The sequence below is a fragment of the Pleurodeles waltl genome, chromosome 5 (assembly GCF_031143425.1).
Source record: "Pleurodeles waltl isolate 20211129_DDA chromosome 5, aPleWal1.hap1.20221129, whole genome shotgun sequence".
Classification (NCBI taxonomy): domain Eukaryota; kingdom Metazoa; phylum Chordata; class Amphibia; order Caudata; family Salamandridae; genus Pleurodeles; species Pleurodeles waltl.
Genome location: NC_090444.1, coordinates 1,675,707,419 through 1,675,995,776, shown reverse-complemented (window position 1 = coordinate 1,675,995,776; position 288,358 = coordinate 1,675,707,419).

The window sequence follows — 288,358 nt, the reverse complement described above, 5'->3', positions numbered from 1 at the left end:
CTCTGAAGGCACCAAGGCCACAAGCAGAGCGCTTTTCCAGGCACTATATTCACCAAAAAGAAAGCACTCATCCAGGCGCTATACAGGCAGTTTCAGGCGTCAGGGGCCACAGTACCCAGCCCCTAGGGACACGAAGGTGGAGCCCAGGGCTGCCGGCCCAGCAACAGGCCAGCACAAAGGGGATGCAGACAGTGGCAGTTCCTCCAAGTGACCCAAACGGTTAAAGGTCAGCACAGCAGCAGAAGTCCAAGGCAGTTCCTGGTGAGTCCCTCCAACAGCATTCTGTGTCCAGTTCCAATTATGTTTCATTGCCCAGAGTGCCTCCATTTTCCATGGGGAAAACACCCTGTAATTATACTCAGTTTTTGAAAGGTTTAACAAAGGGGGGAGAGGAGGTTCCAACCAGTTACAACTGGTTCAAGAAGTGTCCCCTCTCTCCTCCTGCACAAGGTCTAGACATCAGTTGAGGGAAAATGAGCCCTTTGTGTGAGGCTGGGGCACAGCCTTTCCAGATACAAGTGTGCCCCGCCTCCCCTTCTCTTTGCCCAGGAAGGCCATTCAAAATGTAGATGCACCTCTGTGACACCTCCACCCTCCCTGTGTACAGGCTGTCCAAAAATTATGCACAAAGCCCAACTGTAACTCTGCCCAGATGTGGATTGGAGTCAAGCTGCGGAAGACCAGAGTCAAAAGCACAGAGAAATGCTCACTTTCTAGAAGTGGCATTTCTCTAATGGTAATGAAAAATCCACATACACCAGTAAGCAGCATTAAAAACCATTACCATTAAAAACATTCCAAACCTGCCTTCGCTACCCCTCATAAATCAGACAATACCCCCTGCACAAAATGCAGGGCATTTCCAATGCAATCCTATTAGAAGGCTGCGCTCACAGCAGTGAGAAACCAAATAGCCTGTTTGGCACTACCAGGACAGGTCACGCAAGCAGGCACATGTCCAGCCTTCTACACACATAGCACGGTGCCCAAAGGGATAGCTAGGGCCTACCTTAGGGGTGACTTACATGTAATAAAAGGGGAGCTCTGGGCCTGGCAAGTACAATTAGATGCCAGGTCCCTGTGGCAGAACACTGCTCACACAGGCCCTGCACTAGCAGGCCTGAGACAGGTTTGCAAGGCTACTTCTATGGGTGGCGCAAGCAGCACTGTAGGCCCACTAGTGGCATTTAATTTACAGGCCCTGAGTATAGGGATACCACTATACAAGAGACTTACAGGAACATGAAATATGCCAATTAGGCGTAAGCCAATCATACCAACTTTAGAAGGGAGAGCACCTGAACTTTAGCACTGATCCACAGTGATTAAGGGCTCAGAGTCCTTGAGCCAACAACAAGAGTTCAGAAAAAATAGGAGGAAGGAGGCAAAAAGTCTGGGGGTGAACCTGCAAAAGGGGCGAGGTCCAACAATTTCCAAGACTCTGTTTTCCACCGTGGATTTTCTTTTTTTATTTCATCCATAAAAGGATGTAAAACATTCATTTCTTTCAGAATAATTTCCACTTTGGGACTCAAAGGTGATTTGACCATGGATGGATTATCCTTTTAAACTATTTTAACAGAAGTGGAGTCCTGTTAAGTGTTGGAAAGGCTATATTTGAAGCCACAAGTTGTACAGTAATATAGAGAAAGAGCAGTTATGTATCAGATTGAGCAATAGGTAACTGAATTGGTGAATAAAACATCCACTGCCCAGTACCCCAGCAGTGCAACTGTTTTGAAATTTGAATTTTGACTGTTGAAGCACAACATTGCTCATGTTTAATTACATTCTAATATCAACAGGAAATTCAGAAAGGATGTATCATTTGCAAGTGTGCTTAATTATATATAATGTATATGATCAGACAGGGAGTTACATATATTGCTGCTGTAAATTGATGAGTGTACACCTTCAGTCTTAATTTTAGGAATAAATGGTATAGAAGAAGAAATGACTGATAGAACATTTATTATCAAAGAGAAAAATATTTCACATCACATGTTATGGAGTAAATAAAGCACTAGAATTGAGGCTGAGGAGGAAACCTTTATTGTTACAGGTTGATGGATATCCAGTACTATATAGAATTATAGTTAGCACAACCTTTTGTGTAACAGAGTTGAAATATAATCAGGACCAGTAGTACTATGTGGAAGTGATACATGACTTAAATAGCAAGGAATGAAAAAAACATTCAAAGGGAAAAATTAGCGTATGTGACAAAATATGAATCAGAAAGTCACTTTCTATAGCATCATTATCCTGGTATTCTTAAATGTTAGCACATCTTATAGAACATATAGCCTGATGCTACATGAAATACAAGGGTTTCTGAAAAAAGATACTATACACATTCAACAGATCCTGGTCGAAATGCAATTTTTTCAGCAGTTAATGATTTTGTCACATATGAAAGCAGAGGAGCACCCTGCAAATTAAACAGTTTCTGTAAAACATACATAATGTTGCACACATCAGATAAGAAACATTCATTAACCTAATTGTGACATAATATGCACATTTATTAGTGTGTGCATCCCATTATGCTTTAAAACTTGTATTCAACCTTGGTTTACTTTGTTTCCACGTCCAATAAAGTACCCATTGCCATACATTATAAAGATATTGCAAGTCCCTGATGAGTACCATAACCATTTAGAGGAATGAGGCCGTAGGCCGGGTTCCTTTCTAAGGTTAAGGAACTACAAAGTCACTTGCAGTATCCTTATAATGTATGACAAGTGCGTGCTTCATTTCTTATAATACATGGTCACACCCTCACCTTTCCCACAACCACTTAGGTCCCTGATTGTCTTGGGTGCAAGGTGTGGACTGGTATCCCTGTACAGGTGGTTACAATGCTGATTGACGTGTCCTGGGGTCAGAGGTCGAGTGGGGTGGGGTGGCCGACTGACCAGTGGTCCCTGATGGGCCAGGTAGTTCATCACGATCCTGAAGTCCAGAGTTACTGTCATCACTACGGGCATCGTCTGTTGGGGACTGGTTAGTCATGGCACCTCCTCACCACTGAGATTGACTGGGGCACCTGTGCGGATGTAAGTGATGTATTATACTTCATCTGTGACATATTGTACATCCCCTGCTTCTCCTCTATTGTTGCTGTTGCCCTGCCACCTTTGTTTGTGTATGGTGATGGATTGTGGGCTTGTTAGCTCCCCATGCTGTGCATGCTTTGGTGGAGGGTGTCCATGCAGGGCTGGGAGGGCTGTCCCTGCATTGGTGTAGCATGTAGGGCTGGGCATTGTGGTTAGTCAGATGTGCAGGTGCAGTCTGTGGGATGGAGTGGAGTGGAGTGATGGGAGTGAGGGTAAAGGGGTGTGATGGTATGCAGTTATGGGGGGTGATAAATAGTAAATATTGACTCACCAGTGTCCAGTCCACCGGCAACTCCAGTGAGTCCCTGAGGATGCAGTATTGCCAAGACTTGCTCCTCCCATGCAGTGAGCTGTGGGGGTAGGTGTGGGTCCACCGCCAGTCCTTTGCATGGCGAGCTGGTACCTTGCTGCCACTGAACGTACCTTCCCCCGTAGGTCGTTCCACCTATTCCTGATGTCGTCCCTTGTTCTTGGATGCTGTCCCACGGCATTCACCCTGTCCAGGATTCTCTGCCATAGCTCCATCTTCCTGGCAAAGGATATTTGCTGTACCTGTGCTCCAAACAGCTGTGGCTATTCCCTGACTATTTCCTCAACCATGACCAGCAACTCCTCATCTGTGAAACGGGGTTGCCTTTGTGGTGACATGGGTCTTGTGTGGTGTGTGTTGTGCAGAGGGTGTTGAGTGATGTGGTGGGGTGTGGGATGTGAGGTGCGTGACGGATGTACGGGTATTTGTAGTGTGTGTGTGTAGTTGTCTCAGTGGTCTTCGTGTTGGTCTTGTGGCACTTATTGGTATTCGTAAAGGGTGGTGTGTGTGTTTTATAGTGCTACGGGTGGGTGGGTGTGGTGTGTATATGAGTGGCAAGTGTGTGTGTTTAGTTTTGGCCAATGTTGTTTTGTTTTGTATTAGGGTGGCCATTCTGAGTGCTCTGGTGTGTACCGCCAATGGTTTACCGCTGTTGAATGTCCGCCGTGGTGATTCATGGGTCATAATGTGATGGCCGTTGTTTTGTTGGCGTAACGGTGTAGGTGTTGGTACAGCCACTTTAGCACTTACCTTTGGGCTGGCGGATTTGTGTTTGTGGTAGTATTCTGTCAGATTAGTGTGTGTGTGTTATAATATGGCAAACGGATATTCGCCACCGCCACGGTTTGTTGGTGGCCTCCGTGGGATTTACTGCCAATGTCATATTGAGGGCATTAGTGTCACTATGGCAGGAATCTGGTCAGCATGGTCTTGTTTTATGCTTAACAGTTATTTTATACAAGTATTTAAAATTGCCTTCTTTGTATCATTAACCTTTTATAATAGTCTAACACTGCTTTCTACAAACATTAAAACTTGTTCAGACATCGCTGTGTGGAATAGCAATGTAGGAGCTGTAAAGTAATACAACTGAAGATACTGACACTTTCAAAGTACACTCGCTCTGATTCGAGAGCAGTTCATGTTGAGTCACAGCTGTGTTTATTGTCAGACACGTATTACATTAAAATTGTAATTACATTTGACTCTAACACGGTGAGCACTGCTATTTTTCTCGACATTGTGCACAAATTGCATATTTTCTCAAATCTCAGCATTTTCTATTTCGAGCTCAAATTGATAACCCGTGTTTTGCACAGTGGGCAGTCCTCAGGCTGTCAGAAGCTGCATTAAACTTCCATTACGCAGAACCTTCACCCTATGTCCCCAAAGTATACTAGGATCAGTGATTGAAATATTTATAGTTCAAATGGAAGTTAAGTGCCTCCCAACTTCTATTACATGTAATTTAACTTTGTTTCGAACAAAAAGCACGTGAGGCAATTATCACTTTCATTTGAGCAAAGTTTTTGTCAAACAAGTAACCAGAGAAGCGACATTTATAAAATTGAAAGAGTAACATAATTTATATCAGTGAGGTGCACGTTCTAAATTGTACTACAGTTCATCTGACCATCTAGGGCAATAAAAGCTAAGGGCCGATATCCAAGTCTCTGTTACTTTAATGTGACTGACAAATAGCGGAACGCGTGCCTACCTAGGGACAAATGTATCATATTGTCACGCAGTGCAGCGCAGCAACTAAACTTGCATGGCAGGGAAAGGGCGGGAATGCACCATTTTTAAGGCATGCAGCACCATATTTAAGAAAATGTGGCACATCAGCTCTGATGCGCCTCTTTTTCTGCTCCGCTCTACTGGCACCTAATGACACCATGGTTGCGCCATATTTAAAATATGGTGCACCATGGCGGTCATCAGAACAATAGCGTCAACATTTTTGATTCTATTGTGGTGCTTTGCTACACTTTGATGCTAGTGTAGCAAAGTGAAGGGAGGCCCATTGATTTTAATGGATACGTCAGTTTAACGCCTGCTCTAACCAGGCATTAAAAATAACAGAAACAATGGCGCAGTGAAATCTGTTACATTTTTTCAGGTCTGCTAGCGCTGGAACGCCCCCCTTGCATACATTATGCCTAGTATTGCATTGCACCACATTGTAAATATGGTGCGGGGGAAATGCCACCATAACATCACATTTGCATTAAAAAAATGACACAAATGTGGTGCAGATGGTGCTAGGGCTTCATAAGTATGCCCCACCGTGCATTCCTGACTTTTACCCCATGCGCTGGTGCACAATGGGCTGCCTGGCACCAATGCAGGCACCCTTGCACCATGGTGCAACAGTGCCTGTGTTGCATGCTGGATCGTTTTTGTGCATGAAGGGACACCTCCCTGCACAAAGACAATCCTGGGAGGCATTTCCTCTTTCCATGTTTTCCTGGTTCTCAAGTTCTTATGAATCTGCGGGTGCATCAAAACCCATGGATGTTGTGTGGGAACACCCAGCAATGCTTCTTTCCAATTAACACCGCTTGGAAGCGAGTACGATAGCTGGATGCAGAGAATTGGAGTTTCACTAGTGTAGATCTTTATACTTCGTCATGGAATCAATGCATTATTGGTTACTAGTGAAATTTCATATGGAAGGATTTCCAGATTATTAAGCCCTGAGGAAGTCATAAGGGTAACAACCCTGACGAAACACGTGTTGGCGGGTGGAACTTGTGAGATATCAACAGTTTCTAATGGTGGAAATCCAATGTGAACGCTTATCTGGTATACTGAAGTAGAGAATTATGGAATACGACTCATTGGACTACATACCAGTTGTCTGTGGTTACAGTGGTGCCAATTTGAACACGTTTATGGACTAATAAATAACTAGTAAACAGGTGGAACGATAGACGTAACATTACATTATTTTTCACAGAATACATATTGACTGCGGTTCTGGTGGGTTGAGTATTCACCCTGACTAGAGCACCTTCCAAACCAGTTGGAATCAGGGATTGATAGCACCTTTTTACTCACTGAATACTTTCCTTATTGACTATACTAACACTTTATGCCAGGTATGCCATACAAAAGTGACACAGATCTGGCACTAAAATGTTGTGGTTGGACGTACTTTCCAGTGCAAATTGTGATTTGTTTTGGAAAGTTGCCTGAAGTAATGCTACGGTGTCAAGTGGCATTCCATGGAAGGTACATGGATGTTTCCAAGGAAAGTTCCTTAAAACTTGCTATTAATATCATAAACTTTACAGAACACCTTCTATTTACCATGAGTGGATCAAGGCATGGGTCTGGCTTGATATACTTTTGATCTCTTAGTCAAACCACTCAATTAACTACCAGCAATATACTTAAACTTATGCCCACAAATAAATTATGACTTAAGCTTAAACACTGCACTTGGTACTGTTTTTTGATAAAATACATATTTCTTCTCAGTATTTCTCACAATCCTAGAATATTATTGCTGAGTTTTCTCCTCAACAAAGGATTTTCCTGAATGTTTTTCAACATTGAAATGCATTGTACTCATGATAATGTTTCATGGAACAACATGGGCTGTTAGATTGTGACTGCTGAAAACAGAGTATTGTATATTTTGAACATCTTTACATCCTTCCCCTTTATGCCATACAGTTTTAATTGGAAAACAGATGAATAAAACCCATAAAACATGTGAAAGAACCTAAAACTACAATTCAAACTGATTGTTTCTTGACTCTCTAATGGTTGCAGGTACTTCAACAATTCTCAGAAATTAATGGTTTACATTCATTGACTAACTGGTAATTAGTGTATATGTAGTGATAACGCGTCCCATTCTAGATAATTTATTCACTCTGGGACTTGTTTTAGGCCGATGAATCTTATGACCCTGATTGAAGTCTCATTAGGACGAGATAACTAATCAACATGTCAATCAATAAATCAATAACCTCATCTATATTCACAATAGCAAGTCAATCAAATTAATCAATAACATCAATAAAATTGAAACACACCATGACCTTTCAGTCATGAATAACCACACAGAATTTAGTAAGATTTATGACATTTATTCCCTATTGATTACACTATACTAGTAAGTTTATTAGTCTCAATACCGGAAAACACATCAACAATGTCATAATATGGCTACTCAAATAAGATTTCAGCACAGCAAAGATCATAAACATTAGAACATAGCACAGCATCAACATGGGTTAATCTTAGTAGAGTTTCAATAGAGCATTATTCAACAAAGCATAGATTCAGTCATTTGTCTATTTGCATCCGTTTAGTGAATTCCTTAACTAACCTCGAATTAGCATTAGCATGTTGGGCTTCATGCAAAACAATTTAGCAACACAAATTTGAAAACATCTAACTATGGTCTCTATCAAAAGAAGGTACCTAGAAAGAAAAGGCAGACAGACAATTACAATTTCATTATCATATAGTTACCCTCCGTAATGAGTCAGCATACAGAGTCAGTCTTCGTCCTCAGGACATCAGTTGATTCGCCATCAGCCAAGAAACACAGCAAAGTTCAGCAAGACGGGTAATAAGGGACACTTCCCTCATAAGGAGGAGAAGTAAGTATCAAGTAAGAAATGAGCTGAGGATGGTTAAAATATCAGAAGAATAAACGGCAAAATCTCAAAGAATAATGACAAAGTATTGCTTAAGAAAGAATAATGGCTCGGTGGAATGGCAAGGAATGGTGAAGAATGGCAGATTTCTCCTCGGGTCATGCGGTTATATTAAAATTGTCAAACAAGTCTCTAATTTCCAATTGATCAATATTTGGTGCATCATTATCTCCATCCAATAGTCCAACGGTCACCCCATTAGAGCTTTCCACTTTTGACAGTTCTCACGCAGCTCATTGGTTCATGGGTTTGACGCCTCCAACGGGTAGAATGTCAGGTGAGGAATAAGTGACATTTGTTACTCAAGTCAGTAGTCCCATTGTTTTCCCTGGTCTAAATGACCTTGCACCTGTTGCGAATTACATTGTTGCGCTCCACAAGAATGTCTCCTTAAGCAAGTCGGGTTCTCATGAGAAAATTTACTACGGTTACACACATCTTCTAGTCTTCTGGAAAAGTACGGCTTCATGTCCTTCAGCAAGTCAGCACATTGCACGTTAGAAAACGCATTTAATATGAAACCAGACAGCTAGGCCCCGACTCATGCTATGTAAGGCCTAGTGATTAATTAGCAATTCTAATACATAATACCTAACATTAATACAGAAAAATCATACATTAATACATTAGTAATCCATCATTAGTCAATTTCATTAATCATCGAATACAATGATGGCCACTCCCCGTGGGCACATTTCAAACATATGCGTTAACATTTGCTTTTTCTATGCGATTTCACTAAGCATTATATTGCAAGCTTCTCATGTTAATTATTCAATTTTAATCACGCTCCCTCAATCCCTCCTCTGATGACTCTTGTCATCACACAAATCCTTTCCCTTCACAACATTTCACTTTCTTAGTTCCTTCATTTCAATTTGTTCCCCCATTTTTTACTTTTCGTATTTTGCTTTGAATATTTTCTTCCTTTTCTTTTCTTCTCTCCTCATATTTTGTTTTGCCAATTTTTCTCTAATTCTTTTACTAATTTTACATGATAAGCATAGTCGGAATAAACAAGCTAAAACAATCAATATTCCCTCTATTATTTTTGCAAATATCCCATGCCAAATATTACTGAACCAACTTCCCACTTTAGCAAGTCCCTTTCCAACCTTTTCCCAAACTCCAGGTTCTTTCAGCTCCTTCAAATCTGTACTATCTCTTGTTAGGTTAGTAAGCATACTTCTAATCTTACTACTATTTTCCGGAATATAAGCACAACAGTGGCGCTCATTAAGCATCTTACAGACTCCGCCACTTTTCGCTCAAAGAATGTCTAAAGCAAGCCTATTTTGAAGAGTCATTGCCCTCTCTGCAGCAAGTTCAGTATCCATCAGGAGTATAGCTCCTGTGAAGTTTGTCAGCATGTTATCCACAATAGTAGACAACTTTCGAATCTTTATGGAGTTTAAGATAACTCCCACTGAAGGAATTATTGCTCCAAATATATCACCCACGACAGCAGCCGCTGTCTCTCTTTTCTGTCTAGTATGATGTAATTCAGACACTTTAGGAAACTTCCTTAAGTCATCAAATTGGTAAATCTTTGGAAAACTATTCCCAAATAACATGTCCCATGCCATCCCTTTGGAAGACAGTAATAAGCATTAAGTCCACATATGTAATAGATCCCTGGGATCGCTGGATCCTGTCCATTTAACATGAACGTCCACTTACTCTGAAACAAAAACACGTCTGCACTCACTCGTTCCCACAAATAAAGTGTCATGGTTAGATTTTGGCCTATATATACAAAGCTTTCCCACGTGTAATGCATCTAAAGCTAATTTGCCTTGTGTCTTTATTGCACTAAAAACATAGTCACTTGCAAACGTTTGTTTCTCTAATCCCTTTTCTAGCTTTTCTTCTATCATCAGTGTGATCTAAAAAGCTCTTCTCTACAGGAGTTAGTAAGCAGGTTAGATTATTGCGATGCGCATAAGCTGTACCAAATGTCAGTGTGGGCTCAAAGAAACCTCTAACTATTTTTATACTATGATCTCTAGCTACCTTACTCAAATATTCATTTATAGGCACAAAAGAAAACACTACATCTAGATTAGAATAGAAGTACTGAATATATTCTTGATCATAAAACCTTGTTAAGAAAAAACTACAACTTATCCTGTATGTTAGCGGCAAACTATGATAGGTAACCCCTTCTTGTACTGACAAAGGAATTTTTGTGCACACATAACAATTCTTTGCATCCATTGTTTCAACATACTCATTCAACAAGCGATAGAAAACATTAGTAGATAGTTCCCCTTTTGTGTTCGTTCCATCATGCAAATATTTTGTATCCTGCTCAAATCTCTCCCATGGTGTTAGTGTAGCAGTCTCAGGAATTGTAGCATTGTTAGTCTCACTCTTATCCACCAATGGCATTCCCACAATCACAGCTATGATTACTATCGCACACACAACACCCAAAATAATACCCAACCATCTACAAATCCTACTCCCCTCATTATTATCTCTAGTGTTAATCATGATCTGTAAAGAATCAGAAAGCAGAACAATATAAAGGCAAACAATCAACTGAGGAAGGTCTAAAGCTCTTCTTTTTTTTCTTTCTCTCAAGCAAAGTCTTTGTTTAGCAAGTATTTACAGCATTTCACTCACTCCCATGATCCTTGTCAAATCAGGTTAGCAGCTTGTCCAAATCGGTTTTTCAAATCAATTGAGGTTAACAGTGTCACATCCAGTAATTTATCAGTCTCTTTTTCTCTTAGCTTTTCAGCTTTGCTTCAAATTTAACACAATCTCTCTTCTCTGTGGTAAAGTTCAGGTGCCGTAGTATTGACCTGGAACCTCTCGATCAAAACAGAATGCCAAGAATTCTTGTTGCCACTCAGCTGATGATGCATACGCCCACTCAGGACCTGCGTATCTTCTGTGTGCAATTCTCTTTCTTTTCAGCTTGCGGTCACCCTGCAATTCTCCATCACTAAGTTCTTCTTTCCTGGTCGTATCGACTTCCTCTTCTATACTTTTGTTAATAACCACCTTTCCTTTGGTTACTCGCGATTCTGGCCATTTGTCTCCTTTCAGTACCTTTTCGACTTTTCGTCTTTCTTGTGGCTGTTCTCCGCCCTCCTCTGATTCTATGGTGTCTTCTCTTGATGGACCTGCAATTTGCTCAGGAGGAGTCTGGCCGCTTTACTTCTCTCCTGACTCTTCCCCTTCGCCTTCTGGATCTGTCACGGGCTCTACTTCAAACCCATATCCGTCTGCTTCTGGGAGAACCTCTCTTTGCGTCGGATCCCATGGCGCCTCAGTTGAGATAGGCTCACCGTCACCCCTCCGGGTCTCAGCTCTTGCTGGAGTGACCAAGCCGTCCTCAACGGGCTCTCCTTCTGTCTTAGTTCCCCTTTGATTATTCTCCGGCCCTGAGACTTCCTTTTCTGTAGTTGTTATCTTCGACAGTTCAATTTCCTCATCAGTTGGGCACGTCACCTTCTTTGTGTGACTGGCATGGATCCAGTTTGGAATTCCCGCACATTTCACAGCAGTTGTAGTTGTCAGTATTACTTGATATGGCCCCTTCCACCTTGGCTCCAAACACAACTTCCTCACGTGTTTCTTGACAACAACCCAGTCACCGGCTTTCAGATTGTGACCTGGATCATTTATCGGTGGCAGTGTGCTAACTTCCACCTGGTGAGAGAAAGACCCTTGCAGTAGTCCAACACCATATCATCCGTGATATTCACAAGAGCATTTGAAGGCACTGTGGGCAATCTCATAGCTCGGCCCATGAGAATTTCATGCGGAGACAGTCCTGTTTTCTTGTTAGGTGTATTTCTCATTGACATCAGCACTAAGGGCAATGCATCAGGCCATTTCAAATTGGTAGCTGCACACATTTTCGCCATTCTCGACTTCAAGGTACCATTCATTTGCTCCACTAGTCCTGAGGCTTCGGGGCGGTCGCTACAATGCACTTCTGTTCAATGTTCAGTGAGGCACACAAGAGCTTAACCACCTCGTTGTTGAAGTGACTTCCCCTATCTGATTCTAAAGAGATCGGAAACCCGAAATGTGGTATCAACTCCCTAAGCAGCAACTTCGCTACTGTGAGACTGTCATTCCTACATGTAGGGTAAGCTTGAATCCAGTGACTAAAGATGCACACAATCACCAACACGTACCTCAGACCTCCACACACAGGCATCACAATAAAATCCATCTGCATCCTGCTAAATGGACCTCCTGCTCTCCCAATGTGGCTCAAATTCACCACTGTCCCTTTCCCCGCATTCATCTGCTGACAGATGATACACCTGTGGCAAATCACTTCTGCGGCTTGTCTGAACTTCGGGTTAAACCAATCGACTTTGAACAACCTAATCATGGCGTCTCTCCCAATATCTGCTTGTCCATTGTAAAATCTTGCAAAACTGTGACAAAAGACTGTTTGGCAAAACCATTTTCCCCTCATCTGAAACCCACAAATCATTAGGTCTTTGTACACATTGCATTTTGACCCAAGTGCGTTTCTCGTCTTTGCTGGCACGTCCCTGCAACAATTTCAACTCTTCCATTGTGTCAACCACTCTTAATGCATAACCTGTGCATGTCTCATTTTCAGTTTCTGATAACAATTCCCACTGATCTTTGAACGATATACAGTTCAATGCACAAAACCTTGCGACTTGATCTGCATATCCGTTTCCCATTGACACAAAATCTTGTGATTTAACATGAGCGCTGCATTTCACCATGGTAATTTCAAGAGGTAACTGAATCGCATGCAATAACTCCTTAATTTTTTCACCATTTTTCACTGGGGAACCAGAAGAGGTCAGGAAACCCCTCTGGGACCATAATTGGCCAAAATCATGGACAATTCCAAAACCGTATCTGCTGTCAGTATAGATAGTCACTTATAGTCTGTCAGCGGCATGGCATGCCCTAGTAAGAGCAACCAATTCAGCCACTTGAGCAGAATATACTCTTTCGAGCCAAGATGCTTCCAGGATACCGGTGATTGTACACATAGCGTATCCGGCTCTTAGTACTCCCACTGAGTCTCTTAGACATGAACCATCAACAAAGATAATGTAACCATTTTCTTCCAATTGGGTATCTTTAATATCAAGTCTCGGTTTGGTGCACAGTTCGGTTACCTCACGACAATCATGTTCTACTTCCTCAGCATCATCAACATCTGTATTTTCATTGGGAAGCAAAGTTGCCGAGTTTAACACAGTACATATTTTCAATGATATATTAGGTGACCCCAATATGATCGTTTCATATTTGGTCAGGCGGGCATTTGTCATGTGTTGTGTCTTGGTTCAGGTGAGTAGTATTTCGACTGAGTGCAGGACCATTACTGTTAAGGGATGTCTCATCACTATACCTTCACATTGAGTGAGGCTTTGACCAACTGCTGCAACTGCTCGCAAACAACCCGGTAAGGCTGCTGCGACTGGGTCCCAACTAGCTGAAAAATATGCTACTGGGCGGTTTGCACCTCCATGGACCTGTGTCAGGACAGACAGAGAACAAGCATCACGATCATGACAAAACAGTACAAAAGGCTTTGTGTAGTCAGGCATACCTAAAGCTGGAGCCCTGCACATGCACTCTCTTAGTTTAATGAATGCCCTCATTTCTTTCTCGGACATAGTTAGGGTATCCGGCCATCCTTAACCTCTTTGACAGTCAATCTTACCAAAGGCTTAGAGATGATCGAGAAGTTGGGAATCCACTGGCGACAGTAGCCCACCATTCCCAAAAGCATCCTCACGTCTCTTTTGGATGTCGGGGGACTCATTTGTAATATGGCTGTCACTCTTTCCTTGGATATTCACCTTGACCCCTTCTCAATCAGGTGGCCTAAGTACTTCACCTCTTTCTGACAGTACTGTAGCTTCTTTGGGGACACTTTGGCGGTCATTACAACATTGGCGGTAAAAGCCGCTTACCGCCGCGCAGAAGACCGCCAACACACCGCCGCAGCCGCGGAAATCCGCCACAGCTATTATGACTCACATCTCGGAATCCGCCAAAAGTCAGACACCCACACAAGTCCGCCACACCAAAGGTCAGTGATAAACTGGCGAAAACAAAACCTCCACCGTCACGCCAACAGAAATACGCCCACACTATCACGACACATGAACCCACGCGGCAGACTTTCATCCGCGGTATTCCATTGGCGGTACACACCACCGCACTCAAAATACACACACTGTTACAAAACACAGCCACATTGGACAATTCGAAATACACACACCTGATACACATACACACACCACTCTCACACACCCATTACAATATAAAACACACACCCTCATCACCCACAAACCCCACGACAAAAAATTCTGAAAGAAGGCCAGAGAGAGACACCACCAGCAAGAACAACAGCATCCACAGGCACACAACACCATCACCCACACAACTTCCACGCACCTCACACAACACACCACTACATATCACCACACTTATCACCACACACTCCACCCCACACATCACCTACACCACCCCATGGCACGGCAAAGACACCCCAGGTTCTCGGAGGAGGAGCTCAGGGTCATGGTGGAGGAAATCGTCCGGGTAGAGCAACAGCTATTCGGATCACAGGTGCAGCACACCTCCATAGCTAGGAAGATGGAGCTATGGCGGAGAGTAGTGGACAGGGTCAACGCAGTGGGACAGCACTCAAGAAATCGGGAGGACATCAGGAAGAGGTGGAACGACCTACGGGGGAAGGTGCGTTCCGTGGTCTCAAGACACCACCTGGCGGTTCAGCTGACTGGCGGCGGACCCCTACCTCCTCCCCCACAACTAACAACATGGGAGGAGCAGGTCTTGGCGATTCTGCATCCTGAGGGCCTCGCAGGAGTAGGTGGAGGAATGGACTCTGGTAAGTCAAAGCTTTACTATTACATCCCCCACCCTACCTGCATGCTATCACATACCCCCACCCTCACCCCCAGCACCCCAACTCCTCACATATGTCCCAACATCACAAACCACACATCCCAACACCAAGCCCTGCATGCAACAACAAAGCATGGACACCCATCACCAAAGCATGCCCACTGCACATACCCATACACCCCCCTAAACCATCATCACACAAGCTCCCACACAGGAATGCTAGCACTGGGGTACACGGTCACCCACCCATTGCACACCATTACACACACAGATTTAATAAACATCCTTTTATACCCCTGCAGGACCCCTACCCAACATCACCGGACAGGAGGGTCCACACATGTCCACACCACCAACAGAAGAGGCCCGCAGTGATGACAGCACCTCTGTCCAACTGGATCTAGATGACCAGCCCGGACCATCGGGGACCTCGGGACAGTCGGTTCCCCTCACACAGGCACAGGCCACCACAGATCTTCCCCCCTCTGGAAACACCAGCACAGCACCCACCCAGCGGGCCCATACCTCCGTCCCCAGGACACGTCAATCAGCAGTGTGTCCACCAATACAGGGAACCCAGGATAATCCACCACCCCAACAACAACAGGGACCTGGGGGCAGTGGTAGTGGGCACACAGTCCAGGGGACGGAGGCCCAGGAACACAAGGGAACTGGGAGGGCGGCTATGCGACAGGGGGCGGACAGGCCAAGGGAACCCACTCTCCACGAGACCCTCTCCTCCATCATGGGAGCCTACCACCACTCCCAGGAGACAATGGCAACGGTACTGGCCAAGTTTCAGGAGACACAGCGCATGCAGGAGGAACAGTATATGGGCTTCAGGGAGGAACTCAGAACCATCAGCTCCACCCTGGGCACCATCGTAGGGGTGCTGAAGGAACTACTCAACACCAGGAGGGACACTGTGGCACTACAAGGGGCCCCTGACACGAGCATGGACGATGAACTGCCCACCACCTCCGCTGGCGCTAGTGGACAGGACGCCCCGCCACAGGACCACCACACCAGCACCCCACCCCCTGCAGACGGAGAACCACCCCGCAAACGGTCCCTGAGATCCAGGACAGAGACAGAGAACAATGCCAAGACCCCCGCCAAGAAATTAGACCACCCTGATTGTCACCCTACTGTCCCACTTTGTCACCCTGTCCATAATTAAACTGCCCCAGCTCCACTTCCTATGCCCATATGGGCAATGCACCTGTGAGACTAATAGACTGGACAGACTGGACTCTGCCATGGACACTCCTCCGACATCCCCCCTCACCATTTCACTACCCCCTCCAATATTGAGCATTTAAATAAACACACCTAAAGTACAAAACGATCTGGAGTCTGTCTGTGATTTCGAAATAGTGTATTAGCAATTACAGTGCTAAAATGTTTTTTAAATAGTAATGTCAACATACCTATGTCACACAGCTCTAGTCCATGAGGAATCTAAGCAGACGTCACACAGTGGGACCCACATCTGTGAAATCGTAAGCAAAAGTGACAACTCAGTGACCATACACTGGGTGAAAACAACAGACAGGAGAGAGGTAGTAGTGTTTAAGTACATGTAGTAGGCAGGTTTGGATTCCTACCTGTGTCTCACTGGAAATATTGCAGGATCACTGAGTCCCTGTTGTGCATGTCTTCTTCCTCTGCTTCCTCCTCATCACTGTCCACAGGCTCCACAGCTGCCACAACACCGCCATCTGGACCATCCTCATGCAGAAAAGGCACCTGGTGTCGCAAAGCCAAGTTGTGAAGCATACAGCAGGCCACGATGATCTGGCACACCTTCTTTGGTGAGTAAAATAGGGATCCACCTGTCATATGGAGGCACCTGAACCTGTCCTTCAGAAGGCCAAAGGTCCGCTCTATAATCCTCCTAGTTTGCCCATGGGCCTCATTGTAGCGTTCCTCTGCCCTGGTCCTGGGATTCCTCACTGGGGTCAGTAGCCATGACAGGTTGGGGTAACCAGATTCACCTGCAAATGGCGAGGGACAACTGTTAGACACACATTAACTTGTAGGGATAACCCCAGACCCAGACAACCATTCCCAATGACTTGCTTCCAGGTGCTCACCTAATAGCCACACACAGTGCCTTTGGAGTTGACCCATCACATAAGGGATGCTGCTGTTCCGCAGGATGTAGGTGTCATGCACTGAGCCAGGGAACATGGCATTCACATGGGAGATGTACTGGTCTGCCAAATATACCATCTGTACATTCATAGAATGATAACTCTTCCGGTTTCTGTATACCTGTTCACTCCTGTGGGGGGGGGCCAAAGCCACATGGGTCCCATCAATGGCACCTATGATGTTGGGGATATCTCCCTGGGCATAGAAATCACCTTTCACTGTAGGCAAACCCTCCACCTGAGGGAAAACGATGTGGCTCCGCATGTGTTTCAGAAGGGCAGACAACACTCTTGACAATACGTTGGAAAACATAGGCTGGGACATCCCTGATGCAATGGCCACTGTTGTTTGAAAAGAGCCACTTGCAAGGAAATGGAGCACTGACAGCACCTGCACTTGAGGGGGGATTCCTGTGGGATGGCGGATTGCTGACATCAGGTCTGGCTCCAACTGGGTACACAGTTCCTGGATTGTGGCACGGTCAAGTCTGTAGGTGATTATCAAATGTCGCTCCTCCATTGTCGACAGGTCCACCAACGGTCGGTACACCGGAGGATGCCGCCATCTCCTCACATGTCCCAGCGGACGGTGCCTATGAAGGACAACAGCGAGCACAGAGTCAACCAACTCATAGGTACGTACCCACAGTTTACACAGAACACCGTCCATGCACAAAAGGTGGCCTGTATGTGTGTTGAGTCTAGGCCTAGGTATGTGTGACGCAGTTGAAAATGAAGCCATGTGGACCCCTGAAATGGCGGCTGCCTGACCTCTAAAGTGGGACAATGGGATGTGAGGTAACTGCGCTGGTGTGGTATACCGTCGCGGTAGGCGGTCGAAGACCGCGGTGCAATGCTGCATTGGTTAACATTGGACCCTATGGGTCCCAGGAGCCAATGACGATGTACGCCGACGGTGACGGTACGCACCGCAGCGGACGTGACCGCCATTTTCTATCTGTTCAATCACTCGATACCTGATCTTCGACAGGAGAGGACCTACACTGCAAGTGCTGCTGTGACCTCGGTCTGGAAGAGACAATGGCTTGTGCGTCTGGGGAAAGGGCCCCTGCCTTCACATCGGAGGAGTTGGAGAAACTCGTGGACGGGGTCCTCCCCCAGTACAACCTACTCTACGGTCCTCCAGACAAACAGGTAAGTACACAGGGAGCATGTTGTATGGGCTATGCCTGTGTGGAGAGGGCTGGATGTAAGAAGGAAGGGGGCAGAGTGCTGCGTGCATGAAAGACGGTGAATGCATGTGCCACATGGCAAGGGTAGGAATGGGGGCCAATCACTTTGATGGTGCAGTTGGTAATGACTTCTCTTTTTCCCCTGTACATTTCATGTAGGTCAGCGCCCACCAGAAGAAAGATATTTGGCGTGCCATCGCCAAGGATGTCCGGACCCTGGGGGTCTACCACAGACAGAGCACCCACTGCCGGAAAAGATGGGAGGACATTCGCCGCTGGAGCAAGAAGATGGCTGAGGTTCAGCTGGGGATGGCACACCATGATCCCCCTGATGTTCAGGATCCTGGCGGTGGCCTACCCGGAGTTGGATGGGCGCTTGAGGGCATCACAGCAGACACAAGGGGGTGAGTACACTCTCATTCTGCTGACTTTGCACGCAGTGGAGATGTCTGGGTGGGGGAGGAGGGCTGTGGGTTTCCCTAGGCCAGGGCGAGTTCCGTAGGCTAGGCCCCTCCGTAAGGCAGGCCATGTGGCACCCCACCCCACCTCTGTAGAGTGCCAAGTACAGCTATTCATGCCCCTGTGTCATATATGTGTGCAGATGTCGTACATAGCCTTGTAGGCCATTTCTCAGGAATTGAACAGTGGAGCCCAAGAGCGTGGCGTAGTGCATGGGGCTTCTGTGTCTGTCGTGTCCGCCAACAGTAGCGGTAATCCATGCACTCAACATGTCTTTCTTCTGTCGTTCCCCCCCTTTTTGTGGTCTCCCTGTTCTTGTGTGCATTAGCATCATCAGGCGGAGGAGCAGTGGCACCGGAGCACGAGGGAGCTGCATCCCACATGGCCCTGGAGGGCGAGACTACGGACTCGAAATTCACCAGTGTGACGGAGGGCGAGGGGAGCTCCACGGCAGGGACAGGAGCTGAGACCAGCGACACGGACTCGTCCTCTGATGGGAGCTCCCTTGTGGTGGCGGCAACATCTGTGCCCCCTGCATCTACAGGTACAGTCGCCACCCCCCTACCAGCACCGCCCTCCCAGCAGCCCCTCAGCCTTCGCCCCGTGCCCGCTCACCCAGGAGGGTGGGCATCACCTTCGCCCCAGGCACCTCAGACCCTGCCCCAGTTACCCCTGCTGCCCTCAGTGAGGAGGCCATTGACCTCCTCAGGTTCCTCACTGTTGGGCAGTCTACCATTTTGAATGCCATCCAGGGTGTAGAAAGGCAGTTGCAACAAACAAATGCATTCCTGAAGGTCATTCATTCTGGTCAGGTGGCCCTTCACCGAGCTTTTCAGACTCTGGCCTCAGCACTGATGGCAGCCATTGTCCCCGTCTCTGTCCTCCCCCCTCCAACTTCCTCCACCCAGACCCAATCCCCTGTACCTCTGCCTAGCCCAAGCACACCATCAGACCAGCCTGCACACACCTCAACACACAAGGGAAGCTCAGGCAAACATAAGCACCACACATCCCACAGGCACTCACGCAAGCAACACACACATGCAGACACACCAACATCCACTGCCTCCACTGTGTCCCCCTGCTCCTCATCTCCCTCCTCCCTCCCAGTCTCGTCTACACTCACACCTGCATGCACTACCTCTACAGCCACTACGTCTCTCACCAGCACACCCACCAGCACACCCCGCTCACGTGCAGTTACCACCCCCACTACCATTCACACGTCCCCTGTGTCCTCTCCCAGTGTGTCTGTGACGCCCCCTCCCAAGATACACAAACGCAGGCACACACCCACTCAACAGCCATCCACCTCATGACAGCCTCCAGCGCATGCTCCTTCACCCAAACCCCCTCCAGCTACCCGTCCCAGTGTGTCCAAAAAACTTTTCCTGTCCACCTTTGACCTTTTTCCCACACCTCCCCCACCCCGTCCATCTCATAGGTCCCGAAGTTGCACCTCAGCCACAACATCTCCGGGACCAGTGGTGCCTGTAGTCACCGGTATGTGGAGTGTACCGGCCACCAGGACAGCCAGTGTGGCACGGAGCCACAGCACAGACAGTCCCCCACCTGTGAAGCATCAGAAGTTGGCCAGTGCCCGGCGGGAGAGGGGGAAGACTCCAGCCACCAAAGCCGCTCCCAGGGGTCCCGTTGGGAGTGTGGAGTCAGCTGTGACACCTTCCAAGGTGGGGAAGGGCCACAAGAAACCCGGCAAGTCTGGGAAGAGCAGCACGGCGGAGAAGACCGCCATCATCCCCGCTGCCCAGGAGGCCACCGCCAGCCCCAGCTCAGCTGGGCAGGAGGCCACCGCCAGCCCCAGCCCAGCTGCCCAGGAGGCCACCGCCAGCCCCAGCCCAGCTGCCCAGGAGGCCACTGCCAGCCCCAGCCCAGCTGCCCAGGAGGCCACCACCAGCACCAGCCCCGCTGGGCCATGAAGGACCGCCAGCACCAGCCCCACTGGGCCATGAAGGACCGCCAGCACAAGCCCCGCTGGGCCATGAAGGACCGCCAGCACAAGCCCCGCTGAACAGGGCCCCGCCATCTCAAGCCCCGCTGAACAGGGCACTGCCATCTCAAGCACCGCTCAACAGGGCACCGCCATCTCAAGCCCCGCTGAACAGGGCACTGCCATCTCAAGCACCGCTGAAAAGGGCACCACCAACTCAAGCACCGCTGAACAGGGCACCGCCATCTCAAGCACCGCTGAACAGGGCACCGCCATCTCAAGCACCTCTAGCCCATGAGCGGCAGGGGCACTGATGCAACTGGGTCTGTCACGGGGTGAGTGATGCACTCTGGGTACCAGGCCCCCTCCAGAACCAGTGGAGAGATCCATCCACTATCTCTGTCCTTCACAGGATGAAGCACTCTGGGCACCAGTCCCCCTCCAGAGCCAGTGGAGAGATCCATCCACTACCTCTGTCCTTCACAGGATGAAGCACTCTGGTCACCAGTCCCCCTCCAGAACCAGTGGAGACTGTCATCCACTACCTCTGTCCTTAACAGGATGAAGCACTCTGGGCACCAGTCCCCCTCCAGAACCAGTGGAGAGATCCATCCACTACCTCTGTCCTTCACAGGATGAATCACTCTGGGCACCAGTCCCCCTCCAGAACCAGTGGGGACGGTCATCCACTACCTCTGTCCTTAACAGGATGAAGCACTCTGGGCACCAGTCCTCCTCCAGAACCAGTGGAGAGATCCATCCACTACCTCTGTCCTTCACAGGATGAAGCACTCTGGGCACCAGTCCCCCTCCAGAACCAGTGGAGAGATCCATCCACTACCTCTGTCCTTCACAGGATGAAGCACTCTGGGCACCAGTCCCCCTCCAGAACCAGTGGAGACTGTCATCCACTACCTCTGTCCTTAACAGGATGAAGCACTCTGGGCACCAGTCCCCCTCCAGAACCAGTGGAGAGATCCATCCACTACCTCTGTCCTTCACAGGATGAAGCACTCTGGGCACCAGTCCCCCTCCAGAACCAGTGGAGACTGTCATCCACTACCTCTGTCCTTAACAGGATGAAGCACTCTGGGCACCAGTCCCCCTCCAGAACCAGTGGAGAGATCCATCCACTACCTCTGTCCTTCACAGGATGAATCACTCTGGGCACCAGTCCCCCTCCAGAACCAGTGGAGACGGTCATCCACTACCTCTGTCCTTAACAGGATGAAGCACTCTGGGGACCAGTCCTCCTCCAGAACCAGTGGAGAGATCCATCCACTACCTCTGTCCTTCACAGGATGAAGCACTCTGGGCACCAGGCCCCCTCCAGAACCAGTGGAGAGATCCATCCACTACCTCTGTCCTTCACAGGATGAAGCACTCTGGGCACCAGTCCCCCTCCAGAACCAGTGGAGACTGTCATCCACTTGAGAGACTGTGGCTTTGCACTCCCCAGGACTGAACAGTGGGCAAGCCACCCACTGTAGAGACTTGAGAGACTGTGGCTTTGCACTCTCCAGGATTGAACAGTGGGCAAGCCACCCACTTGTGAGACTTGAGAGACTGTGGCTTTGCACTCCCCAGGATTGAACAGTGGGCAACCCACCCACTGTCGAGACTTGAGAGACTGTGGCTTTGCACTCCCCAGGATTGAACAGTGGGCATGTGGCCCCCCATGGATTTGACGTTGTGCACTCAAGCGGTTGAGGTGCCCCCCCTTTCCCTCCCCCTGAGGTGCCTGTTTTCTTGCTGTCTGATGCCCCTGCAGTGTTCTCTCCGTCATGGTCGGGAATCTGGTGTGGGCCTCGCCCATACTGTGTGGTCCCAGTGTTCCACAGACTTTCTTTGTGCAGTACCTGGACTGCTATGCCTGGTATTTATTTTGTACATGGTGTATATATATATGTATTTCTGCCTACTTGTTTTTAATATATTCCGATGGTTACACTCATTTCCTTTGGTCTTTGCATTCTTCCGGGCGGGTTTGGGGGGTGTAACTGTGATGTATTGATATGCATTAGAGTCTGTGTTGTGGTGGGTGAGGGTGGGGGTGTTGCGTGTGTGTGTCCCTGTTTTTTGCCTCCCCCCTCCCCTCTGTCGTAGGTGCTGTACTCACTGTGGTCTTCGCCGCCGGCGTTCGTGCTCCTGGTAGAGGAGCAGGAAGACTATCGCAGGTAGAATTTGGAGTTCCAGTTCCATGGTGTCCTCGTTCCTCGTGGAGTGTGTAGAGGTGAGCGTTTTCCTTTCGAAATTCCTGTTTCCGGCGTGTTTTTCTCCGCTGTGAATCCGCCCCGGAAAAGGTGGCGGATTGGCCTGTCATAATAGTGTGGGCGATACATTGTCTCCCGCCTGTCTGTTCGCGGTGACCGCCACGCTGTTTGTTTGTACCGCCGTGGCGGTCAGAGTGTTAAAGTGGCTGTCTTTGTTGGCAGTTTCCGCCATGGTCGTAATTGCAATTTTTTTGCTGCCGGCCTGTTGGCGGTCTTATCGCCGCTTTAACACCATCCGTCAGGGTTATAATGACCACCTTTATGTCCATTCTTTCCCAAATGATTCAGTAGGGCAATAGTATCATACCTGCAGTCATCTTTCGTTTTGGATGCAATCAACAAGTCATCAATGTACTGTACTAGAGTCGAATTAAAAGGCAGTTCCAATGATTCCAAATCCTTCTTCAATATCTGATTGAAGATGGAAGGCGATTCTGAAAACCCTTGAGGAATTCGACACCAACTGTGAACCTTGTCCAAGAATTTAAAACTGAATAGAAATTGGCTATCCTCATGAAGAGGCACCGAAAAGAACGCTTGAGACAAGTCCACAACCGTGAACCACTCTGCATCACATGGGACCTGAAACATGATCACGGCTGGATTTGGCACTATGGGGCAACATTTTATCACTATCTCATTCATTTTTCTCAGGTCTTAGACAATTTGAACTTTCCCACAAGGCTTTCTCAGTCCCATTATTGGTGAATTACATGGGCTGCTCATCACTTCTTTTAAGACCCCTTGCTTCACAAAGTCTGCAATTATCTGTGTCACTTGTATGAGAACATCTTGTGCCACATGGTACTGTGGTACCTGGGGAAACACCGCATTCAGCTTCACATCTACTTTGACTGGTTCTACTGCTTTGATCAGTCCCACTTCCTTTCCTGTCAAGTCCCACACCTTCTCTGTCACTGTTCCCTGTAATTCTGTTGGCAAATCAGTCACTGTGAACATCGGGAAGAAGCTTATCGAAGGGTATAATCCTCATCTGTGGTCTCCGTATCTGGCTCTGAGATCTGAACATCGTCCCATTCATCATCACTGTTTGTCTGCACCTCAATTCCCTCATTGGAATAGGTGATCGAGCACCTTGTCTTACACAGCAAGGCTCTCCCTAATAAGGACACAGGACTTGAATCACAGACTACAAACCTGTGTAATCCCTGAAAGGTACCAATCTCAACTTGGACCGGATCTGTAATCGGATTCGTCAGGAGCTGATTTGCTACTCCTACCACCTTTATAGTACGCCCTGAAAGCGGCAATTATGGAACCTCTGCACTTCAGACTGTAGAGCGTGTAGCTCCTGTATCAACCAGGAACGAAACCTTGTGACCCATCACCTTCCCTTGCACGTAAGGTCCCCTCTGATCTACTTCTAGGGACGCTGCAAGCCTGCACTCCTCACTATCTGAACAATCATCCGACCAGTCATCGTTTATTCCATTCTCACCACCCAATGGGAACTGTTGTACTGTATTATTTTGACTCATTGTTTGATCTTTTGTTGAGGAAGCATCACCTGTTGCTGTCCCATCGGAGCTAAAGGCAACTGCATTTGCTGTCTAGGTACCATGGGAATCTGCTGTTGTATTTGCTGCATCTGTGCTGGCTGAACACATGACCTTTGCACTTGTTGCATAGGCTGGAGACTCTGCATCTGAACCATCATTGCTTTGTTGAACAACACCATCCTGCACATCACTGGGCACTCCCGCTTCCAGTGTCCCACGCCACTGCACGCATGGCATGGTGACATCTTTTTCATCCCTTACACATCATTTTGAACCACAACAGTATTCAAGTCTGGACCAGGGTTCACAAAACCTCCCCGACATCTCCCTCTTGTTTGCGGTTGGAACATTCCGTTCCCTTGAGGCTGTTGCTGTACCATCTGCTGTACTCCATTTCCTTGCATCCCTGCCTGAGCTGCCTTAATTTGCATCACCATCACCTTCTCTTTCAGTTTTTTCTGTTTCAATTCAATCTCATCGCTACAGTATTTCGCATACTGCAATACCTCATCAATCGGCATCGCTTGCCAACAGATCAAATTATTCTTAATCATCTGTCTAATCTCTGTCCTCAATCCTTCAACGAACCTGAACACAAGGTGATTCATGTCTTTCGGTTCTATGACCTCTGTGCCACTGTAGTGTTTGAATGCCTTTAACGACTTCTCATAGTAAGCATGTATCGACTCTTTGCCTTCTTGTGCTGTTCGATCAATTTTCTGCCAATCAGTGACTTTCGGCGACACCTTCTGTTTTAAAAACTCAATCACCCTATAGTAGTACCTCATCACTTCAGGAGACGGTGCTCCAGTAATCTTATCCCTTGCCGGTTCTTCTGTCGGCCAATCCACACCCCTCTTGCACTCAAGCCACAAATCAGCTGGGACTATAATCTCAAACAGGGTTTTCAAGTCTTCCCAGAGACACTTTGCAAGCTTCACAAACCTGTCCGTCTGCTGGTACCAGTCTATTGGCTTTTCCCTCAACCGGGAATAGTCATTTGTGAATGACAAAATGTCACCTCTAGACCACGGTACATGAACTAGAACCCCTCCAGCTGTCTCCCCCATTGGTAACATCTTTATTGTTCCCGTGTCTGGTGCAGCTTTCGCCTCCTGTGGTTCCAGGCAGTCACTTTTCCTCTTATCTCTCTTCTTTGCCCATCTGCCTTCCCACTTCTCTAATGCTCCCCAAACCTGCGCACTCTGTAGTATCTCTTTGAGGTGTGCCTTCATTCCAGTAGATCTCATGTGATCAAAATCTTTAGGTTTGAGGTCTAATCTATAACTCCTTTTCAGATGCTTAGTATTGTCCAAGTCTATACCATATTTGTCTGCCACGTTCGCTAACCTCTGGTGGACCTTACTCACTTCTTTGGTTATTTTCAGGCACAGGTAGCTCAGTTCTGCCTCAGTGTATGATTCTACCCTGTTCACTCCCATAGTCCCTTCAACTAGCTCCGCTGCTTCCACACCCAACCTCACAAAATTCAGGTATTCCTCTCTCTCTGATCGCTCTGCTGTCGCAGGAGTAGTCTGTGGAGTATTAAGCTTGTCTAACCACTCAGTTAACTGTTGCGCCGTTAAGCCGTGCAACGAGATATTTCCAGCCTGCATCATTGGTATCTGTGATGTATTTGCTCCCAATATCTGTGATGTCAGTAGACCCAAACCTGCTTGTCTCATTGTCTCTAAAGGGACCCCAATCGGACTGAAGTCCAACAAAGATCTAGAGCCCTCGACTGTCTGTTCTCCCGGTGTCATCCCTTGGGAACTTCCTGTGAACCCTCCTGTTATCACCTCTTGAGTCATTACTCCATGGTCACATACACTAGGCTTCGCCTGCGCATATAGCGGTACTGGCGTACCAACAGTAATCGGCAATGATATAGTGGCTGGTGCCTGTCCGTTTCTCAATCCCGGTGGAGCGTTAACTCCCATAGCTTGGTTCATCATAGGTGCTGTAACTGACTGCGGTCCTGCGACCGAAGTGTAATTCAGGACCACCTGTTGCTGCGGCTGAGCCAGCAATTGTGGAGTTGGCTCAATCTGCACTAATTTTGATCTCTTGTAGACTGGATCAGGCGGCACCATCAAACTCGTAGTTGTCTCTAATACTGGGACATCAGGATAGAGCCTCTGAATTGGCGGTGGCTGTAACTGTATCTGCGTCTCGGATGCAGTGGATACACTAGCACCATTCTGTATCGGGGCTGATGTGATAGCATTATTTGTCTGTGCTGCGCTTGTGGTTCCCTGATTTTGTGTCAGATTTACAGGATCTGCACTAGTACTCGGTCTATTGTCATTCATGGCATATGGTGGCGGTCGATCATGTAACAACTGATTTAGAAACTCATCATCATCAGAATCATCTGCATCTGCCCAGGACTTCTGAGTCTCCTTCTGCTTGCTAGAGCCTTTGTCTGTTTTACAAGTGGCCTTTCTTCCCTGTGTTTCGGCTTCTTGAGTTATTGCCGGAAACATCCTAACTCCGTCTATTATTTCCCTTCTCCACATCCTGGTCTCACTATCCCATCTAGCTTCTGCTAAGGTCTTTTTTGCTTTCCTCATTCTCCCCTCGAATTTCTGCTGCCTCTGTCGTATGGCCATTAATTCCCAAATCGCTAACTCCTCAAACTGAGCTGGTCTCGGAGGCGGCTTCTGCTCATTTAGCGCTTTCTGCAAATTTTCTAGAACCCCTATGTTAAAGGTTCCATTCTCTGGAAACGCCAAACACCCATCTTTCTCTGTTAATTGGCACCAATGCTTTAGCCAAAGGCATAGCGCGCCTCCCTTCTCCTCCATCACGGCATAAGCCGGAGTGTCCTCTGGCGGTGTAGGCTCCTCCACACTCGCTGTAATGTACGCATCTCCCCTCAAAGCACTCTTTAAAGCCTTGAAAAATGTCATTTTTGCATCTTTTATTTTGTTTAGAATCTAATCAGGAAGTGACTTTAGTTCCCAGAACACTCTTTGCCTACCTTCTCAACCAATTGCCTCTCACGGACGGCTGCCAATCCGTGCGCGACCCCTCTCGGCAACTAACCTATCCCACAGCAGCTCCAATGACGTCACACTCACACACACTGCAGCTGACAAAGTCTTGCGGCTTGTCTTCCTCACCCTCTATCCACACAAAAACTAAAGCAATATATTGTGAGCATTTTAACAACAAAACCCAAATTTGCCGGTTTACTACAGGAAGGGTAACACAATCGCTTCAGAACTTTACAGAGATTTCACTTGAAGCCTCGGCCGCTACTCTCTCCTTCTCAGATCCCACACCCACAAGCAAAATTTGACCAGCAAATTTCACTCTCGACTTGTCAATGGTTCGTTCTAGTGCACTTTAGAACTTGCCAAATCTCCATCGAAGGTTTCACTCACACAATTTGACTCAAACTCGACTCGTCAACCACGCCCGATTGACCTATTAAACCGCACAAATTACAACATAAACCAAGTGTCTCATATACTCAACAAAGATCTAGAGCCCTCGACTGTCTGTTCATCAATATACTCCGGAGTCTTAGACCATGCCAGGTCGTACATCACCAACAACCACGTGGATAATTTTTTAGCACAAAGCGCCACTCTCACATGTAGTTCGCCAACTTCCCTACTCTCATACTGCGGAGTACGCCCACTCCTACTAAAACATTTCCTGGCCTAAATTCTCACAAACCTCACAATTCACCTGCGATATGCATAAGCTGGGCAAGCGCAAATTCTACTTCACTCATACTATCACTAGAACGCCAAGAACATACCCATCTCACTTCGGCAAGCTCCGAAATTCCGGGAAAGTCATTTGGGACTTAGGGGCACATCATAACTCCAATTCGCATTACCTCAAAAAACAATTCCAAAACAATGTCGTCCTAAGGCCCCAAAGGGCCTAAACCGCCCTCTGCTACCAGAACTGATAACACATCCCAATCTAGATAATTTATTCACTCTGGGACTCGTTTTAGGCTGATGAATTTTTTGACCCTGATTGAAGTCTCCTTGAGACGAGATAACTAATCAACATGTCAATCAATAAATCAATTACCTCATCTATATTCACAATAGCAAGTCAATCAAATTAATCAATAACATCAATAAAATTGAAACACACCATGACCTTTCAGTCATGAATAACCACACAGAATTTAGTAAGATTTCTGATATTTATTCCCTATTGATTACACTCTACTAGTAAATTTATTAGTCTCAATACCAGAAAACACATCAACAATGTCATAATATGGCAACTCGAATAAGATTTTAGCAAAGCAAAGATCATAAACATTAGAACATGGCGCAGAGTCAACATGGGTTAATCTTAGCAGAGTTTCAATAGAGCATTATTCAACAAAGCATAGATTCAGTCATTTGTCTATTTGCGTCCGTTTAGTGAATTCCTTAACTAACCTCGAATTAGCATTAGCATGTTGGGCTTCATGCAAAACAATTTAGCAACACAAATTTCGAAAACATCTAACTATGGTCTCTATCAAAAGAAGCAGTTGGTACCTAGAAAGAAAAGGCAAACAGACAATTACAATTTTATTATCATATAGTTACCCTCCGTAATGAGTCAGCATACAGAGTCAGTCTTCGTCCTCAGGACATCAGTTGATTCGCCATCAGCCAAGAAACACAGCAAAGTTCAGCAAGATGGGTAATTAGGGACACTTCCCTCATAAGGAGGAGAAGTAAGTATCAGGTAGGGAATGAGCTGAGGACGGTTAAAATATCAGAAGAATAAACGGCAAAGTCTCAAAGAATAATGGCAAAGTATAGCTTAAGACAGAATAATGGCTCAGTGGAATGGCAAGGAATGGTGAAGAATGGATGATTTCTCCTCGGGTCATGCGGTTATGTTAAAATAGTCAAACAAGTCTCTAATTTCCAATTGGTCAATATTTGGTGCATCATTATCTCCATCCAATAGTCCAACAGTCACCCCATTAGAGCTTTCCACTTTTGACAGTTCTCACGCAGCTCATTGGTTCCTGGGTTTGACGCCTCCAACGGGTAGAATGTCAGGTGAGGAATAAGTGACATTTGTTACTCAAGTCAGTAGTCCCATTGTCTTCCCTAGTCTGAATGACCTTGTACCTGTTGCGAATTACACTGTTGCGCTCCACAAGAATGTCTCCTTGAGCAAGTTGGGTTCTCATGAGAAAATGTACTACGGTTACACACATCTTCTAGTCTTCTGGAAAAGTACAGCTTCATGTCCTTCAGCAAGTCAGCACATTGCACGTTAGAAAACGCATTTAATATAAAACCAGACAGCTAGGCCCCGACTCATGCTAACTAAGGCCTAGAGATTAATTAGCAATTTTAATACATAATATCTAACATTAATACAGAAAAATCATACATTAATACATTAGTAATCCATCATTAGTCAATTTAATTAATCATCTAATACAATGGTTGCCACTCCCCGTGGGCACATTTCATACATATACGTTAACGTTTAAATTTTCTAAGCGATTTCACTAAGCATTATATTGCAAGCTTCTCATGTTAATTATGAAATTTTTATCACGCTCCCTCAGTAGCAATCTGATTATATACCAATTCTCAACTCTTAACACAGTCATTAATGGTAGCTATGCCACAACTGCTTGATTAAATGTAATTGCAGGCCTGAAGTGTTTGGCATAGGAAAATTCGGTACACCTATGTGGTGGATTTTACTTCATGCAAAGGTTATGTTATCGCTGTTCTTGTAGCACACTAATCACCCATGAGGGTATCATGGCACTCTGTAGCAGGAGTCTGAGGCCAGCCCTAGGGGCCTTCTTTAAAAGCGAGGTCTTCTGCTTCTTTGAAAAAGTCAAGAAGAGAGGAGCAAGCTCAGATGTTTTGTGGGAGATCAGTCCAGGTTTTAGGGGACAGGTGCAAGAAGGCACACCCCTGCTCTGTTTTTAGTTATGCATGGGGTGCATGCTAGTGAAAGACAGGCAGAGGAGAGGTGTCTGTAAGGTTGGTGGAACTGAATGCAGCTGTTCAGGTAGGCAGGTCCAGAGTCCTGGAGAGTTTTGTGGGTGTGGATAAGTTAAAGGTAAAAGTGTGCACGCTTGTGTATCAGAAGCCAGCGGAGCTCTGTAAGGTGTGGTATGATGTAGGCTCAGCATGGATAGATGAGGACTAGTGTGACTGCTGCATTTTGGACGGTCTGCAGTCTTCTTGTGAGCTGATTGGTAATTGATACATACAGGATGTATACAGGGTGTTTCCATAGTTCAGTCTGCTGATGATGAGGGCTTGGGTGATCATTTTCCTGGTGTTGTCTGGTAGCCACTTGAAGAGTTTCTTCAGCATCCTTAGAGTGTTTAGGCAGGCCAAGATCATTATGTTTACTTTGGCGGTCTTGTCCAGTTTGTTGTTTTTGATGATTCTGAGATGACTCACTCCCGAGCAGGGTGTGGGTTCAAGGTTTGTGGGCCACCAGGTGGAGTACCATGGTTAGGAGGTCTTCCTGAAGACTAGCACCTTGATCTTGTCTGAGCTCAATTTGAGGCAATAGGATTTCATCCAGGTGGCTACTTCTGTCATGCATGTTGTAAACTTGTTTCCGATGTTGGGTGTTTTGTCTGAGAGGGATAGTATCAGTTGAGCGATATAAGTGAGGATGTTTATGATGTGAGCTCATATGACATCAGCTAGACAGGTCATGTATATTGCTATATTTACAATTCTCTACCAGTTTCTCTTTCAAATCTGCTGTATTTGTTCTCAGAGGAGTCTCTTTGGAAGCATTTTTCCACTGCAAAATACACTAACGCCTATGATAATGATGGCAGTTCCCTTACTAAATGTGGGCCCTGGAATTGTATTGCAAAACTTGGATGCTAGCAGAGCTAAAAGTGTAGTCCAGAATATTAGCATAGGAAGATATGAGTGAGTCACAGTACCTGAGTCTCTCTCACTCTAAACATTGTTAAAAATGTATTGAGAGTGCTAGCCGCCAGTGACTGTCTTTCAAAAAAAGGTCCATGGTTATGCAGCTGGGGTAAGAGGATATGGGCTGGCTGGACATGAGCATGTGAACACTAAGTGGGGTTTACAATCCAGCTGAACCCAGTTATAGAAGGAGCCCTCAGAGATAGGTGCACTGCTGACCTGGTGCAGGCCGTATGATATGGGTGACCATTCATAGTATAAGTCTGTAGTACTTAACAGAAAATGGTGGGTAATTTACTGTAATGTACATTTTGGGTAAAATCTGTACCAAAGTACAGTGTCACCATAGTTAGGCCTTCTGTCACTTGAGAGTTTATCATGTTTCTCTCATGCAGCTCTTAATTAGATTCCTGGCTTTTGTTCCCTCAGATGGGCCAAGGTAATTGCTCTGCTCACCAGCCTGAGGATCAAAAGCCTCCCCTCACAATAGGGCATTTGCCAGTGTTTGGGCCTGTTCCTGATAAAGGAAAGGGTTGGGGACAGAATCTACATAACATATTTACTTGTTACAACAGGTGTGGGAATGCCTATTCCAAGAACGCTAAAGGGGAGAAGGCTAGATCTCTTCAGAAAATTACAGGACATTTTGGAGGGAACGGAGCAGGCAGCTGTGGCAGTTATGGTTATGGTTTCAGGCACTCAGAGAGATCTTTCAACAGATAACTTGAAGTTGCTATCTTGAATTGTTCCAAAATGCTGTGTAGGAGGTTTGTAATAGGGGTGGAGTGTGAAAGGTACACAGCAGAGATTGGGTCTAAAATTGACAAAAAAGGTAAATCTGGCCTCTGCAAGGACAGGGTGTCTGGAGGAGAGGTTTAGTATACACAAGGTGGATCCCAAAACGTTGGGAAGTAAAAGGACAAGAGAAAGTCTGTGGACTGGATCTGATTGAGATTGGAACTGTGTAACTGAACATGTGGAATGTCTGCAAAGATAAAACTGTACAGATAAGATATACTGAACAATAAACGATGGGAAGGCAAGATGATTGTACAAACAGAAGCATGATAGAAATCTATCATAAATTATAGTTTATATGTTTCTTGGGAAATGGTAAAAAAGCCTGGAAACACACCCAGCTGCTCTTATGGAAGATGTTTGCCAGATGAGTCTCTGTGCAAGAGGCACCAAGCCTTGGGATCCTGCTGGCATCCTTGGTAATAATAATGACCAAGATATAAAATGGTACCACACAAGAGAAAAAATGAAATAGAACAGGAAACAAAGAAAACAGGAACTGAGCTCAGCAAAAAGCAGGAGTGCATTCAAGAAAAAAAGACATGATCTTGAAGGCTGGAGAAATTGAAACACTGAAACCAGGACAATAAAGCTACAAACAAATAGGAACATGACCGAAACAATGGCACTGTGTAAGGAAGAAAAATCTTAGACTCAGAATCTGCTCACCAACAAAAGCAGTCAAGGTGTGTGCAGAAAGCTAGAAGTACAGGGACAGGATTGAACCCAAGGCCTGTAGAAATAGGAACATTGAAAGTCATGAAAGGGAAGCTACATACAATCATGGGCATGACTGGAACACATAATGGAGAGTAATGAACAAGAATAAAAAGAATCGACAAACCTGCGCACTAACAAGGGAAGGCCAGGGAGGGTGCAGACAGAATTAGAAGAACTGAGACAAGATTAGAACAAGTAACATATGCTAATGAACTAGATCAAAAACTCAGAATATGCACACTAACATGGGCAGAACAGGGAGAAGGCAGACAGAACAAGAATCGCAGGTAAGGAGGGACAATGAGATAGCAACAAGGACCAGACTCAGGAAAGACAAGGTAACAAAGTAGGGAGAAGGGGGAAAGAAAATGAAAGGGAAAAAGGTACCAGGGAAAAAAACAGACCATAAACACAAAACTGGAACAAGTGGTGTTTCAGCTGAATGAACTGTTGCAAGCCACTCCATACTGAGCTTTTAAGGTAGAATTAGCTGGAGGCACAGGAGGAGGTGCACAGGTGCAAAGAGTGAACCGGGTGTGAGCCACACACCAGATGCAGGGAATCAAGAAACCAGCAATAAAGGAAAGTCTATGCTGGAAATAGGAGAAGGGAAGACTATGGAAGACACCAGGCACAAGGAGGGGAATAGAGAAAACAGAAATGGAGTGTTAAATGGAGTTGAGAGTGTGAAAAATGAGAGGAGCAAGTCTGAATGTGTCAGTATACCTCCAGATGTCAGGATTCATGATGCAAAACAGAGTACTCCAAAAAAGAAAAGATGATGGAAGGAATGATTGACTGAACCTCTGCCACTGCTAACTGCTCTGGGCCACATGCAAGACCATTGTTTTTTACCCAGCGTGCGATTCTTGACAGACACCTGCCTTATAGAAATTAATTGTGGTCCTTCTTCAGTAGGATCAATCCAGCCCTAACTTCCAGACAAGATCTCCTCCAGATGGGAACACAAACAACCCCAGAGCAGTACTGACCTACTTGGGTCTCATCAGTGAGTTATAGCTTGACTTTTAGGGCACAGTGAGCATGGGACACAGATCTGGGTATATCTGTTGCGTTTAGGGCATCTACTGCAAATACAACAAGGTGATAGAAGCAATGCTTCAATTGATCTCAGCCACTCGCAGGCTTCTGGGTAACTTCCAGATCATCATTTTTTACCCACAAAACAGAGTACCACAACCAAGACATGATCATGACAAATGTTGGCGACAGGAGAGGGTATATGTCCAATAATGTGCCAGGATGGTAAATGGAAAATCAGGACTGCCACACACTGTGATGCAAGGTGTACTGTGTGTTGGAGAATATGCTGACATGGTCAGATCTAAAGTTAAGGCCTCACATGGCCTCTACATGCCCCATTTAGTGGGCAGAAAACATATTCTTGAATGTGATGATGTGTCATCCCAGTACTAAACAGAGGTGTTAGCCTTCTGGAACTTTCTGCCCCCACTTAAAAACCTCTGCAAAGGGGCAAGAGAGGGAGACAAAAGTCCAAGTTTGGACCTTTGCCTGGGGTGCTGTAGTTCCCTGGACCTAGTCCCAATGGAACTCTGTGGATTCACTTCTCCAGGACCAGTGACCCAGGCCCTCTTACATCCATTGAGGGAGAGTAGAGGGATAGCCCTGTTGGGTACGCTTTAAGCAAAGGGCTTCCCTGGAACATCTGGGGACTAGGACTGAAGAGCAACAGCCTTCATCACCCTGCATTGGCTATTATGTCGATAGAGTCACATTTACCTTTAATAAAAAGTAAGGTAACCTGAAACCTTCAATAGGTGATGTTGTGAACTATGTATTAGTACTCAATAAAAATATACATATTTTAATTTATGAACAACATCAGGAATAATCATTAGGCCAGTGATGAACTGTTAATAGAGTGGCTTGACCAGAAGACCACTCTGAGAAGGCACAAAGAATGTGCGGATGGGATGATCACCCAGCCTATAAAGCTGTGTGTTTTAATAGACAAGTGCATCATTTATGTACTGATCTTAAAAACATCTGCAATGTCAGCTACTTGATATACATCAATGTCATTGGGTTCAAAATGTGAGCTTACTCAAATGCTACAATAGGTGTGAGGAGCTTCCAGCCCTGATGGCAGCTTCTGAACAACTGGAAGAAGAGAATGAATATTTCCTGACAAGATAAATGCACTGAGCATGATGATTCTGTCATATGACTCTAACTCTGCTCCCAAATGACAAGCAAAGAGTAGAGTGTGAGTTCCATTTGGTCTGCTTCTCTAAACTGTTCTCCCTACACTATGTATGTGATGCCATATTGAGATCTTAGTAAAGACAAGGGAGCCAGCATGCCAGTTATGTTCAAGACTTATGGAAAATGAGACAAAATCCAGTAATAAGTTCACTATCTCAGGATATGTGTGACAGAGAATTATAAAGAGCATAGCAATCTCTGTTTTTGTCCTCAATCACTACAATTTAAACCTTACTTGAGTGCTTTAAGACTTTACTGTTACCACTCACAGGCAGATAAGGTTGCCAACTTTCCAAAAGAAAAATACTGACCATTTGTCCATGCTTTAAGTGTCTACAATGGCCTGGATATGATACTTAAATGAAATGTCATATACAATCATCTCTTTTCATTTGTTACATGGCTTTTTTGTTTTTGATTACTTTACTTATGAATGAGGAATTGTTAAGGCTGTGCTAGCACATTTTGAAGAGCATTCTTTTTATATTGGCTTCTTGAAGTATGTACTGCTTACTGCTAAGGGGAAAAATACCAGGTTAAGGTGATTTTCCTAATATTCCTAATGTTTGTACAGGCCAGGACATTAAAGTACTGGATATGCCGGAGGAAAACCTGCCAGGTGTGCAGACAGAGTCCTTTGATAAAAAGATCAGTTTTTTTTCCAACTTTGTTTTTTATATTGCAAACAAAGTTTTTCAGACAGGTGTGGAGCCATTTGTTAAAATGTATATAAAGCTGCATCCATCCCAGGGGAAAATGTGCAATGCCTCTTGCTCTATGAACTTTCAGCTCTAATATGCTGCCTCTTTTGGTCTTCAATGTTCATATCTTTTGTGCACTGTTTAAGAGCATTCTTTAATTTTCCTTGATCTTGTGATCAAAGATGTAGGATGTCATCCTCTGTGTTTCTCTTCTTTAGATTGAGCACTGACAGCTTTACGTGATTGCCAGAATTCTTGTTCTCAATTCTTTATTAATCCATTAAGGGTTCTTTTTGCTAGACCCCTGAGAAGATTTTCCTTCTCACCTCATCATATTAACTATTTGTGTATCATTCTGCCTTCTATGAAGGACTTGCATTTCAATTATTGAGGGACTATTTTACATCTAAAAAGGTGCACTCAATCATCTTGTATCCAATTGTTCATGTCAAAAGTGCATTCTGTACAAATAGATCTTTTTATGTGGTATTAAGTTTCACTACAGCAGCCTTTTTGTTATAACTATCTGGAAACAGCCAGGGCATGCTCATGCATTCATGTCCTAACGTCTTCTCTGACCATGTGTAAGACTATTTGAGTTTCCCCTCTAAGAATGTTGTTAATCTTCACCAGTCTTTAGTCAATTCATTAATGGATAACTTGTTTAAGTCTGTCAAGTCAATACTTTCTTTGCCACTGATTCCTACTATCTCAGTGAATACATGCTGATTAGTGTCCCACGTTATACCTATGAAGAGCTGCCTTTGTCATTGATTCATGTCAAGAGTAAATGAGCATGAAAAGGAGACAGCAACTGATCAAAAAATGATATTTCCACAGGGACCGTCCCTACATGACACTAAGGCCCTCATTACAATCCTGGCAGAAAATCCCACTTACCGCAGTGCTGACAGTCGCCAACATACCGTGATCGCGGTGGTATTCCGCTACGGGTATTATGACATACTCAGAGAAATCGGCCACAATACAGACACCCACACAAGTCCGCAACACCAACGGTCAGTGATAAACTGGCAATAGCAAAACTCACACTGTCACGCCAACAGGAATACGCCCACAGCATCACGACCCACGAATCAACGCAGCTGTCTTTCAACCGCGGTAAACCATTGGCGGTACACAACGCTTCGCTCAAAATACACACACACTTACAAAACTACACCATATTGGACAATTTGAAATACACACACCTGACACACATACCCACACCACACCCACACACTCACAACACTATAAAAAACACCCACCCACAGTACCCACAACCCCGTACAACTAACAAATTTGAACAAGCAGAGAGAGAGAAAAGCAAAGACCACACCATCATCCAGAGGCACAGAACACCATCACACATACACCATCCACAGACATCACATGATACAGCACAACACAGCACCACACACATCAACTCACACATCACTCACACCACATCATGGCACCTCAAAGGCACCCCAGGTTTTCTGAGGAGGAGCTCAGGGTCATGGTGGAGGAAATCATCCGGGTAGAGCCACAGCTATTCGGATCACAGGTGCAGCAGATGTCCATTGCAAGGAAGATAGAGCTATGGCAGAGAATCGTGGGCAGGGTCAATGCCGTGGGTCAGCATCCCAGAACCAGAGATGACATCAGGAAGAGGTGGAACGACCTACGGGGGACGGTACATTCTGTGGTTTCAAAACACCAGATTGCTTTACAGAGGACTGGTGGTGGACCCCCACCTCCTCCCCCGCAACTAACAACATGGGAGGAGCAAGTCTTGGCAATAATGCATCCTGAGGGCCTCGCAGGAGTAGCAGGAGGACTGGACTCTGGTAAGTCAAATCTTTACTGTTTATCCCCCACACCATACCTGCATGCCATCACAAACTCCTACCCCTACACTCACCCCCATCACTCCAACACCTCACATATACCCCACTAGCACAATCCACCCATCCCAATACCAAGCCCTGCATGCAACAACAATGCATGGACACCCATTACCACAGCATGCACATTAGATAGACTCACCCAGACCACCTAATCAGCAATCAGACAAGGCCAAGGCAACAGTGCAAGCACATTTATACAGGGAAACACACCCATTGCACAAGATGGCACACACAGATACAATAACAATGCATTTGCATCCCAACAGGACCCCTACCCTACGTCACCAGACAGGAGGTGCCAGCTATATCCACTCCCCCCACAGAAGACGCTCACAGTGACGACAGCAGCTCTGCATGCCTGGATCAGGATGACCAGCCTGGCCCATCTGGGACCTCCGGACAGTCGGTTCCCCTCCCACAGTCCCAAACCACCACAGAGCCTCCCCGCTCAGGAAACACCACCACAGCACCCACCTAGCGGGCCCATGCCATTGTCCCCAGGACACGTCAATTAGTAGTGTGTCCACCACTACAGCGACCCCAGGCATCCCCACTAACCCAGGACAATCAGGGACCTGGGGTCAATGGCAGTGGGCACACTGTTCAGGGGACAGAGGCACAGGACAACAGGGAAGCTGGGAGGACTGCTGTACGACAGGGGGAGGACAGGCCCAGGAAACCCACTCTCCACGAGGCACTCTCCAACATCATGGGAGCATACCACCATTCCCAGGAGACCATGGCATGGTACTGGCCAAGTTTCAGGAGACCCAGCGGCTGAATGGGGATCAGGGAGGACCTCACCAAAATATACACCATCCTGGCCATCATAGCAGGGGTGCTGGCTGATATGGGCAAGACCATGAGGGAGGCAGTGGGTCAACAAAGGGCCCCGGACACTAGCCAAACCGAGGAACAGCCTTCCACCTCAGCCAGCGCTAGTGGACAGGAGGTACAACCACAGGACAAACAGGCCACCAGCACCACACCCCCTGCAGAAGGAGAACCACCCCGCAAACAGTCCCTGCGATCCAGGCAGAAGACAGAGAACATTGCCAAGACCCTGCCAGGAAATAGGATGCTCCTGATTGTCACCCTTCTGTCCCACTGTGTTACCCTGTCCACCTTGAACTGCTATTGCTCCCCTTCCTATGCCCCATTGGACAATGCACCTGTGGTACCAAGAGATTGGACTCCACCATGGACCTTCCTCCACCATCACCCCAGCCCCTTGACCCTTGCACATACCCCTATACCCAGAAGCACCTAAATAAACATCCTTTAATCAAAAACCATCTGGAGTCAGTCTGATCTTTCACAAATGTATTATCACAACATTAGCAAAAATGTGTAATGTAAATGTACATTTACTCATACCAATGTATGACAGTTGTTGGGCAGCAGTACACATAGCAGAAGGAAGAATGGGGTACACAGATCTGAAAAAAGGAAATCCAAAGGGAACAGTCAGTGTCCATAGACAGAGGTTAAGAGGCTGTCATGTACAATGTCCTAAAGTATACTGAAATGTGAAGAGGAGTTACAGTCTCTTACCTGTGTGTCACTGGAAGTACTGCATGATGATGTTCGTTCTGTTGTCAATATTTTTTCCTTTGCCTCCTCTTCCTCCCTGTCCACAGGCTCAACCGCTGCCACGAGATCATCACCAGGCTCATCATCCTGCAGAAAAGGCACCTGGCGTCTCAATGCCAGGTTGTGCAACATACAGCATGCCACGATGATCTGGCACACCTTCTTCTGTGAGTAGTACAGGGAGCCACCTGTTAGATTTAGGCACCAGAATCTGGCCAAACGTCCTCTCAATAATACGCCTAGTTCGCCCATGTGCCTCATTGTAGCGTTCCTCTGCCCTTGTCCTGGCATTCCTCACTGGGGTCAGTAGCCATGAGAGGTTGGGGTAACCAGAGTCACCTGCAAATTTCGAGGGATACCTGTTAGACACACACTAACCATTAGGGACTAACCCATACACCTACTCATACTGTGTGGGGACCTTGGGCTCACCTATTACCCACACTCGGTGCCTCTGGAGTTGGCCCATCACATAAGGGATACTGCTATTCCGCAAGATATAGGCGTCATGCACAGAGCCAGGATACTTGGCATTCACATGGGAGTTGTACACCATTTGCACATTCATCGAATGGTAGCTTTTTCTATTTCTGTACATTTGTTCATTTCTACGGGGGGCCACAAATGCCACATGTGTACCATCTATGGCACCAATGATGTTGGGGATATGTCCCAGGGTATAGAAGTCACCTTTCACTGAGGGCAAATCATCCACCTGGGGGAACACGATGTAGCTGCGCATGTGTTTCCGCAGGGCAGACAACACCCTGCTCAACACTTTAGAAAATATTGGCTGAGACATCCCAGATGCCATGGCCACTGTAGTTTGGAAGGAGCCACTTACCAGGAAATGGAGCACTGACAGGACCTGCACTAGAGGGGGGATACCTGTGGGTTGGCGGATAGCTGACATCAGGTCTGGCTCCAATTGGGCACACAGTTCTTGGATTGTGGCACGATCAAGTCTGTGTGTAATTATGATGGGTCTGTCTTCCATTGTCGACAGGTCCACCAGGGGTCTGTACACCGAAGGATGCCACCATCTCATCATCTGCCCCAGCGGTTGTAGCCTATGTAGGAGAATGGTGAGCAGAGGGTCATTTACCACATAGGTAGCATAACTGTGTCTGAAGTCATGTTAGAGAATCTGTGTGTGAAATCGTGAGTCCCTATAAGTGCCAATATGTGCTGTGACGCAGTTAGGTGCCATACCATGTGCACCCCTGAAATGGCACCTGCCTGACTTCTGAGGTGGGACAAGAGGAAATTAGGTAACTGCGCTTGCGTTGTGCAGCATCGCGGTAGGCGGTCGAATTGGTTATCATTGGGCCCTATCGGTTCCAGGAGCCTATGGCGATGTACGCCGGTGGTGACGGTACGCACCTCCGCGGACGTGACTGCCATTTTCTATCTGTTCACTCACTTGATACCTGACCATCAACAGGAGAGGACCTACACTGCTGCTGTGACCTGAGTTTGGAAGCAACAATGGCTAGAGTGTCTGGGGAAAGGGCTCTGCCTTCACTGCGGAGGAGTTGGACAAACTGGTGGATGGGGTCCTCCCCCAGTACACGCTACTCTACGGTCCTCCAGACAAACAGGTGAGTACACTGTGAGCATGATGCGTGGTCAATGCCTGTCTAGAGTGGTGTGGATGTAAGGCACATGTTGGGGGATGGACTGAGTGTTGGATGTGAGGATGGTCAGTGTATGTGTGTCAGGGCATGGGTGGGAACTGGTGGCCAATGGGTATGATGGTCTGGACAGGTGAGTAATTTCCTTTTCTCCTGTACCTTCCCTCCAGGTCAGCGCCCACCAGAAGAAGGGTATTTGGCGTGCCATCGTCAAGGAAGTGCAGACCCTGGGGGTCTATCACAGACAGAGCACCCACTGCCACAAGAGATGGGAAGACCTGCGACGCTGGAGCAAGAAGATGGCGGAAGCCCAGCTGGGGCTGGCCTCTCAACGGTCAGTTCAGAATCTGAAAGTTGACTTTGCGTGCATTAGGAGGTACCTGGGTGGGGGAGGTGAGCTGTGGGTGCCCCTAGGCGAGGGCAAACATGGCAGGGTAGTTCCCTTGTTGGCCAGGCTCTGAAGCACTCCAACCCAAATAGTGTTAGTAGGCATCTTCTACTGGGCAGGGTCCTGTGGGTTTCAGGTGTGCAGCTGAATGGCGGTAGGCATTGTACCCCATGGGCTGGTGACTATCTTTGTAACTGGTAGTGCATGTCCTAGTGCATAGGGCTGCTCCCTGTGTGTTGTGTACGCCAACGGCAGTGGTGTTGCTGGCATTGACCAAGTGTATCCTCTGTTTCTCCCCCCCTTTTGTTTTGTCACTCTGTCCTTGTGTGCATTAGCATCATCTGGCGGAGGAGCAGAGGCACCGGCGACGGAGGGAGCTGCATCCCACATGGCCCATGAGGGTGAATCCACGGAGGGTGAAGCCACCATTGGGACAGAGGGTGAGGGGAGTGCCACGACGGGGACAGGAGGGGAGACCAGTGACAGCGACTCCCCCTTCGATGGAAGCTTTCAGGCGGTGGCGGACACCTCTTTGCCCACCCCAACAACAGGTACAGCCACCACCCCCCTACCAGAACCGCCCTCCCAGCAGCCCCTCAGTGTGTTTCCCGTGCCCGCTCACCCCGGAGGGCGAGCAGCTCCTTCACCCCAGGCACCTCAGGCCCTGCCCCAGTCAGCCCGCTGCCCTCAGTGAGGAGGCTATTGACCATCTGAGATCCCTCACTGTTGGGCAGTCAACCATTCTGAATGCTATCCAGTATGTCGAGAGGCACTTGCAGCAAACAAATGCGTACCTGGAAGGCATTCATTCTGGCGTAGTGGCCCAACAGAGAGCGTTTCAGGCTCTGGCCTCAGCACTGATGGCAGCCATTGTCCCTGTGTCCACACATCAACAGACAAAAGTGGCTCTGGAAAACATAAGCACCACACATCACACAGGCACTCACACAAGCACCATACCCATGCACACATATCAACATCCACTTCCTCCACTGTCTCCCCCTCCTCCACATCCTCCACCTCCCATCCACTCTTGTCCCCACTCACACTTGCATGCACTGTATCATCAGCCACTGCCTCCATCACCAGCACACCCATCACAACACACCGCTCATGTGCATTCACAACCCCCACTACCATTCACACGTCCCCTGTGTCCTCTCCCTGTGTGTCTGTGAGCCCTCCTCCCAAAGTACACAAACGCAGGCACACACCCACTCAACAGCCATCCACCTCACAACAGCCTCCAGCTCATGCACCTTCACCCAAACTCAGCAGACGTACACCTCCTACAACCACTACCTCTTCCTCCACACCCCCTCCATCTTCCCATTCCAGTGTGTCTAAAAGAGTTTTTCTAGCTAACTTGAACCTCTTCCCTACACCCCCCCACCCGTCCCCTAGGGCCAGGATGTTGAGATCCCAGCCCATCACCTCAGCCACCACATCTGCGTCTGCTGTGATCTGTGCAAATCCAGGTGGATCGAAGGGGGCACCCATCAGAGCTGCCAGTGTGCCACCTACAGATGTGAATGAGCACCTGTTTCCGCCACCTGCCAAGGTAAAAAAGGGGCCGGCTTCCAGCAGGGGAAAGTCGCACCACCCACCCAGCAAGGGCGCAACAAAACACAGAGAAGACAGTGCCAAGGTCCCAGCAGCGACTGCCAAGGTTGGGAAGGGACACAGGACAAAGAGGAAGTCACCTCAGGGCACGATGCCTCCTGGTGACGGGCTGGTGACCACCAATGCCAGCGACCTGTACAACAGTCACAGCTGCTGCAGCGATCGCCACCTGCACCGCCACCTGCACCGCCACCTGCACTGCCTCCTGCACCGCCGCTGCCACAACATCAATCTGCAGCATCCTCCCCAAGGATCAGCCATCCGAGGCTGCCGGAGACGGTATGGTGTCTCCCTCCACCACAACAGACACCTGCACCAAGGTCAGCACCGGCAGCATCTCCACTGCACCACCGCCGAGCCACCTGCACCACCATCTGCACTGCCACATGCCCAGCTGGTACCACTCTATCGGATGTCAGCAGCATCACCATTGGGCAGCCGTTCGAGGCTGCAGGCGGCGTCCTGGACCCTGGACACGTCACTTGAGGCACCACCACCAGCACTGGCACGAGCAGCAGTTGGCAGCCTAAGTCGCCGCAGGATGGAGTGTAGCTCTGCCTCCATGGAGTATCATGCTACCTGTTCCATGTACATCGGGTGGCTCAGACACCCAGGTGACAGGAGGGTAACTGCCACACCCCAGGTGCAGCATCACTGGGCACAAAGCCCCCTCCAGAACCAGTGGATAGATGCATCCACTCACCCCTCTTTGGCAGGATCAAGCACTCTGGGCAAAATCCCCCTCCAGAACCAGTGGATAGATGCATCCACTCCCCCAAACCTTTGCAGGATCAAGCACTCTGGGCACAAAGCCCCCTCCAGAACCAGTGGATAGATGCATCCACTCACCCCTTCTTGACAGGATCAAGCACTCTGGGCACAAAGCCCCCTCCAGAACCATGGATAGATGCATCCACTCCCCCAAACCTTGGCAGGATCAAGCACTCTGGGCACAAAGCCCCCTCCAGAACCAGTGAATAGATGCATCCACTCACACCTCCTTGTCAGGATCAAGCACTCTGGGCACAAAGCCCCCTCCTGAACCAGTGGATAGATGCATCCACTCCCCCATACCTTGGCAGGATCAAGCACTCTGGGCACAAAGCCCCCTCCAGAACCAGTGGATAGATGCATCCACTCACCCCTCCTTGGCAGGATCAAGCACTCTGGGCACAAAGCCCCCTCCAGAACCAGTGAAGGAAGGCATCCACTAGAGAGACTGTGGCCTTGCACTCCCCAGGACCAAGCAGTGGGCAAACCACCCACTGGAGAGACTGTGGCCTTGCACTCCCCAGGACCAAGCAGTGGGCAAACCACCCACTGGAGAGACTGTGGCCTTTCACTATCCAGGACCAAGCAGTGGACATGGAGGCCCCTCGAGGGGCAGTGGCATCGTACCATCTTCTGGCTGAGGTGCCCCCCTTCCCTTACCCCCTGAGGTGCCTGTGTTTTTTTCAACCTGATGCCCCTGCAGTGGTCTCTCCGTTTTGAGGGAGGTGTCATGTGTGGGCTTCGCCCATGCTTTTTTGGACCAGTGGTCCAGGGACATTTACAAGGACAGTGTACGGCCTTGAGTATATAATGTAAAATTTGTATGTACTGTTTATTTAAATTCTACTGCTATATCTGAATGTTCCAATGTAACACTGGTTAGACTAATTTCCTTTTGTCCTTGCATTCTTCCAAGGGGTGACGGGGTGTATCAGTATTGTTGTTGGATGTGTTTGTGTGCATGTTGTTGTGGATGAGGGTGGGGGTGTTACATGCCGCATGTGTGTGTCATTCTCTTTTCCCTCCTCCCCTGCCGTGTGCTAGGTGCAGTACTCACCGTCGTCACCGCCTTCTTTCTACTTCGTGGTGTGTGAGAAGATACACCAACATCGAGAGGATCTGCAATTAAGGCTCCATGGCGTTCTGGTTCTTCGTGGAGTGTCGAAAGGTGAGTGGTTCCCCTTCGATGTACTGTTTCCACCGTGCTTTTGATGGCGTTGGTACCTCCCTGGAATAGCTGGTGGATTGGCCTCTCATAATAGTGTGGGTGGTACATTGTCGGGTTTGTTGCTACCGCCGTGGGGGTCGGAGTGTTAAAGTGGCTGTCTATGTTGGCGGTTTACGCCGTGGTCGTGATCTAATTTTTTTACCGCCGGCCTGCTGGCGGTGTAACCGCCACTTTAACACCGACCGCCAGGGTTGTAATGAGGGCCTAAGTGCCTAGTGTACAAGGCAATTTGCACTTTTGAGAGATTTATACTTTTAGGTATTCACAAACTCAGAGCGTAAGTCACTGCTTAAAAAACAACCATTGGCAAAGCCAATAGGTCTTGTCTATACCAGAACTCTTGGCTTTGACAATGTGTTTTACCATGTTGTACAGCAGCGTGGCTGCTGTTCAGCATGGTTGAAGTTAGTGGCGTGCAGTGTCAGAGTTGAGTGAGGGAGTAGAGAGTCATAGAGTGATTATGTTGGAATGCTGTAGAGTGGAGTAGGAGGGGTGGAGATTCATAAAGTTGAGTAGAGGGGAGTAGAATTCAGTGTTGTGCGAAGAGTGTTGTGGAGTGGAGTGGAGGGGAGTGGGGTGGAAAAAGGTGGTGAGGGCTGGAGTGGATTGAGGTAGTGAGGCGGATTAGATTAGAGTAGAATGGGTGGATTTGATTGGCGGTGAAAGAGTGAATGATTTGGAACACACACTTAACTCTTGCACGAAAGATCAAGAAGCTCTTTGGTGCAAGATTGCGATTCTGGAAGACCAGCAAATTGACTTCCAACTAAAGCAAGAAGATCTGAAGAACAGAAGCCAGCCGAACAGCATCTGCATTAGGGGAGAGCCTAGAGGACTGGAGGGTACTGACATTATGGCCTTCATGGCTGGACTTTTGCAAGCCGTGCATGGCGAACTGGATGCCACCCCCCAGGCTAGAAAGAGCTCACCAGACACCGATAACTCTAGATCGCTCCAGCTTTATCCCGATTTCCTGACACAGGCACACTTCTACACCAAAAAGAAGACAATCCGGCAGGCATCCCCAAAGAAAGCAGAACTGGTCCACAAGGCCCACAAAGTCCAGCAATTCCAAGATCTTGAACCCAGTACACTATGGCTTCGCAGGGACTTCAGACCTGTCACCAAAAAACTCTGAGACCTCAACGTATGCTATCAGTGAGACCACCCCTTTGCCATCACCTTTGAATATGAGGGCAGACGCTGAGTTCTCTGATCACTAAAAGAGGCACTACACCTCTTTAGACTGCAGCCCGCCTCAAGGGGGGCAGGCCCTCCCCACCCAGCTCCCCGACTCACACAAATCTGCACCCTGCGTGGTCCACAGTGCCCTCTGAGAACGCTTCTAATCAAAATAATGAAATCATCACCCGTGAAGCCAAGAAAGACGTTATCCAACACCCTCTCAATTTGGAGCGACCCTCCTATCCTGCCCCATTGACATCTGGGTCAGTTTAACCTCAGATGGGTCCCTTGAAAGCATCATGAGGGAGAGAACTGGAATACATTTGGACCACCCTCCTGCCATGTCTCTTAGAGAGCCCTTCCAATTGACTCCACTCTAGCTAAATGCAGGGGTCAGCCTGTGGATTCCACTATCTATAACCCTTTTCCATAGCTGCTACCCTGAGTGTTCAGCTACTTACCCTCCATGTATGGGGCCTCAATGCAGACAATAAAAGAAGCCAAATATAGCGATATCTCCTTATCGATGACCACAAGATCATTTTCCTGCAAGAAACCCACCTCCGGAGATAGGACACACCCCGTATGAGACACCCTATATACCCCATTTGTTACTGGGTGTACACCTCAACTAAGACAGCAGATTATATGTAAAGCCACTTTTTGCACTAAGGCCCTTTGGGTTGTTCGAGGTGAGAACGCACATTTCTTGAAGTTGGTAGCGCGGCTTGAGATCCCTTGATTCTGTTCAACGTCTAAACCTCAAGTTAAGCCTAAGACCCCTATCTTAGAAAACTCTACACAGAACAACTGACCCATGGTGTGGGTGACCTGGTGGTTGGGGGAGACTTCAACTTGGTGTGGGATCCCTACCCTGTATCGATTACATCTTTCTCACCCACCCCAGACATCTCCATCTCTGACCATGCACACTTGGAACTGACCTGGGTCAGACTAAAGGTGATGGATGTTTCCTGCCTGCCATGGTGCCCTCCCCCACACCTCTTTCGAGATCTTATGGATATCGAAGAGATTCATCAGGAGATAATCAACTATTTTGAATCAAACGACCATCTGGATATCTCAAGCCACATGCCCTGGGATGGGTTCAAAGCCACTATTAGAGGCACAATTTCCACAATTGCCATTGCATGGGCATGAGAGGCTCGGCTGGTTGAGACTGGCACGTCTGATGACATTAAGGAGTTGGAACATCTTGATGATAGTAACCCATCTCGATGTAACAAATGCCAACTGGTTCTCCCATGGGGTCAGCTGGTGGCACATCATGCCAACAGGGCAGAACGCTCTTTACTCACCCTTAAACAAAATTATTACAATAGAGGAAACAGGGTGGGGCCCCTGCTAGCGTGGAAACTTTCGTAACAGCAGGCACAAACACATTTCTCAAAGATCCAGGTTGGAACCAAAACCTGGGCTGCTGTGGAGGGGGCTAAGCAATAGTTGTTACAAGATTTCTATCTCTTTCTCTTTATAGATGAGAGGATGCCCCAGGAGGGTATCAAAACTTAGTTGGTGGGCTGCCACTTAAATCCTCTCGAGCACCCTCACTCTGAAATACTCAAGGTCCCTATCACTCTACAGGAACTTCAGCGTGCCTTGAAACGTCTCCTCCTAGGCAAAAGCCCCAGCCCAGCCAGTCTCCTGATGGCATTCTACTGAACATTCTTCCTCCAGCTAGAGGACCACTTATCGGATTTGACCCGCACCATATCTAAGGCTGAAATCACTCTGAATCCTAAACTGGACAAAACCCTTTTCTCTGTGCCTTGTATTGCCCTATCACGCTTTTGAATACTGATGCTAAGCACTTTACCAAAATTTTGGCAACAAGATTAGAGCCTTACCTTTCAGGTCTCATAGACCCGGTTCAAGTTTGTTTCATGCAGGACGGACAAGGGGTGGACAATATCTGTCATATTGTCCAGCTAGTGGAGAAGTCCCAGCACCTCAATATACCATTGTGCCTACTCTTGTCAGATGCAGAGAAGGCGTTTGATAGGGTCAGCTGGGCCTTTCTCTGATGAGTCCTAAGTAAATTGGGCCTAGGCCCTGTGACGATAAACAGAACCATGGCATCCTATGCTTCTCCAACCTCTAGGATATGAATTAATGGCCACCTGCCTCAATCCATTCTTTCGGATTGAAGCAGGTGGCCCCCTCTCACCTCTACTTTTTGCCCTGGCCTTAGAACCCCTAGGGATCACTTTTCGATAGGCAGAGGATATAATGAGCATACCCTTTGAGGGCCAAACTCATAAGGTAGTGCTATTTGCAGACGACCTCCTGCTGATTCTTGCTAAACCCGAGACCACCCTTCTGGCATTGGTACAAACACTACTTGCATTTGAAAAGGTCTTGAGTTTCAAAATCAATATGCGTAAGTCCCAAGCACCAAACCTTACAATATCTCTTTCCGACCTCCCAGGACTTCAGCCTCTTGTGCCCTTCAATTGGGCACAGCTCTCTATTAAATACCTGGGTCTACATCTCACATTGTCATTGACCAGCTGGACAGTGGCAAACTGGCCGGTTTACTTAAAATCAATCCTGGAAGAACTCCAGCACTGGAAACCCCCAAAAGGTGTCCTAGTTGGGCCGATTGGACGTGGTAATAATGTCACTATTGCCCAAAATACTTTACTTCCTCCAGACCCTGCCAACCCCAATCCTGCAAGATGATATTGTGCACCTTCAGCGAGACATGAGTTCCTTTATATGGGGTGAGAAGCACCCTTGCTTTACTAATACGGTGTTAATGTTCCCTCGCGACTATGGAGGCTTAGCGTGTCCAAACCTCCTCAAATATTACTGGTCAGCGCATCTGTGCTACATATCAGAGTGGACCATTCGGGAAAGCAACAAACACTGGATCCACATGGACCGAGCTGTAGCCTGTCTACCCCTCTGGGACCTGGCATGGCTTGGTAAACACGGGAGACCCCAAAGTGTATATATATCCCAATTTTAAACCAGCCCTACAACCACACTCTTTTTATCACTGGAGGGAGGGAGACTGTCGTGCCCATTGGAACCTCTTTGAGGGCGAATCCCTTAAAACCTTTGATCAGTGTCAGAAAGAAGTTTGCCTCCCTGAGCTAGCCAGGTTGCAGTACTTCCAATTGTGCCACTTGGCTCTCCACTCTACCAACGTGCAGGGAGCAACACTCCAACTTACTCCCTTCGAGACACTGGTCAGATACTTTGCTGGTATGCGAGGACTTATCTTACACAAGTACCAAATGCTCCAAGATTCCACCTTACCCAATCCACATCCCTACCAAATGCAATGGCATGCAGATATAGCTGAAAACATTCCCCTCAAACAATGGGAACACCTATGGCAGGATATACCTCGCATTAATAGCATAGCCCAACTCAAAATGCATGTAAAGTAATCTACGGGCGGCTTCCTTCATATACGGTGGTCCTGTTCACTCATCGTGACATTTTGGAAAGAAACCCTCTTGTAAGAAAGGGGTTATAGGTTCCCCCATCACAGAATCCTATCAGATAGTGATCCTTGGTATCAGACCTCCACATCTGAAAGCCATGACACATGCTGAGAGGCTTTTATTCAGCCACATGCTGGGAGCCTGCAAACAACTAGTTGCCTTACAATGGAAGAAACCCTCCACCCCAGCGATAGCTCAATGCTACATATTCAAGTGGCACATCCTTTCTATGGAACTCCTGTCTCACAGGATCAATCTGACTGAAGCCAACTTACCCTATATTTGGCATGTTTCAAGACTAGAATACTCATGCTTCACACCCGTCAGACTCAAAGCCCTCTAGCTGTTTGATTGAAGTAGATGTGCTCCACCAGAATGATAGGTATAAGAGGGAGCCCCTAATATAGCAACTCCCACACCTCTCCCCTGACTCTCTACCTTACAGTTACATTCCCCAACCCTCCCTTCCCCCACTTCTAGCTCTGATGACAATCAGTACTTGTTCTACCGAATATATGCTATTATTCTCCCATCATTTTATTTTTCCTGGTCGGTATTGTTGATGTATATGATATAATTGCTTCAGACATGTTGCTGTGATACTTCCAGGCCATCTTCTATGCTTGCAGGAATTACTGAATCACCTGTATTAGGTGCTATGTTTTTCACATGCTGGGTTCTACCTCTTACAATATGCCAGTATACTTGATGTCTTCTAACACTACTAAGTAATGCTCTCCTGATGTCATTGTACTTTGAAAACCTATTCATAAAAAGATTTCGAGTAAAACTGCACTCCCAGGATGCAATGACAGGCCTGGAGACTTGCTGTGCTGTACTATTTAAGTGGGTGGCATAGTGAGTGGTGTACCCCGCAGTAAGCATTTAATTTACAAGCTCTGGGCACATGTAGTACCATGTGCTGGGGACTTATAAGTAAAGTAAACTCAATGTGTCACTTTTAACATGTTTAACAGGGAGAGCACAAGTACTTTACAAGTGGTTAGCAAGGCTGGAGTGCACAGAGTTCTACAGACAACAAAAGCACGGTTAAAACAAATCCTGGGTGACCCTGTAGGAAGTTTTTTCAATGCTAGCCAACTCTGAATGAAAGTGTATGTGAAGTAGACAGCAGCCTGACACTGAATGAGAATAGCAGTCATTGGGAGGATGTGACACACTGGGAGCAAATAGAAATAACCTAGAGAGAGCTTATCAGATTGAGATGGACAGGGGTGTAGCTTCAGGGAGCATGTATGGGGTATTACACCCCCCTAAATAATGTATTTTCTGACAAATAGTTAGGTACAAGTGCTTTCACTCAGGTATTGTGAGATGTCAATCGGTTCCCAGCAGGACGTTTTACATGCACACAGGCAAAAGCACACACACTCTCTCACTCTCTGCTTTGAAAATGCTCAAGAATAATGGCTGTTTTACAAAATGTCATGTTTTCTTTCTTAGTTCTCCTACCAACCTGCATTGCTCTCCCTTTCCACTGCCCCTTAGGTCCCTCTTATGCACCCCGCCAGGTGCATAATGTATTTAAATATTATATGCCAGCCTGATTGTCAGAAAATCTGAAGCTCAAACTCCCCCAAGCACACTGACCAAGATATGCCCCTGGAGATGGAATGGAAACACATATAAGGAAATGTGACAAACTAAAAGGACTCTAAAAAAATGTGAAGAAATGTGACAGATTGAGAGACAACATAAATAACTTTTTAGTGGGATTTAGGCATTTTTGGAGAAAATTACAATAAATAGGCTGAAATGTGATAGTTAAAGGATCACTGAGATAATGTCAGAACTGACAACATGCTGGACAACAATATTGTGTCAAAAATATCATGAAAATCCAAAATCCCTCCAAAATATCATTGTGTGTGTATATATATATATATATATATATATATATATATATATATATATATATAGTGAGGGTGTGGAGGAGGTGTGCAATACAATAATCTTTTTGTACTAATGCAGCTTGGGACTTGAAAGTTGACACATCATTATTGCTTTGTTAAAGGTACTGACTGAACTACAAAGGCACAGCTTGTTAATGGCTAACATTGTAAGAGCATTAAAAACGTTGTGATAGGATTGGAAAGTAAAGCTGCACGTAGCTAAAGGATACAGTACAATCAAATTGATTTATCAAAGCCTCATTGTTTGAGAGATACATAGAGCATTGCTGAGTGTTAAGTATGAAATTAATAATGTCACAGTGAAAAGCCCCAGGTGGATTACATCGAGAACTACAAATCCCAGATTGCCTTAGCAGAAATTACAAGTTCCAGAATGCTTTTGCACAAATAAAAGCTGTTAGTGTGCAAAAAATGTGAGAATACAGACTAAACCAACTTGATAAAGACGAGAGTCGAAATGCATTGTGGGGTCTGCTTTCATGCTGCCTAAACAAACAAATGGAAATTGCAAAGAGAAGCCTTTGGGAGTGCAGCGGTTTTTGTGGGATGTGAATAAATGAGGGATGGTGGTCTTTACCCTAACACTTGCACCAGCAGTCAGAGTGCCCTGCTAAATAAACTGATTTGTTGTGGATTGAATATAGCTACAGCACCCAGTATTGGTGATCATTGAAACATTATAGACTATTAAAGAGGAGGTAAGGGGATACAAGCTCCTGTGCTTCTACTAAATGACTGGTATGTCAGAACTTCTAATGTGCCTTGAGCCACTCTGCCACTGGTGGGACAGTCTAATCTAGAAACATGGTGAATATATGTCCCTTGAATGTATTACAATACCTATGCAGCCCTTTTACCAGTTGGGTGTCTGGGAGGAGGTGGTCTCGTCCTCGTCCCAATATAGGTCGCCAGGGGAAGGGCTAGCGCTCCCCCCGAGGGCCTCGCAGCCCCCTCCAATGGGCAGGGATGGAAGGGGAATTGCTTCCCCTTCCATCTCCGCCCCCCGTGCCCCCTGTGGCGTCTGATGACATCAGCACACGATCGCTCACTGACCTCACCAGAGGCTGGGAGCTTCCAGCGTGGATCGAAAGAGAAATGCATAAATATTTCTCTTCCGATCACGTGGAGGGGGTGAGAGAAGATTCAAAGGAAAGGAAACGCCTTTCCTTTCCTTTGATGTCTCTGTCAGCATTTCTGTAGCTCGATTGTGAAGCGATCGGGCTGCAGAAATTCCCACTAGACACCAGGGATGTTTTTTTTGTATTTACACATAAGGGGAGTGGCCCCTTGGGCAGGGGCCGCTCCCCAGGGGGGCACATTATTTTAAGGCCATTTGTGCCCCCCCAGGGGCAGATCGGCCTATTCTATTTAGGCCAATCTGCCCTGGGGGGGAGGCAGAAACCTGCAGAAACCTTTAGACACCAGGGATCATTTTGTTTTTGTTATTGTTATTTTTTTACATGTGGGGAACGACCCCTTAGGCAAGGGTCTCCCCTGAGGGAAAATTGTCTTTAGGCCATTTGTGCCCCCGTTGGGGGTAGATCGGCCTATTTTTATTAGGCAAATCTAACAACTAGATACCAGGGGTTTTTCTGTAGGTCAGTTTCATTAGGCAAGGGTCGCTCCCTTGGGGGCAAATTTATTTTAGGCTATTTCTGCCCCTTGGGGGCAGATTGGCCTATTTTAATTAGGTCGCCCTGCCCCCACGGGGGCAGAAACCACTAGGTAACAGAGACTTTTTTTTTTTTTACAGATGGAGAACGGCCCATTAGGCAAGGGTCGCTGCCCTGGGGGGGAATTTTATTTTAGGACATTTCTGCCCCCCTTGGGGGCATATTGGCCTATTTTTCTAAGGCCAATCTGCCCCATGGGGGGCAGAAACAGCTAGACACTAGGAATTTTTTTTGCACCATTTTCACGCAAGGGGAGCGACCCCTTAGGGGGGGGCAAATTTATTTTAGGCCATTTCTGCCCCCCTTGGGGGCAGGTCAGCCTATTTCTATTAGGCCGATCTGCCCCCGGGGGGCAGAAACCACTTAGGTACTAGGGACTGTTGTGTGTGTATGTGTGGGTTTTGTTTGGAGGGCAGCCCCTTGGGCAAGGGTCGCTCCCTATGGGGGAACATTACTGTTGGACAAATCCACCCCCCCTGGGGGCAGATCAGCCTATTTTTGGAAGGCCCATCTGCCCTCCAAGGGGTGCAGAAAGCCCACTAGAAACCAGGGAAGATTTTGTTAAAAAACAAAGATGGAGGGGAAGGGCCATACCCCCACCCCAAATTAATGGGGCCAAAGTTGTTCTGCCCACCACTGGGAAGATGGGACAATTACCCCCGATCCCCTCCCCAGGGGGATAGAAAGCCTACTAGATGCCAGTGAATGAAAAACAAAATAGTGGGGTGGTGACAACCAACCAGTATGGGCAGACCTAGACATATCTGAAAACTAAACATATGGGTGAGTCCAGGGTGGTGTGCTTCACATGCACCCCGCACCATTTTCTTACCCACAATGCCCTGCAAACCTCCAACTTGGCTGGAAATCACACGTTTTTCCCACATTTTTGTGATTGAACTTTCCGGAACCTGCAGTAATCCGCAAAATTCCTACCACCCAGCATTGTCGCATCTATACCAATAAAATTCTGCCCCACTTGTCAGCCTAAATTTTTTTTTTTTCAGACTGCCCTTTTGGAACCGCTTTGGTTCCCCCTCGATTTCAACAAGTTTTTGGCTCTTCCCTGTCACAGGCACTTGGCCCACCTACACAAGTGAGGTACCATTTTTACCAGGAGACTGAGGGGAATGTTGGGGGGAATGTTCTGCGACACCATCGCCGACACAATCAGCTCCCACTCCCACACCTCCTCGGACTACCTTCTCCTCGGCGACCTAAATTTCCACCTGGAGAACACCAACTACTGAAACTCCACTGCCCTTCTGAACAACCTCGCCAACCATGGCCTCAAGCAACTGGTCACCTTGCCCACCCACTCAGCCGGGCACACGCTCGATGCCATCTTTTCCTCCAGCAGCCACATTACCTTCACCCACACCACCAAACTAAACTGTACCGACCACCATTGCGTTCATTTTTCCTTCCTGAAGCCCACCACCAACAGCATCCGCTCCCTCACCGCAAGTGGAACAAGGTCTCCAAGGAACAACTGATCTCCAATCTCGCCCAAACCCTACCACCCAAAACTAGCGAACCCCAACACCACTGCTCTCAACCTCAAGCAATGGCTCAACGACTGTGCCAACACCCTCGCTCCACTCAAGAAAACCAACAACTCCTGCTTCAACAAGAAAGCTCCCTGGTTCACCGCAGACCTCCAGGCCTCCAAACGAGAATGCCAGAAAGCTGAGAAAACCTAGCGCTAAGAACAATCAGAGAGCAACTTCACCGCCCTCAAAGCAACCATGCGCAAACACCACCAAAAGATCTTTCTACAAAGAACGACTTGACAACAACACACACAACAGCAAGGAGCTATTCAACCTCATTAAGGACCTCACCAACCCCAAGTCCTGCTCCACTGACCCTCCACACTCACAAGACCTCTGCGACTCCCTCTCCATCTTCTTCCACTGCAAGATCTCAGACATTCATGGAAGCTTTGCAACGCTGTCCCCCACCACCACCACCACCGACATGGTCAACCCCATCATACCTTGCTGCACCAACGTACTGAGTGCCTGGACGCCCACCAGTGATGAGGAAACCACCAAATCCATGCGCACCATCCACTCTGGCTCCCCCGCAGACCCCTGCCCTCACCACGTCTTCAATAAGGCCAGCCAAATCATCGCTCCCCAACTCCGGACCATCAACAACAGCTCCTTCGAGACCGCCATTTTCCTTGAAAGCTGGAAACATGCCGAAGTCAACGCCTTAGTCAAAAAGCCCAAAGTCAACCCCGAAGACCTCAAAAACTACCGACCTATCTCCCTACTCCCCTTCCCCGCGAAGGTCATAGTGAAGATAGTCAACAACCAGCTCTCCCGCTCCTGTAGGACAACAGCCTAGTTGACGTCTCCCAGTCAGGATTCTGCAAAAACCACAGCACCAAGACCGCCCTCATCGTCTGCACCGACGACATCGGGACCAGGCTAGACAAGGGTGAAACCGTTGCCCTCATTCTCCTCGATCTCTCTGCAGCCTTCAACACTGTATGTCACCAAACCCTCCGCGTATGCCTCTTCGACACTAGGATTCGCCACAGAGCCCTGAACTGGCTCACCTCCTTTCTCTCCGAGAGAACACAAAGAGTTTGCCTCCCCCGTTCCGGTCACAGGCCACCAAAACCATCTGGGGAGTCCCCCAGGGATCCTTACTCAGCCCCATCCTCTTCAATATCTACATGGCTCCGCTAGCCAACATTGTCCGATCCCACGGACTCAACATCATCTCCTACACTGACGACAACCAGCTCATCCTCTCCCACACAAGGAACCGCGCAACCGTCAAGAACAACCTCCACACCAGACTCTTCGCTATTGCCAACTGGATGACAGCAAGCCACCTCAAACTGAACTCAGAAAAAAACGAGATCATCCTCTTCGGCCCCAAGAAGTCGGCATGGGATGACTCCTGGTGGCCAGCCACCCTGGGGTCACCCCCACAACAACCACCCAGGCACGCAACCTAGGCTTCATACTAGACACTTCATTCTCCATGACCCAGCAAGTCAGTGCCCTCTCGTCCTCATGCTTCAGCACCCTTCGAATGCTCTGCAAGACCTTCAGGTGGATTCCTGTAGAAACCAGAAGAACATCACCCACGCCCTCGTTAGCAGCAGACTGGAGTATGGCAACGCCCTCTACGCAGGAACAACGGCCAAGCTTCAGAAAAACTCCAGCGCATCCAGAACGCCTCAGCACGTCTCATCCTCATTCTGCCTCGCCACAAACACATCTCTGCCCACCTCAAGGACCTCCACTGGCTACCCATCGACAAAAGGATCTTCTTCAAAATCCTAATCCACCCTCACAAAGCTCTCCACGACACCGGACCGGCCTACCTCAACGATCGACTTAACTTCCACATCCCGATACGCCAGCTCCGCTCCGCCAACCTCGCAACTGTCCCTCGCCTCCACTGCACCACAACCGGCAGCAGATCCTTCTCCCACCTCACAGCCAAAATCTGGAACTCACTCCCCGCCAACCTACGTAAGTCCCAAGACCTCCTGACCTTCAGGAAGTGCATTAAGACCTGGCTCTTCGAGCAGTAGCCCCCCCCCCAGCGCATTGACACCCTCCGGGTGAGTTGCACACTCAACAAATAATTTGATTGATTGATTGATTGGTAGGAAATTTTACCTGGTGCTGTGATCCCACACAGAAATGTGGAAATTTTTTTACTTTTTAGCTAAATTTGAGGTTTGCTGAGGATTCTGGGTAGGAAAACACTCGGGGATCAACACATGTCACACCTCCCTGGACTCCCACGGTTGTCTAGTTTTCAGAAATGTTTGGGTTTGGTAGGTTTCCCTATATAGCTGCTGAGCCCAGGACCAAAAACATGGGTGCCTCCCACAAAAACAGGTAATTTGGATGTGTCCACATAGTGTTTTGCGGAATTTCCTTTCACGGGCATTAGGCCTACCCACACAATTGAGGTACCATTTTTATCGGGAGACTTGGGGGAATGCTGGGTGGAAGTAAATGTGTGGCTTCTCTTAGATTCCAGAAATTTCTATCACCGAAATGTGAGGAAAAAAGTGTTTATTTTGATAAATTTTGAGGTTTGCTAAGGATTCTGGGTAACATAATCTGGTGAGAGCCCCACAAGTTACCCCATTCTGGGTTCTGTGGGTGTCTAGTTTTCAGAAATGTCCAGGTTTTCTAGGTTTTCTTAGGTACCGGATGAGCTAGAGGCCAAAATCTTAGATTCCAGAACTTTCTATCACCTTATTATAAGGAAAAAGTGTGTTTTTGCCAAATTTTTAGTTTTGCTAAGGATTCTGGGTAACAGAACCTAGTGAGAGCCCCACAATTCACCCGATTCTGAATTCCCCTAAGTGTCTAGTTTAAAAAAATTGTTAGGTTTGCTAGGTTTCTCTAGGTGCCGTTGGAGATAGAGACCAAGATCCAAAGCTAGTCACTTTGCAAAAAACAGGTCAGTTTTCTTTGCGAAAATGTGATGTGTCCACGTTGTGTTTTGGGGCATTTCCTGCAGCGGGCACTAGGCCTACCCACACAAGTGAGGTACCATTTTCATTGGGAGACTTGGGGGAATGCTGGGTGGAAGGAAATTTGTGTCTCCTCTCAGATTCCATAACTTTCTATCACTGTATTGTGAGGAAAAAGTGTTTTTTACCAAATGTTGAGGTTTGCAAATGATTCTGGGTAACGCAACCTGGTGAGAGCCCCACAAGTAACTCCATTCCGGATTCCCCTAGGTGTCTAGTTTTTAAAAATGCATAGGTTTGGTAGGTTTCCATAGGTGCCGGCTGAACTAGAGGCCAAAATCCACAGGTAGGCACTTTCCAAAAAAACATGTCAGATTTCAATGTAAACATGTGATGTGTCCATATTGCGTTTCCCGTCACGGGCATTAGGCCTACCCATGCAAGTGAAGTACCATTTTTATTGGGAGGCTTTGGGGAACACAGAATAGAAGAACAAGTGTTATTGCCACTTGTCTTTCTCTACATTGTTACCTTCCAAATGTAAGACAGTGTGTCAAGAAGACGTCTATATGAGAAATGCCCTGTAATTCACATGCTAGTATGGGGACCCCGGAATTCAGAAATGTGTAAATAACCACTGCTGCTCAATACCTTCTCTTGTGCCCATTTTGGAAATATAAAGGTTTCCTTGGTACCTATTTTTCACTTTTTATATTTCACCAAATGAATTGCTGTGTACCTGGTATACAACAAAAACCCATTGCAAGGTGCAGCTCCTTAATTGGCTCTGGGTACCTAGGGGTCTTGATGAACCTACAAGCCCTATATATCCCCGCAGACAGAAGAGTCCAGCAAACACAATGGTTTATTGCTTTTGAAAATCTGATATGGCAGGAAAAAGTTACAGAGTAAAACGTGGAGAGAAATGGCTGTTTTTATTACCTCAATTTCAATATTATTTTATTTTAGCTGTTATTTTCTGTAGGAAAACCCTATAGGATCTACACAAGTTATCCCTTGCTAAATTCAGAATTTTGTCTCTGTAGGAAGTTGGCTCTGTATATACTATTTCAAAGCAAGAAATAGTGTACACAGAGTCCAAGGCAAAAATCAACAGTTCCTGTGGGAGGTAAGTAAAGGTTAGATTGTGAGGTAAGTAAGACAATTACAAGTCTCAGTTCCTGGGCAAACGCAGCCCACCATTGGGTGTTCAAGGCAACCCCAAAGTTACCACACCAGCAGCTCAGGGCCGGTCAGGTGCAGAGGTCAAAGAGGTGCCCAAAACACATAGGTGCCTATGGAGAACAGGGGTGCTCCAGTTCCAGTCTGCCAGCAGGTAAGTACCCGCGTCCTAGGGGGGCAGAACAGGGGGGTTTTGTAGAGCACTCAGGGGCGGGGACAAGTAGGCACACAAAACACACCCTCAGCGGCACAGGGGCGACCGGGTGCAGAGTGCAAAGCAGGCGTCGGGTTTTAGATCGGATTTAATGGAGGGACCCAGGGGTCACTCTAGCGGTGCAAGCAGGCACGGGGGGCTTCTCGGGACAGCCACCACCTGGGCTAGGCAGAGGATCGCCTGGGGGTCACTCTTGCACTGAGGTTCGTTCCTTCAGGTCCTGGGGGCTGCGAGTGCAGTGCTTTGTCCAGGCGTCGGGTCCCTTGTTACAGGCAGTCGCAGTCAGGGGGAGCCTCTGGGTTCTCTCTGCAGGTGTCGCTGTGGAGGTTCAGGGGGGTCGTCTTGGACTACTCACGGGGTCGCAGTCACCGGGGAGTCCTCCCTGTGGTGTTTGTTCTCTGGATCTCGAGCCGGAGGCGTCGGGTGCAGAGTGTGAAGTCTCACGCTTCCAGCGGGAAGAGTGAATTCTTTGGAAGTTGCTTCTTTGTTGCAAAGATGTAGCTGTTGTTGAGCAGAGCCGCTGCTCACAGGAGTTTCTTGTTCCTAGGGGTCAGGGCAGTCCTCTGAGGCTTCAGAGGTCGCTGGTCCCTGTTGGATGCATCGCTGGTTGCAGGTTTTCGACTCTGGAGACAGGCCGGTAGGGCTGGGGCCAAAGCAGTTGTCGTTGTCCATCGTCTCTACAGGCTTGTAGGTCAGCAGTCCTTCTTTGTAGTTCAGGTTGCAGGAATCTGATTTCCTGGGTTCTGGGGTGCCCCTAAATCCTCGATTTAGGGGTGTGTTTAGGCCTGAGAGGGCAGTAGCCAATGGCTACTGTACTGGAGGGTGGCTACACCCTCTTTGTGCCTCCTTCCTGTGGGGAGGGGGGCACATCCCTAATCCTATTGGGGGAAACCTCCAAATCTAAGATGGAGGATTTCTAAAGGTAGGGGTCACCTCAGCTCAGGGCACCTTAGGGGCTGTCCTGACTGGTGGGTGACGGTGACTCCTCCTTGTAGGGGCTGGCATCTCCACTAGCTGGGATGCCCTGGGGCATTGCAACAAAGGGGGTGAGCCTTTGAGGCTCACGGCCAGGTGTTACAGTTCCTGCAGGGGGAGGTGTGAAACACCTCCACCCAGTGCAGGCTTTGTTCCTGGCCACAGAGTGACAAAGGCACTCTACCCATGTGGCCAGCAACTCATCTGGTTGTGGCAGGCTGGCAGAAACTGGTTAGCCCCACACTAGAAGTTGAGTTGGCATTTAGGGGGCATTTCTAAGATGCCCTCTGGGTGCATGTTACAATAAATTGCACACTGGCATCAGTGTGCATTTATTGTGCTGAGAAGTTTGATACCAAACTTCCCAGATTTCAGTGTAGCCTTTATGAAACTGTGGAGTTTGTGTTTAACAAACTCCCAGACCATATACTCTTATGGCTACCCTGCACTAATAATGTCTAAGGTTTTGCTTAGACACTGTAGGGGCATAGTGCTCATGCACATATGCCCTCACCTGTGGTATAGTGCACTCTGCCTTAGGGCTGTAAGGCCTGCTAGAGGGGTGACTTATCTATGCCATAGGCAGTGTGAGGTTGGCATGGCACTCTGAGGGGAGTGCCATGTCGACTTAGTCATTTTCTCCCCACCAGCACACACAAGCTGTGAGGCAGTGTGCATGTGCTGAATGAGGGGTCCCCAGGGTGGCATAAGACATGCTGCAGCCCGTAGAGACCTTCCCTGGCATCAGGGCCCTTGGTACCAGGGGTACCAGTAACAAGGGACTTATCTGAGTGCCAGGGCTGTGCCAATTGTGGAAGCAAAGGTACAGCTTAGGGAAAGAACACTGGTGCTGGGGCCTGGTTAGCAGGGTCCAAGCAAACTTTCAATCAAAACTTAGCATCAGCAAAGGCAAAAAGTCAGGGGGTAACCATGCCAAGGAGGCATTTCCTTACAGTCTCCTTTTCAGAAATGTTTAGCTTTCTGGTATCCAGCATTGGTTTCATATCCATTTCTGCCACTAACTGAAAGGAGGCTAAAAGCACAAAAAATAGTAAAAATGGGGAAAGTCCCAGTAAAATGCCAAAATTGTGTTGAAAAATGAGGGTTTCTGATTCAAGTCTGCCTGTTCCTGAAAGCTGGGAAGATGGTGATTTTAGCACCATAAACCCTTTGTTGAAACCATGTTCAGGGAAAACCAACAAGCCTTTTTCTGCTGTGCTTTTCCTCATAAAAACAAAAAAATGTAATTTCTGCTGTATTTTGGCTAATGTCTTGGTCTCCTCCAGGGAAACCCACAAACTCTGGGTACCTCTAGAATTCCTAGGATGTTGGAAACAAAGGACGCAAATGTGTGCCTAAGCGCAAACTGCCCCAAATAGTCAAAAAAAGGCATGGCACCTGAGGGGGAAAAAGCCTGGCAGCGAAGGGGCTAAATGAGTGATGGCTTGGAGGCGGTGTGCAATACAATAATGTTTTGTTCTCAAGCAGCTTGGAACTGGAAGTTGACACATAATTATCCCTGTGTTAATAGTACTGCTTGAAATTCAGAAGTACGGTTTGCTTATGACTAACATTGTGAGAACATTAGAAACATCCTGATAAGATCGGAAAGCAAAGCTGCATGGAGCAAAAGGATACAGTGCAATCAAACTGATTTATCAAAGCCTCATTGTGTGAGAGATAAATGGAGCTGTGCTGGATGTGAAGTATGAAATTAATGATGTCACAGTGCAGTGAAAAGCCCCAGGTGGATTACATCAGAACTACAAATCCCAGAATGCCTTCGCTTAAATCACAAACCCCAGAATACTTTTGTGCAAATAAAAGCCATGATTGTGCGAATAACATGTGAATAGAGACTAAAAACTAAATAGAAATTTCAAAGAGAAGCCCCCGGTAGTGCAGCACTTTTTGTTGGATGTGAATTAATGAGAGATGGTGGTCTTTACCCTAATGCTTGCACCAGCAATCAGAGAGCTCGGCTTTTAAGATTGCTTTGCTGTGGAAATATATATATATATTCAATGAAAAAAACAAAGACTACCGGGACCCTATAGTTAGGAAATAGAATTTAAAAAAACATAGAAATTCACTTTAAAAAACAGAGGTTACAGGGACGTTCTAGTTAAGCTTAAATTTTAAACGTACAAAACCACAGAAATTCTCCCATAATGTCCATGTAACCTTTAGTTTTTAAGTGAATTATTATGTTTTTTTTTAATTCTATTTTCTAACTATAACATCTCTGTAATCTCTCTTTTTTCCAGTGGTTTGAAAAGCTGTGCGCTTTTGCTGCTGTTGCTAGTGTTAGGGGATAAACCACCCTCCCCAATTAATTGTCCATACAAACAAATGACGCTGCACTCCTTATGGAATCAAAATGCATTGGGAGGAGAGTCTGGCTGAAAATGATGTTTGCCATTAAAGATTTGGGAAGTTAAAGGCCCCAGGAGTGCAGCTTCATTTGTTTGTAAAGACTATGGCCCTCATTACGACCCTGGCGGTTGGCGGAGAAGTGGCGGTCTTACCGCCAACAGGCTGGCGGTAAAAAAATTGGAATTATGACCATGGCGGTTACTGCCATGGTCATCCACCACTTCTCCGATCCGACCGCCAAGGCGGAGACGACCGCTGGGCTGGAGACTTGGGTCTCCAGCCCGGCGGCCGTCACAAGACCGCCGGCGGTATCACGACCCGGCTGACTGCCATGGTTTTCATGAGGTTGGGAACCGCCATGAAATCCATGGCAGTAAGCACTATCAGTGCCAGGGAAGGAATTCCCTGGTACTGACAGAGGTCTCCCCCATCCCTGCTTCCTTCCCCCAAACCCCCCACCCACCTGCCACCCCCCAAAGGTGGCAGGACCCCCACCCCTACCCCCAACATCGCAACCCAGACACACACCGTACAAGCATGTATACACCTCCAACACACATACCCGCACACATATCACCAAACATGCCAACAGCCACACACACAGTCATACACCCACACCCACATACAGACATACACGCACACATCCATTCAGACATACAGACAGACAGACACGCACACATTTCCAAACACAACACATCCTCCGCATGCATACTCGCACTCACACACCCCCTCTACATACTCACAAGCACACCACCATTCACGTGCACAACACACAACGCCCCACCACCCCCCTCCCCTAACGAACGATCACCTTACCTGGTCCGTTGATCCTCCGGGAGGGGACGGGATGCATGGGGGCTGCTCCGCCGCCAGGACCCCGTCAACAGAACACCGCCACGCCAAATCATGTTTCGGTGGGCGGTGTTCTGTTGACGGGGCGTGGAGGTGGAGCAACCTCCACTTCCCCGCCGACCGCCAGTATGGCTGCTGGCATCTCTCCGTCCAGAAAAGGACGGAGGGCTGCCAGCAGTCATAATTCGCCGAGCGGAAAACCGCCTGCACTGGCGGTCTTCAGCACGGCGGTCCCTGGGCGGTCTTGCAGTGTAATGACCACCTATATATATATATATATATATATATATATATATATATATATGTATATATATATAAATAAATATATGAACGTAGTGATGCACACTGTGTGATGATACATGAATTATAAATGTTTGAATATTCAATGTATGTAGGGTTTTTGGGAAATCGCATGCAAACCTATATATTTTCCTGGATACATTTTGCATTTGGAGTGTTTTTAGTGCCCAGCGATGGAGGTTAATCGTTTCACATAATAAGTGATGAATTATACAATCCTATTTATGAAATCACACATGGAAGATTGGTAAATGTTAATTTTGTATTAATATATGTTTTAAGATGGGCGCTGTTTTGCAAGTGAAATTTGAGTGCTTCTTCTATGTTTACCACCTTTCAAATATCATCCGTTGATTTGTTGTTGAGATGTTTAAGAAATGGCAGTATGTGGCTGGTGGACTTGTCATTGAGGAAGGCACTTAGCCGAAACGTGTTTGTCAATTTGTCAAGCATTTTTGCTGAAAGTTGGCTAAATATAATAAACTGATTTTCAGTGGCCCATGTGAATGGGCATTTTTGAAGTGAGGCATATATATATATATATTTATATATTTATATATACAGTATATTATCCATGGTACTTCTTAAAAAGAAGACAATGTCGCAGCCACTTACTTGCTACAATCCCGGTGTCTTTAATCAGGCAGAAAAACAAAAAATGGCAAAAATATATTCTCCAACGCGTTTCAGGAGACTCTGCTCCCTTGATCACAGAGATATTCAGAACCCCTTTTCCCTTTCCATTATAACTAACATACTAAACATAACAAATGGACTACAGTTACTACATGGAACAATGGCAGCCATCTTGGAGTGTATTCCTACTTAAAAAGTACAACTTAAATTATGTATCATACTTTAACACACATTTCCTGCATGTTATTTTATACACCTATACATCTTATTACTATCACCAATTTCCCTCCTATATATACATATCTAAATTTTCAAAATTACTTAAAGATACATTAACTCATTTATCTCTTATTCAAATAGTCATACCTCATGTAGAATCACCAATCTTGCTCCTGTTGGTACATTTATGAGTAGTCCAAATGTACCCTGGAAATATAATAGCTCTTTTGCTTCTTATTTAGTCAATCATACATCCTGCCAATAATGGAAAAAAAGAAAAAGGGGAGACAGTTTAACAACAAAACTTTAACCAATACTGTAATAGTTTCAAATAAACTCCAAAACAAATTAATTTCAAAACATATAAATGTTACACGACCAGTCAATATAAATGCACAGATAATTCTTCATCCTTATTCAAGCCCATAGATTCCATTGTGTTACATCTAATAATCAGCCGTGATTCCAATTTCCTTAAGTCCAGCGTCCTATTGCCACCTCTCATTTTCATTATGACCCTATCAAGGACCATAAATTGTAATTTTCTTTAATTTTTGTCATGATATTCCTTTAAGTGTCTAGCCAGTCTTCATTTCTGATGACTCTGATATGTTCCAAAATGCGTTTTTGTGCTATCTGTATAGTACTACCAATGTAAAATGTATTACAAGGACATTTTAAAGCATAAATGCAATAATCTGATAAACATGAGACATGCTTCCTTATTATAAACGGTTTTTGTGTCCCTGGAAATTGTACCTCCTTACAATTGGAACTGTGTTTGCACGCTTTACATTTGCCACATATAATAAAAACATTGAATAGGTTGTATTCTTTCATTGCTAGATATTAAACTGTGACTTAAGATATTTTTCAAGGACCGGCTTCTTCTAAAAGTAAAAGTATATATTGTTTTTCTTTACCTACCGGCGGACACCAGTAGATAATTATAGTTAGGACCTAGTTTCTGTAGAAAAAGCTGTTTTTGCTTGCATATATATATGGTGCAGCTTGACGAATCTTCCCGAAATTTGCCAAAAGAATTCAACAGTCATGTGAGCTGCTGTCTGAAAAGCTTTCAGGCTGATCCGTCAAGTGAGGCCTGAGATAAAAGGTGAAATTTAGAGCCTTTCCAATGTTAATTCCCATGGGAAAATTGAACAGAGATAGCACAAAACCCACTGGACAGAATTACACCACATTTGGCAGAAAGGTAGCTCTTGGTCCGAAAAGAGTCCTGTTGGTTATTTGGTGTAAATCTGTTTAGTAGTTTTTAAGAAATTTAAGGAAATCCAAATTTCACAGTCCCACTCAGATAGTTACTCACCCATTCACAGACCTAATCAGAACTCCACTCATCCACTTACAGACCTATTCACAGCCTCATGCCCCCACAGACTAGTCCGCACACACACTCATGCACACACTAAAACACTGATGTATGCACGCTCTCACCCAGACAGACACTCCCATAGCCGCTCTCACACCCAGATACACCCTCTCAAACCTATTCTCACACCCAGAGAGGCCGCTGCAAACTCCCACAGTGCAGAGGCAAAGGGCCATGCTCAGCGTGGGGTTGGGTGATTAAGGGGGTTGTCAGCAGGGTCTGCTGCAGGCGAGGTCTTGTGGGCAACCTCCACTGTACACGGCAAACGTTGGGTGCTAATAGGAGGTTGGCCTGTGGCCAGGCCCTGTTACCAACTGTCATCGCAAATGGCCAGAGGCCGTGCGAGGCGGTGGTTTGATTAACGTTCAGTAAAAACAATAGAAATTTACTGAAAAAAGAAAGGTTACAGGGACATTATAGTTAGGAAATAGAATAGAATACTTTTCTTTTATTTTGCCACCAGGTGGGCTAGATCCTGGGTGCATTAAGAGATTAAAAAAGGAGGGGGGCACATGGGCCCCCCTCCTAGGGCTTACATTAGCCATGGAGTCCACCACCTCCCTGGGGTGATCATGCAAAGTTATGCGGGGGCGCGCAGCCTCCCATGCCCCAGGAACCACCACCTGCTCGGGGCAAAACCTTTATTTTGAAATGAGGAGGCCACCACCTCCCCGGGGCTATATATAAAATTTATGTGAGGGGACCTGCGTGGACCTCCCACAGCCAGGTGACCCCCACCTTCCTAAGGCAATTCGACCCATGAAGGGGGGGCTACATGGCCATCCCTGCAGCCCTGGGGAACACCAGCTCCCTGCGGCTGAAAAAAAATAATGAAAGGGATCCATTGTGGACCCAAGGCCGTGGAGCCAAGAAAACCTCAGGGCCATCTCCTGCTATGTTCCAGGGTGCCCACCCTTGGGACATAGCTTTTTGCCTTGACTTGGTAGAAGCTTTGACAGGTCCAGCCAAGTGAGAGCAAACACAACTCCACTCACAGGAAGTGAGAGCTGTGAATAGGTCCATAAATGGGTGTGAAAGTCTGAGTGGGTCTGTGAGTGGGTGTGTAACTATCTGATTGGGTCTGTGAGTGGGTGAGTGAGGGTCTGAGTGGGTGCACAAGGGTCTGAGTGGGTCTGTGACTGCGCATGTGAGTCTCTGAGTGGGTTTGTGAGTGTGTTCATGAGTGTCTAGTGGGTCCGTGAGTGGGTGTATGAGTCTCTGAGTGGGTCTGTGAGTGAGTATGTGACTCTCTGTGTGGGTCTGAGAGTTGGTGTGTGAGTCTTTGAGTGGGTCTGTGAGTGTCTGTGTGGATGTGTCAGTAGGTGTGTGAGTGACTCAGCCACCAAGGAACTTCACCTGCCCTTTTATCCATAGCTATCTACCCAAGTGGAGTTCTTTCTGCTTCCTTGGATAAATGTCCAGTATGAATCCTACACTACAGCTATGTAAAGTAGCACAAGGAAATGTCACCTGTGACATTGTGTGCATTTTGGCTACATGATTATTCCTCTTGCCGCTTTCTCTAGAATTCTGTAATCACATGAATCCTCCTACAGAGAGGCCTATTAGACTACAAATATGTAAATCTCCACCAAACCAGGGTCCATCCTCTTATCTATTTGGCATAAGTGCTTCTCTGTTTTGTTGAGAAGTCATCATATTCCTCAGCATCAAGAACGTGCCACCAAAATCAGCGGCAAATGCACTAGGGGTCCTTTTCTAAGCTGTCCACCATCCTAGTAAAAAGGAGAAGCCCTTTTATTATTTATAGAAATGGGAATATTAGGCCACACAGCCCCGTCCCCCTGCTGATTTTGTCCCTGGGGACCCCGTCCTCTGGGGCCCACTACAATTCAGTGGGGAAGAGAGGCTGCGTGCCCCACTCCCCTGGCCAGTATTGGTCATGGGGACCCCATCCGCCAGGACCTGGCCTTAAAATATATTATCATTTATTGTAGGAGGGGGCCCTTGAGGTCCCCTTTCCCGGGCTGATCTCCATCCCTTGAACCCCATCCCTCAGGGCCTGACTTTAACATACATTCTGTTTTATTGGGAAGTGGGGGCAATTTTAGCCCTGGGTACCCCATCTCCCAGGGCCCAGCTAGGTCATCTGGGTGTCCCCCCAAGGCACCTATTCAGCAGCACTGGGTACCACAGGGGAGCCTGAATGCCCCATTCCCATCCCAGCCTGCGCCCCACCTTTTGCGAGAGCCAGCATTTCTCTCAAACACAGAGAGCTGCTAAACATGCAGCCCCCTGTCTGTGAGAGCAATCCTTTTGTCTTTTTCCCTGCCTGCATCTCTGTAGGCAGGGAAACAGATGAAAACTCTGCTCTCAGCAAGCAAGAGCTGATTGACAGCTCTTGTTTCCTGTGAGTAGAGTTGTGTTTGCTCTGACAAGTCAAAGCAAAAAGCTATGTCCCAGGGATGAGCACCGTGGGACATAGCCGGAGCTTTGGCAGTGCTAAAAACTAACGCCACCCCTAGTTTTTTGCTTTTTCTATGTGTGCTATGTTATGCAGCACACAAAGGAGAAGCAAAATGCCACGTATTATTGTTGATATGCAGGAAGGTGTCCCTTTCTGCGCATAAACAATCAATAAAAAATTACGCATTCTGCAGCACACATGGAAGTGCCAAATCGCCATTATAGATTGCATATAACAATCTGTCCCCTCAACACAGACACCTGTGCAATGTGGTGCATGGAGGCCTACGTTGGCACAGGCAGCATAATTCAGCACTGGCGCAGGGGGAAACACAGGGGTGTGCCATATTCCTGTAAATATGGTGCAGCACTGCTATTTTTGGTGGCAACTGATGCTCATGTAAAGCACTACAATACCTTTAGGTCAAGTCTGGGCTATATAAAATTGCAAAAAAAAAAAAAAAAGGTTTTTTACACTTCTCTTACTGGGCTATACTTACTTGGACTACATTTGGGTGATATTTGTGCTTCATTTGGGCTCTTTTTTCTCTAGTGGCCATCTTGGGTGACTTATTTGTTACAAAACTCCCTAATTCTCTCATTTACTGCAGTATCCTCAGTAGAAAATGCTTTCTGTTTACCACTTTGATTCCATCAAGATGGAGTTCAGGTGTACCATACTTTTGGCATACTTTCAGAATATTATCACTCTAGTTGCTAATTAGAACAGGTTTTTGAGAACTCACTTAAAACGTCCTAATTTTTCTGTCGTCAGCACTAACCAAAATTTCTATGACAAAAGGAACCCATTCATTGAGTTCCTTTCTAAATTAAATGCTTTAAGCTTTACCAGTTTGAGTTTAATCAATTTTGCTTCGTGTGTGCCACACTTTAGTCATAAGTGAGTCTGTTAGCGCTCTAGTTGATCTTTAGAGCACTCTGGGAGGCTGCAGTAGAACACAAGGGAATCAACAACAGGCTGCTCCTGTTGGAAGTACATGTTTTACTAAAAATGTCAGACTTCACACACACACACATATATATGTATATTCACTGAAGAAAAAGATTGCAGGGATGTTATAGGTAGGTTCTGAATTTACTCTTACAAAACCTTAGAGATTCAGCAGTTACTGTTAGAGTTATTTCAATTAACTATAACTTGCACCCTTAGGTAACTATAACTCGCGCCCTCACCTTAAACAGTTTTTTCTTCATTAATTTGACTGCTAATGCTTCATTTATATTTCCAATAACGTTATAGAAGTTGTCATAAGTGATATAATATCTGAGGTTATTAGCTGTGCATGGTGAGGGTGTGAGTTATAGTTACTATAGGGTGCGAGTTATAGTTACTTGAAATAATTATTTCTCATAAATCTGGGGCAGCGTGAAAAGCAATGGGTGTTGCGGTGGAACGCCCACAGAAACACCCATTGCATACCTCTCTGATGCAGAAAACTGCATCATAGGGGCCCATATTTACAATGAGGGATAACGCCACTTTCACCTCCTTGTATATAGGGAGCAGAGGTTAGTTCAACCGGAGTGTCACAGGATATCGAGCTGAAGCCGGAAGCTCAGAACTGGTTCCCCTGTTGAGAAGTTGCAGCTCTGGCCCAAAGGCCACATCCTCTCCCCTACGTGTAACAAATAATCAAGTGATCAACTGGATAAAAAAACATAAAAATAGCAAATAATTTAAAAGTGCTTTGTCGCTATTGTGACCGCGTGTGTCCTTATTTGGTCTTTTATAATTTAATTGATAAGGGGACGTGTTAGAGGGTAGATGGACCTTTTGACCACACTTAGAGTGGTTCCACCATAAATCATTACTTCACCAATAATACAACATCCTAATCAATGAGCAACATCAAATACTTTTGAAGTCAATAATCTTTACGCACCGTGACCCATTTGGCCATGAATAACCACACCTATAGTACAGTTCAAATGTTTATTTCCCTAGATTAGGAATGCTAATATCACGTAGATTAGTCGCAGTTACAAATGGTACACGTAAACAAACAACACAGGTTGACCAAAACATCTGAAGAATCTCTTTTTAGGTAAAGCGTTAATAACTAAGCACTCGAGAGTTACAGTACAAATCAATAACAGTAATAACTGAAAGACAACAGAAATAGTATACATTTAGGCTCAACGGAAGAACAGAATCAATTCTTGATGAATGATAATTGTCAACATTTGGGCTTACTAACTAACCTCCAAATTATAATACCATGTTTGGGCTTAATGCAAAACTGTTTTGTCAAAGTAATTTGGGAAACCTCTAACTAAATATAAATAAACTGAACTAAATAGAAGTTGGTGCCTAAAGGAAAACACAAATACAGCATGGAAAGAATAACATTTCATTATACCTCTCCTTAATGAGTCAGCAAGATGTGGTCTCTTTGTTAGGTGGACATCTGTCTGGTCAGCATCAGCAATGGAACAGTGACAGGGAATGGCTCAGCCATGGTTGGGCTCTAATTTAACTGAACCATGTAGGGACATTAAGCAAAGACTACAAATACATGGCACTAAACTGCTCCACACAAATAGGACTCTAACAAGGACAGGAAGACTCGCTCTAAAGGATTCAAGAAAAGACTGCAAGACATCAGGATAAAGACTGCCTTGAAAGGGTCAGAAAAGGAACTGCACTGCTCTGTCCCCAGTGCAAACAGGCTATTTTAAGGTTGCATAAAATATCTTCTCTCGCCGTCATTGGTCAGAAAATCGTACGTTTACAGTAGGACCAATAGTCTTTATTTTATAAATCTAAAATATAACTAAACAGTTTTTCACATGTCGATGATTGGCTCCTCTTCTCCTGTTCCCATTGTCAGGTTTGTCAGGTAACTGTTTTCTTGCAATCCTAGTTGTAGTCAGTCCGGCCATTGTCCTGGAAACATCTTCTTCTCACGTGTCATACATACAATGTTTCTCTTTCTAGTGTCGGACGTTCTAACAGGCAGTTCTCATAAGAAAGTCTAAAAGATTTACAAATCATTTGGTCATCTCTGGGTGAACAAGGGACAATATTCATTCTCGGCTTTCACAGAACATGTACAATTAATTGATGATTTCTGCTGTGCAGTTTAACAGGAGCCTTTTCAACTAGGCCCAAACTACATGATTTATCGATCCCTAATATAAATTTTAAGTATTCATAGCACTAATGTTAATGCAACTTACTAATACAATTCTCTACATGTACACATCATTTATACTATAAACGTATAATCATAATCACTTTTCAATTGTTTCCGGATGGCCACATCCGTGGGCCCATTTTCCATGACACACAACTTTTACTTTGCGTTATCCTAATTCAAGTAAATTCTTAACAGTTAATACAATTGCATTTACTAGTAATTAATTCAGCTTTCACAATCCCTCCTTTGATGACTAAACGTGTCATCTCACTTCACATCAATTTCACCAAATATTTGTTTATCTAAAATGTTGTTTATCTATACCGTTTAACATTTCCTTTCATTCTCAAATTTTCTCTACAGCATTTTTCAATTTTAATTTCTTTCCTCCTCTGATCATTATTCAATTTCTTTCTTTTGATCACCGAGTATAATTTATGAATTCCCCATAATCCAATGATTCAAATCACAATAATCAATAGTATTTGTATTAGTTTCACAATTATACCTTTCCCTAGGTTGCCCAGCAAATTCCCACAGAAGCAAAACCTTTGCCAACCTTTTCCCAAACTCTGGGTTCTCCAAGCCTTTTAAATCAGAATTAACATTAGTCAGATTGTTAATAAATCCCCTAATTACTTTACTATTGTTAGGGAAAAATGTACAACAATGTTGCGGTTTCAGCAATTTACAGACTCCGCCCTCCTTTGATAAAAGGATGTCTAACGCAAGGCTGTTCTGAAGAGTCATAGATCTGACTGCAGCCATTTCAGTGTCCATCAAGGCCATGACTCCTGAAAAACTAGTCAGCATGTTACCCACAATACTAGACAACTTTCAATCTTCAGGGAATTTGGAATAACCCCCACTGAGGGAATTGTAGCCCTGAATATAGCTCCAATTATGCCAGAATAAGATTCTCTCTTTGGTCTAGCAAGGTGTAATTCAGTCAGTTTAGGTGTCTCATTTAAGTTTTCAAGTTGATAGATCTTTGGGAAAACTATTCACAAGTAACATGTGCCATACCATCCTCTTGGAAGACGGTAATAAGCATTTGGTCCACACATGTAATAAACTCATGGATTTGTTGGGTCTTGTCCATTTAACATGAAAGTCCTTTTACTCTGGAAGAAAAACACATGTCTGCATTCACTCGTTCCCACGAACAACGTGTCAGTTCTAGATTTAGGCCTATATACACAAAGCTTCTGTCCATGCTGTGCATCTAAAGCTAACTACCCTTGTGTATTTATTTCACTAAAAGCATGATCATTTCTAAATGTTCTTTTTTCTAAGCCTGTCTCTAACTTCTCCTTTAATGCCTTTCTCTTCTCATCCGTTTGATCTAAAAAACTCTTTACTTCGGGTGTAAGCAAGAATGTCAGGTTGTTCCTGTGTGCGTAAGCTGTGCCAAATGTCAATGTAGGTTCAAAGAAACCTCTCACTAATTCTATATTTTTTTTTTTCACTACTCTACTCAGGTATTTAATTACAGGCACAATCGAAAATACTAAGTCGTGATTTGAGTAAAAATACTGAGTATATTCTTGGTTAGAGAATCTTGTTAGGAGAAGACTGCAACTTATTCCATATGTAAGAGGCAAATTATGGTAAGTAATTTCTTCCTCTACTGATGAAGGAATATGCGTGCAAATATAACAATTTCTTGCATTAATTGTTTCCACATACTCACGCAATAAGCAATAGAAAACATTAGAAGAAAGATCTTCTTGTGAACTGTCTACATGTAAATACTTCTCATCTCTTCTAAACTTGTCTAATGCTGTAAGTGTAGTAGCAGCTTCTAAAGCAGAGATATAGTTGGCTACAATTTTGTCAAGAAGAGTCATACTCACAATAAACACCAAACACAATATTATTCACACAATCGCCAAACGAATACCTATGAATTTACAGCAACTATTCTTTCTAACCTGCTGGTTGTGGTAACTCATGATCTTTAAAGAATCAGAAAGTAGAAGAGAAAAATATAACTATGCAGCAAAAGCAAAACAGAAATCTTCAATCTTCTTGGCAGTTACTTACAGCTTTCAGTCTCTTTTCCAGAACTTTTGTCAAAATCAGCAAATGTTGTCACAATCGGTTAAGCAGCTTGTCAAATCAGGTCATCTCAAAAGTCTCTTTCGGTTACTTTCAATGTCTCTTTTTTCTTTCAATTGCACATAATCGGTTTGACTTTGATCAAACTCACCCCCCTCCACTGGATCAGTGGGCTGTTCTTCTTGATTCTCAAGATTGTCTGCTTCTGGGAGAGCCCTCCTCTGACTAGATTCTCCTGCTGTCTCAGCCGAGACTTGTCCACTGTCAACCTCCTGTATTTCCTTCAATTCCTCTCTTACAGGGGTATCTGGACTTTCTTCTGCCTTCTTAGAATCTATTTCTGACTCTCCAGTTTCCTTTTCTGCTTCTGGAGTTTGTCTTGACGTTGTTGGCAGTCTCAACAACTCTTCTTCATTGTCCATTGGACAGGGTACTTTTCGAGCATGGCTTGCATGAATCCAGTTTGGAACTCCAGCGCACTTCACAGCTGTAGTGGTAACCAATACTACTTGGTGGGGTCGCTTCCACCTGGGTTCCAGAAATATCTTCCTCACGTGTTTCCTGATCACAACCCAGTCTTCCGCTCTCAGGTTGTGACTTTGTTCTTGAGATGGCTGCAGTGTGGTGGCCTCCACCAGATGAGAAAAAGAGCGAACCACATCAGCCAGACCCTTGCAGTAATCCATCACCATATCATCTGTTATGTTCACAGGATGATTGGCAGGAACTGCTGGCAATCTCATTGCTCTGCCCATTAAGAGCTCATGTGGTGACAGTCCAGTCTTCCTGTCAGGAGTGTTTCTCATACTCATCAGAACTAACAGTAGTGCATCTGGCCATTTCAGATTCATGGACACACACGTCTTTGCAGTCCTAGACTTCAGGGTACCATTCATTTGCTCAACGAGTCCTGAGGCTTCAGGTCTGTAACTACAATGTAAATTCTGCTTGATGTTTAATACTGAGCATAGTAATCTAATTATTTCATTGTTGAAGTGTCTTCCTCTATCTGAATCTAAAGAGATCCTAAAACCAAAACGAGGTATCAGTTCCCTAAGCAATGACTTTGCTACTGTAAGGCTATCATTTCTTCATGTAGGGTATGCTTTGATCCAGTAACTAAAGATACAAACAATCACCAGCAAATATCTCAATCCTCCAAACACAGGTATCTCAATAAAATCCATCTGCATTCTGCTAAATGGACCACTTGCTCTTCCAATGTATCTCATGTTGACCACTGTTGTTTTACCCACGTTCATCTGCTGGCAGATGACGCAACAATGGCAACCTGCTTCGGCAACCTGTCTAAACTTTGGATTAAACCTGTTTAAAAATGTGAATCATAGCATTCCTCCGCTTGTCCATGATAGTATCTTGCCTTTTGAGTCAACAAACAGTTAGGGGCAACTACTTGTCCCTCCCCTGACACCCACACATCATCTTCCCGCTGTACGCATTTTGATTTAACCCACTCTTTCCTTTCATCTCTGTTAACTTTTTCTTGTAAAACTTCCAAATCATCCCAAGTATCTATGACATGTAATAGATAATTTGGGCACATTTCAGGTGACAATTACCATTTTTCTTTGAAAGACATACAATTCAATGAGCAAAACCTTGCAACTTGATCCGCATATCCGTTTCCCATTGAAACAAAATCTTGCGATCTCTGGTGTGCATTGCATTTCACCACAGCAAACCTTTCGGGCATTTGTAGAGCTTTTAGCAAATCATGAATTCTATCACCATTTTCAACTGGTGAACCAGAAGAGGTAAGGAAACCTCTCTGTGACCATAACTGGCCAAAGTCGTGAGCTATTTCAAATCCGTATTGGCTGTCTGTATAAATGGTAACTTTACTTTGTACTAAAACATGGGATGCTCTAGTAAGGGCTACCAATTCAGCATATACTGAATATACTTCCTGAAGCCTGGAAGCTTTGAGTATACCAGAAATTTTGCACACTGCATATCCTGCTTTCAATATTCCCATGTTATCTCTTAAACAGGAACCATCAACAAAAATAATCTGGTCATTTTCTTCCAATCGGGTATCTCGAATGTCAGGTCTAGGTTTTGTGCATAAATCAGTAACTTCTAGACAGTCAATATTTTCTTTAGGAAGCAAAATTGCTGGGTAAAGCACTGTACACCTTTTCAAAGATACATTCGGAGACCCTAAAATAATGGTCTTGTATCATGTCAGTATGGAATTAGTCAGGTGTTGACTCTTGGTTCTTATAAGCAAAACTTTGATGGAGTGAGCGACCAAAACAGTTAAAGGATGGCCCACCACAATGCTCTCACACTGAATGAGGCTCAATCCAGCCACTGCTACTTTCTGCAAACAGCCAGGTAAAGCGGCTTCAACTGGGTCCAATGTAGCTAAGAAATATGCTACTGACAGTTCACACCACAATGGACTTGTGTAAAAACAGACAAAGAACATGCATCACGCTCATGACAAAACAACATGAAAGGATTTGTGTAGTCAGGCATTCCCAAAGCTGGGGCTTTGCACAAAATTTCTCTCAATTCAGTAAATGCTTTCATACATGCTTGGTCTAACTCAAGGGTATCAGTGACTTATTTGTGAGTCAGCTTCTGCAATAGCTTTGAAATGATTGAAAAACTGGGAATACACTGGCGACAATAGATCACCATTCCCAGAAACATTACAACATCTCTTTGTGTGACAGGGGGATTCATCTGTAATATGGCAGTGACCCTTTCTTTGGAAATTTTCCTAGCTCCCTTTTCAGTGAGGTGCCCCAAGTATTTAACTTCTGTCTGACAATACTGTAATTTTGCTGGGGACACTTTATGCCCATTTTGTCCCCAAGGGTTTAGTAAGGCAATAGTATCTTGCCTACACTCTAGTTTTTGAAGCAACCAATAAATCATCAATGTGTTTATTGGACTAACTTTGATTGGAAAGGCATTTCCAATGACTCCAGGTTCTTTTTCAGGATCTGGTTGAAGATGGACGGTGATTCTGAAAACCCTTGAGGAATTCTGCACCAACAATAGACTCTATTCAAGAATTTAAAACAGAAGGGAAACTGGATATCCTTGGAAAGAGGTACAGAAAATAATGCTTTTGATAGGTCCACTACGGTAAACCATTCTGCATCACATGGGATCTGAAACAATATTACTGCTGGATTTTAGCACTACTGGCCAACATTTAATCAGAATATCGTTTGTTTTCCTCAAAACCTGAACTATCCAAAATTTCCCTCAAGGCTTCCTTAATCCCATTATGGGTGAATTACATGGGCCGCTCAATACTTGTTTTAGGACAGCTTGTCCTACAAATTCTGCAATTATAGGGGTAATTCCTTCAATAGTATCCTGTGTCATGTGATATTGTGGAATCTGGGGGAAAGTTGCATTTGGCTTAACTGGACTTTAACTGGCTCAACTCCTTTGATCATACCAATGTCTTTTCCTGAAAAATCCCACACCTTCATCTTAACAGTTCCCTGTAAATCAGAAGGAAGATCTCGCACTGTGAAAACAGGAAAGAAACTGATCAAGGGGTATTCTTCATTTACTAGGTTACAGTCTGTTGTCTCAAGCTGGTCTTCTTCGTCATCACTGTTAGTCTGAATGGCAATTCCATCATTTGAACTGGTAATTGAACATCTCGTCTTGCATAGCAAGTCCCTTTCCAGTAAGGATACTGGACTCAAATCACAAACTACAAACTTGTGTAGTCCTCTAAAGTTTCTAATTTTTACTGAAATTGGTTCTGTAATTGGGTTTGTCAAATACTGGTTTGAAACTCCTATAATCTGTACTGCTTTCCCTTAAAGGGTAAGTTAGGAACTTCAGCGCTTCTTACAGCAGAGCGTGTAGCTCTCATGTCAACTAGGAATGAAACGTTGTGACCCATTACCTTTCCCTTCACATAGGGACCTATTTGATCTACTTCTAAGGAAGCTGCCAACACACATTCCTCTTCATCCGAACTCTCACTAAGCCAATCATCGTTTATTCCATCCTCACTGTGTAATGGGAATTGATGTACTGTGTTATTACTGTGGTTAAACCTTTGACCTGTGCCCTGCTGAAGAAGCATCATCTGTTGTTGATCCATTGGGGCTCGAGGTATCTGTATTTGCTGCCTACGTGCCACTTGAACTTGGGATTGCCTTTGGTGTGACTGTGGCATCTCCAAACATGGCAGTTGCATTTGTTGTGTGTGTGTTGGAAACCTTGCACCTGATTCATGTTATTTAAAAAAACTAAATGTTGACTTCTCACTCTTGGTCCTCTCATGTTTGAGAAAGAATTGATTTAATTTGTCTGCGGGGCAACACCTTCCTGTTCTAGCATTGGGCACTCCCGTTTTCAGTGCCCAAGGCCTCCGCAAGCCTGACACTGTAACAATCTTTTCATTCCCTATAAAATAAATCTGATTGACCCCAGTATTCAAACCGGGTCCATGATTCATATTTACATTTACACCAGGACCTCTACCGTTGGCCTGATTCTGAAACACCATGTTTCCCTTCTGCAACTGAAGGGAAAACTCCCTTGCATTCCTGATTGTGCCGCTTTAATCTTCATCACCGTTGCTTTCTCTTTCAACTTTCTCTGTTTCAATTCAATCTCGTCACTGCAGTACTTAGCATACTGCAATACTTCATCAATTGGTTTTGCTTGCCAACAAATCAAATTACTATTAATCATCTGGCTAATTTCAGATCTCAGTCCTTCAACAAATCTGAACACAAAATGAATCATGTCTTTTGGCTCAATTGTTTCTGTATCACTGCAGTTCTCAAACGCCTGCAACAATCTTTCATATTACGTATGAATGGACTCTTTCCCTTCTTGAGCTGTCCTGTCTATTCTCTGCCAATCAATATTCTTGGGCAAAATTCTCATTTTCAGAAATTCAATCACCTTATAGTAATATTTCATTACATAAGGAATGGTGCACCTGTAGCTGGATCTCTCTGAGGTACTCTTGTTGGCCAATCTACTCTCCTCTTGCACTCAACTCATAAGTCTGCTGGAACTACTATTTCTAACAGGGTGTTCAAATCCTCCCACCAGTTTTTTGAAGGCTTCACAAACCTATCTGTCTGTTGGTACCATTTCACTGGTTTCTCTCTTAATCTTGGGTAGTCATTTGTGAATGACAAAATGTTACTTCTGCTCCAAGGGACATGGACAAAATTCCCTCCAGGAATATTTCTCATAGGCAATAGTTTCACGGGGTCTTCAACCTGCTGCACATTAGCAGTAAGGTTCATAGAATCCCTTTTCCCCTTGTCTCTTTTCTTCAACCGTCTGCCTTCCCACTTATCTAATGCTCTCTATGTATGAATGCTCTGAACTAATTCTCTAATGTGAATCTTCATTCCCGGTATTCTCATGTTCTCAAAGTCCTTTGAGTCAAATTCTAATCTGTAACTCCTCTTTAAGTGTTTTGTTTTCTCAATTTCTATGTCATATTTGTCTGACAGGTCTGCTAGTCTCTTGTGTACCAATCCTGCTTTGTTGGTAATTAGTTTGCACAAAAAGCGCAACTCTTCTTCTCGGTATGAGCCATGTCTGTCAACTCTAATGGTTCCCTCAATCAATTCATCTATTTCTAATTTAAGCTTGGTCATATTCAATGAGCTTCCTCTAATGGAATCTCCAAGATTGCTACTCAATTTCCCCAACCATTCAGTTAATTGCTGGGCTGTCTGACCTTGTAAAGAGACATTATTATTGCCTACTCTGGGTATCTGCTGCGATGTAAAACATGGAGTCTCTGGTGTCATGGTAAATGGGTTGGGACCTATTTCTGGTCTTCTCTGAATATTTGATGGAGTCCTGGAGTAATTCAGATCAATTAACAGACCTGTTTCATCAAATGTCGGTCTCATGGGAGTCATCATTCTTGCGTTCCCAGTGAATCTCTCTACACTTAGATTCAGGATTTTCTGCTCACTGCTCTTGTGGTTTCCCTGGGCAAATAAGGGTATGACTGGACCAATCATAACGGGTACTGACAGCGTCCAGAATTGATCTAACATTTGGATCTCTGTGGTATATTATTCCTGTATTCTGACTTGTCAATGCAGACACGTCTCTTTGTGACCCTGCTATGGGGGTGTATCTCAGAATTGTCTGTGTTTGTATTGGAGGCATCAAATTAGGTGTAGATTCTAATTGAACCAATGTCGGGTTCTGTCTCCTTTGGGACAATCGTCCTGTCGGTACTATTAAACTTGGTGTTGAGTTTACAATAGGGACGTCCGGGTAAATCCTGGGTATGTCAATCTGCGGTATTGGATGCTGCAAGTGGACATGCTAGGGACATTGCAGCTAACCTGTACTTGCCTTGGTGTAGTCTTAATCTGTACCAGAGCTGTAGGATCTGCACTAGTACTTGGACCTGTCTCATGCATGTTCTGCATATAGTGGGGGACGACTTCTTAGTAAATGCAAAATAAATTCATCATCTTCTAATCCTTCATCATAAGTCAAAGACTTTCTAGACTCTGTCGATCTCTGTTCTATGTGTTTTGAAGGATACAAATCCCTCTTTTTGGTACTTTTTCTAGCCTTGCTTTCATGTTCTTGTGTAAGTGCAGGAAACATCCCAATTCCCTGTAATGTCTCCGCTCTCCAAATTTTCTGCTCTCTATCCCATTTCACTTCAGCTAAAGTCTTCTCAGCTTTCCTCATTCTCCTCTAAAATTTCTGTCGCTGTTGCTTACTGGCCACTAACTCCCAAATAGCTAATGTTTCAAATTGTGCAGGTCTCGGAGGAGGTTTTGAATCATACAGTATTCTCCGCAAATTCTCTAGTATATTAAATATTCGATGGGTAGGAAACGCTAAGCTTCCTTCTTTCTGTGACTCTTTGCACCATTGTTTTAACCGGAGACATGGAGCTGCACCTTGTTCTTCAAATACAATATATGCGGGTGTACCTTCTGGCGGTGAAATTTCTCCTATTCGAACTGGAATCAACGCATCTCCCCTTAGGGCACTTTTTAATGCTTTGAAAAACTTAATTTTCGGCTTTAAATTATTCTTTTAATCAAATCAGGAAGTAAATTTCAATACTTAAATCCTTTTTTCAACCAATTACGCTTCACGGTTATCTACCAATCCGTTCGCTGCTTTCTTACTAACCGACCTATCCTAACACGGCTCTAGTGATGTCACACTCACATGTACAGAGGCCGACAAAGCCCTCCGGCTTGCCTTCCTCAACTCAGATTCACGCAAAACTAATGCGAATCTTGCGAGCACTAACTAAAATCAATACACAAACTTGTCTGTTTACTGCAGGTGGGTAACACAATCGCTTCAGAAACCTTACTGATTTTTCACTGTAGCATTTCGCTCTGACAGATACTCCTATCTCAGTTTCCCTGACTGGCAAGCAAAATTTGACCAGCAAATTCTACTCTCAACTGATCATCGGGTCTTCCTGGTGCACATAGGATTCACCAAATCTCAGTTGAAAACTAACACTCACTTTAACACACACTCTGAGTTTGTCAACCACACCCGATTAACCTATAAACAGACAAATTACAACATCAAACCAAGTGTCTCAATACTCCTGAGTCTTAGACCAATCAGGGTCTATATACCAACAACCATGTGGGCAATGTTTGAGCACAAAGTGCCACACACATGTAAAGTTCGATGACTTCCCTAATTTCACACTTTGGAGTACGCAAACTCCTTAAACAACTTCATTGGAGTACGCAAACTCCTTAAACAACATCATTGGAGTACTCACACTCCTAAAACACTCTCAAATATCACCATTCACCTGCGATTTGCTTAAGCTGTGCAAGCGCGAAACTTATTCGTCACAATCACACTAGGAACGTTGAGAACATCTTCAAACAAGCATTGGCAAACTTCCAGGTTCTTGGAAAGTCATGGTAGGCTCTTAGGGAGACATAACCTTTTGCTTTGTACTACTGAATCTGCGAATTATAGCTTTTATATCAGGGGAATCATAGCGGTCTCTTAAGGAGATGCACCATCCAACTTTCTTCCCAACTCGGTAAACTATAGGGATCTCTTAAGGAGCCTAACCATCCGACTCTGTTTGCAATATCTAAAGAGAAAAAGGACCTTATGGTGGCCTCTTAAGGAGACAAACTGTCCAACTCTGCTATCATTTCTGGGAGCGCGTCTGTTCTTATTTGGTCTTTTATAACTTAATTGATAAGGGGACGCGTTAGAGGCTCAACTGACCTTTTGACTACTCTTAGAGTGGCTCCACCATAGATCATAAATTCACAAATAATACAACACCCTAATCAATAAACAACATCAAAAAGTCTTGGAGTCAATAATCTTTATGCACCACGACCCAGTTGGCCATGAATAACCACACCTTTAGCACAGTTAAAATGTTTATTTCTCTAGGTTAACAATGTTAATATCACGTATATTAGTCTCAATACCAAATGATACAAGTATACAAATAACACAGGTTGACCAAAACATCTGAAGAATCTCAATTTAGCTAAAGCATTAATAACTAAGCACCTGAAAGTTACAGTGCAAATCAATAACAGTAATAACTGAAAGACAGAAATCGTATACATCTTGGCTCAACGGAAGAACACAATCAATTCTTGGTTAATGATAATTGTCATCATTTGGGCTTCCTAACTAACCATCAAATTAGAATAGCATGTCTGGGCCTCATGCAAAACAGTTTTGTCAAAGTAATTTAAAAAAATTCTAACTGTGGTTCTATCAAAATAGTGGTTGGTACCTAAAGAAAAGCACAAATACAGCATGCAAAAAATAACATTTCATGATATCTCTCCTCATTGAGTCAGCAAGATGCGGTCTCTTCATCAGGTGAGCATCCGTCTGGTCAGCATCAGCAATGGGACAGTAAATGGAAATGGCTCAGCCACGGTTGGGCTATAAGTTAACTGAACCACTTAGGGACATTAAGCAAAGAATACAAGTACATGGCACTAAACTGCTCCACACAAATAGGATTCTAACAAGGACAGGAATAATCGCTCTAAAGGATTCAAGAAAAGACTGCAAGACATCAGGATAGAGATTGACTTGAAAGGGTCAGAAAAGGAAGTGCACTGCTTCTGTTTAGCTTCTGCTTAACCTGGCTTTTTCTTTCAATGCACCCTACTACCATGCATGTCGTAAGGGCACTGAACTCTTCAGTGTTGGCGGCAGGAATTTTAATTCACGAAAGAGTGATTTGCCTTTGAAATACAGGCAGGTCTGCCTAGTTTAATGAAAATGCTGTAAGGGTAAACTGAAGGTCAGATAAGGCTGACAGCGCAGCACTTTTTGTATGGGAAACTTTCATTTCATGGGCCGCTCAAGTATTGCAAACGGGCGCTATCTGAGGGGAAATAAAACATGGAAAGTACAACAGCAGAGTGACTTATTAGCCTAGGTAGACTCCTAAAAATACCGTGCTCGAGTGCATGGCAATTAATCCTTTTTATTGACAATTCTGAGGTTGCGTACGATTTGATTTCGTTTTAAAACATAATAAAATGACACTTGCTGGGACTGCTCTATTGTCTGGATCAATCGAAACGGGTATGTCTGTACCCTGGGAGAATATTCCGGATTGCGGATTTGAGAAAGACTCATAAAGGTAGTTAAGTTCCAAACAGTGCTTCGCAGAAGACGTTGCTGGCATGCTATAATAATTACGTATAAAGAGCATTTGCGAAGCACTCGATAGATGCTGTATGTTATAGCAAACGCACACTGAAGATGTAGTGACAAAACTTTTCATTGCCTTACTTCTTCTATGTTGACTGACTTCAGTTTCAAACAGTTGGTTTGCAGCTTGTAAGGAATTTGGGGCCAGATCTACAAGAAACTGGAGCAGCGTGGTACTGCTCCAAAAATAGCAGCGCATCCCTGCACCAGTTTTGAAACGCAGGAATGTGCTGGATTTACAAGAATACTGCACACCCCTGTGTTTCCCACTAAATGAAACAGCCTGTACCAATGCAGGCATCTTAGCACCCAGGGCCGGCTTTAGGGCGGTGTGAGCGGTGCAGCTGCACCGCGTGCTGACCTGGATTGGGGGGCGCGGACCTCATGGGGGCTCTGTGTTTAACAATGACTTACAAAACTTGCAATTTGAAAGCACCTGCTGAAAAGTTCCTTGTGTCTCCAGCCTTAAGGAAACAATTACAATGTCAAGATACCTCGTGTGATTAACGTTCCTGCTAGAGAGAGAGCTGGGAGTTTTGTCAACCAGCAGCTTGGGCTCGCCTGAAGTAGAGTAGATGGTTAACATGCCCGCTGCAAAGAACAGAAGTATATTTTATGTGGATAGCTGAGTGGATTAGTAAAGCCAGCCTCTACAAGCACTTTTAAAAAATTGATTTATGCAAAAGGGGGACTATGGAGAGACAAGTGGTACATTTTCCGGGTGGTAGTGAGTGAATCCAAGGAGGTAGTAATGGGATGAAGGGTTGCCAAAAAAGACTGTTGCACAGGGCGTCACCAGCGCTAAAGCCAGCCATGCTTGCACCATAGTGTAAGGGTGTCTGCGTTGCGGAGATAGATTGTTTATGTGCTGGAAGGTGTCCCTTCCAGCACATAAACAATCTACAATGGTGATTTGGCACTTCTATGTGTGCTTCAGAATGCAGCATACATAGAAGTTCCAAATCGTCACTTTTGAATGATTGTTTACCTGCAGGAAGCGACACCTTCCTGCACATAAACAACCATTCATGGCCTCTTGCTCTTTTTATGTGTATCTGTGCGACTTTAAGCCCAAAAGAATGGCTTAGCACCACCTTGTAAATGTGGTGCACTGCACAGCACCTCAGGAGCTTCATTAAAAGTGCTACTCTGGTGGCACTACGGCCTTGTAATTCTGGCCCTTGGTTTTTGGCTGAGGTGGGTGGAAGCACCACTCAGGCAAAAACACAGTCCTTGTTAGGGTGAACCACAAAGGTCACTAAATTAAATCATGCTTAACCCTGTGGTAGCTTGGCACAAAAGCAATCAGGCTTAACTTAGAGGCATGTTATAAAGTATTTATGCAGTAGAAAAACAGCAATAAAGTGAAAACACAACAGAAGAAAAATCTCAAACCAATTCGGAAAAATAGAGCAAGTTTTAATAAATAAAATGATACCAGAATGGCAAAAATCTAATCAGTAGAACCAGAAAGTTTTTAGTGGAAATAGCACCTAAAGGCACAAAGCTCCACTCACACTTATCTGGTCATGCTAGACTGGAGGGAAAGTCACAAGTTCAAGCCTACTACGATGGAGCAATGGTCAGATATTGGGACCAGGTCAGTCCTGCTGAAAGAGTTACCTTCTCCAAATCCTGAGAGAAGATGTCCGTTCGCAGTGAAGGAGGCCCCGTTGAGCAGGGAGAGCTTTGCAGAATGAGTGCAGGTCGCACATTACCAGTAATCTCTGGCGGTGTGAAGATCAGGTCTCACTGAAGCTTCAAGTTGGTGGTTGTCACAGGTGACATGGTCTCAGTGTGAAGGGGCCCGTTTACAGTCACTGAAAGACTGAACATCAAGATTTTCTTCTTTTCTTGAGAGGGGTACATTCTGATGCTAGCGGGTGGTTCAGGATCTGGGGAGGCATCTGTGACTTTTGTACAGACCAGAGGGGCTAGACCTGTTTTCATTTGTATCCAGGACAGAGCAATGGACTCGAAGAGTCAGTTGGTTGACCTCCGGAGTGGGACACCATACGTTACAAGAGGCTTTTTTTAAATTACCAGATGACCAGCAGGGTGCAGGCAGATCCAGTTACAGGTCCAAGCAGGTGCTGTTGAAGCAGGTCAGCTGGGCAGTTACAGGGAGGCCTTTGAGGCTTGTTGTGTCCCGTCTGCTCAGACATGTCAGCCAAGTGACATTTGGAGCCACTCAGGTCACCCAGGCTGATGGTAAGCAGGTCCAGTCGTTCTTCACAGACAGCAAGGAAGTCTTCAAGCTGCAGTGCAGTCCGCTGACAGCAGAGAAGTCCTTCTGTAATGTCCACAGGTCCATGGCTGTTTTGATTAGTTGCTTTGGGGGTCTATTAGTTATACTGTTGGACCTGGCTTCTTGACAGGTTCATCCCCAAACTTTTTGCCTCCTTCCTCCTATTTTTTCGGACCTGTTGTTGTTGGCTTTTGAACTCTGGGCACTTTACCACTGCTAACCAGTGCTAAAGTGCATATGCTCTCTTTGTAAATTGTACTGTTGATTGGTTTATCCATGATTGGCTATTTGATTTACTTGTAAGACCCTAGTAGAGTGCACTGTATGTGCCTAGGGCCTGTATATTAAATGCTACTAGTGTGCCTGCAGCACTGATTGTGCCACCCACTTAAGTAGCCCCTTAACCTTGTCTCAGGCCTGCCAATGCAAGGCCTGTGTGTGCAGTTTCACTGCCACTTTGACTTGGCATTTAAAAGTACTTGCCAAGCCTAAAACTCCCCTTTTTCTACATATAAGTCACCCCTAATGTGTGCCCTAGGTAACCCCTAGAGCAAGGTGCTGTGTGGGTAAAAGGCAGGGCATGTACCTGTGTAGTTTATATGTCCTGGTCGTGTAAAACTCCTAAATTTGTTTTTACACTACTGTGAGGTCTGCTCCCTTCATAGGCTAACATTGGGGCTGCCCTCATACATTGTTAAAGTGGCAGCTGCAGGCTTAACTTAGAAGGCAATGTGTAAAGCGTTTGTGCAATAAATCATACAATAACACAACAAAAATACACCACACAGTGTTTAGAAAAATATAATATTTATCTGGGTATTTGCAGGTCAAAACGATCAAAGATGCAATATGAATTTGTAAAGATATCACTAAAAAGTGATATGAAGTGTCTTAAGTCTTTAAAAAGTAAACAAAGTCTCTTTCAAGCACAAAGTACCTGGTTTGGAGTGGAAAATCTCTGCAGATGGCCTTAGAAGAGGAGATGCGTGGAAAAATGGTGCGTCGTTATTTTTCACGCGGGGAGACGTGCGTCGTTCTACGGGAGGAAAAATGGTGTGTGCGTGGGTTTCGCCCCTTCACACATGGACTTGCGTCGTTATTTTTCACTCGGGGAAGATGTGCGTCGTTTTCCGGCACGCGGACCGTCTGCTTCTATGGATCGAGGGATTACCAGATGTCCCAGGGTCTGTGCGTGGATTCCTCGGCTTGTTATCCGGCTGCGCGTCGTTCCGGGAGGTTGTGCGTGGAATTTTCTTTCTCACTGCAGGCGTCGCGTCGATTTCCTCTCTGGAAGTCGGGCGGCGTTGTCCATGGGAGGCCGTGCGTCGAAGTTCTGGTCGCACCACAGGTGTCGCGTCGAGTGGCATCTTTCTGGATCGGCGTGTGGCGATTTTCTCACCGCGGAGCAAGCTGTGCGTCGAATTTTTTGGCGCAAGAGGAGTCCAAATGAAAAAGAGACGTCTTTTTTGTCCGGAGACTTCAGGGAACAGGAGGCAAGCTCTATCCAAGCCCTTGGAGAGCACTTTTACAGCCAGACAAGAGTTCAGCAAGGCAGCAGGCCAACAGCAAGGCAGCAGTCCTTTGTAGAAAGCAGACAGGTGAGTCCTTTGAGCAGCCAGGCAGTTCTTCTTAGCAGGATGTAGGTTCTGGTTCAGGTTTCTTCTCCAGCAAGTGTCTGATGAGGTAGGGCAAAGGCCCTGTTTTATACTAAATTGTGCCTTTGAAGTGGGGGTGACTTCAAAGAGTGGCTAAGAAATGCACCAGGTCCCCTTTCAGTTCAATCCTGTCTGCCAGGGTCCCAGTAGGGGGTGTGGCAGTCCTTTGTGTGAGGGCAGGCCCTCCGCCCTCCCAGCCCAGGAAGACCCATTCAAAATGCAGATGTATGCAAGTGAGGCTGAGTACCCTGTGTTTGGGGTGTGTCTGAGAGAATGCACAAGGAGCTGTCAACTAAACCTAGCCAGACGTGGATTGTAAGGCACAGAAAGATTTAAGTGCAAAGAAATGCTCACTTTCAAAAAGTGGCATTTCTAGAATAGTAATATTAAACCCGACTTCACCAGTCAGCAGGATTTTGTATTACCATTCTGGCCATACTAAATATGACCTTCCTGCTCCTTTCAGATCAGCACTTTTAGAAAGTGAGCATTTCTCTGCACTTAAATCCTTTTGTGCCTTACAATCTATGTCTGGCTGGGTCAGTTGACAACTCCCTTGTGCATTCACTCAGACACACCCTAAACACAGGTAACTCAGCCCACTTGCATACATCAGCATTTTGAATGGGTCTTCCTGGGCTGGAAGGGTGGAGGGCCTGACACTTACGTTTCAAAGGAAAGTAGACTGCCCTCACACAAAAGACGGCCACATCCCCTACTGGGACCCTGGCAGACAGGATTCAACTGAAAGGGGACCTTGTGCACTTCTAAGCCACTCTTTGAAGTCTCTCCCCCTTGAAAGGCACATTTAGGTATTTAAACAGGGCCTCTGCCCCTACCAACTCAGACACTTCTGAGGTAGACACTCTAACTGACAAGACAGAACCTGAACCAGAACCTGCATCCTGCCCAGAAGAACTGCCTGGCTGCCCAAAGGACCCACCTGTCTGCATTCTGTGAAGGACTGCTGCCTTGCTATTGCCCTGCTGCCTTGCTGCTCTCTGGCTGTGGTGAGAAGTGCTCTCGAAGGGCTTGAATAGAGCTTGCCTCCTGCTCCCTGAAGTCTCAAGACCAAAAAGACTTCGTCTGCACAAGAAGGACTCCTTGGGTGGCGAAAATCAACACACAGCCTTCCAGAAATGCTGCACAGCCTGCATCGCGGTGAAAAATTCACTGCACGCCAAACTGGAACAACGCAGCCCGACTTTGCAGCGAGAAGACCAATGCAGCACCAGAGTAGCGACCAGAAATTCGACGCACAGCCCTCTGGATCGATGCACGGCTGAGCTGGAACAACGCAGCCCGACTTCCAGAGAGGAACTGATGCAGCACCTGCGATAGAAACTTCCACGCAATGCCCACCGGATCGATGCAGCCCCAGTGAGTTTGTCCTGTCAGTGCTGGAAACCCTTTCATCATCCCCGGGGCATCCGAAAACCCTGCAACCCGAAGAGGATCCACGACACACAGCTGTCCCTGCGTGAAAACTAAACAACACATCGCCTTGTGCAGTCCAAGAAATCGACTCACACCTCCATGTTTTCCACGCATCTTCTCCTCTGCGGTTCTTTGCAGAGATTTTGAACACAAACCAGGCCCTTTGTGCTTGAAAGACAGATTTATTGGTTTTAAAAGACTAAAGCCAGTTTACATCACTTTTACAGTGATATCTCAACATATACTTATTGCATTTTTAATCGTTTTGACCTGCATTTTATCCGATAAATATTATATATTTTCCTAAACACTGTGTGGTGTATTTTTGTGGTGCTGTACTGTGTTATTGCATGATTTATTGCACAAATACTTTACACATTGCCTTCTAAGTTAAGTCTGACTGCTCAGTGCCAAGCTACCAGAGGGTGGGCACAGGATAATTTGGATTGTGTGTGACTTACCTTGACTAGAGTGAGGGTCCTTACTTGGACAGGGGGTAACCTGACTGCCAACCAAAGACCCCATTTCTAACAGTTAGGACAAGCAATTTCCAATTTTCTAAAAGTGCCATTTTCAGATTTGTGACATAACCCAAGTTAACATTAAAGAGGATTTTAAATTACAATTCATTTGAGTGTAAAGAGCAAATTTCTATCGGCTCACGTTCCAAAGTAATAAGGTATTCCTTTGTTAGTAAATGGGAGAAAGAGGCCTTACAACAGTGAAAAATGACTTTAGGAGTTTTTCACTGCCAAGACATATAAAGCATAAGTTCATGTGTTACTTTTTAAATTCAGTGTACCTTGACCTATGAGCCTTTATGGCCTGCCTTAGGGTAGACTTAAATGCAATAAAAATGAAGGTTTAGGTCTAACAAAAGGTGTATTTTGTCAGGTTGAAATGGCTGTTTAAAATTGCAGTACTGGCTGGGTATAGTGGCAAGCCTGGGTCATGTTTTAAATGGCTACTTTAGTGGGTGGCACAATGAGTGCTGCAGACTCACTAGTAGAATTTAATTTACAGCTCTTGGGTACATGTAGTACCATTTACTAGGGACTTGTAAGCAAATTAATTGTGCTAATTAGGTGTAAACCATTTTTAACATGTTTGAAGGAGATAGCACACACACTTTAACGCTGGTTATTAGTGGCAAAGTACACAGAGTCTTAATGTTAAGAAAAACAAGTTCAGCAAAACAGGAGTGAGGGCAAAATGTTTCGCAGAATACCACACCAAGGATGTCAGGTTTAACACTGCCCTACTCATGTTCAAAGTCGCCGCCTAGAATTTTGTTTTTTAACAACTTTATGCACGTAAGGCTCTTCAACCACTAACTTAAACTGACCATTCACCAGTGTTAGCAGACGTTTTCTGCTTATCTCATAAAGGTATGAAATCAATCAAATCGATACCTTTACTCAATGATCCCCATTTCCAATGCCAATATAAGTCACAACTTTCCTGACCAACCTTACTCACAATCTGACCCATTAGTGCTGTAGTTCCGCATTTAAAGCATACACCTTTGCAATGTCTCTGCCCCTCCCCCGCAGGAATAAAAAATTCACCCTCAACACCATATTGGTATTCACTTGAATTCAGAGCAAGACAATGATGTGGACTAATTGTTTGACAATCCAAGGTTGGAGCACTGTTTTAGGTCATGATTCAGTAATTATGAACAATTTTGTTCACAACTCAAGATCAATCTAGAATTTCTTTAAGCTAGTATCAATCTTGCAATTCTAATCCAATCACAATTTCCAACAAAAAGCACTTAAGCCACAGCCCAATCCTCTAACTTCATTATGGTATTAAATAATGCCTAGTCCAGTAAATCTCCCTCGCACAAAGCACACTCGGGTGATGAAAGTACACAACATAATGAAGCCATTAGTCCTGAGTTAATCACTTAGGGCCAGATGTACTATTATTCCAGTCGCAATTTGCTCATAAAATTTTGCAAATAGAATCTGATTTTGTGACATTGCCTATGTAGTAATAAGTCAGCTCACAAAATACTGTATCACAAGAGGGTCACAGAAGATGTGCTTATTTAATATCCATGAGGCAGGCCGCACTGTGTGACTAGCTGTATTCAAGATATGGTGGCATGCAAGGGACAACAGATAACCATCCGTGTGATTGCACCCCAAAACTGTTTTTTTTTTACATTTTATTTTAAAGCAGTCCATGTTCCATAAAGGAAATTACTTTAACCAAAAGAATCAACTTTGGACAACTTGAATGAAAGGAGGGAGTGGTCCCCAAGATCATTATCTAGTCCTCTTGATGCTGCTGGCCCAATCCAGAAAGGGGAAGCTGTTCCAAGGACCTGCTGCCCTTTGCAAATAACTTATTACCTCCATTGATAAGTCAAAAGCTTTTCAACGGTTTACGACTGGAATTGAAGATGCAAATCGTGGACAACAGTATACCAAATCACAATTTGGAAGGAATGCTCCTTCCACACCACTTCTAAATGATTGGTCACAGAGCCCGTAAAAAAACGAATATGTCCGCTGATTCACAAAATTTATTTTGTATATTACAAAAATGGATTTGACTTCAAAAATCTAGTGATTTTGAGAATCACAGGGTGAGTAGCCACACCGTCCTTTTGTATATTTGGCTTTGTATCACTCTTTGAAGACAGATGTTAGACTCACTTCAGGAAGGATCATTGTCACCTTTGTTCATTTCTTTGAATTCTGACTGTAACTTAGGCATTGACACATTGCAAAAATCTCAGAGGCTGCAGTACCATTCACTCTTCTAACTATAGCATTGGTTCAATCCAGAGCTTGCTATGACTCCTCTGGCTAAATAAGAGATTTGGTGTGCTGCCATGTGCCAGTCTGGACTGCAGGATGCACTCAACTGTGTATGCTTGGCACAGGCACGGATAATGTGACTCATTATTTGGATTTGATGACTAAGATGAACTGCAACAACAGATTCAACAGATTGACAGCATTGATACAATTAGGTACAGAATGCAAGGTAGCAGGATCGTAGTGTGCAAAGAAAAGGTCTTGATAGAATGACTGATCACATAGATTTTCATTCCCTACAGAACATGTAGTATATATAAAAGTATTAAATTGGGTCCAAAAAGTTGACCCTACATCTACGAAGGTAAAGATGATGAATGACAATAAATCAACCAAATCAGCAAAAAATAGCAGTAAACAAGAGAAAGTGGACAGATCATGTTTGGGTAACCAAAAGGAAGATCTAAAGGCTGGAAGTTTGGAAGTGCAAAGAAGAGATTTTGCAAACCTAACTGGGTCTAAAGACTTCCATCTTGTGTATGTCCATGGTGAAATGAGATAGAGACAGAGACTTTCTCTGTTTTACAAACAGACAGCAAGGTGGACTGGATAGGGAAAAACATAATACTCAACGTAGTAAAGTTTAATTTTGAGAAAATCCCTCTGTTTGCAAGAGCATCACAATTTTTATGCATAATGATATAGCTGGGTTTTGAAGTTCCCAGAGTGTGTGCCCTGACCCTTCAACCATGGTAAAATTGTTGAATCACCTACGGACATTTTTAACATTTTAGCAAGCCCTGTACATGAGGCAGAAAATTAAACCCGTAGTGTCTTGCGTGATTTAGAATTTAACCTTTCTGGCTCCTTGAGGACTCTATATCAGTGTGACGTAATCGCTGGAATAGAACGTAATGGAAACTCACTTGGAATGTGGGAGTTCATAGGTACATGCAGAGGAATAAAGCCGTGGGGTTAGCAGCTCCATGTGTGGCCTAGTCATTCAGTAGGTACCAGGCTGGGGTAGACAGTACAACTGGCGACAAGATATGGAATAAGTAACATGAAGAAGAAAGTGCTATCCTGGAGAATTTGCCATGGTCAAAGCAAACTGCTTGTGTGTGACACATGTGCCTTCGTCGAAGTGCCAGGTCAATAGTTACCATATGTGAGTAAAAGCACAACACAAGCCAGTATGAAACCTGTGAATGGAAAGAAAACTTCACTAACTATACACTGTACGGAGTGTTAACGCTTACAGTAAGGCAAACAGAATATGCTGCAAAATTGAGAAGGTCTTCCCTTGTGACCTTTTTCCTCGTTAGTTAGGAAGTGCCCATGACTCACTCCACCCATTTGCTAATACATCCTACAAAAGTGGTACCTCACCCTCTGCTAATTAGAACACACCTGGACCTATGGAAGAATAGAAGATGACTGGACTTGATTCTCTGTGACTTTTGTACAGACCAGAGGGGCTAGACCTGTTTTCATTTGTATCCAGGACAGAGCAATGGACTCAAAGAGTCAGTTGGTTGACCTCCGGAGTGGGACACCATACGTTACAAGAGGCTTTTTTTAAATTACCAGATGACCACTAGCAACTGGACTGGAATTGACTCTGTTTGTGGCCCCTTCTGGAGTGAGTCCTGACTCCTAAGTGCTGTTCTTGAGCCCCTGGAAGCCTTAGAATAGGCCAAGAGGGACCGCACTAGAACGTTTGAAAAGTGGAGACAATGTTTAGGACTTCCAAGACCTATGGAGTTTCAGCAGGACTGTATGGCATAAGCGTCCTATTTCGAGGAGACTTCTTCAATAAGATATTCCAGGCTTGACCCACTGGATTATTTTCATCAACAGAAATGAGACTTAGGGTCAAAATTGTATTCTTGTGGCAAGGATCCTAAATTGCGATGGAGTATCCTTACCACCAAGACAATGGTCTTCTCACCTGATTTGAAAGTGGGCCGAAAATTGGTGCCACCACGTTGGAGAATACTCCGTCTTCACCCTGGTTACACTACTCTGATGGTCTGACAGAGTAAGGACCGTTGAAGGTTGACCACTATGTCCACCCACCTAATTTAGATTGACAGACATACAAGTCCATTTTCAGTGCCTGTTACCAACAAGAAAACCCTTGTGATGTGGGGTAATGAAACTGTCTAATGGCCCCATCGCAATGGGATATAGCTTCCATGGCGAAGGTTTCTTTTTTTCTTTTTAAAAAGAAAATCCAGCTTCAGGGTTGAATTTTTTAAAACAAAAAAAAAAAAGTTTGACATATTCGTCAAACTTAAAAAAGCATTGACAATAACTGCCATGATGGAGTTTTCTGCCAATGCAATAGAAATGACCCCTGGTTTGGCGGTCATTTCTAAATTTGGCAGGCAGAGACTTCATCAGGGCAATGCAGTAATTTACTGATGAAATTAAATTTGCCTGTCAAAATGTAAATCACCTTGTGAGTCTAAAGGTAATATTCTTAACTGGATGAGGTGTAAGACGTATCACAACCACAAAATGACCTTAGCGGGCATGCAATTAGAATTTTCTTGTTTGGATCTTTTGTCACCAAAAAGAATCGCTTCAGTGGGGTCAATGGCTATCCCACCTCAAGAAAACTTTGCAAGATTCAGACTTCAACCTTGTCCCACTGGAATATTTTGAATTCCATAACAGAGACACAGGTCCCGATTACGAGTTGTTTGTTATTTTCCAACCAATGTATATATTTACGCATGGATAAGTATTATGAGTGTGAAGGTATTTAACACATTCAATAATTACCGTGTGCCTTAAAAAACTCAACCTTTCTTTAATGACGGCAGGTCAAACCAGCGGAAATGTAACAAGGGAAACATACAGAGGCATATTTATACTTTTTGGTGCAAAACTGCACTAACGCAGTTTTGTATCAAAACGTTTTGCATCGGCTTGCACAATTCTTGAGCGACAGCCGTGTACCATATTTATGGAATGGTGAAATCTGGCGCAAAGGGTAGGCTAGCGTAAAAAAAATGACGTTAGAACAGGTGGAGGTGGAGGTATGGGAGAAGGGGTTTGCACCAGAAAATTACGTTAGGCAAGTTAGAGTAAAAAACAAATACTCTAACCAGCCGAGTGTCATTTTCTGACGCAAAACCATCATGGTAGCTGACAATGAGCAGGAAGGCTTAACTTAGGAGACAGGTGTGTAAAGCATTTAAAAATACCAATACATTAAATAATTAAGAAACAACACAGAATAAAAATCCAGCACCAATTTATACAAATAGGAAATATTTGTATTATTAAAACAACACTAAAACAATGAAAATTCAATGTAGGGAATCAGAGATTTGATTTTTAAAACATTAAAAGTAAAACTGGCACTTTAAAGCAAAGAGTGCTCAAAGGGATAAAACATGTCACACCAGACCGGGACAAAGTCAAGAGTTCTGGCTGCCCACAATGTAACACTTTTATACTTACTTGCCCTAGTTTTTCTTGATGCAAGAAAATGGTCCACAACAGCAATCCAAGGTTCCAGAATCTCTGAGTTGCTCCTTGGGACTATAACTCCTACAGTGCACCTGGCCAAATCCTTAAAAGTTCACTGAATGCTGTCCAGTTGGGCTCTTCTGGTAGCAGTTAATACAAGTGAATCTTGGTAGCTCCTTTATACTTGTCGTTTACAGGGAATCCACACCTGAATCCTTTAGAAGCCAGGCAAAGTCCTCTTTTGTGAAGCCCTTAGGGTGCAGAAGTTGTAGTCCTTGTGAGTGAGGTCCTTCTTGGTGCAGGCCAGTGGGTTCAACAGGGCAGTCCTTCTTCTTCTTCTTGTTTCCAGGCAGGGATCTTTTTGGGTCCACAACACCAGTCCAAGGGTCTAGAAGCTCTGAGATGGTCCTTGGGATGCTGGGCCTATATTTCCCAGAATGCACCTGGCCAATTCCTTCAGAGGTCACTTGTGGCTGTCCAGCTGGACTATTCCTGATGGATATGGTACAGGTGAAGCTCTGTTAACCAATGGCTTTCGGACAGTTCACTCCTTCCCTCTCTTGAAGCCAGACAAAGTCCTTAGAGCTGCAGTTCCTCAGTGTGCAGCAGGTGCAGTCATGCAGAGTGCAGTCCTTTGGGGTGCAGACCAGGGTTCCAGTAGGGCAGCCCTTCTACTCCTTGTAGCTCAGGCAGTGATTTGAGTTGCTCAGCAACTATCCCATATGTATCCAGTGTTCCTGGACCGGCAGGCATGGGGCAGCCCTGACCAATGGGGTGCAGTATGCCACCCTCTCGAGTGACCACTTCACGCAAAGTCTGGCAAAAATCAATCTCAGGAAGGACTATTCTTCCAAAATTCAAGATGGAGGAAATCCCTCATTGGAGTAAGGCTCTGGCTAAGCTGTCCCACTAGTGTTGCTTATTTCCCTTATCACTCCCCCTCCAGCCCCTCTGCAAATCCAATCACTGGGGCTCCCATGTGGCTGGGGTGGCAGGAAGTGGGGGTGAGCCTGTGTCCTGTCCTAATTGTCAGTCCCCCTTTGAAGACCAGTTTGGCTACCCAGCCTTCTTCATGCCTTTTGCTCTGCAGCTTGCAGATCTCAACCCAGCAGATGCCTATTGTCTCAATGCAGGCCACTTCATTCCTCATTAAAGCAGCATGGCTCATCCTAGAAGAGGCTGGCCAATCAGAGAAGAGGTGCTGGAAGGCTGGATTATGGCTCACAGAAAATACATTTCTATAACTTTTTTCTGTGGTAGTTATAATACATCTAACAGTGGCAAATTGTTGGATTTATTCTATCATTTTTAGTCCAAGAATGAAAATTGTAGCCCATTCCTACCGATAGTTATATTTTAATAAATTTTTCCCATGTTAGCCTATGGAGCTACTGTACAGCAATAGGGAAAACTAAATTGGCAGTTTGTTTCTCAAAAGGGCATAATAAAATATCTTTAACACTGTCCCTGCTTATGGTTACGAAGCACCCTAACACTGGGGCACCTAGAAAAGACCTTAGGGGTGACGTATATGTAAAAAATAAGGTAGGTTGAGACTTTGGAAGTACTTTTGATTCCAAAATAGAATTTGCATATAATGTACTTTTTAAAAGCAGCCTGCAAAGCAGGGCTGCCTTGAAAATGACAGCAGCAAAAAGAACAGATGATGGACGGAATGCTGAACAATGCAAGCATTCACCCCCAGTCACAAAGATCCAGGTTTAATCCATTGTTTTTTTGATTACCATGCCACCCCGGTTTGGACCCAGCCATCTGCAAATCAGTCTTTACTCTGTTCCCAGGAGAACAGTCCAGCCAGAACTGCACAGTCAGGTCCTCCCTCAATCAAAAAACAAACATCCAGGAACCATTTTCAGGGTACCACCTTATATAAGCCAGGCTAGCTTGAATCCAGTGGCGCAATGAGCATGGGACCCACATCTGGGCATACCCGTCCTACTTAGAGTGACAAACACAAAAAAAACTGATGATGGATGGAATGCTGAACAATAAAAGCATTCACCCTCAGTTACAAAGAACTGAGCTTAAGCCATTGTTTTTTGCCCTGCACCACCCCACCCCACCCCACCCCACCCAAGTTTAGACCCAGCCATATGCAAATTAGCCTTGACCCTATTCCCCATGGAAACAGTCCAGTCTTAACTGCAAAGCGTGGTCTTCCCTGAACCGGAAACAAACATTCTGGGATCGGTTTCAGGGTATCACCATTAATCAGCCAGGCTAGCTTGACTCCATGGGCACAGTGAACATGGGACCCTCGTCTGGGCGTTCCTTTTTTATTTAGGGTAACAAAAGCAAAAAGAACAGATGATGGACGGAAGGCTGAACAATACAAACATTCATTTTCAGTTACAAAAAACTGGGTTTAAGCCATTGCTTTCTTTGTCCACCACGCCACTTACTTTGGACCCAGCCAAATGCAAATCAGTCTTGATCTTGTTCCCTATGACAACAGTCCAGCTGGAACTGCCAATTCAGTTTCTCCCTGGACCAGAAACAAGCATCCTTGGACAAGCTTTAGGGTATCACCCTTCATCAGCCAAGCTAGCTTGAATCCAGCAGTGTACTGAGCATGGGACCCACGTTAGGGCATACCCTTCCCACTTAGTGCAACAAAAGCAAAAAGAATAGATAATGATGGATGGAATGCTTAACAATACAAACATTTACCCCCAGTCACAAAGAACTGGGTTTAATCCATCCTTTTGTTGGCCCCTAAACCCAACATATGCAAATCAGTTTTAACCCTGTTCCCCATAGGAACAGTCCAGCCTGAACTGCCTAGCCAGGTGCTCCGTGGACTGCAAAGGAGCATCCTGGAACCAGTTTCAGAGTATCACCCTGGCTAGTTTGAATCCAGTGGCACAGTGAGCACAGGTCGCACATCTGGGCATACCCATTCCACTTAGAGCATCAAAAGCAAAAGCAAACAAAACAGGTGATGGGTGGAATGCAAAACAATGCAAACATTCACCCCCAGTCACAAAGATCTGGGTTTAATCTATCATTTTGTTGCCCACAATGCCACCACAGTTTGGACCCCACCATATGCATGTCAGTCTTAACCCTGTTCCTCATGGAAACAGTCCAGCCCAAACTGCCAAGCCAGGTCCTCCCTGGACCAGGAATAAGCAATCCTGGGCCCGGGTTTAGAACATCACCTTTCATCAGCCAGGCTAGCTTGAATTCAGTAGCGCAAGAAGCAGGTGATCCACGTCTAGGAACATCCTTCACACTTAGGGTGACAAAAGCAAAAAGAACAGATGATGGACGGAATGCATAACAATACAAACATTCACCTCCAGTCATACAGATCTGGGTTTAATCCACTGTTTATTTGTCCACCGCGCCACCCCAGTTTGGACCGAGCCATATGAAAATCTGTCATAATCCCGTTCCCCATGGGAACAGTCTAGCCCAAACTGCCAAGCAAGGGCCTCCATGTAGCAGAAACAAGCATTGTGGAACCAGTTTCAAGGTATCACGCTTTATGAGCCAGGCTAGCATGAATCTAGTGGTACAGTGAGCAAAGGACCCACATCTGGCCATACCCATCTCACTTAGGGTGGCAAAAGCAAAAAGAACAGACAGAGTGCTGAACAATGCAAACTTCCATCCCCAGTCACAAAGATCTGGGTTTAATCCATATTTTTTTGCCCACCCCACCACCCAGTTTGGACCCAGCCAAAATAACAGGCACTACAATAGTGCACACTAGAGTGCATTGAATCCACTAGGCCTCTAATCCTCCATGCCCTATTATAAACTAGGAACTTATAGGTAGGCTGTTGTAGCCAATTATAATTATTACTAATTTGCATATCCCTTTTACACAGAGCACTGGCCTGGGGTCTGTTTACCAGAGCTCAGGGCACAGCCAGAGTCAGTAACCACCAGTATCAGTCACAGAAAAATGGGGGTGATCAAGGCAAAAGGATGACTTTCTCCCACATGGCATTTAAAACCCTGTGCCAAGCTTAAAACTCTCCTTTTGTTACATATAGGTCACCCCTAATTGAGCCCACTGGTAGCCCATAGGACAGGGTGCTGTGTAATTAAAAGGTAGGACATGTATGTTTTAGTTTACATGCCGTGGTAGTGAAAATCTCCCAAAAGACGTTTTTCACTACTGTGAGGCCTCCCCTTCTCATAGGATAACTTTGGGGATACCTTAATATATTAAATAAGCTGTAATTCCTAAACCAGAGAAGGCAGCTATATCATGTTTGGTTCCTATGAACTTGTAACGTTAAACCCTATTTCATGGGAAAGTCAAATGTATCATTACAAGTTTGAAAATGCCACTTTTAAAAAGTTGGCATTTCCTGTCCTCAGTCTGTCTTAGGTCACACGACTGGGTGTAACTGATAGTTAAGACTTTGTAAATTCCTCCCAGACAGACACTCAATAGTGGGATTAACAGAGACTAAATGGGCCATTAACTGACTGGATGAGGGCAGAGCAAAGCACATCCCTACTTGCACCTGCATAGGCTGTGCTTGGCCACCACACAATAGGCTTAATGACCCTGTATTGCCAGTGCAGCCAGCTAGGAGCCAGAGCAGGGGGGTCAGGGAACTCCTGGAACTTCAAAGACCCCTTCTGTAAACGTCTCCCAGCTTCTATGAGCAGGGCACCAGGGTATAAAAATAGGGCTCTCATACCCACTCTTCGGTTCACTGCTGGACCAGTGGAAGTACTCTCAGAGGTCTGTCTGATGCTGTGACCTGCTGTGTACTCTAGCAGACTGCTGCTACACCTGGAAGGACTACTTTGCTGCCTGGAGCTTGCCTTCAGCCTTCAGATGCCAGCCCTGCCGTGGGGCCCTGCATCTTCACCTGCACCCAGTACTTCCAAAATGACTCCAACAGCTAGTTTAGCTGGCCTTCTGTTCAGAGCCACAGGGGAATAACAGGCTCCTGCCACCTTGAACCCACACCTGGACCCAGCCTGATTGAGTCCTGAAACCCTAAGAGCTCTCCATCTGCTCCAGGACCCTTGGTTGTGGTGCCAAAAGTGCCCAGATGGCCAATTTCCAAAAGTGAGGACAGACACAATTTGGCCAAAAAGTGCTCTGAGAACCAGGAGGAGACTGGGACCAACCTATCTTAACGGCCTGAGGTGTATTGCAGGTCAGATTGAATTTGTTACTTCTACCACAGCAACAAGTCCCTTTCAGCAGTCCTTCACAAAAGGAGTATCCAACCTCGTGAAACTGTCTTGGTTTACAGCCTTCTGCTTCGTCCTGCTGGAGATTTTCAACTTCCATTTCGATGACTAAGTCCGAAGGTAAAAATCTTAACTGTGGCTTCACTCCACTGCTACCCAATGATTACACTCCTTCCTCGGACACTCCTGCAGCCTTGCCCCACTGAACATTTACCATCTCAGAGACCTTTTCTTCAAAAATGTTCTAAGTCTGAAGGTAAGTTCTGACCAGGTCCAATCCACTTCACGTAGCTAAACTGTGCTCCATAATGGTCTGCCTTAACTTTTGACTTTGCCCCGGTCCGGCTGTCTGCGGTTGGCGCTTAATGTTTTTAAGCACTATTTTACACTAAACATTTTCCAAAAATCAAACTTCCTGTTCTACCAATTGAATTTTGATGGTTTTGGTGTCAAATAATGTATTAAAATGTTTTCTATTTTTCTATATTGGTTTTGGGATTTTTATTGTGTTGTGTTTTCACTGCATTGCTGTTTGCGTACTGCATAAATACTTAACACACTGCCTCCAAGTTTAGCCTGATTCCTTTTTGTGTCAAGCTACCCAGGGTTAAGCACAGGTTAAATTAGTTACTTTATGTGGTTCACACTGCAAGGGATTGTGGCTGTTGCTTGACCAGGGCTCATACCCCAGCCAACCAACAACCCAATTTTTCACACTCGTAATCAGGCCGTAAGCCAGAATAATTGGCTGTGATTTACCTGTTTGCTGTATATGATCTCTACACCATCATAATTGTGCTGAAATCATGCCTCGGCCGAAGTAAGCGGAGACCTGTGGCTTTCTATTGGTACTTTACTATTTCTTGGTGCAATTTACTGTAACACTTTAAAAAAAGCATATCTCTGTTTCCCGTTATTGAATTTTAATATTTGTTGTGTCATTTTTCTACTTTAATTTGTTTATAAATTAGTTATGTGATTTTTACTTGTGTTGTTTTTTTTAATCAATTGTTGTTAGTACTGCTAAATACTTTACACATTTTTCTTTAGGTTAAACCTGTCTGCTTTGTGCCATAGCTACAATGGAATGAGCCCAGATTTACTTATTAAACTTTTGTCAGATCTAACAGGATTTTGGACTTATTACTTGGGATGTACTCACATCCTTCCCAACTCATCCATTTTCTTACAGTCATCAAAAGCAAGCACAAATTAATGTTTTGGTCCTTGTTAGGCCAGACTTGGTAAATCATAGAGGTTTCAAACCCCTTTTTCAAATGTACTAAATAAATATAGCAATCTAGAACACGTATTCTGCATTGCTTGATGGAAATGTATGCCAAATTGGGTTTAGGAAGGGGCAGGTTTGCGCGTCCTTTACAAATTCGAATCCTGCATCCTATGTATCAATGTTCTGCTCCGATAATGTGGCCACGAACAATTAAAAAGTTACCAACACCAGGGTTGGTCTGGTAATCTACTGGCAATAGGTAAGGGATCAGTTTGGAAAATGGACTGCTTATAAAACAAAAATAAAAGTTTTTACTTAATTTAAAAGTAATTACAGACATGGTGATGTGCTGTCCCCTGCAGTCCAGCATACCTATGATGGCCAAAAATTGGAGTGAGTCACAATTTACCACTTCTTCAATAATCTTCATGAGAGAGAGCAGATTGTGACTCACTATGAGTGAGTGGGACCTATTAGAACATCGATCAGTTCATAGAATTCTTTATTGGGTGCAAAAATACTATTTACATTTTACAACCAGATTTTTGCAGTCAGTAAGTAGCATATATGCCCTCAAGTGATTTAATCAAAATTCTCAAAGCAAAGTTCTATAAAAGTTTTTTTGAACATTCCTGATAACAGTCAAGGTGGAAAATAGGTACATAAAGTGTGAATGCAAGCTATTGGACTATAGATAGCTACATAATGGCAGATACTTAGATATCAAACTGAAGATTGTTGCTAACCTTAATTTGAATGCAAATCATGTATCTTCAGTAAAGTATTATATTACCTCACCCCGATGGCAACCACTGGAGGATTGCAAAGGTCTTAACAGTGCTGGCAAGAAGTAGCAGGCCAGCTGACTAATATCTTTGGACAACCATATTTTAGAAGGAAATCCATATTTGATTAATCAAGAGAAAAGCATGTGGTAAACAAGCAATTCATTAAATCAAATGAATAGAGTTTGGTAGTTAAGGATACCCCCTACTTGTTTGTGTTTTCTCTCATGATTATTCATCCCTTTCCGTGGCTGATATGCTGAAAGAAGCATTGTGGTTGTATGATACCATGCACTTATGCCTGGCTTTTGCAATTCTGTGAAAAATTTATTTTGAGAAGTCACTTGGAAGGGGCAGTATTTTTCTCTGACAGAAAATTAAAGAAATGTTATGATGTTCCTACTCTTCTGGGATGGGTGGTAATCTGGCCTTTGGGTCTGTATTGTCTATGCTCTACTGCTGCACCAGTAAGTAAGGGTTCAAGTACTTACTCCCTGAGAACATGAAGGTAGCCTCCTCCTCCACGCTGTTGTGGAAGTAAAAAAGATTGACAGTTTTATTTATTGGCAAGACCTAAACCGAAACCTGCAAAATGTTGGTCTTATTTATGGCACACAAGACTTTACATCCACTCTTCATATAAGCAAGTAGAGTAATGAATGATTGGTTGGTTGGGAAAGAGGGTGGAGCTGACATTCATTTTGGTATTCCACCATGAAAATTGCTTCTGATGTTACTGCATCTTGTCTAGGCTGTAAAGGAGCAACAGATGTGAGCACTCCTCATCTTAACAAGTAGAGTAATGGGGAATTATGTTCTTCCAGGGTTGCTGTCTACTACAATAGACAGGAATACTACCACCAATTACACAATCATCTTCATAATTACTGATTATGATGCTGTGTTTTTTAATTGCATGAGGGTGAATTTTAGTATCTTGTGGTTTTATTGTTTGCATGTATATGCGTATGTACGCATGTATCTATTTTGTGTTAGAATAGTGTGAAAATAGCCAAAACTCAGTAGATTTCAGAACTGGACTGAAGGTAATAATACAGTCAATGAGTGAATGGAGGGGAAGCTGGGTTCTGAGAGTCACGGCAGATTGTTGTAATGTGAAGTCATTTATTCAGTGTGTCTTTAGCTTTTTCCTTAATTGTAGTAGGGTTGGGTCAATCATGATGGGTAAAAGAATAAGGGTCCTGATCCTGGTTGCATAAACTGAGAAGGCATGTTGACCTTTTTGTTTTGCACTACTTCATCGCCAGTCTGATTGTGTTCTGATTTCAGGTGTGCCAAGAGCCACAGAGATCATTAACTTATCAGCTACACAGAGTTGTGTCAGCTGTGATGGCTTTCTCAATAATCTAACTGGTTTTGAAGGTGGTGCAGGCATCCAAAGCCAGTGCGTTCCACCATGACAAGGATGATGAGGTCATTGTCTTTCACTCCCTTGATGAGGCCTGTGCTACATACAAGATGCTCCTAAGGGCATCCAATGTGAAGTGTGGGAGGCCACAAATAAGTGCTTTTACCATCTAGGTGGGAGAGTATGAGTGTTTCAACAGTTATTCTAAAGTCACTTTCTGGGAGAAATGGTTTTACTTTCCCAATTAGAGATAGCTGGTATCAGGCTGGTGTTGTTTTCTTTAAGATTTTCTTGAGGTTGAGGTTGGAGATGATGGTGAATTTGAATGATTTTACATTGAATTCAAATCAATACACGTAATTGAGGCAGGTTTAGGCTATTTTGTGTTTGTAGTTCTTGGTGAATTGCAAGAAGGCTGTTTCGGATGTTGGTGAATTTCAGGTGCACCCAGGTTTGGATCAGCTCCATGCATTTCTTTCTATGTTAGATGACTGCAACAGAGAAGACTTTCAAGTTGAAACATGGGGCAGAATTTTGATCCTGAAATCTGTGAGTAGGGTCCCGAGGGGCTCCATGTAGAGTTTGAAGATTACAGGGAAGAACCTGAGCCCTAAGGGACACTGAAGGTGATTTGGATCTTTAGGGGCCTAGTGCTGCTCATGAGAATGGATTAGTGCTGGTTGGATAGTTGGGAGAGGAACCAATGAAGAATGCTGCCACTGAATCACATTTGAGACGGTGGCGGTTGGATAAGGGAGGGATGATCGACCATGTTGAAAGCGGGAAAGAGATCCAATAATGTCAAGAGGCAGAGATCACCTTTATTTGTGATGAGGCAGGCATTGTCAATGATTTGTGATGTAAGTGAGTCTATAATGCAGTGTGATATGTAGCTAGATTTGGCAATAATGCAGGAGATAGTTAGAGTTTATGTGATCTTGGAGTTGTGTGTAAACTGCATTTTCAATGATTCTGCCAACAAAGAGTAGATGAGTGATGTGCAGTAGTTAGTAAGGTCATCAGATGATGATTATGGCATGCAGTGCAGAAGCTCTGTTATCAGAGTAGAAGTAATCTTGTTGTTGATATGCTGTCAGACGTTCTGTATTTTTCTCAGGAGACCTGCTTGACTGCATTGCAAATGTCTTTTGAGTGTGGGATCGGAAGGTAAGGCAAGAAGTCGACCCAGCACTTAATTTTAGAGCTTTCTGCTTCTGTTGACATCTTCAGTGTTAGTGTCGGTATAGAACTTGGCTTTAGCTGTTGTAATAATTTAACTATTTGTTGCATTGAGGAACTTGTAATGTAATTGACAGCAAAATAGAACTATGTGTTGCACGGAGAGATTTGTAATGTTGTGTGAGGTTGACAGGGTTTTCTTTTTCTTACACCCTTTTTGTTGTTTGCCTATGGAAAATTTATCAATGAAGTCAGAGTTCTAAGATGCCTAACAGTATGCCCAATAGTTTTGCTTTCACTTGCTTTTGATAGAGCGGTCCGTACTAATAATTTACCTGTATTCGGACGCTCTTTAGGCCGATGAATCTTTTGGCTAAGTGGGAACTCTCCGTACTCTTATATCGATCAATTGCATCAAATCAATAATCAATAACGAACATAAGCAATACCCTGATCAACATAACACTTAACAATTAATCCAGAATACATTTCGGCGAACCCTGACCTTTCAGTCAGGAATAACCACACCAGTTTATTCAAAGTTAGTGAATTTATTTCCCTATATTAACAAAGCTAGCACAATATAAATGTGTCTCAACACCAAATGATAAACATAAATGAACATTAATAGCTGTCCATAACGACGAAACAAGTGTAATCTATGCAGCATTTGAATCACAAGGCATTCGATAATAGCTATGCAAATCACTAATACAATAATCTGTAATGAACTAATTGCATACATTTAGTCAGCATAACAAGGTCTCAAATTGCATCGTGCAACAGAAGGAATCCTCATCTAACCTCAAATTAGCATTGGCATGTGGGACTTCATGCGAAAACAATTTAGCAACATTAATTTAGAAAAAACTCCTAACTAGGGATCTTGTCAAAAATCAGCAGTTGGTTACCTAAAAGAAACACAATGCAATTGTACAATTTCCTTTCATATTTACCAATTACGATCAGCATACAAGGAAGTCTTCGTCTCACAGGTACCGTTTCTCGATCAGCATGGGTACCGTTTCGATCGGCATGGGACGGGGCAAAGGGGCAGGGGTGGACGGGGCAATTGCCTCACGGCGGCAAGGTAAAACTATTACTTCATGCAAAGGGATCAAAGTTAAAGTCTCTAGGGCAAGAATCATTTAAAGTCTCTTTCTCTCGATTAGAGAAAGCATCAAAGTATCTCTCAAAATGGCGTCGCAGCAAAGTGGGCCATAATAGCTACGAAGTCTACAAAATGGCGGGATGTCCGATAATGGCCGTAATGGCTGGCAATGGCTGGTAACAGCAATAATAATGGCTGCTTTCCTCTCGTGCACCTGGGTTTTATAGACGACAGTTCAAATCCAGTAGGGTCTTCCATTGGAGGGTTCATAGGTTAGCTTCAAATTGTCCAATCAAAAACAACAGTTCTCAAGCTTTTACTTAAGCATACATTATCCTTGGAGATGGGTACGCAAGTTGCGACATTTTATACCAATTAACTCACTTTCAGAGCTTCCATTGTCCGCACCTGCAGATTGACCTTGGAGCAAAGAGAAAAATGCCAAGCTGGCACGAAACTTTAAGATAAGCATGTGAACGATCTCAGTGGAAAAGTACAGCTTCAAGCAAAAATACACGTTTAATAGCACATTGGAAAAATACGAACATCTAAACCGTGAGACCAGGCAACTAGGCCAAAGCCTCCGCTAAAGTAATGCTAAGCTAAAACATTTCAAACAAGCAAATCATAGCACACGTTTATGATTATGTCGGATTAGTGCAATTCTAATACATCACGTTATATAAAGCACGCTTATAAATGTTGGCAAACTACTCTAAGGGCACATTTTGTCCCCGTACAATCGCTAATAAATGAAAACCTTCATTTTCTGCTTCATCAATCCCTCCTCTGATGACTACTTGTCATCACACCAAATTATGCCCACAAATTTTATTCCATTAAAATTCTGTTCTCTTTTCCTTTTAGTTCCCCTAGTTTTCGCTTTGTATTATTCTGCCATTCTTTTCATAATTTTCTCCTCCTTCCGTCTTTTAATTCTTTCCATAATCATTATTATTCCCCTTTTTATTCCACAAATTCCAAATATGCAAATCACTACAATTAATATTCCCTCTATTATTTTTAGTAATATTCCATTCCAAATTCCCCCAATCCAATTTCCCACTGAAGCAAGTCCTTTTCCAACCTTCTCCCACACTCCTGGTTCTTTCAATTCCTTCAAATCTGCACTTTCTTTTGTTAGATTAGCAAGCATAGTTTTAATCTTCACACTATTGTCGGGAATATAAGTACAACAGTGGCGCGCACTAAGCATTTTGCAAACGCCGCCATCCTTTGCTAAAAGAATGTCTAAAGCAAGCCTATTTTGAAGAGTCATAGCTCTTTCCTCTGCAAGTTCAGCATCTATGAGAATTATAGCACCTGAAAACTTTGTCAACATGTTATCCACTATAGTAGACAACTTTCTTATTTTGATGGAATTCAACACGACTCCCAACGAAGGAATCATGGCTCCAAATATATCTCCTACCACAGCAGCTGCGGTCTCTCTTTTCTGGATACGATGGGATCCAGATGTCTTTTGAATCATCAATAGGTCATCCAGTTGATAAACCTTTGGGAACACTATACCCAAATAACATCTCCCCCACCACCCCTTTGGGAGACGATAATAGGCATTATACCCACAAATGTAATATACACCTGGAATGACAGGGTCAAGTCCGTTCATCATGAATGTCCATTTGGCCTTAAAAATAAACGTGTGTTTACACTCACTCACTCCTACAAAAATGTTGTCATAATAAGATTCACCTCGATATATACAAAATTTCCCTACATGCCAAGCATCTAAAGCTATTCTCCCTTGTGTCTTTATTGCGGCAAAATCATAATTATCTACTGAAGTCCTCTTATGTAGTTCCTTTTCTAATTTCGCATTCATTTGTGCCCTTCTATCATCTGTGCGATCTAAAAAGCTTATTTCTACTGCAGAGAGCGAGCAGGTAAGGTTTTCCCTATGAGCGTGAGCCGTTTCAAAAGGTAGCATTGGCTCGAAAAATTCCCTCATTATTTTAGCATCCCAATCCTTAGCAATCTGGCTTAGCTGCGCTATTATAGGAACATATGCAAAGGTAACATCATTATTCGAGTAGAAATACTGTATGTTAGTTTGACCATAAAATCTAGACATTACTATACTACATGTAATCCCATATGTAAGAGGCATGTGGTGATAAGTCACCCCTTCCTTTACTGATGTCGGTATCTGTGTACACACATAACAATCTTTCGCATCCATTGTCTCAACATATTCTGTTAGCAAGCGATAGAAAACATTATATGAAAGCTCCTTCTTATCATGCAAGAGTCTCTCATCTATTTCTAATCTTTTCAATGCGGTTAGTTCAGTGACAGTAACAGGAGCAAAAGTAGAAGCATCAATTTTCTCATTTTTTTATTGCCATTATTATTAGTACACATGCAATTATCAAGCCTATACACACATATTTACAATATTTCTTTCTACTATTTTGCGTCATGATCTGTATAGAATCAGAGAGCTAGAAGCACCTATAAAAGAAACTATTTAGCAATTCAGTTACAAAGCTGAACGAGCGCAATGTTCACACAGTTTTCTTCAGGAGGCCAGTCACTTATCGGTTAGCAGCATTTGTCTCAATTCGGCAATAACTCAGTCTTTATCGGTTTAGCAAATGTCTCATCAGGTTTAGCAATGTCTCAGCTGGTTGTTTGTTTCACTTTAGATTGTAGCAAGCGATATCATTTATCACCCTTTCAATCAACACTGTCCATAAAACTTTTCTTTTCTATCAGTATCTCTTCTTCTTCGTTCTCGATGCTTAGAGATACAAATTCGTCAGTCCAATCGTCATTGACTGCATATACCCATTCTGGACCGGAATATCTCCTGTTTGGTATCCTTTTCCTTTTCAATTTTGCTTCTCTTTTCGATTCTGCCTCACTGGTACTTTCCTCCTTTGTCAAGTCTTTTCCTTCACTTGAGGTTGGTACCACGACAGACACTTCCTTTCTTTTCTCTTTCACTTTTGGCCTTTCTCCGTCGTTCAAACCTTCTCCAGTCCTTTGTTTTACTGGTGATATACTTAGTCTCCTCTTTGCACCGTGTCCATTTGACGGACCTGCGACCTTTTCTGTAGAAGCTTGAACCCTTTCGTCCTGTTCTGCCTTGTCCCCTCCTCCTGGGGAATCAATCACGTTCTCTTTTTCTTTTTCTGTATCGTCTGCTTCTGGGAAAGCCCTCCTCTGATCAGGCTCTCCTGCTTTTTCACTTTTTTCGAGCCCTTTGTCACCGTTACTTTCGTCAGGCTCTGTATCACTTTCAGCTGCTTCAGGTTCTTTGTCACCTTCGGCTGCTTCAGGCTTTTTGTCACCTTCAGCTTCTTCGTCGCTGTCTGAACTTTCTCCTTGGTCTTCCCCAAGTGAGTTGGTCTCTTCGTCCTCCAATAATATCTCTCTCTCTCCTGCTTCTGCCTGTTCGCTTTCAGCTCGATTTTGTTCTGTCTCAGCACTCAGCACTGTTTTATCAGGCACTGGCAGTTTCAGCGCTTCAACTTCCTCATCTGTGGGACACAACACTTTCTTTGTGTGACTGGCGTGGATCCAGTTGGGAACCCCCGCACACTTCACAGCGGTAGTTGTCGTCAGGATCACTTGGAAAGGGCCTTTCCAACGGGGTTCCAGACACGACTTCCTCACGTGCTTCTTTACCACGACCCAGTCACCTGCTTTCAGTGCGTGTCCTGGACCTTGGATCGGCGGCAAGGTGGTTGCTTCCACCTGGTGAGAGAAAGAGCGAACCACGTCAGCCAGACCCTTGCAGTAGTCTAACACCATATCATCTGTAATATTCAAAAGCGCGTTTGCGGGAACTGCAGGAAGTCTCATAGCCCTGCCCATGAGAATTTCGTGCGGAGACAATCCAGTCTTTCTATCAGGGGTGTTTCTCATTGACATTAGCGCCAAGGGCAATGCGTCAGGCCATTTCAAATTTGTCGATGCACATATTTTCGCCATTCTTGATTTCAGTGTACCATTCATCTGCTCCACCAATCCTGATGCTTCAGGGCGATAGCTACAATGCAGTTTTTGCTCAATGTTCAGCGCTTCGCAGAGTAACTTTATCACCTCGTTATTGAAGTGACTTCCCCTATCTGATTCTAAAGAGATCGGGAATCCGAAACGTGGTATTAACTCTCTCAACAATAGCTTTGCAACTGTAAGGCTGTCATTTCTACGTGTGGGGTATGCCTCAATCCAGTGACTAAAAATGCACACAATCACCAACACATACTTTAGACCTCCATGCACAGGCATCTCAATGAAATCTATCTGCATTCGACTAAATGGGCCACTTGCTCTACCAATGTGGCTCGCGTTCACAACTGTTCCCTTTCCTGGGTTCATCTGCTGGCAAGTGACACATCGATGGCAAACTGCTTCTGCAGCTTGACGAAATCTGGGGTTAAACCAATCAGTTTTGAACAATCTTATCATGGCATCTCTCCCTAGGTGAGCTTGCCCATGATAGAACCGCGCAAGCTGTGATAAAAGACTGTTTGGCAAAACAAATTTTCCCTCATTTGAAACCCATAACTCGTCTGCTCTCTTTATACATTGTGATTTAATCCAGGAATCTCTCTCATCTTCCCTGACGTTATTCTGCAATGCTTTTAGTTCATCTATTGTATCTACGACCTTTAAGGCAAATGCTTCAGCTGGTTCGCGTTCTGGCTCACTTATCGAATTCCATTCATCCCTGAGTAATATACAGTTCAAGGCACAAAATCATGCGACTTGATCCGCATATGCATTTCCCAGAGAAACATAGTCCTGTCCTTTTGTATGAGCACTACACTTTACCACTGCAACTTCGGCTGGCATTTGAATGGCGTGTAGCAATTCCCTTATTCTCTCCCCGTTTTTCACTGGGGATCCTGAAGAAGTCAGGAAACCTCTCTGTGACCATAGTTGGCCAAAGTCATGCACAATTCCGAACCCGTACTGACTATCAGTGTAAATGATGACTTTCATCAATGCAGACAGTTGACATGCTCTTGTAAGGGCTACAAGTTCTGCTACTTGTGCAGAATAGACTCCTTGAAGCCAGGCCGCTTCCAAGACACCTGTTACAGTACATACAGCATATCCTGCTTTCAAAATTCCCATCCCATCTCTTAGACATGAACCATCAACGAAAACGATTTGGTCATTTTCATCAAGCTTAGTATCCTTAATGTCAGGTCGAGGTTTTGTGCAAAATTCAGTCACCTGAAGGCAGTCATGCTCGACGTCTTCAGCGTTCTCAATTTCAGCATTTTCACCAGGGAGCAAAGTTGCTGGATTCAACGTAGTGCACCTTTTCAGCTGCACATTCGGTGAGCCCAGAATTATCGTTTCATACCTTGTGAGTCTTGCTCCGGTCATGTGTTGCGTTCGGGAGCGGGTCAAAAGTATCTCAACTGAGTGAGGGACCATGACTGTTACTGGGTGTCCCATCACTATTCCTTCACTCTGAGTGAGGCTGATACCAACTGCTGCTACGGCGCGCAAACACCCTGGAAGTGCTGCTGCGACCGGATCCAAAGTAGCTGAAAAATATGCTACTGGTCTGTTTATGCCACCATGGGCTTGAGTCAAGACAGACAAAGAACATGCATCACGTTCATGACAAAACAATGTGAAAGGCTTTGTGTAATCAGGCATACCTAAAGCTGGAGCCCTGCACATGCACTCTTTCAATTCAACAAAAGCATCCATCTCATCTCCTTTCAGTTCAATTTGATCTAAGGCATCCTTCTGGGTCAGTTTCAGTAAAGGCTTTGCTAGAGTCGAGAAGTTGGGAATCCACTGGCGACAGTAGCCCACCATTCCCAAAAACTTCCTCACCTCCCTCCTTGTCTTGGGTGGACTCATTTGAAGTACACTCGTTATTCTTTCCTTCATTATTCTCCGTGACCCTTTCTCTATTTGGTGACCCAAGTATTTCACTTTCTTCTGACAAAACTGCAATTTGGAAGGAGACACCTTGTGTCCATTCCTTCCCAAATGGTTCAACAGAGCAATGGTATCGGCTGTGCAGCCACTTTCTGTCTTTGACGCGATCAGTAAATCATCAATGTACTGTACTAGGGTTGACTCAAACGGCAATTCTAATGCTTCCAAATCTTTCTTTAGAATCTGATTGAAGATTGACGGTGACTCAGAAAACCCTTGAGGAATTCGACACCAACTGTACACTCTGTCTAGGAATTTGAAACAAAAGAGGAATTGGCTGTCCTCATGAAGAGGCACAGAAAAGAATGCTTGTGACAAGTCGATGACTGAGAACCATTCGGCATCGCAAGGGACTTGAAACATTATCACAGCTGGATTTGGTACGACAGGGCAACACTTGACTATGATGTCATTTATTTTCCTCAAGTCCTGCACAAGTCGGACCTTTCCACTTGGCTTTATTAGTCCCATTATTGGAGAATTACATGGGCTGCTTAACACTTCTTTCAGTACCCCCTGTTTTACAAATTCGTCAATAAGTTGGGCAACTTTCATGAGGGTGTCTTGTGCCATGTGGTATTGTGGGGTCTGGGGAAAGATTGCATTGGGCTTTACAGTCACTTTCACTGGTTCCACTCCTTTTATCAATCCCACCTCTTTCCCTGTCATGTCCCACACTTCCTTTCCGACTGTTTCCCGTAATTCAGCTGGAATATCTTCTTCAGTTATCATCGGGAAAAGACAAATCAGAGGATACTCTTCATCGACAGTTTCCATCTCATCCCCCTCTACACTGTCCTCTTCTTCCCCATCACTGCTCGTCTGGATTGTTATTCCTTCGTTCGAACACATGATCGAACAACCCAATTTGCACAATAGGTCTCTCCCTAACAGTGCTATCGGGCTTGAGTCACATACCACAAACTGATGCACCCCTTGATAGTTACCGATGCTGACTGGTACCGGATCTGTTATTGGGTTCGTCAGGTGCCTGTTTGCTACTCCCACCACTTGAACTGTCCTCCCTGAGAGTGGCAAATTTGGTACTTCACTGCTCTTAACAGTTGAACGTGTGGCTCCTGTGTCAACCAAGAATGAAACACGATGACCCATTACTCTTCCCTCTACGTACGGACCCCTTTGATCAACTTCCAAGGATGCTGCAAGCACACAATCTCCTTCTTCTTCTGAACTTTCACTCTCCCATACATTGTTTATTCCACTCTCACTGTGTAGTGGGAACTGTTGTACTGTGCCATTTGTACTCATTACCTGACCCGAGACCTGTGGAGGAACCATCACTTGCTGCTGACTCATTGGTGCCAAAGGTATTTGCATTTGCTGATTAGGTACCATGGGTAACTGCTGTTGCATTGGCTGCATTTGCGTCATCTGCATACGAGGCATCTGCATCTGCTGCGGCTGCATAGGTTGTAATCCCTGCAACTGATTTACGGTCTGAAAATTTGGGTTTGGACCTCTCATTTTCGGTCCCCTCATTGTCTAAAATGCATTGACATCATTGTTTTGCTGACCAACACCTGCACCTACACCTGCACCTTCCTGCACCACCATCGGGCACTCGCGTTTCCAATGACCGACGATTCCGCACACGTGACACGGCATCACCTTCTTCATTGCTTGCACACCAGTCACAACAGTGTTCAAATCCGGACCATTATTCACAAAACCTCCTCTGCCTCTGGCCTGTGGCTGAAACGCCATGTTTCCCTGCAACTGCGGCTGCGGTTGCGGTACCTGCTGTTGGAACCCTTGCATCCCTTGCAAACCTTGCAGACCTGTCTGAGCTGCTTTAAGTTGCATCATCATCACCTTCTCTTTCAACCTTTTCTGTTTCACTTCAATTTCGTCGCTACAATATTTCGCATAATTCAACACCTCATCAATCGGTTTCGACTGCCAGCAAATCAAATGCGACTTTATCATCTGACTTATTTCTGGCCTCAGCCCTTCCACAAATCTGAACACAAAATGAAGCATATCCTTCGCCTCTATTGTTTCCGTGCCGCTGTAGTTTTTGAACGCCTTCAACAACCTCTCATAGTAACTATGAATCGACTCTTTAGCCTCTTGGGCCGTTCGATCGATCTTCTGCCAATCCACATTTTTTGCGGCAACCTTCGTCTTCAAATGCTCAATCACCTTGTAGTACAAGCTCATCACCATAGGTGATGGTGCACCCGTCTCCCTGTCTCTTTCTGGTTCACTTGTCGGCCAACCTACAGCTCTTTTGCAATCCTCCCACAAATCTGCTGGAACCACAATCTCAAAGAGGGTGTTCAGGTCTTCCCAGAGACATTTTGCAAGCTTCACAAACCTATCAGTCTGTTGATACCATTCAATCGGCTTCTCTCTCAGTTTGGGAAAATCATCCGTAAATGACTGAATGTCGCTTCTGTGCCATGGTACATGTATTAATTTTCCCCCTGCTGTCTCCCTCATTGGTAACATAGTTACTGCCTCGCTACTCTGTGGTCTTTTCTCGTTGAGCTCTGTAGCACTGTCCCTCCTCTTTTCCTTCCTCTTTACCCATCTGCTTTCCCACTTGTCTAAGCACCTCCACACTTGTGCACTCTGCAACAGTTCTCTAAGGTGCGCCTTCATGCCTGCTGACCTCATGTGTTCAAAATCTGTGGTCCCAAAATCCAACCTATAGCTCCTGCTCAAGTGTTTCGTCTTGTCTATATCAACCCCGTTTTTGTCAGCTACTTCCTGCAAGCTTTTGTGTACCTTGTTCACTTCTTTTGTTATCCTGGGACATAGATACCTCAGCTCTTCTTCCGAGTAGGACTCTAATCTATTCACACCCATAGTCCCTTCCACCAATTCTTGTGCTTCCATGTTCAACCTGACCCTATTCATATAATCTTCTCCCTTCCCACTGGCTGAACTTTGTGTGGAATTCAGACTGTTGAACCATTGTGTCAGCTGTTGCGCATTCAACCCCATCAGTGTAGCATTCACATCGACTGCCATTGATGGTTGCGGCAACTTTTCAGTGTTCGATGACAGAGGTATTATCAGTGGGGGACTCGACCTCACCAGTGTCGACTGAGCACATATGGGACTAAACTCCATCAAGGTCCCAGATCCTGTTGGCTGAGCCGCTATCGGAGTTATCCCTGGAGTGTTTTCTATGCACCTCCTCTCTGTCCCATTCTGCAGCATTGATCGCTGACCGCTCATACCTAGATTAGGCTGACTGTACAAAGGTACCGGTGGACCTACAGTAATGGGTAGTGATATCGCATCTGGGTTTTGTCCATTTCCCACGTTCTGAGGCACGTTCATTCCCACACTATGGGTCATCATTGCTGGCATGCCCATCTGACTCCCCGTCATCTGAGCATGTGCATTTCCCCCTTGCATCTGCTTTTGAGGCATCAGAAACTGAGTTGATTCAACTTGTGCCAATGTCGGGTTGTGACCATTCTGTACTCCCCTTACGGTTGGATCTAGAATCATTCCTGCACCGTTGTCACTGCTGTAGTACCCTGGGATCTGCGGCTGATAATTTTCTGCTTGTTTCAGCATAGGCACATCTGGATATATTCTCCTGACCTGCGGTATCTGCGGGGTGAACAGTAAACTCGGGTCCTTAGATCCCGATGAAGCCCCTGAACTCTGTGTTTCATTATTCTGTACCGATGCCGGAGGGGCAGAACTGGTACTTGGACCTTGTCCACTCTCTGCATAAGGTGGTGGACGGTCGTTCAGCAATTGCATGATTAACTCCTCATCCTCTAACTCCTCTTCTCTTCTCAACTTTTCCTCGTCCTCTCTATCCTTGGAACACCTCCTGTTTGTCTTACAGGTAGCTTTCTTACCTGTCTCCTCTTCTTCCTTAGTAATTGCCGGGAACAATTTTATCCCCTGCAGTACATCTGACCTCCACACCTTCTGCGCATTATCCCACCTAGCATCCGCTAGTGTCTTTTCTACCTTCCTTATCCTGTTCTCGAACTTATTTTGCTGTTGCTGTCTAGCCATCAGTTCCCAAATTGCTAGAGCCTCAAACTGTGCTGGCCTTGGAGGTACCTTCATGTCGTACATCGTGAATCTCAAATTCTCTAGTATCCTTATATTGAATGTCCCATGGATCGGGAATGCTACGCTCCCATGTTTCTCTGTCAGCTTGTGCCATTGCTTTAGCCAAAGGCACGGAGCTACCCCCTTTTCCTCCATTACAATGTAAGCTGGTGTACCTTCGGGCGGCGTCTCCTCTCCTACGCTCGCTTTAATGTAAGACTCCCCCTTCATCGCACTCCTGAATGCTTTAAAGAATTTCATTTTCTCGTCTTTTATTTCACAAAATTTGTAATCAATAGGTGACTTTAATTCCCGGAATACTCTTCGCTTGCCTTTCCCCTTCCAAACGAGCCCCACGGACTGCGTCCAATCCGTGCGCGACCCTTCTCTCCAACCAACCTATCCCAGCGCGGCTCCTAGTGACGTCACACTCACACACACTGCGGCTGACAAAGCCTCGCGGCTAGTCCTCCTTCACTCAGCTCCTCTCGTAACAACTTCTTGCATATATCGCGAGCTACAAAAACTAAAACAGATCTGTCGGTTTACTACAGGAAGGGTAACACAGTCGCTTCAGGACCTTAGGGACTTTTCACTAGCCTCGGCCGCTATTCCGTCTTTCTCGGTCCCCACGTTCGCAAGCAAATCTGACCCGCAGACCTACTCTCAACTTGTCAATGATCTATTCTAGTGCACTTAGAATCTTGTCAAAGCCCGAAGTCGAAGTTCCTTTCATTCCCTTAACACACGTACCGACTCGTTGACCACGCCCGATCAACCTACTAAACCGCCCAGACCACAACATGGATCAACATACTCCGGAGTCTCTTGACCTCGCAGGGCCCGTCTCAACAACAACAACCACGTGGACCTTTTTATGCACAAAGCGCCACACGCACATGAAGTTCGACGACTTCCCTACTCTCACACTCGGAGTCGCACCTCCGCTATTTCTATGAAGTTCGACGACTTCTCTACTTCTACACTCGGAGTCACACCTCCGCTATCCTCTAAAAAGAAAAAAAAAAAAATCCTCGCAACCTTTTCACACACCCTGCGGCAATAAGCTGTGCATGCGCAAAACCCTAACTTCACTCATACCATCACTAGTACCGCCAACGCCGATTCCACACCTCCATTCTCTTCATTCGCAAGCTCCGAGATCCCGGGAAAGTCGCGGTGGACCTAGCCCATCATCATTCTGTCAATCAGTTTTACCCAAAAAAAATCTAATTCAACTTCTCGAGTGGGGTTTCAAAGGGCGTAACCGTTAATTCAACACCATGTACTTTAAGAGTACAGGGTCCCAAAAGGCGAAACCATCCTCTGCTACCATCTACTGATAGAGCGGTCCGTACTAATAATTTACCTGTATTCGGACGCTCTTTAGGCCGATGAATCTTTTGGCTAAGTGGGAACTCTCCGTACTCTTATATCGATCAATTGCATCAAATCAATAATCAATAACAAACATAAGCAATACCCTGATCAACATAACACTTAACAATTAATCCAGAATACATTTCGGCGAACCCTGACCTTTCAGTCAGGAATAACCACACCAGTTTATTCAAAGTTAGTGAATTTATTTCCCTATATTAACAAAGCTAGCACAATATAAATGTGTCTCAACACCAAATGATAAACATAAATGAACATTAATAGCTGTCCATAACGACGAAACAAGTGTAATCTATGCAGCATTTGAATCACAAGGCATTCGATAATAGCTATGCAAATCACTAATACGATAATCTGTAATGAACTAATTGCATACATTTAGTCAGCATAACAAGGTCTCAAATTGCATCGTGCAACAGAAGGAATCCTCATCTAACCTCAAATTAGCATCGGCATGTGGGACTTCATGCGAAAACAATTTAGCAACATTAATTTAGAAAAAACTCCTAACTAGGGATCTTGTCAAAAATCAGCAGTTGGTTACCTAAAAGAAACACAATGCAATTGTACAATTTCCTTTCATATTTACCAATTACGATCAGCATACAAGGAAGTCTTCGTCTCACAGGTACAGTTTCTCGATCAGCATGGGTACCGTTTCGATCGGCATGGGATGGGGCAAAGGGGCAGGGGTGGACGGGGCAATTGCCTCACGGCGGCAAGGTAAAACTATTACTTCATGCAAAGGGATCAAAGTTAAAGTCTCTAGGGCAAGAATCATTTAAAGTCTCTTTCTCTCGATTAGAGAAAGCATCAAAGTATCTCTCAAAATGGCGTCGCAGCAAAGTGGGCCATAATAACTACGAAGTCTACAAAATGGCGGGATGTCCGATAATGGCCGTAATGGCTGGCAATGGCTGGTAACAGCAATAATAATGGCTGCTTTCCTCTCGTGCACCTGGGTTTTATAGACAACAGTTCAAATCCAGTAGGGTCTTCCATTGGAGGGTTCATAGGTTAGCTTCAAATTGTCCGATCAAAAACAACAGTTCTCAAGCTTTTACTTAAGCATACATTTTCCTTGGAGATGGGTACGCAAGTTGCAACATTTTATACCAATTAACTCACTTTCAGAGCTTCCATTGTCCGCACCTGCAGATTGACCTTGGAGCAAAGAGAAAAATGCCAAGCTGGCACGAAACTTTAAGATAAGCATGTGAACGATCTCAGTGGAAAAGTACAGCTTCAAGCAAAAATACACGTTTAATAGCACATTGGAAAAATACGAACCGTGAGACCAGGCAACTAGGCCAAAGCCTCCGCTAAAGTAATGCTAAGCTAAAACATTTCAAACAAGCAAATCATAGCACACGTTTATGATTATGTCGGATTAGTGCAATTCTAATACATCACGTTATATAAAGCACGCTTATAATGTTGGCAAACTACTCTAAGGGCACATTTTGTCCCCGTACAATCTTTATTAGTTCGGTTAAAGTCACACATGATTATTGCAGTACTACGTTTAAGCGCTAATAAATGAAAACCTTCATTTTCTGCTTCATCACTTTGCTTTTACCTTCTTGATATTTTGATCCTGAATATATTTGACACAATATGCTGATACCACTATATTTAGTTGGTGATATTTCCATATCTCCATGTACAGTGCTCAATTTGTGAAAGAATGAGTGCCGGTGACCAAAGCTCTGCTCAAAACCCCATGGTCGGTGCTTTTAAATGTTAAGGCACCAAAATACCAGAGCTACCTTGGCTTGAAACCACCTTATGTCTCTTTAAGCCACTATCAGACACTTGCTGCCATTTGTGTTCTGGCAGGCCCCTCCTTTTTTCCTTTGTCAATAATTTACCATCTTCTCTTCCTCCTTCTTTAACCTTGTGGGTTTTTTCCCCTTGCTTGCTCTCAGCCAAAGTCCGATAAGGAAAAACAATTGTCGGTCCCCAAAAATGAGTGCTGGTGAGCCCCACAAGTAATCAACGGTTGAAATTAAGCACTCTCCACTCATCATAAATGCGTTTCTGAAAGATCGTTGTGTTGCATAAAAGAAAAGCACAACAAACTTCAAGAAATAAGATTCCTGGCTCATATCGACAAGTCATCACAAGAGTGCTTCAGCAATAAATCAGTGCAAGAATGGCCGCTCTAAATTAGGTTAAACGATTCCTCTCATGTACATCTTATAAACCTTAAGGCATGGCAACAGAAGACGCTGCTCAATCAATATCTACCCGCAACATTACATATCAGAATGTTGCATACTTCTTGCCATGAGCTCTTATCACTAAAATGTAAACACTTGAGCGTATTTAGAAACAGCACAACATTATTTTGAATTGATTAGGAAATATAGCAGACAATGAATAACAAGCAGGCTGCTTGCTTCTCTACAAACTGAACAGCACATATTGTTTACATGAAAATACTGCATAAATGAAATTCATTAACATTGCTTAAGGTGAGTTGCATGGAAAATTAGGAACAGTGGGGTTGTTTTGCACCGAGGAGTTACAGTTGTCTTCAAACAGACAATAAAAATCTTGCGCTGTCTAGAATGGCACTTGGAAGAAGAGGTCGACAACTCCATGTTATTGTTCACTACCCATCTTCAAATTAGCCCTTGTACTCTCCCATCCCTGCCTAGTGTTAGCGCGTCTGACCTTAATATGTAAACTTACAAAGGGGCACGAATAGGCCGATGAACCTTTTGACTGCGCTTCAGATTTTCCCACCATCTATCCTGTACATCCAGATCAATAATCAATAACAATCAATATCATTAGTAATCAATTGGAGTCAGTAATTGTCACACACCACGACCTTGCAGTCATAAATAACCACACCTTTAAAGTAAGAATATTTATTTCCCTATATTAACAATGCTAATGTGGTGTAGGTTGGTCTCAAAATCAATTGATAAACATACAGAAACAATACTGGTTGTCCGAAGTGGCAAAATAATCTCAATCTAATCCAAGTTTGAGCTACTACACATTCCAAGGTTACAGTAGAAATTAATAACAAGAAAAAACTGTGCAAACGATATTACATATATTTAGATTTCAGCAAAGAAAAGATATCAAATGTTACTCCATGTATTGAACTTCTTTAGTGAGGATCCTAACTAACACCAGATTAGAATAGCATGTTTAGGCTTCATGCAAAACAAGTTAGTCAACACAAATATGGAAAAACATCTAACTATGGCTCTATCAAAATAGCGGTTGGTACCTAGAAACAAAAGCATATAGAAATAGCAAACAATATGATAGTCTTTATACCTATCCTCTGTTTGGATCAGCAAGCTGTGACAGTCTTGGTCCTCAGGACATCAGTCTGGTCAGCAAGGCATCAGGATTTAGCATCAAAGTTCAGAAACGGCAAAGTCTTTAAGCAATAAAGTTAAGCACGTCTCTTCTCAAGGCACGCAAGAAAGTAATGTCGGTCTTTACTCTCTGTGCAGTCTGGCTAAGTTAGATTTTCTAAAACTACTTCCCACATCCTAATTGGTCAGGGGAATCGCAGGTTCACACGTAAAACGTCAAATCTACATTTCTACTAATACATGGTTCACATGTCGATGATTGGCTCCTTTCGTACTGTTCTCATCATCCGGCTCATCAGGTAACAATACTGTTGCATCTTATACTCCACTCAGTGTCTTCGTTGTATTCTCCTGAGAAAGTCAGTCTTACAAACATTACATAAAACAATGTTGCATTAGCTAGTGCAGCATCTTCTAGAAAGCAGTTCCCATGAGAAAGACTTTTAGCTATAAGCACATTAGGTCAGCACAGTGGAAAATCACAATTTAATTCTTTAAGCAGACATTTTATTAAATGCCGAAGAAATGCAGCTTGACATGAGGCCGTGCAACTAGGCCAAGAACTCCTCTAAGCTAAGGTCTACAATTAATAAAGCTAATACATAATGCATGACCCTTAATATGACATATTATTACATTAATCAAACATAAGTTCAATATTTCATATTAATAAGCCATTAATAGGTACACTTCGTGAACACTGACGGCCACACACGTGGTCACACTTTCAAATGTGTGCATTTTTTCCCTCTAGGTTAAAACAATTTCTACACAAGTTCTCGAAATACATGAATACTCATTAGTAATTTGATTAAAAACTTCTGCGTTAACAATCCCTCCTCCGATGACTAAATGTGTCATCACACTTAACCATCACTCACAAATGTTTGCATCTGCTAACATTCTGTCATTTCAATCCATTCAAATATTTGCTCCCTTTTCGAATTTTCCCTAAACAATTTTTCCCTTTTCTTTTCTTCCCTCCTCTGATTATTCTTTGTCTTCTTTAATGTAATCCTTTTACCCAATTTACATATTCCCCATATTTCAATTAACCAAATGACAATAATGAATATTCCCTGCATTATCTTCAATAGTGTCCCTTTCCCAATGTTGCTGAGCAAATTTCCCACTGAAGCAAATCCCTTGCCAACTTTCTCCCAAACACCAGGCTCCTTCAATTCTTTCAAATCAGCACTTTCATTAGTCAGATTAGTAAGTAAGCTTCTAATTTCCTTACTATTGTGAGGAATGAATGAACAGCTATGCCTAGAATTAAGCATTTTGCAAACTCTGCCTTCCTTTGCTTAAAGACTGTCTAATGCAAGGCGGTTCTGAAGAGCCATAGCTCTTTCAGCAGCAAATTCAGTATCTATCAGGATAATGGCTCCTGAAATATTTGTCAGCATGTTATGCACAATAGCAGACAACTTTCAAATCTTTATCGAATTCAGAACAACTCCCACAGAAGAAATTGTTGCTCCAAATATATTTCCCACTATACCATAAGGAGACTCTCTCCTCTGTCTAAGATGATGTAATTCAGTAAATTTTGGAAATTTGCTTAAGTCGTCAAGTTGAAAAATCTTTGCGAAAACTATCCCCAAATAGCATGTTTTATACCATCCTCTTGGAAGACGGTAATAAGCATTATGTCCACAAATTTAATATATCCCAGGAATCGCTGGACCTTGTCCATTCAACATAAATGTCCATTTACTCTGAAACAAAAACACATGTCTACATTCACTCGTTCCCACAAATAAAGTGTTGGTGTGAGATTTAGGCCTCTATACACAAAGCTTACCTATGTGTTGTGCATCTAAAGCTAATTTCCCCTGTGTTTTTCTTGCACTATAAGCATAATCATTTGTGTAAGTCCTTTTCTCTAAGCCTTTTTCTAACTTCTCCTTCAATGCCTTTCTCCTGTCATCTGTGTGATATTAGAAGCTCTTTTTTAAAGGTGTAAGCAAGCATGTCAGGTTATTCCTGTGAGCGTAAGCTGTGCCAAAAGTTAATGTAGGCTCAAAGAAACCTCTAACCAATATGTCATTATCGTTAGCTACTCTACTCAGATACCTAATTATGAGGACAAACAAAAACACCACATCGTGGGTGGAATAGAAATACTGAATGTACTCCTCGTTAAAGAATCTTGTTAATAATAGGCTACAGCTTATCCCATGAGTTAGGGGCAAACTATGATAGGTAACTCCTTTTTCAACTGATGAAGGAATCTGCTTACACACATAACAATTTTTCACATCCATTGTCTCAACATACTCAATAAGCGATAGAAGACATTAGAAGAAGGTTCCCCTTCGGCATTACTACCTACATGTAGATACTTCTCATCTAACCTAAACTTCTGTATTGCAATTAATGTATTAGTTGTCTCTAAAGCTAAAGTATGGTTGGCTTTACCCTAGTCAACAACAGTCATACCCACAATCAATATCACAAACAGTATCCCACACACTATTGCCAAACCAATACTTATGTATTTACAGCACTTATTCTTCCTACCCTGCTGGCTAATATTACTCATGATCTGTAAAGAATCAGAAAGCAGAAGGGAAAATTTAGAAAAATGCATCAAAAATCAAAAACAAAAACCTTCTTCCAGCGGTTATTTACAGCTTTCAGTCTCACTTCCAGTATCTTTTTGTCAAAAATTGGTTTAGCAGCTTGTCAAAATCAGGTTTTCAAAAGTCAAATCATATTATCAAAGTATTTTCCGTTCACTTTCAACAGTGCCGTTTTCTTTGTACTTTTCTCAAATTGTTTCAACAGTTCAGTTCGTTGGCTTCCCGCAAGTGCAACATATTGACCTGGAATGTCTCGATCAAAACAAAAAGACAATAGCTCATTCTGCTATTCACTTGTAGTTGCATACACCATTCAGGACCTGCATACCTTTGACTTGCTATTCTCTTTCTTTTCAATTTTCGATCATCATTCAATTCTCCCTCACTTAGATCTTCTCTCCTTGCTGTTTCTACTTCTTCCTCGATTGTTGTGTCAACAACTGCTTCCTTTCTCTTTGCTTTTGATTCCGGCCAATTATCTCCTTTCAGTGGACCCTTGGACAATGCTCTTTTCAGTGTTGAACTTGAAACTTCTTTTTGCTCTGCAGTGTTTTCTCTTGAAGGACCTGCAACTGGTTCAGGAGGAGTTAGATCACATTTGCTTTGATCCACTTAACTCCTTTACCCTCGGGGTCTGGAAACTGTTCTGTTAGTCTCTCAAAATTGTCTACTTCTGGGAAAGCCCTCTTCTGACTAGGCTTTCCTGCTGCCTCAATTGAGATTGGCTCACAGTCACCCTCCTGGAGGTCTTCCCTTTTGTCTCTCACAGGAGTGACTGAACCGTCCTCGATGGCCTCAGATCTGGCCTCAGTTCCTCTTTCTTCTTTTTCCGGCTCTGAAGCTTGTCCTGTTGCAGTTTTTGGTACTCTCAACAACTCTTCTTCATTGTCCAAGGGACATGCCACGTTCTTCGAGTGGCTGGCGTGGATCCAGTTCGGAACTCCAGCACAGCTGTGGTAGTAGGCAGAACAACCTGGAAAGGTCCTTTCCAGCGAGGCTCCAAACATATCTTCCACACATGTTTCTGGACCACAACCCATTCACAGCCTCTCAGGTTGTGCCCTGGATCATGGATTGGTGGCAGTGTGGCGGCTTCCACCTGCTGAGAAAAAGAGCAAACCACATCAGCCAGACCTTTGCAGTAGTCCAACACCATATCATCTGTAATATTGACAAGTGCATGTGCTAGCACCGCTGGCAACCTCATGGCTTGGCCCAAAAGGATCTCATGCAACGACAATCCTGTCTTCCTATCGGGTGTGTTCCTCATTGTCATCAGAACTAAGGGCAATGCGTCAGGCCATTTCAGAATCGTGGATGCATACATCTTTACAACTCTTGACTTCAAGGTACCATTCATCTGCTTCACTAGTCCTGATGATTCAGGGCAATAACTACAATGCAACTTCTACTCAAAGTTCAATGCTGCACACAGTAATTTAATTACTTCATTGTTAAAGTGACTTCCCCTATCTGATTCCAAAGAGATCGGAAACCCAAAACGTGGTATTAGTTCCCTTAACAGCTACTGCGAGGGTGTCATTTCTTTGTGTAGTGTATGCTTCAATCCAGTGACTTAAGATGCATACAAGCACCAACACATATCTCAAACCTCCACACACAGGCATTTCAATAAAATCCATTTGCATTCTGCTGAATTGACCTCCTGCTCTTCCAATGTGGCTCAAAATAACCACTGTCCTTTTCCCCATGTTCTTTTGTTGGCAAATCAAATCAAAAACATTTATAAAGCGCGCTACTCACCCGTGAGGGTCTCAAGGCGCTAGGGGGACGGGGTTACTGCTGCTCGAAGAGCCAGGTCTTGAGTTGCCTCTAGAATGCGATGTGGTCCTGGGTGTTCCTGAGGTTGGTGGGGAGGGAATTCCATGTCTTGGCCGCCAGGTAGGAGAAGGATTTCCCACCTGCTGTGGTGCGGCGGATGCGAGGGACGGCGGCGAGTGCGAGGTTGGCAGACCGAAGTTGACGGGTGGGCGTGTAGAAACTGAGGCGACGGTTGAGGTATTTGGGTCCCTCGTTGTGGAGGGCTTTGTGTGCGTGGGTGAGGAGCCGGAAGGCGATCCTTTTGTTGACGGGAAGCTAGTGTAGTTGTCTCAGGTGGGCGGGGATGTGGCTGTTGCAGGGAATGTCGAGGATGAGGCGGGCTGAGGCGTTTTGTATTCGCTGCAGACGTTTCTGGAGTTTAGCAGTGGTTCCTGCGTATAGGGTGTTGCCGTAGTCCAGGCGGCTCGTGACGATGGCGTGGGTCACAGTCTTTCTGGTGTTGGCAAAGATCTTTCGGAGCATGCGGAGGGTGAGGAAGCAGGAAAATGATACGGCGTTGACTTGTTTGGTCATGGTGAGAAGTGGGTCCAGGATAAATCCGAGGTTGCGTGCGTGGTCTGAGTGGGTAGGTGCGGTGCCAAGGGCCGTGGGCCACCAGGAGTCATCCCAGGCGGACGGGGTGTTTCCGAGGATGAGGACTTCCGTTTTGTCTGAGTTCAGTTTCAGACGGTTGAGTTTCATCCATTCTGCGACGTCTTTCATTCCATCTTGCAGGTTGGTCTTGGCGCTGGTGGGGTCCTTGGTGAGGGAGAGTATCAGCTGAGTGTCGTCAGCGTAGGAGGTGATGTTGATGTTGTGTTTGCGTACTATGTCGGCGAGGGGGCTCATGTAGACATTGAAGAGAGTCGGGCTGAGCGAGGAGCCTTGTGGGACGCCGCAGATGATCTCGGTGGGGTCTGAGCGGAATGGTGGGAGGTAGACTCTTTGGGAGCGGTTGGAGAGGAAAGAGGTGATCCAGTCCAGGGCCTGTCCTTGGATACCGGTGGAGCGGAGGCGGGATATTAGGGTTCGGTGGCAGACGGTGTCAAAGACAGCCGAGAGGTCGAGGAGGATGAGGGCAACTGTTTCTCCGTTGTCCATCAGAGTTCTGATGTTGTCTGTGACTGAGATGAGGGCGGTTTCTGTGCTGTGATTGGCTCGGAATCTGGACTGGGAGGGGTTGAGTAGGTTGTTGTCTTCAAGGAAGTTGGTAAGTTGCTTCTTGACGGTCTTCTCTATGACTTTGGCAGGGAAGGGGAGTAGCGAGATGGGGCGAAAGTTCTTCAGGTCGCTGGGGTCCACCGTAGGTTTCTTCAGTAGGGCGTTGACTTCTGCGTGTTTCCAGCTCTCGGGGAAGGTGGCAGAAGCAAACGAGCTGTTGATGATGGTCTGAAGATGCGGGGCGATGATGTCTTTGTTGAAGATGAAGTGTGGGCAGGGGTTCGAGGGGGCACCGGAGTGGATGGAGTTCACGGTAGCTTTGGTCTCCTCCGTGCTGATGTGAGTCCAGGCGTTGAGGGTGATGGCTGGGGTTGTCGGTTCTGTGGTGGTTGGCTGGGTCTGGTGTCCGAAGCTGTCGTGTAGGTCGGTGATCTTACGATGGAAGAAGGTGGCGAGGGAGTTGCAGAGGTCTTGTGAGGGCGTGATGGCGTTGGAGTTGGCGTTAGGATTGGAGAGCTCTTTGACAATGTTGAAGAGTTCTTTGCTGTTGTGAGTGTTCTTGTCCAGTCTGTCTGTGAAGGAAGTTCTTTTGGTGGCGCGGATCAGTTGGTGGTGTTCGCGGGTGGCGTTTTTGAGGGCAGACATGTTTTCTGTGGTGTGGTCCTTGCGCCAGGCTTTCTCGAGGGTGCAGCAGGTTTTTTTAGATTCCTTGAGGGTGTCTGTGAACCTAAGAGGTTTCCTGGTGCTGGTTTGTCTTGGGAAGCGTCTGAGGGGTGCGAGGTTGTCCGCGCAGTTGGTGATCCAATGCGTGAGGCTGAGGGCTGCGTCATTGGGGTCGGTGGAGAAGGTGGGTTGGTTGTCGCTGAGAGTGGAGAGAAGCTGTTCCGTGGGGATTTTGTTCCAATGTCTGCGTGGGATGGGTTGTGTGCGGAGGTGGAGAGTCTCGCGTCTGAAGGTGAAGTGGACACATCTGTGGTCGGTTCAGTGTATTACGGAGGAGTGGCTGAAGGATACGTGGTTGCTGGCGGAGAAGATGGGGTCGAGCGTCTGTCGGGCGATGTGGGTGGGGGTGTTCACCAGTTGCTTGAGACCGAGGTTGGCGAGCAGGGTGGTGGTGTTGGGGTCGTTGTTCTGTTCCAGGTGGAAGTTGAGGTCACCGAGGAGGATGTAGTCCGGTGAGGCAAGGGCGTGCGGGGAGATGAAGTCAGTGATGGATTCGCTGAAGAGGGTGCATGGTCCAGGGGGTCTGTAGATGAGAGTTCCTCTGAGGGTGGTCCTGGGGTTGGTGTGGATCTGGAAGTGCAGGTGTTCGGCGGCGAGGGGGGTGTCTTCGGTGGAGGTGGTGACGTTGATGGAGTCCTTGAAGACGATGGCGATTCCTCCACCGACTTGGTTGGTGCAGTCTCTCCTGGAGATCTTGTAGCCGTCGGGGATGGCTATGGCGATGTCGGGGGCCGAAGCGGCGTTCATCCAGGTCTCAGTGATGAAGGCGACGTCCGGTGCGGTGGAGTCCAGGAGGTCCCATAGTTCAATGGCGTGCTTGTGGACGGAGCGTTCGTTGATCAGGATGCAATTGAGGTGGTTGTTGGCGCGTGGGCTGGCGGGCGGGGTGGATTCGCGGTGGAAGGTGAGTTTGCAGGTAAGGCATGCGAAGGGTCCATGGGTGCATTTAGGGTTGGCTTGGAAGCAGGTTCTGGAGCGCCCTGGGTTGAGGGCGTGGAAGGTGTAGGGGTCGTAGCGGTGCTGTGGGGATTGGGAGTGCTGGGGGCCAGGGGTCGTGGCGCTGGGCGCGGTCCAGGCGCAGACAGGTGCAGACGGGCTTGCCTTTGGCGCGCCTTCGGCGTGCCAGTGGCGCGCCCGCTGTGCACGGCCGCCATAAGAGGGAGGAGGTGTCAGCTGGGGGCGGGAGGCGGGAGGGGCGGCGACGACTGGGAGCAGGGGGGGCAGGGCCGAGCAGGAGGTGGTGGCGGGAAAGCGGAGGATGGGGGGGTCAGGTAGAGGGGAGGGGAGAAAAGATAGGGGAGGGGGGATTACAGAGGAGGAGAGGAGTCAGGAAGAACAGAAGAGGAGGAGAGAGAAGAGTCAGGAGAGAGGAGAGAAGATTCAAGAGAGAAGAGAGAAGAGACAAGAAGAAGAGTCAAGAAGAAGAGGAGAGAGGAGTCAAGAAGAAGAGTCAGGCAGAAGAGGAGAGACCAGAAAAGCAGAGGAGGGAAGCGTCTAGAAGATGAGGAGAAGGCCACAGAGGAAGAAAAGGAACATGCAGAGAAAAGTACAGAAGAAGAGAAGAACAAGCAGGTCGGGGTGCAGAGGAGAAAAGAAGAACACAAATGAATAGCAAAGCAGGAAGAGAGCGCGTGAGGAAGAGGAGAAAAGAAGAAGAACACAGATGAAGAAAGAACAAGAAGGACGGGGTGCAGAGGAGAAAAGAAGAACACAGATGAAGAGCAAAGCAGGAAGAGAGCGCGGTGAGGAAGAGGAGAAAAGAAGAAGAACACAGATGAAGAAAGGACACGCAGGTCCGGGTGCAGAGGAGAAAAGAAGAACACAGATGAAGAAAGAACACGCAGGTCGGGGTGCAGAGGAGAAAAGAAGAACACAGATGAAGAAAGAACACGCAGGTCGAGGTGCAGAGGAGAAAAGAAGAACACAGATGAAGAAAGAACACGCAGGTCGGGGTGCAGAGGAGAAAAGAAGAACACAGATGAAGAAAGAACACGCAGGTCGGGGTGCAGAGGAGAAAAGAAGAACACAGATGAAGAAAGAGCACGCAGGTCAGGGTGCAGAGGAGAAAAGAAGAACACAGATGAAGAGCAAAGCAGGAAGAGAACACGGTGAGGAAGAGGAGTGGGGCACAGAGGAAGAGCAGAACACGCAGCAAGTGGGCTGCAGAAGAGGAGCAGAGAGCGGAGGAAGATGGCTACCAGATGGAGGAGCAGAAAGCGAAGGGAAATGGACAGCAGAGGTGCGGAGAAAGGTTGGGGGAGAGAGCAGAAGGCAGAAGACAGAAGTACAGGGAAAGAGAGGTGAGTAGCGCGGGGCTGGACGAGGGGCTGGGCGGGGGGAGTACTTACAGTTTTAGCAGGTCTTGCTGGGAGGTGTCAGGAGCCTGGGCTGGTGGAGCTGAAGCGGCAGGGGGAGCGACCTACCCTCGGGACACAATGATGCCAAACTGCATCACCAACCAGTCCAAACCTTGGGTTGAACCAATTATGCTTGAATAAACAAATCATGGCATCCCTCCCAACATGTGCTTGACCATGATAACACCTAGCCATTTGAGACAACAGAATATTTGGCAAAACCAATTGACCCTCTTCTGAAACCTATAGTTTATCTTCTCGCTGTACACATTTCATTTTGCTCCATGAACATTTTTCCCTCCCTGTCAACATTATTCTGCAATGTTTTTAATTCTTCCAATGTATCTATTACTTTCAATGCAAAAATTGGACATGTTTCGTCTTTTTCAGGTAACAATTCCCACTTATCCTTGAAAAATATACAGTTCAATGCGCAAAAACTTGTGACTTTTTCCGCACATCCATTTCCCATTGACCCAAAGTCTTGTGATTTCAGATGTGCACTGCATTTCACCACGGCAATCTTTTCAGGCATTTGGATAGCATGCAACAATTCTTTAATTCTCTCTCCATTTCTCACTGGTGAATCAGAAGAGGTCATGAAACCCCTCTGTGACCACAACTGGCCAAAATCATGGACTATTCCAAACCAATAGTGGTTATCTGTATAGATGGTAACTCTTAGCTGAGCAGAAACATGGCAAGCTCTAGTAAGGGCTACCAGTTGCACTACTTGGACAGAAACACTCCTTGAAGCCAAGATGCTTCTAGAATACCAGAAATTGTGCACACAGCATATCCTGCTCTCAGTGTTCCCGTATTGTCTCTCAGACATGAGCCAGCAACAAAGACAATTTGGTCACTTTCTTACAATCGGGCGTCCCTAATGTCAGGTCTCAGTTTTGTGCACAAGTCAGTTACTTCAAGATAATCATGCAAAATGTCTTCCAACTTTTCAATTTCAACATTTTCATTTGGAAGTAAAGTTGTCGGGTTCAGCAATGTACATATTTTCGATGACACATTTGTGATCCTAAAATACTCGTCTCATATGTGGTCAACCGAGCACCTGTCAGGTATTGAGTTTTGTCTTTGTGAGTAGGATTTCAATGGAGTGAGGGACCATAATAGTTAAAGGGTGTCCCATCAATCTGAGGCTCTGTCCAGCCCCTGCAACTGCACGCAGACAAACTGACAAGGCTGCTGAGACTGGGTCCAAAGAAGCTGAAGAATTTGCTACTGGGTGGTTTACACCTCCACGGACCTGAGTCAAGACAGACAAAGAACATGCATCACACTCATGACAGAACAATGTGAAAGGCTTAGTGTAGTCAGGCATACCCAAAGCTGGAGCTTTGCACAGACTCTCTCTCAATTCAGAAAACGCTTTCATGCAAGCCTGGTCTAACACTATGGGATCAGTGACCTCCTTATGGGTCAGCTTCTGCAAGGGCTTGGAAATTACTGAAAAATTGGGAATCCATTGGTGGCAGTAGCATGCCATCCCTAGAAACATCCTGACATCTCTCTGAGTGGTAAGGGGACTCATCTGCAATATTGTCATGACCCTTTCTCTTGATATTTTCCTTGATCCCTTCTCAATCTGGTGACCCAAATATTTCACCTCTTTCTGACAGTATTGCAATTTAAGTGGAGACTCTTTATGGCCACTCTTTCCCAAATGATTCAGCAATGCAATTGTGTCATACTTGCACTCATCTCTCATTTTGGACGCAATCAGCAAGTCATTGATGTATTGTACCAAAGTCGATTGGAAAGGCAATTCCAACAACTCCAATTTTTTTTTCAGGATCTGATTGAATATGGAAGGTGACTTTGAAAACCCTTGAGGAATTCAACATCTATAGTAAATTCAGTCCAAAGACTTGAAACAAAAGAGAAATTAGCTGTCCTCAAGAAGAGGCACAGAAAAGAAGGCTTGTGAAAAGTCTATGATGGTGAGCCATTCAGCATCACATGGAATCTGAAACATTATCACGGCTGGATTTGGTACCATAGGGCAACATTTGAGCACAATGTCATTTATTTTTCTCAAACCCTGGACAATTCAAACCTTCCCACAGGGCTTTTTCAATCCCATTATCGGTGAATTACATGGGATGCTCAACGCTTCTTTCAAAACCCGTTGGTTTACAAATTCTGCAATTATCTGGGCAACCTCTATAAGGATATCCTGTGGCATATGGGTCTGGGGAATCTGGGGAAAAATTGCATTCAGCTTTACTGAAACTTTAACTGGCTCAACTCCCTTTATCAAACCTATCTCTTTCCCTGCCAGATCCCACACTTTCTCTTTAACCATTCCCTGTAAATCAAGGTGACGCTCCTTCACAGTGAACACTGGAAAGAAATCAATCAGAGGGTATTCCTTATTTGTAATTTCACACTTTGTCTTTGGTACTGGACCACCTTTATTATGGCTATTCGTCTCTATCTCGATCCCATCATTTGAACAAGTAATTGAGCACCTGGTTTTACACAGCAAGTCTCTTACCAGTAGGGATACCGGACTTGAATCGCAGACTACGAATTTGTGCAATCCTTTAAAGTTGTCAATTTTAATCTAAACTGGTTCTGTAATTGGGTTGGTCAAATACTGATTCGCTACTCCTACAATCTGGACTGTCTTTCCTAAAGGGGGATGTTAGAAATGGGGTCTTTGTTTGGCAGTCAGGTTACCCCCTCTCCAAGCAAGGACCCTCACTCTAGTCAGGGTAAGTCACACACAATCCAAATTATCCTGTGCCCACCCTCTGGTAGCTTGGCACTGAGAAGTCAGGCTTAACTTAGAAGGAAATGTGTAACGTATTTGTGCAATAAACCATACAATACCACAATATAACACCACAAAAATACACCACACAGTGCTTAGAAAAATATATAATATTTATCTGGATAAATGAAGGTCAAAACAATTAAAGATTAAATAAGCAAATTTAGGGATGTCACTGAATGTGATATCAAGTGTCTTAGAGTTAAAATATTACTGTAAAAGCAATAAAAAGTGTCTTGCGTTCTCCTAGAAACAACAAGAGTCTCTTGCAGGACGAAGTACCTGATTTGCGTTGAAAAATCCTCGCAAGGGACCAGAGGAGGAGGTGCGTGGAAAATGGTGAGTGTGTGTCAGTTTCGCCCCGTCGCACACGGACTTGCGACGTTATTTTCCACACCGGGAAGACGTGCGTCGATTTCTGTTGCGCGGACTCGGATCCTCTTCGGGTTGCGGGGTTTTCAGACGCCCTGGGGACAATGCGTGGAATCCTGGGCTTGTGGAGCGAAGTCACAGGGGCTGCATCGATTCTGATAGGCGATGCGTGGAATTTTCTTCTGCACGGCAGGCGCTGCTTCGATTCCTCTCAGGAAGTCGGCCAGCATCATTCTGAGTTGGCTTGCGTCAATTCGGTAGGGCTGTGCATCGAAGTTCTACCCGCATTGCGTCGCAGGTGCTGCGTCAATGGGCTGTCACGAAGTTGGGTCTGCGTAGTTCCTGTTTCGGCGTGCAGTGAATTTTTCACCGCCAGCAGGCTGTGCATCGTTCTTGGCAGGCAGTGCGTCAAATTTTTGCTGCAAGGGTATTTCAGCTGCAGGAGAGAAGTCTTTTTGGTCCTGAGACTTCAGGGAACAGGAGGCAAGCTCTATCCAAGCCATTGGAGAGCACTTCTGCAGAACAGCAAGAGAGCAGAAAACAGCATGGCAACAGCAAGGCAGCAGTCCTCTTCAGAAAGCAGTGAGGTGAGTTCTTTGGGCAGCAAGGCAGTTCTTCTTGTCAGGGTGCAGGTTCTGGTTTCTTCTCCAGGAAGTGTCTGAGTTGGTAGGGCAGAGGCCCTGTTTTTTTACCCAAATTTGAACTGGGGGAGACTTCAAAGACTGGCTTAGAAGTGCACTAGGTCCCCTTTCAGTTCAATCCTGTCTGCCAGGGTCCCAGTAGGGGGTGTGGCAGTCCTTTGTGTGAGAGCAGGCCTTCCACCCTCCCAGCCCAGGAAGACCCATTCAAAATGCCGATGTATGCAAGTGAGGCTCAGTATCCTATGTTTGGGTTGTGTCTGAGTGAATACACAAGGAGCTGTCAACTAAATCCAGCCAGACGTGGATTGTAGGGCACAGAACAATTTAAGTGAAGAGAAATGCTCACTTTCTAAAAGTGGCATTTCTCAAATAGTAATATTAAATCCAACTTCACCAGTCAGCAGGATTTTGTATTACCATTCTGGCCATACTAAATATGATCTTCCTACTCCTTTCAGATCAGCAGCTACCACTCAAACAATGTATGGGGGCAGCCCCAATGTTAGCCCATGAAGGGAGCAGACCTCACAGTAGTGTAAAAATGAATTTAGAAGTTTTACACTACCAGGACATGTAAACTACACAGGTACATGTCCTGCCTTTTACCTACACAGCACCCTGCCCTAGGGGTTACCTAGGGCACATCTTAGGGGTGACTTATATGTAGAAAAAGGGGAGTTCCAGGCTTGGCAAGTACATTTAAATGCCAAGTCGAATTGGCAGTGAAACTGCACACACAGGCCTTGCAATGGCAGGCCTGAGACAAGGTTATGGGGCTACTGAAGTGGGTGGCACAATCAGTGCTGCAGGCCCATTAGTAGCCTTTAATCTACAGACCCTGGGCACATATAGTACACTCTACTAGGGACTTATAAGTAAATTAAATAGCCCAATTGGGTGTGATCCAATGTCACCATGTTTAAAGGGAGAGAGCATATGCACTTTAGCACTGGTTACCAATGGTGCGCAGAGTCTAAAAACCAGCAAAAACATTATCTCAAAAGTGGAGAGAGGAAGGCAAAAAGTTATGGGTGACCACCCTAAGGCTGTCAGGTCTCACAGGGGCAAATTTGGTACTTCTGCAATTCCTACTGTAGAGCGTGTAGCTCCTGTGTCAACTAAGAAGAAACCTTGTGACCCATGACTTTTCCCTTTACATAGGGACCTTTCTGATCTAGTTCCAAAGAAGCTGCTAGCACACATTCCTCTTCATCCGAACTCTCGCTCTCCCAATTATCGCTTATTCTAATCTCACTGTGTAACAGGAATTGGTGAACTGTGTTATTACTTTGGTTGGACCTCTGACCTGTGACCTGTTGAGGAAGCATCACCTGCTGCTGTTCCATTGGGGCTTGAGGTATTTGAATTTGCTGTCTAGGTACCATGGGAACTTGCTGTTGCATTGGCTGCGACTGTGTCATTTGTACATGCAGCATTTGCACCTGCTGCATGGGTTGGACATTCTGTATTTGATTCACATTGTTTTGTAAATTCGGATTAGGACCTCTCATTCTCAGTCTTCTCATGTTTTGAAATGAATTGATGTCATTAGTTTGCTGAATGACACTTTCCTGCACCATCATCGGACACTCCCGTTTCCAATGTCCAACCACTCCGCAAGCGTGACACGGCAACAATTTTTTCATTCCCTGCACATCATTCTGAACCACTACAGTACCCATGTCTGGACCACGGTTTAGATTATCTCCATGACCTCTACCTCTCATCTGATTTTAAAAGACCATATTTCCCTTTTGCTGCTGCTGCTGTGGAAAATTTCCCTGCATCCCTGTTTGTGCGGCTTTAATCTGCATCACCATTGCATTCTCTTTCAGCTTTCTCTGCTTCAATTTAATATCATCACTACAGTACTTTGCATACTGCAACACCCCATCAATCGACTTTGCTTGCCAGCAAATCGAATGACTGTTAATGATCTGGCTTATTTCAGGTCTCAATCCTTCCCGAAACTGAACACAAAATGAATCATGTCTTTCGGCTCAATTGTTTCTGTACCACTGTAATGCTTGAAAGCCTGCAACAATCTCTCATAATACACATGCATCAACTTCTTTGCTTCCTGAGCTGTCCTGTCTATTTTCTGCTAGTCAATGTTTTTGGTGAAATCCTCATCTTCAGGAATTCAGTCACCTTGTAATAATATTTAATTATCTCAGGAGATGGAGCACCTGTAACCTGATCTCGCTTTGGCTCTTTTGTAGGCCAGTCTATACTCCTCTTACACTCCACCCACAGATGAGCTGGAACTACTATCTCCAGTAGAGTGTTCAAGTCCTCCCACAGGTAATTTGCAAATTTCACAAACTTGTCTGTCTGCTGGTACCATTCCACTGGCTTCTCTCTCAATCTGAGATAGTCATTTGTAAATGACAGAATGTCACTTCTGCTCCAAGGGACGTGAACAAAATTCCCTTCAGGAATCTCCCTCATTGTGAAAATTTTCACTGGATCGCCGTCCTGCTGCACATTCGCAGTTAGCTCTGCAGAATCCCTTTTTCTCTTATCTCTTTTTTTTACCCATCTACCTTTCCATTTGTCTACTGCTCCCCAGGTCTGGGCACTTTGAACTCCCTAAGGTGTGCTTTCATTCCAGCAGATCTCATATGTTCAAAATCTTTGGTCTCAAAGTCTGACCTGTAACTCCTTTTCAAATGTTTTGGTTTCTCTATTTCTATGTGGTACTTCTCTGCCAGGTCTGCTAGCTTTTGATGCACATTGCTCACTTCCCTCGTAATCTTCCGGCACAGATACCTCAACTCTGCTTCTGTGAAGGACTCTAACCTGTTCACACACATGGTCCCTTCATTGAGCTCACCCGCTTCCATTCCTAGTCTCCCTTTGGAGCACTCTTTGAGGTATTCAGCTGATATAGCCATTCAGTCAATTGCTGGGCAGTCAAACCCTGCAATGAAATGTTAGCCCGTGCCGGTGGCACCTGTTGTGTAACTGTATTCGGGCTCTACGGTGTGACTAATTTCAAACTCTGACTAATATTCAACCCTATCACAGTATCTGGAGTAACTCCAGATGAACCAAGGTCTAGCAATGATCTAGATCCGGCAAAGGTCTGTCCCACAGGAGAGGCTGCTCGGATACTCTCATTACGTCCTCCCCTCATTGAATTCTGACTCTGGATTACCTGTCCATCTGCACTGGGTTTAACTTGTGCAAACAAAGGTACAATTGGATCAATGGTGACTGGTACTGATGCATCTGGGCTTGGTCTGGCGTTCAGGTTCTGTGAGAGAGTAATTCCTGTGTTCTGGTTCATCACTACAGACATATCTGTCTGGGTCCCTGTTACCGAAGTGTATCTCGCCATTACTGGTGGCCTCATACGCAGCATTAAAAGTGGAGTTGGCTCGATCTGAACCAACGTCCGTTTCCGGAAAACCTGTTCTGTAGGCGCTATCAGATTTGTGGCAGTTTCCACAATGGGCACAACAGGGTAAATTCAAAGGACATTTAGCTGTGGCACCTGAGCTTGTAATACTGGAGTAGTAGGTGCGTTAAGACTGCTCTGTATTGGGCTCTATGTCGGGCTAGGATTAACCTGCACCAAACTCGTTGTCACATTAACCTGTGTTGGAGCTGAAGGATCAGCACTGGTACTTGGACCACTCTCATGTGTTGCATATGGTGGTGGACGATTTCTCAATAACTGCAAAATAAACTCATCATCGTCTGACTCTTCCTCCACTGTCATAGAGTTTCTAGCCTCCCTACTCTCAGAGGAGCCTCTGTTAGTCTTTCAGGTAGCTTTCCTCCACTCTCTCTCACTGTCCTGTGTAATTGCAGGAAACAACTTAATCCCCTGTAAAGACTCGGCTCTCCAAAATTTCTGAGCATGGTCCCATCTAGACTCTGCTAGTGTCTTTTCTGCCTCTCTCATCCTCCTTTCAAATTGTGTTGCTGTCTGGCTACTAACTCCCAGATCTATAATGCCTCGAGCTGTACTGTCCCGGAGGAGGTTTCAAATCAGACAGCATCCTCCTCATATTCTCTAAACTCCTCAAATTGAATGTTCCGTTAGCAGGAAATGCTAAGCTCCCATCCTTCTCTGTCACTTTTCACCATTGCTTTAGCCAAAGACATGGCGCAGAGCCCTTTTCTTCTAATACAATGTAAGATGGAGTACCTTCTGGTGAAGCAGTTTCCCCTATACTCGTTGTAATGTATGTATCTCCCCTTAAAAAAATATTTAAAGCTTTGACAATGTTAATTTTTTTTACCTTTATGTTATTCAAAAATCAAAACAGGAAGTGACTTTTAATCCCATAATTCTCTTCACCCACCTTCTCAACCAATTGCGCTTCATAGACGGCTACCAATCCGTGTGCAACCCTTCTCTCTAACCAACCTATCCCAACTCGTCTCCAATGATGTCACTCTCACACGTACTGCAGCTGACAAAGATTCACACTAAACTAATGCAAAATTATTGCGAGCACTAAACAAATTGAAAAACCCAATTTGTCAGTTTACTACAGGTAGGGTAACACAATTGCTTCAGAAACTGATTTTTCCCAGAAGGCTCTCGCGCTAGCAGCTACTCCTTCTTTTTCAGTTCCCCTGATTCACAAGCAAAATTCAACCTGCAAATGTTACTCTCAACTGTTACACTCTGACTTGTCGGCCACGCCTGATCAACCTATTAAATCAGACAAATTACAACAAAAACCAAGTGTCTCATACACTTTTCAATATACTCTGGAGTCTTAGACCAGGTAGGGTCTATACATCAACAACCACGTAGACAATTGTTTAGCACAAAGTGTCACAACCATGTGAAGTTGGACGATTTCCCTACTCTCACACTTTGAAGTCCGCACACTCCTTCTACAACTTCATTTGGAGTACGCAAACTCCCTAAACGCTCACAAATATCACAATTCACCTATGATTTCCATAAGCTGTGCAAGCGCAAGACTTACTTAATTTGCGCTGTCACTAGAACGCAGAGAACATCCTCAAACAAACATTAACAAGCTCCAAGATTCTGGGAATGTCATTTCATGTACTTAGGGGGCACATTATCTCTCCAATTTGCAACAATTAATCAGAAAAATAAAAAATCGGTGATGATGAGCTCTCAAAATGCAAGACCATCAAGCTACTACCATTTCTGGGGACACCTATTATTTCTCGCTTACAATCTCTGGGACCCAATACTCTAATACCTCTCTTTCTGAACTGTATTATGGGTTCTTAAAGGAGACAAACCATCAATCTCTGCTACCATCTCTGTTAGCACGTCTGACCTTAATAATTAAAATTACCAGGGGACGAAAATAGGCCGATGAACCTTTTGACTGCACTTAAGATGTTCCCACCATATATTCTGTACAGCCAGATCAATAATCAATAACAATCAATAACATTAGTAATCAATTGGAGTCAGTAATTGTCACACACCATGACCTTGGAGTCATGAATAACCACACCTTTATGTAAAAGTTAGAATATTTATTTGCCTATATTAACAATGCTAATGTGATGTAGGTTAGTCTCACAATTAATTGATAGACATACAGAAACAATACTGGTTGTCCAAAGCGGAGAGAGAATAGCAATCTAATCAAATCGTGAGCTACTACACATTCCAAGGTTACAGTACAAATTAATAACAACAGCAAATGTGCAAACGATATTACATACATTTAGATTTCAGCAAAGAAAAGACATCAAATGTTACTCCATGCATTGAACTTCATTAGTGAGGATCCTATCTAACACCAGATTAGAATAGCATGTTTGGGCTTCAGGCAAAACAATTTAGTCAACACAAATTTGGAAAAACATCTAACTATGGCTCTATCAAAATAGTGATTGGTACCTAGAAGCAAATAAAAATAGCAAACAATCTGATAGTCGTTATACCTATCCTAAGTTTGGATCAGCAAGCTGTGACAGTCTTGGTCCTCAGGACATCAGTCTGGTCAGCAAGGCATCAGGATTCAGCATCAAAGTTCAGAAATGGCAGAGTCTTTAAGCAATAAAGTTAAGCATGTCTCTTCTCAAAAAGCTCAAGAAAGTAATGGTAGTCTCTCCTCTCTGTGCAGTCTGGCTAAGTTAGATTTTCTAAAACTACTTCCCACATCCTAGTTGGTCAGGGGATAGCATGTTCACACGTTGTCCAATAAAACTAAAACTTCAATTCTATGTTTCTACTAGTACATGGTTCACATGTCGGTGATTGGCTCCTTTTGTACTGTTCTCATTATCCAGCTCGTCAGATAACAATATTGTTGCAGCTCATACACCAGTCAGTGTCTTCATTGTATTCTCCTGAGAAAGTCAGTCTTACACATATTACATAAAAGAATGTTGCATTAGCTAGTACAGCATCTTCTAGCAAGCAGTTCTCACAAGAAAGACTTTTAGCTACAAGCACATTAGGTCAGCACTATTTAATTCTTTAAGAAGACATTTTATTAAACGCCTAAGAAATACAGCTTGACATGAGGCCATGCAACTAGGTCAAGACCTCCGCTAAATTAAGGCATACAATTAATAAAGCTAATACATAATGCATAACCCTTAATATGACATATTACTACATTAATCAAACATAATTTCAATATTTCAGATTAATAAGCCATTCGTAGGTTCACTTCGTGAAAATTGAAGGCCACTCACGTGGTCACACTTTCAAATGTGTGCATTATTTTCCTCTAGGTTAATACAATTTCTACACAAATTCAACACTCAGAATACATGAATATTCATTAGTAATTTCATTAAAAACTTCTGCGTTAGCAATAGTTAATTCTATAAATGCATTGTGGAAGCCATGCACAACATGACTTCACTGCTTTTAGCCTCCTCCACTTAAATGTAAAATTTGGATTACATTTACCAAGTGTCGTCACCCCTCCCCCCAACTTAAAGAAAGAAGAGAGTTCTATGATTTAGCTGCTGTGTCCCCCTAGTGACCATAAGAGAGTTCTTCATTGGTTCTTTAGGAGCAGACAGTAACCTCTTACTTTAGGAGCAGACAATAACCTCTTACGTTTACAAAAGTTGTTAAAAACCTGACTAGTTAATGAACGTGCACACTGCCCTCTTGCATTTTAGATGGTCACTCATTGTTTACGTATTTTGAGGTTTTAGTTAAAGCAAAGACATTTTGTATACCTCCCTTGAAAAATAACATAACATATCTCAACATAACATAACATAGCATAGCATATCATAATGGCAGGGAATATTCATTAGTAATTTCATTAAAAACTTCAGCATTAACACTAGTTAATTCTATAAATGCATTATGGAAGCCATGCACAACATGACTTCACTGCTTTTAGCCTCCTCCACTTAAATGTAAAATTTGGATTACATTTACCAAGTGTCGTCACCCCTCCCCCCAACTTAAAGAAAGAAGAGAGTTCTATGATTCAGCTGCTGTGTCCCCCTAGTGACCATAAGAGAGTTCTTCATTGGTTCTTTAGGAGCAGACAGTAACCTCTTACGTTTACAAAAGTTGTTAAAAAACTCACTATTTATGAACGTGCACACTGCCCTCTTGCATTTTAGATGGTCACTCATTGTTTTACGTATTTTCAGTTTTTAGTTAGAGCAAAGACATTTTGTATACCTCCCTTGAAAAATAACATAACATATCTTAACATAACAGAACATAGCAGGGAATTGGGGAAAATACCTCATGAGTAATTGGACATGCATTGTGGGTAATCGTTAAATGAAACACAAAGCCTGGACAAGCAAGAGCCCAATTACAGTAGCCTTGCCATTCTTTCAGCAGTGAAGTCTGTGGGCAAGGTCATTACTGTACCGGAACATTAAGGATACAGGATAGCTAAACATTAACTCCTATTCAGGTGTCTGCGTGGAAGACAGATCAGAAAGCCCAAGACGCTGGGACTAGGAGCCATGTAGAGAATCCCTCTGGGGTTCCCGATATGCATATCCACTCCCACTGTCCCTACTCTGGTTTATCCAGTGTCTGTTTTCAAGGTATAAAAAGTTAGAAACTGGAATGTAAAGAGTTCTGGAGCCTTTCGTGTGCTGACGGAGACGGGCTGGGAAGGAAGCCTCATCGGAGGCTCTTCCTGCCCCACTGGAGCCCCTAAAGAGTTCGAGGAGGACACGGATGGGGTGGAAGCCTCACCAGAGGCTCCCAGCCCAGCGCAGTTCTCCTGTTTTGTTGTGGACCCCCGTGAGAGGCAGATGGCCCCCACTGTGGTCCTTTGTTGGAGGGCCAGTAGAGGCCAGTTATAAAACCAGAGGGGGTGCGTGTCACCCGCCAATTCTCCCCCAATCATTTGAGTGGCCCCCAGAGTGAGCACACAAAGTGCCAGGGGCCCCATTTTGTTCTTCATGGCACTTGAAGTGCCTTTTATCATGATACAGGTACTTTTATAGAGACACACACTTTTATAAATGTTCCTCATATGGTCTTATGGATTAATAAGTTAACTTGCTTATTTTTGGATGTTACATATATGTTTGCTAATGTTTCTTTTATGGGCATAACATGCTAATATGTTTTCCTGACTTGCCATATGTTTTATAATTTTCCTGATATGGGCATTTATGATATTTCTATGACGAGTGCATTTGTGTAGTAATGTGATTCCTGACTGCTGGTTATGTTGCAGAATAATAAGCAACCTGTGTGTTATATGTGACTACTGCTTGTTCTGCAGAGTAACGTTCTGACAACTGCTTGGGTAGCAGGATATTACTGACATGTTGTGTTTGGTCTAACAATTGCATTGTGTACAATACAGTATATATTCAAATAACTTGGTGTTGTGTTTCCTTTTTGGTGGGAATAGTGCGTCACTTGTGTTGTGTGAGTTGTGCAAACGCTTTACACATTGCCTCTGGGATAGGCCTGACTGCTCGTGCCAAGCTACCAAGGGGGGTGGGCAGGGGTTATGTTGGACCCTTAACTCCCTTGCCTTGACTAGAGTGGGTGGGCCCTGCCTGGCTTAGATGCATACCCTAGCCAACCAGAAACCCCATTACTAACAGAATAACATTTGAAAGCAGATGATAGTGACATCAGCAAATCATCAAATTCAGTTAATAACAATCAGTTTTCAGAGCTGGGCCATCCTTAGCTCTATACGAATTTGGACTTGCATATGTGGGAAGAGACTAACACATTCGGGCAAAACAAAATAAAAGACAAAATAATTTGGAAAATCATCTAAGTAGGGTAACTCACTATAAAAATATACTGGTGTAATTATCTAAGCTGAAAAGGAAATGAGAAACCATATTATAGATTATACCTCTCCTCATTAGGCGGAGTGTTCACAATTCCGCAGCATGGTTAGACAGCTGCATCAGGACAGTAGAGAACACGAGCTGCACATAGGGCAGGTCAGCAGTTCAGAATTTATTTGGGCATATTAGTACTGAACAGCTTAAGTAACGGGACATATAAGACTAAAAGGAAACTCATAACATAAAATCTTAGTATGGCAGAAGACTTTGGACCAGATGTATCAAAAAAACAATTTGCATTTCTTAAATAGTGAATTTTAAGAAATCGCTATTTAAGAAATGCAAAATGGTATGTATGATTTTTGTGATTCAGTAATAGTGATTTCTTAAAATTCGCAAATGCTATTACCGAATCGCAAATAGAGAATCCGACCCATTTGCACTTATGGGCCTGTTGCGAATGTTTTTGCATTTCCCAAATTGCAAATTCCAGTTAGGAATTCGCAAATTAGAAAGTGCAAATCCCAGAGTGCTGGGGGCCTAAGGCCCTCTCTTCTGCATCCCAAAAATATTTTTACGGACATGTGAAGTACACACATGCCTTAGGGGCATGTGTGCGCTACATGTCAATTTTAAAAATGCATTTTTAATGCATTTTTAAAATTTGCACATGGTTACCACCCAACTATAATTTGTGGTAATTGCACTTCCTAAATGCCCAATTCGCATTTAGTAAATGCTTGATACATGTGCTTTGGAAATCGCAAATAGGAATTCTCTATTTGTGATTTCCAATTTAGAGAATCACAATGTGCGATTCTCTAAATGGGGTTGCAATTTTAAGGAATCGCTATTTTAGCTATTCCTTAAAATTGCACTGTGAATGCCTTTCATACATTGTGAAAGGCATATTTGCATTCGCAAATGGCCGAATTTTGCAATTCGCACCGTCTGGCCCTTTGAGAGGAACAGGAAATGTCAGCACCAGTATCACAGGAAGACTCTGACAGACTCTCTCGAACAGACTAAAAGTTTCAAAAGTCTCTTCCCTAACTGGAAATTTCCACACGCTTCTGATTGGTCTTCCAGGTGGGCTCATCTTGCGCACAAGGATCAATATTCAATCAGAACTTCAAACACCCATCAGGTTTGCAACTATTCTAGATTTTTTCAGGGAAGACGCATAGGCCCTCATTACGACCCTGGCGGTTTGTAACCGCTAGGGCCAATGGACGCGGAGGCACCGCCGACAGGCCGGCGGTGCCCCGCGGGGCATTCTGACCGCGGCGGCTTAGCCGCGGTCAGAGAAGGGAAACCGGCGGTCTCCCGCCGGTTTCCCGCTGCCCCCAAGGAATCCTCCAAGCCGGCGCAGCTAGCTGCGCCGGCTTGGGGATTCCGACTCCCCCTCCCGCCATCCAGTTCCTGGCGGTTCTCCCGCCGGGAACCGGATGGCGGGAGGGGGAGTCGCGGGGCCCCTGGGGGCCCCTGCAGTGCCCATGCCAACGGCCAAAATGTATTTCACTGTCTGCCTTGCAGACAGTGAAATACGCGACGGGTGCAACAGCACCCGTCGCACCTTCCCACTCCGCCGGCTCTATTACGAGCCGGCATCCTCGTGGGAAGGGAGTTTTTCCCTGGGCTGGCGGGCGGTCTTTTGGAGACCACCCGCCAGCCCAGGGAAAAACTCATAATACCCTCCACGGTCTTCTGACCGCGGAGCGGTATTACGGAGGGCGGAATTCTGGCGGGCGGCCTCCGCCGCCCGCCGGAGTCATAATGAGGGCCATAGTATCTCGATCAATTCATACAGTTCCGACAAAATGTGAAACTTATTTGTGGATTGCAACTTTGGGATTCTTTCCCACAGTTCACAAGATGATTTGAACAGTTCTCATACAAAATGAATAAGGCTTCCTGTCTTGTTCTACAGATATAACAAATACTGTTACATTTGTTATTTAACAAGACATGTGATCGGTCCTTAATACAATAGGACATTCTCCATCACATCAGCAACCTAGAAATTAATTCAGGTTAAAGGGAAACAGAATAAATCAGTCTTTTTCCTTTACTGCTGCAAAAAAAAAATTCCAGCCTAGTCTAGCTAAGAAAGCCTAAATACACAATAATGTAATTGACACATATAGATCCTATTGTGCACCTTACAATCTGAATCAAACATGCAAAGCAAATTATTAATTGCAAACATTATTAACAACATTTTAGGACACAATTTAAATATGCATTTATTCGTCTGCACACATGCAGCTCGCATTAATACTGTACATTCATTGAAATCAATATAAGAACGATTAATTAATGTTCATTTAATATTCATAACATACTTCATTTCTAATATTCTTCTAAGAATAATGGGGGTCATTCTGACTCCCGCCGGGCGCGGTCACCGTGCGCCCGGCGGGAGCCGCCAAAATACCGTACCGTCGGAAGACCGCGGCGGGTATTTTGAGTTTTCCCCTGGGCTGGCGGGCGGCCTTCAAAAGGCCGCCCGCCAGCCCAGGGGAAAACGACCTTCCCACCGTGAAGCCGGCTCGTAATCGAGCCGGCGGAGTGGGAAGGTGCGACGGGTGCTACTGCACCCGTCGCGTATTTCACTGTCTGCTATGCAGACAGTGAAATACAAGCGGGCCCTCTTACGGGGGCCCCTGCAGTGCCCATGCCATTGGCATGGGCACTGCAGGGGCCCCAGGGGCCCCGCGACACCCCCTACCGCCATCCTGCTCCTGGCGGGCGAACCGCCAGGAACAGGATGGCGGTAGGGGGTGTCAGAATCCCCAAGGCGGCGCAGCATGCTGCGCCGCCTTGGAGGATTCTGACGGGCAGCGGAAAACCGGCGGGAGACCGCCGGTTTTCCTGCACTGACCGCGGCCAAAGCGCCACGGTCAGAATGCCCTGCGGGGCACCGCCGGTCTGTCGGCGGTGCTCCCGCCGACCCTGGCCCCGGCGGTCTGAGACCGCCGGGGTCAGAATGACCCCCAATATCTTTAATGTTAATTCATGTCAGTAGTTTGCTCAAATATAAATGCACAATATCTTTCATGGCAAAACACAATGCCAAATGTCAAATAGGAATGTAGGTCACATTGTCCAACATATTTCAAGCCTGCACAATTTTGCATTTCATGTTAATTTCTCAATTAGGCTTTTAAAAGATAGTTTGTAAGTCGCCATATTCTAACTTCTATGTCACTAATGTATTAGTAAAATTTGATCCCTATCAGTACGTTCAAATAAACCTTCTGCTGTGTCAATGTTTTCAGATTTAGCAATGTTGCTAAAATGTTTCATGATGGGGACAAGCGAAAAAAACAAATCATAATTAGAGTAATAATACTGCAAAAATACACTTGCTGATACAAAAGAGTCAGCAATAAACTACAGGAAATTCCATAAGTCAAGGAGATCCTTTGATAACTAATTCTTTCAATAACTGATGAAGACAACCGGGTACAAATGTGGCAATTTTTAACTTTCATGATATTAACATAGTCATACAGTAATTTATACTATACATCTGTAGACACATCACCTCTGCAACCATCTGCATGTACATTTTTCTCATTGAACAAGGAGTTTTTATTTGCTACAGGGATTGTAGTTTCTAATTTAGTAGGTGTGGGCAAACTCTATCCAATAAGCAACAGAAAAATTATTATAACTGTTAGAAATGGGGTCTCTGGTTGGCAGTCAGTTTGCACTCTGTTCAAGCAAGGATGCTCACTCTACTCAGGTTAAGGGAGTTACACTCCTAATACAAACCTTGCTCACACCCTTGGTAGCTTGGCACAAGCAGTCAGGCTTATCTCAAAGGCAATGTGTAAAGTATTTGTACCAACACATGCAGTAATACAGTAAAAACACTACAAAATGGACACCACACCAGTTTATAAAAATAGGTAATATTTATCTAAATCAGCAAGACCAAAACAACAAAAACATACACAAGTCAAGATATGAATTTTTAAAAGAATAAGAGTCATACTCCATAGAAAACAATGGAAACATTGATTTACACAAAGTACCTGGTTTGCATCAAAAATAAAGCCTCACGGGTGAGTGTGCCTTGAAAAATTCTGCAGTGTATCGATTCCTTACCCGCAATGCATTGTTTTTCCTCTCCTGCAAGAGAGTGATGCGTTGATTTCTGGACAGGGCACCTCGGATCCTTTAATGATATGTGAATTTTGACCACTAACTCCACACTGCAATTAGCCTAGCACTACACTGTCACATTAGTGACCACCAGCTTCATTTTGCCTATTGACTTTATCTTAGCATTAGACACTGCTATGTTAAAAGCTGCAAGTAGTTTTCCTTATTGCAAAATGTGCACATATTTTTATTCTTCGTGCTTTTTCCCACCAAGGGGTAGGCTGATAAGAATGTACTCAGACGTCAGGGAACGGACTTGTTTTGAATTGGCACCTTGGGATTGTGGCCTCGTCCCGACGTGTTATTTTCAAAGCAGGCCTGAAGCAATCAGCATTTTTTTAATAAATAAACTTCTGCAGGGAAAGGGAAGTTCTAGACTTTAGGGGGCATATTTATACTCTGTTTGCGCCGGAATTGCGTCGTTTTTTTGACGCAATTTTGACGCAAAACTAACTCCATATTTATACTTTGGCGTTAGACGCGTCTAGCGCCAAAGTCCATGGAGTTTGCGTCATGTTTTAGCGTGGACACCTACTTTGCGTTAATGAGATGCAAGGTAGGCGTTCACGTCTAAAAAATCGACTCCGAGGCATGTGCGTCGGATTTATACTCCCGGGCAAAATTCACGCCCGGGAGCGGGCGGGTCAAAAAGAATGACGTACGGCCGCTTTTGCTCCGTTTTTTAGCGCCTGCAAAAGGCAGGCGTTAAGGGACCTGTGGGCTCTGAAGGAGCCCAGAGGTGCCCTCCCATGCCCCCAGGGACACCCCCTGTCACCCTTGCCCACCCCAGGAGGACACCCAAGGCTGGAGGGACCCATCCCAGGGACATTAAGGTAAGATTCAGGTAAGTGTTTTTTTTCTTTTTTTTTTGTGGCATAGGGGGGCCTGATTTGTGCCCCCCTACATGCCACTATGCCCAATGACCATGCCCAGGGGACATAAGTCCCCTGGGCATGGCCATTGGGCAAGGGGGCATGACTCCTGTCTTTGCTAAGACAGGAGTCATTTCTATGGGGGTTGGGAGTCGTAAAAAATGGCGCAAATCGGGTTGAGGCGAAAAAATTGCCTCAACCTGACTTGCCCCATTTCTTGACGCCCAAGCCCCATATCCCCCTACGCCGGCGCTGCCTGGTGTACGTCGTTTTTTTACACGCACACCAGGCAGCGCCGGCGGCTAACGCCGGCTAACGTCATTGATTAAATACGGCGCCCGCATGGCACTTCAGAATGGCGTTAGCCGGCGCTAATTTTTTTGACGCAAAACTGTGTTAGCGAGGTTTTGCGTCAAAAAGTATAAATATGGCCCAGAGTGTTTGCAGATCTCAGGCACATCCAGGGCGCTGGAGTGTGCCATCCTTCCCCTGAGGATAATTGATCTCTCTCTCCTCGATCGATTCTGGGATCTGGTGATATGATGCTGAATAGGATAGAGATGAAGCAGTGATGCCCTTGTCTCATGATGATGCATATTTTTTAATTCATTATTTGCTTTGCATTATAATATAGATACATATATTTGCTGTGTATATTGCAGTGGAGAATCATTTGTACATTCTTTCATTTCATTGCTGTGACCATTTTTGAACATGTGCTTTCAACATGCTTATCTCCTTTTAGGAACCTTGTATAGTGAAATAATAAATGTCTTCTTTGGACCAAGAACAGCATTCCAGAGATTTTTGTCAGTGCATGAGTGTTTCAGTTTGGTCATTAGTGAAGCAAAACAGATCTGTGCAGAGTCACAATGACTTCGGCACCCAGCAACAATGCATGAGAAATCCGGTTGCATGTTATTGGAAAACTGTGCTGCATGGGATTTGAGTTGTTATCAGCAGCCGCAAGTGGGTGTTGCATCATTTCTCTAGCTGAAATGCATTGATCTCCCAGCCGTGATGCAGGTGGGGCATCGATTTCAGCCGCAAAGCGGGTGGCATGTCGTTTTTCAGCTGCGTTGCAGGTGGTGAGTCAAAATTTTCCCCACACTGCTTCCTGTGTGTGCACTTCTGTCCTTGTTCTTCCAGCTTCACCTTTCAAGAGCCCAGGGATTGGATAGGGCAACACTTCGCAGGGCAGGAGTCTCAGCAGAGAGTCTAGATGCTGGCAGAGGAAGTCTTTGATAGCCCTGAGACTTCAAAACAGGAGGTAAGCTCAGTCTATGCCCTTGGAGATTCTTCTCAAGCAGGAATATACCACACAGTCCAGTCTTTGTCCCCTTTCACAGGCAGAAGCAGCAACTGCAGGATAGCCCAAAAAAGCACAGTCACAGGCCGGGGCAGCACTTCTTCTCAGTTCTTCGGCTCTCCTCCTTGGCAGAGGTTCCTCTTGGTTACAGAAGTGATCTTGAAGAAATCTAAAAGTCTGGGATTTTGGGTCCACTACTAATACCCTTTTCTGCCTTTGAACTAGGCAAATTTACTTCAAATGAAGGTCTCTGTTGTTCACAAGATCCTGCCTTGGCCACACAGCAGGGGGGTTAGAGACTGCAGTGTGTGAGGGCAGACACAGCCCATTCAGGTGTGACCACTCCTCCCTCCACTCTAGCCGGGATCGCTCATCAGGATATGCAGGCTACACTCCAGTTCCCTTTGTGTCACTGTCTAGAGGAGATTCACAAACAGCACAACTGTCAGTCTGACTTAGACATGGAATCCACAAACAGACAGATTCACAGAATGGTTTAAGCAAGAAAATGCCTTCTTTCTAAAAGTGGCATTTTCAAACTAGCAGTCTAAAAACCAACTTCATTAAAAGATGTATTTTTAAATTGTGAGTTCAGAGACCCCAGAATCCACATCTCAATCGGCTCTCAAAAGGAAACTACACTTTAAGGATATTTAAAGGCAGTCCCCATGTTAACCTATGAAAGAGATATGCCTTGCAACAGTAAAAAACTAATTTGGCATTATTTCTGTGTTAGGACATGCAAAACACATCAGTACATGTCCCACCTTTAACATACACTGCACCCTGCCCAAGGGGCTAACTAGGGCCTACCTTAGGTGTGCCTTACATGTATAAACAGGGATGGTTAGGGCCTGGCAAGTGAGTACACTTGCCAGGTTGAATTGGCAGTTTAAAAAGTACACACACAGATACTGCAGTGGCAGGTCCGAGCCCTGTGTACAAGGCTACTCAGGTGGGTGGCACAATCAGTGTTGCAGGCCCACTAGTAGCATTTGATTTAATGGCCCTAGTCACCTCTAGTGCACTTTACTAGGGACTTACTAGTAAATCAAATATGCCAATCCAGCAAAAGCCAATCACACATACAATTTACACAAGGAGCACCTACGCTTTAGCACTGGTCAGCAGTGGTAAAGTGCCCAGAGTACCAAAAACAATAATAACAGAATCCAACACACAGTCAAAACATGGGAAGCTTGAGGCAAAAAAGATGGGAAAACCATGCCAAGGATGCCAGGTCTGACAATAACTGTCACAACTAATTCTCTTAAACATAATTACTTAAGCTTGTTTCTATTTGACTCCATGAGTTCTCTAATTTCAAACCATAAGTCAAAAATCATAAATGCTAATTTGTGGCAACAAAACTATGAACTGATTCTTCCAGTCCTTTTTTATTTGTGAGCAAGCCAAATAGCAAAATTGTCTTGTCATCAAAATTCAATATTAATTTCAAACATTTTCTAAAAATTTCATCAATTTATTCTATCAAATTTTCAGACCCTCCACATAATGTGCAGTTCCTAATCACCAATAACCACACCCAGGATATAATGTCTCAGTACATCCAGTGGCAATGAAATTTTGAAGTTCAGTTCTGCCACGAGTACAAATTCAAGAATGTTCAACTGGATATGTGTGTTAAAACAAAAGGTTGAAAATTCCTTCTCCCAGTCATTTGCTCCAAAATAAGTCCATGCAGGTGCTGTGTAGTTTTGACAAGGAACTCTCTTCCTCTTTGATCTTCAAGCTACTGGCCGATCTGTATCACTGTCACTTTAACCAGATTCTTCAGTTTCTTCTGGAATCGTTGGGGGCACTTGCACTACTGGCACTTGGGGGAATAGTTATACTCTGCTTGCGCTGTTTTGGCTTCAAAAAGTTTGATGCTAAAACAGCGCATAGCTAACTCCATATTTATATTTGTAGGCTAGGCCCGTCTAGCGTCAAAATATAGGGCTTAGCGCCATACTGTGGATGCGGCAAACTACCTTGCGCTAATTAGATGAAAGGTAGGCGTTCCCGTCTAAAATATGACGCTAACCCCATAATGCCTTATTTATACTCCAGCGCAAAAATGACGAGCACGGAGTAGGCAGACCCAAATAATGATGCTAAGCCTGCTTAGCGCCATTATTTAACGCCTGGGTCTGACCAGACATTAGGGGACCTGTGGGCCCATTTCCATGGCTACACACCATGAAATGGGCCCACAGATACCCAACCCAAACCCCAGGAACACCCCCACCAGAGGGACACCATAGAATGGGGGACCCATCCTGTGTACGTAGAGGTAAGTATATATATTTTTTTTTTTCAGTGTCATTGAAGGCCTCTTACAAGGGACCCTTGCCTGATACTGGGTATGATGGCCATGAGTAGGGGACACAGGTTGCCTGTGTTGGCCATTGGGGTGGTGGCCATGACTCCTTTCTTTACTTAGACAGGAGTCATGTTTTGGTGGCAGTGCATCATTCCTGGACCACTAATGCCTTTTCCCCTCCCACCAACCTCCCCCGGCTAGCATATTTTCTGGAGATGCTAGCCTGTCCCTTGCTCCACTGTGCGCCATTCCATTAATATGGCACCCGGCTGGCGCTCTGGAATGGTGCTAGCAGGAGCTATGGATTTTGACGCAAGACTGTGCTTATGCAGTCTTCCGTCAAAATCCATAAATATGGGTCTAGTTCCTCCATCAGCATCTGAGCGTTTTGGAGTCCACTGTTTCTGTCTCACCCCATCTGTACCAACCACTGCTGTTGACTCAGTCAGAACCCCCTCAGAACGCAATTGTGCTGTACTGGTTACTAGTGCATTCCCAACTGCTTGATTAACCTGTTCCCTCCGTCAATCTGTAACTAGTCCTTCAGGGACAGGTGCTGTATCTTCAAGGGAACCTGAAACCATGCAGGTATCAGTCATGGGTACCCATAGGGAGACCAGCACACTTCACAGCTGTCACTGTCACCAGCATGACCTGGTAAGGCCCATTCCACGTGGTTCTAAACAGGACTTCCACGTATGGTTTTCATCATAACATAGTCATCAGGACATAATGAATGGCAGAGCTCCTGCTGCGGCTGGACGATAGCTACTCCAACCTGATGACACACAGAACAAACTACTTCAGCCAGTCTTTTGCAATAATCTATTACCAAGTCATTGGTGAGGTTTACAAGCTCATTCGCAGGTACAACTGGCAATTTTATGGCACGCCCTATCATAATCTCTTGTGGGGACAGGTCAGTTTTTCTGTCTTGAGTACTCATTAACACAAGAGGCAATGAATCAGCCCATTTCAGAGAGCCACACACTTTCACCAATCTAGACTTCAAAATTCCATTAACCTGCTCCACCAGTCCGGAAGCCTCAGGCCTGACACTGTAATGTAGTATTTGCCCAATTTGTAATGGTGCACATAATAATTTCAGGACCTCACTGTTCAGATGCATCCCTCGTTCAGACTCTAGAGAAGTCAGGAATCCAAGCCACAGAATTAGCTCTCTAAGTAACAGTTTGGCAACTGTGAGTATGTCATTTCTCCTTGTTGGGTAAGCCTCAACCAGAGTGAAAATTAAAACAATGAAAAAGACATATCCTAGTCCATTGCACACGGGAAGCTCAATAAAGTCAAGCAGCATCCTGTTGAAAGGTCCTCCTCATCTGCCAATGTGACTCACTGTAATTCTGCTGACATGTGACATCTATGGGCTTCTGCCATCAATCTGAATCTGGGGTTAAACCAAGTTTGCCTGGATGTCCTAACCATAGCATCACGGCCAACATGAGCTGGTCCACTGTAATGTCTTGCAAGTTTTGCAGTGGGTGCTAACAAACTATTGGGCATCACAACACTTCCATCACTTGAAACCCAAACAATATCTTCACTTGTTATGACACAACCTGATCTAACCCAACTTTGCTGTTCTTCCTCTGACATCTTTTCTTGCAACCTCTTAACTTCTTCCCAGGCATCTGTAGCAGTTAACAGAGGATTGCGACTTGCCTCATCATTTGACTAATTGTAGTACTCACCAAGAAAGGCAGTATAATTTAGTGCATACTATCTTTACACCTCATTGGCACAGTTGATGCCAAGAGTTACATAACAAGTGGCTTTTGCGGGTTGTGGTTCTAAAAATTCTGGACCCATGTAATTTACTTTGCCACAGCAGTACGATTTTAGTATCAAAAGACCGATAATGACCAGTACACTAAGCATGAGCATTTTCACTCAATTCCAGCAGCGCTTTCACCTCGAAATCGCCATTTTCGTCCTGCACTCGTGGCTCCCATTTTATACACGGCAGCCATTTTAAAAGTTGCCCTCACATAGGCTTATAATACAGTCAGATTTGATTCCAAGGACACGTACACCTTGATTGACTTTTCTCTGACCTGGGCAAGCTGGAACCATTGCCTCAGGCCAAACCTGTTTGGTCAGTCCCTCTCCCAGTGGCCGAATCAGATAGCATTGAGGCACACCATGCCATAAAACCCTTATTATCGCTCACACACCCTGCCAAATCTTGCTCACACCTGCACCTGCTCTTTTCTTCTTCCTACTTTACGAGGGGGAGGTGCCCGTTTTTATTGGGGGTCCACACTTATCTGATGTGAAATTCTAGGCCTTGCCGGATAATTTATTATGGGTTGGATGACATGAAATATGAGGTTTCATCATGACACTGTTTTTTCCTTTGTAGTGAAAACATGTGAATGACCAACCAAAATGTCAAGAATGTTTGCCTGAAGCTTAAAAAACTGTATATAAGGAAACCTGATTTTGCATTGACACACAGTCTCCTGAGAACATACAAACCGTGCTGTTGTTCTTCTAGGACGCTTGTCACTTGGTTGCAGCCAATAAATTCGATCTTTGACTTCACCTAGAAGACTCTGAGTTTCTGTGGTCTGAATCAGGAAAGTACCCGAGGTCTTTGGGTGTACCCTGGCACCGCTGGGTTACCGGATCAGTACCGGTTCTGAAAAACCCAGTACCTCAGTTGGCGCCCAACGTGGGGCGATACCAGCGGTACCGGTCCAAGCCTGAGGTCTGTGAGGAGCTTCGTGTGAAAATTCTGGAGGAAGGCCGCCACTTCATCGACCCCTGCATGTCGACGTGGTCCGAAAGTCTTTGCTGCGAGGTTCCCCGCTTCCCGACGGCTACGAAGGACTGCTGCCCTGGCTATCGCCCTGATTTGGACCCTTGATGTTTGGTAGAGCGAAACGATAAGACGAGTCTTCTGGTGACGTCATCGATATTTTCAGTTAAGTATAAGTGGAGCGTCTCCCAGTCCTTAGTTGGACACTTGGTTTGGTCCTTAGTTGGACACTTGGTTTGGTCCTTAGTTGGACATTTGGTTTGGTATCCCTTTGGGATCACTTTGATTTGGAACTTGCAAGTACCAAAGCCGAAGGACTCGTGTATTCCGAGACTATCGTAAACGATAATCCTTTGAAGTTTGAAGCTAGACTAGTGAGCGAAGATGCCTGGTCTTAGCAGACTTGGAAATTTGTTTTGTCTTGGTTGTAAAAGGGACTCCCGGTTGGAGGACTCATGTCCGGTTCCTCCGATTGGAACTCCAACCTATGAACTATATGTGAAGCACGGAGTAGGCCCCATCACATATAATGAAGTATGGATCCGTCACACCAGAAAAGATGGTGTTTTAAAATGGCCCCAAAATGGTAGCTTTGACACAGAAATCTTAGATAACCTCGAAGTTAGACTTTTTAAGAAGAAAGCCCGGCCGGCAATGTTTGATTCTTTCCGCTCATGGTGTAAGGAAGCCAAGCAAAAGGAAATTAAATTAGCTAAGAAAAATAAGAGAGAAAAAGGTATTTTGATTATGCAAGCTGCTATACAGTTTAAAGATAACGAAGTAGAACAGTTGAATGAGCAGTTGCATAGGCGACATAAAATGACAGTAGATAAATGCTATCCAGTTTTGCCGCCTCTTCAGCAAGATGCAGCAAAAGACTCTGAAAAAGATCCCCTAATGTCGCATTTGCTAAGTTCGCCACCACCCTATGCGCAGAATGCAACGGCACCTCCGCAACCTCTAGTTGCACAACCAGTGGTTGCATTGCCTCCTGCTCCTCCCCAGCACCCACCAGCTATTCTTCAGTTGGTTCCTATTTCTCCGGTGCAGCCTCCTCAAGGGCCACCGGCTTTGACATCTGCTCTGCCTTTACTTCCTACAACTTTGACTACTATAGCGACTACCACTCCTGGTATTGTTTCTGACACTGCTTCTGTCTCTGCCTTGTCTCATTCTGTTTTTCCTCCTGTTCATTTGTCAACCTCTCCCTCTATCCGTCAGAGAATGACAAACACTGTGACTAGTCTTTTATCCCCTCTCTTTGGGTCATTAGCTACGACCCCAGTTTCAGAGCGTAAGCAATTGCGTAGCCAATTGCCTGATGGTATGGAGAAAAAGACACTGAATTATTTGGCGCATAAATGGGTTACTGAACCAGCGAGATATGAACTAGAGTCTGTTATGGATGTCTTCCATCAGTGGGAAGAACCGAAACAGAGATACGTTTTTGAGAAAATGTGTACTTTTCTTTCTGAGGATTTAGAGGAAAATGGTTTGGAGCCCAATCCGCCTAAGTTGTGTCGTGTACGGTTCGATTTTTTTGACAGGTTTGATTGTGGGTTCAGATGTTGAGAAAGCAGTTGCGATGTTATTGTCGTTTAGGACTGAAGGTGTTTCCAGGTTATTATTTAAATATGATTCTTCTGCTAAAAAGAAAGGGAAACAGTACCCCATGAGAGAAGTTCCCCCACAGTGGAGGGAAGGGGACCCAAATGCTAATCCACCTGTCCTGCCTCATTTCCAGCGTGTATGGGTACACGTTCCATGGAAGCGAGCTGAAGTTTTAGCCCTTAAGCAGACATTGCCTGATCCCCGTAAGAATCCTACAGGGTATTACAAGGAATTGTCACAGACTGCGGGGTCTTGCATTATGAATTTAGCTGACATAGACATGTTGTTTGGGAATGTTGTTCCACAGCCTTTATGGGGAAAGATTCGCCATACAGACCATGCTCAAGAATTAGGTGACACATGGGCTAATAATGCTGCTGCAGATGCCCGACAAATTGGTGGTGCTAAACCTGAGCCTTTAGTGACAGAGCTTCCTGGTAGAATTATTGATTACATGAAAACTATAATGCCTGCGATGCGTGTAAACTGGGATAAATTGTCTGCATGTAAGCAAAAGAAAGAAGAAACGGTATCAGATTTCTTCACCAGGTTTGAAGAAACGTTTGTGGATCACAGTGGTCAAGATATGAGCACGGAAGGTGGTCAACGTTTGTTCGTCGATAAATTTGTGCATAATCTGCTTCCTGAGTTGTGTAAAAAGTTAAAAGACTCAGAAAGTTCTTGGGCAGTTTCCTCTTCAGCACAGATATTGGCTACTGCACAATACTACGAAAATAGAGATAAAGATGAGAGAGATAGAGTAGAAAAGAAAACAAAAGATTTGAAAACGAAGGTTCTGTTACAACAAGCGTACCCGCCACGTGGTGGTCAGAATAGTGGTGCACAGAACAACTATCAGAATACCTATCAGCCCCAACCGTTTCAGAGAAACTCGCAAAGAACCGAGTATGCTCAACCACGTATCCCAGTAGGTCCCAATCAGTGTTCATATTGCAAGGAAGAGGGTCATTTCAAGTATAGTTGCCCTGCTTTGCTACAGCGCGCAAATGGTACTTCTGGTTTAAGAGATCGAGGTGTTCCACAAGCACCTAGAGGAAGAGGACGTGGATATGTTCCCCAGAGCACGCGCCCATTCCTCCCTCAAAACTCAATGAACAGATTTGATCAACAGGTTAATGCATCTGGTAGGACGGCTCAGTACTATACTGATGATTACTATACAGAGGATGAGCATTTGGACAGTAATGATTGCTAGGACAGCCATAGACAAAGAGAGGGAGTTGTTTCAGTTCCAGTAGATCAGAGTGGGCCTTATGTTAAGGTGATTGCATCAGGTGTGTCAGAACCTTTTCTGTTGGATACTGGTGCTACCAAGAGTTCTATTATGCACTCAAAACTCCCTGGCGCACCTTTGTCTGGCGAAACAAATGTATCAGTAGGGTTTTCCGGCACCCCAGTTAGAAATCCGATTTCTAACCCTATATCTCTTTCTGTTGGACCTTGTAAATTTGAAACACCCCTTATTTTGACGACAGGTTGTGGCGAGAACTTGTTAGGATTAGATTTGTTAAAGAGATTGTATGCGACATTGTATTGCTCTCCTTCTGGAGTGCAACTCACATTGGGTAAGAAAGTGGTTTCACCAATGTATTTTTCAAAGGACAGATTTCCACCAGAATTTTCGTCTCTTCCTAATACTCTTTGGGCTACTGGACCTAATGATGTAGGTCTTTTGGAAATTCAGCCATATGTGATAACATTAAAAGCCAATGTTAAAATGCCACGTATTCCCCAATACAAGATCTCTAGTGAAGGGGAAAAAGCGTTGTTGGCAATTATTCGTGATCTGATTGAGAAGGATGTAATTGAAGAGACAAGAGGCAACGTTTGCAATAGTCCTGTTTTGCCTGTTTTGAAGCATACTGACCCTACTCAGCCACCTGTTTATAGGTTTGTAATTGATCTTAGAGAGGTGAACAAAATAGTTGTGCCACAGTTTCCAGTCGTCCCCGATATCACTGCATTGTTGACAATGATTCCAGCTTCAGCCACTTGGTTCTCAGTAATAGACCTGAAAAATGCTTTCTTCAGCATCCCTATTGCAGAAGAGAGCAGGGACATTTTTGGCTTCAATTTGGGAGGACGAAGCTTCAGATTTAAGAGAGCTCCTCAAGGCTATTGTGAAAGTCCATCTATCTATAGTCAGGCTTTGAAAGCATAACTTGACACTCTTATGTTACCTGATGGCGCCACTCTCATTCAATATGTCGATGATTTGCTAGTTGCCGCAGATACTAAGGAGATCTGCAAAGAAGCAACATTGTCATTATTGCGTCATTTGTCTGATTTACACCACAAAGTGTCCCTTTCAAAGTTACAGTATTGTCAAAAAGAAGTGACCTATTTAGGTCATCTCTTTTCGAAGGAGGGAAGGCAACTGACCCCAGAGAGAATCAGGGCTGTTGCAGGAATAAGTGTGCCAAGAACACAAAGAGAAGTGCGTGCTTTCTTGGGTATTACATCATATTGCAGACAATGTATACCTAATTTTCCGTTAATAGCCAAACCCTTGGTGGCATAAACTTGTAAAGATATACCAAATCCCGTCCCATGGTCTGAAGATTGTCAGAAAAGTTTTGTCGAATTACGTGATGCATTATGTTCAGCTCCTGTGTTGGGCACCCCCAACTACAGCAAGCCTTTTACATTGTATGTCCATGAGAAAGAAGGTTGTGCGTTAGCAGTTTTGACACAACAGTTTGGAGACAGGGAGCGTCCATGCGCCTATTTCTCTTCAACCTTAGACCCAGTAGCTAAGGTACTACCGAGCTGCTTAAGAGCGGCAGCGGCAGCTGCTGTTTCTATCCGACAGTCTGCTGGTTTAGTGATGAATAACACATTAATCGTAATGGTTCCACATGCAGTGGACACGTTGTTAAACAGAACCAAGACACAGCATTTAACTAGTGCTCGATTGTCAGGTTACGAGTTGACATTGTTAGCAAGCCATGTACATATAAAAAGATGCACTACACTTAACCCAGCTACGTTATTGCCAATTGTGACGGAGTTAGATACTTCTGAACAACATGATTGTCTCCATAGAACAGAAGAAGAAACGAAAGGGAGAATAGACCTTCTGGACACTCCCATTGCAAAGAGTGATGGTACTTTGTGGGTGGATGGTTCATGCTTTAAGCTCCCGAATGGTGACACGACTGCGGCGTATGCTGTGACAACTTTGGGTACGATTGTTGAACCTGCACGTATCCCACATAATTCAGCCCAAGCAGCTGAGTTAATAGCCCTAACAAGAGCATGTACAGTATCAAAAGGAATGAAAGTGACTATATATACCGATAGCCAATATGCGTTTGGTGTGGCCCATAGTTTTGGGCGTTTGTGGAAGGAACGTGGGTTCCTGACCTCGCATGGAACTAAAATACAGCATGGTCAGTTGGTAAATGAGCTTCTTGATTCACTTACTTTACCGTTGCAAGTTGCGATTGTGAAGTGTAGCGCACATAAAAAGGTGACTGATGATGTTGGTCGTGGGAATGCATTTGCTGACGAGGTCGCAAAAGAAACGGCAAGGAATGTGATGAGCCGAATGTATGTCGCGGGCCCTGCAAGATGGATTGGTGATGTTGGAATGTGTGAAGACACGATAGAAAGCGTGAAATCGATTCAAGCTGAAGCCACAGAGAGAGAATTGAGTGTGTGGAGAGAAAGTACGGGTAAATTGGATGCGAATGGTTGTTGGGTCGAGTTGTCAGAACATCAAAGATGGTTGCTACCCGATGCGTATGTGCTTGCAGTAGTTACAATGGCTCATGGAATGGCTGACATCAGTGTGAAAGGGATTTGTAAGTTGTTGGCCCCAGTATGGCAAAATACTGGAATTCCCAAGTGCGCAGAAAATGTGGTTAGAAATTGCATGGTATGCCTGAAACACAACCCTAGTAGAGGAACCCCAACTCCAGCTGGTCATTTTGCACCTCCTACGTATCCGTTTGAGGTTTTGCAGCTAGATTTCATCCACATGGAGAGGTGCAACAACTTAAAATACGTACTCGTTGTTGTTTGTGCCTTTTCAAGATGGGTGGAAGCCTATCCCCTAAAAGACAATACTGCGCTATCCACAGCCAAAGCCCTTGTGAAAGAGTTCTTCCCTAGATTCGGAATGCCGAGAATGATCTGGAGTGACAATGGAAGTGAATTTGTGGGTCAAGTGATGAAGAAAGTATGCGAAGGGCTAGGCATAAACCAAAAGTTTCATGCTGCAAATCACCCCCAATCAGCTGGATTAGTGGAGTGCTATAATGGCACTCTAAAGCTAAAATTGGCCAAGATACAAGCGAGCTCTGGTCTCAAATGGCCTGACGCTCTACCCTTAGCACTCCTATCAACCAGAATGACTGTGCATTCACGGGTGAAACTTAGTCCTTATGAAATAATCTTTGGCCGCCTGGCCAATATATGGGGAGTGCCTAGGCCCAAGAAGTTCAGCGAGATAGAGCATCCTGTCTTGCTTGACTATCTGTATGAATTGACAGCTAAATTGCGTGTCTTACATCAACAGGTCCACGACACCCTGCCTCCGGTCTCTGAATCTCCAGGTCATCCCATTGAGCCTGGATCCTGGGTTTTAATAAAAAACTTTCAGTGAACCAAAAACGAGCAGCCCAGGTGGACCGGACCGCACCTCGTTCTTCTCGTAGAAGGGAAGAAACACTGGATCCATGGGACCCATTGCAAAAGGGTACCCCTACCTCTGCCATATGACCGGTGGGTCCAGGAAGGTGTCGCCGACTCAGAGACTGAAACCGTGCCACGTTTTCTGCCTTTCAGCGATGCACGAATAAAAGGAACACTCACTGAGAAAGAAAGTGATGACATTTTACAATCAGCAGTATCACCGTCAGTTCGATTGGACACTACAGAACCTGAACTCCTTTTTCAGGACCACACGATACCTGGGACTAACCGTTATAATCTACGACCAAGAATAAAGGACAAATAAAATAGTTTACTTTTCTTCTCTTTAGCAAAGTTCTCCAATATGGAAAAAAAAATTTGAATGACTTTTTGCTTTTTGTATTTTTTGAACCTCCATCCGGGTTCAGCTGTAGGATCGTGGCTGAAAAGACTTAGGGGGGTAGCCTGTGGACACAAGGTCTACAGGTCTGGTTTGTTCTAGGGCGGCCTGGAACATTCAGAACACTCCTAAGTGAAGTAAACCAACCGCCACGAACGGCAACGGTTAGAGGATGGAATCTTTCCAAAATGGAGAACATGTTGAAAGACTGAGTTTCAAGAAGAGAATATGTGAAACGATAACCAGGAAACGGTTTTTGCTGCTGTGCATTTTTTATGTTATTTAGTATACTTATGTTTTTTATAGGATATATTTTATTCTGTTTTAATGTGATATTGGCACCCACTACCTCGTCTGCACCTCCTCCTTCCACTGTTTCCCCACATTCTTTTCAACTCCTCCCTATACATGAATCTGCTAGGAGACTAGAGTTCATTAATAACTCCTTCATCCAGCTTTTGCACCAACACCAGCTAGTGATAAATACAACTAACTGTTGGGTGTGTGGCCTTATGCCTCACACAGCAGATAAAGGTATCCCTTATCTGATCCTGCCTTTCAGCCACAATGGTTCCGTGTGGGCATTCAGAACGATATTCATCTATGCACACTACCCCCTACGTTTTGCGGAAGACAACCCTAAGAAAAATGCTTTAGTTAAAGGTATCATAGACATGATGAAGGACAATATCTTCTACGAGACTATCCCCAGAGATGAGACAATGGCATATATAGGATGGAACATGACCGGATATGAAGCCACAATGAGTGAGAAACAGCAAGCTAAGATATCTTCCCTGATTTGGGTTGTACCCCATCAGGGTCACCTGTGTCTGCAAGGTACTGGCAAGAAACCCAGAGCTCAGCTAGGGGAAAGCATCTGCACTGAGACATATGTCTTCGCATCTCAGACCTCCCCTCCGCTCTTGGCAGCTAAGTGCACCTATTTCATCTGCCATGATAGAGCCTTTACATGGTTGCCCCCTGACTTTTCGGGCACATGCTTCGTTTCGTTCCTGTTGCCCCCTACCTACACAGCAGCGGCAGATTACCACAAGACAAGGATAGTTAGAGGCGTCTTCAGTGAAGAAGACACTGCAGGACAAGAATTTGGGGACTTCGTAAAGGGTTTTCTGCCGTTCTGGGGACAAATAAGTAACAGCAGGAGTATAAGGCAATTGATCAGAGTGGTTGAATCCACCGTGGCTGAAACCGCTGGTGCCCTTGGTAACTTGACTGCTGAGCTCCAGTCGGATCGTCTTATGACCCTTCAGAACAGGGTCGCATTAGATGTCATACTTGCAGACCGGGGTGGAGTATGTACATTGATCCAATCGAGTTGCTGTGTTTTTGTCCCAGATAACGCTCCAACAGTATACCAGGCCATCTCCAAATTGCATAGAATTTCCGAATCTATTCATTTAGATAAAGGAGATTGGTCATTAATGGGATGGTTCTGGGAACTGATATCAGCATGGGGATGGAAGATTCTGATGGGCATTGGGATGATCTTGGCCATTCTTTTCCTGTTCTGTCTATGCGTGCAGTGTGCTCCTGCGATATGTGGTTTCTGTGTTACATCATGCATAAGGAAACCTGCACCAAGAGACGAGCTAAATACTAGGATGATGTTACAGCAACATCTCAACGACTTTAGAAATATAGACCTGGACTCAGATTAGCATGAGAATAGGTTTATTGCCTATGTAAGGGCAAAAGGAGGGTTTGTGGTTCTAAAAATTCTGGACCCATGTAATTTACTTTGCCACAGCAGTACGATTTTAGTATCAAAAGACCGATAATGACTAGTACACTAAGCATGAGCATTTTCGCTCAATTCCAGCAGCGCTTTCACCTCGAAATCGCCATTTTCGTCCTGCACTCGTGGCTCCCATTTTATACACGGCAGCCATTTTAAAAGTTGCCCTCACATAGGCTTATAATACAGTCAGATTTGATTCCAAGGACACGTACACCTTGATTGACTTTTCTCTGACCTGGGCAAGCTGGAACCATTGCCTCAGGCCAAACCTGTTTGGTCAGTCCCTCTCCCAGTGGCCGAATCAGATAGCATTGAGGCACACCATGCCATAAAACCCTTATTATCGCTCACACACCCTGCCAAATCTTGCTCACACCTGCACCTGCTCTTTTCTTCTTCCTACTTTACGAGGGGGAGGTGCCCGTTTTTATTGGGGGTCCACACTTATCTGATGTGAAATTCTAGGCCTTGCCGGATAATTTATTATGGGTTGGATGACATGAAATATGAGGTTTCATCATGACACTGTTTTTTCCTTTGTAGTGAAAACATGTGAATGACCAACCAAAATGTCAAGAATGTTTGCCTGAAGCTTAAAAAACTGTATATAAGGAAACCTGATTTTGCATTGACACACAGTCTCCTGAGAACATACAAACCGTGCTGTTGTTCTTCTAGGACGCTTGTCACTTGGTTGCAGCCAATAAATTCGATCTTTGACTTCACCTAGAAGACTCTGAGTTTCTGTGGTCTGAATCAGGAAAGTACCCGAGGTCTTTGGGTGTACCCTGGCACCGCTGGGTTACCGGATCAGTACCGGTTCTGAAAAACCCAGTACCTCAGTTGGCGCCCAACGTGGGGCGATACCAGCGGTACCGGTCCAAGCCTGAGGTCTGTGAGGAGCTTCGTGTGAAAATTCTGGAGGAAGGCCGCCACTTCATCGACCCCTGCATGTCGACGTGGTCCGAAAGTCTTTGCTGCGAGGTTCCCCGCTTCCCGACGGCTACGAAGGACTGCTGCCCTGGCTATCGCCCTGATTTGGACCCTTGATGTTTGGTAGAGCGAAACGATAAGACGAGTCTTCTGGTGACGTCATCGATATTTTCAGTTAAGTATAAGTGGAGCGTCTCCCAGTCCTTAGTTGGACACTTGGTTTGGTCCTTAGTTGGACACTTGGTTTGGTCCTTAGTTGGACATTTGGTTTGGTATCCCTTTGGGATCACTTTGATTTGGAACTTGCAAGTACCAAAGCCGAAGGACTCGTGTATTCCGAGACTATCGTAAACGATAATCCTTTGAAGTTTGAAGCTAGACTAGTGAGCGAAGATGCCTGGTCTTAGCAGACTTGGAACCATTGCCTCAGGCCAAACCTGTTTGGTCAGTCCCTCTCCCAGTGGCCGAATCAGATAGCATCGAGGCACACCATGCCATAAAACCCTTATTATCGCTCACACACCCTGCCAAATCTTGCTCACACCTGCACCTGCTCTTTTCTTCTTCCTACTTTACGAGGGGGAGGTGCCCGTTTTTATTGGGGGTCCACACTTATCTGATGTGAAATTCTAGGCCTTGCCGGGTAATTTATTATGGGTTGGATGACATGAAATATGAGGTTTCATCATGACACTGTTTTTTCCTTTGTAGTGAAAACATGTGAATGACCAACCAAAATGTCAAGAATGTTTGCCTGAAGCTTAAAAAACTGTATATAAGGAAACCTGATTTTGCATTGACACACAGTCTCCTGAGAACATACAAACCGTGCTGTTGTACTTCTAGGACGCTTGTCACTTGGTTGCAGCCAATAAATTCGATCTTTGACTTCACCTAGAAGACTCTGAGTTTCTGTGGTCTGAATCAGGAAAGTACCCGAGGTCTTTGGGTGTACCCTGGCACCGCTGGGTTACCGGATCAGTACCGGTTCTGAAAAACCCAGTACCTCAGGGTGCAGAACACTTAACAACCACATTTTGGGAAGGCAACTGCAATGCATTCAAAAGATTATACACTTTGGGCCTTATTTAGAAGTTGGCGGATGAGGTACATCCTAGAGGATAGAATAGGATTTAGATTTCGGCAGATGTAATATCCCTCACCGTTGTGATGGAGTAACCTATATGCTGAGTTCTAAATAAGCCCTTTCTCTCCATTACAAATGGGTGAGCCAGAAGAGGTCATAAAACGTCTTCAGCACCAGAACTGGCCAGAGCTGTGAACAATACTGAAGCCATATTGACTATAGGTGAAAATTGTCACCTTCAGCTGTTCTGAAACACAGCATGGTCTTGTAAAAGCAACTAATTCAGCTACTTGGGCAGAAAAGACTCCTTGAAGTCAGGATGCTTTGACTTCATCAGTGACTGTACAGAGTGCATAACCAGCTCTCAGGGTACCATAACTGACTATTAAACAGAAACCATCAACAAACATCACATAATAGGATTCAGGAAGTGGAATATATTGAATATCAGGCCCTGGCTTGGTGCATAGTTCAGTGACATCGAGACAGTTGTGCTCAATTTCATTAGTACAGTCATTCACATCTTTATCATTCACAGGCAAGGGCAGAAGATTTGCTGGGTTCAAATTAGTACAGCGTTTAAGAGAAACATTTTGTGCAGCCAGTATGACCTGCTCATAGCTTGTTAGATGTGCACTAGTCAAATGCTGCGTTTTGGTGCGGGTTAACAAAATTTCCTCAGAGTGGGGCATGAAAATGTTTTTACACAGTTCAGTGCTGATGCTTACAGCTTCAACGTCTTTAAAGCAATGAGGCAAAGCCACAGGTTAAGAGTGGCAGAAAAATATGCCACAAGTCTTTTGGCGTTTCCATGTATTCAAGTAAAAACTGAGAGAGCACATCCCTCCCTCTCTCAGCAGCACACAGTGAAACATTTATTGTAATCAGGCATTCCCAGAGCAGGGGCACAACAGAGATATTCTCTAAGCTCTGTGAAGGCACGTTTGCAGTTGTCATCCAATGGTACTGATTCAGTCACATCTTTGTGTGCCAGCCTCTGTAAAGACTTCACCAAAAGGGAATAATTTGGAATCCAATGACGACAGTAGCCAACCATTCCCAAAATCACCCTGACTTCTATCTGTGTCTGTGTGGGATTCATTTTCAGAATTGCTGAGATTCTTCCTCGCAACACCTTCCTTGCACCTTTCTTAATGTGGTGTCCTAACTACAAGACTTATTTCTCACAGTACTCTATTTTAGTTGTGGAAACTTTGGCCCACATTTAAGCAACCTTAGTGTTGCCTTAGCACCATTTATTTTGGTGCTAAGGCGGTGCTAACATAACTCCATATTTATATTTTGACGCTAGACCCATCTAGCATCTTTTGTATGGATCTCAATACAACGTGGGGTACAACTGATGGAACGATTCATCTTGCATAGCAAGTCGCGTACAAACAGACAGGACTTGAATTACACACCACAAAATGGTGTTCATCCTGAAAGGAACCTATTTCTATGGGGACCGATTCTGTTACTGGGTTGGCCAATTGTTTTTTGCAATTACCACATGCTGAATTCTCTTTCCTGAAAGAGGTGGGTTAGGTACTTCTGCTGTTTTGACAGTAGAGCATGTGACACCTGCAACGACTTGAAATGACACATGGTGACTTTTACATCCACATATGGACCACGCTGATCCACATCCACATCCACATCCTCTTCTTCTTTGGGGCATGTTAGTTGAAAAATTTCTGAAAATCATCATCTCTTAGATCAATTAAATTGTGCTGTCAACTGATTTGAATCTACATTTGTAACCTGATTTAAATACTGTCAGGAAATATTTGTCTGCTGTTGGGTCATCAGATCTAGTGGAAGTTGCATCTACTGTTTCAGGGGCACATTTGAATTTTACATTTGGGGTCTCCGTACTCTGTGCATTTGAACCTCCATCTGATTATTATTTGCAATAAGAGGACACTCTCTCTCCCAATGGCCCAACGTATCGCACATGTGACATGGATTAGTTCTCTTCAAATTCAGTACATCCACAACTCTGATCTGCGGGACCACTACGTCCTCTACCTTGCTGCTGGAAATTATTACCTCTGTGGTGTTGCACTCCTTGCAGACTACTAGTATTACCTGCACACTGTTGATTTTGACTAGCCTTCTGTGCAGCTTTTTATTGCATCACCATCAGCTTCTTCGTCAACTTTTTCTGCTTTAGTTCCACTTGGTCCCTGCAGTATTTTGCATACCGAGGCATCCCATCAATTGGTTGGTGCTGCCAACAAATCAAATGCTGCTGAACCATATTATTGATGTCTGGCTCCAATCCCTGATCAAATCTGAACACAAAATGACCCTTGTCTTTAGCCAATATCGTCTCAATAAGACTGAAATGCTTGAAGCCTTCAACATTCTCTCATAATAGCATTGTATCAACTCCTTAGATTACTGAGTCATGCTGTCAATCCTCAGTCAATCTTCCTCTTTAGGGGACGGCTTGTTTTTCAAATAACCAATTACCTCCTGATACTTTTTTATTACCTCTTCAGATGGCACATTTGTCACTGAGTCTCTTGAAGGTTCACTATCAGGCTGATTGAAAGCAACCTTGCTCTCATTCCTCAAATGACCCAGAACCACAATGTCAAACAATGTATTCAAATCTTCCCGCAGGCATTTTGAAAGTTTTACAAACCGTTTTGTCTACTTATACCACTCCACTGGTTTCTCTCTAAATTTCAGATAATCATTTGTGAAGGACAGAACATCACTCCTACTCCAAGGTACATGAACATATCCTCCACCAGGGACTTCTCTCATAGGAAACATTTCCCTCAGTTTGACTTGCTTCTGTCTGAGGCAAATCTGTTTTTGCTGTCTTCTGACCTCTTTTCTTGGCTCATTTTCCTTCCCACTTGTCTAAAGCTCCCCATTTTTTAATGTTAACAATCAGTTACCAAATCTGCAATCTCATTCCGGGAGGTCACATGTTAAATATTTCCTTCTCACCAAAGTCTAATCTGTAATTCCACTTCATACATTTTTGATTTCTCCAAATCAACATCATTACTTTCTGTTACATCATCTAATCGTTCACATGCTTGTCCTGTTTATTTCCCAATGTTTTTTGCACACAAAGCCCAGTTTGTCTTCAGTGTAAACATCTAATTGTGCTGTGTATACAGTTCCCAGTATCATCTCATTTAATTCAAATTTCAGTCTAGGTATATCTAATCATCTATCTCTTTCTGGGATGTGTACTGCTCTTGCACTGCAAGTAGCTCCTCCTGTTTTACTGGCAGGACTCAAAATATTCAGCCAATCATTTAATTGCTGAGCAGTAAAACCGTGCAAACTTATTGGAGTATTCAAAATTGCTTCTGTTCCTGAAAGAACTGGAATCACTAGATCTGGGGTATTCACAATGGACATGTCTTCTGCAGTGGTGAAGGGTAACCTCCTATGCGGAGTACTGCAACCACGTTCGGTGTCTGTTCTGGGCACAAAATATGGTGAGGATCTCTGAGGAAAACTCACATCACGGGTAAATCCTGTCTGACTTGCCATTGAAGTCGGATCTGAAACGTGTGTAGGGATCAATGGTTTTGTAAGGGAATTAATCCTCTCTATTTCATAACCACTTGGGCTCACAAATCCCTAAGCTCTGTTTGATGCAAAACTATTTGAAATAACTGGGGTATTCAGGACAATCTGAACATTTTAATATTCAGGACATTTAGGGCCTTATTCTGACCTTAACGGATGGGTTTCCTCCATCACAAATGTGACGGATATCCCGTCCGTCGTATTACGATCTCTATTGAATATAATGGGATCGTAATACGGAATATCCGCCACATTTGTGATGGAGGAACACCGCTCGATCAAGGTCATAATAAGGCCCTTAATGAGTATGCATTATTTCCAGTCATGCCTGGAGCATACAAAGGAACAACTGGACCTATTGTCACTGGAACAGTCAAAGCATTTGGGTTAATATAATTCATTTGATTCTGTGTAACTGCCATTCCTAAATGCTGTCACATCAGAATAGTATTTAACATTGTCCTGTTTGATTTGGACAGAAATTCTGCACATGCTGGGTCAGTTAAAGTGGTGCAGTAGGCACATCAAATTTCACATTTCTCTCTGCTTCACCTGTCACTCCTATCTGCTCAGAATTATATGGAGGCAGACGATTTTCCAATAGCTGATTTATAAAATCATTACCCAAATCAGTTTCAGCTTGCTTTCAGTATCTGTTGTCTGTTCTTCCTTTTCTGTTTTTTTTTCTTATGATTTGGTTTAGTGCTTTCTCCTTCTTCACTAGTAATGCCGCCTCTGCAACTGTCATTAGTGCTTTCCTTGCTCTATTTTCACACTTATCTCTGTTTCTGATAAGCCATGTGTTCCCAAGTATTAAGTGCTTCAAATTGTGAGGGTCTTGGAGGCGGTTTCATCTCATAAAGTACTCGCCTCAAGTTCTAAATGATTCTTAAATTAAATGTTCCATAGCGAGGAAATGCTATTACACTTTCTTTCTCTGTAATCTTATGCCATTGTTCAAGCAACACACATGCATGAAGAGCTTTTTCGAACAAAACATGATGACATGGAGTACCTTCAGGTGGGGTCTCTATTCCTTCTCTAACCAGTATAAATAAAGCTCCTTTCATAAGACTTTTCAATGCTTTAACGAACTTTGTCCCAAATATAAGAAAAGTGGCGCTGCATCATGTGCAGCGCCACTTTTCTTGTGCCATTCAGCGCCCCCCTAACGCCACCATGTGTGCGCCGTAATAAACATACAATGGACCATGGTGCAGATTAGGGACAATAGAATCAAAAGTTTTGATGCTATTGTAGTACATTGCAGGATTAGTCCTAAAAATGTTGGTGCTAATCCTGCAAGGCACATAGGGGCACATAATAAATAATGGTGTGCACCCTTTTATTGCCTGCTCTGGCGTTACAACTATGGTGCAGTGGAATCTCATAGGTTCCACTGTGCCATTTTTGTGGTCCCCTAACAGGGTAACACCTCTCTTTCATACATTATGCCTGGCACAGGCATAATGTGGCGCAAGGAGTTACAAAGTGTCACAGTGCATGCATTGCGCCACTTTGTAAATCTGATGCCTCAAATTTGGCCTCGTTGGGCCACATTAGCATTTAAAAATAATTATGCTAATGTGGCGCAAGGAGGTGATAGGCCCGCTTAAATTTGGGCCTTCATTTTCAATCAATAATGCAAATCAGGAAGTAACTCTGTACCCACAATCCTCTTTTACGTGTTCTCAACCAATAGAAGCACAACACTTTGTGACATGGTCCACCAATACCAGCATTGATTCACACTAACCAACCAATACCAACGCAACACAACGACACATGATGCAGTCTTACTCCTTACAGCAGCTCAACCTCACTTGTCAAGCAAACCTAATGCAAAATATAATGAGTAAAAACCAACAACAACTGTTTGCTCATAACAGGATAGGTTAACCAAACATTTCAAAGCAGTAAAGAGCTACACTTTCCAACTATGCTTTCATAATTACACAATGAGTGAGACTCGACCAGTGGATCTCACTCCGGTTTATACAGTTCCTTCATCTGCACTCAGGACCCACTAACACCAACCACCCACACTCAGGCAAGGAATAAACACTGAATACTATTTGCACTGTCAACAAAGTCCCACGACAAGCACCTTACACTGCAGATAATAAATTAACCAAGTGTCTTCCACACTTGTGCATTATCCCAGGACCTTGGGCCATGACGAACCTGTTACCCAACTACTTAGCAGAAAGGGCCACATTCACAAAAAAAACTTCGAAAACTCTGTAAAACACTTTACAACATCACACTTCACTGCAATCTTTAGCCAAAGCAATGCAATCTCTAACCCTATTAATACTCACATATCCACTGCAAAGGCACAATGCTGAAACTTCTTTATTCCTCCGAACCAACCATGGGACCAAAATCTTTGCCCCAGCAAATTGCAAAGCAAGAATCTCTTACTCCCTTACACTATGCTTAATTAATTATTTTCTCCCCTTGTGGAAGAAACCATCATTCTGCTACCAGATTTGGTAAAGGATTTTTCAGACATGCTTTCAACGAGGTCCAAGGTGTTTTCACTCAGCATAAGGGGGAAGAAAGGTTAGGCACTAACACTCAAATGACAATTAAAAATGAGAGTATGACCCATTTGGACATACAAGGAAAACTCCATTCAGAACTACGGACTTTATTACAGACTCATGCTCAAATTTATGTAAATGATTCTCAGATCAAGACTATAAAGATCAGAATTGTCATGAGTTTTTCATTGTGATGGAAATGGTTTAGGCAAACTAACATCAAAAGGACTAAGCAAAACAAGAGTTGTTCAGTTATTTTAAGTGTGAAGACAATTTAAAAATCATCCTAGTTAGCCAGCTAGGGCAAGACAAATCCCTCCGGATTGTAAATCACAAGTTAGCATGTGCTGAGCTACAACACATGAGGGCAACAAGTAAAAAGAAAATAGAGGACAAAAATAGTTTGGAAAAAAAACATCTAGGGCAAAATGTGACTAACAAAGTTTGGCAAAAAAGTAAGTAAAAAGGGAAGGCATCAGTGTTTCAGAAGCTCAGACAAGAGTCTTCTCCCTTTGTCAGGGAACAATTTTAAGTCCCAGCTAACATTGAAAATGAAGGGTAAAGGTAGAGAGGTCTGCACCTCTAAGAGTCCAAGGGGATCCAGAAAAAAAGAATGAAGAAGAAGACTGATAATCCAGCTAGGGAATGGTATATTAAAGTCCAAAATACACAAGAATCAAAAGGTTTAACTGTCCAATCACAGTCTATCATACTACAGTCACTTGAAGCATCAGGAAAGATTCTCATTACCAACATGGGAAAGGCATCTATTTTAACTCACCTGTATGGTTTGAAACAATTGATGGCGTTCATTTTCACAGTTCTTCAATGTACTGGGTTTAAGGTTACTTTCTCGGGCTCACTATGCATAAAACCATAGCAGATCTATTTCCAAGCTAACATTGTATGGGAACAACATCTGAAAAGAATGACACATTAGCAAGAATGGCTAAACATTTTTCTCCACGTTTTATGAAACAGGGCACTGCAGACCTCACATAGGCTAAGCAAAGTGAATTAAAATGGCTCATTCATTTATGTAAATAATAAACATATAACATTCAAAGTTATAAATTCATCATTAATAAGCTCTGTCAGTGTTCATGTTATAGGAAATTTAAAAATACATAACTTTGTTAATATTTTTCAATAGTTATAATGTAGGACCACATTATCGACATGTTCATGTAACATTTAAAACATTTTCTTCAAGAATTCATTATCGCTTTAGTGAAAACTATTAATTAACATAATAAAGAAAAACATGAAATCAAAATTGATGTTTATACATGAAGTTTTAGGGCTATACCACATCACTTTAAACATTAGTCTACTGTGGATGCACTTTAATATAGGCTTTCAGTGCACCACTTTACAGTTACCTTATAGGATTTTAAACAATAAAATGCAAAGCTTGTCATGTATAGATGATTACTGTGACATCAAAGTAGCAATTACATTTCTGCTACATTAATCTCCCCTCTGATGGCCAATTAAGCCAGCACATCAGATTATAATCCCTCACATCAATGAGATAGATCAAAATGTTTGAGGTCGTACCAGGTAAGATCTTCTGGACTCCTCTAACTGCATAATGTCACTGTGTTAGAAATCCCATACAGGATCATTGATATGCTCAACATGATAAATATTTGGGAAGACTCCACCTAGATACCATGGGCCAGATGTATCAAACAAATTTGCATTCGCAAACGGTGCGAATCGCAAAATTTGGCTGTTTGCGAATGCAAAAACGTGGTCTACGATGCATGAAAGGCATTCACAGACCAAAAATAAGGAATCGCAAAAATACTGATTTTTTGCATTGAGACTTGGTTTTGCGTGTTACAATTTGCGTCTCGCAATTAGCGACATGAAATACCGAATCGCAATTAGCGATTCGGTATTTCAAGTCAGAAATTGCGAGACACAAAATGCGACACGCAAAACCAAGTCGCAATTCGATGCATCAAAAAATCGCAAATTGTGATTTTTCACAGAAGGGCCTTTTGCACACGCAAATTGCCACTAGGTGAAACCAGGTGGTAACCAGGTGCAACCTATATAAAGAGGCCCAGAATGCCTCAGACTCTTTTCCACAATGGCTGCACTCTACGGCATGGTGAGGAGAATGAGGATCTTGGCAGGTTTGAGGAGAGGGAGGAGGAGACAGAAGCGCATTTTCAGAGTGCGCATAATCCTTTTTGACCAGACTGAGGAGGAGATATATGATAAGTACAGGTTGAACTCAGCCATGATACTTGACCTGATAGCTGAGCTACAACCCATACTGCAGCGCACAACACATAGGACTCATAGCATACCCACCCATGTGCAGGTATTATGCTCCCTCCACCTACTTGCCTCAGGGAGCTATCAAGGGGTCATAGCAGCAGAGTGCTCTCTCTAGATTTTTCAATGCATTTATCAACGCCATGCTGAGTAGGATACACAAGTACATCAGATTCCCCAACACCCCACAGGAAATACAGCAGACAAAAATAGATTCTACCAGATAGCACAGTTTCCCCACGTCCTAGGTGCCAAAGATGGGACACATGTTGCAATCTGTCCACCATCGGCAACAGAGTATGTGTACCACAACCGTAAATACCAACATTCAATGAATATACAGGTGATATGCAATGCCTCCTACATCATTACTGATCTCGTGGCCAGGTACCCAGGGAGCACACATGATTCATACATCTTTCATCACAGCGGCATTCACACAAGACTGCTAGCTGGGGAGTTTGGTGAAGGATATCTACTAGGTATTGTCCCTCTGTACACTGGTGCATTGATGGCGTTGTGACGTCAGATGGCTCACTTACTCATTATACCCTCTGTTCCTTCCAGGAGACAGTGCCTACGCAGTTCGCACCTACATGATGACGCCCCACCTCAATCCTACAACACCAGCAGAACGGAGATTCAATTCAGAACACAGTGCAACCCGCAATGTGGTGGAGCGCACCTTTGGGCTGCTGAAGAGTCGCTTCAAGTGCATCCACAAAAGTGGTGGGGCACTACAGTACAGCCCGGAGACGACCTGTAGAATAGTGGCCACATGTGCAATCCTGCACAATATAGATACCACCAGGGGCATACCTGTGGAAATATCTGATTCAGACTCTGATGAGGATGATGGTCCCATACCCCCCTACAGCCAGCAGACAGGACCAGTGCAGCAGAGGGCAGGCAAAGGCATGCTGACATCACGCACAACCATTTCAGGTGTAAGTAATACCAACACAACTTCACTGACATGTGTACTGGTAGTTAGAACATTTATTACCTTACCGTCAGGTAACATAAGTTTCACTAGCAGAAAAAATAAAATATATATATGTGTCTTAAGCAGATAACAGTGTCTCACTATTGATTCATAGTTTACTGTATCACACAAGAAGCAAACAGTCCCCTGTGGCCATTACAGTCACTTTCTACGGCCACGCAAGCCACTCGAGTGCGCAGTGCCCTCACTGCCACCTCTGTTATTGGTCTCAGTGGCAGTGCTGTGCCTGGCACTGCGACACCTAGGATCAGTGGTGGGCACTGCTATGTTGCTGAGGCTAGATGAGTCCTTAGTCTCCCCTAGTACAAGTTCACTGGGTGTAGCAGACCGGTTACCCAGCATATTATCCAGCACATTAGTGATCTGCAACAGTCCCTGTGCCACATCACTACTGCTGTGCGCTGCCTCTACCTGTGTGGCCACAGCACGCCACGATATGAGGGCTGTTGAAGTACCGAGGCGATTGACCGAGCAACAGAATCCACCAAACATGACCATAAAACGCCTCTCCTGCCTGCGGTGACTGACTCTGTCGTGCCGCAGCTCTGTAAAGAGTTCCCTCACAGCAATTGTCAGCTCCCTGGTGTTCTCAGAAGCTGTGATCTGTCCCTCATGCAGCTTTGAGATGTTAGAATTAAGGAACTCCAACTGCCGATGCAGCCCCCTCATGTTGGCATTGTGTGATTGCATCTGGCTTTGCATTGCTGATATTTTCCTGTTTTGCAGGCGCTGCTGTTTCAGCAAAGCAGATTCCAGGCCACCAAAGACAGATGGGCCCTCTCCTGCTTCCATGTGCTGTGCGCCTGCATACTGAGGCCTCCTGCGGGGTGCTGAGTTACGCGGGGGCTGGGACTCCTGCATAACAGTGGATCTGCCATCTGGGAAAGGTGTGTGGCCATCATCCCGCATGTCGTCTGAGTCCTGGCTCAATTCGGGTAGCAGTACAGCCCTAGCCCTGCGTCTGATAGGCGCAATATTCAGTGACTCACTGGTGTTTGAGTCAGATGCAGGGTGGGTTTCAGCATCCCCCACAACGGCACTTGCAGATGCTGCTCGGCCTGGGCCACCTGCAACGACAATGTGCAGCATGTCAGTTATGCATGTATCACCAAAGGTTCGAAAATGGTAATAAATGTACAGTTCCATCATATCACTACGTAGTGGGAGTTGTGTTCTTCTGGGTGTCGCTCTGCCTAATTACATTCTATGTGCTACTTTCAGCTCTGGGTTGTGGACTACCACTCCCATAAAGCATTGTTGTGCCGCTTCTAAGATATGGAATGGACTACTTATCACAATGCTTTGCACTACTTGCTAATTCCTAAGGGGCATTTGTACATACACATATGGGGTTACATTTCAATATTGCACTTACCTTTACTGGTGCTTGGTGTGCCGGATGTGTCGATGTCAGTGACCCCACTGACAGCTTCTGGGAGGAGTGTCGACTCAACCAGGTCTTTTATCGGGGTGGAGGGTGTCTCGGTGGATGGTTCGCCTCCTGTGCTCCTTGCCTCCTGTAGTCTTCATGCCACCCTCTCCTTGGCACGGGAACGCAGGTCGTACCACCTCTTTTTGATCTCCTCCACTGAGCGCTGCGCAACTCCCACATCGCAGATTTTAGTTTGAATGTCCGCCCAGAGTTTGCGCTTCTCACTCTCAGGGACCTGGAGTGAGCTCTTCCCAAACAGACGGCCATGGCTCCTCACCACCTCCTCAGTGAGCACCTCCAGTTTCTGCTCACTGATCATGAGTTTTCTTTTCCTCTCTCCCTTCTCCTTTCCATGTGCAGAGGTGTCCATGGTGATGTGCAGTCCTGCCTTGTTCACAGACTTGCTCCCTGTGGCTGGGCTGTGTCTCTCTCACTGCTCCTTTGGGTGTGGCACCTGCAAACTGCCTGGGATGACTCACTTCCTGCTTGTGATGTCATCAGACTCTGCCAGATGTGCGTTTTCACAATTTGCGATTTTCAATTACCGAATCGCAAAAATTTTGCGATTCGGTATTTGGACCTCGCAAACCACAAATAGCGATTTTTAAGAAATCGCTAGTTCCGAATCGCAAATATGTTACATAGCATATTGGGACTCAGAAATAGCGATTTCTTAAAAATCGCTATTTGCTATTCGCAGAGGGCTTTCTTCATACATCTTGCCCCATATTCCATACTATCCTTTAGTTAACTTATAATAAGCATTTTCCCCACAGATAAAATAAACTCCTGGTATGGCTGTGTCTTGTCCAGCTAACATAGATGTCCAAACCCAACCCAATAAGCAACAAAGTAATCATTATGACTGTCAGAACTAACACTCCTAAACATAAGTTCTTATGTTTACTACCCTTGTTTCTATTTGACTTCATGAGTTCTCTAATTTCAGATCAAAAGTCAAAAATTAAAAATGCAAATCTGCGGCAACAAAAATATCAACTCTCTCTTCCAGTCCTTTTTTGTTTGTGAGCAAAGCAAAAAGCAACATTGCCTCTTCAGCCAAGTGTAAAATTAGTTGCAAAAATCTTCTAAAAACTTTATCAACTTTTTTCACCAAACATTCAAAAAGTCTCTAGATGTTGCACAGTTTATAATCACCAATAAGTATATCCATGATATAATGTCTCAGTCCATCCAGTGGCAACAAAACTTCAAAGTTCAGTTCTGCGACGAGAACAAATTCAAGAATGTTCAACCAGATATGTATTGTTAAAACAAAAGGTTGCAAAATCCTTTTCCCCGTCATTTGCTGCAAAATAAGTTCATTCAGGTGCTGTTTACTTTTGACAAGGAACTCTGGGGCATATTTATACTCTGTTTGTGCTGAATGTGCGTCAAAATTTTGACGCACATTCGGCGCAAACCTTGCCCCATATTTAAACTTTGTCACCCGAGCCCGCGGACGTCAAAATTCCTCCATGTGAGTTATTTTTTCGATGCGGGAAACTGCCTTGCGGTAATGACATGTAAGGAAGGCATTCCCGCCCAAAAAATTACTTTAAGGCCTGTGCGCCTTATTTATACTCCTGCGTCATTTTGAGGCACAGGAGAGGGCGGGCTTTAAAAAACAGCGCACAGCCTGATGTGGGCTGTTTTTTAACGCCTGGGTCAGGGCAGGCGTTAAGGGATCTGTGGGCTCACTTCCATGGTCTCTGACCATGGAAGGAGTCCAGAGGTGCCCTTCCCTGCCCCCAGGGACACCCCCTGCCACCCTTGCCCACCCCTGGAGGACACCCATGGATGGGGGGACCCATCCCAGGTAAGTACAGGTAAGTTGAGGTAAGTATATTTTTTTAATTTTTTTAAAGTGGCATGGGGAGGGCCTATTTTGGGCCCCCCTACATGCCACTGTGCCCAATGACCATGCCCAGGGGACAGAAGTGCCCTGGGCATGGCCAATGGGCAAGGGGGCATGTAATTTCAATGGGGTTTGTGTGTCAAAAAATGTTGCAAGTCCGGTTTGAGGCATGATCTTTGCCTCAAACCTGACTTGCACCATTTTTTGGCGCACAACACCCATTTTCCCCTACGCTGGCACTGCCTGGTTTGAGTAATTTTGTTTACTCTGACCAGTCCGCAGCACCGGCTAACGTCATTCCTTAAATAAGGCACCCGCATGGCGCGTAGGATATGGGCCTCTGTTTCTCTTCGATATTCCAGCTACTGGTTGATCTGTATCACTGTCACTTTGACTAGATTTAACAGTTTCTTCTGGGATCATTGGGGGCACTTGCGCTATTGCCACAGTTTGGTAATTTAACCATTTGTCTCCGGCACAACTCTTTTTTACCAAAGTACTATGCCACTTTACCTGCACCCCTTGGCGCCCCCCTACCGCCACCATGTGAGCGCCATATTTAAAATACAGCACACCATGGCGCAGGGCAGGGGGCAATAGTGTAATTCTATGTGACGCTATTGATGTATTCTGCAGGAGTAGCACCAAAATGTTGGTGCTACTCCTGCAAAGTACTTTGGGGTCCATTCTAAATAATGGAAGCCTCCTTTGAAGGCCTGCTCTCAGCAGGCGTTAAAAGTTCCAAACAAAATGGCACAAGGAAATCTCATAGATTTCCTTGTGCCATTTTTTCAGCCCCCACTACAAGGGAACGCTCCCCTTGCACATATTATGCCTGGTGCAGGCATAATATGGCGCAAGGGTTTACAAAGTAGCGCAATGCAAGCATTGCACCACTTTGTAAATATGGCGCGTGGGAAATGCCATCTTAATGCCACATTTGCATCGAAATAAATGTCAATCTGTACTTCAAAGTTCCATTAATCTGTTCCACCAATACGGAAGCCTCAGGCCTGTAACTGCAATGTAGTCTTTGCTCAACTTGCTTCTGTCTGGACTACTGCACCAACCTATTAACACAAGAGCCAATGCCTCAGGCCATTTCAGAGAGATGGAGGCACACACGTTTGCCAATCTGGATTGACTTCTAAATTCCATTAACCTGCTCCACTAATCGGTAAGCCTCAGTCCTGTAACTACTATATAGCCTTTGCTCAACTTGTAATGCTGCACATAATAATTTCAGGGCCTCACTGTTGAATTTTTCCCTTGGTCTGACTCTAGAGAAGTCGGAAATCCAAACCACGGAATCAGCTCCATAAGTAACAGTTTGGCAACTGTGAGACTGTTATTTCTCGCATTATGGTAAGCCTCAACCTAATGAGAGAAAATGCAAACAATGACCAAGACATATCTCAGACATATCTCAGTCCATTGCACAATGTGACTCAGTTTAACTGCTGTATGTTTACCTACATTTATCTGCTGACATGTGACATATCTATGACAATGAGCTTCTGCCATCAATCTTAATCTGGGGTTAAACCTAGTTTGCCTGAATGTCCTAACCATAGCATCCCAGCCAACATGAGTTGGTCCATGGTAATGCCTTGCCATGGGTGGTAAGAAGCTATTGAACATCAAAACTCTTACATCACTTGAAACCCAAACATCACCTTCACTTCTTTTGACACAACCTTCTCTTGCAAACTTTTCTACTCCCAGGTATCTGTAGCAGTTAACAGAGGATTATGACTTCTCTCATCATTTGACTCATTGAAGTACTCACCATTAAAGGCAATACAATTGACCACACTGCATCTTGCCACCTCGTTGGCATAGTTTTTGCAGAGAGTTACATAATCAGTGGCTTTGTGGTGTGCAGAGCACTCCACAGCCATAATTTGGCAGGCAGCTGCAATGCATTCAAAAGATTATACACTTCATCTCCATTATCAAGGAGTTAGCCAGGACAGGTCATAAAACCTATCTGGGACCACAGCTGGCCAAAGTTGTGAACAACACCAAAGCAATATTGACTATTGGTGAAAATTGTCACCTTCAGCTGTACAGAAACACAGCATTCTTTTATAAGAGCAACAAATTGAGCTACTTGGCAGGGAAGACTCCTTGAGGCCAGGAGTCTTTGACTACACCTGAGAATATACTAACTGCATAAACAGTTCTCAGGGTACAATCATTGTCTCTTAAACAAGAGCCATCTACAAACATTATTTAGCCAGTTTTGGGAAGTGGATTATCTTGAATATCAGGTCTTAGCTTGGTGCATATTTCAGTGACATCTAGACAGTTGTGCTCAATTTTATCAGTACAATCATTTACATCTTTATCATTCACAGGCAAGGGCCGTAGATTTGCTGGGTTCAAAGTATTACAGCAATTAAGAGGTATGTTTTGTGCAGCCAGTTTGACCTTCTCATAGCCTGTTAGATGTGCACTAGTCAAATGCTGCTTTTTAGAGCAGGTTAACAACATTTCTACAGAGTGAGGCACAAAAACATTCAAAGGATGACCCATAACAATGCTTTCACACTGTTCAATGCTGACACTTACACCTGCAACCGTGCAAAGCCGAAGCCACATGATTAAGAATAGCAGGAAAATATGTCACAGGTCTGTTGGCATTTCCATGCATTTGAGTCAAAACTAAGGGAGCACATCCCTCCCTCTCACAGCAGTACAAAGTAGAACATTTACTGTAATCACGCATACCCAGAGCAGGGGCACAACAGAGATTTTCTCTCAGCTCTGTGCAGGCGTGCTTGCAGTTGTTATCCAGTGGTACTGGATCAGATGCATCTTTAAGTGTCAGTCTCTGAAAAGACTTGACTGAAAGGGAAAAGTTTGGAATTCACTGATGACAGTAGCCAGCCATTCCCAAAGACATCCTGACTTCTTCCAGTGTTTTGGGGGGATTCACTTTAACAGGGCAATTTTCTCTCTCCTGCATGCTTCCTGAGTATTTGATGCCACTAACAGAAAATCTGTGTAGTGAACTAACACTGAATGATAGGGCATTTTAAGTGACAACAGATTCTCTTTCAAGATCCAGTTAATGATTGAGGGCCTCTCGTTATACCCTTGTAGGACTTGGCTCCATGCCAAAACATGACTGCCAAACTGAAATGCAAAGAGAAACTAGCTCTCCTTATGCAACAGTATGTAGAGGAACGCTTGACACAAGTCAGTCATGGTGAACCACTCAGCCTCACATGGAATTGAGAACAAAATCACAGCTGGATTTGGTACCACTGGACAACATGGGACTACAAATTCATTCACCTTTCTAAGGTGCTGGATTATGCAGTATTTTCCACTGGGCTTTCATAGTCTCATAATGGGAAAGGTACTTGGATTTCCCATTCTCTCTCTTAGAATTCCCTGTTCTATCAATGACTCATTCATTGGGCTAAGTCCTGCATTTGCTTCAGGTCTCACGATGTATTGAGTAATTCTCAGGTACACAGCATTTGGTTCCACAGTGAGCTTGATAGGCACAACTCCTTTAATGAGTCCTATGTCTTTTCCTGAAAAATCCCAAACTTCATGGGACACAGTATCTTTTAAATCTTCGATGAGTCATTACAAGTCAACATAGGGTACAGTGTGACATTTGGGGTTTGATTCACAATTTTAAATGCTGCATCTTCATCATTCATATGGATCTCAAAACCAAGTGGGGTGCAACTGATGGAACAAGTCAACTTGCATAGCAAGTCACATCCAAGCAGACTTACAGGACTTGAATAACACACCACAATCTGGTGTAGATCCTCAAGGGGACCTTTTTTTATGGGGACAGATTCTGTTACTTGTTTGGACAATTGTGTATTTGCAACTCCTATAACCTGAATTTTCTTTCCTAAAAGGGGTAGGTTACGTACTTCTGCTGTTCTAACGGTAGAGCGTGTGGTACCTGTATCGATTAGAAAGGACACATCGTGATCATTTATATCACCATCCACATATGGACCACGCAGATCCACATCTAAGGAAGCACCAAGCATGCACGCCTCTTCTTCTTTGGGGCATCTTAATTGAAAAATGTCTGAAAAATCATCATCACTTAGATCACTTAAACTGTGCTGTCAATTGATTTGAATCTACATTTGTAGCCTTATTTATATTCTGCCTGGAAAGACTTGTATTTTGTTGGGACATCAGGGCTTGTGGAACTTGCATCTGCTGTCTCTGGACACATTTGAATTTTGCAGTTAGGGTCTCTGTACTCTCTGCATTTGAACCTGGTTATTTCCTTGCGCTTCTATCATTCCATCATTCTGCATCTGATTATTATTTGCATTAAGGGGACACTCCCTCTTCCAATGGCCCATCTTGCAGCACGTGTGACATGGATTTGTTCCCTTCAAAGCCACCACTTCCACAACTCTGATCTACAGGAACATCACGTCTTTTACCTTACTGCTGGAAATCATTACGTCCATGTTGTTGCGCTCCTTGCATGCCACCAGTATTACCTGCAAATAGGGAATTCTGACTAACATTCTCTGCAGTTTTTAATTGCACAACCATCAGCTTCTCTTTCAACTTTTTCTGCTTTAATTCCAATATCGCTGCAGTACATTGCATACCACAGGATCAAATCAATCAGCTTGGTTTGCCCAAAAATTTAATGCTGCTGAATCATGTTATTTCTCTCTGGCTTCAATCCCTGAATAAATCTGAGCACAAAATGACCCATGTCTTTAGCCTCTCTTTTCTCACAACAATCTCTCATAATACAACTGTATTGACTCCTTAAATTCCTAAAGTCATCCTGCCAGTCTTCAGCCAATCAATGCCTTTAGGGGACACCTTGCTTTTCAAGCTATTTACTTTATGATACTTTTACATTATCCCTTCAGACGGCGCATTTGTCACTGGGTGTCTTGAAGGTTCGCTATCAGGCCAATTGACAGCAACCTTACATTCAGTCTACAAATCACTCAGAACCACAGTGTCAAACAATGTATTCAAATCTTCTCACAGGCATTTTAGACGTTTCACACATTGTTCTGTTTGCTTATACCACTCCACTGGTTTCTCTTAAAATTTTGGATAATCATTTGTGAAGGACAGAATATCACTCTTACTCCAAGGTACATGAACATATCCTCCACCAGGGATTTCTCTCACGCGAAGCATTTTCACATTTCCCTTAGCTTGACTTGCTCCTGCCAGAGGCAAATTTGTTTTTGTTTTCTTCTGACCTCTTTTCTTTGCCCATCTTCCTTTCAACTTGTCTATAGCTCCCGCTTTTGAATGTTAACAATCAATTCCCTAATCTGCAAACTCATTCCAGGCGGTCTCATGTTCAACATATCCATTTCACCTAAATCTAATCTGCAATTCCTCTTCAAAGGTTTTGATTTCTCCAAATCAACACCATATCTTTCGGGTCCTTCAGCTAATCTTTCAAAGGCTTGTCCTGCAAGTTTTCTAATGTCTTTGCATACAATCCACAGTTCAGCTTTAGTATAAACATCTAATTGAGCTTTGTCTGCAGTTCCCAGTATAATCTCATGTATTTCTATTTCCAATCTAGGAATACCTATTGATGCATCTCTTTCTGGGGTGTGTTCTGCCCTTGCACTGCAACTCTCTCCTGTTGCACGTTACACACTCACATTATTCAGCCAATCATTTAATTGCTGAGCAGTAAAACCTTGCAAATTTATTGAAGTGTTCAACATTGCTCCTGTTCTTGTCAGACCTGTATTCCCTAGATCTGGGGTCTTTGCAATGGACATGTCTCCTGGAGTTTTGAAGGGTAACCTCCTATGCGGGATACTACAATCAATGTTTGGGGTCTGCTCTGGTCTGGGTACAAAATACGGTGATGATCTCTGAGGAAACTTCAAGTTAGGGGTAAATTACTTGTTATTGAAATCGGACATAAAATGCATGTAGGGGTCAATGGTCTCTGAAGTTAATACTTTTTCTTTATTTGAGAACCACTTGGGCTCACAAATCCCAGTGCACTGTTTGATGCGATACCATTTGGAACAACTAGGGTATTTGGGACATTCTGGACATCTTGAACATTCAGGACATTTAATGCATGTGCATTATTTCCAGTCATGTCTGGGTCATACAAAGGATCAACTGGGCCTATTGTCACTGGAACTGTCAATGCATCTGCTTTCATATAATTCACTGGATTCTAGGGAACTGACATTCCTAAACTCTGTCCATCCAAAGTAGTTGTCAGGAATCCACAAGGTGCCTCCTGCGTTATCTGTCAGCATCCCCAGGGATTAGGTTTAAATCATATCCCTGTTCTTGGTTAAACCTTCATGTTTCTAAGTAAACATAATGTGCTGTGTTACACAATTGGTTTCATCAATGCTTGTTTTATCAGTGCTTCTAATTGGTTGTGGTGTAGACATGTGCTTCTAATTGGGTGTGGTGACTCATCCACATGTGAAAACTCAACTGCTTTTCCGATTGGCTATAAATAGCAGAGTGAAGCATGTCTCCCTGCTTGGCTTTGTTTTGCTTCCTGATCTCAGCATCTTAATTGGTAGTCCAGCCCCTGCTGTCACCCTCGTATTCAGGACTTTTGAGGCAATTATTTCTTTGTTCCTGTACCAGCTGACACCAGGCCTTCCTCCAGCATTCCTGAAAAGACTGCAGCTAAGTGGCTAGTATTCTCCAGGGAGTTTGTTCTTTGAGCACCTCGCTTTCCTGGAACAGCTGGTGTATTTCAGACCTCGTATTTTGGCAGAGTGCTTATCTTGAAGAGACAGATGCATTTCTGAACATTCTACATTATTATTGTAGTTACTTGCCTAAATGTGCTTCAGGAAATCTGCTTGAGCTCGAGTACTACAAAAAGTGACTGTGCAATTTTAAAAGAGCATTTATGTGACTTTTCTTTCTCTAATAGCATAACTCTTGGATTGAAATTGTGTCATTCATGCCTGTGTTTGAGGAATTTGCTTTTGAAGGGTTTTTCACACACACAGTGAAACCAAGCCAAACTGTGCCACCCTAACTGTTTAAACCCAAAGTAGACTTTTGTATTTCTTGGATTATTTTTGTTCCTTTTAGTTTAACCCTATGCATGCAGGAAGTTAAACGTGATATAATGCCCTTGTCTGTCTTTCTTGTGCATGAAAAGTGCAACCACAGTTCTAATTGTAGTGTGCAATAGTGAATATTTGTGAAGCCAGCCCTAGTGTCGCAGTACTTATTGTTATGGTACTAATTTGGTTTTTTTGGTAATGCAGTGTTAGTAATTGTGCCAACAGTTATTATTATCCAAGAAAAGTGCTGGAGCATCCTGGTGTTCTTCTATTGCTCCCGTGCCCATATCAGAAGGAGAGAGTAAGTTTCAAGGAAATTGAGTGCACTAACTCTACTATCACTCTGTCAACAACAACCCACCCCCTGAAGATACAGGGTGCCTGTCTGGACCAGCAAGACGTGGCAGTGTTTTGTCTCTTTCTCTTCTACTCCCCCTTTCCTTTTGGGACACCTGCCTGGGTTTCTGTGTCCTCCAGGAAGTGCTGAGAGGTGTTCCAGGAGGTCGGGGGCTTACCATCGCCCCTGAAGACATCCTGCTTTTCAGGTGAGTGGCCACGTCTCGACATAAAGCCAAGCCAGAACATACAGGGCTGCCTGGGCGATGGATTCCTCAATGGGTACTTTCAAAGGTTTAGCAAAGGCTTTACCGGCTGATCAGGATGCTCCATCTTTATTAGATTTAACTAGGGCCCTAGCAGGATTACAGAAGGAAGTTCTTTCATTAAAGCAAGAGAACCTGGAGTTGCACACTGAACTACAGCGGTATAAACCAAAAGACATCCCCTGGGGAGGAGTCAAACTAAAACAAAGATCTCCAGTACTACAGGCCCCTCGGTTTGACCTGTTTAACCATGTTACTAGACCCAATTCAGGCCCAACGACTTCCACCACACAACCCATGCAGGTAATGGTCACAGCACCAACCCCTGTGCCCTTAGCTCCTCCACATAGGCTATTTGGAGATAGTGCCAAGTTCAAAATTTTTCTTAACCAGTGCCAGCTACAGTTTTTGGATCGGGCAGCTGCATTCCCCAACAATGCTGCAAAGGTAGCTTTTATTATCACTTATTTGGGAAGCAATACAGCTAATTGGTCTATTCCGCTTGTGGAGTGCAATGACCCTATACTGTATGATTTCAACCGGTTCAAGGAAGCCTTGAGGAAACTGTTCGCCAAACAACTCTTTGTGGAAGTCAGTGACAATGAGTTGCTGAATTTGCATCAGGGAAACAAGGATCTACTGTCCTATATCAGCTCTTTCAATCGTTTGGTGGCAGACACTGAGTGGCCCGAGGAGAAGAGGACCTCCCTCTTCTGTTGTGGCCTTCGGGACGATCTCAAGGATGTTCTAGCCCAAATTGTGGAACCTCCTACGGAGTGTTCCGAGTTCATTAATCTGGTGGTACGATTGGATCACCGTTTGAGTGAATGTAAGGGAGAAAAATTCCAGGGCGACACGCTTAGTGGTGCTCAAAACTGAGAAAAAGGAGTCCACCATTCCCACTCATGAAACACCTGAGCCTATGCATATTTGCAGTGTGTGGGGCCCACTATCTAAGGAAGAGAAAGAACGTAGGAAAAATTTTAAACTGTGTTTATACTGCGGTAAGGCAGGGCATTCTGCTCGGGAATATCCTAACAAGCCTACCGCTCCAAAGAAAGCCATCAGAGCAGTAACAGGGCCTGAATTCTCTCTTCCTGACCAGGTGGAAAACTAACTGGCTTGATAACTTCTGAGACCATTTTATCGAGCGCTTCTTTCAATATGGTCTCACATCTTCTGGCTGATACCACCAGTCCAGTACCTCGACATCCAACTCTTATTGTGACGTTAGTGTTGTCCCCACAGGTTCGTAAGGTCATTCCCATATTGCTTGACTCTGGGGCTACAGGAAACTTTTTAGACTTGGATTTGGCTAAAACCCGAAATATTACTACTGTCAGAAAAGGCGTCCCTGAACCAGTCAGAGCCGTGGATGGCTCAGAATTGTCATTCGGGCTTACCGTTCATCAAACAACACCCTTGTCCATGCTTTGTGCAATACAGAACAAATTCAGTTTGACCTCATAGATACCCCAGTATTTGGAGCTATTTTGGGGATTCCCGGGCTTCAGTTGCACAATCCCAAAATTGACTGGGCAGCAAGGACAGTGACATTAGACTCTAAACATTGCTGGCACTCCTGTTACCAAGACAAACCATTACTAGAGACACCCTTGCATTGTGGGTCCACACATAGTATGGCTATCAAGCCAGACGACACACTGGCCATTCCTGCACCGTATAAAGACTTCCATGATGTCTTTAGTGAACAGAAGGCCACCCAGCTGCCGCCACATAGGTCACACAATTGTTGTATAGACTTGATTCCAGGGGCAACGCTACCATGTAGTAGGGTGTATGCTCTTTCTGAGCCTGAGAATCAATATCTGCGAGACTACCTGGATGATCTATTGGCAAAGGGTTTCATTCGTCATTCAACGTCACCAGTATCGTCGTCTTTGTTCATTGTGCCCAAGAAGAATCATGAGTTGCGCACCTGTATAGATTATCGCGCAGTGAATAAAGTGACCCTAAAAAATCAGTATCCACTTCCGTTGATCCCGGGACTTTTAGATCAGGTACGTCAGTCGACCATTTATACTAAACTGGAACCTCCAGGGCGCATACCACTTGATCCGAGTGATGAAGGGGGATGAGTGGAAGACAACATTCCGAACTAAATTCGGACTCTTCAAATACACAGTGATACCCTTCGGGTTGTGTAACGCTCCTGCAGCGTTTACATTTTTCATCAATGAAGTGCTGCAGGAGTTTCTGGATATTTGTGTAGTGGTATACATAGACAGCATTTTGATCTATTTGTCTTCCACTGAGGAACATATAGGGCACGTAAGAGTGGTTTTACAATGGCTTCGTGAGCATGGATAGGTCCAAGGTACAGGCCATCCTGGATTGGGTAACCCCAAGATCCATCAAGGAAGTGCAACAGTTTTTGAGCTTTGCAAATTTTTAATGGAGATTTATACCCTACTTTTCTACCATGGTATCTCCCATAACTCATCTCCTACGAAAGGGGGTTAAGTTCCTCTGGGATGCAGAAGCTGAGAAAGCCTTCCAACATCTTAAAAACACATTCACTGAAGCACCCATTCTCCATCATCCTGACCCGGCTCAGCCATTTTCCGTGGAAGCAGATGCTTCCCAAATGGCAGTGGGTGGTGTCTTGTCCCAACGAGATCCTGAGACTGGGCATTTCCATCCAGTAGCTTACTTCTCAAAGAAATTGATACCCGCAGAGCAAAATTACACGGTGGCAGAGCGGGAAATTCTGGCCATCAAGCTTGCCTTCCAGGAATGGCATCACCACCTAATAGGAGCTAGACACACCGTAACTATTTACACAGATCACCGTAATTTACAGTTTTTTCAAGTGACCAAGGCCCTGACACCTCGTCAATTACTTTGGCTTCTATTCTTTAACGAGTTTGACTTTCGTATTCACCTAGGTCCAGTACTACACAACAAAAGGCAGACACATTGTATAGGATGGGTTTCTCCTCTGATGTTGCGCTAGAACAGGTCAGAAGCATTATACCCCCAGAAAATATTGTGGCTGTGTGCACTTCCCAAGAGTTCCTTGAGAAAATACGGGTAGCCCAACACATGGTTCCCTGTTCAACTGATGATTATGAAAAAGAGGGTTTACTATACCACGCCGTGATCAGTTGTATATCCCTATCAAAGAATTACAGAAAACAGTGTTACATTGGGGACATGATTCTGTCCTCGCAGGTCACCCGGATGAGCGAAAGATGTTAGATCTCTGTCAAAGATGGTTTTGGTGGCCCACACTTGTGCAGGATGTCAGAAGCTACGTCCAGACTTGTTCCACCTGTGTTCGGGCTAAAAACCCCCATACTCCAGTCACTGGATTGTTACTTCCCATGCCCATTCTGGTGGCCCCATGGCATACCATAAGTACGGATTTTATTTCTGATCTCCCAGCTTCCAATGAACACACTGTCTTATGGGTGGTTGTAGATTACCTAACTAAAATGGCTCATTTTGTTCCATTAAAATGCCTCCCTACAGCTTCCAAGCTCTCTGATATGTATGTCCAACACATTGTACGGCTTCATGGGTTGCCCACCACAATTGTTCCTGATCGTGACCCCCAATTTATATCACAGCTTTGGTGTAGCTTCTGTTCCTCTGTCGATATGGACGTCCGCTTGTCCTCTGCATAACATCCACAAACGGATGGGCAGACGGAGCGTGCCAACCAATCTCTGGAGCAAATGAGATGTTACATTGACACATGGTCTACTGAGTGGGATAAGGCTTTACCTCTTGCTGAATTTGTATATAACAACAGTGTCCACATGGCTACAGGAGTATCCCCATGTTACTGTTTGTTTGGTCTGCACCCAAGAATGCTACATATAACTGTGTCCCAACCATCCACAAGAGTCCCATCAGTACAGAAACACCATAAAGAGTTGCAGGAGACTCAAAAACAAGTACAACACCATTTGAAACTCTACCAAGCTCAAGTAAAAAAAAAAGCAGACAAAAGAAGGAGACCTGCTCCCTCTTATCAGATAGGAGATCAGGTGTGGCTCTCATCAAAAAATCTCCATCTTGCAGGATCCAGAAAATTAAACCCCTGATTTCTAGGCCCCTTTCCTATTGCCAAAATCATCAATCCTGTGGCAGTAGAACTGACATTGCCAGATGATTTCAAGGTACACCCTGTGTTTCATGTGTCGTTACACCATCCCTATTCCCCTGATATTCGTGATGCCCCACCACCTCCCCCGGTAAAAGTACACGGGCAATGGGAATTTGAAGTGGCCAAAATTCTTGATTCCGGGCGCATCCATGGTGTTCTACACTATTTATTGGCTTGGAAAGGCTATGGGCCTGAGGACAATTCCTGGGAACCCGCGTCCACAGTTCATGCTCCACGTCTTACTAAAAAATTCCCTCTCCTGCACCCTTCCAAGCCCCGCCCTTTGAGAGGGTCCCTGGGGGGAGGGCTCTCAGGAATCCTCAAGGTGCCACCTGCTTTATTTGTCAACATCTCCAGGGAATAGGGTTAAATCATATCTCTGTTCTTGGTTAAACCTTCATGTTTCTAAGTAAACATAATGTGCTGTGTTACAGAATTGGTTTAATCAGTCTTGTTTTACCAATGCTTGTTTGCTAATGTGAGCAGGTGTAGACATGTGCTTCTAATTGGGTGTGGTGTAGACATGTGCTTCTAATTGGGTGTGGTGACTCATCCACACGTGAAAACTCAACTGCTTTCCTGATTGGCTATAAATGGCAAAGTGAAGCATGCCTCCCTGCTTTGTTTTGCTTCCTGATCTCAGCATCTGATTTGGCAGTCCAGCCCCTGCTGTCATCCTCGTATTCAGGACTTTTAAGGCAGTTCTTTTCTTCGTTCCTGTACCAGCTGACACGAGGCAATCCTCCAGCACTCCGGAACAGACTCCGGGTAAGTGACTAGTATTCTCCAGGGAGTTTGTTCTTTGAGCGCCACACTTTCCAGAACAGCTGGTGTATTTCAGACCTCGTATTTTGGCAGAGTGCTTATCTTGAAGAGACAAATGCATTTCTGAACATTCTACATTAGTATTGTAGTTACTTGCCTAAATGTGCTTCAGGAAATCTGGTTGAGCTCAAGTACTACAAAAAGTGACAGTGCGATTTTAAAAGATCATTTACGTGACTTTTCTTTCGCTAATAGTATAACTCTTGGATTTCAATTGTCATTCATGCCTGTGTTTCAGGTTTGAGGAATTTGCTTTTGAAGGGTTTTTCACACACACACTGAAACCAAACCAAACTGTGCCACCCTAACTGTTTAAACCCAGAGTGGACATTAGTTTGGATTGTTTTTGTTCCTCTTAGTTTAACCCTGTGCATGCAGGAAAGTTATACGTGATATAATTAAAGCCCTTGTTTGTCTTTCTTGTGCATGATAAGTGAAACCACAGTTCTAATTGTAGTGTGCAACAGTGAATCTCTGTGAAGCCAGCCCTAGTGTTGCAGTACTTTTTTGTTATGGTACTCAGTTTGGGTTTTTGGTAATGCAGTCTTAGTAATTGTGCCAACAGTTATTATTATCCAAGAAAAGTGCTGGAGCATCCCGGTGTTCTTCAATCGCTCCAGTGCCCATATCAGAAAGAGAGATTCAGTTTCAAGGAAGTTGAGTGCAATACTCTACTATTACTCTGTCAACAATGACCTGCCCCCCCGAAGATACATGGGGGCATATTTATACTCCGTTTGCGCCAAATTTGCGTCGTTTTATTCGACGCAAATTCGGCGCAAAACTAACGCCATATTTATACTTTGGCGTTAGACGCGTGAACGCCTTCCTTGCGTTAATGAGATGCAAGGTAGGCGTTCCCGTCCAAAAAAATGACTGCGACACAAATGCGTCGTATTTATACTCCCGGGCAAAAATCACGCCCGGGAGTGGGCGGGGCAAAAAACCCCGCATTTGCGCCTCTTTTTAACGCCTGGGTCAGGGCAGGCGTTAAGGGACCTGTGGGCTCAAAATGAGCCCACAGCTGCCCTCCCATGCCCCCAGGGACCCCCCCTGCCACCCTTGCCCACCCCAGGAGGACACCCAAGGATGGAGGGACCCATCCCAGGGACATTCAGGTAAGTTCAGGTAAGTATAATTTTTTCTTTTTTTAATAATTTTTTTGGGCATAGGGGGGCCTGATTTGTGCCCCCCTACATGCCACAATGCCCAATGGCCATGCCCAGGGGACATAAGTCCCCTGGGCATGGCCATTGGGCAAGGGGGCATGACTCCTGTCTTTACTAAGACAGGAGTCATGTATATGGCGTCTGGGCGTCGTTAAAAATGGCACAAATCGGGTGGAGGCGATTTTTTTGCGTCAACCTGACTTGCCCCATTTTAAGACGCCCTAACGCCATTTTTCCCTACGCCGGCGCTGCCTGGTGTACGTGGTTTTTTTCCACGCACACCAGGCAGCGCCGGTCTGCTAGCGCCGGCTAACGCCATTCAATAAATACGGCGCCCGCATGGCGCTTCAGAATGGCGTTAGCCGGCGCTAAACTTTTTGACGCTAAACTGCGTTAGCGCAGTTTAGCGTCAAAAAGTATAAATACGGGCCATGGTGCCTGGCTGGACCGGCAAGACATGGCAGTGTTTTGCCTCTTTCTCTTACACTCCCCCTTTCCTTTTGGGACACCCGCTGGGGCTTCTATGTCCACCAGGAAGTGCCGAGAGGTGTTCCAGGAGGTCGGGGGCATACCATCGCCCCTGCAGACATCTTGCTTTTCAGGTGAGTGGCCCATCTCAACAGTAGTATTTAAACCTTGTCCTGTTTTATTTGGACTGAAAGTCTGCACTGGCTGATGTGAACTGAAATTTTCCACAGGCTGATTCAAATTAAAATTCTATGCTGACTAATTTGTGTTACAACTCTGCACTGACTGATTTGTGGTAAAGCTCTGAACTGGTTAATTTGTATTTGGAGTCAGTCCTACTGAACTCACATCGGGATCTCACACTATCTGATTTGGGGTCTGTTCAACTTGGGCAATAAGCACATCAAAGGTCACATTTCTTGCTGCTTCTTCTATCACTCCTATCAGCTCAGAATTATACGGAGGTGGACGATTTAACAATAACTGATTTATAAAACCATCATCCGAAACACTCTCATAAGTTTCAGCTTTCTTTTTAGTATCTGTTGTTTGTTCTGCCTTTTCTATATTTTTCTTACTCTTTGGTTTAGTGTTTTTTTCTTCTTCACAAGTAATGGCAGGATAAAACCCAGCTCCCTCAAGTATGTCTTCTCTCCAAGCTTTTTGCTGATTATCCTATCTTGCCTCTGCAACTATCCTTATTGCTTTCCTTACTCTATTATTGTACTTATCTCTCTGTTTCTGATGAGCCATATGTTCCCAAGTATTAAGTGCTCCATATATTGTGTGGGTCATGGAGGCAGTTTAATTTCATAAAGTACTCGCCTCAGGTTCTCAATGGTTCTAAAATTAAATGTTTCATTAGAAGGAAATGCTAATGCACCTTTCTCTGTAATCTTATGCCATTGTTCAAGCCAGAAACATGATTGAAGACCTTTTTCGGCCAAAACATGATGACCTGGAGTACCTTCAGGTGGGGACTCCAGTCCCTCTCTGTTAGAAATTAGGTTTTTGGTTGGCAGTCAGGTTACCCCCTGTCCAAGCATGAACCCTCACTCTAGTCAGGGTAAGTCACACAAAATCCAAATTATCCTGTGCCCACCCTGTGGTAGCTTGGCACTGAGCAGTCAGGCTTAACTTAGAAGGCAATGTGTAAAGTATGTGTGCAATAAATCATACAATAACACAATATAACACCACAAAAATACACCACACAGTGTTTAGAAAAATATATAACATTTATCTGGGTATTTGCAGGTCAATACGATTAAAAAATGCAATATGAGATTGTAGAGATATCACTGAAAAGTGATATGAAGTGTCTTAAGTCTTTAAAAAGTAAACAAAGGCCCTCATTCTGACCCTGGCGGTCGGTGATAAAGCGGCGGCCAACCCGCCAACAGGCCGGCGGTCCAAAATATGCAATTCTGACCCTGGCGGGAACCGCCAACACACCCCGCCGCATTAACACTCCGCCCGCCACGGCAGAACAAACAAACAGCGCGGCGGTCCCCGCCATCAGCCAGGCGGCAGACAATGTACCGCCCACCCTATCACGACCCACCAATCCGCCACCTTTTCCGGGGCGGGAGCACCACCGATAAAAACACGGCGGAAACAGACTACGAACGGGAAAACGCTCACCTCCACATACACCACGCGAGATTCCGGCAGTATGGAACCCGAGTTGCAGGTCATCCCCGCACTCCTATACCTGCTCCTGTACCAGGAGCACGCCCGGCGGCGCGGAAGACATCGGTGAGTACTGCACCTTCGACACAGGGGAGGGAAAAGATTACCGGCACACACCCACCCACCCACACCCACTACAACACACACATCAATGCATTCCCACAGATCACTGTCACAACCCACAAACCCCCCCCTTCCGAAATAATGCAAAGACCAAAAGAAGAGATCTCAAACGGGCAGATATATTGAAAAATGGACAGCAGTAATCAAAATAAATAAATAAACTATGTACAAAATATATACAGCTACTAAATGTAGTCCAACCACTGTCCGTGGACCACAGGGGTCCTGAGCAAAGGGGCAAGGCCCAGTCCCACGACAAGAACTCCACGGAGAGAACACTGCAGGGGCATCAGAAAGAAAAAAGGACAGGCACCTCAGGGGGAAGGGAAGGGGGGGCACCTCAGCCACTTGAGTACACAACGCCAGATCCACGAGGGGACTCCATGACCACTGGGCCATCCTGGGGAGAGCAAAGCCACAGTCCAAACAGTCCATACAGTGGGTGGCCTGCCCACTGGGCCATCCTGGGGAGAGCCAAGCCACAGTCCAAACAGTCCATACAGTGGGTGGCCTGCCCACTGGGCCATCCTGGGGAGAGCCAAGCCACAGTCCAAACAGTCCATACAGTGGGTGGCCTGCCCACTGGGCCATCCTGGGGAGAGCAAAGCCACAGTCCATACAGTCCATACAGTGGGTGGCCTGCCCACTGGGCCATCCTGGGGAGAGCAAAGCCACAGTCCAAGCAGTCCATAACAGACTCCACTGCCACTGGAGGAGGCATGTTGGCCAGAGGACATCCTGCAGCCCTGCCCGAGACAGATCCTGCCCTGCCACGTCTGCCAAAGGGCCAGCGGTTCCTGCCTGGAAGGGCCCAGTTCAGCGGTTCTTGCCTTGAAGGGCCCAGTTCAGCGGTTCTTGCCTTGAAGGGCCCAGTTCAGGAGACGGCGGTCCCCAGCGGAGCGGTGCTGGAGACGGCGGGGCCCAGTTCAGCGGTTCTTGCCTTGAAGGGCCCAGTTCAGCGGTTCTTGCCTTGAAGGGCCCAGTTCAGCGGTTCTTGCCTTGAAGGGCCCAGTTCAGCGGTTCTTGCCTTGAAGGGCCCAGTTCAGCGGTTCTTGAGACGGCGGTCCCCAGCGGAGCGGTGCTGGAGACGGCGGGGCCCAGTTCAGCGGTTCTTGCCTTGAAGGGCCCAGTTCAGCGGTTCTTGCCTTGAAGGGCCCAGTTCAGCGGTTCTTGAGACGGCGGGCCCCAGCGGAGCGGTGCTGGAGACGGCGGGGCCCAGTTCAGCGGTTCTTGCCTTGAAGGGCCCAGTTCAGCGGTTCTTGCCTTGAAGGGCCCAGTTCAGCGGTTCTTGCCTTGAAGGGCCCAGTTCAGTGGTTCTTGCCTTGAAGGGCCCAGTTCAGCGGTTCTTGAGACGGCGGTCCCCAGCGGAGCGGTGCTGGAGACGGCGGGGCCCAGTTCAGCGGTTCTTGCCTTGAAGGGCCCAGTTCAGTGGTTCTTGCCTTGAAGGGCCCAGTTCAGCGGTTCTTGAGACGGCGGTCCCCAGCGGAGCGGTGCTGGAGACGGCGGGGCCCAGTTCAGCGGTTCTTGCCTTGAAGGGCCCAGTTCAGCGGTTCTTGCCTTGAAGGGCCCAGTTCAGCGGTTCTTGCCTTGAAGGGCCCAGTTCAGCGGTTCTTGCCTTGAAGGGCCCAGTTCAGTGGTTCTTGCCTTGAAGGGCCCAGTTCAGTGGTTCTTGCCTTGAAGGGCCCAGTTCAGCGGTTCTTGAGACGGCGGTCCCCAGCGGAGCGGTGCTGGAGACGGCGGGGCCCAGTTCAGCGGTTCTTGCCTTGAAGGGCCCAGTTCAGCGGTTCTTGAGACGGCGGGCCCCAGCGGAGCGGTGCTGGAGACGGCGGGGCCCAGTTCAGCGGTTCTTGCCTTGAAGGGCCCAGTTCAGCGGTTCTTGAGACGGCGGTCCCCAGCGGAGCGGTGCTGGAGACGGCGGCCATTCTATGGCCAACTGCTCATTGCCTGGTGGTGCCCTCCTGGGCAGCGGGGATGGTGCTCCTTCAATGCCCACCTGGGCTGTGGGTGGTGGGGCCCTCCTGGCCAGCTGGGCTGGGTCCTCCCTGGGCAGCGGCTATGGGGGTGGTGGGCTCTCCCGGGGCAGCTGTGCCGGTTCCTCCCGGGGCAGCGGCTATGGGGGTTGCGGGCTCCTCCTGGGCAGCTGTGACGGGTCCTCCATGGGCAGCAGGCCTGCTGCCTGACTTCTCCGCCTTGCTGCCCTTGCCCTCCTTAGTCGGGAGTCTGTGGCCCTTTCCTCCCTTTGGAGTTGTGGCTGTTGACGGTGGCTGGCTAGTGTCCTGGGGGGATATCGAATCCGGGCTCCGGCGGCGGCCCTTCCGCCTTCTGCTCCTCTTCCCAGGGGGTGGGCTGGCTGTCCCCTTGCTGCTGGGCGAAGATCCAGACCTGCGGGCTGGTGGGCTCCAATACCCCTGCACCCTTGTCAAGGGGGCTGCAGGGCTGGTGGTGGCTGAGGTGCTCTTTTTACCCCGACGAGAAGGAGGGGGGGGCTCAGGGTCAGGAAAGAAGGTAGCAGTAGAGAGATAGATTTTCTTGGGACAATGGAGAGTGGTAGGTACAGTGGGTATGGGAGTGGAGGGAGAGGATGTGGTTGTAGGCGAGACAAGTTTGCTGTCTTTGGGTGCAGGTGCAGGAGCGGGAGGCTGTCGTGAGGTGGATGGCTGTTGGGTGGGTGGGTGGCTGCGTTTGTGTGGTGTGGAAGAGGGGGTGACAGACACAGTGGGAGAGGACACAGGGGACGTGTAAATGGCAGTGGGGGTGGTGACTGCACGTGTGCGGACTGGAGTGGAGGGTATGCTGGTGATGGAAACACTGGCTGATGGTGAGGTGAATGAAGGTGTGAGTGTAGACGTCACAGGGAGGGAGGAGGGAGACGAGGAGGTGGGGGTCACAGAGGTGGTAGTGACTGTTGGCATGTCTGCATCGGAATGTTGCTTGTGTGAATGTCTGCGTGATCTGTGGTGCTTATGTTTGGATGAGCTGCTGTTGGGTGTTGAGGTGTGTGCAGGCTGGTCTGATGGTGTGGGTGGGACAGGCAGAGGAACAGGAGACTGGGAGGAGGGAGTTAGTAGAGGGATGCAGGAGACAGGGACAATGGCTGCCGTCAGTGCTGAGGCCAGAGCCTGGAACGATCACTGATGGGCAGCCTGACCCGAATGAATGCCCTCCAGGTACCCATTGCTGCGATGAACCTCCCTCTCCACCCCCTGGATGGCATTCAAAAGGGTAGTCTGCCCAACAATGAGCGTTCGGAGGAGGTCAATGACCTCCTCACTGAGGGCAGCGGGGGTAACAGGGGCAGGGCCTGAGGTGCCTGGGGCGAAGGAGATGCCCGGCTTCCTGGCAGAGCGGGCACAGGGCGAACGCTGAGGGGCTGCTGGGAGGGCGGAGATGGTGCGCTGGGTGGCGGCTGTACCTGTAATGGCGGGGGGCACGGATGGTGCCACCCCCGCAAGGGAGCTCCCTTCCGAGGACGTGTCCGTGTCGCTGCAGGGTCCAGTCGTCCCCGTTGTGGAGCTCCCCTCGCCCTCCGTCTCACTGGTCCAGTCAGACTCTGTGGCATGGCCCTCCTGGGCCATGTGAGATGCAGCTCCCTCCTGCCCCGATGCCACTTCTCCTCCGCCTGATGATGCTGATGCACACAAGCACAGAAAGACAAACAAAAAGGGGGGGGGGGAGAGAAATAAAGAGATTTTGAGTACATGGATCACCGGTACAGTTAGCGGACATGACAGACACAGATGCCCCCTGCACTAAGTTGCGCACTTGGGGTCCGCTACGCATTCCGTGGAACATGCCCTACACGCCTAGAGTTGACAACTGCACCCATGGATGACACGGCCCAGGGATGGCTGTACTGACACACTACTGAGGGTGGTGGCTGGGGACACAGGGGCTTACGGGGATGCCCAGCCTACAGATATCGCCCTGGCCTAGGGGGACCCACAGCCCTCCTCCCCCACCCAGACACCTCCACTGTGCGACAACAGAGTAGATGATGCTTGTACTCACCCCCTTGTGTCTGCTGTGCTGCCCTCACGCGCCCATCCAAATCAGGGTAGGCCACCGCCAGGATCCGGAACATCAGGGGGGTCAGTTGACGGCAGGCACCCTGCCTACGTTGGGAGGCCATCCCCAGCAGAGACTCGGCGGTCTTCTTGGTCCCGCGGCGGATGTCCTCCCACCTCTTGCGGCAGTGGGTGCCCCGTCGATGGTGGACCCCCAGGGTCCGGACTTCCTTGGTGATGGCACGCCAAATCCCGATCTTCTCATGGGCGCGGACCTATGTGACACGTACAGGGAGGGAGAAATACCACGTTCAAGTTTGTCTGCATTTTCGTTGCCAGTGGCCCAACGCCCCCCATCCCCGCCAGGCCCCCCGCCAGGCCCCCCGCCAGCCCCAACATGTCCCCCATCCCCGCCAGGCCCCCCGCCAGACCCCCGCCAGCCCCAACATGCCCCCCATCCCCGCCAGGCCCCCCGCCAGGCCCCCCGCCAGGCCCCCCGCCAGCCCCAACATGCCCCCCATCCCCGCCAGGCCCCCCGCCAGGCCCAACATGCCCCCCATCCCCGCCAGGCCCCCCGCCAGGCCCCCAAGCCAGCCAGTGGCCCCAAATCCATATTGAATTAAACTCACTTGTTGGTCTGGAGGACCGTAGAGTAGCGCATACTGGGGGAGGACCCCATCCACAAGTTTCTCCAACTCCTCTCCAGTGAAGGCAGGGGCCCTTTCCCCAGTCGCAGCAGCCATTGTCCCTTCCAGACCGAGGTCACAGCAACACTTGCAGTATAGGTCCTCTCCTGTGAAAGTTCAAGTCGCAAGTGGATAAGTAGATAGGAAATGGTGGTCACGTCCGCGGCGGTGCGTACCGCGGCGGGGCGTACCGCCACCGCCGGCGCCCTTCGCCATTGGCTCCTGAAACCCATAGGCTTCAATGTTAACCAATGCGGCTTCGCGCCGCGGTCTTCGCCCGCCGACCGCCGCGGTGTGCCACGCCAGCGGATTGACCTCACATCCCATTGTCACACTTCACAGGTCAGGCAGCCGCCATTTCGAGGGTCCACATGGCTCAATTTCAACTGCGTCACACAGGCCTAGGCCTTGCATAGCCACTCAGACACGCCATTCACTGCATAGAGAATCGTTTACTGTGCAAACTGTGAGTACGTACCTGTGGGTTGCTTGACTCTGTGCTCCATGTTGTCCTTCCTAGGCACCGTCCGCTGGGTTTGGCGAGGAGACGGATGAATCCTCGCGTGTACCGACCGCTGGTGGACCTGTTGACAATGGAAGAACGCCACATTATCCTGACCTACCGGCTTGACCGTGCCACTATACATGAACTGTGTGCCCAGCTGGAGCCCGACCTGATGTCCCCCATCCGCCAACCCACAGGGATTCCCCCTCTGGTGCAGGTCCTGTCAGTACTCCATTTCCTGGCAAGTGGGTCATTTCAGACAACAGTGGGAATTGCTTCTGGGATGTCTCAGCCCATGTTTTCGAAGGTGTTATCCAGAGTGTTGTCTGCCCTGATGAAATACGTGAGGAGCTACATCATTTTCCCTGAGGTGGGCGAATTGGCTACAGTGAAGGGTGATTTCTACGCCCTTGGACATATTCCCAATGTCATTGGTGCCATTGATGGGACCCATGTGGCTTTGGTTCCCCCAAGAGACAGGGAGCAGGTGTACAGGAACAGAAAAAGTTACCATTCCATGAACATCCAGGTGGTGTGTTTGGCTGACCAGTACATCTCGCATGTAAATGCCAAGTTCCCTGGGTCAGTGCATGACGCCTACATCCTGAGGAATAGCAGCATCCCTTACGTGATGGAACAGCTAGAGAGACACCGTGTATGGCTATTGGGGGACTCTGGGTACCCCAACCTGTCGTGGCTACTGACCCCAGTAAGGAATCCCCGGACCAGGGCAGAGGAACGGTACAATGAGGCCCATGGGCGTACTAGGAGGGTGATCGAACGCACCTTTGGCCTCCTAAAGGCCAGGTTTAGGTGCCTGCATATGACAGGTGGATCCCTAATGTACTCACCTAAGAAGGTGTGTCACATCATCGTGGCCTGCTGCATGCTTCACAACCTGGCTTTGCGCCGCCAGGTGCCTTTCCTGCAGGAGGATGGTCGAGACGGTGGTGTAGTGGCAGCTGTGGAACCTGTGGAGAGTGACGAGGAGGAAGACGACGGGGCTGAAACAGACAACAGGGACAGAATCATTGAACAGTACTTCCAATAGGACACAGGTAACAATTCAAACATAATTTAGTGAATGTGAACTACTCTCCTGCATCTCTGCTGCCTGTCTATTTGCCCCAGTGTATGATGACTGAGTTGTGGCTTTTCCCTCCCTATTTCAGATCTGGGGTCCCCACTACGAGTCCTGTGCTTCGTTTCCCCATGGACTACAGCTTTGTGGCAGCTGTTTGTTGACTTCACTATGTACAAGGACATATTTGCACTGTCATGTCAATTACAATATTTTGAAATCACAGCCAGACTCCAGATAGTTTTGTGCAAAATAGGTGTTTATTTCAGTGCTCAAAATGGGATGGGTGGTTTCAAGTGGGTGGGGGCTATGGTGAAGGAATGTCCATGGCAGAGTCCAGAGTAACAGTCACACAGGTGCATTGTCCAGAGGCCTGTGGAGAGATGGAGCATGGGCAGTTCAAGGATGGACAGGGTGACAATGTGGGACAGTGGGATGACATCAGGTGGTATCCTTTGCTGGCGGGGGTCTTGACATGCTACTCTGTCTTCTTGCGAGATCTCAGGGCCCTCTTGCGGGGTGGTTCTTCTCCTGCAGGAGGTGGGGGTCTGGTGGGCTGCTGTTGTGCGGGGGCCTCCTGACCACTAGGGCCGGCGGAGGTGGTAGGCTGTTCTTGGTCCAGGCTAGTGGCAGGGGCCCTTTGTTGTTGTTGAGTGTCCGTCCTGGTGTTGATGAGGTCCTGCAGCAGCCCGACCATGGTAACCAGGGTGGAGGTGAGGGCTCTGATGTCCTCCCTGTACCCCCGATAGTGTTCCTCCTGCAGTACCTGGATCTCCTGGAACCGGGCCAGTACCGTCGCCATCGTCTCCTGGGAGCGGTTGTATGCTCCCATGATGGTGGTGAGGGCCTCGTGGAGAGTGGGTTCCCTGGGCCCGTCCCCCCCCTGTCGCACAGCTGCCCTCCGAGTTGCCCTGTTTCCCTGGGCCTCTGCCCCCTGGCCGGTGTGCCCACTACCACTGCCCCCAGGTCCCTGTTGTTGTTGGGGTGGTGGGTTATCCTGGGTGCCCTGTAGTGGTAGACACACCGCAGATTGACGCGCCCTGGAGACAGAGGCATGGGCCCGCTGGGTGGGAGCTGTGCTGGTGTTCCCAGAGGGGTTTGGGTCTGTAGTGGCCTGTGGCTGTCTGAGGGGAACCGACTGTCCAGAGGTCCCCGATGGTCCGGGCTGGTCATCGGTGTCCAGGTCGACAGAGCTGCTGTCATCGCTGACGGCCTCTTGGGTGGGGGGTGTGGAGAATTCTGGGCCCTCCGTGGCGGTGTGTTGGCGGTCGGGTCCTGCAGGGGTATAGAGGTATGGTTATAGTTTCAATGTGTGCCATATGGGTGTATCTGTGGGTTCCCGTGTCCCCAAGTGCTGGCATTCGTGTGTGGGGGCTTTGGTGAGGGTGGCTTGTGGGGGGGATGTGTATATGCATTGGGCATGCTTTGGTGATGGGTGTCCATGCTTAGTGGACGCATGCAGGCCTAGGTTTTGGGATGTGTGGGTTGTGATGGTGAGACATTGGCAGGGAATAGGTGTGCTGGGGGTGGGGGTGAGGATGGTGGTGGGGGTGAGGATGGTGGTGGGGGTGAGGGTGAGGGTGGGGGTGAGGATGGGGGTGGGGGTGAGGGTGGGGTTCGAGGATGGGGGTGAGGGTTGGGGTATGATTTGGCATGCAGGTGGGGGGGAAGCAGTAGTGAAGCTTCAACTTACCAGTGTCCATTCCTCCGCCGACTCCTGCGAGGCCGTCAGGATGCAGGATGTTCAAGACTTCCTCCTCCCATGTTGTAAATTGTGGGGGTTGAGGTAGGGGTCCTCCGCCAGTCTTCTGCACGGCGATGTTGTGCCTGGATACCATGGAACGCACCTTCCCCCGTAGGTCGTTCCATCGCTTCCTGATGTCTTCCCGATTTCTGGGGTGCTGTCCCACAGCGTTGACCCTGTCGACAATCCTCTGCCATAGCTCCGTCCTCCGGGCAATGCTGGTGTATTGGACCTGTGTGCCGAAGAGCTGGGGCTCTACCCGAACGATTTCCTCCACCATGACCCTGAGTTCTTCGTCTGAGAAGCGGGGCTGTCTTTAGGGTGCCATGGAGTGGTGTGTATGATGTGTGGGGTGGAGTATGTGTAGTTAAGTGTGTTGAGTGTGGTGGTGTGTGTTGTTTTGTGTGTGGATATTGTGTGGGTGATGGTGTAGTGTGCCTCTGTGTGATGGTATTCTGTGATCGCTGATGTGTCTCTCAGTGCTTCTTTCTGAATTTTTTGTCGTAGGGGTTTGTGGGTGATGTGGGTATGTGTTTTATATTGTATTGTGTGTGTGGGAGTGGTGTGTGTATGTGTATCAGGTGTGTGGAATTCAAATCGGCCAATGTGGCTGAGTTTTGTTCGTTTGTGTGTATTCAGACCGCGGCGGTGTGTACCGCCAATGGAAAACCGCGTTTGAATGACCGCCGCGTGGATTCGTGGGTCGTAATGGCATGGGCGTATTTCTGTTGGCGTGACGGTGGAGGTTTGGTCACCTCCACTTTTCCGCCGACCGCTGGTCTGGCGGTCTGTTGTGGCTGTCGGATTTTCGGAGGTTTGGCTGCTGCGGGTCAGAATGACCGTGGCGGGTTATCGCGACCGCGGCGGAATTATGGAGGATTTCTGACCGGCGGTAGGCGCCTTTTACCGCCGAGGTCAGAATCACCACCAAAGTCTCTTTCAAGCACAAAGTACCTGGTATGGAGTGGAAAATCTCCGCAGAGGGCCGCAGAGGAAGAGATGCGTGGAAAAATGGTGCGTGCGTCGGTTTCGCCCCTTCACACACGGATTTGCGTTGTTATTTTCCACGCGGGGAGACGTGCGTCTTTTTCCGGTAAGAAAAATGGTGTGTGCGTCGGTTTCGCCCCTTCTCACCGCAGAGCAAGCTGTGTGTCGAATTTGTCGACGCACAAGGAGTCCAGTTGAAAAAGAGAAGTCTTTTTGGTCCTGAGACTTCAGGGAACAGGAGGCAAGCTCTATCCAAACCCTTGGAGAGCACTTTTGCCGCAAGACAAGAGTTCAGCAAGGCAGCAGGCCAACAGCAAGGCAGCAGGTTAGTCCTTTGAGCAGCCAGGCAGTTCTTCTTGGCAGGATGCAGGTTCTGGTTCAGGTTTCTTCTCCAGCAAGTGTCTGAGGTGGTAGGGCAGAGGCCCTGTTTTATACCAAAATGTGCCTTTGAACTGGGGGAGACTTCAAAGAGTGGCTAAGAAGTGCACCAGGTCCCCTTTCAGTTCAATCCTGTCTGCCAGGGTCCCAGTAGGGGTGTGGCAGTCCTTTGTGTGAGGGCAGGCCCTCCACTCTCCCAGCCTAGGAAGACCCATTCAAAATGCAGATGTCTGCAAGTGAGGCTGAGTACCCTGTGTTTGGGGTGTGTCTGAGTGAATGCACAAGGAGCTGTCAACTAAACCCAGCCAGGCGTGGATTGTAAAGCACAGAAAGATTTAAGTGCAAAGAAATGCTCACTTTCTAAAAGTGGCATTTCTAGAATAGTAATATTAAATCCAACTTCACCAGTCAGCAAGATTTTGTATTACCATTCTGGCCATACTAAATATGACCTTCCTGCTCCTTTCAGATCAGCAGCTACCACTTCAATAATTCATGAGGGCAGCCCCAATGTTAGCCTATGAAGGGAGCAGGCCTCACAGTAGTGTAAAAACAAATTTAGGAGTTTTACACTACCAGGACATATAAACTACACAGGTACATGTCCTGCCTTTTACCCACACAGCACCCTGCTCTAGGGGATACATAGGGCACACATTAGGGGTGACTTATATGTAGAAAAAGGGGTGTTTTAGGCTTGGCAAGTACTTTTAAATGCCAAGTCGAAGTGGCAGTGAAACTGCACACACAGGCCTTGCAATGGCAGGCCTGAGACAAGGTAAAGGTGCTACTTAAGTGGGTGGCACAATCAATGCTGCAGGAACATTAGCAGCATTTAATCTACAGGCCCTAGGCACATATAGTGCACTCTACTAGGGTCTTACAAGAAAATCAAATAGCCAATCATGGATAAACCAATCAACAGTACAATTTACACAGAGAGCATATGCACTTTAGCACTGGTTAGCGGTGGTAAAGTGCCCAGAGTTCAAAAGCCAACGACAACAGGTCAGAAAAAATAGGAGGAAGGAGGCAAAAAGTTTGGGGATGACCCTGTAAAAAGGCCAGATCCAACACTCTCTAACCGTGATAAATACATTTCCTTTCATCAGGTTTTCAATGCTTTAAAGAACTTCATTTTCAATTAATAATGCAAATATTCCATTTACTTTTTGTTCGTAATCAGAAAGTAACTCTGTACCCACAAACCTCTTTTTGGTGTTCAATAGCAGCGTGGCACTTTGTGACGCAGTCCACTAATACAAGCGTGGCTTCACACCAACTGCGGGACACACCAACGTCAGTCTTACTCCTCACAGCAGCTCTACCTCCTTTACAGTTTTTCTCACAATCACTCTTCATGCAAACTTAATGCAAAATATTGCAAGCAAAAACTAAAAACAACAACTGTCTTTTCATTACAGGATATGCTAACCAAACACTTCAAAGCAGTACAGAGCTACACTTCCTGACTATGCTTCCACAATTACACAATGAATGAGACTTGACCAGCAGATCTCACTTCGGTTGATACAGTTCCTCCATATGCACTTAGGATTCACTAATATCAACCTCCCACACAAGGATTACTATTGGCACTGTTGATGGCGTCTCACGACAAGCACATTACACTGAAGACAATAAATTAACCAAGTGTCTTCTACACTTGTGCATTTTCCTGGGATCTTAGGCCACAACGGACCTGTTAACCAACACAACGTCTTAGCAGAAAGTGCCACATTCAGACAAAAAATTAGAAAACTCAGCAATTCACTTCACATCCTCACATTTCACTGTAATCTGTAGCTAAAGAAAAGCAAGAGCCAGCCCTATTAAAACTCATACAACTGCTGCAAAGTAACAATCCTTTATTTATACAAATTTTTAACAAAAATGTTTGAGTTGGGCAAATTGCAGGACAAGATTCCCTGACTCCCTAACGCTATGCTTTTCCCCCCTTGTGGCAGAAACCATCCGACAGCTACCAGATTTGGTAAAGCATATTCCAGATATGCCAATGGGTCTTTTCACTTAGTTTAAAGGGGGAGAAAGGTTAAGAACTAAAACTCAAATGACTGTTCAAAATGACAGTATGACCTTTTTGACCATATAAGGAAAATTCCAATTAGGAATAAAGTTAAGGACTTTATTAGAAACTAATGCTCAAATGTATGTAAATGATTTTTGAAACAAGACTATAAAGATACAGAATCACTATGAGTTGTCCAAGGCAATGGAAGGAGTTTAATCAAACTAACACCAAAATGACTAAGCACTCAACAAAACCAATATAAAACATTAACAGAATTATCTGATGATTTGAAAACAAGCGCTCTTCAATTCTTTTAAGCATGAAGACAATCTAAGAGTCATCTAAGTTAGCCAGCTAGTTCAAGGGAAATTCCTCCAGATTGAAAGTCACAAGTTAGCATGTGCTGAGCTACAACATGTGAGGGAAAAAATTAAAGAAAAAAACAGAGGATAAAAATAATTTGGAAAAAAGATATCTGGGGTAAAATATAACTAAGGCTGGCAAACAGTAGGTTAAAATGGAAGGCATCAGCATTTCAGAAGCTCGGTCAAGAGTCTTCTCCTTGGGTCAGGGAAACATTTTAAGTCTCAGCAAAGCATTGAAAATGAAGGGTAATGGTATATAGATCTGAACCTCTCAGAGTCCAAGAGGATCCAGAAAAGAAGAATGAAAAGGAATGCTGGCAATCCAACTTAGAAACGGTATATTAAATTCCAAAATTCATGATAATTTGTTACTCCATCACACCACAAGAATCGAAAGGTTTAACTGTCCAATCACAGTCCTTCAAACATCAGGAAAGATTTCCATTACCAACATGGGAAAGCCATCCATCTTAGCTCATCTGTACAGTTTGAAACAATTGTATGTCATTCATTTTCACAGTTTCTCAATGTACTGAGTTCAAGTTTACTTTCTGAGGCTCAATATGCATAAAACAAGAAGACATCTATAACCAAGACAACAGTCTGTGGGAATGAAATCTCAAAATCTAAAAAGAATGACATGTTAACAAGAATGACTAAACATTTTTCTCCAACGGAGCATGTCCCACATCAGCTAAATAAAGCAAATTAAAATGGTACATTCATTTATCTAAAATAACATAGATATAACATTCAGAATTGTAAATTCATCATTAATAACCTCTGTCAGGGATCTTGTTATCGTGAATTTAAAACAACATAACTTTGTAAATACATTTCAATAGATGTAATGTAGAACCAATATTTTGACATTTTCACGTAACATTTAAAACATTTCCTTCTAGAATTCATTATCGTTTTAGTGAAAAGTATTTATTAACATCATAAAGGAGAACATAAAATCAAAACAAATGATTATACATGAAGTTTTAGAACTATGCCATATCACTTAACATCACTACTCTACAGTGAATGAACTTTAATATAAGCTTACAGTGCACCACTTTACAGTTAACTTGTTAGGATTTTAAAATATAAAATGCAAAGTTTGTCACATATAGATGATTACTGTGACACCAAAATAGCTATAAAATTTCAGCGATATCCATAGCCAGAGAGTGACTGCACTATGGACTCTAGAGCTGGCATGGCTACTGTCACACACTTATTATTGGAACCCAAGAAACACATTACATTTCACACATCCATTCCATAAGGTGCAGGGGGTAAACTGGCTCACCTTCAGTGATTCACATGTTGTTGAATTTATGTGAGATGGGCAAGGGCCTGAAAGATGCCCTTAACATATCCTTCATATTTTGGACGTTTTCTCATTGAGTTAGGCATGGTGGATGCTGTGAGGAGTGAGAGGCAACTCCCAATAATATTTTGTCGAGGAGGGCAATAGGACTAAGTAGATGTTGAGGAAATAAATATTGAGAGAGCAAGTTAAGTATAGGCAAAAAAAAAAACAAATCTTCAGAAACCCTTATTTTAAAGTGGTAAATGGAGTAACACACACTGCGGCTCAACAAGCACCATTTCATTCTCGGTGAATGGAGGTGCAATTTGCTTGGTACTAAAACAGTGCAGGTAGGTTGCCAGCAGCTTAATCTGTGTGATGAATGGGATAGTCATATGTTGACCATGGTAAAAGTGAAATGACTGGTGTAATTGACTAGCTTTTAAGCGATACATTTAAAACAATACAGTGTTAATTTTCGACAGAGATTTGCATTCCACCTAATTGCAGAATTGTTAGATAGGAGCTCAAGCACATCGATTTGCAGCCATGTGATAGTGAGAGCAGATGTCCAATGATGTTTGATTTATATTGTTTGTTATAGGTGTGATTGTTTTAGTTGCAGCCCCCCCCAAAACAAAATACATCTGAAAGAGTATGATGGCTAAACCATTAACAGTGTGAGATGTAGGGGATGGTGTGACAAGAATGTGGCCGATGGGGATGGGAAGCAGCAGTTCCAAAAGCTGCTAGAAAATGAAATGTGATGTCATAAACCTATATGTAAAATATAGCAACTATGTCCTTGCTCCTCTAGGTGTCAAAGTGTTGCATTCATGGTCCTGTCCAAAAACACACTTGACATAGTTTCAAGCCATATCTTAACCAGGCCCAGGACTCCGCACCCTTACTGCAAGGGTCTAATCAACATAACCTGAGGCCAGGCTTAGTGGACACAAGTTGCTAGGGATGCTCTTCAGCCAAATTGGTCATTCGTGACAATTTGGGCATAACATTTGGCTGTACTTACTGAGCTCCAACACAGCCCCCCTGTTCAGCACTCTTTTACCAAACATGCTGGTTGAGACAGAAGATGGCTAGGAGTGTCCAGTTGACTTAGAGTGTCCACCATTGAGTGCAGGTGCTATGACATGCACATTTATAAATTACAGATGTTATTATTATTTCTAACTGAGAGCTCCGTCTAGACTTGCATGCAAGGTCAGACTGGGAAAGAAATTAGACCTGGGCACCCAAATAAAAGTGGCCCCATTAGCATATCAGATAGCTAAAAAAGTAGCCCACATATGAGATTAAAAGGAAGAGCTGTATACGTAACATGTTTATTGATTTCTCTATGGTGTTTGATAAAGTAGATAGAGCTCTACTATCTCACATTTTGTTCTGTTATTAGTTGAACTTGTAAGGTCACATTGTATAGGTGTTTTGCAAGGCTTGGAAGACTGCATGCGTTTGTGCTTGCTGCAGGCAATGTGTGTGGTAATATCATGGGAATCAACAGTAAAAGCAGGCCCACCTGACCATAAAACAGGTCCACACACCTCCAAAAAGTGGCCCACACCAACCCTGCTTGCATCAAGAATACAGGTCCACACCAATAAAATTCAGAACATGCAATGTTGTGGAGGTGTTGTACTGTCATCTAAGGTGAGTGAGAACTGGCACCACTTTTCACACTGTGCAATTGAGAGCTGGCTCATGTAAAATGAGGGCATTGATACTCTTTTGGCCCATCTGTCTTGAATAGACACATCTAATTGTCAAACCTACATACATAAGTTACAGAAAGAGTCTTGGTACAAATATATAGTAGCAGCTGCTGCTAAAGAATCTCCAATAACCTTGCAGACATTAATATTGAGCACAAACTTCACACAACTAAGGATTTAAAAAGTAGATTTGTTAGTTGAAAATATTATAAATGGGTATACAATAAGAGGCATATTTACAAAAAAGTGGCGCATCATACATGATGCTCCACTTTTCTTGCTCCCCTCTACCGGAACCTAATGACACCATGAGTGAGCCGTATTTACACTGCAGCGCACCATGGCAGTCATTAGCACAATAGCATAAATGTTTTTTACGCTATTGTGGCGCTTTGCTGCACTAGCGTCAAAAATTGTGACGCTAGTGCAGCAAATCGCAGGGCGGCCCACTGAATATACTGGGTGCGTCATTTTAAAAATTACAAAAAAATGGTGCAGTGAAATTTTATACATTTCACTGTGCCATTTTTTCGGGCCTCCCTGCGCCGGAACACACCCCTTGCATACATTTTGCCTGTCTCAGGCAGAATGTGCCACAAGGGGTCACAAAGTGGCATAATGCAAGCATTGGGCCACTTTGTAAATATGATGCGTCAGAAAAGCCACCAAAGCACCGCCTTAGTGCCAACAAAATGAAGCTATGGTGGCACTAAGGTGGCACAAGGGGCTTGTAAATATGCCCCTAAGTGTGTAAACACACAAAGGGTGATGGGTCAAGGCTTGCAATAGTCCAAGCCACTGACAAATCTCAGACAGAGGCCTTATCCAAATGTGTACCTACCCTGCGCCTCATGGTGGGCGCAGACACTCCCAAACTGTCAGGCAAGGTCTCTTTCAGGAGGGACCACAAGCAATCCCACATTGGCTTTTGCCTTGTTGGGACTCATCCTTGAGAAATAGCTTGGATACAGTGTCACAGCATGCAAAAGACCCATGTCTACGCATTCCCGTGGCCACTTAGGGAGTTCCATCAAACAAAAAAAGGTTGATTGAAGGAATACTTGTAAATAGTTTAAACCACTGGCAATTGCTCAAGGTAGTTGTTGGACCTGGCTTTTTGACAGGGTCATCCCCCAACTTTTTGCCTCCTTCCTCCTATTGTTTCTGACCTGTTGTTATTGGCTTTTGGACCTCTGGGCACTTTACCACTGCTAACCAGTGCTAAAGTGCATATGCTCTCTGTGTAAATGTTACTATTGATTGGTTTATCCATGATTGGCTATTTAATTTACTTATAAGTCCCTAGTAGAGTGCACTATATGTGCCTAGGGCCTGTAGATTAAATGCTGCTAGTGGGCCTGCAGCACTGGTTGTGCCACCCACTTCAGTAGCCCCTTAACCCTGTCTCAGGCCTGCCATTGCAAGGCCTGTGTGTGCAGTTTCACTGCCACTTCGACTTGGCATTTAAAAGTACTTGCCAAGCCTAGAACTCCCCTTTTTCTACATATAAGTCATCCCTAATGTGTGCCCTAGGTAACCCCTAGAGCAGGGTGCTGTGTAGGTAAAAGGCAGGACATGTACCTGTGTAGTTATATGTCCTGGTAGTGTAAAACTCCTAAATTCGTTTTTACACTACTGTGAGGCCTGCTCCCTTCATGGGCTGACATTGGGGCTGCCCTCATACACTGTTGAAGTGGCAGCTGCTGATCTGAAAGGAGCAGGAAGGTCATATTTAGTATGGCCAGAATGGTAATATAAAGTCCTGCTGACTGGTGAAGTCGAATTTAATATTACTATTCTAGAAATGCCACTTTTAGAAAGTGAGCATTTCTTTGCACTAAAATCTTGTTGTGCCCTTCAATCCACGTCTGGCTAGGTTTAGTTGACAGCTCCTGGTGCATTCACTCAGACACACCCCAAACACAGGGTACTCAGCCTCACTTGCATACATCTGCATTTTGAATGGGTCTTCCTGGGCTGGGAGGGTGGAGGGCCTGCCCTCACACGAAGGACTGCCACACCCCCTACTGGGACTCTGGCAGACAGGATTGAACTGAAAGGGGGCTTGGTGCATTTCTTAGACACTCTTTGAAGTCACCCCCACTTCAAAGGCACAACTTAGTATAAAACAGGGCCTCTGCCCTACCTCATCAGACACTTGCTGGAGAAGAAACCTGAACCAGAAACTACATCCTGCCAAGAAGAACTGCCTGGCTGCTCAAAGGACTCACCTGTCTGCTTTTCTACAAAGGACTGCTGCCTTGCTGTTGGCCTGCTGCCTTGCTGAACTGCCTGGCTGCTCAAAGGACTCACCTGTCTGCTTTTCTACAAAGGACTGCTCAGGACCAAAAAGACTTCTCTCTTCCACTTGGACGCTCCGTGCGCCGAAATCTTCAACGCCCAGCTTGTTCCGCGGCAAGAAAAATGCTGCACACCGACGCTGATCAACGCGACGCCTTCGGGACGACCGAAACTTTGACGCACGGCCTCGCAAGGACAACGCCGTCCGACTTCCCGGGAGAAATCGTCGCGACGCCTGCCGTGAGATCGAAACTTTGACGCACGGCCTCGCAAGTACAACGCCGCCCGACTTCCCAGGAGAAATCGACACGACGCCTGCCGTGAGATCAAAACTTTGACGCACGGCCTCGCAAGGACAACGCCGCCCGACTCCCCAGGAGAAATCGACGCGATGCTTGCCGTGAGATCGAAACTTCGACGCGCAGCCCCGCAGAACGATGCGCAGCCGGAAAACAAGCAGGAAAATCCACGCACAGACCCGGGACATCTGGTACTCCCCGCGAACCACAGAAAGAGACGGTCCGCCTGCCGGAAAACGACGCACGACTCCCCGCGTGGAAAATAACGACGCAAGTCCGTGTGTGCTGAGGGGAAATCGACGCACACACCAGTTTTCCACGTACCTCTTCTCCTGTGGCCCTCTGAGGAGATTTTCCACCAGAAACCAGGTACTTTGTGTTTGAAAGAGACTTTGTTTACTTTCTAAAGACTTAAGACACTTTGGGGGTCATTCTGACCCCGGCGGTCAAGGACCGCCGGGGCCGGGGATGCGGGAGCACCGCCAACAGGCTGGCGGTGCCCCGCAGGGCATTCTGACCACGGCGGTTTGGCCGCGGTCAGACAAGGAAAACCGGCGGTCTCCCGCCGGTTTTCCGCTGCCCTGGGAATCCCCCATGGCGGCGCAGCTTGCTGCGCCGCCATGGGGGATTCTGACACCCCATACCGCCATCCTGTTGCAGGATGGCGGTATGGGGTGTTATGGGGCCCCTGGGGGCCCCTGCAGTGCCCATGCCAATGGCATGGGCACTGCAGGGGCCCCCGTAAGAGGGCCCCACTTTGTATTTCAGTGTCTGCTTTGCAGACACTGAAATACGCGACGGGTGCCACTGCACCCGTCGCACATACCCACTCCGCCGGCTCCATTCGGAGCCGGCTTCCTCGTGGGGAGGGGTTTCCCGCTGGGCTGGCGGGCGGCCTTCTGGCGGTCGCCTGCCAGCCCAGCGGGAAAGCCAGAATGGCCTCCGCGGTCTTTCGACCGCGAAGCGGCCAAATGGTGGCTCCCTCCACGCGGGCGGCAACCGCCGCCCGCGGGGGTCAGAATGACCCCCTTTATATCACTTTTCTGTGATATCTTTACAAATTCATATTGCAACTTTGATCGTTTTGACCTGAAGATACCCAGATAAATATTATATATTTTTCTAAACACTATGTGGTGTATTTTTGTGGTGTTATGCTATGGTGTTGTATGATTTATTGCACAAATGCTTTACACATTGCCTTCTAAGTTAAGCCTGACTGCTCGTGCCAAGCTACCAGAGGGTGGGCACAGGCTGATTTTGGATTGTGTGTGACTTACCCTGACTAGAGTGAGGGTTCTTGCTTGGACAGAGGGCAACCTGACTGCCAACCAAAAACCCCATTTCTAACATTGGTGATCAGCGGTGAGGATAGGACTTGTGTTTGTGCAGTGACATACAGTAGCTAAGTATTTCACTACCTACCCACAGTGGAAGGTCAACTTGATTTTTCATCTTTTTTGCCTTTGGTTCTCTGATGTCCTCCTGGATATACTATTGATATTTTGGACTTTGGATTTTGGTTTTTGCCAGTAAGACTTTATCAACAATGAGATTGCTTACCTACTCACTCTTTGTGCCTATTGACCACCTCACTAAGGCTGACCTAAGAAGGCTTTGCAGAAAATGGGGCCTTCCTGTATCAAGGAGATCTACTAAGATGGAAATGCTACATGCCTACATAGTCTGGGGGGAAGAAAGATGGGCAGAGAGAGAGGCAGAAAAAAACCAAATGACTAAGTACCCCTCAGATGAGGAGGGGGACTGCTCAAATGAGGAGGAAGACTACTCAGATGAGGAAAGAGAACCAGTGAGAGATGAATGGCTCCTAGCTCTAGAGTGGTGTATGGAAGAGCTAGATGAGCAGCTTGAAAGGGCTGAGGCAGCAAGTCTCTTAGCCCTGGAAGAAGAAAAGATTGCAGCTCAAGAGCTGAGCTGTAAAGAGCTGAAACTGGAGGCCGGAAGGGCTGAGTCCAGTTCAGATGGTGGCAGCAAAAATCTTGCATCTAGTACTGCTGAAGAAGGGCACAAGCCCAGAGATGTGGTGCCCAACTTGAAGAAGGGAGTTGACACACCCCAGGCGGTTCAAGGGTATGAGGAAGTTCCCGTTATGCACAGGGTCCCTGAGAAGGATTGGGGAACTGGCACAGGGAGTCATATTCCTACTGGGGGGAGGGACACTTTACTGACTCTAGCAGAGAGTGACAGAGAAAAGGGTTCCCCCCTGGTGGACGTCCTGGATATAGAGTGTAGAGACATCCCAGAAGAGTATGGGTTGAGTGTCAGGGACAGACAGATACTGTCTCACCAGTCTCAGGAGGGTGAGGTAGAGTGCTTTTCCAAGGTTGAGTTACTGGGTGGTTGGGTGAAGGGTACTGTGATTAATACATGTGAAGGGCAGAATGATGTAATTGCTGGAGAGCATATGTCTGGTCCTTATTTTCCAGAGCTACGCCAACACCAGGTGGAGTGTGAGTTCTCTGACCCCAGGGAACTTACAATGGAGGCAGACTTCTGGGTGAGTACCAGAGAGTCTGAAGAGGCATTTGGGGGTGCTCCTGAAGGGAGTGGTCTAGGTGGTTCCCAACCAAGTGAGGTGGGAAAGGATTGTAGTGTCCCAGGTAGGTCCCAGGTCCTAGAGGGTTCCATGAGGGAACACCAGGAAGGAAGCCTAGCCTGTACCGTAGGGCCACCTTTTGAGGGAAGCCCCGCAGTGTCAGAAGAACTTGGGGGGGTGACTGTAGCCAGCATCCCAACAGTTCTGGTGTCTGGCAGTACCCTTCCTAGTAAGAGGGTGCAGAAGTCCAGACATAGGGTTGAGAGGGGGTTGCAGACCCCAGTGGAGGACCTTGAGATTCAGGGGTCAGCTCTGAGAGCAGAGCCCCCCAGGAATGACCCAGGTGAAACCGTTTCTGGTTTGGGGGAAACCCAGACTCTGCCGGATGGGCAGAGGTCGGGAGACCTGCGCCAACCAGACTCTTGTGTGGCCCTTGGGGACGGTGTGTCCCTTGTGGGGGGTGAGAGTGCCCCCCAGGAAGTCCTGGCATGCCAGGCAAAGATTCAACCTCAGGGTGGTGACTCTGGGTTGGATACCCAGGTTCAGGGGTTAAACTCTGACCTGGTGGGAGGTAGGTGTGCCTCCCAAGAAGTCCTGCTGTGCCAGGCAATTGTCCAACCTCGGGGTGTTGACTCTGGGTTGGATGACCAGGTTCAGAGGTTAAACTCTGACCTGGTGGGGGCTAGGTGTGCCCCCCAGAAAGCCCTGGCGTGCCAGGCAATTGCCCAACCTCAGGGTGGTGACCCTGGGTTGGGGAACCAGGCTCAGAGGTTAAACTCTGACCTGGTGGGAGGTAGGTGTGCCTCCCTGGAAGTCCTGGCCTGCCAGGCAATGGTTCAACCTCAGGGTGGTGACTCTGGGTTGGCTAACCAGGTTCAGAGGATAAACTCTGACCTGTTGGGGGGTAGGTGTGTCCCCCAGAAAGTCCTGGTATGCCAGGCAATGGTTCAGCCTCAGGGTGGTGACTCGGGGTTGGACACCCAGGTTCAGAGGTTAACCTCTGATCTGGTGGGAGGTAGGTGTGCCTCCCAGGAAGTCCTGCTATGCCAGGCAGTTGTCCAACCTCAGGGTGTTGACTCTGGGTTGGATAACCGGGTTCAGAGGTTAAACTCTGACCTGGTGGGGGGTACTAGTGCCCCCCAGAAAGTCCTGGTGTACCAGGCAGTTGTCCAACCTCAGGGTGCTGACTCTGGGTTGGATAACCGGGTTCAGAGGTTAAACTCTGACCTGGTGGGGGGTAGGTGTGCCCCCCAGAAAGTCCTGGTATGCCAGGCAGTTGCCCAACCTCAGGGTGGTGACCCTAGGTTGGAGAACCAGGTTCAGAGGTTAAACTCTGACCTGGTGGAGGGTCAGTGTGCCCTCCAGGAAGTCCTGGCGTGCCAGGCAATTGTTCAACTTCAGGGTGGTGACTCTAAGTTGAATGGCCAAGTTCAGAGGTTAAACTCTGACTTGGTGGAGGGTCAGTGTGCCCTCCAGGAAGTCCTGGCGTGCCAGGCAATTGTTCAACTTCAGGGTGGTGACTCTGAGTTGAATGGTCAGGTGCAGAGGTTAAACTCTGACCTGATGGGGGGTAGGTGTGCCTCCCAGAAAGTCCTGGTTTCCCAGGCAGTGATCCAGTCGGAGGGTACAGACCCTGGGCTGGAAGACCAGGTTCAGGGTGTCCCCCCGGACCTGGAGGGAGGGGCTACTGATAACAGTGCCCCTACCATGTTGTCTTCTGAGGAGGCCACTCCTAGTTGGAGGGTGCTGGAACCCAGAAGGGAGGGCAGGGGGAGGGAAGCCTCACCCCGGGCCCTAGTCCAACCTGAAGGTACAGACCCCAGGTTGGAGGGCCAGTTGCAGGTTAACAGCCCTGCACTGGTGGAGGAATGGTACAGGGCGACTTCTATAAGCACCCTGGCCATGTTGGACTCTGGGGGTACCGCTCCAGGAGGGAGGGTACAGAGCCCCAGAGGGGAGGACCAGGTACAGGCTGTCATCCCTGACCTGGTGGAAGGGAGAGTGGTTAAAGGGTGCCCAGCACCTGGGGCTACCACCCCCCACTCTTCACAGCCACAGTGGTGGGAGAGCTTTGAGAGGCCTGGGGCCTGGCTCTCATCCCTGGCAGCTGTCAGTAACCACTGTGGCTTGCTGTCCGGGTTATCAGAGTTATCCCTGGGGAGGGGACAAGTGTCACACCCCGGGGGTAGAGTGGGCAACCCCACTGTGTTGGTCATGGTGGTACTATCCTGCTCCTGGGATACATCTGTGAGCAAAGTAAGGTTAGGTGCTGCACAGATGGGATCCGCAGGTAAGGAGAAAGGTTCCCCATGGGTTGGCTTAGTGGGCCCTGAGAGTATGGACAGAGGGATCCAATTGGAGTCAGGAAGGGGAAGAACTGGAGCATGCCCCTGCTGTTGTGGGACTGGGTCCTTGTTCTGTCGCCTCAAACAGGGAAGTACATCAGGATAGTGATTGTTCTCCCCTGGCTTTAGGCTGGTAGGGGGGTCATGTTGGACCTGGCTTTTTGACAGGGTCATCCCCAAACTTTTTGCCTCCTTCCTCCTATTTTTTCTGACCTGATGTTGTTGGCTTTTGGACCTCTGGGCACTTTACCACTGCTAACCAGTGCTAAAGTGCATATGCTCTCTGTGTAAATGGTACTATTGATTGGTTTATCCATGATTGGCTATTTAATTTACTTATAAGTCCCTAGTAGAGTGCACTGTATGTGCCTAGGGCCTGTAGATTAAATGCTGCTAGTGGGCCTGCAGCACTGGTTGTGCCACCCACTTCAGTAGCCCCTTAACCCTGTCTCAGGCCTGCCATTGCAAGGCCTGTGTGTGCAGTTTCACTGCCACTTCGACTTGGCATTTAAAAGTACTTGCCAAGCCTAGAACTCCCCTTTTTCTACATATAAGTCATCCCTAATGTGTGCCCTAGGTAACCCCTAGAGCAGGGTACTGTGTAGGTAAAAGGCAGGACATGTACCTGTGTAGTTATATGTCCTGGTAGTGTAAAACTCCTAAATTCGTTTTTACACTACTGTGAGGCCTGCTCCCTTCATAGACTAACATTGGGGCTGCCCTCATACACTGTTGAAGTGGCAGCTGCTGATCTGAAAGGAGCAGGAAGGTCATATTTAGTATGGCCAGAATGGTAATATAAAGTCCTGCTGACTGGTGAAGTCGGATTTAATATTACTATTCTAGAAATGCCACTTTTAGAAAGTGAGCATTTCTTTGCACTAAAATCTTGTTGTGCCCTTCAATCCACGTCTGGCTAGGTTTAGTTGACAGCTTCTGGTGCATTCACTCAGACACACCCCAAACACAGGGTACTCAGCCTCACTTGCATACATCTGCATTTTGAATGGGTCTTCCTGGGCTGGGAGGGTGGAGGGCCTGCCCTCACAAAAAGGACTGCCACACCCCCTACTGGGACTCTGGCAGACAGGATTGAACTGAAAGGGGGCTTGGTGCATTTCTTAGACACTCTTTGAAGTCACCCCCACTTCAAAGGCACAACTTAGTATAAAACAGGGCCTCTGCCCTACCTCATCAGACACTTGCTGGAGAAGAAACCTGAACCATAAACTACATCCTGCCAAGAAGAACTGCCTGGCTGCTCAAAGGACTCACCTGTCTGCTTTTCTACAAAGGACTGCTGCCTTGCTGTTGGCCTGCTGCCTTGCTGAACTGCCTGGCTGCTCAAAGGACTAACCTGTCTGCTTTTCTACAAAGGACTGCTGCCTTGCTGTTGGCCTGCTGCCTTGCTGAACTCTTGTCTGGCTGTAAAAGTGCTCTCCAAGGGCTTGGATAGAGCTTGCCTCCTGTTCCCTGAAGTCTCAGGACCAAAAAGACTTCTCTCTTCCACTTGGACGCTCTGTGCGCCGAAATGTTCGACGCACTGCTTGTTCCGCAGCAAGAAAAACGCTGCACACCGACGCTGATCAATGCGACGCCTTCGGGACGACCGAAACTTTGACGCGCGGCCTCGCAAGGACAACGCCGCCCGACTTCCCGGGAGAAATCGACGCGACGCCTGCCGTGAGATCGAAACTTTGACGCACAGCCTCGCAAGGACAATGCCGCCCGACTTCCCAGGAGAAATCGACGAGACGCCTGCCGTGAGATCAAAACTTTGACGCACGGCCTCGCAAGGACAACGCCGCCCGACTAAACACTAACCATTTCTAACAGTAGTATTCCAATCCGATGTTTTAGACCAATGTGCCACTTTAGACAGAGGTCCACTAAATGCAGTTCAGTACGACCCTGATCCTCAAGTGACTAGTCCATCTCAAAATGCTAGGCAAGGATGTCTCCAGTATGAAAAGCAAACAACCCGAGAACAGTTATGGCCTCAGAAGGCTTTGTCAGTGAGTTATAGCTTGGATCCTGTGCCACAAGAGTAAGGGACCTATATCTGAAGATACTCTTGGCAATTTAGGCATTACATCAAGAACACAAATGGTAAAGGGAGCAAGGCCTGCAAATAGTCTCTCAGTCCCAACCACTATGGGTGTCATTCCAACCCTTTGATTTTCACCCATTGTACCACTCTAGACAGAGTCCCACATCATGCAAATTAGTGCTGACCCTACTTCTTTGTAGGAAAATCAACTTCACTCCTGAGGAAGATCCCCTTTAGGACGGATGACAAGCAACTTCAGAACAGTTTCAGCCCTGTAGGTTCTTTTATGTGAGGTGTAGCTTGGAACTTGTGACACACAACGGCATTACAACAAACACACGAGAAGTGACAGGAGGTATACTTGCAAATAGTCTAAACCAATGGCAATTGTGTTGGATAGAATTTCATCCCATTGTTTCCCCCCCCTATTTTTCACTCTAGACAGAAGCCCGTCTTATACAAATCAGTGCTGGCCCACCTCTTTGTGAGAACAGTTCATATGAGGGGCAGGATCAGTATTGAATTGTACAAAGTGGTTTTGACCTTTGGCTATGCTATGTGCGCTGAAGCCCCATACCCCAGTGAGAACAGCCATTGGCGTATTAGTCCCTAGTCACAGAATGTGGCATGTGGTTGCTGTGTGCAACAGGCTTAAATGTCAGAAGTTAGCTTGTGGCCACCCTGTGCACACTCCACATACCCTTTGATCAAATGCAGCAGGATCCTTGGATTTGCTGTTCAGCCTGCCTACAAAACTCTCAAGACAGCTGTGAGTAGACAATGGCCACAAGCAATAGACACTGACCACATCCTGTGCCCATTCCACATGTCTACAGAACCTGTTGCCCATAATCTTATTCATGTAGAGTGGACTCTTGTTCATGTAGAGTGGACTCTGAACCTATTGGACATTGGGGTTTATTCCAACTTTGGAGGAGGTGGTAATCCGTCCCAAATATGACGGATTTACCACCAGCCGTATTACGAGTTCCATAGGATATAATGGACTCGTAATACGGCTGGTGGTATATCCGTCACTTTACCATCACTTTTGGGCCGGATTACCACTTCCTCCAAAGTTGGAATAACCCCCATTATTCTCTTTCATATGCAGCAGGTTCTGAAGCCTCAACTGTCTGGAAACCACCTCATGGCACACACCTGCTTGCACCTCACTCACACATAGTACCTCCTGCCGGTGCATGTGTTTCTAGGCACTTTGATCTGTGGGTGGTATGGGGCTTGAGAACACCCTCTCAAGAGGCAAACTGCACAGTATGCATGACCAGGCCAAGGCTCCTTATTGACTTACTTGTTTTGTCTTCAGGCTCTACTCTTTCTGCTGCCAACGACTCGAGGGATGAGCCAGAAACATGAACAGATCATGACAACTACTTCAGGAACCTTCTAGGTAGGGAGCAGGTGCTTACCTACATCATTTAGCCTACCTGATAGATGCCTTCCAGTAGGTGAAAGTACCCAGAGGAGACTGAAAAAAGACAATTAAAACTACTCAGAATGGACTTGGTGGTTGCTGAGCAATAGTGAAGTAACTATTGTGTTAGGAAGGCATTCCATATCAAAAGCAAACTATTGTAAACAGAGACATTATTGTTTGGTTTAGAGACATTACCCTTGGGAGAAAGAGAACAGCTCCACGGCCAGAGGAAGAAACACTTTTTCATTCCATAAAGTGTCTGACAGGTTTAACCGTGAGGCTACTCACAACTACCCACCACTCAACAACCATACTGCAGGTCCCACGGGGAAGGGGGACCTTTAGTGACACAAACACATTGTAACCAGTCATAGGAAGACCTGAAATCGTAGACTAGATATGCAAGGACCTCTTCTCCTTCTCTTCTAACCCCCTTTCCCCTGCTCCCTGGGTGTGGCCTTTGTGTTATTCTGCAGGGTCAGTCCAGGAGGGAGGTGGAAAAGAGGTCCAGGCAGCTCTGCAGATACTTGTCTCTCCTTCAGAAGAAGAAGTGCAGGTTAGCTCACATACATGACACCAGGGCATGATCTTCAACCGAGCCATGTATTCTGTCCCTGATGCTCCCAAAGCCCACCATACATGGTGTTGGGCTATGCAGGGCGGTAACTGGATTTATTGAGTCACTGAAGGCCATGCCCTACGGCTAGCCTTCCTAGCCCTTTACCAAGCTCTGTTCGAGAGATTGGTCATGCACTAACCCTGCATGCACTCCCCAAATCGCCGGACCATGCAGTGCCTACAGAACTTTATGGATAGGATGTACTGTAAAAATGTAGTGAGTAGTAATAGGAGGAGTGATCATGACCATGAGATTCTGAATGTAGAGCATGACTTTTAACCATGCCCTGTACTGAAGCTTCAGATTAGTGATTGCTTCTTACTATCTCCAACTTGTGCAGTCTGCAGTTTATGGATTAGCCTGGAGAACTTCTAAATTATAGGTATGCACTCCAGACAGGGCAAGCACCTAAAAGCAGGTGCTCATCTCTGCCCTGAGCCAGCACAGCGGTTTATAACATAGCCGCCATGTGATATTTAAATCTTACTAGGTTTTAGACAAAATTTCTGGTTAACTGCTTGTTTCTGAATCCTCTACACCAATCCATCAATACCATTTAAGAACACGGCCCTTCAGTGGTAGCTTCCTCTAAAATCACACTTTCGCAAAAATATTAGCAGACGTATGTTTTAGAATGTGACCTGTTGCTCCACTGAAGAAGAAATCTTGATGGGTAGGGGTGGTCCGCCTTACCCCAAACACGCCATGAATATGCTGGCTTGCTCTCTGTAATCAGTCACTTTCTGACATGAGTTTTGGACTCGGAGGTCACCCCCCATTTTTTTGTACTATATCTTGCCTCCTAATTTGGGATGTCGAATTGGCCTCTCCCCCACTGTCTTCCTCCATCTCTGCATGCTGCCTCCCTCTCGCCCTGTAATGCTACACCTGCATTATAGTCTCGGTAGGCGCTGTGACATCCTCTAGAGACGACCGACTCCAGACAGTTAAACGTTGAAGGTTAAAAAGTGTCCTTTTCCCAGGGACGTAGTAATTTCATCTTCCAATGTAGCCACTTTACCTTCATCGTGTTGCCACTAGATATTACCGACATACCTGTCAATCACACAAGGTCACGCTCATCCTTTCCCTGTCACCCACGCTCCCTACATTCGATAGGAAAGCAGAGGATGCAATTACTGTGCAATAAGCAATTACGAGAACAAGCTGTCCTGTCAAAATCGCATCAACACCATGCAGATAAATTACCTGCACAGGTCAAAGAGGGCATCGAAACACAGTACACGAATCCCTTACACATTGCCAGCATAATGATACCGGTCTGTCTTAATGACATCCGTGTCACAGGACGAGGCAGCGGTTTTACATATTTGTAGCAGACAGTACTGACACTGCCCAGTAATTAATGGCTGCATGTGTAAACGAGATTTCCATCTTTTGGTTGGGTTAGTTCAGTGTGCTTCGTCTCTTTTACGGCCTGTCCGGGTTTATTGCAGAGACTCTGAAAGGTACAGACTAGACATAAGTTATTGTCCACACGGGACATAAATATGCGACTATACCCATTGACTCCTATGACAAAGTCTCATAAATGTACGGGGACGTCATATAAATACAACACATCGAGAGACGTGAGGGCAAAGGAAGAGCTTCTAAAGGAACTGATGTCATTGCCGAATCAGTGTTTGACACAGATTCGTTTGTTTCATACAGTACTGCAGTGTGAAAGCATCTCCCTCTGTTGAGAAAAAAAGATTTTCTTTAGTTGAAATGGCTCATCTTCTCAGTCATATCATTCTTTACAGCTAAGGAGTAGTTGTGTGACTGGGTTATACCGTGTGATTAAACTAGATCTGATATGATCCACATACTCTGTAGAAATATTTACTATTTACACCTATGAAGTGCAGAACTAAAGATCTGCTAGGATCCACATACTCTGCAGAACTATTTACTATTTACACCCATGATGTGCAGAACTATATATCTGCTAGGATCCACATACTCTGCAGAACTATTTACTATTTACACCCATGATGTGCAGAACTATATATCCGCTAGGATCCACATACTCTGCAGAACTATTTACTATTTACAACCATGATGTGCAGAACTATATATCTGCTAGGATCCACATACTCTGCAGAACTATTTACTATTTACACCCATGATGTGCAGAACTATATATCTGCTAGGATCCACATACTCTGCAGAACTATTTACTCCAGAATTCTAGGTGTAAGCAAGGAGGAAGACATGATTACTCCTGGTTTACTCACGGAATTTAGGAGTAAGACAGCAGTTCTAAAAGAGGAATGAGGTCTAAGTTTGGTAGAGAAGGCAATTGCCGGTACAAGCGCCCCGTCAAACTCACAGATAGCCCACCCCGGTTTCTTCACCAGAGGAGGGGTGTCTATGGCCTGTACTATACTACCGAGCTGGTCACCCTCCAGTGCTAAATAAGGTCCAAAGCTACACTTACCCATAGTAAAATCTGTGACTTAGGCAATGCTAGTGCAACCATTACAAATCAATGCGAAGGCCACTTGAGGACTGCCTGAAGTGTTTGCGGGTGTGACCAGCAGCGTTTCTTGTATTCATGGCAAATCTTTAAAGCTACATGGAGAGAGTGTCATTTCATTACTCCCCGCCCCTAGCTGTCACTGTTCGTTATAAGCATCGGCTATATATTGGTCAGGCGTTGCTAATCACTTAATCAGCCAATGGGTGATTTCTACTGTCATTCATGACGTCTAATTACTTTTTTAACGTAAATGCATTGGTCCACACAGATAAAGGTGCATTTTGTGCTGTACACATATAATTGGTGGCAGTCTCAGCCGCTGTACTACTACACTGGGCCAAGAAGCACACATGACACAGGGCATCTGGACGAGGGGCCCCCGCTTCACCAGCTTATGATCCCCCAGTTTGTTCACACACATGAAGAGACAATGTGCCAATTATCTACAAGCTTGAACTGTCTAAAAAGCATAAACTAATTTAGTAATGATTTAATACAATGCGAAGAAGTAGAAAGCACATCTTGGAAACAGAGTTGTAGCCATGGCTCTGTTTCTTCAAGTTATTTTGTATGCATTCATGTGCTAACACATGCTTGGTCCATTTATGAAATCATGATAAGGCTCATTGCACATTAGCCCAGGTACCACAGCCCAAGAGAACATCACACTGGTACAACCGTCATCCATACAACAGTTGCCCATCATTAAAAAGAGGCCCAGAAATGCAGTGCCATTCTTGTTGGATGGATCTGGAGTGAGTGGTTGCTTACCACTGCACCAGTACAATGTTATGTTAAAATGTAGAGTGTACTCAGGCGGGTATCCTGCAAGTGAGCAGCTGTGAGTTTACCCAACCTAAGGCCAAGAAAGTCTACTCAAAAAGCCAGGTCTTCGGTTCCTTTCAGAGTTCAAGAAGGCATAGGTGTGTAGTGGCAGGTCATTCCACACTTTAAGAGTGATGTAGGAGTAAGCCTGATGATCAGATCTGCTTCTCTGTTTATGTGGGAGGTGTGTGAGTAACAGTCTGATCGAGCAGAAGTATCTGGAAGGTTTGGTGTCTCTCACCTATTCAGAGCTTCTTACAGTTGAGGTCAATTCTTTACCATCTAGATCACTAATGTTCAGTGTGGTCTGAGGCCAGTTAAGTGTAGTGCCTGGGACTAATGATGCCTATTACAATCTCGGACTATTGAATATCATAATAGCCTCAGTTCGTTGAGACTCCCTAGTGTCTGGGGCCATGGGTCCTTGTAAGGAAATGCCTCCTTGGCATGGTTACCCCCTGACTTTTTGCCTTTGCTGATGCTATGTTTTGATTTGAAAGTGTGCTGAGGCCTGCTAACCAGGCCCCAGCACCAGTGTTCTTTCCCTAACATGTACTTTTGTTTTCACAATTGGCACACCCTGGCATCCAGGTAAGTCCCTTGTAACTGGTACCCCTGGTACCAAGGGCCCTGATGCCAGTGAAGGTCTCTAAGGGCTGCAGCACATCTTATGCCACCCTCGGGACCCCTCACTCAGCACAGACACACTGCTTGTCAGCTTGTGTGTGCTGGTGAGGACAAAATGAGTAGGTCGACATGGCACTCCCCTCAGGGTGCCATGCCAACCTCACACTGCCTATGCAGTATAGATAAGTCACCCCTCTAGCAGGCCTTACAGCCCTAAGGCAGGGTGCACTATACCATGGGTGAAGGCACCAGTGCATGAGCACTGTGCCCCTACAGTGTCTAAGCCAAACCTTAGACATTGTAAGTGCAGGGTAGCCATAAGAGTATATGGTCTGGGAGTCTGTCAAGCACGAACTCCACAGCACCATAATGGCTACACTGAAAACTGGGAAGTTTGGTATCAAACTTCTCAGCACAATAAATGCACACTGATGCCAGTGTACATTTTATTGTAACATACACCCCAGAGGGCACCTTAGAGGTGCCCCCTGAAACCTTAACTAACTATCTGTGTAGGCTGACTGGTTTTAGCAGCCTGCCACACTCGAGACATGTTGCTGGCCACATGGGGAGAGTGCCTTTGTCACTCTGTGGCTAGTAACAAAGCCTGCACTGGGTGGAGATGCTTATCACCTCCCCCGTGCAGGAGATGTAACACCTGGCGGAGAGCCTTAAAGGCTCACCCCCTTTGTTTCAGCACCACAGGGCATTCCAGCTAGTGGAGTTGCCCGCCCCCTCCGGCCACGGCCCCACTTTTGGCGGCAAGGCTAGAGGAGATAATGAGAAAAACAAGGAGGAGTCACTGACCAGTCAGGACAACCCCTAAGGCAACCTGAGCTGAAGTGACTCTGACTTTTAAGAATCCTCCATCTTGCAGATGGAGGATCCCCCCAATAGGGATAGGAATGTGACCCTCTCCCCTTGGGAGGAGGCACAAAGAGGGTGTAGCCACCCTCAGGGCTAGTAGCCATTGGCTACTGCCCTCCCTGACCTAAACACACCCCTAAATTCTGTATTTAGGGGCTCCCCAGAACCTAGGAACTCAGATTCCTGCAACCTAAGAAGAAGAGGACTGCTGAGCTGAAAAACCCTGCAGAGAAGACGGAGACACCAACTGCTTTGGCCCCAGCTCTACCGGCCTGTCTCCCCACTTCGAAAAGACACTGCTCCAGCGACGCGTTCCTCAGGACCAGCGACCTCTGAATCCTCAGAGGACTGTCCTGCTCTAGAAGGACCAAGAAACTCCCGAGGACAGCGGCTCTGTTCATCCAAGACTGCAACTTTGTTTCCAAAGAAGCAACTTCAAGACAACTGCGTTTCCCGCCGGAAGCGTGAGACTTGCAACTCTGCACCGACGCCCCCGGCTCGACTTGTGGAGAAACAACACTTCAGGGAGGACTCCCCGGCGACTACGAGACTGTGAGTAGCCAGAGTTGCCCCCGCCTGATCCCCCACAGCGACGCCTGCAGAGGGAATCCCGAGGCTCCCCCTGACCGCGACTGCCTGCTTCCCAGATCCCGACGCCTGGTAAAGACTCTGCACCCGCAGTCCCCAGGACCTGAAGGATCGGAACTCCAGTGCAGTAGTGACCCCCAGCAGGCCCTCTCCCTTGCCCAGGTGGTGGCTACCCTGAGGAGCCCCCCCCCCCCTTGCCTGCCTGCCTGCATCGCTGAAGAGACCCTTTGGTCTCCCATTGATTTACATTGGAAACCCGACGTGTGTTTGCACACTGCACCCGGCCGCCCCCGTGCTGCTGAGGGTGTACTTCTGTGCTGACTTGTGTCCCCCCCCGGTGCCCTACAAAACCCCCCTGGTCTGCCCTCCGAAGACGCGGGTACTTACCTGCTGGTAGACTGGAACCGGGGCACCCCCTTCTCCATTGAAGCCTATGCGTTTTGGGCACCACTTTGACCTCTGCACCTGACCGGCCCTGAGCTGCTGGTGTGGTAACTTTGGGGTTGCTCTGAACCCCCAACGGTGGGCTACCTTGGACCCAAACTTGAACCCCGTAGGTGGTTTACTCACCTGCAAAAACTAACAAACTCTTACTCCCCCCTAGGAACTGTGAAAATTGCACTGTCTAGTTTTAAAATAGCTATATGTGATTTATTTGAAAAGTATATATGCTATTGTGATTATTCAAAGTTCCTAAAGTACCTACCTGCAATACCTTTCATTTAAAGTATTGCATGTAAAATTTGAACCTGTGGTTCTTAAAATAAACTAAGAAAATATATTTTTCTATACAAAAACCTATTGGCCTGGAATTGTCTATGAGTGTGTCTTCCTCATTTATTGCTTGTGTATGTACAACAAATGCTTAACACTACTCCTTTGATAAGCCTACTGCTCAACCACACTACCACAAAATAGAGCATTAGTATTATCTCTTTTTGCCACTATCTTACCTCTAAGGGGAACCCTTGGACTCTGTGCATACTATTCCTTACTTTGAAATAGTGCATACAGAGCCAACTTCCTACATTGGTGGATCAGCGGTGGGGTACAAGACTTTGCATTTGCTGGACTACTCAGCCAATACCTGATCACATGACTAAATTCCAAAAATTGTCAATAGAAACTGATTTTTGAAATTTGAGCTATTTTTCTAAATTTTTAAAAGTCCTGCTAGGGCCTTGTGTTAGTCCCTGTTAGCATTTCTTTTAGAGTTTAAAAGTTTTGTGAAAGTTTGAATTAGGTTCTAGAAATAGTTTTAGATTCTTAAAAAGTATTCCAACTTTTAGAAACATAGGCGGTCATTCTGACCGCGGCGGTCGCCGCCCGCCAAGCGGTTCCCGCCGAAAGACCGCACCGCGGTCAAAAGACCGCAGCGGTCATTCCGGCTTTCCCGCTGGGCCGGCGGGCGACCGCCAGAAGACCGCCGGCTGGCCCGGCCGGACAGCCCCTTCAACAATGAAGCCGGCTCGGAATGGAGCCGGCGGAGTTCAAGGGGTGCGACGGGTGTAGTGGCACCCGTCGCGATTTTCACTGTCTGCTAAGCAGACAGTGAAAATCTTTGTGGGACCCTGATAGGGGGCCCCTGCACTGCCCATGCCAGTGGCATGGGCAGTGCAGGGGCCCCCAGGGGCCCCACGGCACCCGTTCCCGCCATCCTGGTTCCGGCGGTGGACACCGCCAGAAACAGGCTGGCGGTAAGGGGGTTGGAATCCCCATGGCGGTGCTACAAGCAGCGCCGCCATGGCGGGTACCCTGGGCCAGCGGGAAACTGGCGGGAAACCGCCGGCTCCCCTTTTCCGACCGCGGCTTTACTGCCGCGGTCAGAATCGCCAAGGAAGCACCGCCAGCCTGTTGGCGGTGCTTCCGCCGCACTCCGCCATGGCGGTCATGGACCGCCAAGGTCAGAATGACCCCCATAATGCCTGGTGCAGAAGAGAATGTGGTGGAGCTCGACCTCACACCTTACCTCCATCTTAAGATGAGGGAGCTAAGGTCTCTCTGCAAAATAAAGAAAATCCCAGTAGGCTTAAGACCCTCCAAACAACAGCTCCAGGAGCTGCTGGCAGAGTTTGAAAAAGCCAACCCCTCTGAGGATGACCTCACAGAGGGAGAAGATAGTGACTTGGAGGAGAATTTCCCCCTTCCAGTCCTAATTAGGGAGACCAGGGACCCTCAATCCCTGACTCCAAACATAATAGTCAGAGATGCTGCTTCCCTCACAGGAGGGGCCAGCACCTCTGTTATCACTGAGGAGAGCCCCAGTGAAGATGACCTCCTGTTAGCCAGGATGGCCAAAAGATTGGCTTTGTAGAGACAGCTCCTAGCCATAGAAAGGGAAAGACAAGAGATGGGCCTAGGTCCCATCAATGGTGGCAGCAACATAAATAGGGTCAGAGATTCTCCTGACATGTTGAAAATCCCTTACGGGATTGTGACTAAATATGAAGATGGTGATGACATCACCAAATGGTTCACAGCTTTTAAAAGGGCTTGTGCAACCAGAAAAGTAAACAGATCTCACTAGGGTGCTCTCCTTTGGGAAATGTTCACTGGAAAGTGTAGGGATAGACTCCTCACACTCTCTGGAAAAGCGGCAGAATCTTATGACCTCATGAAGGGAACCCTGATTGAGGGCTTTGGATTCTCAACTGAGGAGTATAGAATTAGATTCAGGGGGGCTCAAAAAACCTCGAGCCAGACGTGGGTTGATTTTATGGACTACTCAGTGAAAACACTGGATGGTTGGATTCAAGGCAGTGGTGTAAATGATTATAATGGGCTGTAAAATTTATTTGTGAAAGAACACCTGTTAAGTAATTGTTCCAATGATAAACTGCATCAGCATCTGGTAGACCTAGGACCAATTTCTCCCCAAGAATTGGGAAAGAAGGCGGACCATTGGGTCAAGACTAGGGTGACCAAGACTTCCACAGGGGGTGACCAAAAGAAAGGGGTCACAAAGCCTCCCCAGGGGAAGAGTGTTGAGACATCCAAAAACAAAAATAGTAAAGACTCTTCTACAGGCCCCCAAAAACCTGCACAGGAGGGTGGGCCCAGAGCCTCTTCACGAAACAATTTTGGGTACAAGGGTAAAAACTTTGATCCCAAAAAGGCCTGGTGTCGTAGCTGTAATCAGCCTGGACACCAAACTGGAGACAAGGCCTGTCCCAAGAAAAGTACCACCTCCAACTCCACTCCAGCTAACACTGGAATGGCTAGTCTCCAAGTGGGATCAACAGTGTGCCCAGAGCAAATCAGGTGTCACACTGAAGCTACATTAGTCTCTGAGGGTGGGGTGGATTTAGCCACACTGGCTGCCTGGCCTCCTAACATGCAAAAATACAGGCAGCAGCTCTTAATTAATGGGACAAGTGTAGAAGGCCTGAGGGATACAGGTGCCAGTGTCACCATGGTGACAGAGAAACTGGTTTCCCCTGGTCAATACCTGGCTGGACAAACTTATCCAGTCACCAACGCTGACAATCAGACTAAAGTACATCCCATGGCTATGGTAACTTTAGAGTGGGGAGGGGTCAATGGCCTGAAACAGGTGGTGGTCTCCTCAAATATCCCTGTAGACTGTTTGCTTCGAAATGACCTGGAGTCCTCAGCATGGGCTGAGGTAGAACTGAAAACCCATGGAGCCATGCTGGGTATCCCTGAACTGGTGTGTGTCAAGACAAGGGCACAGTGCAAGGCTCAGGGTGAAAAAGTAGAGCTGGAGCCTGGAAAAAGGGCCCAGCCTACCAAGAGGAAAGGAAAGACAACTGGGAAACCAGCTGCAACACAACAACAAAAAGAGAACCTCTCTTCTCAGGAAGAAGTTCTGCCCTCTGAGGGAACTGAGCCTATGGAGTTAGAACCTTATCAGGTTGAGCTCTTAGGCCCAGGGGGACCCTCAAGGGAGCAGTTGTGTAAGGGGCAAGAAACCTGTCCCTCTCTTGAAGGCCTTAGGCAGCAAGCTGCTGAAGAGTCCAATGGCAAGAAAACTGGAACACATAGGGTCTATTGGGAAGATGGACTCCTTTACACTGAGGCAAGAGATCCCAAACCTGGTGCCACTAGGAGAGTGGTAGTGCCTCAGGAGTTTAGGAAGTTCATACTGACCTTAGCCCATGATATTCCTCTTGCTGGGCATTTGGGACAAACCAAGACGTGGGAGAGACTAGTCAACCACTTCTACTGGCCCAACATGTCCCAGAAAGTCAAGGAGTTTTGTGTCTCCTGTACCACCTTTCAAGCCAGTGGTAAGACAGGTGGACACCCAAAGGCCCCCCTCATTCCACTTCCAGTGGTGGGGGTCCCCTTTGAAAGAGTGGGTGTGGACATAGTGGGTCCACTTGAACCTCCCACAGCCTCAGGGAATATGTACATACTAGTAGTAGTGGATCATGCTACTAGGTACCCTAAAGCTATTCCCCTTAGGTCGACTACTGCCCCTGCAGTAGCCAAGGCCCTCATTGGTATTTTTACCAGAGTGGGTTTTCCTAAGGAGGTGGTGTCTGACAGAGGTACCAACTTCATGTCAGCATACCTGAAACACATGTGGAATGAGTGTGGAGTGACTTATAAATTCACTACACCCTACCATCCACAAACTAATGGCCTTGTTGAGAGATTCAAAAATACATTAAAAGGCATGATCATGGGGCTCCCTGAAAAACTCAAAAGGAGATGGGATGTCCTCTTACCATGTCTGCTTTTCGCTTATAGAGAGGTGCCTCAGAAGGGAGTAGGGTTCTCACCCTTTGAACTTCTGTTTGGCCACCCTGTAAGGGGACCACTAGCTCTTGTGAAAGAAGGCTGGGAGAGACCTCTTCATGAGCCTAAACAAGACATAGTGGACTATGTACTTGGCCTACGTTCAAGGATGGCAGAGTACATGGAAAAGGCAAGTAAAAACCTTGAGGCCAGCCAACAGCTCCAGAAGGTTTGGTATGACCAAAAGGCTGCAATGGTTGAATTTCAACCAGGGCAGAAAGTCTGGGTTTTGGAGCCTGTGGCTCCCAGGGCACTTCAGGACAAATGGAGTGGCCCTTACCCAGTGCTAGAGAAGAAGAGTCAGGTCACCTACCTGGTGGATCTAGGCCCTAGCAGGAGCCCCAAGAGGGTGATCCATGTGAACCGCCTTAAGCTCTTCCATGATAGGGCTGATGTGAATCTGTTGATGGTAACAGATGAGGACCAGGAAGCTGAGAGTGAACCTCTCCCTGATCTCCTCTCATCAAACCCTAAAGATGGTTCAGTAGATGGAGTGATCTATTCAGACACCCTCTCTAGCCAACAGCAATCTGATTGTAGGAAGGTCCTGCAACAGTTTGCTGAGCTCTTTTCCCTAACCCCTGGTCAGACACACCTGTGTACCCATGATGTGGACACAGGAGACAGCATGCCTGTCAAAAACAAAATATTCAGACAGTCTGACCAAGTTAAGGAAAGCATCAAGGTGGAAGTCCACAAGATGCTGGATTTGGGAGTGATTGAGCACTCTGACAGCCCTTGGGCTAGCCCAGTGGTCTTAGCCCCCAAACCTCACACCAAAGATGGAAAGAGAGAGATGAGGTTTTGTGTGGACTACAGAGGACTTAATTCTGTCACCAAGACAGATGCCCATCCCATTCCAAGGGCTGATGAGCTGATTGATAAATTAGGTGCTGCCAAATTCTTAAGTACCTTTGACTTAACAGCAGGGTACTGGCAAATCAAAATGGCACCAGGAGCAAAAGAAAAGACAGCATTCTCCACACCTGATAGGCATTATCAGTTTACTGTTATGCCCTTTGGTTTAAAGAATGCCCCTGCCACCTTCCAAAGGTTGGTGAATCAAGTCCTTGCTGGTCTGGAGTCCTTTAGTGCAGCTTATCTTGACGATATTGCTGTCTTTACCTCCAGCTGGCAGGATCACCTGGTCCACCTGAAGAAGGCTTTGAAGGCTCTGCAATCAGCAGGCCTCTCTATCAAGGCATCCAAATGCCAGATAGGGCAGGGAACTGTGGTTTACTTGGGACACCTTGTAGGTGGAGGCCAAGTTCAGCCACTCCAGCCTAAGATCTAGACTATTCTGGACCGGGCAGCTCCAAAAACCCAGACTCAAGTCAGGGCATTCCTTGGCTTGACTGGGTACTACAGGAGGTTTGTGAAGGGATATGGATCCATAGTGACAGCCCTCACAGAACTTACCTCCAAGAAAATGCCCAAGAAAGTAAACTGGACTGTAGAATGCCAACAGGCCTTTGACACCCTGAGACAAGCAATGTGCACAGCACCAGTTCTAAAAGCTCCAGATTATTCCAAGCAGTTCATTGTGCAGACAGATGCCTCTGAACATGGGATAGGGGCAGTTTTGTCCCAAACAAATGATGATGGCCTTGACCAGCCTGTTGCTTTCATTAGCAGGAGGTTACTCCCCAGGGAGCAGCGTTGGAGTGCCATTGAGAGAGAGGCCTTTGCTGTGGTTTGGTCCCTGAAGAAGCTGAGACCATACTTCTTTGGTACTCACTTTGTAGTTCAAACTGACCACAGACCTCTCAGATGACTGATGCAAATGAAAGGTGAAAATCCAAAACTGTTGAGGTGGTCCATCTCCCTACAGGGAATGGACTTTATAGTGGAACACAGACCTGGGACTGCCCATGCCAATGCAGATGGCCTTTCCAGGTTCTTCCACTTAGAAAATGAAGACTCTCTTGGGAAAGGTTAGTCTCATCCTCTTTCGTTTGGGGGGGGGGGGTTGTGTAAGGAAATGCCTCCTTGGCATGGTTACCCCCTGACTTTTTGCCTTTGCTGATGCTATGTTTTGATTTGAAAGTGTGGTGAGGCCTGCTAACCAGGCCCCAGCACCAGTGTTCTTTCCCTAACCTGTACTTTTGTTTTCACAATTGGCACACCCTGGCATCCAGGTAAGTCCCTTGTAACTGGTACCCCTGGTACCAAGGGCCCTGATGCCAGGGAAGGTCTCTAAGGGCTGCAGCATATCTTATGCCACCCTGGGGACCCCTCACTCAGCACAGACACACTGCTTGTCAGCTTGTGTGTGCTGGTGAGGACAAAACGAGTAAGTCGACATGGTACTCCCCTCAGGGTGCCAGGCCAACCTCACACTGCCTATGCAGTATAGATAAGTCACCCCTCTAGCAGGCCTTACAGCCCTAAGGCAGGGTGCACTATACCATGGGTGAAGGCACCAGTGCATGAGCACTGTGCACCTACAGTGTCTAAGCCAAACCTTAGACATTGTAAGTGCAGGGTAGCCATAAGAGTATATGGTCTGGGAGTCTGTCAAACACGAACTCCACAGCACCATATTGGCTACACTGAAAACTGGGAAGTTTGGTATCAAACTTCTCAGCACAATAAATGCACACTGATGCCAGTGTACATTTTATTGTAACATACACCCCAGACAGCACCTTAGAGGTGCCCCCTGAAACCTTAACTAACTACCTGTGTAGGCTGACTGGTTTTAGCAGCCTGCCACACTCGAGACATGTTGCTGGCCACATGGGGAGAGTGCCTTTGTCACTCTGTGGCTAGTAACAAAGCCTGCACTGGGTGGAGATGCTTATCACCTCCCCCTTGCAGGAGCTGTAACACCTGGCGGTGAGCCTCAAAGGCTCACCCCCTTTCTTACAGCACCACAGGGCATTCCAGCTAGTGGAGTTGCCCGCCCCCTCCGGCCACGGCCCCACTTTTGGCGGCAAGGCCAGAGGAGATAATGAGAAAAACAAGGAGGAGTCACTGACCAGTCAGGACAACCCCTAAGGCAACCTGAGCTGAAGTGACTCTGACTTTTAGGAATCCTCCATCTTGCAGATGGAGGATCCCCCCAATAGGGATAGGAATGTGACCCTCTCCCCTTGGGAGGAGGCACAAAGAGGGTGTAGCCACCCTCAGGGCTAGTAGCCATTGGCTACTGCCCTCCCTGACCTAAACACACCCCTAAATTCTGTATTTAGGGGCTCCCCAGAACCTAGGAACTCAGATTCCTGCAACCTAAGAAGAAGAGGACTGCTGAGCTGAAAACCCCTGCAGAGAAGACGGAGACACCAACTACTTTGGCCCCAGCTCTACCGGCCTGTCTCCCCACTTCGAAAAGACACTGCTCCAGCGACGCGTTCCCCAGGACCAGCGACCTCTGAATCCTCAGAGGACTGCCCTGCTCTAGAAGGACCAAGAAACTCCCGAGGACAGCCGCTCTGTTCATCCAAGACTGCAACTTTGTTTCCAAAGAAGCAACTTCAAGACAACCGCGTTTCCCGCCGGAAGCGTGAGACATGCAGCTCTGCACCCGACGCCCCTGGCTCGACTTGTGGAGAAACAACACTTCAGGGAGGACTCCCCGGCGACTACGAGACTGTGAGAAGCCAGAGTTGCCCCCCTGAGCCCCCACAGCGACGCCTGCAGAGGGAATCCCGAGGCTCCCCCTGACCGTGACTGCCTGCTTCCCAGATCCCGACGCCTGGTAAAGACTCTGCACCCGCAGCCCCCAGGACCTGAAGGATCGGAACTCCAGTGCAGGAGTGACCCCCAGGAGGCCCTCTCCCTTGCCCAGGTGGTGGCTACCCCGAGGAGCCCCCCCCCTTGCCTGCCTGCATCACTGAAGAGACCCCTTGGTCTCCCATTGATTTACATTAGAAACCCGACGTGTGTTTGCACACTGCACCCGGCCGCCCCCGTGCTGCTGAGGGTGTACTTCTGTGCTGACTTGTGCCCCCCCCCCGGTGCCCTACAAAACCCCCCTGGTCTGCCCTTCGAAGACGCGGGTACTTACCTGCTGGCAGACTGGAACCGGGGCACCCCCTTCTCCATTGAAGCCTATGCGTTTTGGGCACCAATTTGACCTCTGCACTTGACCGGCCCTGAGCTGCTGGTGTGGTAACTTTGGGGTTGCTCTGAACCCCCAACGGTGGTCTACCTTGGACCCAAACTTGAACCCCGTAGGTGGTTTACTTACCTGCAAAAACTAACAAACTCTTACTCCCCCCTAGGAACTGTGAAAATTGCACTGTCTAGTTTTAAAATAGCTATATGTGATTTATTTGAAAAGTATATATATATATGCTATTGTGATTATTCAAAGTTCCTAAAGTACCTACCTGCAATACCTTTCATTTAAAGTATTACATGTAAAATTTGAACCTGTGGTTCTTAAAATAAACTAAGAAAATATATTTTTCTATACAAAAACCTATTGGCCTGGAATTGTCTTTGAGTGTGTGTTCCTCATTTATTGCTTGTGTATGTACAACAAATGCTTAACACTACTCCTTTGATAAGCCTACTGCTCGACCACACTACCACAAAATAGAGCATTAGTATTATCTCCTTTTGCCACTATCTTACCTCTAAGGGGAACCCTTGGACTCTGTGCATACTATTCCTTACTTTGAAATAGTGCATACAGAGCCAACTTCCTACAGTCCTCATTTGTGCCAGGGACCACTGATGCTTATAAATGCAGGGGGCTACTGAGCCTCATTTCTCTTTGAAGTCTATGTGCATGGTTACCTGTAGGACTGAATGCATGGATGTGTGGTTGCCAGTTAGTATGCATGCATGCGTATTTGCAGATGTATTGGTCAGCGTATATAGGGATCTGTGAGGACATTGCTTTGTCGGTATTTGTGCACAAATGTATGATATGTGTTGATAGAGTTTCCATTTCTTGACCTCAATTCATGTACAAAAGTGTGTAAGTACAGACGGACTCCTACGACCTGGCATGAAAGTACATTTACTCTCTTTTGGTATTCACCAAACAGGTGTAATATTATGGTGGGCAAGTCATGTCAGATGCAGTTATCCAGGTATACTATTTCATAGGATGAGCCTAGTCCATCATTGCGGAATTGTACATAGCATACACTTCCTCACAGTGGGAAGAGCAGGTGAACAAGCAAAAGAACATTTTCCACCCTGGGGAAAACATCTTTCCCTGTGAAGAAAGTATCCAGTAAAATTGGGCGTGATCCATAACCCTACCCATCCTGGCAGAGAAATGTCTTCGAGCTCCCGGCTGTATTAACTTTCCAACCAGTTGTAGGGTGGGAAATGGTCGGATTCCAGTCTGCGAATGCCCTCAAACCTACATGTCTGTCACAAACTAACATGGGAAACCAAGCCTTATAACACCACTTCCCACATCTTGCATGGAAGTTACTACTGCAGATGTAACCCAAAACAGTAAATCCATTTACAGCTGACAGGAATTCTTTTGTGACTTCCTGCCAAAGATACATTGGAAATTTAGAGGCATAAACTAAACTTACATTTCCTGACACAAATACCTTTGTGAATTGACCCGTGTGTGGTTGTGTGCATTCATACATATTCTTTACTGCAGTCAAACCTGTTTGTCAATACTTGTTTGTCTTGAGATACTGACATGCAAACCTAGCTATTGTAGCGAAAAATTCACTTTCATTGTTCTCTGAGAGACTATTGCTTTAACCGTCATGTAATGAGGTATTTATCCCCTATTGTCATTGGTATGTCATTATATCTTCTGAGTGGTGTCTGCACCGTTTTATGGAAGATGGGAGAGGATATTGTTGGGGAGCAAACTGAAAAGAAAGTGGACATTTGTGTAAAACTATGACTCTTTGAACTTAAATTAAAACAGCTCCTCTCACAACACTCTGGGGCATATTTAAGAGCCCCTAGCGCCTCATTTGTTTGACGCTAAGGTGGCGCTAAAGTGGCTTTTTCCACACGCCATATTTACAAAGGGCCAATGCATGCATTGAGCCACTTTGTAAACCCTTGTACCACATTATGCCTGCGGCAGGCATAATGTATGCAAGGCTGGCGTGCTGGCGCTAGGAGGCACGCAAAAATGGCCAGTGAAATTAACACATTTTAGGCATCATTTTTAACACCTGTTCAGACAAGGCGTTAAGTTGGCGCTCCCATAGAAACCTAAGGGCTTCCTTGCACTTTGCTACGCTAGCGTCAAAATGTTCGACGCTAGTGTATCAAAGCACCACAATTGTGGCGCTATTGTGCTAACGACTGCCATGGTATACCAAAATATAAATACAGCACAACCATGGTGTTGTTGGGTGCCGGTAGGGAGACACAGAAAAAGTGATGCGCCATTTTTTCTTAAATATGATCCTAGGTATATAGGGCTGATTTACAATAAATAACTGAACATTTACTCCTATCTTTTTTCTTGCTACTTTTGGAGTAAATTTCCAGTGAGAAGCAAATTGATAAAGGATTCTCTTGCTGAGAATCTATGACAGTCACAGATTCCGAGAAATAGCTGTGAATGTTCAAGTGAATTCCAAGGTATTTGCAAATGTTATCATTCACGCCTGTGTAAATGTACATGATGCACATTTGCACATGCTTACATGTAATGAACGGTGCGTTTGCACTATAAATGTTTCTTGTTGTTCTTCTTGTTCTCTTGTAATCCTCTGCTGCATGCTTTCATTTACTAAGAACTCATGTGTTTGCGAGTGTCAGGTATTTGCGAGTATAAATAAGCTTGAAAGCCTGTGCCTTGAATCTTATCAGTTATGAGGCCATTGCATGTGAGGTATGCACTGGCGAAGAACAGTTTGCAAAATAACATTACGAGATGCCCTGAGATGTGTGATTGAGTGAAGTACAGACCAGGTTTTTTTTTTTTGTTAGCAGTTTTCTTTGACTTCACATGCCTGCTTACCTTTCTTTTACTTGTTCTCCCTATTTAATTGTATGTATGTATTTGGGTTGTTGTGCGTTTTTTGTTTTATATTTTTGCTGTAATTTTTATTTGTGTTTTATATGTTTTGTCAATGGAAGCAATAAGGTGAAGGAAATATCTGCACAGTGTCTTTCATAATGCTGTCAAAAGCGAACAACTCCACAGTAGGTTGAAGCCCCGAAGGTATACCACCTCTCAGGCATAAGTGTCGGTGCATTTCGTTATTGTTATTATGTAACTGAATCTCATGTATGGCTTCCAATGGAAGCCATCAGCAGGAATACTTTATTCTATAATCACTTATGTACTGATATTACAATAAAACACTGGTAAACATAAGCTGTGTTTCACTTCTGTTACATCGCCAAGAGAAGGAATCACTTCTGCAGTCTTGCCACATCCCTATGAACAGAACCTTTAGCATATTAATGGCAAGGTTGTTGATGGGCTGCTCTCTCAAGCTTAAGTTACTGCAAGAGTAGGATGTGTAATCAGGGTCACAATGGCTTTTGGTGGAATTAATAAACGGTGGGGCGCTACATACATTAACATTACATACATTACATACAGTGCCCAATTACATCAACACACATTAGGATAAACAATTAAAAAAGAGAAAAATAAAGTATTACTTACCTTATCCTGCAGCACGTCCTTGATGCTGTCCAGTCCCAGGCTCCAGACTGCTCCAAGCGCAAGGTGACATCACAAATCCAACTGCATTTTCCGTTCCTGATGAGTGATGTAATATGTGAGGTCATAAGCAGTGCATAGCGGGGCAAAGTTATAGTTAGCTCTGACAACCATAACTTGGAAATTTCTGTGTTTTTTTTTTGTTTAAAATATTAAGGTTATCCCTGACATATTCACCTAACTATGACGTTACATTAACCTTTGGCACCTTCAGTGAATTGCTCAGGATTGTCTTTTAAACAAAAACAGATCTTTTAATCACACCTACCTATAACATTATTTTAATCTTTGGTATTTCAGTGAATTTCTAGGATTTATTTTTTTAAATAAGGTAATATTTTATTACCATACATAAGGCTGACTCCATGCTGCATGTGACTGGCCAGGCCCTGCGACAAATCCCCCCCAAACAGGGCCCTATGTTTTTTAAAGGGAAGGGGGTTCAAGTGTCTCACTCCCCATGCCTCATTAAACCCATTAGGCCCTGGGGACCACAGTTCCTTATGTATTTATAGGAGAGGGTGTCACCCACCCTGAGCCTTATTAGGGCCTAAGGACCTACCCCCCAGGTTCTTCCTTTTTTTGATGGAGAAGGAGTGAAGTGGCCTATCCTCCTAAGCATTCTTAGGCCCTGGGGATCCTATGTGTCCCCCTCCCCAAGTCTCTTTAGACCCTGGGGACCCCATCCTCCAGTGTCTTTTTTTATAAGGGGGGGAGGGGCTGAGTGCCACCACTCCCCTCTCCTTATTAGGCCCTGGGAACCCCATCCCCCAGGGCCTTTTTGTTTATTAAAGGGTGAGGAGGTCGCACACCCCACTCCTAGAAATTATTAGGCTTGTTGAAAATTAATATGAAATACTGCTTTGGGGATGGGATTCCCATGGCCTAATAAGGAGAGGGGCCATGCGACCCCATCCCCAGAGCAGTTTTTTTTGTTATTAAAAGGGGATGGGGCCATGTGGCTTCCCTCCCTTAGCCTCGGTTCACCCAGAGAATCCCATGCCCATGGCCACTCCTCTAAATAAAGGGGAGGGGCCACAAAGCAGCCATGCCACCCTTTTTTTAGTACAGGTTTCTAACAATTTTTGCTCATTTGATTTTTGTTTTGGCTGAGGTGGGGTTTCCTTTGGGTCACCCCATGGGTTTCAGGAGGTCACGGTATTCCTATAATGGCTGCCAGCAGCCAATCAGAGCACTTACTCCCACTGGAGTCTGACTCCCACGAGAGAGAATTGGCCCAAGGGGAAAAAGCTCCCTGGGCCAATCAGAAAGCTACATTTTTATAATGGTGCTTCCGTGAGAGTCTCTCCAGGCTCTCGAGGACCCAACCACCCAAATATACAATTATTTCTGTCCCTTAATTTCTCAAAAACGACTGAATGGATTTACACAAGTCTCAAAATGTACAAATCTGCATACTAAGATCTAGATTCCTGCCAAATTTGGTGTAATTCCATTCAGCAGTTTTTGCTGTAGCCCTTCTTATCAAAGTGTTTGGAAAATGCATGGGGACCCCCCTCTTTTTTCTCGGCCTCCACTTGATTGTTCACTCAAAACTTTCCATGCACAAACTAGTCAAAAAGTAGCAACATTTTTTAAAGTTTCATGGAAATTCATCAAATGGGGCAAAAGTTATTAGCAACACAAAAACACTTTTCCTATGGAACTGCTGACCTAACTATAACTACTCAGTGGCTACTAGTGGAGATTAGAGATTATGATAAAGGTGTTTTTAGGATTTATGAGTGGGTAATTGTAATGCGTGGTAAGGGCATTTTTAGGGTTTATGGGTGGATAAGGGTATTGGGTTGTTGGAGGCGGCACTTTCTGGTTGGCTAAGGCGAGGCCTTAGCCAAGGAGAAGCTACCACTTCTGTCAGGGGTGGGGGATTACACTCATTAAACAACCTGCACTCACCCTTGGGTAGCTTGGCACAGAGCAGTAAGGGTTATCACAGGGGCAATGTGTAAAGCAATGGCACAGCACTTCCAGACAACAAGTACACTGAGAATCACAAAAGAGACTTCACACAAGGTTTATGTAAGTATGATTTGTATTCATCACACACATTATTAACACAACATGATCATCATGTAAACTTGGGCATAAATCACATTTAGAAATATTACTCGTAGTCCTAGGCACAACTGTGGTTAATGCCATAAACAGTATGTACATGTGAGAAAAATAATACTTTCCCTCTGTGAGGGAGACCAGATCCTCGGGGCTTGCGCATGTTCCCAACATGTCCACCTCTTGGCAGCTCCAAACTCCACTAGATATTATATCACAGAGTTAAAGAATGGCCAAGTGGGGGAATGGTTTTGGGTTGGGAAAGCGGGGAAGGAGACCTTTGGAAGCAAGAGTTAAACAACACAATTGCAAGATTAAACACAATGACTTTCAATAAGCTTTGTTTTCAAATAACATTATAGTGAGAACTTAAATGGCCTAGAGTTTCACTATAACTAGACCTCAGAAATCTGGGTATCTGGAAATCAAGAGGGATAATGCAAACTGTCATATGAGCATTCCAGAGTTAACATCTCACACTTTGAATATTAAACACTCTCCATTTGGTTCTTAGAATAGTCACTACATTATAACAAAGATCAAAGAACACATGGTTTTTCCTTCATGAATGAACTGTACTAGAATCATGAATAACACTACAACGTCACACTCTGTCTGAGAGTCTTAAGTTTCAATTGTTCAGGAATTATTATGCACATTATTAATCAAACTGTACATCAAACATTTCAAGATCTAGAAATGATTGCGCATTCTGCTGATCTGTACTTCAAGAGTTAAATGCCAGGAATGAATCATGCACACTGTTGCGGATTCAAGCGTCAATATTCAAAAGCCATGAAATGATCGCGCACACTGCCAATCTGAATGCCAAGAGTTTTAATGTCTGGAATGAATCACGCACACTGTTGCCGATTCGAACATCACGATACAAATGGCATGAAATGATCGTGCACACTGCCAACCTGAATGCCAAGAGTTTAATGCCAGGAATGAATTGCGCACACTCTTGCCGATTCGAACATCAAGATACAAATGCCATGAAATGATTGCGCACACTGCTGACCTGAATGGCAAGAGTTTAATGCCAGGAATGAATCGCGCACACTGTTGCTGATTCGAACATCACAATGCAAATGCCATGAAATGATCGCGCACACTGACGACCTGAAGGCCAAGGTTAAATGCCAGGAAAAACAATCACACACACGATTTCAGAATTAGGCCCAAAACTCGAATGTCACTGAAAACGGAGTCGGGGCCTAACCCCACCTCCACCTTACGCCCTGCTTGAGGATCACCAAGGAAATGAGGGCAGGCCTGGAAATGTGTAGGTAGGCCTCCGAAACAGGAGCTCAGGAAACTGCTGCTGTTCTGCACTGGGACCTCTGAATAGTGAGCAAGTGGAGCTGGGCTGGCTCCCTTGAATTGAGCCAAGCCCCGCCCACGAGCCACACCCAGCCATGCTGCAGGAAAGGCTTCTAGAAAGTCTTAGAATAGGGACCACTCCCTAACCACAACCTGTAAACCTGCACTAAAGCCTTGCAAATGAACAATACATTACAAACAGCATTATTGGCTTTTCAAGGTAAAAGTTCTGCAGTGCAAAAGGTTAGCATACTGCATAGAAACACAATGCATGAATTATGACCCTGCATAAGAACTGGGTTTTTGCAGTTAAGTCGCCCGAAGAGCGCACACTGTCCTGATGTTGACACCCTCCGAGCACCCTCATGAGGTGCCAAACGTTGTCATCATGAGACCCATCCTAGTTATTACCCCAATTCAATAACACACTATTGCAGGTGCACCCCGGTTCACAACGCTAGCAGCAATATGTTCACACAGAGAATTGCAGCATTTTTAATTACCTCCGCGGCCTGGGCTGCCCCAATAAAACTAAATAGCAACCATAAGAAGTCTCTGGCAATAAATAACGTGTACGGCAACACCCCTATTTTGTATTATCAATCATCCACACTCACTCCCTTACATTCACCCCTCACCACTGTGCAGTACCACAGATATCATGTGGCTCGTGCACATGCGCTCGCACACACTCACTCCTAGCACCCTAATGCAGTGCACTGATATCTGGTTGGTTAATGTCTTTGTGTTCGCAGTCACCCTGGGCCCCAAACTGCCCTCCATCCACCAACCAGTTCCTGATATGCCACCCCCCATGAGCTGGAGATGAAAGCATCTTTTCCCTAGATACTAGATTACTTGCAGCCACACTTTTTGTACAAGGTGAGGGGAAGAAAGACATAATGACTGACCATGCAACAGTTAACACATAAAGGCTTGTGCACCACTCAGGAGGTTCACTCAGAGGTCTGCAAAGGATGGGGTGGGGCGGCTGGGCCCACACAGTAGTCACTCCAGTACCCAAATAGTTACCAGTTCTGCACCTCATAGGAAAGAGCCACAACATCTGGGGCATAATGACTTGAGCTGCCCGCACAATTCTGGTTGCACATGAAGAGTTACCAGGTCTGCACCACCTGAGAAGGAGGCAATAGTGTAAGATCAAAAAGTAATATCTCCAAAAACTTCACTTCTAGAGATTGGAGGGATTTGAATTCTTAAAAAAAACTAACAATTCAATCATTATCAAACCATCTGATAATGTTGGTAACATTGTTATTATAGATATTGCAGATTATGTACATGAGGCTCAGTGTCAACTAACCAATGAGAGTCATTATGTGAAGTTGTACACAAACCCCATTGGACAATATAAAAAAACTTATCATGGATTGCTGGAACAATGGTACGCTGATAAATTGATCAATCATAATGAATACCTATATTTAACAATTAACTTTCCGAAAATTCCATGTATCTACTTCTTGCCTAAAATCCATAAAAATGTACAACATCCTCCGGGGAGACCAATTGTGAGCATGAGTTTGTCTCTCCTAGAGAACACTTCGAGATATTTGAACCTCTTCTTATGTCCATATGTTACAGAACTACCATCATATCTGTGTGACACCAATGATTTCTTATCCAAAATACACAACATTCCATGGCAGAAAAGTTACTTAATGGTTACAGTGGATGTTGCCTCTCTTTATACATCAATAAAGCATCAATATGGTATGGATGTTTGCAGATACTTTCTGAAAACACGTCCCATAGAATTCTTACAACACAGTGAAATGCTTATGTCTATGTTATCGTTTTGCTTGACACACAATGTTTTCTTATATAATAATGAGTATTATCTTCAGAAACAAGGTACAGCTATGGGTGCATCTTTTGCTCCCACATATGCGAATCTCTAGATGGGATGGTGGGAGAAAGAAGTAGTGTGGTTAGATGCACATGCTATTTACATGGACAAGATAGTGCTGTGGGTACAATATATGAATGACCTTTTTTAATATGGGATGGTCAGGAAGAATCTCTGCAGGAATATATTCAGGTACTCAACAACAATGAGTTAAATATTCATCTTGAAACAGTCTGGAGTAGAAATTCTATTGAATTTTTGAATGTCCAGCTTATATTAAAAAATGATAAGTTGGAAACTACTGTTTACTGCAAACCCACTCAATGCAACTCTATATTGCATGGGAACATTGGACATCCAAAAGCTTTGAAATGGAGTATACCTTATAGCCAGTTCCTGCGGGTGCGCAGGATATGCTCGGATGATGTAGGTTTTAGGCAAGCAATGGAGGACATGACCCAAAGATTTTTAAATTGGGGTTACCCCCATAAAATTCTTGTTGATGCTCAAAATAGGGTCATGCGCAAAACTAGAGAAGAATTGCTCTTTAAACATCAACTGGTGTTGGACAATCCAAATATCAATGGATCTCCACCAAGACTATTTCTTGAATTCAATCATCAACATATGGCCCTCAAGAATATTTTACAACGCAATTGGCACATTCTACAACAAGATCCTCATATTAAGGATACTATTGGCCAACATCCTCAGATTACCTATCGTAAAACCAATTAATTGGGAGATTATCTGACAAGGAGTTTATTTATGACCAAGGATAACAAGTCATGGTTGACCAAGAAAAGTGTAGGATTTTGCTAGTGTGGCCACTGTAAGGTGTGCTAATATGCACAAAACATACAGGAGTATCAAACATTTGATGGCAGAAAATGTGATATTAAAGAACGGATCACTTGTGAAACTCAATATGGTGTATATGTCATTGAATGTGGCTGCCGTAAAAAATATGAAGGCAGCACCATTCATAAACTCAAAATTAGATTTCTACAGGATTTTAGAGCTATTAAGAACCATGATAGATCTTATCCACTGGCCAAACACTTTTGGGATGTACATGGAGGTGATTGTATATTATGCTTCTATGGGATCAAATCCATCAAGTTGGGCCCCAGATCAGGTGATAGATTATCTGTACTAAGACAAATGGAATCTAAGATGATTTTATTACTTGGTTCAGAAATTCCGTGGGGACACAATCTTGATGCAGAATTACATGTCCATTTGTGATGGGAAATAAGAACATTATCCTCATAATGTTTAAGATGATCATGACATAATTGATTATTAATGACTTTATAGATATACTTGCCATGTCTCTGTAGGTGCTGTAACATGTTTATTTTTTATGATTATTTTTGATTTTTGATTTTGCTTTTCTAACACATTTTTCAAAAATAATTGGTTTCCAATATTTAATATTTACTGATGGTAGAGCACTTTTTTGCACTGGACACTTTATGACATATGCCCAAAATTCATTCCTAAAATTATTGGCGGGTTCTCTTTCTATTGATAACAAGTATGAGATGGTATATTCTATGATTGAGAGCTAGGATATCTATGGGTGTAACCATGTACAATAATATGAATGTCAATATACTGTTATTTTAGTCAACTTATGAATGATGTATTAGGCATTAGTCACTCTTATCTAATAGTAGAATTACAGTATTTAACAAGATGGTTTCGATAATGATGGTTGATTTTTCTATTCTTATTCTACCTTGAAGAAGAACAGTTTTTTATAATGAGCTCAATAATTGTTGCAAGGTTTAGACTGATATGAGTGATTATGAGATATACAATCAGTTACAATGTCACAGATGTCTTTGATTACTAATGTGGTTTACATTATATATGTTGATATAGATCTTATTACCATGGGTTGCAATAGATGAGGATTAAACAGTGCGATTGTTCTAAGATGGCTGCTGTTTTTACAAGCATTAGTAGACAATGGAAATAGAAGAGGGCTCATGAGTGATATTTTTAGAGAATGTGTTGGGGGGCGAATATATCCAGTTGAAGGCGTCAGCCGAAACGCGTAGACATTTTGCTTGGTGACAGCCTTTTATTCACTACTGATTTATAATAAAAGAGATGAACTTTATGGAAGAAAACAGTTTTTTCTCCGTCATTTTGATCGATGGATCCATTTAAGATATGGTGCAGCTGTTTGGTGAGCGGGTTTCACCATTTTGGAGTATATATATATATATATATATATATATATATATAGCTAGCTAGGACCACGGGGCCTTTTGGTTCCCCCCACGGCCCTGTCACTCTCTATCATGTCACTCTCTCTTTCATCCAATAAAGGGATGGAAGAGAAAGAGAGATTGTCATTCTAATGGTATCGCCATACAATGACTTCAAAAAGTCAGACTAGCAAAATGTTTGGTACAAATGTTATAATTACGTTTGGATGCAGAGAGGTACATAGTCCCTTCTGGCCAAATGGTCAAGGTCTTTTGCTGTCACTCAGTAAGCTGAAGGTTCAAATCCTGGTATCACCTGGCATCGTGTTTGTTTATTTACTAGCATTTTGACTGTTAAACCTTCCTGGTGAGGGAACCTTCATGTTTCTTTCCAATCATATAAGTGGGTTGACTGTCATAGGTATGTCTAGAAGCATCACAGTAAGGCGTCACCTATGGCCTAAAGGTAAAGGGCACAGACCCTCACACTGAAAGTTGAGGGTTCTACTCCAGGAATGTCCATAGTCATTTTTCTTCCTTAATTTCTGTTTAACTTAAACATTTTCATACTGATCAACATGATCTCTCTCATTTAAAGCGATAAATAAATTTTTCTTTTCAATTTGTCAGGAAATATCTCATTCTCAGTATATCATTCATCAAAGTCTAGAACATTTTCTATCTCTCTCCCTCTCACTCTCGTTTGCAGTCTCTCTCTCTCTCTCTTTCATTCTCTTCCTCCCACTCGCAAACCAACTCAGACCATTCTGCACCCACTCACAGACCCACTCAGAGCCTTACACACCCACTCACAGACCTACTCAGACACTCACACACCCACTCATATTCCCACTCAGAACCTCATGCACCCACTCACAGCCTCAATCAGACCCTTGTGCACCCACTCACAGACCCACTCAGACACTCACACACCGACTCACAGACCCACTCAGAATCTCACTCAGCCACTCATAGACCCACTAATACACTGACACACCCACTCTCACACCCAGACAGACACTCTCACAGCCTCTCTCACACCCATATACATCCTCACACACCTATTCTCACACGCAGAGAGACAGGCCCGTGAACGGCATGCTGTGGGTGGTTAGAGGGGCTGGCCACAGGGTCTGGCTGCAGGCCAGGCCCTTCAGGCAACCACCGCACCCATGGCCAAAGGCGGTTGTTGGATTAGCGTATAGTAATAACAATTACTTTACTTTTTAAAAAAACATAGAAATTCACAGAAAAACCAAAGGATACACAGACGTCATAGTTAAGATATAGAATTTAAAAAATAGAGATTCACTTTAAAAATCAAAGGTTACAGGGACATTATAGTTAGGCTAACATTCTAAATGTACAAATCATTGAGATTCACTTGTTAGAGTTATCTCAGAAAAACTATAACTCGCGCCCTCACCATCAACTGCTAACCTAAAACCCCCTAACCCCCCACCCCCTCCCCAAAACCTAAAACCCCCCACTAACCTAATTAAACCCCTTGTCAGCTGCATAATCCTCCTTCACCAACTCCCTTCTTTGTACCTTAACCACACATGTACATTATTCAGAACATACATAGTTAACTCACAAAATAACGTATTCATTGTTAGGAAAAGCATTGTTACACTTTAATTAACCACGACTTCGTAAATAAAACATCGTAATAAAGGATGTTTCCCAAAATTTACTATAACAACTCCACCACATACTTACATCACAGCACCTGCTACACAATAAATAGCACGAAAATTACTATTCCTACTCCACCAACTACTTACCTCATATCACATTAAAATACTCAAAACATAAAAAAATAATCAAAGCAACTTCACTAGATACTTACATTAACATAGGTGCTGCAGAATAATTATCAAATAATATACTATTACAACTCCAATAACTACTTACCTCATAACAAAAACTAGGAACACAATAGACCCACAAATACAAATCTAAAAGCAAAAATTACTCACCTCAATAAATAACACACAATCACCAAATATAAAAGATAACAAACCACCTACACCAAACACTTACAAATAGGGCACATTATATATTAATTAACCTACTAAGTGGTAAACTAAATCCACCACAAATTTAATAATAAAAACTGCAAACTTCTTTTAACCTATTTCTTTTATATCATTTACAGATATTTCACAAATGGCATCACAAGGAGAAGCAAGTTATATAACCTCAAGAACCGGAAACCAGCTACTAAACTATGAAGGTTATCTTTATTGCAGAGACAAGGTTGTCAACCTCAGGAGCCATTGGAGGTGTGTACAATTCTACTCTTCACATTGTAGAGGCAGAGCTGTAACTCTAGAAAACACAGTTGTTAAAACAACAGATCACAACCACTCTGCCTCTGCAATAGAAATTGAGATAAGAGAAAACATACAGAAAATAAAAAACATTGCACACACCTCCAATGACTCCTGCGGACAGGTTATAAGGGAGGTAGTACAAAATATTCCAATACAGATTTCCGGTAGCATGCCTTCTGTACCAAACCTTAGGAGAATATTTCAATGACAAAGACTGGCAAGTAATCCCCAACATATAACACCACAAACCTATGAAGACATTAACATCCCCCCAGAACTAACAATTACCTTCTCCAAATAAACTTTCCTCATTCACAACAACGAAAACCCTCAAAAAAGAATTTTAATAGTCAGCACAACATGCAATTTACTAATCCTACAAAATAATGAAGTTTGGATGATGGATGGAACCTTTAAATCTACACCCCATCCATTCACTCAAATTTACACCATACATGCCACAAAAAATAACACTACAATCCCCCTAGTGTATGCATTACTGCCTGATAAACATTCCTCTACTTACAGTGAATTTTTATCAACAATCAAAAACAAAACATCAAATAAAGCACCTAGAAAAGTAATACTAGATTTTGAATTATCAATGATAAATACAATACTAAAAATATATCCACAAACCCAAATTCAAGGATGCTTTTTCCACTTTTCACAAGCATATTGGCATAGAATACAAAAATCATCCCTAAGTAGAGAATATTTCTCAGATTGCATACTACAATTTGAATTAAAAAAACTCACAGCATTATGCTTTGTGCCACCTACAAAAGTAAATGAGTATTACAACGCAATAACAGAGTCTAACTATTATACACAAAATGAAGACAAATTAGAACCCTTACTAAATTACTTCGAACAAACCTGGATTGGACACCTAAACAGATCTGGTCGCAGACGAAAGCCAGGATTTCCAATAAAATGGTGGAACTGCTACCAAACCTGTTTAGAAGGTGGTGCAAAGACTAATAATGCAATAGAAGGATGGCACAACGCCTTCAATAAAGTAATAGGTAAACCCCACCCAATCCTGTATCATTTCATGGAAATTTTGAAAAAGGAACAAAGTTTCCAAGAAATGAGACTTGCTCCATCACTGTCAGGTAGCCTGAACCCACACACAAGTAAAAAAAGCAAACAAATGACCGAACGACTTTTGGCAAAAATACAACAATTTGATACAATAACACCATCAGACTACCTCAACAGTCTAGCATATATTCTACATTACTAACAACCACTAACCTACTAAAAATTACTTGCCAGTTCTAAAAAAAAAACACCATCAATTAAATTGCCATTTTTCCAAAAACATTTACACTAAATGTACACAACAAAAATTGTTCCTACCTTTGACGTTTTCATGTCTTTATCCAAACACGTGATGCTGAATAAATCTTCTTCATTAATATAGAAAACAGCATCTCATACTTAGAAAAGAAAAAAGAAAAACATTAATCATCCAAAAACAATTTAAAAATATTCATATTAAATGGATGATAAAAAAACAACTCTATATACTATACAAACAATCAAAGAAATAAAATATAATACTTTACCAAACCAGAAATTTGAAAAATATCTTGAAAACGTAAAATACCAAATATACTTTTTTTTTACCAAAAAAAGTACAAAAATTAATCACATACTAACCAAAGCCACATCATTAATTAAAACATTAACTATCAAGAAAAAGACATGAAAACGATATAAAGGATACTACTAACACAAAAGAAAAAATTAATCACAAAACCTATTACAATGAACTAATTTTTTTTTTCATAAACCGAACAACTGACTCGCTCAAAAATCCCAAAACTAAATTCATCAAAAAAAATACAATTCTTTCCAACTACTACAAAAGCAATATAATCATTTGTAAGATATAACACTGCTAAACAAATTTGTTTACTTTTACGAAACCACTATCGTATACAAAAATATACGAAAACAAATAATTAAACATAAGAAACATAACAAACACCGAAAATCTACTCCCTACCTTATAACTACCTCCAACAACTATTTCCACAATAAAAATACCATACTACATACTGTAAAAAAAATTATAATCCCACTTACCCGAACGAGGTCTCTGCTTCCGTCCTATCTTGACCGTGACGCTCCTCCGACTGAATACAGAAGACGTCAAACAATGTAAACATGGAAGAGCACTAAAAATAGAAAACGGATTATTTCACTCATAGACTATAATAGGGAAAATAAGAAAATACCACAGAAAATAGATAAAGAAATATAAATAAATAAGTAAAAAATTTCTATAAATCTGTAAATATCAAATTATAATAAAAACATTTAACAAATTTTAACAATCACAAAAAAAAAATCTAATAAATATTTAATATAAAAAAATATAACATTATCATATTCCAAAATCTACTATACCAACTACTATACTATTAAAAAATCAAATGTAAATTCTTAAACATAACTATTTTTAAACAAATTTTTTTTTACACCTTCAATAACAACCAAAAAAAAATACAATACCTAAAAATATAACACAAAAAAAGAATTCACCCATAATTAAAAATTATAAACTATCAATACATTTCAAAATCATAATCCACCAATAAACCAAATTGCATCCCCCCAAAAAAAACAAAAAACTCAAACATAGAAAAAAAAACTATTCATAAAAACAAAACCCCAACCATAAACCCTACATCCCCTGTATCCCACCCCTAATTCTAAATATACTTTCAATAAAAAAATAAACAATTAACCAAATACAATAAATAATACTAGACTACTAATATACTTCCCACCCATAACTCCTAGATCCCAAATATCCCACCCCTAAACCCACAACATAAATGCCAAATTTTAATAAAATACAATAACGTAAATTAATACCTGAGTATTAATACACTTCCCCACCCATAACCCCTACATCCCACATATCCCGCCCCTAAACCCACAATATAAATTACAACATATAAAAAACACAAGTACTTAAATTAATACCTGAGTATTAGTGCACTTCCCCACCCATAACCCCTACATCCCACATATCCCACCCCTAAACCCACAACATAAATTACAACATATAAAAAACACAAGTACTTAAATTAATACCTGAGTATTAATACACTTCCCCACCCATAACCCCTACATCCCATATATCCCACCCCTAAAACCACAACATAAATTACACCATATAAAAAAACACAAATACTTAAATTAATACCTGAGTATTAGTGCACATATCCCACCCCTAAACCCACAACATAAATTACAAGATATAAAAAAACACAAGTACTTAAATTAATACCTGAGTATTAATACACTTCCCCACCCATAACCCCTACATCCCATATATCCCACCCCTAAACCCACAACATAAATTACAACAGATAAAAAAACAAAAGTACTTAAAATAATACCTGGGTATTAATACAATACCCCATCCATAACACCCACAACCCATAGAATCCATTACTTAATCCACACAATATACTTAAAAAAATTAAACATATAATAATTAAACCCTAAACAAATAAAAAACAAAACACAAAACTCACCTTAAAATTAATCAAAAAATAATTCACTTACCTTAAAATTCGTTGTTCTGGCATTAGTTGTTAAGGTAAAATAGTTGTTAAACCAGTAGTTGTTCAAAACTTCGTTGTTAATACCCAGTAGTTCTTCAAGATTCGTTGTTAAAGCAAGTAGTAATTCAAACGTAGTTTTTCAGGTTGTTTTCCCCCAGCTCGCCATACTGAGGACTCGTGATGCACCCCCACCTCCTCCCCCAAAGCTCACAATATGGGAGGGGCAGGTACTGGCAATATTGCATCCTGAGGGACTCGCCGGAGTTGGCGGAGAACCGGACACTAGTAAGTCAACTTTTAACAATTATCACTCCCCCATACCTGCATGCCATCACACCCTCACCCTCACTCCCATCCCTCCACCACATCCCACACACTCCACCAACACATTTTACTAATCCCAGTACCAGGCCCTGCATGCTGTTCCAATGCATGGACACCCCTCCCAGCTGTGCATGGACACTTAGCACTAAAGCATGCACAGCATAGGGAAACTAACAATCCACAGTACACCAACACACACAAGCAAAAGCTGGCAGGGTAACAACAACCAAAGAGGGGAATCTACAGAAATACAAATGTCATACACTTGAAGCACAATACATCATTTACATCCCCACAGGTACTCCAGCCAATGTCACTGAAGAGGACGTGCCACCACTATCCAGTCCCGCAACAGAAGAGGCCCACAGTGATGACAGTAACTCTGGACTTCAGGATCTGGACTACCTAACTGGCCCATCAGTGATCACTGGACAGCCGGTCACCCAAGCCCACTCACAGACCACCACAGAGCCTCCCCCATCAGGAACCAACACTACAGCACCCACCCAGCATACCCACACCTCTGTCCCCAGGACACGTCAATCAGCAGTGTGCCCACCTGTACAGAGACCCCAGGCTACACCTCGCAACACAAGAGAATCAGGGACCTGGGGTCAGTGGCAGTAGGCACACCGTAACAGGTGGCTGCAGGAGGGACAGTATCATGGGATCAGGGACTTGCAGGCCATCAGCACCACCCTGATTCCCACAGCAGGGGTGCTGGCAGGCATGGCCAACATCATGAGGGAGGCAACAGCACACCAGCCGGCCCCTGCCACTAGCCAGTCATCTGAACAGCCCTCCACTTCCGCTGCCGTTAGTGGCCAGGAGGCCCCGTCACAGGACCAACAGGCCACCAGCACCCCTCCCATGCAGAAGGTGAACCACCCCTCAAACATTACCTGCGAACCAGACAGAAGCTAGAGACACTTGCCAAGACCACCACCAGGAAATGAGACTCTCCTGACTGTCCCTCTTGTGTCCCACTTAGTCACTTTGTCCAACTTCAACTGCCATTGCTCCCCTTCCTATGTCCCCATGGACAATGCACCTGTGCTACAAACAGACTGGACAATACCCTGGATTTTCCTCCATCATCACCCCATTCCATTGCACTTTCCCCTCTATATTTTGGCACAACAATAAACACCCTTGGATAAAACTTGACTACTAGTATTTCATGTATTGCAAATTTGTATTGTTTGAAACAGCTACAACCATTGCAAATGAACTATAAAAACTATGAGCAGAGAATTAATGACCTGCTGCTGGCTGTTATGATCACATCAGGACAATGTTGCAATATCACCAACATCTGTAAAATGAATATCCATAGGTAACAGTAAGTATGGGATCAACGTTTAATCTACAGCTGGGGATGCACCAGGGTTGTGTTTTCATCTTGTATGCGGACAATGCTGTCCTTCCTGCCACACCCCAAAGGTCTTGGAGTTTCTAGTTTGCACCTTTCCACAATATTTGTTTGATTTAGACTTAGCTACCAAATTCTGTAAGTTGAACACAATGGTTTGTGGCCCCAAATGACAGAGTATCCATACTGTCACATTAAACAGCAATAGGCGCCAAAGAGTACTTAATTGCCTTAATCTGGGGTGGTCTTTTAATCCTCTTAATCCTGTGGAATTTACACTTCTCATCAACGTTTATAAAGTTTAGTCAAACATTTAGGCCCGTATTTATACTTTTTGACGCTAAACTGCGCTAACGCAGTTTAGCGTCAAAAAGTTTAGCGCCGGCTAACGCCATTCTGAAGCGCCATGCGGGCGCCGTATTTATTGAATGGCGTTAGCCGGCGCTAGCAGACCGGCGCTGCCTGGTGTGCGTGGAAAAAAAACACGTACACCAGGCAGCGCCGGCGTAGGGAAAAATGGCGTTAGGGCGTCTTAAAAATGGTGCAAGTCAGGTTGACGAAAAAAAATCGCCTCCACCCGATTTTCGCCATTTTTAACGACGCCCATACGCCATTTACATGACTCCTGTCTTAGTAAAGACAGGAGTCGTGCCCCCTTGCCCAATGGCCATGCCCAGGGGACTTCTGTCCCCTGGGCATGGTCATTGGGCATTGTGGCATGTAGGGGGGCACAAATCAGGCCCCCCTATGCCAAAAAAAAATATTAAAAAAAATAATTTTTATACTTACCTGAACTTACCTGAATGTCCCTGGGATGGGTCCCTCCATCCTTGGGTGTCCTCCTGGGGTGGGCAAGGGTGGCAAGGGGGGTCCCTGGGGGCATGGGAGGGCAGCTGTGGGCTCATTTTGAGCCCACAGGTCCCTTAACGCCTGCCCTGACCCAGGCGTTAAAAAGAGGCGCAAATGCGGGGTTTTTTGCCCCGCCCACTCCCGGGCGTGATTTTTGCCCGGGAGTATAAATACGACGCATTTGCGTCGCAGTAATTTTTTTAGACGGGAACGCCTACCTTGCATCTCATTAACGCAAGGAAGGCGTTCACGCAAAAAAATGATGCTCTTTCCTCATACTTTGGCGCTAGACGCGTCTAACGCTAAAGTATAAATATGGCGTTAGTTTTGCGCCGAATTTGCGTTGAAAAAAACGACGCAAATTCGGCGCAAACGGAGTATAAATATGCCCCTTAGAGCTCTTAACAGTTTTTCAAAATCTCTTGATGGCAAACCTGTTATACCACTAGTAGACACTCATAAAACCCAGTGTGTGACCACAGTGACATATGGGGCTGGAGTTTTGGATTACACCATACTGTTCTGCCATACAGATGTTGAAAAATTGACTTTGCAGATGTCTTCTCTCCATACCCCATTCTACATTGCATTACATGTGTCTCGAGGAACTCAGGTTCCTCTGTTAGGTGGAGTTTATTAAGCTGGGCCTAATATCCCTGTGGCTTTCAGTCTGTTTTAGCCCACATGCAGTCCTTAATCAATTCATAATCAAGGACTGCATTTCATGTGACAGAGGGTTGAAAGTGCCCAGGGTGGCATGTGCCAAGTAGATTTTAGGAGGGTCGGGATAGTTATCTCTTTTTTAAAATCTGTCCTTAGTATGCAAGAGCACAAGTTATAGATTAAGCGTATGGTTTTAGGAAGAAGGCATCTAACAAGGGAGGAAGGGGAGTTTGGAAAACCTTTGGCAAGCCTCTTTGCTACTTCGAAAACTTGTAATGGTACAGAACTCTATTTTACTGTGGTGCTTGTATTGTGCCTTTTAAAGTCACATAGTGCAGAGTTGCGTTATGATTTTTATACATGTTAAATGAGAAGGACGTCTGTTTTAGCAGGGAGTATTCTTTCTTAAATCAACCATATATTGTCACAGTTCCATGCTTTTTACTGGTGTTGTTATTATTTTTTTAACTTTATCATGTACTTTGATGACTGTCTCTGACTATCAAATAAAGATGTTTTGATTGATGTATTGATTGAGTGAACCGTTTAAGCAGTTTCATTAAAAAATATCATCCATTAAGATTCCAAATAAGCACTCTATTGAAAATGACTTGTTTGAGATAAAGAGTTACTAAAACATGGTCCACAGCTCATACATTGAACATATCAGCAATTGCCAAGAAAAGCTCAAATAAATTATAGAAACAGGCTACATAGCATTGGATAATGCAACAATGTATGAAAAGAAATACAAATGTAAAAATTAAATAAAGGCTGCCAACTAGAATTAACAGACTCAAATTAATTATATTGATGACATCCACATGACTTTGCATCAATGATGCTGCCTTTGAATACTCCACTCGTGATTCATACCCATGACGTAATGGTACAAGGTCTCTAAATTTGCTGATTGCCCAGCGCAGAAGTAATATGAATCAAGGGGAAGAACACAAACACTAAGGTAATTTCTCAAAAAGCAAGACAAGCTCCATCTGCTAATCAAACAACCCACAAAAATAAAAAGAGAAAGGGCCTGATTAACAAAGATTTTGCAGTGACTTACTCTTGCAGTGCTCCTGGCTTACTCTTGAATTTAAGTCTGAGGGGCTGAATAATGTTTGGTTGGACAACCTGTGAGTCCGCAATGGGGGTGGAATAGATTACTCTTTCCCTATGGTAGAAAGGTTGCAAACCTAGTTTATAAATGACCGCCAAGCAGGTGGTCATTTATAAAGGGATTGCCAGGAATGACTGTCACGGTGGTTCCTGTCAGTGCATCTTACAGTTTGCTACAGTGCTGCATCGGAATGATGCATGTCTGTAACAAACAGTATTCTTTTTTTCTTTTCAAAAAGAAAATCTCAAAATGAGATTTTCTTTTTTAAAAGAAAAAAGAAATAATGCTCCCTTTGCTATAGGAGTCTTTTCCCATAGCGGAGGGAGCATTGTTGTGTTTCTACTGTTTAACTTGGCAGTAAGGAACTGTTAGAAATGGGGTATTTGGTTGACAGTCAGGTTACCCCCTGATCAAGCAAGGACCCTCACTCTAGTCAGGGTAAAAGAGAATCACCCTCAGCTAATCCCTGCTTACCCCCTTGGTAGCTTGGCAGAGCAGTAGGCTTAACTTCAGAGTGCTAGGTGTAAAGTATTTGTACCAACACACACAGTAACTTAATGAAAACACCAAAAAATGAAACAACACGGGTTTAGAAAAATAGGAATTATTTATCTAAACAAAACAAGACCAAAATGACAAATATCCACCATACACAAGTCAAGTTACTAATAAAAATGCAAAAAGAGTATTTAAGTAGTTTTAAACACACACTAACACTGTTAGCATGAAAAAGTAACTTAGGTACGTCAAAAATAACCCCGCACGGGCGAGTGCGCATCAAAAAGGGCTTGCAATGCGTTGATTCCACTCACGAGCGGGACCCAGCGTCATTTCACCTTTCGCTGGGTCGGGCGCGTCATTTCTTCTCTCAGCAGGAGAGCGATGCGTTGATCCAGTCAGCACTCTCGGGTCCGGGCAGGCCTTGCGTTGCTTTTACACGCTCAGTGGTACTTGAGTCCGAAATTCAGCCGCACGATGATATGAAAACCACGCAGCACGGGTTGCGATCTCCGAGCCTCCGTCAGGGATGCTACACATCATTTCTCCTGCTCCCTGCATCGATTCTGCAGTCGCATTTCCAGCGAGTGTCAATTTTCAGCTGCGGAGCAGGCGGCACGTCATTTCTTCAGCCGCAGATCGGAGTCGCGTTGATCTTTTCCACACACAGCTCTCTGTGCATGGATTTCCTTTTTTTTAGGCTGCCAGCTTCTCCTTTCGGGGTCCCAGGAACTGGATGGGCACCACAGGGCAGAGTAGTTGTCTCTCCAGAGATTCCAGTTGCTGGCAGAGAGAAGTCTTTGCTGTCCCTGAGACGTCACACAACAGGAGGCAAGCTCTAAATCAAGCCCTTGGAGATCTCTTCTCAAGATGGAAGGCACATAAAGTCCAGCCTTTGCCCTCTTACTCTGGCAGAAGCAGCAACTGCAGGATAGCGCCACAAGGCACAGTCACAGGGCAGCTCTTCTTCCTCAGCTCTTTAGCTCTTCTCCAGGCAGAGGTTCCTCTTGTTTCCAGAAGGGTTTCTAAAGTCTGTGGTTTTGGGTGCCCTTCTTATACCCAATTTCTCCTTTGAAGTAGGCCTACTTCAAAGTAAAGTCTCTTTAGAATGTGAAATCCTGCCTTACCTTGCGGCCAGGCCCCAGACACTCACCAGGGGGGTTGGAGACTGCATTGTGTGAGGACAGGCACAGCCCTTTAAGTGTAAGTATCGACTCCGCCCCTCTGTCCTAGCACAGATGGCTCACCAGGAAATGCAGACTACACCCCAGCTCCCTTTGTGTCACTGTCTAGTGTGAGGTGCAGCCCGCCCAGCTGTCAAACTGACCCAGGCAGGGAATCCACAAACAGGAAGAGTCACAGACATGGTATAAACAAGAAAATGCTCACTTTCTAAAAGTGGCATTTTCAAACACACAATCTCAAAATCAACTTTACTAAAATACGTATTTTTTAAATTGTGAGCTCAGAGACCCCATACTCCACATGTCTATCCTCTCCCAAATGGAATCTATGCTTTAATCATAATTAAAGTTAGCCCCCATGTTAACCTATGAGAGGGACAGACCTTGCAACAGTGAAAAATGAATTTAGCAATATTTCACTGCCAGGACACATAAAACACATTACTATGGGGGTCATTCTGACCTCGGCGGTAAAAGGCTCCTACCGCCGGTCAGAAGACCGCCATTCTACCGCTGCGGCCGCGGAAACCCGCCACGGTCATTCTGACCAACAACTGCCAAGCCGCCAAAAACCCGACATCCACGGAAGGCCGCCTCATCAGCGGGCAGCGATAAACTGGAGATGACCAAACCTCCACCGCCACGCCAACACAAACACGCCCATGCCATTCCGACCCACCAATCCACGCGGCGGTCTTTCAGCCGTGGTAATCCATTGGCGGTACACACCGCCGCGGTCAAAATACACACCCAGGCTCCAAAACTCGGCCACATTGGACAATTTGAAATACACACACCTGATACACATACAAACACCACCCCCACACATCCAAGCAACTATAAAACACACACCCACATCACCCACAAACCCCCACTAGTTGGAAATCGGAGAGAAGGCGAGAGAGAGAGAGAGAGAGAGAGAGAGAACAGCAATCGAAAACCCCAACACACACAGGAACCCAACATCATCAACCACACCACATCTACGCACACATCACCACACACCACCACTCACATCACCGCTAACACCACCCCACACCTCATCCACACCACCCCATGGCACCCCAAAGACACCCCAGGTGTTCTGACCAAGAACTCCGTGTCATGGTGGAGGAAATCATAAGGGTAGAGCCCCAGCTCTTCGCCACACAGGTGCAACACACCACAATAGCCAGGAAGGCGGAGCTATGGCAGAGGATTGTCGACAGAGTCAACGCTGTGGGACAGCATCCCAGAAACCGGGAAGGCATCAGAAAGCGCTGGAACGACCTACGGGGGAAGGTACGGTCGATGGTCTCCAGACACCACATCGCTGTGCAGAGGACTGGCGGCGGACCACCACCCACCCCTCCCGAATTCACAGCATGGGAGCAAGAGGTCTTCAACATCCTGCATCCTGCGGGCCTCGCTGGAGTAGGCGGAGGAATGGACTCTGGTAAGTCTAGTCTCAACTACTCCCCCCCCCCAACCACCAGCATGCCAACCCACACCCCCACCCTCACCCCCAACCCCCCAGCACACAGCCTCCCTGCCAATGTCTCACCAGCACAACCCACCCAACCCAAAACCAAACCCTGAATGCCAACACAAACCCTGGACACCCATCACCTATGCATGACCACTGCACATACCCACCCCCCCCCAAACCACCCTCACAACTCCTGCCACAAGGGGATGCCAGCACTGGGGGACAAGGGCACCCACAAATCGCACCCCATGGAACACACAGAAGCTATAACCATACTCTTTCACCCCTGCAGGGCCCGAACGCCAACACACCGGCCAGGAGGGTCCAGATATGTCCATCCCACCCCCAGAACAGGCCCGCAGTGAGGACAGCAGCTCTGTCGACCTGGAACCTGATGACCAGCCCGGACCATCGGGGACCTCTGGACAGTCGGTTCCACACACACAGACACAGGCCACAGCAGACCTAACCCCCTCTGGGAATATCAGCACCGCTCCCACCCAGCGGGCCCATGCCTCTGTCCCCAGGACAGGTCAATCAGCGGTGTGTCCGCCACTACAGGGCACCCAGGCTGACCCAACACCGCAACAACAGGGACCTGGGGGCAGTGGTAGCGGGCACACTGTCCAGGGGACAGAGGCCCGGGGAAACAGGGCAACTGGGAGGGCTGTAGTGCGACAGGGGGGGGGAGGACAGGCCCAGGGAACCGACTCTCCAAGAGGCCCTCACCACCATCATGGGAGCATACCACCGCTCCCAGGAGATGATGGCGACGGTAATGGCCAGGTTCCAGGAGATCCAGGCACAGCAGGAGGAACGGTACATGGGGTACAGAGAGGAGCTCAGGAACATCGTCCAGGCCCTGAACCTAATAGTCACCACATTGCGGGATCATGTGGCACCCCAAAGGGCCCCTGTCACCAGCCCGGACCAGGAACAGCCTACCACCTCCGCCGGCGCTAGTGGACAGGAGGCCCCCACACAACGACGGGCCACCAGAACCCCACTCCTGCTGAAGACCAACCACCCCGCAAGAGGAGCCTGAGATCACAAAGGAAGACAGAGTAGGATGTCAAGACCCCCGCCAGCCTAAGATCCCCCCGGATGTCATTCCACTGTCCCACATCGTCACCCTGTCCAACCTTGAACTGCCCCTGCTCCATCCTTCCACAGGCATATGGACAATGCACCTGTGCGACCGAGAACTGGACTCTGCCATGGACATCACTCCACCCCCACCCATCACCGTTTTACTATCATGGACCTATATGTAGCACTTTAAATAAATCACTTATTGCACATAAAACACTCAGGAGTCTGCTTGTATTCTTAACAAATGTATTATGCATAACGGGTCAAAAATGTGCAGTTACTTTGTGATGACAACATACCAATGTCAATTTGCTTTACTCCATTGCCGAACAAACCAGAAGTCACGCAGTGGGTCATACAGCTCTGAAAAGCCAAGGGAAAGTCACAATTCAGTTGAAAGGAACTGGGGGGAAACACAGAAAGTAGAGATGCAGGAGGCCAGAAGTAAATGTAAAATGACGTGGGGGATTCTTACCTGGGTCCTACTGAAAATACTGTTGTATGACCGTGTCCCTGTTGTGCGTGTCGTCCCCGTTGTCTTCCTCCTCTTCACTCTCCACAGGCTCCACAGCTGCTACAACACCACCATCTGGACCATCCTCCTGCAGAAAAGGCACCTGGCATCGCAATGCAAGATTGTGAAGCATACAGCAGGCCACGATGATCTGGCACACCTTCTTTGGTGAGTACATGAGGGATCCCCCTGTCATATGCAGGCACCTAAACCTGGCCTTCAGGAGGCCCAAGGTCCTTTCTATGATCCTCCTAGATCGCCCATGGGCCTCATTGTACCGTTCCTCTGCCCTGGTCCGGGGATTCCTCACTGGGGTCAGTAGCCACGGCAGGTTGAGGTAACCAGAGTCACCAACTAGCCACACACGGTGTCTCTGTAGCTGTTCCATCACATAGGGGATGCTGCTATTTCGCATAATGTACGCGTCATGCACTGACCCAGGGAACTTGGCATTTACATGGGAGATGTACTGGTCAGCCAAACAGACCACCTGGACATTCATAGAATGGTAACTTTTCCTATTTCTGTACACCTGCTCATCGTCTTTTGGGGGTACTAAGGCCACATGGGTCCCATCAATGGCACCAATGATGTTGGGGATATGTCCAAGGGCATAGAAGTCAGCCTTCACAGTGGCCAAATCACCCTCCTCAGGGAAAATAATGTAGCTCCGCATGTATTTCGTCAGGGCAGACAACACTCTGGACAAAACCTTAGAAAACATAGGCTGAGACATCCCTGATGACATGGCCACTGTTGTCTGAAAAGACCCACTTGCCAAGAAATGGAGGACTGACAGAACCTGCACCAGAGGGGGAATTCCTGTGGGTTGGCGGATGGGGGACATCAGTGCTGGCTCCAGCTGGGCACACAGTTCATGTATAGTGGCTCGGTCAAGTCGGTAGCGAAGTATTATATGACGTTCCTCCATTGTCGACAGGTCCACCAGCGGTCGGTACACGGGAAGATTCATCCTTCTCCTCGCAAGTCCCAGCGGACGGTGCCTAGTAAGGACAACATGGAGCACAGAGTCAAACAACCCACAGGTACGTAACTACAGCTTGCACAGTACACGATTTGCAATGCATTGAATGGCTTGTATGAGTGGCAATGCAAGGCCTAGGCCTGTGTGACGCAGTAGTAATTAAGCCCTGTGGTCCCTTGTAATGGCGGCTGCCTGACCTGAGAAGTGTGACAATGGGATGTGAGGTCAATGCGCTGGCGTGACACACCCTGGCGGTAGGCGGTCGAAGACCGCGGTGCAAAGCTGCATTGGTTAACATTGAACCCTATGGGTTTCACGGGCCAATGACTAGCTGCGCCGGCGGTCGCGGAACGCACCGCGGCGGTACGCGCCGCCGCGGGCGTGACCGCGATTTTCTATCTGATTAATCACTCGAGACCTGATCATCCACAGGAGAGGACCTATACTGCAAGTGCTGCTGTGACCTCGGTCTGGGAGATACAATGGCTACTGCGACTGGGGAAAGGGCCCCTGCCTTCACGACAGAAGAGTTGGAGAAACTTGTGGATGGGGTCCTGCCCCAGTATGCGTGACTCTACGGTCCTCCAGACCAACAGGTAGGTACACTGTGTGCACGTTGAATGGGCTATGGCTGGGTTGTGTATGGTGGATGTAAGATGGTGGGGTGGGGAGCGAATGAGGAGTGCAAGGCACGACAGATGAGAGCATGTGCCACATGGCAAGGTTGGGGAGGGGGGGCCAATCGCATCTATCATGCGGAAAATTGATGATATTTCAATTTCCACCCTGTACATGTCAAATAGGTCAGCGCCCATCAGAAGATCGACATTTGGCGTGCCATCACCAAGGAAGTCCAGGCCGTGGGGGTCCACACAAGACGGGGCACCCACTGCCGAAAGAGGTGGGAGGACATCCGCCGCGGGACCAGGAAGACCGCCGAGTCACTGCTGGGGATGGCCTCCCAACCTAGGAGGGGTGCCAGTCGTACCCTGACCCCCCTGATGTCCCGGATCCTGGCGGTGGCCTACCCCGATTTGGATGGGCGCGTGACGACATCACAGCAGACACAAGGGGGTGAGTACCAGCACATTCAGCTATCTTTACATGCAGTGGAGGCATCTGGGTGGGGGAGGAGGGCTGTGGGTGACATTAGGCCAGGGCGCTTTCTGTAGTGTAGTCCCCTCCTTTAGGCATGGCCCTGTGCCCCCGCCCCCAACCTCTGTACGGTGCCAGGTACAGCTAGCCATGGTCCTGCATCACCCATGTGCGCGTTTGTTGTCCCTAGACCTGTTGGCCCAGTCACAAGTACTCAGTAGTGTACCCCGATTGCACGGCTTAGTGCATGAGGCTCCTGTGTCTGTCCTCTCCGCCAACGGTGTTGACAATGCATGTACTCAACCTTTTATTATGTCTCCCCCCACCCTTTTTCTTTATCTTCTTGTGCATGTGTGCTTCAGCATCATCAGGCGGAGGAGACTTGGCACCGGAGCACGAGGGAGCTGCGACTCACAAGGCCCCGGTGGGCCATGGCACAGACACCGAGGCCACCAGTGATACGGAGGGCGAGGGGAGCTTCACAACGGGGAGCCGTGGTGAAACCAGCGACACCGACACGTCCTCGGAAGGGAGCTCCCTAGCGGTGGTGGCAACATCCGTGCCCCCCGCCTCTACAGGTACAGCCGCCACCCAGCGGACCAGCTCCGCCCTCCCAGCAGCCCCTCAGCCTACGCTCCGTGCCCGCTCGCCCAAGAAGGCGGGCGTCTCCTTCGCCCCAGGCACCTCAGGCCCTGCCACTGTTACCCCTGCTGCCCTCAGTGAGGAGGTCAATGACCTCCTGAGGACCATCATTGTTGGGCAGACTACCCTTTTGAATGCCATCCAGGGGGTAGAGAGGGAGGTGCATCGTAGCAATGCATACCTGGAGGGCATTCATTCGGGTCACTCTGCCCATCAACGATCGTTCAATGCTCTGGCCTCAGCACTGACGGCAGCCATTGTCCCTGTTTCCAGCCTCCCTCTTCTAACTGCCTCCACCCTGTCTCTGTCTCCTGTTCCTCTGCCTATCCCATCCACACCATCAGACCAGCCTGCACACACCTCAACACCCAAGGGCAGCTCTTCCAGACATAAGCACCACAGATCACACAAACATTCACCCAAGCAACACCCAGATGCAGACATGCCAACAGCCACTACCACCTCTGTGTTCCCCACCTCCTCATCTCCCTCCTCCCTCCCTGTGACGTCTCCACTCACACCTGCATGCACACCACCAACAGCCAGTACACCCATCACCAGCACACCCTCCAGTACAGTCCGCACATGTGCAGTCACCACCCCCACTGCAGTTTACACGTCCCCTGTGTCCTCTCCCACTGTGTCTGTCACCCCCTCTTCCAAGACACACAAACGCAGGCAGCCACCCACCCAACAGCCAACCACCTCACGACAGCCTCCAGTCCATGCACCTTCACCCAAGGACAGCACACCTGACACTCCTACAACCACCTCCTCTTCCTCCACTCCCATAACCACTGCACCTACCTTTTACCTTGGTCCTAAAAAGTGTTACCTCTCCAATCTTGACCTCTTTCCCTCACCTGACCCACCCCCACCATCTGCTAAGAGTCCCAAGAGCACCTCAGCCACCACCAGCCCGGGTTCACGTGTCAGCATAGTCCATGGATTTTGGAGTCCCCCCTTTGCCAGCAGTGAGACATCGGTCAGCAGCAAGGGGACAGACAGCCCCCGCCCTGAAAAGAGGACCCGGAAAGTGAGGGGCCGCCGCGGGAGGAGTGCCACGGCTGCCCCCAAGGACCAAAGTTCGGACATTTCACCTGCCACAACATCCAGGGGAGGCAAGGCCCAGAGAGCCACAGCGAAGGAGGGCAAGGGCAGCAGGGCGGAGAAGTCAGCCAGCAGGAGCACGGACCAGGAGGGCCCCACAAGCCCCATCCCAGGTGTGAGGGAGGACACCCAAGGGCTCAGGACACCGTCACCGAAGGGTCCAGCAACTGCACGGTCGGAGGGCGACTGAGCAGGGAGTCCTGCCCAGGTCAGACTCCCTGGAATTACAGGACAAACACCGCTGAAGAGGGCCCCGCCGTGCAGGAAGGCACCGCTGAAGAGGGCCCCGCCGTCCTGAAAGGCACCGCTGAAGAGGGCCCCGCCGTGCAGGAAGGCACCGCTGAATAGGGCCCCGCCGTGCAGGAAGGCACCGCTGAAGAGGGCCCCGCCGTGCAGGAAGGCACCGCTGAAGAGGGCCCCGCCGTCCTGAAAGGCACCGCTGAAGAGGGCCCCGCCGTGCAGGAAGGCACCGGTGAAGAGGGCCCCGCCGTGCAGGAAGGCACCGCTGAAGAGGGCCCCGCCGTGCAGGAAGTCACCGCTGAAGAGGGCCCCGCCGTCCTGAAAGGCACCGCTGAAGAGGGCCCGCCGTGCAGGAAGGCACCGCTGAAGAGGGCCCCGCCGTCCTGAAAGGCACCGCTGAAGAGGGCCCGCCGTGCAGGAAGGCACCGCTGAAGAGGGCCCCGCCGTCCTGAAAGGCACCACTGAAGAGGGCCCCGCCGTGCAGGAAGGCACCGCTGAAGAGGGCCCCGCCGTGCAGGAAGGCACCGCTGAAGAGGGCCCCGCCGTCCTGAAAGGCACCGCTGAAGAGGGCCCGCCGTGCAGGAAGGCACCGCTGAAGAGGGCCCTGCCGTGCAGGAAGACACCGCTGAAGAGGGCCCCGCCGTCCTGAAAGGCACCGCTGAAGAGGGCCCCGCCGTGCAGGAAGGCACCGCTGAAGAGGGCCCCGCCGTCCTGAAAGGCACCGCTGAAGAGGGCCCGCCGTGCAGGAAGGCACCGCTGAAGAGGGCCCCGCCGTGCAGGAAGGCACCGCTGAAGAGGGCCCCGCCATCCTGGAAGGCACCGCTGAAGAGGGCCCGCCGTCCTGAAAGGCACCGCTGAAGAGGGCCCCGCCGTCCTGAAAGGCACCGCTGAAGAGGGCCCCGCCGTGCAGGAAGGCACCGCTGAAGAGGGCCCCGCCGTCCTGAAAGGCACCGCTGAAGAGGGCCCCGCCGTGCAGGAAGGCACCGCTGAAGAGGGCCCCGCCGTGCAGGAAGGCACCGCTGAAGAGGGCCCCGCCGTCCTGAAAGGCACCGCTGAAGAGGGCCCCGCCGTCCTGAAAGGCACCGCTGAAGAGGGCCCGCCGTGCAGGAAGGCACCGCTGAAGAGGGCCCCGCCGTGCAGGAAGGCACCACTGAAGAGGGCCCGCCGTGCAGGAAGGCACCGCTGAAGAGGGCCCCGCCGTGCAGGAAGGCACCGCTGAAGAGGGCCCCGCCGTCTCAAGCACCGCTCCGCTGGTCCCCGCCGTCTCAAGCACCGCTCCGCTGGGCCCCGCCGTCTCAAGCACCGCTCCGCTGGGCCCTTCCTGTCAAGCACCGCTCCGCTGGGCCCCGCCGTCTCAAGCACCGCTCTGCTGGGCCCTTCATCTCAAGCACCGCTCCGCTTGGCCCTTCCTGTCAAGCACCGTTCCGCTGGGCCCTTCCTGTCAAGCACCGCTCTGCTGGGCCCCGCCGTCTCAAGCACCGCTCCGCTGGGCCCTTCCTGTCAAGCACCGCTCCGCTGGGCCACGCCGTCTCAAGCACCGCTCTGCTGGGCCCCGCCGTCTCAAGCACCGCTCCGCTGGGCCCCGCCGTCTCATGCACCGCTCCGCTGGGCCCCGCCGTCTCAAGCACCGCTCCGCTGGGCCCCGCCGTCTCAAGCACCGCTCCGCTGGGCCCTTCCTGTCAAGCACCGCTCCGCTGGGCCCTTCCTGTCAAGCACCGCTCCGCTGGGCCCCGCCGTCTCAAGCACTGCTCCGCTGGGCCCTTCATCTCAAGCACCGCTCCGCTGGGCCCTTCCGGTCAAGCACCGCTCCGCTGGGCCCATCCTGTCAAGCACCGCTCCGCTGGGCCCCGCTGGGCCCCGCTGTCTCAAGCACCGCTCCGCTGGGCCCTTCCTGTCAAGCACCGCTCCGCTGGGCCCCGCCGTCTCAAGCACCGCGCCGCTGGGCCCCGCCATCTCAAGCACCGCTCCGCTGGGCCCCGCCGTCTCAAGCACCGCTTCGCTGGGCCCTTCCTGTCAAGCACCGCTCCGCTGGGCCCTTCCTGTCAAGCACCGCTCCGCTGGGCCCCCCCGTCTCAAGCACCGCTCCGCTGGGCCCCGCCGTCTCAAGCACCGCTCCGCTGGGCCCCACCGTCTCAAGCACCGCTCTGCTGGGCCCCGCCGTCTCAAGAACCGCTCTGCTGGGCCCCGCCGTCTCAAGCACCGCTCTGCTGGGCCCCGCCATCTCAAGCACCGCTCCGCTGGGCCCCGCCGTCTCAAGCACCGCTCCGCTGGGCCCTTCCTGTCAAGCACCGCTCCGCTGGGCCCTTCCTGTCAAGCACCGCTCCGCTGGGCCCCGCCGTCTCAAGCACCGCTCCGCTGGGCCCTTCATCTCAAGCACCGCTCCGCTGGGCCCTTCCTGTCAAGCACCGCTCCGCTGGGCCCTTCCTGTCAAGCACCGCTCCGCTGGGCCCCGCCGTCTCAAGCACCGCTCCGCTGGGCCCTTCCTGTCAAGCACCGCTCCGCTGGGCCCCGCCGTCTCAAGCACCGCTCCGCTGGGCCCCGCCGTCTCAAGCACCGCTCCGCTGGGCCCGCCGTCTCAAGCACCGCTCCGCTGGGCCCTGCCATCTCAAGCACCGCTCCGCTGGGCCCCGCCGTCTCAAGCACCGCTCCGCTGGGCCCTTCCTGTCAAGCACCGCTCTGCTGGGCCCCGCCGTCTCAAGCACCGCTCCGCTGGGCCCCGCCGTCTCAAGCACCGCTTCGCTGGGCCCTTCCTGTCAAGCACCGCTCCGCTGGGCCCTTCCTGTCAAGCACCGCTCCGCTGGGCCCCGCCGTCTCAAGCACCGCTTCGCTGGGCCCTTCCTGTCAAGCACAGCTCCGCTGGGCCCTTCCTGTCAAGCACCGCTCCGCTGGGCCCCGCCGTCTCAAGCACCGCTCCGCTGGGCCCCGCCGTCTCAAGCACCGCTCTGCTGGGCCCCGCCGTCTCAAGAACCGCTCCGCTGGGCCCCGCCGTCTCAAGCACCGCTCTGCTGGGCCCCGCCATCTCAAGCACTGCTCCGCTGGGCCCGCCGTCTCAAGCACCACTCCGCTGGGCCCCGCCGTCTCAAGCACCGCTCCGCTGGGCCCTTCCTGTCAAGCACCGCTCCGCTGGGCCCCGCCGTCTCAAGCACCGCTCCGCTGGGCCCTTCATCTCAAGCACCGCTCCGCTGGGCCCTTCCTGTCAAGCACCGCTCCGCTGGGCCCTTCCTGTCAAGCACCGCTCCGCTGGGCCCCGCCGTCTCAAGCACCGCTCCGCTAGGCCCTTCCTGTCAAGCACCGCTCCGCTGGGCCCCGCCGTCTCAAGCACCGCTTCGCTGGGCCCCGCCGTCTCAAGCACCGCTCCGCTGGGCCCGCCGTCTCAAGCACCGCTCCGCTGGGCCCGCCGTCTCAAGCACCGCTCCGCTGGGCCCCGCCGTCTCAAGCACCGCTCCGCTGGGCCCTTTCTGTCAAGCACCGCTCTGCTGGGCCCCGCCGTCTCAAGCACCGCTCCGCTGGGCCCCGCCGTCTCAAGCACCGCTCCGCTGGGCCCTTCCTGTCAAGCACCGCTCCGCTGGGCCCCGCCGTCTCATGCACCGCTGGGCCAATGACTGTGGCGGTTCTGTGTCGTGCTAATGTTCACGCTGCACTCGGCCCACCCTGCCTCCTCCCTTGCCTGTGGAGACTGTTATCCACTTGATGGACTGTGACTTTGCACTCCCCAGGATATGACAGTGGGCAAGCCACCCACTGTAGAGACTTGAGAGACTGTGGCTTTGCACTACCCAGGATTGGACGGTGGGCATGGTGGCCCCTTCTTGGATCTGGCGTCGTGGACTCATGTGGCTGTGGTGCCCCCCCTTCCCTTAGCCCTGAGGTGCCTGTAGTTTTGTCATGTGATGCCCCTGCAGTGTTCTCTCCAACGGACTCAGGTCTCCTGTGTGGGCTTTGCCCATGTGTTGATACACTTTGGCCCACGGACATTTGCTATTTCTGTGACTGTGCGGGACTTTCTGCCTCTATTTCTCGGTCACGCAATGTTTACATTAGATAATTTTTCCATCATTTTCCTATTTTGCCATGTCTTCAATGAACCTATTTTGTACATTAATGTTGTTTCTCACTTGAATCATATCTTTTCGTTATTCCGGGGGGTTTGGGTGGGGTAACTTTGACTTGGTGCTCTGCATTGGTGTGTATATAGTTGGGGGGTGGGTGTGATGCGTATGTGTGTGCCCGTAACCCTTCCTCTTCCACCCCTCCCCTGTGTCGTAGGTGCGGTACTCACCGTTGTCGTCTGCGCCGGAGTTCGTACTCGTGGTAGATGAGCAGGTAGACGAGAGCGGGTAGGATGTGTAATTCGGGCTCCATGCTGTCCTCCGTCCTCGTGGAGTGTATAGAGGTGAGCGTTTTCCCGTTCGTAGTCTGTTTCCGCCGTGTTTTTATCGGCGGGGCTCCCGCCCCGGAAAAGGTGGCGGGTTGGTGAGTTGTGATAGGGTGGGCGGTACTTTGTCTGCCGCCTGCCTGTTGGCGGTGACCGCCGCGCTGTTTGTCTGTCCCGCCGTGGCGGTCGGAGTGGTAATGTGGCGGGCTGTGTTGGCGGTTCCCGCCAGGGTCAGAATTCCATTTTTTGGACCGTCAGCCTGTTGGCGGATTGGCCGCCGCTTTATCACCGACCGCCAGGGTCAGAATGACCCCCTATATGTCCTACCTTAACCATACACTGCACCCTGCCCTTGAGGCGACCTAGCGCCTACCTTAGGGGTGTCTTATATGTAAGAAAAGGGAAGGCTTAGGCCTGGCAAGTGGGTACACTTGCCAAGTCGAATTTACAGCTAAAACTGCACACAGACACTGCAGTGGAAGGTCTGAGACATGATTACAGAGCTACTTGTGTGGGTGGCACAACCAGTGCTGCAGGCCCACAAATAGCATTTGATTTACAGCCCCTGGGCACCTCTAGTGCACTTTACTAGGGACTTACCAGTAAGTCAAATATGCCACTCATGGATAAACCAATTAACCATACAATTTACACAGAGATCATATGCACTTTAGCACTGGTTAGCAGTGGTAAAGTGCTCAGAGTTCAAAAGCCAACAGCAACAGGTAATAAAAAATAGGAGGCAGGAGGCAAAAAGATTGGAGATGACCCTGCATAAGCAAAAAAGTCCAACAGGAACAGTAAAAAAATTACTACATGTCAGCCTATCTAAACTGGACAGGCGGACATGCAGTCTTTTCCCCGATGGTGCTTATTCACCAGGGCCGTCAGGGAAGTTTGGCCACAGCGGAGACAGAGTAATCTTCATCTTGACCAAACCGAAGGTCCACCCGCCCAGCCACAAAGTACACACATCCTTTGTCAGCTAACACATCTCTACCACCCATAAATCCCCCCTCCCTAAGCCCAATTACTTTTCACCCTTTTCCACCCATACCCCTAGCATGCAATTTCACTCTTCCTAACTAAAACAATTCTCTATACAAAAACACATTCTACCCAGCAAAACCAAGCAATTCTTCCCTCTTTAGCAAACATCTACCTACCCTCAACAACAAAAAGTAAATATGAAGCCAGACCAGCGGTCACTGTTGTTCAAGTTTCCTGAATCATCGCTACATTGGGCGGGTGGACCTTCATATTGGCATTATGTATACTCCATCACCATTGAAATGGAGTACACATACTGCTATTATATAAATCAAGCAGTAAGTCACACGTGCTCATAGCAACATCTTTAGGAATCAGGCCCAACCAAGTTAGACAGCTGAAATAAAAATGGCTATAAGGTGCAATCATCTTGGGCCTGATTCACAAAGGTGAGTTTGAGTAATCTTGCAGTACTTCTGGCTGTTTCCTATATTACCAAAATAGGCATAGACTACTTCTGGCTTTCTCCTGAAATTCCGGAGCAAGACAGATGTATTGCAAGAATAAATCACAGCAATTGTTTTTTAAAATCATGTCCCTAGTGTTTGTCACAGTGTTAATTCAACAATACTTTACACAGCTATTGACCAATTGAATTAACAACACTAGAACATATGGCTCTACGAATCAACGTTATCATAATACTTCTCAAATCTAAATCAATGGAAAAAATTCAGGCGCATATTTTTTAAAACGTAGAGACTCATTTACAAAGATTTTGTCATGACTTACTTTTGTAGTTTTTCTGGGTTACACCAGGAGTAAGCTAGGAGTAATACAAGAGTGAGTTGCGTTTATCACATAGAGGTGGGACCTCGAGACTAGGTGGTTCAAGGCTCTGCCCTAGTTATTAAGTATGATAGAGTTAGATGTGGAAGAGCAACCCTTAGTGGGTACGATGATTCACACCTGCCCATAGTAAGATATATGTAAATCTTGCACTTAAATTACAATTACAATTCATGACTCATGAGGGAAAGTAAAGACAATGGACTGAATCCCAAATAATTTGCTGCAACTTACTCATGTAGTACTGTTGCTTACGAATTAATTCTTGTAGTAAGCTGGGATTACTCCTAGCTTACTGGTCTGAGCCATAACAAGTATGCTGTCCGTAGCTGGGATTTACTCTAATAGACCCACTGACTCACTTCTGAATTTAGGGACACTAGCTACAGATTGTTAAGTACCTCAAGTGTAAATTATGCCTACCCACAGTTACAAAATGTGAATCAGACTCATGCTGACAGAAAAAGCAAAATACACAAACCCTTATATGTAAGCAGACCAAAGTTATCAATCATCAAATAAAAGGAAATATTTACAAAAATAACTCTCAGTTCACCATAAGCACTATAACAGACAGAGGAATTACTTCCGTTTGGTGGGTTGTGAAGAAGGAAATACAAGAAGCAGCATGACCAGCTAGGCCAGTTGTTCCTCTTCCTTGACATGCATCTTCCAGCGATAGGATGATTGCATGTAAAAAAAAATGTAAGTACAAAGGATTTCCAAAATGTAAACATTTAAAAGTAATGGATAACATGCTTTCCTAAAAAGTCACATTTTTCCCACTACACATCTGAATCGTACTTAGACTAATCTTATTCCTTAACCATCGTATTCTCTTCTTTATCTTAAACTTAGTGCGTAAACCTTTCGCTTTTCCACATTATTGTGTCTCTGCCATTTGGTAATTGTAGGGGGTATACCTCATATGTTGTCTCCAATACCACACGTCTTCACCTTATTTGTAAGTTCCTAGAAAATACATTATTCCTTCACTTATATTTTTCACTAATCTAACCCTAACCAAAATCAAATATATCCCACAAGAACCCTCATTCTAAGCCACATGCTCAATTAACCCCCCTCCTGCCATCTCTTATCTTAACCCTAGCCCAAAACCAAGCCTTAAACTAACTCTAACTCTCTCAGGAATAATAGTTGTAGGACAGCTAGTAGGATGATAATCAGGAGAAGCGCAGTGTAAAACAAGAGGGGTAAGGCTACTTGTAAGAAACTGGATTATTTGTTGAAGTGGGTGAGGACTCACTTCAAAGAATAATCACAGCCCTTCTCGGGGTAAACCACAAACATCACTAAATAAACCCATGCTCAACCATTTGTAACCTGGCACGAAGCAGTCAGGCTTAATTTAGAGGAAATTTGTAAAGTATTTTTGAAGCACTCAAACAGTAATAAAGTGAAAATCAAAACATAAATAATCCCATACCAATTTAGAAAAACAGAGGATAGTTTATTTATTAAAATAAAACCAACACAAAAAATCCAATCAGTAGAACCATAGATATGATTGGTTTTAACGTTTAAGATAAAAACAAGACCAAAAAAGTGTGAAGCACCAACTGCAGGTAACTGGTCCTGCCAAATCAGAACAAAGTCAAAAGTTCAAGTCAACTGTGATTGAGCGCTGGTCAGGTTGTACTTTTTGTCCGTGCTGCAGGGGCTTTATGGTGCTTCATTGAAAGTCTCTACATCATGCTGCATCGGGTCCATCGAGCCACTGATCAGGAGCTGCGCAGTACTGTGATATTATGCATCGCGCTTGATGACGCAGAAAAGAGGGTCCAACATATATTCATACATATCATGTAATCAAAAGCATATAATGTAGTGTGATTTTAGTAAAGAAAATAATGTACGAGGGAAATTGTGCCCTTGGGGTAGTTCGCCATAGTTATAAACGAGCTTTATTAATCATGAAGAATTGAAAATTGTAGTAATCCGTCATAATTGCAAATGTATGCCATGATTTCTTGGTTGAAACTGTTTTGCTTAGCCTAAATTTAGTAGGGGCTTTGGCCTAGTTGCCTGGTCTCAAATTCTAACTGCGTGGCTTTTCCTTGAACTAATGAAACATATATTCCTTCTTGAAGTTGTATTTTTCCAGCAGAGATGACTAATACACTTATCTCCAAGGTTTCGTACTAGGCTGGTTTCATCCCCTTTGATACAAGGTCAGTCTGCAGGTGCGGACAATGAAGGTACAGATAGTAAAATAATTGGCAAACCATGTTACAACTTGTGTTCCAAGGCTCTAAGGACAATGTATGCATAAATGAGAGCTAGTAAAAAGACAATTTTCATTGGATAATTTGAAGTCAACCCATGAACCCTCCAATGGAAGACCCTGCAGAATTTGGAATGTTTCTTACTTAAACCCACTGGACAAAGAGAAGTCAGCCATTTTTACTTGATGCCAATTTGAAGCCAGGTGCCAGACTCCATTTTGGACGACATCATGATGCCCTTTTCTCTATTCGAGAGAAAGAGACTTTAAGAATTCTCACCCTAGAGACTTTAACTTTGATTTGCCCCATCTTGCCCATGAAGTAACTTTGCCCCATTTTCCTTGCCGCTGCAAGGAAGCTCGCCCTTAACTTTGCCCCTTTGAAACCTGCCCCATGCTGATCGAACCGGTACCTGAGGGATGAAGTCTTTTCTTGAATGCTGTTTGTATTTGGTAAATATGAAAGGATAAATGTATTATGCATTGTATTTTTCCTTTTAGGTACCAACTGCTATTTTGATAGGGCCCAAGTTAGAAGTTTCCAAATTTGTGTTGACTAAATTCGTTTTGCATGAAATCCCACATGCCAATGCCAATTAGAGGTTAGTCGAGGGATTCATTCGTTGCACCATGTTAATTTGAAATCTTGTTATGCTGCCCAATGTATGAAATTAGTTAAATACAGTTAGTCATATTAGTGATTTGCATTGCCATAACTGAGTGTATCATTATTCAGATTGTGCGTAGATTGCGTTTCTTCCGCCGCTATGGACAGCTAGTAATGTTCATCTACATATATCATTTGGTTTTGAGACTTATATACATTGTGTTAGCTTTGTTAATATAGGGAAATAAATTCACTAACTTTTAATAAACTGGTGTGGTTATTCATGACTGAAAGGTCATGGTGCGCCGAAATACCAACTGTTATTGATTTCTGAAGTGCTATATTGAGCTATTAATTGAGTATTGATTACCAATTGCAATAGTTATCGATTATTGATCTGAGTGACCCAACTATTCTAGGATGAGGAGAGCCCGACTCGGTTAAAAGATCCACCGACCTCCAAAGTGTCCAGGTACAGGTAATTTATAAGGGCTGGACGCGTTATCACGCTCAATCAGATTTGCTGAAGCAGCTGAGCAGGAGCTGCAAGGTGCTGCGAGGCACGACCCTGTATCCGTCTACTCCTTGCTTCCTCCTATCAAGTGTAGCTGCTGATCGGAAGCTCTGAGGTGTTACTGTTCAAGGCCCTTTGTCATCCTGCATGGGATCCAGTAAAGCTGCCGAACAGAAGCTTTGAGGTGCTGCATTGCAAGGTCCTGCATCACATTGTGACGCAGGTTTTGCATGAGACACAATCTGGGTTTTGACCCCATTACAGCACTGAATCTGTACTTCTGCTTGCCTCTGAGTCTTTAAGACTGACGAGGGCAGGACGGCTGCCTTGGTTTTCTTGGATTTAAATGTGACCTTCAACACCATATCCCACAGCCTTCTTTTTGAATGGCTGTGGGTTTTTGGTGTCGGAGTTGTAGCCCTAAGCTGGATGGCCAATTTTCTCTAGAATCATAGGTTTCAGGTGATCCAACAGCCTTTTACCTCAGAGATCTTCTCCCTACAGCAGGGGGTGCCGCGGGGTTCGGCTTTTAGTCCAACCATGTTTAATTTATACATGAGCCCTCTTGCAGACTTGGTGGAGTGTTTCGGTGTCAAAATCGTGTCTTATGGCAACAACACCCAGTTATTCATCTCCCTAGTTCAAGATGAAAGCTTCTCTGCAGCTAGTTTTAGGAACTGTTTGGTAAGCTTAGCTGACTGGATGGACTGCACCTGCCTTAAACTTAATGCTGGTTAAACAGAGGTGCTGATTGTGGGGAAACAGAAATCTATCTGGTCCATCCCATGGTGGCCAGATGTGCTGGGACCTATCCCAACTCTGAAATCCAAGATCGAAAATTTAGGACTATGTTTTAATACTCTTGCTTTTGATAATCAGATTTTCAACCTTGCAGGGCTCTGTTTTGGCAACTTAAAGATACTCCTTAAGATCCTGGGATCACTCCCAGACATGGCCAAAAAGAAAGTGTTCCAAACTCTACAGTTGAATACTGCAACATGCTCTACCTGGGGGTTAACCAAGGTAGAATGAGAACTTGTCAAAGTGTTCAGGGTGCGCGGCTAGAATGCTGCTCAACATCCCTAGATTCTCCTCGATGGGTACTGCCCTCAGACAACTAATTTAGCTCACGATGAGGGAAATAATATTTTTTAAAGTACCATGTTTCTGCCACAGAATTATGAACTTGAGGGATCCGTGCTACTTACATCCTCTGCTCACACCTTACCATCCTAATCGTTGTCTGAGGACTTCCGGTGCTTCTCTGGCTATAGTTTCCGGGACAACTAGAGCACGTATGGGAGGTTGTTCCTTCCGCTACCTTGCTGCAAAACTATGGAACTCTCTCCCTGTGGATCTGAGGCAGGAACGGTCTGAAATATTTTTCTGGAAAAAACTAAAAACATGTTTTTTTGACAATCTTAAAACATTCTTTTTTTAAGGCAGCACAGCTCAGGTTACTGTTGAAGTGTGGAATCTCAGCATGGGGACACTCCATTTGGAGTAACCACTGCACTTATCAATGAGATAACTTATCATAACATTATGCCGCGCTACGTCAGATTTGGTGACAGCTTCAGTTGAGCAGGAAGGCATACACTCTGACTCGAGCCAAGGGTCCAAGACCTTGAGGACAGCACTTGGAGAGTCAAAAATTACCCCCAAAGACCAGCAGAGTGGGCCAGGTCAGGTCTAGTTGGGTCTGGTCAGCTGGGAAGCAGTAGAGGCCTCTGGAAGCTTGTTGTGTCCTTGTAGCTCAAACAGGAAATCTGTCAACTTACCATTGGAGTCACTTGTGTGGTCCTAGGTTCAGAACAAACTGATCCAACTCTCCTTGGGCAGTCATTCGTCTGAATCCTCTTGGTTCCACATGGGTTCTGATGAGCAGTTCTGGGGTTGCCACTTTTAAGCCCAGTGCCAACCTGTGGACGGGGGACACCCCCCTTTGGTTAACCATAACCTGAATCTGGTTAGTCCTTCTCTTTCCTCTGTGTTTGGCTTCAGCCAGGGTAGAGCAAAAAATGGACAGGTTGGCCCAAGTGTGCATTTGCCAAAGCAACACCCCTTTCCACACCAAAGAGTCCTTTGTCTCCTGTCTGCAAGGAATACATTTTACACTACAGGAGAGCCAATAGTAGTCACATGACCCTGGACACTGACAGAAAGGCACAATTTGTTTAGTTAGTTTAGGCAGGCTAATTCCAACTTTCTAAAGGTGGCTTTTTTTAAATAGCAAATTAAAATCCAGCTTTACTATTAAAAAGGATTCTAAATTACAGTTTGAATGAAAATAATAATGTTTTCTCTAGCTGTTCTTAAACTGAACTTATCATCTATTAAATATTATAAGCTAACCAATTGTTAGGCTATGGAAGGCTAGCCTTACCATAGTAAAAAACTACATTGGAGATTTGTCACTGCATAAACATGCAAAACTTATAATATAAATACCATGCACCCTGCCCAATGAGCCACCAGGGTGCACCTTAGGGGTGACCTATAAGTATTAAAAAAGAATGTGTAGGCCTGGCAAAATAATGTTGAAAAGGCAGTTTAAAACTGCACTAACGGCTGCAGTGGCAGGCAAGAGACATGTTTTACATTGCTACATTAGTGGGTGTAATTATTTTAAATGTCCTATTTTGCTTTATTCCACTTTGACCATGTTTGAAGAGGAAAACACAGGCACTTTACCATTGGTTGGCAGGAGTGAAGTGCGTAGCGATCTAAAGTCAACAAAAATGAGTTGGGCAAAATTAGGGTAATGAAGGCAAAAAATCTAAGGGTATTCCACACAAAAGATGGCCATTTCCAACACTACTGAACCAAGAGTTGTGCAAGAACTCATAAACATATACGCTTACCACAAGCAATACTAATAATCAGTATCATTTTCTTATCCCCTCCTTAAGAACACCACTGCTATGGGGAGAGTCATCAAGAGAAACAAGGCAGAGGGCTACGGTTAAGGTTTCTGTTAGAAATGGGGTCTTTGGTTGGCAGTCAGGTTATCCCCTGTCCAAGCAAGGACCCTAACTATAGTCAGGGTAAAGGAGAATCACTTCCCCCCCCTCGCCCGCCCCCTGGGTAGCTTGGCACGAGCAGGCAGGCTTAACGTCAGAAGCGAGGTGCAAAGTATTTGTACCAACAGACACAGTAACACAGTCAAAACACTACAAAAGGATACAACACAGGTGTAGAAAAAAAGATAATATTCATCCAGACAAAACAAGACCAAAACGACAAAACTCCAACATATACAAGTCATGTTATGAGTGTCAAAAGCAAAAAGAGTCTTAAATCCTTTAGAAAACAGTGAGAACGTTGTTAGCATGCAAAAGCACTTGGGTAGTGTAAAAAATAAAGCCGCACAGGCGAGTGTGCATTGGCAAAGGTCAGCGATGCATCAATTTCTCACTCACAAGTGAGAACGTGCGTTGTTCCTCCTCCAGTCAGGTCGGCATGCATCATTCCTTCTCTCCCGCAAGAGAGCGGTGCGTTGGTTCCGGACGGCACCTCGGGCCCAGGTAGGCTTTGCATTGATTTCCCGCGCCTAGCGATGTTGCGTCAAAATCTGGTCACACGGTGTCAAGAAACCACGCTGCGTGGGGGCATGCATCATTAACAGCAGCCGCTGCAGATTTTGCTTGTCACTTCTCCAGCCGCGTTGCGTCAATCTCCCAGCCGTGATGCAGGTGGAGCATCGATGTTAGCCACGAGGCCGGCGGCGCATTGTTTTTCAGCCACCAAGCGGGTGGTGCGTTGAAAGTTTCACTGCGTGGTGGTCTTTGCATGGATTTCTGTCCTTTTCCACCAGCTGTACCTCTCAAGTGCCCAAAGACAGGTTAGGGCACCACTTGGCAGGCAAGATTCTCAGCAGAAAGCCCAAGTGCTGGCAGAGAGAAGTCTTTGATGTCCCTGAGATTTCAACAACAGGAGGCAAGCTCAGTTCAAGCCCTTTGAGATGAGATTCTTCATCAGTAGGAAGTCACACAAAAGTCAGTCTTTGTCCTCTCTCAGGCAGAAGCAGCTACTGCAGGCCAACCCAGCAAAGCACAGTCACAGGCAAAGAGGCAGTACGCCTCCCCCAGTTTCCAGCTCTTCTCCTTGCCAGAGGTTCCTCTTGGTTCCAAAAGTAATCTAATTTTCTGGAGTTTGGATGGTCTTCCTATACCCCTTTCTGCCTTTAAAGTAGGCCTACATCAAAGAGAAGTCTCTGTTGTTTACATGATCCTGCCTTGCCCAGGCCAGGCCCAAGACACACACCAGGGGGTTGGACATTGCATTATGTGAGGGCAGGCACAGCCCTTTCAGGTGTGAGTGACCACTCCTCCCCCCCTCCTAGCACAGATGGCTCATTAGGATATGCAGGCTACACCCGACCTCCCTTTGTGTTACTGTCTAGAGAGAGGTGCAACAGCCCAACTGTCAAACTGACCCAGACAGGGAATCCACAAACAAGCAGAATCACAGAACGGTAAACGCAAGAAAATGCCTACTTTTTAAAACTGGCATTTTCAAACACACAATCTAAAAACCAACTTCACTAAAAGATGTATTTCTTAAATTGTGAATTCAGAAACCCCAAACTCCACATGTCTATCTGCTCCCAAAGGGAATTTGTGAGAGAGATAGGCCTTGCAACAGTGAAAACCGAATTTGGCAGTATTTCACTGTCAGGACATGTAAAATACATAAGTACATGCCCCACCTTTAACATACAATGCACCCTGCCCCTGGGGCTACCCAGGGCCTACCTTAGGAGTGTCCTAAATGTATAAAAAGAGAAGGTTTAGGCCTGGCAAGTGGGTACACTTGCCAAGTCAAATCAGCAGTTTAAAACTGCACACACAGACACTGCAGTGGCAGGTCTTAGCATTATTTACAGGGCTACTAATGTGGGTGGTACAACCAGTGCTGCAGGCCCACCAGAAGCATTTGATTTATAGGCCCTGGGCACTTCTAGTGTACTTTACAAGGGACTTACTAGTAAATGAAATATGTAATTCATGGAAAGCCAATCAACAATACAATTTAAACAGGGAGCATATGCACTTTAGCACTGTTTAGCAGTGGTAAACTGCCCAGAGTCCTAAAGTCAACAAAAACAGGTCAGAAAAAATAGGACGAAGGAGGCAAAAAGAATGGAAATGAGCCTGCAAAAGAGAAAAAGTCCAACAGTTTCCAAATCGCTACATCACACAATGTGAGGTAGCCTTCCACCTGGTAGTAAAGGAGGAGCAGGAACAGGAAGCTGTGCAAAGGTACCATCAAACAGTATTGCACAAAGGCTAACAAATGAATGCCAGAGGAGCCATCAAACCCAATGAATCAAAAGTCACACCACAGCAGCTGTAGCCCTCAAAACATGTAATATTGGTAAAAAAATCTGCAGCAACACTACAGCAATCTCTGCTACTCAAACAAGAGGACATCTCTGCCAGCCTGGAGAAATTTAGCAATACTTCAGGAGATTTGAACTACAGTGACCATCAGTCTGGCTTCATATTTACATTTTGTTAGGTAGGCGTTTGCTGCTGAGGGAAAAATTGCTAGGTTTTGCTGGGTAGAATGTGTTTTTGTGTGAAAAATAATTGGATTTAGGAAGAAGGAGCTTGTGTGTTATTGGTGGAGGAGGTGGAAAGTATTTGGGCTTAGAGAGAGGGTATTTATTTTGGTAGAGATGTCTTGATTGACAAAGGGTGGGTGTGCTTTGAGGGTGGGGTTATTGCATTATTAGTCTTATGAAAGATAGTTTTCATATAAACAAATAAAGATCACTAAGCCATATTTTGTCATCTTTTGCATTTTGTGTTGTGTTATTTCTACGTCATTTTGTTATCGCTCTCAGGGCCCAAATACCTTTTTTATGGGAAGTTGAGTAAGATGATCTCAGTTTGTTATGAGTGGTAGTTAATTGGTCATAATGAGCAGTATATTTAGGGTTGTTTTTGGTCCAGTCATGGGAATCTAGGGCTGCACGTAAGTATGAGTGAAAGCAGAGGGATGTGTGAGAGAACATTGTGTTCACATATGTTTTCCATAATTGTCTTACCATACTTAAAATCTTATAATGATAAGTTTAGAAATAATAATCCCTATGATGCTTCTTGTTACATAAGGTGTGGGAGTGTGTCCTGGTTTAGGAGTTCAAAAGTTGGAGCAGGAAGCTCTAGTCCAGTAAGAGTAACCTAGTAATGGAAGGTGTTAAAATACTGAGAATTCCTACAATTAGAATTGCAGATTTTCACCTGTCCAGTTCTAATAAATCAATCAGAAGCCAGTGGACTAAAGGGGAACTCCTCAAGTCAACAAAGAGTGGGTAGGTAGTGTTATGTTTTATCCAGGATGAAGACCACTAATGTGCTGATTGACCGAGTGGTATATTTAAATGAGCTCATAAAAGATTAGCTGATGCTCAACCCTCTGAAAGTGCTAATACCTAATAGCATTTGAGTGCATTTGTTTGCTTCTCACTATCAGGGTGTTTTTTCAGGTTGGAGAGGAACCAAATGAAATGGTAATGAGGACTGTTGTGGAGCTGAGCTGGTGACACTTCATGAGTCAGTGTTGCTACAGAAACCAAAGTATACCAGTGCAATCAGTATTTCAATGCAAATTAATTTAATCAGATTGAAGAAGATGAGATGGGGGTTGCAGAGGAGGAAGCTAAACTACACAAGGTTGCTGCTGGTGCCCTGAGAAGTGTTAGTCAGTCTAAGGCCTAAACTGCTCCCCTACAGGCCCACATATGAAAGATACCATAGGAAGATGCACTTATTCTCTTCACTCTTTCCTGGACACCATGGAGAAAAGGTTCAGTAGGTGAGACAAGCACCAGGTAGTGTGAAAGGCAAAAATGTTTCTCAGAATAAAGATGACTGGAGGGAGGCATTAATATTGCAAGCTGTGGGCATAAAAGGGCTTAAGGCCAGGTCACAATAACCAGGACAAATGCACTAAGGAGATTGTTCTGTGAGATAGGTAACTCGATGAAAGAACATGCACTTTTTGTGGTGGCAGAATGGAAGGCTGAGTCCAGTAGTCCTGTGAAGCAAATGTTGGTTATTCAAAGTACATCCTGAAAAGATGTCACTTTAGACAATATGAATTTGCACAGAAGAAGACAAAGTCAGAGGCAATTTAAAAACAATGGTGAGCTCTATCAACAGTCTTCAGCTAATGAATCTGACAGATGCCTTAACTGAAATCAAGTTTCCTATATTTTACAAATAGAAAGCTGGTCAGAATATTAGGAACATTCATGTTCAATATACAAAATATAAAGTAGCTGTGGACAAATCATTGATGCCACTAATGTATGTGTTAAATAAAGCCAGGAAGTTTCAGCCTTCATGAAGTCAGCAAAAATCAACAGCACCGGATTCACTGCGTAGCAGAGAAAGAGAAATGTGCAGAGTGTCAAGCTTAGCACTGTTGATATCCATCTCCAGGATATCCACTGGGCACGTCAGGTGATGTAGTAATATTTCCCCATCCTATGCAGCTTTACCATTGCTTACAATCAAACCTACCTCACCAAGTGTGAAATCTGTTAATGATGAGAAGAGGAGAATGCAATTGATGGGAGGAGGGACTTACGAGAGACACTGATAACACACACATGGGCCCAGTCAGCTTAGTGTCCCGTTACCTATGGGGATGGTTCTCTTATCAACCTGCTATAATATTGTATAACACTATTCATTACAGTTATGTCTAGGTACATATACATATCTATATGTATAGACCCAAAATTCCTAATTCCACAACTATATAACGTGATCAAATACTTAATATGAACTTTACTTGGCTAAAATTTTAAAGAACTTTAAGACCATGTGGCAATATCATATTTGGGTGTCACATGAATAAAACGTAGTAAAAATGATAATGGTGACTCCATTCTTTTGGTTCCTATATCGTCCCTGTGAACACAAATGGTCTCATAATGTTATTTGCTAAGCTGAGAGAGCCCCAAAATTGCTAGAAAGAAGCTTTGAACCTTCCTGGAGGAAAGTCTTTCAGATTTCACCCCTTCAAGTACCCCTCCTAATCTAATCATTGGGGTTCCCATCTGTCTGGGGGAGGATAAAATGGGGGAGGTCCCGTTTCTGCCCCAAGTGGCTTTCCCTCCCTTCCCTGTTTACCTCATCTATTTTGGAAGTAAGAGTTTATTATTTTGAAATAGTCTCCTGATGTTAGCCTATGGAGCCCATTGACTACAATGGGGAAAACAAATATGGCTGTTTTTCCCTCACCAGGGCTTATAAATCTTCTTTCATAAAGTCCCTGCTTATGTTTACTCTGCACCCAACACTTGGGGCTCCTTGGACAGACCTTGAGTGTGACATATGTAACAGAATGTAGTTTGAGACTTTGGAAGTACTTTTAATATCAAAGTCGAATTTGGGGTTAATTTTAACCTAAAAGCGGCCAGCAAGGCTAGCCTGCCTTTACAATGACACCAGGGACCACGGAAGTACACCCAGGGATGCCCTAACTATACTGGGGTCCCTTAACCTACATGCCCTATGATATACTGTGGTCTTATAGGTAGGTTGTCAGAGCAAATTGTAATTATGCCTAATTTGCATATACCATTTTAAACAGAGCACTGGCTCTGGGAGTGGATAGCAGCGCTCAAGGCACAGTCAAAGTCAGAAAACACAAGCACCAGCCAAACAATGGGGCTAAAAGAGAGAGGGCTTCTGCAATCAGCCCAGTTTTCCCACAGAAATGTAATGAGCAGCCCCAAACATTTTAGAAAAAAAATGAATCTACAACTTAATGAGTGCTAAGTCAACAGTACATACTGTAGATGCGGAAGAAAAAATATCTGGGTGAAGCGAGATGTGTACATCTTTGAGCCAATCCTTCCCTTCCCAAATAAATTTCAAAGGCTGTGAGAAACAAAATGGAAAAAGGGGAAGATGGAAATTTGATTTAAAACTGCCAGACGATGGATATAGGTTAGTTACATATATATAGGTGAGGTTCTGGTTTGAATTTAGGAGTTGCTGCTATGAATTTCAACAATTAAGAAGCCTTCGTGTTCACATATAAAGTTAGAAATCACGGGGAATATGTGATGAAGCTTTCTGTCTTCCACCTCAACAGAGGTAGCTTACGTGACTCTACAAAGAATCAATAGATACTCTGACCCCAGATCACACTAACATAAGGAGAGAATGGTTTTAAGAATTGGAACTTTCAATTTCAGTTGAGCATTGGCATTGAATAAATAAGAATATGCATTATAAACTGGTCAGTTCCAGGCTTCTAAGAATTCACTGGTATTCAGTATACCTATTATTCTATGCACCAGAACAGTTCCATTCTCAATTGATTGTTCCAAGCAGTGCTCTAGGGGTTTTGTGTCTGATTACACTCGGAATTGTGGACCATGTTATTGCCATGGACTAAGTTTTGTATTTACATTTAAATTAGTTTCTAAGCCACTGTTGGACCTGGCTTTTTGACAGGGACATCCCCAAACTTTTTGCCTCCTTCCTCCTATTTTTTCTGACCTGTTGTTGTTGGCTTTTGACCTCTGGGCACTTTACCACTGCTAACCAGTGCTAAAGTGCATATGCTCTCTGGGTAAATTGTACTACTGATTGGTTTATCCATGATTGACTATTTAATTTACTTGTAAGTCCCTGGTAGAGTGCACTACATGTGCCTAGGGCAGGTAGATTAAATGCTACTAGTGGGCCTGCAGCACTGGTTGTGCCACCCACCTCAGTAGCCCCTTAACCCTGTCTCAGGCCTGCCATTGCAAGGCCTGTGTGTGCAGTTTCACTGCCACTTCGACTTGGCATTTAAAAGTACTTGCCAAGCCTAGAACTCCCCTTTTACTACATATAAGTCATCCCTAATGTGTGACCTAGGTAAACCCTAGAGCAGGGTGCTGTGTAGGTAAAAGGCAGGACATGTACCTGTGTAGTTATATGTCCTGGTAGTGTGAAACTCCTAAATTCGTTTTTACACTACTGTGAGGCCTGCTCCTTTCATAGGCTAACATTGGGGCTGCCCTCATACACTGTTGAAGTGGCAGCTGCTGATCTGAAAGGAGCAGGAAGGTCATATTTAGTATGGCCAGAATGGTAATACAAAATCCTGCTGACTGGTGAAGTCGGATTTAATATTACTATTCTAGAAATGCCACTTTTAGAAAGTGAGCATTTCTTTGCACTAAAATCTTGTTGTGCCCTTCAATCCACGTCTGGCTAGGTTTAGTTGACAGCTCCTTGTGCATTCACTCAGACACACCCCAAACACAGGGTACTCAGCCTCACTTGCATACATCTGCATTTTGAATGGGTCTTCCTGGGCTGGGAGGGTGGAGGGCCTGCCCTCACACAAAGGACTGCCACACCCCCTACTGGGACTCTGGCAGACAGGATTGAGCTGAAAGGGAACTTGGTGCATTTCTTAGAGGCTCTTTGAAGTCACCCCCACTTCAAAGGCACAACTTAGTATAAAACAGGGCCTCTGCCCTACCTCATCAGACACTTGCTAGAGAAGAACCCTGAACCAGAAACTACATCCTGCCAAGAAGAACTGCCTGGCTGCTCAAAGGACTCACCTGTCTGCTTTTCTACAAAGGACTGCTGCCTTGCTGTTGGCCTGCTGCCTTGCTGAACGCTTGCCTGGCTGTAAAAGTGCTCTCCAAGGGCTTGGATAGAGCTTGCCTCCTGTTCCCTGAAGTCTCAGGACCAAAAAGACTTCACTCTTCCTCTTGGACGCTCCGTGCGCCGAACTTTTCGACGCACAGCTTGTTCCGTGGCAAGAAAAACGCCGCACACCGACGCTGATCAACGCGACGCCTTCGGGACGACCGAAACTTTGACGCACGGCCTCGCAAGGACAACGCCGCCCGACTTCCCGGGAGAAATCGACGCGACGCCTGCCGTGAGATCAAAACTTTGACGCACAGCCTCACAAGGACAACGCCGCCCGACTCCGCAGGAGAAATCGACGCGACGCCTGCCGTGATATCAAAACTTTGACGCACGGCCTCGCAAGGACAACGCCGCCCGACTCCGCAGGAGAAATCGACGCAACGCCTGCTGTGAGATCAAAACTTTGACGCACGGCCTCGCAAGGACAACGCCGCCCGACTCCGCAGGAGAAATCGACGCGACGCCTGCCGTGAGATCGAAACTTCGACGCGCAGCCCCGCAGAACGACGCGCAGCCGGAAAACAAGCAGGAAAATCCACGCACAGACCCGGGACATCTGGTAACCCCCGCGACCCACAGAAAGAGACTGTCCGCGCGCCGGAAAACGACGCCCGACTTCCCCGCGTGGAAAATAACGACGCAAGTCCGTGTGTGCTGGGGAGAAATCGACGCACACACCCTTTTTCCACGCACCTCTTCCTTTGTGGCCCTCTGAGGAGATTTTCCACCAGAAACCAGGTACTTTGTGTTTGAAAGAGACTCTGTTTACTTTCTAAAGACTTAAGACACTGTATATCACTTTTCAGTGATATCTTTACAAATTCATATTGCAACTTTGATCGTTTTGACCTGAAGATACCCAGATAAATATTAAATATTTTTCTAAATAATGTGTGGTGTATTTTTGTGGTGTTATGCTATGGTGTTGTATGATTTATTGCACAAATGCTTTACACATTGCCTTCTAAGTTAAGCCTGACTGCTCGTGCCAAGCTACCGGAGGGTGAGCACAGGCTGATTTTGGATTGTGTGTGACTTACCCTGACTAGAGTGAGGGATCTTGCTTTGGACAGAGGGCAACCTAACTGCCAACCAAAAACCCCATTTCTAACATTGGTGATCAGCGGTGAGGATAGGACTTGTGTTTGTGCAGTGACATACAGTAGCTAAGTATTTCACTACCTACCCACAGTTGAAGGTCAACTTGATTTTTTATCTTTTTTGGCTCTTGGTTCTCTGATGTCCTCCTGGATATACTATTGATATTTTGGACTTTGGATTTTGGTTTTTGCTGATAAGATCTTATCAAAATGGGATTGTGTACCTACTCATTCTTTGTTCGTACTGACCACCTCACTAAGGCTGACCTAAGGAAGCTTTGCAGAAAATGGGGCCTTCCTGTAGCAAGGAGATCTACTAAGGCGGAGATGCTCCATCACTACATAGTCTGGGGGGAGGAAAGATGGGCAGAGAGAGAGGCAGCAAGAAACCAAATGACTAAGTACCCCTCAGATGAGGAGGAGGACTACGCACAGGAGGAGGAAGACTTCTCACATGAGGAGGAAGACTACTCCGAGTTGGACAATGACCCAGAAATAGATGAATGGCTCCGAGGTCAAAGGCGACAGGAGCAACAATTAGAGGAGTATCTTGCAGAGGTTGAGGCAAAAAGACTCTTAGCCCTGGAAGAAGAAAAGATTGCAGCTCAAGAGCTGAGCTGTAAAGAGCTGAAACTGGAGGCCGGAAGGGCTGAGTCCAGTTCAGATGGTGGCAGCAAAAATCTTGCATCTAGTACTGCTGAAGAAGGGCACAAGCCCAGAGATGTGGTGCCCAACTTGAAGAAGGGAGTTGACACACCCCAGGCGGTTCAAGGGTATGAGGTAGTTCCCGTTATGCACAGGGTCCCTGAGAAGGATTGGGGAACTGGCACAGGGAGTCATATTCCTACTGGGGGGAGGGACACTTTACTGACTCTAGCAGAGAGTGACAGAGAAAAGGGTTCCCCCCTGGTGGACGTCCTGGATATAGAGTGTAGAGACATCCCAGAAGAGTTTGGGTTGAGTGTCAGGGACAGACAGATACTGTCTCACCAGTCTCAGGAGGGTGAAGTAGAGTGCTTTTCCAAGGTTGAGTTACTGGGTGGTTGGGTGAAGGGTAATGTGGTTAATACATGTGAAGGGCAGAGTGATGTAATTGCTGGAGAGCATATGTCTGGTCCTTATTTTCCAGAGCTACGCCAACACCAGGTGGAGTGTGAGTTCTCTGACCCCAGGGAACTTACAATGGAGGCAGACTTCTGGGTGAGTACCAGAGAGTCTGAAGAGGCATTTGGGGGTGCTCCTGAAGGGAGTGGTCTAGGTGGTTCCCAACCGAGTGTGGTGGGAAAGGATTGTAGTGTCCCAGGTAGGGACACCAGGAGGGAAGCCTAGCCTGTACCGTAGGGCCACCTTTTGAGGGAAGCCCCGCAGTGTCAGAAGAACTTTGGGGGGTGACTGTAGCCAGCATCCCAACAGTTCTGGTGTCTGGCAGTACCCCTCCTAGTGAGGGGGTGCAGAAGTCCAGACATAGGGTTGAGAGGGGGTTGCAGACCCCAGTGGAGGACCTTGAGAGTCAGGGGACAGCTCTGAGAGGAGAGCCCCCCAGGAATGACCCAGGTGAAACCGTTTCTGGTTTGGGGGAAACCCAGACTCTGCCGGATGGGCAGAGGTCGGGAGACCTGCGCCAACCAGACTCTTGTGTGGCCCTTGGGGACGGTGTGTCCCTTGTGGGGGGTGAGAGTGCCCCCCAGGAAGTCCTGGCATGCCAGGCAAAGATTCAACCTCAGGGTGGTGACTCTGGGTTGGATACCCAGGTTCAGAGGTTAAACTCTGACCTGGTGGGAGGTAGATGTGCCTCCCAAGAAGTCCTGCTGTGCCAGGCAATTGTCCAACCTCAGGGTGTTGACTCTGGGTTGGATGACCAGGTTCAGAGGTTAAACTCTGACCTGGTGGGGGGTAGGTGTGCCCCCCAGAAAGTCCTGGCGTGCCAGGCAATTGCCCAACCTCAGGGTGGTGACCCTGGGTTGGGGAACCAGGCTTAGAGGTTAAACTCTGACCAGGTGGGAGGTAGGTGTGCCTCCCTGGAAGTCCTGGCCTGCCAGGCAATGGTTCAACCTCAGGGTGGTGACTCTGGGTTGGCTAACCAGGTTCAGGGGATAAGCTCTGACCTGTTGGGGGGTAGGCGTGCCCCCCAGAAAGTCCTGGTGTACCAGGCAGTGGTCCAACCTCAGAGTGCTGACTCTGGGTTGGATAACCGGGTTCAGAGGTTAAACTCTGACCTGGTGGGGGGTAGGTGTGCCCCCCAGAAAGTCCTGGCGTGCCAGGCAATTGTTCAACCTCAGGGTGGTGACTCTGGGTTGGATACCCAGGTTCAGAGGTTAAACTCTGACCTGGTGGGAGGTAGGTGTGCCTCCCAAGAAGCCCTGCTGTGCCAGGCAATTGTCCAACCTCAGGGTGTTGACTCTGGGTTGGATGACCAGGTTCAGAGGTTAAACTCTGACCTGGTGGGGGGTAGGTGTGCCCCCCAGAAAGTCCTGGCGTGCCAGGCAATTGCCCAACCTCAGAGTGGTGACCCTGGGTTGGGGAACCAGGCTCAGAGGTTAAACTCTGACCTGGTGGGAGGTAGGTGTGCCTCCCAGAAAGTCCTGGTGCGCCAGGCAATTGTTCAACTTCAGGGTGGTGACTCTGAGTTGAATGGCCCAGTTCAGAGGTTAAACTCTGACCTGGTGGAGGGTCAGTGTGCCCTCCAGGAAGTCCTGGCGTGCCAGGCAATTGTTCAACTTCAGGGTGGTGACTCTGAGTTGAATGGCCAAGTTCAGAGGTTAAACTCTGACCTGGTGGAGGGTCAGTGTGCCCTAAAGGAAGTCCTGGCATGCCAGGCAATTGTTCAACTTCAGGGTGGTGACTCTGAGTTGAATGGTCAGGTGCAGAGGTTAAACTCTGACCTGGTGGGGGGTAGGTGTGCCTCCCAGGAAGTCCTGGTTTGCCAGGCAGTGATCCAGTCTGAGGGTACAGACCCTGGGCTGGAGGACCAGGTTCAGGGTGTCCCCCCGGACCTGGAGGGAGGGGCTACTGATAACAGTGCCCCTACCATGTTGTCTTCTGAGGAGGCCACTCCTAGTTGGAGGGTGCTGGACCCCAGAAGGGAGGGCAGGGGGAGGGAAGCCTCACCCCGGGCCCTAGTCCAACCTGAAGGTACAGGCCCCAGGTTGGAGGGCCAGTTGCAGGTTAACAGCCCTGCACTGGTGGAGGAATGGTACAGGGTGACTTCTGTAAGCACCCTGACCATGTTGGACTCTGGGGGTACCGCTCCAGGAGGGAGGGTACAAAGCCACAGAGGGGAGGACCAGGTTCAGGCTGTCATCCCTGACCTGGTGGAAGGGAGAGTGGTTAAAGGGTGCCCAGCACCTGGGGCTACCGCCCCCCGCTCTCCACAGCCACAGTGG